The sequence below is a fragment of the Mesocricetus auratus genome, unplaced genomic scaffold (genome assembly GCF_017639785.1).
Source record: "Mesocricetus auratus isolate SY011 unplaced genomic scaffold, BCM_Maur_2.0 Super-Scaffold_100008, whole genome shotgun sequence".
Lineage (NCBI taxonomy): Eukaryota > Metazoa > Chordata > Mammalia > Rodentia > Cricetidae > Mesocricetus > Mesocricetus auratus.
In genome coordinates, this window is record NW_024429192.1 from 4,901,477 (window position 1) to 5,170,744 (window position 269,268).

The following is a 269,268-nucleotide window of genomic DNA, read 5'->3' on the forward strand; positions in this document are numbered from 1 at the left end:
TGCACATGCATGCACACACAGGTGCACACACACTTGCACATGCACGCACACACATGCGCACACGCACACACGCACGCATACTGATCAGCACTTGGGATTTCTCTAGCATCAACTACAATGGCTATTTTCAACCCCAACCTCTATGTTACCGGCGCCACGCCTGTATGATACTTGGCAAGTGTCGGTATTAAAATTCACATGTTGGATGTTTCCATATTGAGATGCCAACCACAGTTCTCTCTCTCAGTTCATTCAAAACCATTTTGCATAGCCCAAACCGTCGCTGATCCTCACGGCACCCCAGTGATAAAACCGGCATTATGCCTTGCCCTGTGGAGGGCCGTTCATTTGCCTGACACCAGGAAAAGGAGGGACAGGCGTAATAAAAGTCCAAAGTTCTTAAAACCACGTGCTCGCTGAATCCCGGTATCAGATGTGGAGCCGTCTGGCCCAGTGAATCCTGGCTTGTCTCAGTGGAATCTTTGTTTCCTTTCGTGTTCTTTTGCATGATAAAATTAGCTTCAATATTGGGCCGGGAAGTTGATCGCTAACTACCAGACTGTCTCCATTGTTGACCAAACCTTGACCAGTGTACACTTATTTCTATGATTCAAAACAGGGTTTGGTTGCCCAGTTTTTCCCAACCACCTGGTAGCAAGTGGCAGCAAGAACAGAGGGGCCAACACTCTGTAGGGGAAGCTATCCCAAACAAGTTCTCTGAACTGAGGTGGGCATGAAGTGACCAGGTGCTTCCGTGGATAGTTGTCAGTCCCCTGTGTGCAATCCCTGTGTGACAGCCCTGTGCCTGTGTGCCAACCCTGTGTACCAACCCCTGTGTACCAACCCTGTGTACCAACCCCTGTGTACCAACCCCTGTGTACCAACCCTGTGTGCCAGCCCCCTGTGTGCCTGTGGAAACGACCCTCTGTCCGTAGGTAAAGCTGTTGGAAATATGGACAGAGAAGCAAAGGTCAGAGAAAAGCATCGGAGTGGTAGTTAGAGCAGGGCATGGAAAGGAACCGACGCGGTGGGGGAGGGGGTGAAAGCGACCTATAGTGAGGCTGCCAAGGCCACCCTTAGTGTTGCCTGCTTTTGGGACCTGTGGTAAGTGTCTGGTAGAGCTCACAGCACTTCACACACATTCAGAACTGCCAACTCTGTGAAAACTGAGGTTCTTCCTGCCTCTGCAGGAAGGAGCCCAGTGTTGAGCCTCAGGTGGTCGCCAGCTAGGAAGCTCCTCAGAGCCTCCCCATATAAAATGCCACACTCGAGCCATCAGAGTGGTGTAAAGGCCAGACAGCCTTTGAGAGTGCCACCTTGGAGGACACAAACCAGGGCTTGTTGGTGGCTGCTGTCTGGAAACACTCAAGTCTTAAGCATTTACGCCAGGGCAACAAGATAGAAAGCTAAGGGGGGATGATGTCATAGCATCGGACAGACGCCTTCCTCCTCCTTCTTCTTTCCAGGTTCTGGAGTGGACGAATGAGGTTCCTCCCACTCAGTATTCTCCACCAGCTGCAGTATGTGCAGGAGTTGGGGGCCTGGACTGTGGCAGAGTCAGACTCGGGGCTGAGGATGGAGCCAAAACTGATTTCTAGAAAGTTCCCAGAGAGTGCCAGGGCTTGGGGTCTCCATGGATTGCAGCAAAGGCTCAAACCCTACACTACAGGCCATGCCACTAGACGGCTTCTGCGCCTTTGGACAGGCTCTTTGAAGGGTTGGTTCAGCTTCCCTCCCTTCTCTACTTCCCTCTTCCTCCCTCCCTCCCTTCCTGCTTCCTGTTTCCCTCAGTGCACTGTAACGTCAGCTAAGCTAACAAACAGGCTAAAATTTGCACTTTTAACTTTTACCCAAATGAGGGAAAATCCAGGGTTGTTACACACACACATCACACATACCACACACTCACCACACACACCGTACACATACTCCACACATACCACACATAGCACACACACACAACATTCACACACATCACACATACCACACACACTGTATACTCACACAGCACACATACCACACACAACAGACCCACCATACACACACTCCATACATACCACACACACCATACACTCACACACCACACATACCACACACACAACATATACACATATCACACATATACACAACACATCACATACACATCACCATACACACACACCACAAAATCACATACCATACCACACATCACACACACATATGTACGTACACACACGCCACATATCACACAATCACACATGACACAATCATACACCACACATACTCATATTCCAAACAATCACACACACACACACACACACACTCACACACACCCTGCACTAAAAGTGTCCAGAGAGGAAAGCTGACACGTCAAGCTCTCCAGTCAGTCAATTCAAGCCTTCGGGTCTGGCAGGAACAGGTTCTGTTCAGTCCGCAAAGCTTAGACATCAGTTATAAATACCTGAGCCCATTACTGCCATAACACAGGCCTCTGTCATGGAGAAAAGATCTAATAATAACAATCTATGACACGTCTGGGGAAACGGCTCAGCTGGAGTGTTTGTTCCACAAGCCTGAAGACCTGCATTTGATCCCTAGAGCCCACAGTGAGAAGTCCTGGTGTGGGGGTCTGCCTAGTCACCCTGGCTCTGGGGAGGCAGGAAAAGCCAACCAGTCTAGCCTAACTGGTGAGCCCTGGCCTCTAAAAGACCCTGTCTTACAAAGGAAAGCACAAAGTGGACAGACAGCACTTGAAAAAGACCATTGGCTTCCATACAATGTACATTCATGTGAACACACACACACACACACACACACACACACACACACACACACGCTTTATGGAGATTCTTCAGGGTTATCATCTGAGGATTTTTGATACTCTCTAATTTGGGGGCACCCATATTTTCTGTCCAGAGAAACTGTGTTATCTGGATGTGGAGTTCAGAGGCAGCGCAAAGTAGCCACACAATGAGAAGGCCGTCCCGAGAGAGTGTTTTAATTGGATGGAGTTGCACACAGAGCTCACGACGTTAATTGCAGGGTTATGCAATTCTGCATCTTTCAACCTTTCCTGGTATTTTCATAGGACCATTAACAAAGACACCTCATTTCCCCGCCCCATCCCTCAAGACAAGAGTGGCACCTCAGTAACTTTGCCAATAGGAGGATGGGGATTGCTGTGGCATTATTTGGCAGAGCCGCAGTCCCCCATAGCAGTTCCAAGGTGGTTCCCAGGCCAGCCGCCTGGGGTCTGAGTCACCCACAGGAACGAGGCTGGAGGGTGGGGTCCACCTGAGAATTTAGAGAATCCCCAACAGTTCTGCCTAAAATGGGATTAAGCATTTCTTTAGGCTGCTCACAGATGACAGACATGTCTCTTTGTCTTGCGCTCCTAAAGAAGGGTAAAGATCTGGTTTGCCGGCAGCCAGCGTGGTCTTTCCTTGCTCCCTGGCCTGGAAAGACCGAGAAAAACTTTAGCTGTTGCCTCAGAGAGCCTCAGTGTCACTCGGGCTTCAGTCACAGGACTCGCTGACCACTCAAGCTTCTGTACTCTGCCCCCTGGTGCCTCACTGCAGCCGGGACCCCTGTAAGGACAGCCTGGAGTGGGACAGTTGCAAGGCCACCCTGAAAGCCTTCTCCCCTCCTGACCTGCCCTTTGGAGACCCCCGAGGGCAAAGAGACACTCGGGGCATGAGAAGCATCGTTTCGGGTGCGTAGACACCTAAAGCTACAAGCATCTGGGGGTTTCTGGAGTGAAATAACTACAGGATTAATCTGCATGGACACTTGAGTTTCTCACTCTTTGTGGAGTGAAGTCATCTTAGAGAAGGCGGCGGCAGCGGCAGCTGCAGCGCCTGGATCCCCGGAGCTCTCCATAGAGCAGCGAGCACAGAAGACAGGAAGACCTGTCTGGAGCCTCTACTCAGCCTGGAATTTGTTTAGAAGCACCAACAGCACAGAGACATAATGAGGATTCTATTAACAAGGGATTTGAATAATGAGGATTATATTAACAAGGGATTTGAATTGAGAGGCAACGTGAAGCACGCGTTGTGTTTAGATATTAATAAGCTTCATAAAAGATGTACAGCCATTGTTTCTCAAGTATGAGCCAAGTGTGGGCATTTGCTGCTGAATTCTCAGCGTGACTGGGGGGAAGAAATCCCTAGGCTTCTAATTCCTGCATTGGTTAAAACAGGATTGAGTAAAAGCAGAGCCTGGTCCTATAGGAAGGCCTGTGCCATTGGAGGTAATAGCCTGGGATTTGGTGTGAGAAAAAAAAATCAGCTTGATGAAAACCCAGGGAGGGCTTCCTCTGGGCTCAGACCTAGGGAAGTAGCCTCCGTGCCTGGGGCTTGGGATGCAGGCTGGCATTTTGGACCTGTGAGTTCAGGGGACAGGTTCTCATCGGTCTGTGCCTCGAAATTCAGGGACATTGACCAGAGGATGAAGAACCAGGTCAGAAAAGGAAAGCCACACCTCATATGGGAACTGCAGGCAGAGTAAAGTTTCACTTGTCAGCAAGTAAAACCGAGAGACTGGGTAGAGTCAAGATGTCCTGTCTTTATCGCCTGCCTCCAAGCAAAGGCGCTGCTGAAGGCAGAAGGGGCTGCATAGTGCTCCCCTCAGGGAGGAGGCAGGTTCTGGGGTGTGAATTAACCCCTTCATTTGAGCCTACCAGCAGTCCTTAAGGGCAGGAACAGTAAGTGAACCGTGCACACCAGCCTCAGCTCTGCCCAGTAAGGAAACTCTCCTTTCTTTGCTCTCCTTCAAAGGAACTTCCTGGTGTGAGCGGGGTAGTGGGCGCCGGTGTACAGAACAAGCCACGATTTTCTGTTTACCTAAAGAGATCCCCGCTAAGTCTGTCCACCGAGGGGGAGCAAAGCCGCCTCACCTCGGTTTTTATTAAAGTGGGCTTTTCATCCCACAGTTAAAACATTTTATTTCTCCCCCCACCCCAGCTTTGAAATGCCAGTAAGTGGCTAGCCCCTTTCCGGGTCAGCCACTCACGGAAATGGTTCCTTTATCTGTATTTTCCCCCCTTTCGGTCTTAGATGCTTTTACCAAGTGCCCAGCTCTCCAAGCTGATGCCCAGCAATTTAAGCGATGGGAGCCGAGCCGCATCCGGTCTCGGCAGAGAGTTGGTGCCAACGTTAAATTACTATTGAATAAACAGCAAGGCAATCTTTATCTAAATAATCAGTTGTTCCCCAAACCACAAATAACAACAGGATCTGATCTCCACTAAATCAGTGAAGAGCCGAGACATCAAGAAGAGACTGAGGCAGGGGATTTTGTTTGTTTGTGTTTCTTTTACAGTCCCTCTCTTCTAAGCTCTACTCAACTCTTTTTTTTTTAATTTAACACAGCCTGGGGGAGGGCAGGTGGAGGGCAGGAAGGGCATAGCTCAGAAAGTTTAAAAAAAATTTGACATCACTTAAGTCACATGATTGGCAGGAGCCAATGGTGATGGGCTGTGGAAAGGGGAACAGTTAAATTTGTAATTTGGGTTGTGTGAAAACTTCTTTGGGCCTCATAAACAACCACAGAACCACAAGTCGGGTAGCCTGGCAGTGTCAGAAGTCTGAACCCAGCACAGTGGTCAGCAGGCAGGACGAATCACACTGAATGCTAACCACAGGCTCTCGCAGAGCGGTGAGCAGCTCAGCCACAGCCTAGGCGGTGCTTTTTTTTTTTTTAATCTTTAAGAATTTGAATATTTGTTTCTGCAAACGTACTTTTCCCCCCTGCAAAGGGCCCACGGAGTCCCAGGGGTGTTAAGGTTGGGGGAGAGAGAGAGACTAGGGAGCTCTGGTGGGAGAGGTCAAAGCGATGACCTTTCTTGGTTTCTGCTCTTAAGGTAAAAGGAGTCACTGAATCCCCCCGCCTTCAGAAGAGGTGCATTTTCCAGAGGAAAGGATGGCTTCAGACAGCATTTTTGAGTCATTTCCTTCATACCCACAGTGCTTCATGAGAGGTGAGTACGCTGATCCTTTTAGATCTGGTTTTGTTCAGCTTTGCACAGACTGAAAAGGCAGCCAGCAGACCCTCCAGCGCCTGCCTGGGGGTCCCTGCCTGCTTGGGGGTGGGGGAACAATTCGAACAGAGGCCTGTGGTTATGAGGCAACTGGATTACTTATTTGTTGGACGCCGTGCTGCTGCGGAGATGTTTTAATAAATGCTTGGTTGAGCTGTTGAAGTATTTGGTCGCCGAGTGAAAGTTGTGTCAAGTGCTTTGGACTGCTCCTGTTTACAGTCCTAGAGATTAAAGGCTGGCACGGAGGACACTCTTTGGTTTTAGATGACTGTCCCTTGCTCTGAATGACTCTATTGGAGTTATTTTGAAGTCAGCAAGCTGCCTGGCCCTGTCCTTGAGTTCAGCTTGTCCCGGGGCTTACCAGACTCGGTACTTAGGCTGACCAGGAGGGGTGCTGCCAGTAGTGTGGCCTGGAGGAGGCAGCTCCCAGGTACACCTTGGATCTGCCCGGAGATTTCAGGGCCAAGGTGGCGACTCGCAGAGAGCAGGTTCTGGGCAGACTTATTGGAAAAATCATCCGAAGGGACTGTGGTTTTCTTTTAGCCTAAATTGCAGAAAAGGCAGCCGGCATTGCTCAAGACAGAAAAGCCAGCAAATTGTGGCATACGCAGCCTCTCTCTTAAAGAACTATGAAGCCATTTCCTAAGTCCACCCATTCTCACAGCTAAAATTACTAGATTGCAGACTTTTGGGTAGGCACCACTCGGGTCTTCAAACCTACTTGAGTTTTTTTTGTTGTTGTTGTTTTTGTAGCCAACCTCTTGAAATTTACAAAACTGGAGTTGAGCCATGAGTGGCCATGTATGTTTTGTGGCTCTTTCATGAAATGGGGACAGAGCTTAAGCAAATGAAAACAGAGACATGAAAAGATCATGAAGGCACAGCCGTGCATCAAGACACGTTCTTTGACCTGTGCCTGCAGTGTACGGCTTGAGGGTCTGGCAGAGCTGATATGGAGTGGAATGGGATGGGGGAATAGTTTCTTGTTTCTGACTACAAATGCTTATGCACACCCAACCGGTATCTGTGAATCAGTATTTATTCATACAGACAAATGAACAACAAACGCTTTGAGGATGCTATAGTGCTCAGTGTAAAAACCTGGGGAAGTGGTGTGTGTGTGTGTGTGTGTGTGTGTGTGTGTGTGTGTGTGTGCTCGATTGCAGGTTTGGGGAGTAGCATTTGAATTGAAGGAGAAGGAGATGAATGCAAGCCATTAACCAATTCCAAGCTTTAAATTAAAGGGTTTTCCAAATGCTCCCTTGCTGGCAGCAGGGCGGGGGGAGGGACTGAGTGAGGTTGAATCATGGGGCTGTGTGTGAGTCACCAATCATACAGTGTCCTGTAGAGGGATAAGCAGAGACACCAGCCCTGGGGCCCCTGGTGAAAAGCCACCAACTGCTCACTGGCTGCATTTCCTCTGGGCTGCCGGCAAGCAAAGGAAGTAATATTTGTAGAAAAATTCCTGGCTTATTCCACTCTCAATACACGCTCCAAATGCTTATTGTTTCCTATTTGGTGAACTTGGGAAGACAGAAGCAGGAAACTTAGAACATTCTACTGGGGAGTAGGTGGCCTTGCTGCCTGCGGTGTTGGCCTGCCGGGATGTCTTTGTGGGCCCAACAGCAAAGAGAGTTGGGGAGTGGTAACCAGGGATGCAGCAGAGCCTCGGTCCTGCAGTCCACCCACCCCCAACCTGGGAGAAAGAGACTGCTTACTCCCAAGCGGGCTACCTGGACGGACCTTGCTCCTATCAAAATTCAGGAAGAGCTGGGGAGATGAACACATGCTTGCCGTGCAAGCATGGAGGCCCATGTTCGAATTCATGGAACCTTCATAAAAGCCAGGTGCAGTGACGTGTAGCCTTAGCATTCCTACAGCGGGGGGGGGGGGGCACACGGACAGGAGCTGCAGACAGAGAGAGGCTACAGGCCGACTAGCGTGGAGTGCAGCAGGCCGTCAGACAGCAGAGGCCCTGCCTCGGACTACATGGAACATGACCTCTACAAGCACACTGTGGCACGTATGTGCCCACGTTCCCCACATGAATGCTCACATGCGCACATAGCATGCACATACCACACACGTACTGATTTATAAAAAAGAAAATCAGCATGGTTCATCTGAAAAGGCCTCACTTCCCCCCTCTGAGCAAAACGGAACAGATGGAGGGAGAAGGAGCTGTCAGAATAACATGGGAATTGAGCACTGGAACCTCAGTGAACTCATGGCAACTTCCTGGCTAATATCATTTCGTCCAAATGACCTGTCAGGGCAAGGGTTTATGGCCTACAATGGCTGTCCACGATACAATCCGATGACAAAACATGGCTTTTTCTTGTTGTCATTGTCGCATTTGGAACTGGGGCCAGAACCCACCCTCCCCTCCAGCACCTAGGCCTGTCGGCCCGGCCCGTCTCCTGGCCCCTGACGCCGTAGCCTGGCCATTCTTAGGGTCCCCCATGACTGCTCCCTGGCCGTAATAATTTATGGCTCCCCAGCAGCCACTGTGGGCTCCTCACAGCATCTTGTTTTCCTCCCGGGATGGCACTTTATCAGTCTCTGCAATCCTCACAGGAGGAAACCCGCAACTCGTTTTCTGCCCGATACCAGCGTGGACACAGGGAGCAAGCAGCTATGGGGAACCGAGCCAGCCATTGTTCCCTTTCTCGTGAGAGTCGGGCCAGCGTCTCAGACACTGGCACGCAAAAAGAATGCGGTCTACCACAGAGAACTCCCCTCCTCTCCCATCACCCCACACCAGGTTCTCACTTAGTCTGCCTAACCAGAGAGATAAGAGTCGCCTGAGACTCCCAGGAGCTGTCACACGTGGTTGGCAACCCCAGCTTGGTCCCCTCCCAAGGTGCAGCGTGAGGCCCCAGAGAGAAGACTATAAAGGGGAAAGCGCAGCCACATTTCTTTCTCCTTTTTTTTTTTTTAATGCCTCAGGTAGCCTTGTTCTTAGAAGTGGCTTAGTGGTCTAGGCGAAGCTTGAGTGCTGAGATGCCTGAGTTCCTAGAACCACGGGTTAAAAAAAAAAATCTCAGCAGTGCGGCTCTGTGTGCAAGTCACTCCGGCAGACTTGCTCGGTCGGAATCAAAGAGCTGAGGCCAACTGTGCGCAGCACCATGTGTTTTCCCATAAATACAAGTTTACCCCTGTTCAAAGACTTGAAGACACCCCCTCCTCACACCACTGAAGGCTTAAGTGACAGAAAGCCATAGATGAAATTACCCCTGGCTTTGTCCACCATGCAGAACCTGCTAGTGAGTAATCAGGCCACTGCAACGAAATACCACAGACCTGGGGGCTTGAAAAGCAGTGGCGTGTTTCCTCGTGCTCCGGAGGCAGAAGCGTGGCGGCCCAAGTATCAGCGGCTTTGGTTTCTTGTGAGGTCTGCCTTGTGGCTTGTTTGTTGCCTCTCCTGGTTCTCTCTCTCCTCTCTGTCTGTCTGTCTGTCTGTCTGTGTGTGTGTGTGTGTGCGCGCGCGCGCGCATGCGCGTGCACACACACACACTCTTTAGCACAGGCTGATCTAGCACTCACTATGTAGCCCAGGATAACCTTGAATCAAAACAACCTTCCCGCCCCAGCCTCCAGAGTCTCAGAATTACAGGCGCAATCTACCAGCCCCAGCCGGGCCCCTAACCTCCTTTAATGAACCCATCAGTCACAGCAATGAGCACTCTGATACTTCCTTCTGTCTGATGGCTTCTAGACTGCTCTGTACACGCACAGTCTCATTCAGAGGAAGTGGGAGTTAAAACTTGAATGCATGGATTTGGGGGTACTTGGCGTCTTGGCAGACCTGCCTCCTGTGGTCCGTAAGAAGACCAGCAGCACTTGTACATGGCCATCCCTGGGCATTCAAGACCAGCACAAGGCCCATGGCCAGCCGCTCCCTGGGCCTTCAAGAACCGGACCCTGCCTTCCCTGCAGATGAAACTCCACTTCTGAGGCGACCTACACATTATGAAACTAATTTGTAAGAGGTGTTAAAAATGTCTGAACTCACCCTCATAACCTTTGCCATGGTTCTCTGTCTCTGTTCTGAGAAACAGTTGACAATACCATAATGGCAGCTTCAGAAAAGTCCATAGTGGTCCCCAAAGAAGCCACCACCCTGCCCTGATCTCCCCGACAGGAATGCCCTACCTATGCTTCAGGCTGATTCCCAAGGACACCTTGCCAGCCGCAGCCAAGTGACTGCGTGGGCTGGGAGGGGCTACAGCCGCTCACACATTGAATATGGGACAGGAAGTGGGGTGGGACTGGAGACTGAAGAGGCTGAGTTTGAAACCCCAGAACCTTCTTTAAAAGCCAGATGCTCACGTCTTAGTCTCTGTGCTCGGCTGTGCAACATGGGAGGTGAGACAGGAGGGCAGACACCACCATTGACTGTGACCTCCACACTAGTGCCGCGTACACGCTCATACACAGAAACACCATGCACACGCACAAAACCACACACACTCACAGGCACGCACAGAGATTGGAGCGAATAAATAAGCCAACAAGCAATGGCCAACTGGAGGGTCATGAAAAACCACAGCCAAACCCGGAATCAAACAGCAAAAACCTTTCAGACCAGCTAGAAGCAAGGCGATTCTGGAAATAGACCTGAAAGATGGGTCCAAGAGGGGCGTGGCCTTCTGCTGTGAGGAGCAAGGCTGGCTGGTGCTGGGACTGGGGTGGCGGAGGGGTGGGGGTGGGGGCTGTGATGCTCACACTGGCTTGCAGAGAGAAGCCGGGTGCCTGCTTGCAGAAGGAAGACAGTGAGGTTCAGGAGGGTCGCTCTGAGCAGCAGCAGGGTTGGGAGCTCTGAGGGCAGAGCTGCTCAGGAAAAATCACCAGGCCGTTTCTCTCCTTTCCTCTCTTCAGCATCAGGCTAAGCCCAAGGGCTTCCTGGGGCCACACTTTCCTTGGTTTCCCTTTCATTCTTATTTAGTTAAGGTGTTGTTGTGTTTGGAAAGTGGTTTGGTTAGTCAGACTCTATTTGTTTGAGACAGGGTCTCGCTAAGTCACTTAGGCCAGTCTAGAATTCACTGTGTAGACCAGGTTGGCCTGGAACTTACAGAGGTCTGTCTTCCTCTGCCTCTGAGAGCTAGGGTTAATGTTTGTGCTGGCTGATCTGGAAAAAAGCTAAGGGGAAAGAGTTGGAGAGAGTATGATGGAAAGAGGTTTTCTTTAACTCTCAAAGAAGTAATACAAGTATTAAACACAATAAGGCAGGTACCAGCATGCCTGGCTAAGCGTCAATATTTTCACCGATCATTAAAGTCCCTTGGGCCTGTGGGAGAGCTTAGCCTCTCTACAGCGTGCAAGCGGCATTAGCAGTGGCAAGCCAGCGAAGATTCGGTTACCCAAGACAGTAGCCAGCCAGGGAGCCGGTCAACCTCTGTCCACCCTTGGGAGGAAAGAGCTCACAATACTGTGGGGGACACCAGGAAGTCTCCCTGGAGGGAGCAGCAGAGTTTTCAGAAGCAGGGAAGACAGAGAGGGGAAGAGGGTGGTCCAGGCCAAGGACCCAGAGACGCACGGGGGCTGAATGCTAATCAGCCCTTCTGGTGGCCTTAGGCATCCACACTTCCTCTCCTTGTCATTGACCCCAAGGAGAGGCACAAAGCCCCCTGTGACGCTCCACCAAGGCAGTGTCTAGGATGGAGACTAAACCTCAGGTCAGGACACAGCGGGGAGAGCAGGGGCCCTTCTCTGAGAATCCTGGTGCAGTGTTCGGGTCTAGACGGCTCTTCCAAGGAAAGCCATTTTGCCTGTTGAGCCAGATGCCAGTTCTCTGAGGACCAGCAACTCCCTCTTCTTCCTGACACTTGTCATTGACAAGTCCTTCGTCAGAGCTCAGAGATAAAGGCGCTTTGGGTTTTTGTCTGGATGGGGCCGGGCAGGGAGGCCCACACAGGAAAGTCATGCATTTCTCAGGTAACTTCCCAATGACCTAGATGAGTCAATAATGTCGCCGTGTCTACTTTGAGTTCTGCAAAAAGGGGTTAGCGACGTAACGTTCGAGAAGGGGAGCTTGCTGCCCAATGGCCAGGTTCCTGTGTGAAATCGTCCACCCCCTCCCCTAGAATCTGTAGAACGCATTACAGCTCAGCAGCACCAGGATGCTTTTGGTGGTGTTGTTGCTTTGATGCTTACTTTGGTGTGAGAAGTTTTGCACCATTTCATACACAGAAAATGTTTTCCAGACACCTCTGCGTTTTCTGTCCCTCTGTTTTCTAGAGGAATCTACCTGAGCTGGTCTAATACACAAACGTATCACCCCACATCTTCCCCACAGCTCTGCCCCCTTTGCCCCCTTTGCCCCCTTTGCCCCCTTTGCCCCTTTGCCCCCACCGTTTCCTCCCTGTGAGCCAGCCACCACCACCCTTCTTCTGCCTATTAGAAGCCTCCAGCGAAGATGATACGTCTTTCTTGACACTTTCAGCCCTGCAAAAGTATAGCCACGGCAGCCTTTGAGAGGCAGGGAGGGAGAACCTCCAGGCCGTGATGTAACCCGGTCTGGAGACCGCTTGCCCTCCGTGCACCAAGCCATGGAGACCGCTTGTCCGCCGTGCACCACCATTGGTAACCCTGTTAGCACTAGAAACTGGGGAGGGGGTGCGTACCCGTACTCCCAAGATTTGGGTGCAATAAGCAGGAATTCAAGCCATCCTTGGCTACATAGAGTCTGAGGCTGTCTTGTGATAGGGAGACCCTGTCTCGGGAAATAAAAAGAAGACAGGGGGAAGTACGTGTTTTCTTTGAGGTCTTTGGAGACAATGGCTGAAATCGGGAACTGTGACGACAATGGAACCAAGGACATCGCCAATAAAACAGGGTTCTAAGACATCTACCCCCCCTTAGTGTCACAGGCAAGCTCAAACGTCCCTGTGGCACACTCTCGAACCCCCCCCCCTTGCTTTCTGATTCCCTTCTCCTCTCTGCCTTCATCTTTCTCCATCTTTCTCTCTGCTGCTCTGATAACACTGAATGGTGCCGGAGGGGGCCTCAGTGAGCATGCCGGCTGCACACGGGAGAAAATCCGACCGCAGTGACTCCTGCACATTGGGGCTAGTCTATGTGGAGACTAGCAATCCATAACTGCTGTAGAGACTCCTCTGGTTTGGGCCCCACCATGCTGGGCCAGGGACAAGACAGCTGAACACCAGCCCTGTCTAGGCAGGAAGGAGATGGCGGGGCCTCTGCAGCACAGTGGGGTTGTCTTCTTATTCAGAAAGGGAAGCTCCTTTTTATATATTTTTTGTGCTTTTGAACACATATATTTCTATTTATTTTTTGAGAATTTCATACGTATATACCATGAAATATAATTAGTCCACTCCCCATTTCTCCTTCCAGTCCCACCCACTTCTTCTCTGAACACACCCAGCTTCACGTCCTCCTCTTTATTGATTGAGCCATTGATTGGCTGATTGGTTTCATGCGTGTCTTCACAAGTGCGTGTGTGTGCAGGAGCCCATGAAGGTGGGGTTACAGGTGGTGGGGACCCACTGTATGAGTGCTGGGCACAGAACCCAGAGGCCCTGGCAGAGCACAAAGGATTCTTAACCACCAAGCCATCACTGCGGCCCCTCTTTCCATTTTTAACAACCCTCGGAGTCCAACGAATGCCACCCATATACACTCGGGAATGGGGCCATCCACAGGAGTCTGAGCAGCTAACAATGGCCACACCCCGCAAAAAGAATGTTCCCTCTTCATTATCCATCAACAGCAAATAGTTCTTCAACTGGGTCTAAATGTCCTTAGCTCCCCGACAGGCCGTGCTGGAATTTTAGCTAGCTAGCTCTTACGTGGATCTTGTGCAGGCAGCGGTGTAATGTAACCATACACACCTGCAGTGAGTCCGTGACTTCAGCGGCCACAGCACGTACAAATGACAACAAGAATGTCACATCACTGCTCTATGTTCTTTGGCTCTTTTGTTTGTTTGTTTGTTGGTTTTGGTTTTGGTTTTTTGGTTTCTTGAAGACACAGTTCCTCTGGGTAACAGCTCTCACTGTCCTGGAACTTGCTTTATAGAGCAGGCTGGCCTTGAACTCACAGAGATCTGCTTGCCTCTGCCTTCTGGGTGCTGGGATTAAAGGTGTGCACCACTACCTGGCCTGCTCTTTGGCTCTTATGTTCTTTCTGCTTCTTATTTGTCACTTACTGCTGGCTGTTTTTTTTTTAAGTTGAGTCTCTGCTTCACCTGCTCCCCAGTGCAAGAAGAAGCCTCTGCCCCAGGGTTAGGAGCCACCTCGGTCTGTGAAAAATATTTAGAAGGCAGTTTGACAACATGAGCATTTAGCAAAGGAAGGGAAGCTTCCATCATTGGGGCCAGCAGCATGCTGCGAGCCTCTGGCTGGAGAGCACCAGGGAGGATAGGTGAGCTCCTAGTCAGGCCTGATCATGCTCTGCAAATGTGATTGGCTTTCTGTATCCCTGGGGTTCCCCACCTACAAATGCATACAACAACAGAAGGTAAAGATATTGAGGAAAAAACGGCATCTGAGCTGAAAGTCAGACTTGATTTGTCTTATCTGCTTTCCCTAAGCAGTATGGCCCGCCTCATTTGCGTATCTTTTACATAGTATTAGATATGAAAGTCATCCAAGGGCAATTTCACGTATCTAGGAGGATGTACTTATGTTCTATGCAAATATCATGCCATTGTAAGAGGGACTTTGTCCTCCATGGGGCTGGAGACACCTGGCACCCTCCCTTGTTAGGATACTGAGGGGTGGCTGTGCCCACCGAAGCACCCCGCTCCTCCCCGCTCCTCCCCGCTCCTCCCCGCTCCTCCCTGGTCCTCCCCGCTCCTCCTTGGAAGTGGCAGATGGGTGCTGGGCTTGCCGTTTAGACTTGATTCACTAAGACAGAGCAGCATGGGATAGGATTGGGTAGGGTGGGAGCTGAGTCAATGGGAAACAAGGCCATAGCAATCTACAATGTCAAAATTCCAAATCATACTTAGCCTTCAATGTGTCAGTGACCCAATGCGAAATAGACTCATTTCAGAGCCAGCACCCCTGGTCAGGGGCTAACTTGTGTCTTGGAGAAATTTATTTTGCTTTTTATAGAATTATCTCCCATGATGTTTTTCCTTCTTCCTCCTTCCCTTACTTTCCCCCTTTAACTTTCTTCGTTTTCCCCTGGGTTTCCGTGATGGAACCCAGGACCTCACACATGCTCCACAGCGGATTCATATCCTAGCCTTCTACCCCTTTATCAAGTGAAACAGCTTTGAATGGCTTAAATTTACTTAATGATGTTCTCTTCTTCCATAGAAATAAAAAATAACAGATAATAACCAGAAAGTGGCCCTCTTTCTAGGATGGGTGGTTCTCATTTACACCTTATATTACTGCAAAGAGAAGGCTGCTTTTGCCTGGTAATTACTGGTCCTGGTGGCTTCCGGAGCCTGGAGCCTGGATCCAAGTCTCTCTTCCCCACCCTCTCTCTCTCTCTCCCATATCTCCTCCCCCCTCTCTGTCTCCCTGTCTCTGTCTCTCTGTCTCTGTCTGTCTGTGTCTCTGTCTCTCTGTCTCTGTCTCTCTGTCTCTGTCTGTCTGTGTCTCTGTCTCTCTGTCTCTGTCTCTGTCTCTGTCTCTGTCTCTGTCTCTCTCTCTCTCTCTCTCTCTCCTGGGAGTGAATGCCTCACTTAAAGAAGAAAAAAAAAGGAGATAGAGAGTTCGTATTCTGGTTTCCTTTGAGAGAGAATAATACACACTCTCATTTCACGCCGCTGCAGGACAGACGTTCATTTTGAGGACTGTTGCCTCTGTACACAGCCCCCCCCCCGTCCCGTTTCCACCACCCCTCTACCCCAATAGAAACGGTCATTTCCTCCTTGCATCGCTGACTGTTCTGCCCCTCCTAAGACTGACATGGATTTGTGCAAATGTGAGGCCGCGTTTCGTCGGCTCTAAACCAAGGCTGTGTTGTGTGTCAGCCTGGAAACTGCACAGGCAGGCATGCGTGAGCAGCTCTGCCGTTACTGTACCAGGCCGCAGGCAGGCGTGAGCAGCTCTGCTGTCGTTACTGTACCAGGCCGCAGGCATGCATGCGTGAGCAGATCTGCTGTTACTGTACCAGGCCGCAGGCATGCATGTGTGAGCAACTCTGCTGTCGTTACTGTACCAGGCTGCAGGCATGCGTGAGCAGATCTGCTGTTACTGTACCAGGCCGCAGGCATGCATGCGTGAGCAGCTCTGCTGTTACTGGACCAGACCTCAGGCATGCATGCGTGAGCAGCTCTGCTGTTACTGTATCAGGCCGCAGGCATGCATGCGTGAGCAGCTCTGCCATTGCTGTACCAGGCCCAGGCATGCGTGAGCAGCTCTGCCATTGCTGTACCAGGCCCAGGCATGCGTGAGCAGATCTGCTGTTACTGTACCAGGTGTCTGTCTTCCCCCTTTCTGTCAGCCATCAGGACTTTCACATGAGGTCTATTGGGTTCATGCTCTGGGACTCTTGGGAAAGGACTCTTCTGGATGGAAAATAAAATGACAGGACATGCGTGGTAAGCCAGACTCGCCGGGAAGCTGCCCCGGGGAAGCAGCGTTTCTCCCCTTCCTTACAAGTGTTTCGTGGTCCTGGCAGTGCAGACAGGATTCTGAAAATACGACAAGGAGGGGCTCATGAGAGCCCACAGAAAAGTCTAGAAAAATGCCGCAGTAACTAAACGTGTTAGATAAGGCTGTGAGGTGAAGAGTGAAGGAAGTCAGGGCCCCACTTAGTGACACAGGGCCCTTCTTTCAGCCACTTGGAAGGCTGAGGCAGGAGGGTGGCAAGTTCAAGGACAGCCCATGTAGCTTAGTGAGATTTTTGTCTCATCATTCAGAGCGGAGCACAGACATGCATCTTCATGTGTGTTCAAGGGCAGTGTGCACCCACGTGTGTGTGAAGGTAGAGGCCGGAGGACAAACTCGGCTGTACCTCCTCAGACAAACTGCCTGGAGCTTGCTGGGTAGGCGAGGCTGGCTGTCCAATGAGCCCGCCTCCAGAGACAAGGGTGGGTTATGGCTCCTGGAACTTTAAATGTGAGCTCTGGGGCTTGAACTCACATCTCGTGCTTTTATTTTTGAGCTGTCCCTCCATATGCCAGCTAGAGTTTGAGGAAATGGAGAGATTGGCCTATCTGAGATCTCCTCTGAGTCAGACACTAAAACTACGACTCAGAGCTTTGCGGACACGACACCAGGGTGACTGATGCCATTCAAGAGTCTAAGGAGCCAGCAGACACCAGCAATCGTGTGCCTTTGCAGGCCAAGCAGCCATCTGCGTGACATACGGTGTGGAAAGCCCCTGAAACACTGGTATCGTCCTTAGGCTAGGATAGGGAGGTGGGTCCTGTGGAGTCTCCCTCTCCCATACACCCAGCACCCACCTAGTCCTTGGACAGTGTTGCAGCTAGCCAGGTTGCTTTGTGATTGTCCATGGTGAGATTTAAAGACGCTGAGTTCTGAACATGGTTACAGCCGCAGAGAATAGGGCCACCAGGCTGATAGCCTCCATCTGAGTGGGGGAGGGCGTTGAAAATCAGGAGAACAGGGATAGAAAATTGGAAACAAGACTACAGTTTCTTCCAGGAGTAGGTGTATCGGCAGCATGTCTGACTCTAAATGAAGCTCGGGGTTCCTGATTCACGAGACCAGAACTGTCTTCTCTGGGGAGAAATGAAGCTCTTCCCTTATACACACACACACACACACACACACACACACACACACACACACACACACACATAGACACACACAGAGAGAGAGAGAGAGAGAGAGAGAGAGAGAGAGAGAGAGAGAGGGCAGGAATCAAAATGTGCCTGCCTCAGGGAACTAATGGGACCTCTCAGGACACACAGTGACTTGGACAAAGCTTTCTCCGTAGGCAGCAGGAGTACCAGCCTCCTTGGGTTCTTGTTAACAACCATTGCGAGCTGTTACACAAGCCCACAATCTTTGCATAGTTCTTTGTTTATAAATGATATGTGCATGACACTGTTGAGACAACTGTGGAATGTGCCTTATAGCACACACACACACCCCAAAACTGAAAAGCTTCAAACACGAGCCCATCCCATGGGCTTCCCATTTTGAATCAGAGAATTCTCACGAGACCCCACCTCTCCTCCTGGACCTCCATTTCTCCCCCCCCACAGAATACTATTCCAGTCATTCTAGAAGGAATCCAAGAGGATTCAAGTTTTCTGGATCACTAGACCCTCTTCAGTGGGTCATCAAAGAGAGGTTTCAGTGGAGACAGACTTGGGCAAACACGTGCCTGGGGGAAGGCTTGGCATCCAGCCAGTGGTTCCCACCATCACCACAATTTGCCACCAGAGTCAACTAGGGCCACGTTTTAACCTCCTGGAGTCCGACTTGTAAAGTAAGGAGATGGTCCAACCTTTGTACACTTGTCAAAGGCTGGAGATAAAATATATGGGGTTGGAAACACAGAAGGCATGGAGTGGCAGCAATTGTGGGAACTGCCACGGATGGGAAGCTGGGGAGCCGCCTCTGTTAGCTTCAGAAGGTGGCTTTGTGGTGTTTCCTGGAACCAGGCACCTGTGAAGGAGAAAACAGCTTGCTCTCAGCCTGTGGCTAACTTCGTGCCCCTTACAGAGCGTTGAACTCACAACCATCTCAACTGAGCAGAGGGGCCGCAAACATTTCTTGAGCACCAGCGGGAGGCAAGAACACCTCCCCACCCTGGGAAAAAATGCACCTGTAGCACTGAACCCTTTCATGACCCATGAATTGTGTTCTGATGGTATCCTTTCTCTGCTGAGGGAAGCACAGTCTGCAGAAGCAAGAGAAATCACCCGGGGGTCGGGCTTCAGGGACATGCCGGCCAAGTCCAAACAGACGTGTTCACACTACAGAGTTCAGTGTCTGCCTACAGAGGGTCCGTGGTGGGTTAAGGATACCTGCGTGGGGCTGGGGGTGTGGCTTGGTTGATAAATTGCTTGCCTAGTGTGCATGAAGCCCTGGATTTGAGTGCCAGCACTGTATAAATTGGGCGTGGTGGTCTACGCCCATAGTCCTGGTGCTTAGGAGGTGGAGGCAGGGAGATCAAAAGCTCAAGGCTAGCCTGGGCTACATGAGAGCCCTGTCAGTGGTCTTACGTTCTCACCGCCCGTGTCTCACTGTAGTCATTCGCAGGCCCCTCCCCCATCCCAGCCGCCCTTTGAGGAAGACCTCCCACAGGGGTCCGTCCGGCCCCAAACCAGCAGCACTCAAGCCTGAGTGCCCATCGTGGCCATCTTATCATGCTGGGGCTGGGCGACTCTTCAGTCTTCCACAGCAGCTTGTGACTTTTCACTCATCAGTCTCGAGATCCCTCCAGCGTAGAAGGACATCTTTGTGACCAAGAAGACGTCTACCGTGGGTGCTTCTGTGTTTATTTCCTGTGTCTTTTGTGTTCTATAATCTTCTGGGTACATCGCATGAAAATCTTAAAAAGGAGTTTGTCAAAGCTGTCCATGTCTGACCCTGAACTCCCATGACCTTGACACAGAGCACAGATTTAGCGCTGTCTCTGAGATTCTTTCCCCCAAACTCAGGCCCAGAGACCCTGATAGTGAACAGTCCACAGGTTGAGCCACCACGTGGCCCATCCTTCAGAAGGCCAGGAGCCCCTGGGAGTCACCACCCTCACCTCCTTGCCCTGACCGTGACCTCTGCCTTTGACCAGGGTTTGCACCAAACACTTGTGTATCATTGTTTCTGTGGTTGAAATTCTGTAGCCAGAAGCAGTTGACTCAGCGGTGACAGCAAGAAGTGGTGGCCCTGTGGACAGGACCTCCCTATCATTACCTGTCAATCACACAGCAGCTGAGACATGCTTCCTGGAGGGCCTCTAGAAACATTGATCATCTTTAAAGTCCATGTTGCCCATCCTCCTAGATCACTGCGGAGCCTTGTTCGATTAAAGTCATTGGGTACGTGGTTTTTGTCGGCTTTCTTCCTTTAACCTGTGTTTGTATCGAAGGCACTGGTCGCCCGGTTTTCCTGCCAGGGATTACCACGCTCACCCCGATCCCCTTACTTTCTGTGCTGGCCACAAGGGAGGATGCAGTAGTGTTAAGTCTCCATGCCAGTTCCCGTCGGCTCTGGAGAGACTCCCCGTGTAGGTGCCAGGCACTGCCAGCTTCTAATTGTTGCTGTGCAAACATCTTGATGGGAAGAAATTAAAAGGCGCTCAAGTTAATTATTCTCCCATAATAAAAAAAAAAGACAGTAGTAAAATACTAAAGCTCACTGGAGAAGGCTAAGGCACGGTTTTGCCTGTGCGGAGCACAGAGGGACAGGGAAGTCAGGACTCCAGGACTTCGAGACGGTGCCTCACAGCCCCGCTGGCTTCTTCGCGCTCTGTCTAGATGTCTGTAGACACGTCTAGCTCCCCTCCCTCCTCAGCCCTCCTTCTTTCTTCATGGCGGCATCTGCTGCTACCTCCAATGACGACTTGGCACCTGCCTGGGGAGTGTTCCAACATGTCTGAACTGAGAAGCAGAGCAGAGGTAACACGCCAGCCACTTCTGTATAGTGACTGGCTTGACCCTGAACAGACAAGGAGGTCACAGCGAGTCCGGGCACCCACAGGCTAGCCCTTTAACGGCAGGAAGATGCTGACCGCTGGCATAGACCTCCACCTGCCTCTTGGCTCTGCTCTTAACTCCTGCAGTCAGCGAAAAGGAAATACACACAGTCGAGGGGGGGGGTTTGGAATGGAGGCGCAGGTGGCAGGATGCTACTCAGCTTCTGTCTAGAAGACAGTGGCAGACTCAAAGGTCAGGGCCACAGTTTTCTGGGGAGCACAGCCATTCCAGGCTTTTTTCTGTTCCTGGATTAATTTGCCTGTATGCTAAATTAGGTCTGCACGAAAAGTCAATGTCTGTGTCCCCGATGGGATGGTTCATCTCCATAGTCAACCTGAGGAAACAGAACCACCATAGAAGTGCACCTCTTGGGTGGGTCTATGACGATGTTTCCAGAAATGTTTAGTTAAAGGGAGAGAGCCCACTCCAGATGTAGGCAGCACCTACAGATCTAACGATCTGGGGTCCCAGACTTATTGAAAGGGAGAAAGCAACCTGAGAACCAGTGCCCGTCTCTCTCTGCTTCCGGGCGGGGACCCAATGAGAACAGAGGCTTCAGACACCTGCTGCCGTGCCTTCCTGGCCGTGGGCCGTGATGTACTGTACCCACAAACTGTGAGCTAAATAAGCCCTTCCTTCCTTACGTTGTTTCTGTCCAGCGTTTGTCACCAGAAAATCGACTAAAGCAGTATCTTACAGAGTCCATCGTCACAGGATCAGCCGTAAGAACTAGTCTGTTTACCTCCAGGGTTGGAGGGCCTGTCTGCTATTATATCTGCTCCAAAGGACTTGTTTTTAAGGGGCTAAATATCTGTGGGTAAGCGTCTTTTTATACTGAGCCAGAATGATATTTAATATTGTCATTTTTAACAGCCAAAGGAATATTTTACATTAAATTTACTGGTGTGTGTGTGTGTGTGTGTGTGTGTGTGTGTGTGTGTGTGTGTGTGTGTGTAGATATACTAAAGCTTGACTATGGCAGTCTAAGGATAGCCCATAGGGTTTTGGTCTGACTTTCCACCGTGTCAGCCCTGGGGATTGAACTCAGGTCATCAGAGTTGGCAGCAGACCCCTTTGCCCACTGAATCACCTTGCTGTCCCTAGACCTTTTACTACAGCAAGCACAGCCTTTGGTTTTCCTCTTTACAAAAGGGACTTAGGGGAGAGCAGAAGAGATTTGATAACACTTTATGGAAGCATTTCGTCATTTTGAATCTCACCTAACTTGGAGACATCAGGAGAAGCTCAGCGGTTGTGTGACGGTCCCTTCAGAGGCCAGCACACTGTGCCCACAGCCTTTCTCCATGTCTTGGGCAAGAACATGGTGTTGCGGGTGTGTGCACACCTTCATTCTTCCAGCTGGGTCTGAAGTTGATGACCTCTGACCTTTCCCAGAGTCCCCTCTGTACCCAAATTACCTCCCCCCCACCAGGCATGGCCATTCAGAGGCAGCTGCCTTTGTCAACAACTACATCTAAGAGTCTGTCTAATTCAGAGTGCAAGGCCTAGTATCACAGCTAATCAGCAGTTTGAGACAGGGAGATGACAAGTGGGTTGGGTTAGGTTGGGCTACAGAGTGAGTTCAAGGCCAGTCTGGGCAACTAAGCAAAGCCTTACCCCAAATAAAATGTTTTTATTTTTAAAAAATCCAAAGAAGTGAACTACAAGATAATTCAGCAGGTGAAGGAGCCTGTCACCAAGCCTGACTATTCGAGCTTGATCCTAGAGGTTCCACGGGGTACAAAGGGAGACCCAATTCCCCAAAGGTGTCTTTTGACTGCACACAGGCACACGTATACACAGACACACGCACACATAAACATGCACAGGCACATGCATGAAGACACACACACTGACACACGCATAGACACACACACAGGCACATACCATGCACACATAGGCACACACACACAGGCACACTCACACATAATATTGTTTAAAGACCTGGGGATGTAACTTACTGGTAGAGTGTTTGCCCCAAGAAGGTGAAGTCCAAGGTTCAAGACTCAGTACCATACACAGCACCGTGTGTGTGTGTGTGTGTGTGTGCGCGTGTGTGTGTGTGTGTGTGCATGTGTGCGTACGTGTGTGTGTGTGTGTGTAATATTAATATATTATTAGCAGATAAAATGCAAAATTGGATGTCTATGGCATATGGCTCCTTTATACTCAACTTTTAAGAACTTGAATATATATAACTGAGAACATGCAGTGTTTGTCTTTCCTTGCCCGACTTGTCTCATGTAGCATTACCTCCTCTAGGCCTTTACATGTGACATGATTTCTTTATTTTTCATGACGTCATCATATCCCATTGCTTCCTTTACCCATTGGTTAATTGATGCATCGTAGGTAGGACGCTTCTCTTAACGATTTTGAATGTTGAGTTCATGAATAGAGAAGGGCAAAGAGATCATGGTGATGTTGTTTTCTTCGGAGTGTGAGTGTGTGTGTGTGTGTGTGTGTGTGTGTGTGTGTGCATGTGCGCCCTGGTTATACTGGCTACTTTTCTTATTCCTGCATTGAAGTATCTCATAAGAACAAAGGGAAGAAGGGTCTACTTAGCTCGTAGTTTGAGGGTGAAGTCCATCAAAGTGGGGAAGGCTGGCACCCCGAGCTCGAGGCAGCGGGCCCCACTGCACCCGTTCGGGAACAAGGAAAGATGAAAGCTGATGCTCACATTCACATCCTGTTATGTTCTGTCAAGAGCCCTAGCCCTCTGGTTGATACTGCCGCATTAAAGTTGGGACTTCTTACCTCGTTTAACCCAATGTGGCAACGTGGAAACTCCATGACAGACATGCCATTACTCCCGGGGGACTCTAGAGCTTGTCCAGCTGACAATATTAACCATCAGATGGGGCTATTATAGTAGTCAGACTTTCGATCTTTAAGGAACTTCCAAACTCTATTCCATAGTGGCCATACTAATCTGTCTTCCTACCAGCAGCACACAGTGGGTCCATTTTCCCCACATCCTCACGAGTCTCTGGACTGTTTAATATTGTCTGTCCTAAGGGTCTGAGGTGACCTTTCATGGACGCTTTATTCTTCATTTCCCTGGTATTTAGAGTTGTTGATCAAATTTAAATACTTGGTCATTCCTATGTCTCCTGGGAAATATTTTTCCAAGCCTTTACTCGTGTTTTAATCTGGTTATTTCTTGCCTTGCTGTTGCATTGTTGGGTTCCTTGGGTGCACTAGGTATGTAGCCCTCAACAGACGTGAATTCGGTGTGCCCTCTGCTTCAGCAGGGTACTCTCTGGTTTCCTGACAAGAGTTCTCAGTCTGCTATAGTCCCATCTGTCTATTTTTTCTTTGGTCACCCCATGCCTTTAGAGTCTTACATGAAACATCGTTGTCTAGACCAAAGTCAAGAAGCCTCTGTCTCAGGCTGTTGTGCCTGGAGTTCATCTGACACTGACCCATCTCTTTACAGTTTTTTAACTGTTTTTTTTTTAAGATTTTACCTTTCTAGCGGGTCCGGTCACTTCTAGTCACATTTAGACAGCTTTCCAGAGTTAGTTTATTATCATTTTTTTCTTCTATCCAGTAGAACGCTACACACCAGTGGTTTTTACCAAAGGGGAAGAAGCCATGCGGGGACAAAGGAGTGACTCATCAACGTGTAGCATTGTCTGTAGTGGCCACAACTCAGGTTGGGGAGAAGAGAAGGGCAATGTTAGCAGCTCTGTGAGTAGGTAGAGTCCAAAGATGCCGCTACACACAGCAGCTCATGGGACAGCCCCAAACAAGGGGTGTTCAGGCCCAAATGAAGACAAAGCAGAGAAATCTTACCTCACACTATCACCAGCACCACAACAGAAGTTCTTATCCTTTACACTCTTCCTATTTTATTTCCTAGAAAGTGTCCCCCCGCCCCTCTCTCTCTCTCTCTCTCTCTCTCTCTCTCTCTCTCTCTCTCTCTCACACACACACACACACACACACACAAAACCCTCCATTCACACTCACATACTTAACAGCACCAAAACTGGAGAAGCAACTGGGCACATCTTCAGAGCAGAGTCCAATTCCCCATGAAAGGACAAAGAACTTCAAAGGTCTTAGAAATGACGAGGGCTGAGCTGCCCAGGCCCTTCGTAGCCTACTTATCTGTGGAAGGCAGAGCTCAGCACTGTTTCAGGGGTCCTACCCCCCTGTATTACACAGAGAAGAGAGCTGCCACCCTAAGCCAAGGTCTACAGGCTCCCATAGGACTTCAGGACCAGAGAAGCAAGAAGATAGAGAGAAGACAAGGGAGTTCAGCGTAAAGAGGGATGGAAGGCTGGAGGGAGAAGGTAAGGGCAGGGCGGGGTCCTACCTGCAGAGGGGCTGCTGTGGAGAACGACCAGATGACAAACTGGAATGGTCTTGCATTCCGAAAGGAAGTCTAGTCTTGCATTCCGAAAGGAAGGGATTCCTACAGAAGCCAAAGGGTTCCCTTCAGAGAGAAACCAACGACTCAAGGGAGACGCGGGTGGTATAGAGAAGAAACCCAAGGGAAGGAAGGGCCAAGGACAACTGGAAGTTCTTCACCAGGAAATAAACTGCATGGAGAGGCTGGACACCCTAGGTTAGCCCCGCCTGGCTTCCTCAAAGGTCTCCAAATATCTTTCATGCACCCATCCAGAGCCTCATGAGTCAATACAGTCATAGTTACTTAGAAGTGAACACGCTGCGCCTCAGCGTTCATATGGCAAACCTAGATCACTGGAGGTTAAGCATGAAACCCAGGATCACACAACCAGTAATGTCAGCCATGTTGGGACAAGGTAAGGTTTGTCTGCTGCCTTTCCTGAAGAACTTTAACCCAGTTAAGTAATAGACACTCGCGCCTTTAATTTGCCTGGCTTTGTGTAATAGATTAAAGGTCCTCTAACTTGAGCTTGGAGCTGAGGGTTTGAGCTCACCACCAACAAGGCAGCAAGACCGGGAGGCCACCTAGAGGCAGTCACCTGGGACATCTGCCATCGGAGGGTGAGGGTGTAGAGGAGGCACTCATTGTTTGGTCTATGGAGGTGGCCAGTTGAAGCTAAAATACGATGTGAAGTACTTGTAGTAAGAAGCCATCCCTCTGCACTCGGCACAGAAGACAGCTGACAGAGGGTCCAACTCCCCGTCCCCCATTTTCACCACATCTTTCATAGCCATTATTAAGCATAATCACAGCCACACTCCCATTAAACTCTCCCCCACCCACTACCCTGCTTTTCTTCCAGCTTCTTCCGATTCCCAAAGCCACGTAAGTGTGGCTGCTATCTCCCTTAGTGTCAGGGACATCCCTAGATTTGCTGGGTGGCCCATGTGTGTGACTCTGTACTACAAAACAACCTACAATGTCAGTGCTAGTGGCTGCCACTGCCTCCCAGAACTTGCCACCTAGTTAGGGAGGCAAAGCCCATGCCCAAGACACTGTGGGCAAAAATTGAACTCACCAATCCAAGAGTGGCATCAGACCAGGCCAGGGACAACCTGTCCTGTACTCAAAAGGTCCCAGTAAGATTGTGGACTTGAACTTTGTAGGCCTGGGAGTCCTCAGCTTGGCAGTATACAAGAATCCTTTACAGCACATTCCCAGATTTCCAAAGCTCAACTGAGAAACCCCAAGTCAGAGGGGAGCCAAAACATCTTAACAGCCTTGTACCTCCAAGGACTTTGAGTGACAGTCTGTAACAGGAAGCTTTGACTGGTTTTGATGAAGTCAAGATGGAATCTAGATGCAACTTCAGGCCCCGAGGAAAATGTAGCAGAACCTAATTTCTATGTGGAGCATTTGGTGGGTTTTGTGCCTTCTACCCGGTGAGATTTTTACACATGGTGGATTTCCTACCCTGCTTTCTCGGTTCTCAGAGAATACTGCTAATCACGCAAAACTCAAACACATACATTTTAAATTCATGCCAAAATCCTAGACTTAGTTTGAGAACAAGTAAGTCTTGGGCTCTGACATTTGAGCTCTAAATTCTGTGTCATTTAATACGATGACCGTTTCTGGAAAACAAACGTGTCGGTGAAGGTCAAGATGAGAATGCGTTCAGGGACAGCCAGGGCTCCGGCTCGGCTGGGTATCTTTTAGAGTAGTTTTGTCATATCTGCTGTCTCTTGGCTGAAACCCTACTCCAGATTCTCCTAAGGTGTTCCCAGCTGGGATTTTAAAAAAGATTTTACTTCCATTATTTCTGGAGTGTGTGTGTTTCTGTGAATGCATGGGTGCCTGCATGTGACTGCAGATACCCTCAGAGGCCAGAGGCATTTGATTGCTCTGGAGCTGGTGTTACAGACAGGACCGTCTTTGCCACCTGGGGTGGATACTAGGGGAAGGACTTTTTGTCCTCCTGAAGAGCAAGAAGCAGTCTTCACAGCTGAGTCTTCCCTCGAGCTGGGATTCTTCAATTCCCTTCCGGTTTCAAACTCCCATTCCTTCTAGGCCATGAAGGAATTCCTTTCTCCATTAACAAATTAGCTCCCATTAAACCAGAGAGTAAAATCACCACCCCCAATCACACCCATTGCAGCTTTCCACAACCATTATCATTTTAATGCAGGCTGTCTCAAGACTCCCCATCCCAGGCCCGACTGGTCTCCTGACCAAGGTTAGCTTTTGGTTTCTGCATACCCACTGAAATTCAAAGGCAAGAAGCTTCTCTTCAAACCCAAGCTGTCTTTCCCATCGTAGTGAGAACATCTTAGCCCTTGGGACCCATGCCGAGGTGGAACCCAAGAAGTCCATTTGAGCTCGGGTGGGGGTGGGAGGTGTGAGTTTCACCCCCGCCCTTCCTGACACTCTCCTGGCGCCCAGCAGCTGCACCTGCTGGGTTCTCACTTCTCTGGGAAGCATCTAGAAACAAGACCTCCCTCCCCTCCCGCCCCTCCCGGCTGGGCTCTAGGGTGGGGCCCTCACTACCTCTTTTCTTCTCAAAGAGCCTGGGATGCTGACAGCCTCAGATGGAGGCATCCTGTTTGTCGAAAAATAAACCGGCAGTTGAAGCTGGGTTGCAAGAGCGAGAAAACCGCAGGCCTGCGCGCCGCTGATAACGCGGGCAGCTTGCTTTTGCAGCAGTTCCGAACTACAGCGGCACCGCGCGCGCAGGCCCGCGCCACCGCCTCCCTTCCTGTCCCCGCCATGGCACCACGTTGGCTCTATCGGCCGCTTGCCGCACCCCTTCAGCCATTAGGACCCCCACTTTCCTTAAAAGACCCCTGCGTGGAGTGCAGAGCCAAGCAGAGGGTAGCAGGGGACACAGAGCCCTGGCTGACTTGCTACTGACTCCGGGTGCCAAGGCTTGCAGATGTTGCTCTTGAACTAAGCTTACTTAAATGACTCATTTAGGAGCCAGAATTGCTTGTCTTTCTACATCATGGGCTACTGTGGCCTGGTTTTAATAAAGAAAAGAGACAGAAAGCCGCAGACAGGCAGACAGGCAGACAGAGACAGACAGATGGAGCTCTGAAACACCAGACTTAAAGAGAAGGGGACGGACGCCAGAGTCCAGCATGGATGTTTCCCTTCTTGGAGTAATGTGCCCCGGCCTGGGTCCTTGCTAGGAATAACCCATCTGCCCCCCTTTTGGGGGGTGGTAGTGTTATTAAAAGCTTTCCCCCGTTTGCCTGTTATCAGACAAACTAGGCAGAAGAGAAGTCAGTGGGTAACCGCAACTACAACCACAAATTCACTGGAAACCAAACTGCTTGACCCTCCGAGGCAAAGGGCGTAATTGAGAATCAACCTGAAAACTGTTTTCTTCCCTCGGTAGGACTTGCTTCTCTAGGCATTGAAAACAGGTATAGCCAGGTGTGGTGGTCCAAACATAGAATCCCAGAACCCAGGGTGCTGAGGAAGGAGGCCAGCAATGACTCTGAGGCCATCCTGGGCTACAAAGTGGACGGATGGACAGATAGACAGACAGGCAGGCAGGCATGGGCACACGGGGACACACACACACACACACACACACACACATGCACACACTACTAAAGAGGACCTCTTATGTCAGTGTAAGTGGTTCCTAAGGGGCTGATGGTAAGCCCCCCACAAGGGGCCACCATGCCACTGCATGAGGGGGGTCCCCTTCATCATAGACCCCTGAAGGCCTTCTGGATAGCCGCATGCAACCCGGAGTTCGCTTTCATTATTTTCAAGAACACAGGGGAAAACCCACCCATACCCTTCATTAGTTCTTTGTGTGAGCCTGATGAAACAAATCCAGGTAAATATGAGGTTATATCCATGCTCTGATGGCTGAAGGGGGACCATGAGGGAGGGCAATCAGGTAGAAGGATCTGGAGGATGATAGAAGATAAAGAAGAACAAAATACAGAGATAGATAGATAGACAGACAGACAGACAGACAGACGAATGTGTATGTGCTCTTTATGGTTTATATATGTGAAGATGTCATAGCGAAACCTGGTATTTTGTATGCTAGCTAGAAGAGTAAAAACAAAGACAAACCCCATCTGGAGGTTGAAGAGATGGCTCAGTGGTTAAGAGCCTTTGCCACTCTTACAGCGGACATGTGTCCATTTCCCAGCGCTCACACAGCGGCTCACAGCTGCCTCTAATTCGCTTCAGGGGACCCAACAGCCTCTACAGGTATCTTCAAGCAGTGCGGTCACGTGGTCCAAGTGTACACGCTGGCTCTCACTCACACAATAAAATAAAAATAAAAAAATAAATCCTGGCTGGTAGAAGGAATCCAGCCTGTTGTAGAGGATTTCCAGAGAGCCCCGTGGTTTTCCCATCTCCTCCTCCAGGAACCTCTTTAACCTGGATAACAGTCCCCTTGAGCAAGTCCCTTGAGTAGATGCTCACCGGGCATGGCTCTGCTCTGCCCGCCTGTCTGTCCCTCGACACCATCCCTCCATCCTTCTCCCCTCGGCCTTGCTGGGGAGTGGCTTTTCTCATCCGCTTCCTCTGAGATGTCTGTGGCTTAACTTGATAATCACTAAAGAGTAAGGACTCGGTCCAAAGAGTGCCCACGCCTTAGTCGTGGGGAGAAAGCAAGTCCTAGCTCTGTTGACGAGTGAGAACCAAGCTGTCTCCCGAGGTGCCTGTGAGACTCCAGGAGCCCTGGAAGAAGCTTGGATGCTTCTGTCTACGTGGAGCACAGCTGTTGAGGACGTGTGTGCTGGGAGGGATTGCTAGGGAATGGCCCAGGCTGGCGCATTAGAGTCGCCAGTCCTCCTGAGTAACCCAGGTAGGCTTCCTTCCCATTGAAATGTTACGGTAAACAAATGGCAGTGTGGACGGTGAGAGGCTGAGTTTCCACGGGTCTAACTGTATCGCCCCAAGTAGTCCGCGGCGGACAAAACACCATTGCAAGAGTGTCGTTCTTATTTTAAATCATTTGCCGTCTGCCCCTTGAGGTGGCCTTTTGAGTCATTGAACGGGTTAAAGCAGAGATAATTCTTCCTGTTAGCTTCCACCTCGCTTTTTTTTTTAAAACCAGGATGAACGCAGCTAGGCCTCCATGGGCACTTGTCTTCAGTAGCTTTGAGCTGCTTCTAAAACGCAATCCCCTGACTCATCCCCCAGCCATGGCGGACATGGAAGAGAACATGAACCATGCTATAATTCCTAGTAGGTGTGGGGACTTCTGCATGGCGGGGGGTTGGGGGGCGGGGACGGGACCACGGGACATGGTGTTATCAGCCATCAGCCTGCCAGAGAGTACGTGTGTGTTCAAAAGGTTAGCCTCACTCTGAGTCATTCCTAGCCGAATGGGGAAATAGCCCAGCGTGGTGGAGCGGTAAGGAGGAGCAGCCATCATGCCATCATTCTCCACCAGGAGACACTTTCAAAGACTCCCCAGGCTTGCCTGAAACCAAGAGAATACCGGAATCTTGCTGACTGCCTCCTGCCTCTCATGGAGCCATAACTGTAGTAGTCTGGGCAGTGGTAGGAAGCCTGTCAGGGATTTCTTTTTCCTTTCTTCACAGGCAGGTTGGGTCCTATTAATGATGTTAGCAAGCGCGGCACACATTTGTTTTCCCTCGAGTAGAGATCTGTCGGGTTTTCTTTGAGGAAGCTCCTTCTGGCTCCCCTGTGAGTTATCTCGGTTGCCAGCATCCCCAGCCCCGTGCCAGCGCTAAGTAAAATAAGGCTTACTTCAACACAGGCACTGGAATGGCGCCGGCGTTTTCTGATCACTGAGACAGACACCAAGGCACTGATGAGAGGGTGGCATCCGCAGTGTGGATGCTCTGAACAAAGACGATCGATGGTTCCGGTGTGGGTGGTGTGCGGTAATGGTTTTTTTTTTTTAATCAGGCCGTTTAGAATCAATGTTTATTTCAGTTGTTTTTCCATGTAATGTTTTCAGATTGTAGTTAGTTAAATTTGGTTAACTGGAATCACGGGAAGAAAGACCACAGAAGAGCAGGGAATGCTATAATATGTTGCTGGCATGACAGGATCTTGACTAAAATCCACTGCTTGAGAAGATGCAGAAAGTGAATTAAAAATCCCATGAAGACTTTTGGAGAATGCCCAGAAATCTACTTTTCCTATAGATGCACTGGTTTTTTCTAGTAGGTAGACAAAGCGTTAGGACCTAAGCAAGACAGAGGTAAGAGGCGTCTTTCTCTCTCTTGTAGACATGGCATGGCATCTTCACTGTGACAAAGAACCAGGTTTCTTCTACATTGACGGCCTGTCTTCTGTCACACGCGGTTCTTAGCACCTCATTCAAGATGGCGGCTGCTGTCCCCAACACCACATCTCTACCCGCTCAGGCAAAAGGAGGGAATATTGAAAGGAACGTATGTTGTTTGCTGTAAGAAGAGAATCTGCTCACAATTCAATGACATAAAACAAAAAACTCAGAAATACTCAGTGGTAAAGAGTTCTGGGAAATGTGATGTTCTGCTATGACACCATCCCAAGCTAAATTTGTTTGCAAATTTATATCTATTTAATATATATATTACATATACTACATATTACATACACTACATATAATATGTACTACATATATTCTACATGTAATATATATTATATATATAAATTTGTATCTCTTTAATATATTTGGTACAAATGTAGTATATAGTAAAAAAAAGGCTATCTAATATATAAACCATGTGAGTATAATAAAATCTAAATATATAATAAACTCACATACATACAAACATTCTTATAAAATATTTTTAAATTAACGTGTTTTGTTGTTGTTTAGAGAAGTGATCTGGAGCTGGAGATATAGCTCATTTCATAGAGTGCTTACCTGGTGTGCATGGAGCCCCGGGTCCTAGCCCCAGCACCTCATAATAAACAGAGTGTACTAATGCACACCTGTAATCCAACACGCAGAAGGTGGAGGCAGGAGTATCAGAAATTCAGGGTCATCCTGGGCTACCTACATACCAAGTTCTAGGATAGCCTGGGCTACATGAAACCCTATCTCAGAAAGAAAGAAACATATAGCCTGCGCACCCTCAGATCTCTGGTGCCTACAGATGCCATCTTCAGTCTCACTGAATCCTCCACACCAGAGGTCCTCCCTGTGGGTCACGCTGGCTCCCCGGCCTCTCCATCTCTCGGCACCAATCTTGGTCCTGCCACTCGAAGAGGCACGTGCAGATGGGAAGCGGCCCCAAGGGCAGAAAGCAAAGCACAAGCTGCACCGGCTGGGGCTGTCACTGGCTTCTTGGGGCAGCGGCCTCTGTTAGGAGGGACACGGTCACATGGTCACTGTCAGTCACTCCCCGTGCCGGGAAGCTGGCTTCCTGAAAACCTGCCTCGTCCCCCAAAGCCAAGACATGGCTTCCATGGGTCCTTGCCTACCTGCTGTCATGAGAGCCAGTAGCTAACTTCCAGGAATTTGGCAAACTGATCTTTAAGCACACATCTTGCAACTCTGAAAATTTAGAAACAGTGAAATACTCAAATTGTATCTCTGCCTAATGAAGTGTGACTGTCCCCCAGATCTCCATGCTGTGGGATTGCTGCTGTCTCTCAACTCTCTGTGGGCTACATCCATCCAGCTGTGATAGTCCAGAGAGATGACCGGGGCCTGCAAAGAGCTTACCCCCAGGCTTTCCACCCTGCAGAGCTAACTGTGAAGCCTCACCCACATCTGTGGGTCTGGGTGGGAAGGTGTCATGGGCTCAGTCCTGCCCCTGTCCTTAAGGGCTCAGAGTCTCAGCACTTCTCATGTTGTAAGCTGTTATCTTTCCTTTTCTAAACTTGTCAAGAGCTCAGTGACACTCCTTCCCTGGCCGCCAGCCTGAGACTGAAGCCATGTGAGCCATACATCGGAACATCTTCTGCTCAGACATCTTTGAGAATGTGTGAGGATGCAAGGTTGCTGGGTCCAGCTCTTTGTGGAGCATCCTCATGTATCTCATGAGAGAGATACAGGAGTAAGGCATAGTGATGGAGAGTGAGGGGCCACAGGAATGCACAGGATGAAGAAGAGGGAACAGATCTCATCTCCATGGAGAGGGGCAGGAAAAGCCCAGAGTCTCCAACTACCAAACTGAATCTCAGACATAAAAATCATCACTGACATGTTTCTCTACTGGCTTTCCCGTCTAACCTTTGAGTATCTCAAGGTTGGTGAGACAACCATTTGGTAGAAGTATAAAAACACCTCTTTCGACCCCTGTGTCAAAGAGCCAGGCATGTGGGGCCTGCTTATAATCCAAGCTGTAGGAAGGAGGTAGGGGATTCCTGGGGACTTGCTGGGTAAGCCAGCACAGACTGTTCAGGGAGATCAAGGTCCCTGGCTCAAAAGACAAAGAAAGAGGTGGATGTCTCCTGAAAGACAATCGCCAGCTGGCCTCTGGCTTCTGCACGTGTGCACGCACATGCGAACGAGCAGACACACACAGGAAAAGAGGGAGGGAAGGGAGAGGGAGGAGGGGGAGGGAGGGAAGGGAAGAAGCTAATCAAGAGACACTTTTGAGTGTGCACTTTGTCATGCTGCATCTGCCTCTCTGGGGCAGACAGACCTCTGTGGCACCAATTGATTGTCCAAAGTTGCACACAAAGATAAAGTTAGGCCTTGGAACCTCAAACTTGGGATCTTACTGTTTCTCCATACAAGAAGTCGCCATGCGGGGCCTTCTTCTGTCTCTGCTGGTCAGCCAGCACCTAGCATTACCTTCCCGAATTCTCCTCGTGGGTGGATTCTCTGTGTAATGCAGGTGTGAAAGGAGCATGGTAGCCGGCAGTCGCCATCCTACGCATGAGACACATAGTAATCCGCAGTCCTTGCTGACTTCATGACAAGATGTGCTAAGAGATTGACACATTAAGATAGACATGTGACATCCAAGTCAAACTTGGCATGTTTGGTGGTTTTGTTTTGTTTTTTTGTTTGTTTGTTTTGTTTTAGACAAGGTCTCATGTAGACCAGGCTGACTTCAAAAACACTTTGTAGCCCAGGATAACTTTTTTCTGTTTGTTTGGGTTTTTTGTTTGTTTGTTTTGTTTTTCCAAGACAGGGTTTCTCTGTGGTTTGGAGGCTGTCCTGGAACTCACTCTTGTAGACCAGGCTGGTCCCGAATTCACAGAGATCCACCTGCCTCTGCCTCCCGAGTGCTGGGATTAAAAGCGTGCACCACCAACGCCCGGCTTACTTTGTACTTTGTAAGTTCCAGGATGAGAGGTTCCTCTACAGCGTCTAATTTATATGGTACTTGGGCTCAAGCACTCTACCAATAGAGCTACATCCCTAGGCTTTCTGAGGTGTCTCAGAGGCCTGAAGCCTCTTTAGGAATGTGCGAGAGTCATTGCATAAAAATCTATAATTTATCATGGCCCAGAACTGTGTGAGTGAAAATTACAGACTTCCCAATATTCTTTAAAAGTGACTTCAAAAGATTTGCTTGGTGAAAAAAAAATCCTGTGACCTCAACCATTTGGAGATGGGGCAGGCAGATCAGGAGTTCAAAGCCTGCCTGGGTAAATTCAAGGCCAACCTTGGGAAATGAATGAGTGGTATACTGTCTCAAATTAAAAAAAAATTAAAGGAGGGTTGTGCGTGTGACTCAGGTGTAGAGTATTTACTGAGCACAGGCAAGGCCTCCAGTTAACATCCCTAGCCCAGAAAGAAAAAAAGAAACAGTGATTTAAAAAAATAAAATTTCCCCATGCTGTTTGCTATCCCACCCTTTCCAAACAAGGAAAAGGCACGCATTTGGTATTTTAGACTGGTGGGCCTGGAAAAGAGAGATTTCATGGAGTTAAAATGTCTGTCCTGGAGCGGAGTACAGAGACACATAGACAAATGACAGATACACATGCCAACCAACTTTTCAAACCTCGCTATTAAATTTGAAGCACACACGTTAAGTTGTGGGGGAATTAAGCTAAAGATCGTATTTACTCTGGTCCACCTACTTTTTCTATTAAACCGCCCCTAATTCAAAGTTTGCCCCTGACCAGCTACCTCCTTAATCCTACAGCACCTGCCGGAAGACACCCAATAACCCATGCTTAGGGACCGCGCACAAAGACGGAAAAGGGGTCCCCGATCATGTTACAAGCCAGCTGCCTCCCAGGGGCCGTTGAGCTTCAGAGTCCGCATCTCTCTGTGGCTTTCTGTAGATTTCATTTGAACGGAGAAATCACAACAGCATTGCCCCCACTGAAAAAGCCCAGGAGTGAAGTTGCCTGGGGGAGACGGGTGTCCAGAACGCCCTGTGCTTGAAAAACCAAAGCGGTAATTAAAAAGAAGGCTGCTGCTCCAGAGTCACAGTCACGCTTCCACCCACTCCCATCAAAAGGATGAAACCCACGCTGGAAGCCTTTCCTTGGCTTTGACTCTCCAAGCCTTTTGTCGCTGCTGGTCCTAGAGTTTTATCGCCTACAGGCCCTCTCTTCTTATGACCCAGCCAGGCTCCTCTCTGAGGTACCAGCTCCCCTACTGAATACATTAGCATGTCAATTGTCGGAAGGGGAAAGGCTGTGGACTTGGTTTCATCCCACCTGTCTCTTAACCTCAACTCCTAGAGCTGAGGTTCCAAGAGTCTCTCAGTAGGGCACTCAAGTGTGTCCTGGGGCTGACACCCGGAGATAGACTAGGATGTCTCCTTCATTGCTATGGCTTGTGGCTGTTTCTTCCACAGGACCCAGTGAGAGAATGCCCTGGTGGAGACAGGGTGACTGGTCATCTGTAGCGTTCACCTGTTAACTCATTCAGCCGTATTCTGTTAACCGTAACATGCCAATTCCTGCTCCAGAAGCTAAGGAGAAAGAAAGAATAGATCCCAAACCAGAACAGAAACATTCCCGTGAACCCTTACCTCACTAGGGCATGGACAGTCGGAGGTCATAGCCTTTGAGTCCCAGTCATTGGGACTTCAGCTTACTTAAAATGAACCAGTAGTAAGGTGCGTAATTAATGGTAGATTCCCGAGCCAAGCACGCTGGCACGTGCCTGTAATCCCAGAATTTGAGAGGTAAAGGCAGGAAGATGGGGAGTTCAAAGTCATCCTCAGCTATATAATGAATTCCAGGGTACCCTGGGCTACCTGTGATCCTGTCTTAACAAAAACAAAAACCAAGAGAGAGAGAGAGAGGGAGAGAGAGAGAGACAGAGAAAGGGGGGAGGGAGAGAGAGAGACAGAGAGAGAGAGACAGAGAGAGAGAGAGACAGAGACAGAGACAGAGACAGAGAGACAGAGAGAGACAGAGAGGGAGGGAGACAGAGAGAGAGGAGGGAGGGAGGGAGAACAAAACCAAACACTAAACAAAACCAAAACATTAAACTCCAGGCCCTGGTTGTCATTCCCTGTGGTACTGGGGTTCTTTTAGGGCATCCAGGGTTTATGCAGTTATAATTCTTTTCTGATAGAGTGGTTGTGGTGTGGGAAAAGATTCCTGAATCCGGGGTGTGTGTAAGGTGGCTTTTGTGTGCTTTAGACTCTGGGCCCCACCTAGATCAACCCACATTTGGTCCTCGCAGACTTCACCGCTTGCACTGAGCACTTCTGAGGACAGACCTTATCTGGGATATTTAGGTGGAGTGTGGTTTGCATAATTGCTGTGTGTATCATAAACCGATAGGATGTTCGCAATCGGACACGCCCATAAACTCACCTTCCGCGCTGCGGGAACCAAGCATGCACGGCACAGCAGCCACCCGTGTGGCCTGCACTCCACCCTGCACTCAGGGTGACTATCCTGAACCGGCCTGGCAAACAAGGACCTAGAAGTCATCCATTAAGCAATGAGCTCCCGTGCTCTCTACTCCATAGCCTTAGTCCTTCTAGATCGGAATCCTGTGCCTTGCTTCTAGATTGGGGACAGGGATGAGCAAGGATAGCTCAGACCAGTCCAGGATACACTGAATTATGGGAGGAGGTACCGATTGCGATCCTGCCGGCCTCCTAATGTCAAATTGCATTAATGTGACTGCTGTTCTTTGAGGGATCAAACCACAAGGTCCGGGGGCACCTCAAGATCATCATCTTGCCAGGGCTGGGGTGATGGCTCAGTATTTAGGTAAAGGACTTGCTGGCCAGCAGGAGGACCAGCATTCATGGAAAGGGCTAGGTGCAACAGGGCATGCTCCTTTAATCCTAGCACGGGAGGGCAGAGACAGGGATGCTGGGAGCCTGCTGCACAGCTTGTTGAGTCAAAGCAGCAAGCTCTGAGCTCCGTGTTCAGTAAGAGACTCTCAAAGGACAAGGTGGAAGAGGGTTGTGGAAGATACTCGCCTCCACATGTGCACATGCTATTACACACATATGCCACACATGCCTCACACATGCCTGGCAAACGCATGTGCACGCACATTCCGGCACACACAAAGAAGTAAAGCCCATCCTGGCGAACAGCATTCAGTTGCCTCGTGTAAAGATTTTGGTCCCTGCCTGGAGGATAAACTGCTAGACAGTATGGAAGACATAAAGCAGGATTTATTTCAGTCTTCAAAGTTACGTGTTTTCATGACTCCGGTTGGAGCCTCTAAAAACCAGATGATCTGGTAGAGACTCTTAACCTCACATCAACTTTTACCAATAATTATCAGACGGATTTCAAGAATAAGTGCGCACCATGGAAGGATTTGGACCCAGCGGAGTTGGCACGGGATTAAAAGACACTGTGGGGCTTCTCTCCTTAGGGATCAGGTTCCCCATTGACACATGGCTCTACATTAGGGCCGACAGGGAACCCCCTGATAATTGCCTGTAATTCAACACACACGACCAGTCATCCCGAAAGCCAGCGGCAGTCTCTCCGTTACCAGCGGGCCTCTGTGTTTCGTTGTGTTTTCTCTTTTTCTTTCCTATTTCCCCCATTGGATCAGTGGATCTTTTCAGGCACAGTTTTGTATGACAGGTCTAGTAGATATGTAATTCTATCTCCTCCAGAAGCACTCGTATTCTGTACCCCTCATGCTCATTCTGTAATCAGTGTGGTTAGAAGAGGCCGGGCCTCCTCAGGTCCCATCCATGGGAAGGAGGATAAGACGAGAGTGGAGGAGAGTGCTGACCCTGGCCTTGACATAAGTAGCCTCACCATGCGCATCCAGCTAATATTTAGATGTAGCAAAGGCACGCAACCTAATTTCCTCTTTCTCTTCTTAAATGTTACCGGGGTATGCTCCAGTCTGCAGTCAGCTGGAAATCTCTTAGTCCAAAGCTGAGAAAAAAGACCCAGCAGCCATCCTTCCAGGAACATACTAGGTTGACATTTGCCTTTAATCCAGCTCTCTGTCGTACGCGGAGTTCTGTGCGTGAGTTCCAGTTATCGGGAAGGAGGAAAGGCCAGAAGATGGAAAAATAACCATGTAGTAAAGGATGTTTTCCTCTAGGCGGGATGGAAAACGCTCACAGAGCCAAACTGAACGTGTTGCCATGGCGCCGTGATGAAGGTGTCAAAGTTGCAGAAAGATGAATGGGCCAGAGCTGGGGAAAGCGACAAGGGAACTTAGAAAGACATGGGTTTGAACCCTGCCCTTCAGTTGGGTAGCTTTCCGACACGCAGGAGGAGGACAAGATGGCTTCGACCAAGCCACCAAGCTCCACCAGTAAGAACCACGGAGACAAAGCAGCACAGTGCGTGCTCACTGAAAATAGGGAGGCCGTGTGTGAGTGACCAAGGCGGAGAAGATAGGGCGGGACGACGGTGGCCCATAAAACGAGGCAGAATCTGCAGGGCTTTGAACGGCAGGAGAAAGGACTTTGACCACACGGAGGCTCAAGCATGCTGTTCCAACGCTGGGACATGACAGCTCTGGGTTGTAGGAAAAACCTCATCAATGGGGAGGGGTGGGTGTGAGGAGAAATTAGAGAAAACCGCTCTTGAGGTTGTGGCTGCAAAGTGGTGAGGGCTCTCTCTTTGTGGGAAGAAGTCCCACAAAAAACAAACAAACAAAAAAAACCTAAACATTTTTTTTCTCACGTTGATTCCCAAGCCTGGTAGTTTTGACAGTCAAGGTTAACCATCCCTAGGGCAGAGGGCCATCAGAGTCCTGTTCTTATTTAACCCTTCTAGCTGGATGCTCTCATTTCTATGTGCACGCTATAACCGGTGGCTAATGTGATAGTTCATGGTGTTTCATTAGTTCATGGTGTTTCATTTTTGTACGTGTCCCAGAACGGGGGTGGGGGGTGAGTATTGATTAATACGGGCTGTCTTAGTTTCAGACCAGGCACCTGTTCACTAGCTGAGGGGTAGACAGACTGGTGGCTATCACAGTTCAGCTAGGCAATGCATGCACCAGGTGACCAGGTTGCTCCTTCAAGGGTCTACTTCTGAGAATGGCATAGGCTGTAACGACAGAACAAACAAGGACTCTTCGGTGATAACCAGGAAGGGAAGTGTCCTGCACTCTTTCCGACTCCCTCATCCAGGTCGTTAGTATCCACTGTCAGTCTGATGGGAATCTAGACTCATCTACCAGACAAGCCTCTGAGCTTGGCTGTGAGCGGGCTTCTAGGTTGGGCTGGCTGCAGCAGCAAGGCCACCTCATCAATGTGTGCAGCTGGCATCGCAGAGAGACTACACAGGAGAAGGTGAGCACCAAAATGTGTGGTTCTCCGCTTCCTGCCTGTAGACAGGACATAGCCAGTGGCCTCACACCCCCTCCGCCACACGCTCCCCACTCTGGTGCTCTGTACCCCAGAAATGTGAGAACCAGGAGATCATTCTCTAAGTTGGCTTGTAACGCATTTTGTCACAGACAAAAGGAAAAAGTAATTAATACCAGAAGCACCTAATTTAATTAACACCAGAAGCTGTCCACGGTCCCACTAACGTACTAGCCTAAGCCTCGGGATCCAAAGATTTGATGAAATTTCTGCTCTGGGCTTATATTTACCAGTCTACAAAAGGACATGCTAAATCTTAATATCACCTAGAATGAACCAATCACAGTACGAAGTACTGTGCCCAGAACTTTACATGCAACAACTAAAATACTGGTGTTATTATCTTCATAGACTCAGCATGTTCACCTGACCCCCTAAAGTCACCCTGTAGAGCCACATCCCAAACCCTCCATGCTCTCTACCCCTGGACCATGTGAGACGGTTTCTTCCACACTTGCTGGAGGAAGGGTGCTTGGGAAAGCTGGGGAGATGGAGAGAGTACTGTGCTTTTATTCTAACCAGATAGGATGCCCTTCTTGCTATCTTTTCTGAAAAGGACATTTAGATAAAATTGCCACTTGGGGCTTTGGGGGAAGCAAAGTAATTTTTCTATGCACACACTGGAGACATCCACTTTTTTTTTTCATCTTTGGTCTTCAGTATGTGCCCCATCTCCTTCCCCCATATCCCTTCTCTCAAAGACAGCTCACATGAAGGCCATAAAAGGCAGGCCCTGGATGATGAGCCGCAGTTTCACACCTAGGCGCCAAAGGACCTGGTGGTCATGGTAGTCGAGTCTTTATGTCTTCTCCTCTTAGAGGGTGACTAAAGAGGGGATGTGCCTGCCAGTGATGATGTGAGGCCTCACAGTGATTCTTCCCAGATGGGACGATGTCACCCAGCAAAAGCCAGCCTCAGCCATTCCAGCTGAGGAAAAGCAGGGCGGCCAGGGGGGCCGGCTGCCACTTTCCAACTGAAAAGTAGGTGTGAGCGTGTCCAGGTCATGTGGCAAATCTGCAAAGCATGGCAGGAAATAGCATAACAACCACATGTGTCCGCGGTCCCTGGCAGTGACGGTGACATTCAAAAGGTGTCTCAAAGGCATGCAAGGGACAAGAGCTTCCAGCTGCAGTGGCAAGCCCACTCTCTCCTCCTGCACACACAGGGTTTACAGCAGTCCAAGGCACTGAGCCCAACCAGCTCCGTGCTTATGGGAAATTCCGTTCTGGCTCTCGCCCCGGAGGCTGGGTTCTCACAAGAGAGCTGAAGAGGAGCTAAGAGAGATCCGAATGAATGTCCCTTACAGGGACGGTGCTTAAGTGTTGGGGGCAAGGATGGGACCTCGGAGACTCTTTTAAATGATATAATATTATATTTGAAAAACAGGTAATTCCTGAGCTTAAAAATAGACGAATAGGGAATACATACATTATGAAATATTTAACGTGGAATGTCTTAGGATAAGGTAATCACGGGTAAAGTCTTGGGAGTATGTGGGCATCTACTTCAAGTCTGGTGTGTAAAACATGATGCTCTTGGTTTCTTGGGACATACAATAGGTTATAGATAATTCTAATGATGTTTATAGGACTTTGGACAGGGTATGGGATGCAGAGGTAAATGTAACCTATATGTCTGTCTGCCCATCTTCCTGTCTATCCATCCGTTCACTCCACCCCTCATCTCTATGTTCATCCATCTGTCTACATGCTTACCATCTCCCCTGTTCCTCCACCACTTGAGAACAGGATGAACACGTCTGAAAGGAACAAGATCCAACCCCAGCAAAGAGCAGATTCTTTGTGAAACCTGTAGATTGGTCTGATCTAACTATGACCTTTCCATCCTCCACCCAGTAGGGCAGCAAAGCTAGGAGGTCTGTTTGGCAGGTGGGGAAAGATGGGGTGGCTGAGTTAGTCGTGAAACACCAAGGCACAGAAATTAAACCCAACACTTGAAATGTCCTAGCCCAGGGCCTTGGGAAGACTCAGGGAAAAGCCACTGGGTTACAGAGACTTGGCAGGAACTTAATGCCAAGGAACTTGGCCACCTTAGTGTGTCTTCCCGAGCCAAATGCCCAGGGAATGCACAGGACAGTCGCTTGCCTGAAATACCACAAGCAGGAGGCTGAACTGTGTGTGAGCTGTCTCTACTCGGAGCCTGAATAGTCCAGGTTTCCTCTCTGCAGAGGTGTGGTCCCATCGCCAAAGGAAATCGGCAGAATAGAGGCCACGGGATAAGGCAGAAGTAGGGGGGAGGAAATCGAGGCCTGGTTCACATTATCACTGACCCACGCAGGAGAGTGGAATGAATGGTCCACCAGCAACGAATGAAGTGATGGAGGAGAGCTTGCCAGCCCGAGCTCCTTGTGAGCTTCGTCTGCCTCTAGACTCACGATCCAGCCTTGTGTCGCCGTGCCGTTCTCCCAGGTGGGAGCTGACTTCATTCCGAGGCTTTTGCCACGTGCTGTAAAACTAGCCTGTGTTGCCCGTGCCATGCCAACGGCTACTCTTACAGAGAAGCCCATGCTTCGTTTTCTTATTTATATATCCTTCTTTGCTATGTTTGATTCTTTTTGATCGGCTGGTTTTGTTTGTTTTTGTTTCATGTTTTTTATTGTCTTGAGACAGTCTTGCCAGGTAGCATGCTCTATCTCCCAGCCCTTTGTGAGAGCTTTGAAGACACTTGGCCCTCAGCCTCGGGTGAGCGAAAGGCTCCTTGCTGATCTCAGGGACAGTTGAGCCTTCTCTCCCTCTCGTAAGAGCTGCCCTGAGAATGAAGAGGTGTCCTCATGAGGCGCGGACCCTCATGAGCTGTGGCTGGGGCCTTGCCATGTTCTCCTAGAGACTTCCCAGCCACTGGGGGTGGGGTGGGGTCGGTGATGTAATTCGGGACCATGTTCCCAAGATTGATTTAAAAGAGGCGGGTGAGTCATCCTGGACAGACAGCTATTCTCCTTGGTTACTCTTTGTCATCATCAAAGTGGAAATCGTCGGTTGAGCATGGAATTGAGCATTTGCCTGGACATAGCTTCGTCTACAAGTGCTGAGTGTCTCACCGCAGGGGTCTCCCCTTACGGCTTCTCCCCCTGGCTCGCTTGCAGATGTTCTTGCCAGTGGGCTTCTTGCCGCGGAGACTCGCTCTCACCCAGCTGAAGCCAAGTTCTGGCACCCCACACAGACATAAGAGCATCTCCGTCCACGGGGCCCCTTTCCATCGTGATTAAGATGGATTAAGATCCCGTGATGACTTTCGCAGATGGGGAAGTGGTTTCTTGTGTTCATCGTGATCCAGGTGTAGTGCCGTGGGAGAAAAGGGAGTCTGAGAACAGTCCGAGGCAGGCGAACTTGCCTCTCAGATAGGAGCGAGTGGAACTAAGCGCTGCTTTGGCGTATAGCGACGACTCTCACTGTCCCTGCACCGACGTGCTTCCCCCGCCTCCCCTCCTCCCGGGAACACTAAGATGCGCAAAAAACCCCTTCAGTCATCACCCCCTTTATTGCAAAAAGTGAAGGTGCAGATCTGTTCACCTCCTACAGGGTGTGCATTCAACAACAGATAGTTATCGCGAGTACTGACTATGCGCTTATTGTGTGTTCTGTCCCGGAAGTATAACAGTGAACAAAGATGACAATCCTTGGTGGTGAGAGTTACGTTAAGCGAGTAAAGGAAACCAAACAGTTAACAGCGCAGCGGGGACCAGTGATACAGCAACAGAGATGGGTAAGACGGAGGTGTGTGCGTCCGGGGTGCGCAGAGTGATGGAAGGCAGGTCACACCGAGGTGTGGCCTGACACGTGGCTGAGGAGGTGCACATCTTCACCTGAAGTAGGACAGGGAGCTATGAGGGCATCTGCTACAAGAGGCTACCGGGTGACCCAAAGGGTAGTTATCAGAAAAACAGGTCACCGCTTTAGAAAAGTTCTTCGTATTTTGGCTTCAATGTTTTTTGTTTTCTTCTTCTTCTCAGTGTTGGGAGAGTGCTTGGTAGAGTGCTTGCCTTGGAAGCACGGGGGCCTGAGTTCCATCCCTAGAACCCCACATCAAACAGGAAGAAACTGGGCATGGCGCTGTTACTGTCTAAGGCATTAACTAACGCTGTGTGTGACCTTTTAACAGAGCTCCTCATGTTGTGGTGACCCCAACCATGACGTTATTTTTGTTGCTACTTTATAACTGGACTGTTAAGAATCAGAATGTCAATATCTGTGTTTTTCATGGTCTTAAGGCAACCCCTGTGGAAGGATCCTTTGACCCCCAGAGGGGTCACTACCCACAGGCTGAGAACCTCTGGTCTAGGATGTATCTTGATCATGTTTTCTCTGCCGGTTGAAAAGGAGTGAAAAGCAGGAAATACTCTCAGGCCCCGCAGCGGCAGGTGACAAACTGCCTTAACAGTGAAGGAGCTCTCGCACAGCAAGGCACATGCAGACTCCCTGCAATTGAAATCCATTTCGTCCTGGGGGCTGGGAGGTTTTAAGTGGCTTTCGTGACCTGTGGTGGGTTCTCTTCCCAGAAACTAGGATTTGTTGGTTTAAAAAAAGAAAAGGGAACTGGTTGGCCCTTGGTCTTGGGTAAGTGTGTTTATGATGGTATAGAGCAGCCCCCCCCCCTGCCTAATTTTGGTTTTCATCAACTTAGAAAAAGAAATGGAGTAGAGAGGCCCATAGTCTCAAGTGAACATGTTCGAGATCAGCCTTGAGAACGTGTGACCAACCTGGACTAGCCAGCCAAAATGGGGGTCCTGCTGGCAGGAGAAAAAGCTTCCTAGGCCTTTCTCTCAGATCAGGGACTAAGGAAACAACCCAGGGTCTATCCACGGCCTCTCTCCCTATCTGTCTGCTTGCCGTAGATCAGTCTGGTTTCTAGTCCCTCGGTGGCACACATTTGGAAACCCAGCCTGGGGAGGATCCAGGTGGATCCCTAGGGCTTCCTGGCCAGCCAGGTTTGTCTCATGAGCGAGTTCCAAGCCAGTGAGAGACCCGGGTGGGGGTGTGTGGCATAATATGAGATTTTGTGTCCTCACCCCCCATCTCCACCTCCACACACACCTGTACTCACACACATGTGCACCTCCACACACACCAGAGAGAGACAGAGACAGAGACAGAGACTCCATTGGGATTTCGGGGGACCACACATTCACATTCAGTCTGTAGATCTCATGTATTGTCATCTTGGTAGCGCGGAGTGCTGTCACTCAGTGGCATGCTCCGTCTTTCCATTCGTTTGGGTCTTTAACTTCCTGGTTGTGTTTTACGGTCTTCAGTGCTGGTGTCTTTGGTCTTTCCCTCTGCAGTCAGTGCCCTGAGGCTTTTGCTGTCTGTGACCTAGCTCTTCTCTGGTAGCTCTTGCCCAGAGATCTCTTGCGTCCGTCTGAATGGCAGGCAGCTCAGGAGTCGTCTACCTAAGGGTGGCTGTCCACTCAGCCTCAAACAACAACTGGCCTGCAAGGTTCTGTTCCCCAGCAAGATGGAGCTGCCCTTGTTCAGAGCCACTGAAACCATCTGGAAATTTCCACTTAGCCTCAGCTCCGCAGTTCCTCCTTCTGTGGAATGGTTCCAGGGGCCAGTTAGTAAGAAAGTTCAGGGGACTGAAAAGAGTCGCATCTTTAAATGGAGGAAGGGTAGGTAGGTCAGTTCTTACAGTGGCAGGGAGGGACGGAGGGAGGGAGGAAGGGAGGGAGGGAGGAAAGGAGGGAGGGAGGGAGGGAGGAGGCCTTGCCCTCATTCTCAGTTTCATCAGGGGTGAGGGAAACCACGTGTGGTCACAAAACCCAGTACTGAAACAGTGTCTCCCGTCTTTCATCTGTCATCACATGCTGAACACCGCAGTGTGTGTGTGTGTGTGTGTATGTGTCTCTGTGTGTGCACACACACGCACATGCATGTTAAAAACCACTCTCAGAGAGTTCAGAACACATGTGTTCCTTTAACTCCTATGAAAGACCATCCTGAAAGGAGCTGGCAAGGAGGGCACATGGTGAATAAATAAAAGTTCTAGAGTCAGGAAGCAGGGGTCTCTTGGGTGCCCCCCCTCACTCCCCCTCAGACGTGGGCACTCCCCACCTCGCTGGATCTTGGTTTTGCTGCCCATAAAACAGACAGGAGCACTTGCAAGACAGTCACTAAATGGAAGGCATTATGTGATCTCTGCGGAGAAGAAGGCAGGCTGCTAACATATGCTAACAATGTGTTATTCTGGGCCAGGCCCGGAGCCACAGCCACCAGAGTTGCTTGGGAAACCTCTGCCAGGAACAGGCGGAACACTCTAGCCTCTGAGGACCGTCTCTGGATCCAACTGGCAGCAGATAAAGGCTCTGCCCAGATGTCTGTGCCCTGTTCAGCCTCAGGCCTGGCTTCTGGGGTCCCTACGCTGACAGGCACTCCAGCTCACCCACTTACCAGGGGGACACCTGCCTGGAATCCAGTCTACTCTCCTCCCCTTAGTGAACTAGAGCCCCAGGGGCTCCTTCAAGGCAAGGGGGCACTGCTCTGGGGCAGCCACTTTAGGGCAGTGTTTACTATGGATATTCTGGGGTGAGGCGGGGTCGGCCACTTCAGGGCAGCGGGACAGGGATAGTTAGGTGTCTCTTAGGGTGTATGTGCCAGGGTGGGCCAGGGACAGTCACTTCAGGGCGGTGTTTCTTAGGGTGTGTGTGCAGGGGTGACACAGTTTGAGGTTTGTTTAGGTCAGAGGGAGAACAGAGCTGACTAAGTGGGCATATCTCTCTGCTTCCATCCTCACTCTCCAAATCTGAGGCCTCTGGAGCCTCAAGTCTAAGAAAGACCTTTCGAGAGGAGGAAGATGAGGGGAGCAGGACAAAGGAGGATCCAGGACCTGCAGGAACTGCCACTGTTGTCTCCAGATGACCCATGGTGGTCTATGTAGGGTTCCTGAGAAAGCTACAGGGACTTTTTCATGGAAATAGGGTTGACCTCCACAGTCCCCACAGACTTTTCCTAAGCCCTGTCCTTCTCTCCATCCCTTTCCTCAAACTTCCTTGTGTCCTCAAATGCTTTTTCAAGAAGAAATCAGGGCAGCCAAGACATTAATAGTGAAAACTCAACCCTTTCCTAGTGGGGCCACCCAGGAAGAGATGATTACCCCCAAAGCAAGAATCCTGAGGGGTAGACACTTAGATCCAGTAGTCAGGGAAACATGTGCAGAGGGAGACAGAGAAGGAGATGCATCCCAAACGCAAAGAAGTCTCCCGAAAGTTTCCCCGTGCAGGGACGGAGAGGGCCTTGAAGGACGTTCTCCGATTATGAGCATCTGCGGGCAGGAGCCAGGTCTGTCAACTTCAGGATTACACGGGGCTCCACAGCAAGAAACCACGGCTTTGAGTGTCCGCGTGAAGAATTTGAGGTAGTTAGGAAGAACCGCCAGGCACAGAGCTAGGCGGCTCTGGACGACAGTGGAGCCCGTGGGCCAGCCTTCCTCTTTGGAGGTTAAGCAGGGAGTAAGAGTCTATCCCAGTGCACACAGATAAGATGGTCAGAAGGTTGTTACCAGAGCCCAGGCTACCTCACCTCTAATTTTAGCAATCTCCCCAGCCCAGTTATCTGTGGTCCCCACACCATTTATTCTGTTTCCTTTTAAGTTAGCTGTCTCTAAGACCAGATACGCTGGAGGAAGAGACCCACTCAAAGCCGCCACGCCGCCCTATCTCACGGGAGCAAGAGGAATACGTATTTTGGATTGTGAAGTATGGACTCCCAGTATGAATTTAAATTCAGGCTCTCAGGATGACCTTGGTGCCAGCATCCCCGTGGTAGTCGCTCGCCGGCTGTTTGGCTCTTCCTTACAAGGGTTTCTTCACGTTTTTAACATGTTGTGAATGAGTGTAGCGGAAGCCTATCCTGTCAGAGTAGAGAGTGGGGAGAACCATGAGGGTACTACGTTTCCCACTGTGAGGGCGACAGCTCAGTCATCCTTGTCTCCCAAGAAAACATCTTCACTTTGGCTAAGGGATTTTTTTAAAAGAAATCTTAAGTTCGAAAGCACTCTTTCATCTCAAAAGTCAACCTCGTGGGAAATGTAGCAATATTTCTGAATTTTGAAAAAAATATTATGATGGTATCTATATCCTGTTGCTTAAGACCTAAACCCTTGTGTGTGTGTGTGTGTTTGTGTGTGTGTGTGCGCGCGCGCGCGTGCGCGCGCGCGCACATGTCTTTATTCATGTATTCATAGCATGTGCTCATGTTTCTATGGGTGGACACGTGTGTGGGGTGCGTGGTGTGAACACCAGAGGTGACTCCTCAGCTGCTGTCCACCGTGTCCATTGAGACAGAGCTCTCGTTAGTCTGGGGCTCACCAATTAGTCTGGCAGGCAAAACTCAGGGAGCCTTCTGTCTCTACCACCTGGTCCCTACCCCAGGCCTAAGGCTATGAAGTATTTGTTTGTAACCCAAGCTGTTTTACGTGGATCCTCGGGTTTCTGCAGTGAGCATTTTACTGCCTGGGCTATCCCTAGGCCCTGTGTCTTATTTTTACACTCTTGGATTCACTGTGTATAAAAAAAGTGATTAGCTTGGGGAGGGGGAGCTGTGCCAGAAACACCGGGGTTCCTACATCCTTTTCAATAATACTTTCTGTACCAAGGATTTTGCGAGTCCGACTTTTCCACAGACCATGTCAGTGAATGAATGCTCTGTGATGAGCCAGAGAGAGAATAGAGCTTGGCATTCTTCTTTTTTTTCCAAGCTGTTATTTGAGAAGTGTCAACACTATTCCAGGAACTCAGGCCGAAGACTCTGCCCCCTCCCCCTCCCTCCCCCCTGACCCCCCCCCGCCCTTCCCACAGCCCTCGGGAGCTCATGGTTTGCTTCATAAACATGTCCATAGTGCTTGAAAAAGTCACCAAGGGCCAGGCATGTGACATGGCAGGTACTGCGGAAGGGATGTCTGCAGTTTTCCAGCTAGGACAGGATGGGGACACTGCCCAGGTCCCCAGAGAGCCTCCCTTTCTTCCCGTTGCCTCTTCCACGTCCCTGTCTGTTACCCCGCGACTGGGCTCCCTTCCTCTCCCCTGCGCACACCCGCGACTGGGCTCCCTTCCTCTCCCCTGTGCACACCCGTGACTGGGCTCCCTTCCTCTCCCCTGCACACACCCGCGACTGGGCTCCCTTCCTCTCCCCTGCGCACACAGTCCTGTCTGAGCCCATAGCTGGGCACGGGGACTGGATCAGAGCTCAGGCCCGCTTCAGTGTGGCCCGACATTGGAGGAGCTTAAAGATGGCACTGCCCGGGACAACTCCAGCCCAGTGACAAGGGGAAACCACATCAGCAGGGCCACTCCTCCTGACCTCGCACTGTGTGATTTCTACATACCCTGCGGGCGAGATACAGGACAGAATACAGCAGCATCAAACAGCCGCGTTTCTCTCGTGCAAACTCCCAGTGCCCTACCTTCTGAAAGAGAACCCAGCCTGAACGCGAGAAAGGGCATCCCAAGGGGATGGACTGACAGACACAAGAATGTGGGTCCCCGACATGTACACGAGACAGAGACAGGGACAAAGTGGAGGAAAAACCATTAGCTCCCAATGCCCTCAGCTATAAACACCGTGATAGTAGAGTACAAGAAAATTACAGCATTTAAATTTTAAATTATACCCAAGGAAGGAACTGGTACCAATCTTTCAGCAGGAGGACAGGGTCAGCCCCTCAAAGAGAGCTGTGATTACTATTGGTGTGTGGATGGGTGTGTGTGGGTGTGTCTGTCTGTCTGTCTATGTCTGAGTGGTGCTAAGATCACCCCCCTCAAAAAGAGCTGTGATTACTATTGGTGTGTGGGTGTGTGTGTATGTGCGTCTGTCTGTCTGTCTGTCTGTCTGTCTGTCTGTCTGTGTCTGAGTGGTGCTAAGAATTGAACTCAGGCCTTCACACACACGAGGCAAGCATTCTGCCTCAGAGCTGTACTCCCAGCTCTGTAATATAACTGCATGTGATGACGCTAATACGTTACTCAGTCTGTCATTTGAATTTACCAAAAACCAATACGAAGTTGGTTCCCAGGTCACTCGGCTCCACCCTTTGTGGTCACAACTGGAAGAGCTGAAGGTCTGCCGGGAAGGGTGGAGCATGGCGTGTGTGGGGCCACAGCCAGGCTCCGGAGTCAGACACAGTCAGTCCCTTTCCCCATGCAGCCCTGCACGATTCTCCCGGAGTCTGCTGTGGGCTTCAAGACCACCTGGTACCGGCCCAGCACCGACTCACGCCCTCCTGCACCCTGTGCATGCGCTAGTCTGGGGGACAAGTCACAATCCCAAGCAAGAAGCCAGCCGCTGCCCCAGAATTAGGCTGAAGGCTCGGGGTGAATGAGGGCAGAAGTGTCCAGTCAGTATTTAGGCTAGAAGTCATTCCCATCTTCTGGGGTGACCCGCAGCTATCCGCTAATCAGGCGGAGGTCTCTATTTACCTGGGAGTTTGCATTACAAAACCTTAGGATGTGGATAGAGCCTCCAGACACCATCATGGCTTTCCCAAAAGCCACTTGCCTGGGTCCCAAGGACAGGAGAGAAGGCATTGCTTAGGAATATGCAGGAGAACAGTATCCCAGGAGGGAACTAGGAAGAAATCAGAGCATGAAATTTATCGAGAGAGAGAGAGAGAGAGACAGAGACAGAGACACAGAAAGAGACAGAGAGACAGAGAGAGAGAGACAGAGACAGAGAGACAGACAGACAGACAGACAAAGGAGGGGTTTCATGCCTGCACACACCCATGCACACCTGAAGACCAGCTCCCAAGGTCATCTCCCCTGGGTTCCTGTCCTGGCTTAGGTAACTCTGAGAAGGCATCTTCAATAGAAAGTCAGTGAGGGGCCTATAACCCATCCTCAGGGCAGTTTCGTTTGCCTTTAGACTCCCTGGTCACTTCTTTTAAAGTCATGGTGTTTGCTCTCCGTCTTTCGTGTGACTTGTGCTTTTATAACATCCTACTTTCATCCCTTTGCATGGTTTTTATCCTCCCCGCGTTTATGAGTGACAACCACTAAGACACAAAGTGTGTTTGCCTGGGCCCCCCGGAGGCTTGTCAAGCCCTAGAATTGCCACATCTCCTCCCCAAAGAAGCACCTGGGAAACACACACAGGGTGGAGTGTCTGGACGCCCTAGGGAAGCAAGAGCGCCTCTCCCACCAACCCTTGCTTCCCTCAGGCCCCAGGGGCTCTTCCAGGCAGGAAAAAAGGCATGGCCCTTTCGGGGAACCCTGGACCTGGCTGCCAGCTCCCCTAGAGGCCAGGCACCAGGGGGTCTCTCTGTTCCTTCCTGCCGAGGTCAGGACTCTGCCTGCAGAGTCATCCTTTTTATTGCTGGACTTGTGGAGAGACCAAACTTGCAAAGGCCCCTCTGGCCACAAGTTGGCTGGCCCCGCAACTCCAGCTGGACATTCTGAAAACCGGCGGAGTGTGAACCAGCCAGGTCCTGCAAGACTGCCAAGAGGACATGTGTCTGAGCATGTGACCGCCACGTGGCCACAGGACATTGCCTCGCAGCGTGCTAGTTCTGCCCATTTGTCTTGTTGGATTTTCTTTGTATCTTTCTTTCTTTTTTTTGGAAAGCAAACTTGATTTAATGGCCCTGTTACTCTCTAAAAGTGTAACCTGGCTGTTGATTGACACTTGGCTTCTCCTCTCATGCACTATCTACATGGGATGTGGCCTGCAACCAATCTTTCTGCCTGGCCTAGCCCCAGTGCCTAGAACCACACCAGATTCCAGGTCACCTAAGGCATTCATTTTTTCAGGGAGAAATTGAGATACCAGTTGCCACCTCCAGCTGCCCGGATGTGACCTGGGTTTTTGAGTTTTGCTCCAGGTTGCTTATACCAGCAACAGTGAAACTATCAGTATGAACTACGAGGATGTCTCAAACAGGATGTAGGATGACACAGGCCATTAAAAGAGCGCCGAGTGTATCCACTGGACCTTCCCTCTCTTCTGAATCAAGTCTACTGATATGATCCCCGCTGAAGACCTCAGGGGACCCAGGCTAAGAAACCCACATGATCTGGCCTCTCTCCCAGTGTCCCGATGGTGTCCTGCCTATGGTCATGGCCAGCTACTAGATGACAATGCACCATGCCTTGGCACGCTGGGCTGGATTCTCAAGGGACTGCCGCATACACAGTGTCAGAGGCCAGGGACTGGACGATGGGCGGGAAAAAAGTGTCTGAAAACTAGCCACAGGATGTTGAATCTTCATGGCTTAGCTCTGCAGTGAAGGGGAAGTAGGAGAGGTCTTTGCAGAAACCACAAGCTGCAGCTCTCAGCCTTTGGGTGCAGGCTGTGCTGCAGCAAGACTCAGGGCTGAGAAGAGCTTGGTAGACAGGAGGGAAGGTGAGCTTCCCCCCCCTCCCAGGAACACTCTGAAGGCCGTCGATGTCACAGCACTGGGCAGAGCAGACCTGGACCAATAGGAGTTGGTGGAATTCAAGGGCCTCCGGACCCCAGCCTCAGCCAGGGCTCATCTGCACATGTCTGTGCTCAGATGTTCTGTGCTTAGAGAACTCAAATCGCCCCAAAACCAGTAGTCCTTGGGAGCACATCAGGAAAACTCTTGCCTGAGCAGAAGGGGCCCGGCAGAAATCAGAAACCAAACTCAGGTCTGTGACTCAGGGCCACCCCTGTACTCAGGAGGGAAACTATTTCTCTGCCTGAGTCTTGTGCTGTGGCTTGGGACTCTGCCCCATGGACGAAGCCCACCCACAATGCAGCATCCTCCAAGAAACTGCATGGTTGTTTGTTTGACTCTGCTTTCTCTTTGTGACGGATTTGACTCAATTCCTGTTTATGCTGAGAAATCATAAGCAGCTCTCAGTTCATTCTTTGTTACCCTCTTTGTTGGGATAAAAATCAGTCTCTCTCCCCTTCCCTCCTCTCTCCCTCCCTCCCTCTCTCTCTCAGTCTCTCTCCCCTTCCCTCCTCCCTCCCTCCCTCTCTCTCTCAGTCTCTCTCCCCTCCCTGCCTCCCTCCCTCCCTCTTTCCCTTCTCCCTTTTTGGTTTTATGTGAATTTTTCTTAATGATGTGAGACTTCAAAGGAAGCTTCCCAACCATTTACATCCCCAGCAGACTTGGGCCTGGGATTCCGTCTCCTGTCTTGGTGAAAGGGCCGTGTTGCAAACATGTGTCTCACCTCCCGTTGACTCCAGCCTCCGTCTCCCCGCAGTCCCTTAACAAAGCCCCTTCACTTTCTCTCTCTCTAAGTTACTGTGTCAGGAATCAGTGGCTGTCCCTGCGCCAGGCACTGAGTTCTGGTGACTTCATTCTTCCCTGTTGTCTGGAAAACCCTAATCTGCCGGCTCCCTGCCTGTGTCAGCGCCTTGCAACCCTGGCATGCCTGGCTTTCCTCAGCAATTGCCCAAAGGCTCCTGTTCTCCCCCAGTCCCCAGAGGCCTGGCCACAAGGTGGATGAAGCCAGAGCTAATTGAATCTTTGGGTGATGATTCACAGAAGTAAGCCTGATTGTCTGACCCGAAAACCACACAGTGGGGAGTTTAGACACCGGCAGTCAAAACAACCCTCTGGGTTCAGCCATTGATTGAAGTTCAAAGGAACACAGATGGGGAGTCAGGGCCAGGCCCGAGAAATACACTCACCTGGGCATGGAGCCTCACGGCTGAGGCTTCCCGAGCCTTTAAACCACAGGAGTGGCGTTGGGACTAGCTCTGGAGACTGTGTGGCCCTCTGGGCGGAGCTCCCTGACAAGGCAGGGGGGAAAAACTGGGTAGCCAGGGCCTCCAAGGACTGCTGTAACAGGTCACACAAATAGGGTGTCTGAAAATGACAGACAGGTGTCCTTTCACAGATCTTGGGTGTGACGTTCCGGGTCAAGGGTGTCATTGGCCGCCGCTCGATCTTTTCAATCACAAAGCAAGCCCCCCCCTCCTTCCAGGGTCGGGGGGGGGTCAAACAGCCCTTGACACTCCTTGTTTGGACCGTCACTGAATGCATGGGTCTAGGCCATGCTGCTGTCTTTGTGAGGCGCCTTCCCCGTGAACCACCGTGGGTCTCCTCGGTGACACGGGTTGTTGCGTTAGCACACACCCTGATTCACTGGGACCCCCCCCTAACTCACTGCGTCTGAGGAGACTTTGTTCCTAAAGGAGTCTTGAGCCAAGAGCCCTGGGAAGACTTGAATAATTGTGGGAGATGACAGGGACCCCCAACTCCCTCGCTGCACGACGCATAGGCTCCGGTGTTCCTGTCTTTCGGCACCGGCAGTTGCTAACCTCAATTTTGGAACCTCTTACGCAGGCTGCGTGATGGTTCCAGATTTGGTGCCACATCTTGACCATTCACCTTCCATGAGGAGGCTGTGCCAACCTTTGCCGTATGACCAGGGGGACAATGGGAGTTGAAGGAGAGAGCAGAGAGGTAGAACCGGATTTTAAGGGCGCAAGTGATGGATCCAAAGGTCAGGTTATAGAGTTCTGTGACAGATCCCGCCAGACACTTCCAGGACACCGCGTCTCGCCCACAGGATGCCGCGTTGTAGGAGAAGGAAATACCGGTTAGGGTAAAATGGCTGTAACCCTATAGCAACACAGGAGGAGTGGGCTGACCCAGTAACGTTTTGGCTCTCGTCATAGGCTAAGAGACTTCGGAACAGATGTGGTGCTGTCTCCAAGGCATCGCATTCTGGGACGTTCCTCTGCTACACACACTTGACCTCTTCCCCGTCTCCCTTCCCCGCCCCTATTGGCTGTGCTCTCTCTCTCTCCATCCTTGTGAGGTCACTTCCGGTCTCCACGCACGGGCACCTGTACTGTTCGGCCATGGTGGTCCTGAGCCCTGGTCTTGACCATTGTGGGGCAAATGTTTCCCTCGCTAGCCAGCCCGTAGCTTCCTGCTCCATGTCATGAGGCCCCGAAGCTGGGCTGTGGAAAAGCAGAGAGCCTTTCTCTGGAGTGTTCCTGCTAACCGGCCGCTGCCCATCTTTCTGCAGACTCTGCTCCCTTCCTGAGTGATCGGCTCAGGGTGCCGGTGCGGACACAGCCTCACCAGTCCGGCTCAGTTGTCTCTGTATGGCGGAATCACAGAACAGTTTTGTTGGGATGGTGCTCCCAGTTTAACCTGTGCTCTCTGGACACCGTAGTTCCATGCATGGCTCCACCAGCATGCTTTGCGTCTGGGGATGCTTCCAAACCCGGCCCTGGGCTATACCCGACCATCTCCAAGAAGAGCAACCATGGGGAAGACCCTTTCTTGAGAAGAGTGTCAAGGACAAGGGAGAGCATCTGCTCACTCCATCAGTGCGTCCGTCCCTCTGTAGCCTGAGTCTTCCCTCAATCAGAATCCCAGAGACCCCTGCTTCCCACTTCCTCTTCAAGGAGACAAGCTACACATGCTTTCTCCTTTCCTCCCCTCCCCTCCCCTCTTCTCTCCTTCCTCCCCTCCCCTCCCATCATCCCCTCTCCTCTCCTCTCCTGTCCTCTTCTCTCCTGTCCTCTTCTCTCCTCTCCTCTCCTCTGTCTCCTCTCCTGTCCTTTCCTCTCTCTCTCTCTCCTCTCCTCTGTCTCCTCTTCTCTCCTCCCCCTCCCCTCTCCTCTCCTGAGTTCTCTCCGCCAGATAGGTATTGCTCTGGTCTTGAAACACTTCTTTCTGGCTCTGCTGTTCCTTCAAGCCTCCATATTCATTCTCTCCCTTCTACGCCTTACTCTAAAATCCTCGTTTGTCTCCTACTCGTTTCTTTCCACAGACTCCACTTAGAACCAAGGCAGTGTAAGCCATGTGATTAACTGCAGTTCTAAGGATACATAAGGCCTGATCATTCACTCCAAATGACACAAGGCACATACGAACACCACAACACACACATACACACACACACACACACACACACACACACACACACACAGCACACAGGACTTCCTAATTGAACCCTGACTGACCCCAGGACCCCATAAGTGCTCTCCTCCCTCAACAGGAAGCCTTCTCTGCTTGAGTTAGCATGTGTCAGAAACGGTAGCAAAATAAGGAGCTTGGACTTAAAGGTCTGCTTTAGCAATGCGTGCCTAGGATGCAGCAGAAGAGACTCAAGACCAAGAGGGCATGGCTCATGAACTCACGGCAGCTGTACCGCCTGCTTAAGATTGGGCCCTGGTGATATCTCATCACGGAACAAAGAAGGGCAAAGGAAGCCTGCGTACGGGTTATAGACGGTTGATGGTGGCCGGGGAAAGGGAGTGTCACTTTCTTCCGTGGTGGAGCCACTGATCCATTGTCATGCTGCAGAAAATAACCTCCCGCCCACACTCATTAGACAAGCGTGCTTAAACTCAGTGGGTCACACTCAGCAAAGACGTGACAATAGGGGAATTCGTTGGGAAGAGAGAATGGATTTCAGCGGAAGAGGGGGTGAGAAGGTTTAAAATTCGTCGTGTCCGTGTGTTAGACTGCCAAGGAATAAGAAATTGATCAAGGCAATTTGTCCTAAAAGAAAAGAAAAGATGTAGTAATTTGGGATTACAGCACCAGAGAACCCATTCATTCATGCAGGAATTCATGGAGGCCAGAGGCAACCTCCAGTATCACCCCTTGAGAGCCATAGCTTGCTTGTTTGCTTGTTTGTTTGTTTGTTTGAGACTGGAAGTCTCAGAGGCACCTGGGACTTGCTGTTTGCCCCTCCTGTCTCCACCTGTCCAGAGTTAGAATCTTAAGTGTATAGCATCACACCCGGCTTTTCACATGGGTGCAGGGAATCGAACTTAGATCCTCAAACTTGTACAGCAAGGACTTTGCCCGTTAAACCCCCCCCCACTTCCCAGAGCCTAGTTCGTACGGTGCCCACTGTTTTAGGGGAGCTCGCATGGCACTGTTACAGGTTCTTGAGTCCATTCATTTCCAGGTGTGGTAACAAAATAAAATTAGCGTTTCTCAGTATCCAAAATAATAACACTCTTCCCACTGCCAGCATTAAGCCATAGCCCAGGTAGCCCTCGGCAGTGCTCGGGGCCCCAGAGAAAGCAGCTATTTTTCTCCTCTTAAGCTGGTGTGGAAGGCAAGGAGTTCAAACCAAGTCCTTCAAGATGTTATTTCAGCCACTTCTCCATATTTGGAACCCGGGCGGCTGTTGATCTGAAAGGGGGCCCCTTCCAAAATCTCCTCGTGCCCTCCTTTGATATTTCATCTCCGTCATCATTTTTAAGTCAACGCATCCACAGTTGACAGTTCTGCTGATGAAGTACCCTCATAATGATAGAGCCGGTGCTTAAATTTCCGCCTACGTCTTCTCTGAGTCGGTGACCTAATTGTAGCCGATCTTTCCAGCAGAAATATTTACTTCTTAACCTCAAGTTATTCCTGGGCTCAGCTGAAATGAAACAAATTGCTTTTTAAGCTGACGATTCCAGGTTCTGCGTCTCATTTTCCATTTCTGCCTGCCCGTTTTTCCATGTAAGCTTTATCTGCTACCCATAAACCATGAAAAACAAATCATTCCGTTCGAATCTCTGGAAAAGGCTACTGGTTGACACAAAATCGCACGGGCTAATCCTTCTCTCTTGTCCAGAGTTTCTGGAAAGGAAATCCTCTCTTGAGGGTGTGTGTGTGTGTGTGTGTGTGTGTGTGTGTGTTGGGGGGGGAGAGAGACTGAACTTTCCATCAGCAACAGAGGCGCTGTGTCTCTCAGGATAGCAGAGGTGGCTTTACAAGAAAACCTCGGCCAAACGGCATCTGCCCAACTGAGTTTCTACTTCATGTGTCTTTCTCCAGTGGCCGTGTCAGGTACCTTTGTTGTGGTGGCGAAACACCCAACAAAAGCGGGTTAAGGAAGGGTTTGTGTTGGCGCAGTCTGAAGGTGCAGTCCATCAAGGCGGAAAGTCATGGCGGCCAGAGCCCCAGACCGTTAGTTGCGTTGGGTCCACAGTCCAGAAGCAGAGAGAGACGAACACTGGTGTCCAGCTCACGTCTAGTGCTGCCCACAAGGCCGGACTTCTCTTCCCCCCAGCTAAACCTTTCTCAAAACACTCTCACAGGACGTATCTTGAGACGCGTTTCCATGCTTAAACACCACCGAGTAGACAATGCAGGTAAAAACACCACAGCACATTAATGGTGACCATGTCTGTGGGACTGGAACAAACAAAGAGGGACATTTGAAAGACCGTGGACCGAAAGGCATGCACAGATTTGAAACGGCTTTCTAAACCCGCGCACTGTTTCCGTGTGGTGGCTATAACATGAACCTACTGCATGGCCGTTCATATCGTCACGGGCAGAGTCCCCACTCCCTGTCTGTGTGCAGCTCAGGGCAATACCACGTTAGGCCGCCATGCTAGCTTGGCCTCCCCATCGGCTTGCCCGGACAGATGTGTTTCAGTGTCTTCCTTTGTATGGCTTTCCCTAGGTGGCTACATCTGTCCTCATCTACAGACAAAACAATGTTGAGAAGTGGCTTCGGCGCTCAGTCTTCAGTGCATAGAGAAAGAGTGAGACCCAGAGAGGTCCAGAGGTTCTCTTCCGTAGCGACGCTAAGGTCAAAGTGATGCTGGCAGGAGCCCAGACAGTCCTCACACACAGCCGAGTGCACACTAACGGCCCTGGGTGCACTTGTCATGGTGTCCCCTCCCAGTTCCGTAGCCGCCTCAGAGCCCCCAAATAACACACGAGACACTTTATTAACTATAGATCTGTTGGCCGGTGACTAGGATTTCTTATTGACTAGCTTTGTCTTAAGTGATAACCCATAGCTTCTAATATACGTATTTCTACATGGTCTTATCTTACCAAGAACACCAGACTCACGCGTCCTCTCCTCCTGGGATCACACGGCAACTTCTTTCTTACTACACTTCCCAGAATCCTCCTTGACTCCTAGTCCTGCCTGTCTTGCTTCCCTATTGGCCAACAGTGTTTTATGTATCAGCCAATAAGACAAACCTGTACAGAAGACCATTCCCCATCATGCGCCGACTCGCGGCATCTCACAATTATCTGAGTGTGCATTGTGACTCCTAGCCCAGAGGCAGAACTGTGTTCAGGGCAAGGTATCCTGGTCCATGAGGCCCCAGAGCTCTAACGGGCATGACTAGCACTCTCTGCCCTCCATCCTGCACTTTGCCCTGTATCTATTATGACGTTCGGGGAGGAGAAGGGGATACAAACAGCCATTCAACGTCACTAAAGCAAATAACCAGACTATGATCAAATGAACTTCAGAACGGACGTCCATGTCAAATAAGCTTACCAGACGATGGGGACTTACATGATACCTAGCATGTTATAATCAGCAGTACACCACATGTGTGTGATGGTGGTCTCTTGAGGCTATGTATCTCTGGGCAACACCAAATCTGCCTGAGTGTTGTGTTACTACACTCAGTGATAACCCGCTCAAGAATGAGGTCATGCGTATCCCAGGGTAGTCTCAGTTACTAAGGGACCCATTACTCCTGCGTCTTCAGGAAGGTAAAGAAATGATGGAGGAGCTGGTATAGAACACGCCATCAAGGAAGACAGCTGTGTAATGAGCAGTATGCCTGCCTCCACGCAGCCTGGGTGTCCATCTGGTGGTTTGATATCAACACCTATTTGCCCAGTCTGCTCAAAATACACCTAGCCACACACACACACCTGTGCCATCCTGCTGAAGACAATACAGCCTCTCCTTAAGAAAGGCTGTGTGGGACGTCATCACACGGAACACTTGGCCCTGGCCTCTGAGTGATCAGCCTACGCAAACACAACACGTATTGACCATTAGGACGATGACTTACAGGAAAGGCTTAAGAGGGTTTTCCAGTGTGTAAACAAACCCTGGAGTATGTCTAACAGCAGAAGTTCTGGAATCTTCTGCCATCTCTGGGGCTATGGGGAGACATCCCAGAATAGGTGCAACTGTCCTGACCCTCAGTAGCTCTAGTTATCTGTATAGGGCTGGAGATGTCAGAACACCCAGCTCAGTGCAGAAGGACACAACCCTGACCCTCCTCAATACAAAGAATGGCAGTCTGTCTCCTAGAAGACACAGGGGCCTGCCAGGTCCAGCACAGACGAAAGTCCTGTCCCGTCTGAGATTTATGGCAAGGGGGAGTCTGAGGTCACTTAAACACTTCTGTCTTTTCTTTTTACGTCCAGGTGGCTCAGCAGAGCATGTCTCTGTACAAGAAAAATTAGCTTTCAAGTAGAGGGAGATTTAAATAATAGCACAGCTCACAGCTTATCAGAGCTGGCAGGATCTCCAGTCTATTTCCTAAACCACTTGGATGGCTGTTCGTGAACACGGGGATTTTGTTGCCTGGATCTGGCTCTCCCAAAGGCTAGGGCAAGAGCTAGTGCTCTCCAACCAACCAGGAAACACAACTGGGAAGGACGTGAAGCTGTGGTGGACGAGTACCCAGAAAAAGGAACCCAACAAAATGCTCACGGGCTGGAGAGATGGCCCAGTGGTTGGGAGCAGCGGCTGCTCTTCCAGAGGACCCAGGTTCCATTCCTGGTGCCCACATGGTTGCTCCCAGTTGTCTGTTACTCCAGTTCCAAGGGCTCTGACACCTCACCTGGCCTCAGTGGGCACTGTACAAATATGACAGGCAGACACACAACACACAGAATAAGAGACAACCAGTCTTCCTTCAGAGCCCCAACGCTTGCCCAGGCATCTTGCCGCTCAGGATGAAGAAAGTCTCCTTAAGTCTGACAGTGCTCTCCTTCCTCCTAAGACAGTATGAGCAACAGCAGCTCACAGCTAGGTTTCCGTTGTCTACATCAGGGCGGTCACAGGGAAGAGATGTCTGTGTCATCTACGTTTACAAGGTAGCATTCCTAGTCGCCTGGCCCACATGGACCACCTACTTTTGAATTCTGGAGGGAACCAGCAGAGGAGTCCTCCTGCAGACAGTGGGTCCCTGCAGAAGAACGCCTTCACAGATTGCACATTGGTGTGGTGCGTTCCCTAGTCCCAGGAAGACACTGGATGTTTTCTGTGTTGCCTCCACAGCAGAACCATGGAGTAAATGGGGGATTGGCGCAGCCTCTTGCATAGCTTTGGGTCATGTGCAGAGGTGGATCAGAGACAGACACTGAATCCAGACTCTGCAGCCAGAGGGTTAGGGTCCAGTGGAGACAATGTGTTTTCCCTCCGTCTTCACACGTGCAGCGTCCGCCGCAACTGCATGCACTCCAACAGTGCAGCTACACACGCTCAAGCCCACAGCAAACACTTAACCGCCCCGCTCTCGAGTGTCTGTGTTGTCTATTTAGGGGTTGAATCTCAGCCCTTCTCCCTAGTGAAGTAGCTGGCGATAACTTGGGGGACAATGAACCATTGCACAGAGATTATCCTTTAGAGATGGGCTCTAGTATAGCCTTCTCTAGTGTACCCACAATATCAGCAGCCTCTCAGAGGATGAGTGTCCACCTACTGGAGATTATCTAAAAATAATGAAACTCCTACCAGTTGCCCTCACGTCAATCAAATCTCCATTCTTGGGGATAATGGATGGCTGATCTTTGGAGAGAGTGGGGATTCAGCACCACATGGATCCTGTCCATTTTCAATATTTTTCCTTCGTTTCAAAAGCTAAGATAAATGTTAATGGAAAACATGGGTATTTATGCACCAGGTACATTCAATAAATCCCCTATGATTTAGATCAAAACTGTCTTACCAAAACTACTCTCTGTGGCTCCTCGCTACAAACTCCAGACTTCCCGTCAACCCAACAGTGTGGCTCTCAAGATTGTCTTTCCTCTTCCCTGAACTCCAGGACTGTCCCTTCCTCTTCGGGGCCACAAATGGCACTGTCTCACAAGGATGTTTACAGTCTCTACCATCTCCATTCACCTGCCTTTCAAAAATGGAAATGATCTCTCCCCCTCCCATCTCCTCCTCTCCCCTCTTTTGCCCTCCCCACCTCTCCCCTCCCTTCCCCCCCTCCCTGCCTTCCTCCCCTCATTTCCTTTCCCCTTTTTCCTTCCAACCCCCTTTCCTCATACAGCTGCCCATTGGGGAGCACAGGGTACTCAGCAATTCCTACCCATATGTTATGTTATGTTATGTTATGTTATGATATGTTATGTTATGTTATATGGTTTTAGGTGCATCTTGTGATATGCTTGACAAGTTCAAAAGTTTCTGAGGGGCAGAAATTTGGCAAATAGAAGAAGAAATAAGAGCAAAACCTGGAGACATTTTCCTCTACCACTGACCAACTGGTAATCTATTTAGTGTACGTAGGATGTCAGCAATCTGAAAGTCTGGAGTGCTCGCCATCCAGTATTTCAGAGCCCTGCACGGTCTTGTGGGAAAACTCCAGACATTTACTGAGTCAAAACCCATGTATCTGGAAAACATTACATTGTGGTGTTTAGGTTTTGTCAACCTCCCACAACCAAAAATCACCCTGGAAGAGAGCCTCAATTAAGGAATTGTCTAGATCAGGTTCAGTATGTCTGTGGGGAACTGTCTTGGTTGCCAATCCATTGTGGATGGCACCATTCCCAAGGCAGGGGGTCCTGAACTATACCGAGAATGCGTATTATCTCACTTTTCTCTTGGCTGTGGATGTGCTGTGACTGTCTGCTTGGGGTCCTGCCTTTGACTCCTCAGACTGATGGATGAATGAGTCTTTTTCTCCTCAAAGTCACCTTCCGTCTGGGTATTTGTCATAACAGTAGAAATGGTATTAGAACAAAAATGAAATTGCTACTAGCCTGTGTATACAAGGAAAAATAAGTCAAATTCATGCTCAGATTTGAGTCTTAGGACAGTCCTAGATACTTCATTATGTATAAACAAATCCTCTAAATACAAAGAATTCTGAAATCCAAAACACTTCTGCTTCCAAGTATCTCAGATAATGGATGTCAGCCTATATTATACTTGCATACCTTCGCTCTTCGTGTGTGGACAAGCTCTCCAACTGCTGAGAACTTAGCTTCCTTGTCTGTGAAATATCACGATTCATTCCAAGAATGTGGTAAGCTTACATACATGGTATATAGCAGACACATAAAGCAAGGAAATCCATGCATGTGTAATGTCACTGTCCATTGCCTTAAAATGTTTTCCTCTAACGTTTCAATAACTGAGTTACAGAAACAGATTTATTAATGGATTTATTAACATATCAGCTTTGCTATTTCTGTATGGTGTTAATAGCTCTCTTCCTTGAACAATAATTTCCAAAGTCTTGCTGTTTGAGCGAGCCTTCTAAGAAGTATTGGGAGAAGCAGAAGCAGACAGAAACCCAGAGGACGGCCTGGCCCTAGACAGCTGAGCTTGTCTTCATCTGTACCCCATTTCATGCCAAGCTCACTTTGTTCATTCTGTGCCCCTCATTTGACCCCCAGATTTCAGGCCTGGGAAATAGAACCAAATGGAACATGAAAGGTGAAATGAGACCCAGCCACACACAGTGAGCCCTCTCTGTCTTCAAGTCAAAACTTGGCGGAACCACAAAGCTTCACCTGGTTTTGAGTAAAAACCACACCGAACCACCTTTTTTTTAAAATTCATGGTTTCAGTTTGAAAATGAGGTTTCATGCAAAGTCTGCCCCAGTTTCAGAAGTGTTCCTTGGCAGAGCCCGGGCACACCTTGAGCTAATGTGGACTGTGCTTCCTCGGCATCTGAGGTCAGCCAGCAATAGGGGGTGCCCCTGGGTCTGCCTCAAGGCCCAGGGCTTGAGCAACCTTGCTTATGCAATGCTTTCTCATGGATGAAAAACATCAAGAATGAAAAAAAAAACAAGAGGCGCATTAATCAGTTCAGGACTTTGCTCTTGGATTTTCCAACCAACAGCAACAACAAAAGAAAACAAAACAAAAAAGATAGGAAGATGGTGAACAAGGACAGGAGGAGAGCTTGGTCTAAAAAAGTTCCACACACACCAGGATGCAAAGGAGAAATGTGAGATTATCCCTGGAGTAAGTCCAGGCTGGGACCCCAGGTCTTCAGAATCACTGAGATAATGAAGGCAAATGAGCAGTGGGAGCCCACACAAGCGTGGTGGTCACCGAACCAGCTTTTGTGTGTGCAAAGGAGTGGGTGCTCGTGTGTGCGCACGTGTGTGTGTGTGTGTGTGTGTGTGTGAGCGCGTGTGCGCACGTGTGCACACACACACAGGAAAACCAGATTTTCGCTGTCACTCTTCCAGAGCTTCCGCATTTGATTTTTGAGGCAGGGTCTCTCACCGGGATGTGGAACTAAGTAGACTCGGCAAGATGCAGCAAGCCCTAAAACCTGCATGTCTCCACCTCCCCGGTGCTGGGATTATATGTGTGTTCCAGCATTCTTGACTTCTTGTGTATGTTCTGGGAATCGATTTCAAGTCTTCAGACTTCCATAGCAAGCATTTACTGACTGAGGCATCGCCCTGGTCCCTCACTGGAAATATTTCCATAGCCTTGTGTCAGGAGTATATTCCAAGATACTGTAACTCATACATGAAGTTGACAGAACTGGAAAGGGTCAAAATGGCCCTCTGATGCTAACACTGCTGATCGAACCCTTTGCCCTGAGTGGTGATGATGTTTGGAATAGGGTCAGTCTTACGAGTTTATCTTGGGAAGATGAACAAATTTTCCCCACAAGGGGAATCTGTGAGAGACCAAAGAAACCATTCCACCCTTGCCCGGCTTTGTGAGCCAATAATTTTAATTGGGGTCATTCACAGGAGTGTGAGCAACTTAGAGCAGCTGTGATACTGAAGAAAACCTCCCTCTCCCACAGCAGAAGAAAACCTCTCCCTCCCACAGCAACCACTGTTAACCGTGTCTGTCTACATCCTCAGGGAGGATGGAGCCTGGGAGCCCTTCCCCCGCCATGACAGAACCACTGGTTCTCCATCATGGACTGTCTTCAATGCTGATAAGCCACAGCCACTCAGGGCTCAGGAGGGCAATGCCCAGAGGACAGGCTTCCCCATCCACCAGTCTGAATTGTCAGTGACCCGTAGGGAGGCCATCACTGCGCTCTTGGTAAACTGAGCTAGTGCTTAGACTTTGTAAGGGTGGTTACAGAGGATTCCTGTCCAGAAACACGGGAGGGAATGGGCTGACCCTTCAACAAGACTCTGATGGCACGGAATAGTTCTAGAAAGAAACGAGTGACTTGCTGAAAATAGCTCAGCCTTGTGTGGCGCTGTAAAAATCCAGACACAAATATTCCACACATATGATTCTGCTGGATCGAGTTCCCAGAGAGATTCTATGAGGTGGCCAGTCCAGGTTGGGTAGCTTGTAAATTGCAGATACTTGGCCATCGGGACACCTCTCCCACCCACAGACGAAGCCTGCGCCAGCCTGTGCACTGTGACGTCTCCGGCGCCAGGGTGGGAACATCTCTCAGGAGACTGGCGACTTGTATGCAAGCCTCCCATACCTGCCCCCTCCCTCTGCACAAGACCCGTGCAAAGGGACCCAGGAAGAAAGCCTTCGGGGGCTTCTATCCCGTGAGCTAGTAAATCTGGCCACACGACGGGCCAGTCTGGGCTACTCTAATTTGGGGGACACTCATGAAAAACATAAGGGTTGACGATCTTCCAGAAATTTAAGTCAGGAAATCTGAGGAAAGAGTTCAGTCAGGAGACAAGAACTGACTAATCGCTAATGTAAAGTCGCGTTTACTGACAGGACCCAGAAGTTGCTAAAGTGACGTGGGTCAAAGGTAGCCTCAGGCTCCTCGACCCTCAGGTTCAATCTTTGTAGCTCCATGGGACAGCAAGTGGGAGGCTGGTGTTGGATGCCTGAAGTAGCACAGGCTGCTCTCCACCAATTGGAGAGTGAGCTCCCATCTTTCTGCAGAGATGATCAATATAAAATCCCAGACAGCTTCCCCTTTAAGTACAGAGTCACGTCTTGACTAGCCATTGATGCCTATAATAAATAAGCCCAATATATAAATGTCTGCTTTCCACAAGGTCGGTCAAGGGCAATGTGTGATTTCGTGATAGATTCCGTGGAAGCCTGACACAAAGTTCATACCACCAAGGAGCGAGCAGAGCTTCCGTTTCCAAATATGTTTAGGAACGTGTGTTTGCTTTGGGGTGTTTCATTTGTCCGTTATTTGTGGCAATGCATGTGACAACTGTCTTTATGTAGAGAATAAAGAGGGTCAAATGGGACCAATAAATAGAATCGACCTCACTTCCGAAGGCCTCTTGGCACAGAGCCTAGTAAGAACGTCTACTTATTTAATTATAATAGGATTGGAAGATGTTTGTTCTGGAATGTCGATGCAGAGTCCACACACACACACACACACACACACACACACACACACACACACACACACACACATTGGCCTCTCTGATTCGGCTCATTATACACATCTGAAAGCCCACACAGTGAACAGTGAGATTTCCACTTGTCCTAGTGAAAATGAACTAATCTAGGTAAGGGTCCCATTACGGTGAAGGAACCAAAGAACAAGCCAAGCAGTGGGACGTGAAAGTGTCACATGACACTCAATGGCAGACTGCTAATGGGTTCAGGTGTTCTAAGCTGCAGTGATGAGTTCCTGGCCTGTAAGCCATCAGTCGCTAGCATGCACGAGGTCATTAGTGACGTCCTAGAAGGGGCGCTTTCAAAGGAGACCATCGGCCCAGGGACTGCCTCATCTGGGCAGCCGCAGAAACCCTTCATAAAGTGCTGGTGAACCACACAACGTGTCGTTACGCTTGTTCTGTAAAGTACGTGGTACTTGAGGTTTGATTGTTGCAATCGCAGGCCTCAGAGGAGAGGTCTACCTCCCTCCCCGGCTCTTATCTTCCGGTCTCCAGCTCTCTCGCTGACTAAGCCCTGATTTCTGATAGGGTTTTGTATGCAGCTTCTCCCTCAACCCAGCAAAGACAAGACAACGCGGCAAAAGCTCTGTTGGAGCGCAGGGCTTGTGGTATACGTTAAGGCTGACGGAAGGATGGGTGAGGAGCAGATGGGCTGGATGGATGATGGGTGGGCACACGGTAGGTAGACAATAAACATTTCAAAGCGCCTTTAAAAATGGCCAAGATGATGATAACTGTGGTGGCTATTAGCAGGCAGGTGTGGCCTTGTTGGAGGAGGTGTGCCACTGGAGTGGGCTTTGGGCTTTCAAAAACCCACGGCAGGCCCGGGCCTCCCACTTCTTGCTCCCCGAGGACCAAGTCGTAAGCTCCTAGCTAGTGCTCCGGCACCATGGCTGCCTGTCTGCTGCCGTGCTTCCCGCCGTGACAGTCATGAACTCACTCTGAAACCGTAAGCAGGGCCCCAGTTAAACGTCTCCTTCCAGAAGGTGTGCTGATCACGGTGTCTCTTCCCCGGCAATAGAACAGTAGCTGTGACAATATGCTTTCTTAAAATATGTCTTAAGGTTGATTTTTAAGAATGTAAGTCTTCTTCCTATATTTATGTCTGCACATTATGTGTGAGCACAGTGCCCGCCCCTATCCTCCACAAGAGCAACAAGTGCTCTCTAAGCCATCGCTTAAGCCCCCATCTTAAGATGATTTTTTTTAAATCTTTATTGTGGTTACAAACATCTTAAGTTAACAAACTTCCAAATCGTAGCCCCTTCCTATGCTCATCTTGATCATTTACCACCTAGGAGTCAGTTAGGGGAAGTTAGTGAATGCCAAGTTCCTTGCTGCCTCTTTCCAGGCCTGGGTCTTGATTGACAGCTACCAGGTGTTCTACTAAAACGTCCTTTGAGAGCCACTGAGCGGTCCCACCAGCCCAAGACTTTTATTTTGATGTGTTAGTTAATCTCTGTGAACCTGTGTCCTCATGCATACAGCTGTGATAAATACTTAATATTTATGTCACTTCACGAGAGTGCAGTCATTGAACAGGCATGTAAGTAGAAGTATGATAACACAGATGATGTGCACATATGTGTATATGATGCATGGGCATGTGCGCACGCCTACACACACACACACACACACACACACACACACACACACACCTCACATCCGTGCCTGATCTGGAACAGAGACCCAGGATTATCTAAGCTTTTTTTTTCCTGATGTCTACTTTTCTGTCTACAGTTTGAAACAATCTGAACACAGGGAAATTACAATAGTGATGCAAAGACCGTCTCCACTCAGACCGGCCCACGGTTCACATCTTGTCACAAGCACTCGGGTTATTTTATGTGATGGCTCTGGGTGCACGATAGTCAGAAAAGTGGGCTCTCCCCTTACTGGCCGGACTACATGAGCTCACAGACACAAAGAACAGGGCCCCTGCATTGACAGGCGTGGAGATCACGGCAGACCACTGACTGGTGTGGGAATGCCAGGAGGGATGTGGGCCTCCTCCAGGCAAAGGGTGGGAGGAGCCGAACCAGGGCCTTAGAGGGCAGGAGTTTAGAGGTCCACCTGAAAGCACCCAGCCATTCAGTGTCAAGACAAAGCGTGGTTGGCCGCGTGTGTGTTCTCAAAAAGGGGCGCTCAGTTTCTGCAAACCACAGAGGGGTTGGGTGTGTTGGGAGAGATAAGTGCTTTGGACCGAAGTTAGCTTCTGCTGCTGTCCACGAAGGGATGCCGCCGTGCTTCTAGTACTTGCCATGGCCAACGGTAGGACTCCTTCATCGCACCCCACACACCGCCAGCCTTGCCAGCCTTGCAGGGCAGGATTCCCTGACCCCCCCCCAACTCTGGCCAGTGACTTTCTCAAGACATCCCTTTCATTCATTTGCCGGTAGAGTCTTCATGAAGACAAAATAAAAATCCGTTCCATCCCATCACTCACGTGCATCTCTCCAGAACCTGTACTCTTACAGAAATCCTCTCAAGAGATGACTGTAAAGCCAGGGAGGGAGAAATTCAGCTTCAGCACGTCGTAGCCCTTCCCATCCACGGAAGAATGAACATGGACGTTGCCAGAACAGATCCGACCCATACCTTGTCACACGCTCTGTATAGCATAAAAACAGCCCTCGACATGATCGATTTTGCAAAGTAAGCGTGACACAGACCGTGGTCCTTCCTTCAGCCCTCACTGGGCTTTTTGACGTATTTGGGGAGAGTTATAATTAGATTGTGCCTTTTTGCCTTTTCTTCTGCAACTGATATAGCACTAAAGGTTCTGGCCTCGCTCCATGAGTGCAGCCACTTACGAATTTTGCCCTTTTTCTTTTCTTCCTCTTCTTTAAAAAAAACCACACACACATCACACCATATGCAGGCCCAGCTGAGAGGCACGGTTCCGTATCCCTGGCGTGCAGGAGAGTCACTGAGAGAGATCGTATGGTCTCCTGGCGCAAGTACAAAGTGCCTCTTGCTGTTTGATCTTCTGTCTCAGACTGAAATGCAAAATCTGATAATTGGGTCAGGCAGGAGAAGAAACTGCATAGCAAGTCTTTCCCCTTGCCTTTTTCTTCCCGTCTTTCTCCTCTCCTCTCTCCGGGGCTTCATTTCATCCTCTCTCTGTCTCTGTCTCTCTCTCCACACACACACACACTCATACACACACACACACATACACATGCACACACACACACTCACATAAACATACTCACACACTCAAGCACACATGCACACACACTCACATACATGCACACACACATGCACGCATTCACACACACATAGTCACACACATGCACACACACTCACACACACATATACACATGCACACACTCACATACACATACTCACACACTCAAGCACACATGCACACACACTCACATACACGCACACACATAGTCACACACATGCACACACACTTACATACACACTCACACACATCACACACGCACTCACACACTCACACACACACTCTTATCTCTTGATGAAGTGTCTGAGAGTACAATAGAGGAAAGGCTGCAGACCCCTCAGCGGCCTCTCCTGCCCGCGCCCCATTACCGTGAGCCGGGTGTTTGCCGTTGGTCCTGTTAACAGGCCTTGCCAGGGGGTGGTCTCAAGCGAGCAAAGGCCAAGATGGAGGCACGTTTACTTGTTTAGAAATGGAATTACTGCCTTTTAGACTTGGGTTTGTTTAATGTAAAAGGGATCCACCTTCCTCTCTCTGGATCGGGCCATTAAGCCAAGGAGTCTCATACTTCAAAGGGCTCCAAAGATAAATGAAAACTGCACTTCCTCCTCTCACAGAAGAGCCTGGAATAGGAAAACCCTGACTTAGGCCTCTCTGCTCAACGGTTTCTAAATGGAGAGACAGAACTTTTCGTTCTTGATTTCATCACTCCAAGACCTGTTTCAGAACTGCCTGTGTGATTGCTGAACGGCCGTAATCTTGTGCAAACTCAAAATGTGGCTTCCAAAAAAATAGAGGCATCCAGCCCTCACCCTGCTGTATCTCAGGAGGGACAAAGCTCTCTGTCAGGGCTGCCACCCATTCAAATCACAAAGGGCAGTGTCACCCCCACGGGGCTTTCTACACAGCTGGGCCCCTTGCTTGCTGGGAGAGAGGCTCCACTGGCTCTGGTACTTGAGAAGGGAGTGACTGGGAACTAAATCACTCCCGTGAGCACTCCATTACCAGCATTGTCACCTAGCTCAGGGTAAAAGCATGCCCTTGAATCGAAATGATAATGAAGAAGCCGCCTGAGCCAATAAGGTCGAAGAGAAAGGCGGTTGCTTCTGCGCAGACAGACAAGATGGTGGGTCTCAGGACGGGCAGCAAACACAGCCAGTCAGTCTCCACACCAACGGCTTCCCAAGTCACTGAGCTCTAGAGATTCCTGTTCGTCTACATCAGAGAACCTTGTCGAGTACAGCCTTCGTTTCTGAAATCTCCCAGCATACCTTCCAGTTCATCCCATGATGCTTTGCCTGTCTGATGCACCCTGCGCCGAGATGTGTTGATGAAGGGATCCTGAGGCCAAAGCAGTTGAGTCTCCATGAGCCCTGCAGAGAGCGTGGAACCTACGGCCTATCTGGCCCTGGGAGGGTGAACTCTATGTTGTGCTCGAGCCGTAAGGGTGGGGCGGTCTGTGTCCTGAGAGCCTGAGGAAGCTTGGGGAGGTTGCAGGAAGCTGGACCCGGGCTATGAAGCCGGAACAAAACCGCAGCAGCCCCCAAATGTCTGTCGTTGTTTTGCGTGGATGCCCGGTTCTGGAGCCAGGAGGGGTGGGGGCAGGGAAACACCTGCTGCTTCGAGAGTGAACTGCCCCCAGCACCTGCATTCAAGGGGCCCCCCAAGAGTTTTCACCTGTCACAAAAAGATGTCCCTCTAAAATGGATGAGTATGTGATCACATCGATGGAAGCTACCTCAGGAACAAGCGGTCACTGTCCTCACAGACTCAGGTCTGTCTGTCTTCTGCTTACACTCCTTATAACCTAGACAGAGGAGTCTGCTAGGGCGTCTCAGAGCTCCCCAGGATTCGCATGCATGGTTCATGCAGCCATTAACATCACGCCACACCTTGTCGTGCTATCTCAGCTAACCCTGTCGCTTTGCACCATGGCAGGGCCACAAGACCCTTTTAAAACAGCAAGAGTGGTACCTCGGGTATGCCTAGGAAAAATTCTGTTTCTGGGACTTGGGACCAACAGCAGCCTCTACACTGATGCTGACGCTTCAGAAAGAGCCAACTGCCTGTCAGTGAGCATGGTCTGTAGGCATGGGGAGTGTGTCCAACCAGACACTCACAGGCAAGACAAAACACTGCCTGCTTGTTTTTAACGTTCAGGCATTTGTTTTAACTCTGCCCATAAGATGTCTTTCCAGTTACAGAACACATGGGGCACTTGCCTGAATATTGTCCTCACTGTGGTAATTCCTGGGGTGAAGCCTGGCATGGATGACCATACTGGGAGTGGTGCTCTTGGGTGTCTGCGCTAGGAGAGGTGGGGACGTCAGGTGGTTAGACCAATGTCCCCTTCTGCCTTCCATGATTATGTGGCTTCTGGCAAGCCATTTAATTCTGGGGGCCTAATTTCCACCATTGCTCACTGCGGGTAATAAAAGTGCCCATCTCATAAGACTGTAGGAATTAGGCAAGCCAGCATTAAATCTACTGACAGCGACGCAGGCCACTTTGTAAGATACCCATTATCATCTATTATTATCTACTGTCTTTAGGTATTATTTTTATCTCCCTGCCACTATAGCTAATGAGCTCTGGGCACATGTGGTATAGGTCAAGGCCCCACTCTTCCACAGTTTGCTGTGGTGAACCAGGCAACTGTGCCCCTGAGTCTTAGTTCCGTTGTGGATTAAACAGGGCTCTGTCATTTACACAGCGTGCAGATGAAATCAAAGAAGGAGAACACTTCGGCGGGACATCGTTCTTACAAGGACATTAGGATGACACTGTAGAGACAGCTTCATGGTGGCCCACATAGGATGTGGCTAGTCCCTCTAGCCATCCCTGTTCTGAGCAGGAATAGGGCTGGGTGCTATCAGGAAGGATGACTTCCTAGCTGTCCACCACGGTGTGCAAATCCCACCCCAACCCAGCCCAAGCCCTCCTTGACTTTTTCCGTGTAGTTGTGGAACCAGGTCAAGGGTAATGAGAATCAAGGAGGTAGATGGCTAATCTGGAAATTGGCCCTGATGCACAGAAGCCACCACAGGATTCCCCTGCCCTGCCAGTGTGTGTGTGTGTGTGTGTGTGTGTGTGTGTGTGTGTGTGTGTGTGTATGAGAGAGAGAGAGAGACATGAGCAAGAGAGAGCCCCGCATTCACTTTCAAGTGCATATGTACATACATGAGCACCTGTATACTCCTGTCTTCATCTGTATACATGTGAGCGCATGCATGAATTCAGGAACACTGCCTGTGTGAATGCGTACGTGTCCTGGGGTATGAGCATACATGTGCATGCATGTATGTGCCTGTGTGTACTGAGACCCCAGTAGGTGTGGGCCATACTGTGCGGTTACTGTTCTCTTGGAGGGGCCAGCAGAGACCCGAAACGCTTGCACTCAAAGCATGGAGGAGGGAGTGGACCCTCAGAGAAAGACCGGATTGACCTGGCCGCAAAGCTGGCTTCCTCGGGCTGGATAACAAATCAGAATGTTGTCTCCCTCCCACCGGCCATTTTTCTCCACTTCACGTCTTCTCTGAGAGAGGTCAGCCAGCGGCACACTCACACTCCACCCCTGAACCTTACATCCTCTCCTAGATCGTCAATCCCTGTCCTGAGGGACATGTGTGTCCATGGCGTGTCTGCCATACAAGCATTGCTTCCGTGCCTTCTACACCATAGGGCATGGGACCTTGTTACAGCGTCCGTCCCTGTAACTGTCTGAGAAAGACAGCCTCAAGTGTGTGAGTGTAGGAATCACTGATGGGGTCACTCAGGTGAGTTGGTGTGTTTATTCTGCGTACTTCAGTAGTTAGCGCAAAACTTCTGACTGCTCTCAGTTGGCCATGGTCATAAAGAGGTGTCTTGGAGCCTGGAAAAGCCACAACAAGCTTTCAGGAACTGGGCAGCCGGCCCCTGCCTATAGGCAAGGTGTTTGCTGGGCATTCCTTCTATGTTAGAGATCCAGCCACGAGGTCCTGTTCCCGAATGCAGAAAGATAGCCAGGGAACCCAGTATCCCAAAGGATCTGTAACCGGGGGTCTGCTCTTGGACTGCACATTAGAATGACCTCAGAGTTTTTAAACCACACCAAGAACAAAGTGCATGACGGTAGGACTGACTTTCATTTTGACTGGCAATGTGCCAGCGCCTACACCCACATTTCTATCCTCATTGCTGTGCTTTTAAGATTCTTAGGAGACCGACACTGGTGTGCTATCAAAGGAATATCATGGTGGCTATCCAGTCACTTTTTTACAAAACGGTGCAGTGAGAATTTAGGTTTGTGCCTGAGCAACTACAGAATTGCATAGCCCATAACCAGAGCACACAGCCAAGATCTTCTGGCATAACCTTTTAGACCCAAGTGTAGCTTCAAAATGCTAAAGTGAAGTGGCAGAGAGGGAGACATCCATACAATCGCATCAATTGTCAAGAGACCCCAACATACAGAAGAAAGCAGTAGGAAAACTGCCTCACGATTCCAAATTTCTACAGGGCATTTCCTTACCAAGCGCCCGATGGTTCAGCCTTTCAGATCTCATCAGCAGGGGAAAGTTAACTTAACAGCAGAATTAATTGTAGAGAAAGGGGAAAGTTAACAGCAGAATTAATTGCAGAGAAAAACCGTTTGTATTGACCAAACAGACGGGTCCCATTTGAGTTCTCAGCAAGCCCTTAAGTTGCGAAGGGAGCTTTGTTCCTTCCTGCCTCTGGCTAAACATGGTCTCTGCATTTAAAAAAATATGTTTAGTGGAAGCAAATAGGCAAAGTGAGGTGAACTTCTGAGACCGCATAAAATCTATAAATCCAGAGACACAAATAGAACTTCCATTAGAACGGAAAAGAGCTTTGAAATTCAGAAGACCCAGATGGAGAGCAACATGGTGGCTCAGAGACATAATTTACCAAGGCCAGAGAGACACGGTCTCCTCCACTTCTCACAGAAGTCTCCCCTCCTGAGTCATGGTCAGGTGCAGCACTCTTAGGAGCTGTCCCTGATTGTCTTGAAGTCGCTTGCCTCTGTCCTGTTAATGAGGTAGCTAAGTGAGAGTCTGAGGATCCTCACACGTTCCCGGGGACTGAAGCTCCATAACTGAGTCTCACTGGGCTTGGAAAGTCTCCACAGGAGATGCGCGCCAGACCGCCGCATGCGTCATGACTTATCATACTCTCGAGTGTTGAACGGAGGCATTTGGGGAAAATCGGAATATCCTTGGCTAAAAAGCTCACTGGGGTCTAGGGAGATAGTTCCAGAAACAAAATGCCTGCTGTGCAAGCATGAAGACCTAAGTTCAGACCCCCAGAACCCACATTTAAGAAATCCAGGCTCATGAGAATGTGCCAGTAACTCTGATGCTGGGGTCCAAAGAAAGGAGAATTCCTAGGGCCTGATTGCCAGCAAGTTTTAGGTTCAATGGCAGTTCCTACCCCAAAACATAAGGTGGTTGGTGACTGAGGAATTCACTCAATGTGGACCTCTGGCCTCACACCAAGCTCACACATATGAACACATGCACACATGCAAACGCATACAGAAAGTGTTAGGCTTTGTTAAAATCAGGTCACAAGTAACCCATGCTACTTATGGCTTCTTATGTTGCATGGTATTTCGTCTTCACGCTAAGGCCAAGAGGGAGTCAGTTGATGAAACAGTTCCCGAATAGGAGGACTGTTTTATAGGTCAACCCTGAGACCTGATGAGATAGCCCTGTTCATTTAGTGTTCCCCGGTGTTTACAAACACGTCAAATGCTAAATCATCTAGTCTGATCATAAACATCCCCATGAGGAGCTCTAGGGGTACAAATCCAACACGCCTGACCAAGAAATCCACGCTCAGAACACCCAGTCATCTTAGACCAAATGTGGGAGGGCTCCCATCGCTACATGAGACCAGGAAGACCCCAAGAGGTCATTGCTCTTAACCTTAGATTAACCCTGTTCACCACAGCCACATCCCAGGCACTTAAGTAACACGAATTGATTTACCAAGGAAATTCCCATATCCAAGTGGTTTATGGCAATGGCTTCCTCCCAGGTCTTCCTGATTATGTATGTCGGAGACCCAGGTTTCTTCTGTCCTGATGCTCTGCCGTATTCAAAAGGTCCCTGTGACAGTCTGCACCCAGCTGGGGACCAGGCTGGAAGGGTGCCCCCACTTCTGCTCGTGTAATGGTCAGGTTCAGTCACAACTCAGCCTCTAACTACTCATTTCCAGTCAGAGAGGCAGGAAGTGGACCTACTTCACAGGTGGTTTCATCTCTGCTGCACGCAGAGAGCCCTGCTCCCTGCGGTATCCAGAGTTAGTCCTGAGCCCTTCCTGGTGATGCTCACTCCTGCCGCCGCCACTGGACACCCCAGCTGTGTTGCTGAGTCCTACCCTTCTGGGCCTCTGTGTGGGCTTCAGGACCGTTTCCAGGTCTGTCCTGCTCTCTGCCCTATGTTTGTCTCCTTGTGTATTCTGGCATCCATGGGCCCAGGTTCCCACCAGACCCCTCCTCCACTCTTAACCGGGTCCATGCTCACCTGGCCCTCCCTCGCCCCTCCGTTCTCTGGTGCCCAGGTTCCAGGTGGCCCCCTCTGTGTGTGACATTAGCTGCCGCTTACGTGGTCACCGCTGCTCTGGCTCAGAATTGATGGGCTCCTATAGCAAGGAACAGACTTTCCCAGAAGGCCTGACCCTGTCACCTCGGATCTGTCCTGGAATACCGTCCAAGCTCTCTCGGTACTCCTGCTTCTGCTTTTAGCTCCAGGCTGAACTTTCTCCCTCAGACTGTACGTAAGTGACCTTTCCTCTTGTTGTGAAAAAGAAAGAAAAAAAATGCTTGACCAGAAGCAATTTAAGGAGGAAATGGTTTATTTGGGTTTACTGTTTGAGGGTGCAGGGACGCCGTGTCAGCAGCAGCGTGGGGTCGCTGGTGGCAGTCTATCCGCACTCAGGAAGCAGAGGGAGAGGGATGTCCAGCTGGCTTTCATCTTGTCATTCAGGTCAAAGCCCCAGCCCGGGCAGTGGCTCCGTGGACGTTAAGTGTGGCTCGCCCCGCCTTAGTGAGCCCCCAAGTACCAACTCTCCTTGGTGATTCTAGACCCGATCGAGCTGACCATCGGGATCAACTCTCGGGTTCCTGAAGCGTTATCTGCACCACAGCTCGTCTTCGCCCTGGCATTCCCGCCCCTTCCTAGCTTCTTTGAAACGCCCGCCTTCCTCAGCACATGGGAGATGTCGTCTTCTCTCTTTTGGTATGAGCTTTAATGCATCTGTGGCTGGCTCTCGGGGCTGGCTTCAGCTCTCTTTGACCCTGCCTCTAGCCTGTGAAGGAGCCCGTAGTTTATTCTGTGTTTACCCGTGTGCGTCGTGTGTTATATGCGGGAGACTGTTTTAAGTGCTTGACAGCCGCTTGCTTGTGTGGCATTCACAACCCACCCTAAGTGCCCCTTGGAGGAAGAGGAAGCTTTGTCACAGGGATGTCAAGTGCTTGGCACAGGCCACACCCCTATCGGCATCTCCCATACAGGGCTCTCTCCTTCGTCCTAGACAGAGCCATTCAGACCTAGTTCAGAGAGACATTGTGTCTTCAGAGCCTTCTTTGGTTAATATATATATTAATTATATATGTATGAGTGGGGTGGGGGGAGCTTCAAATCTTACCATCATCCTTTGGAAAAGTGGGAGACTTAACCCTTGCAGTGCCTACTGGTGCCATGAATAGCGTGTTTTCACACTGACATGGACACCTTGCCCAGCATCTTTAGAGTGAGGCCGTAACATCAGCCACATACTCTCCTTGAGTCAATGACCTCAGGAAGCCCAGAAAAGGTTAGAGATTGCCAGGATAAGAAAACTAGAGTCTAAGACTCCAGTGCAATCCAGCAGCTGAGGGAAGCAGAGGCAGACACCCACGGTTGGGCAATGAGCTGAACTCCTGGGATCCAGTTGCAGAGAGGGAGGAGTGATGGGCATAGGGGTCAAGACCGTGGTGGTGAAACCCACAGAAACAGCTGACCTGAGCAAGTGGGTGCTCATGGTCCCCAGATTGATGTCTGGGAAACCAATTTAGGACTGATACAGACCCCTGAACGTGGGTGTCAGCTGGGGAGCCTGGGCAGTCTATGGGGCCTCTGGTAGTGGATCAGTATTCATCCCTAGTGTACAAATGGACTTTGTGAGTCCATTCCACATAGAGGGATGCTCTCTCAGCCTAGACACGTGGGGAATGGCCTAGGCCCTGCTCCAAATGATATGACAGACATTGAAGATCCCCCACTGAAGGCCTCAGCCTCCCTGGGGAGCAGAAAGGGGATGGGCTAGGAGGCTGATGGGGAGCAGGGGATGAGAGGAGGGAGAGGGAACTGGGATTGACATGTAAAACAAGCTTGTTCCTAATTTAAATTTAAAAACGGGAAAAAAATAAAGAAAGCTAGTGTCTGTGAACACCATCAAATGGCCAGGAGGTAAGCCTCCTTCTAGGACCTGAGCAAGGAGATACCATCTTCGACCAGAATGGGAGTCGAGAACTTATGAGTGGTTCAAAGATCTCCAGTTAGCACCCTGCTACCTGTTACTCTGACGCGGGGGGAGGCGATGGAGGATACCAGACAGACCAAACAGGGCTTTCCTTGCTTTGCACCATGGGACGCATGCTCTGGCCTGTGTTGTCTCAGAATCCCTCAGGTACTCGCTACCCAGAGTCCTGTTGGTGTTTAAAAGAGTACAGGTCCCCAGAGAAGCCTCCTTCCCAGTTTCCTTCTTCAGCTCAAGGATGCCTTTACCTTCCAAAAAGTCCCGTGAACTCCTGGGCTCTGCCCAGTGATGACACTGTGTCCTCACGTTTCACAAGCCACCTTGGCTCCCGGCCTCCTGTCACAAGGGTTTATGTTTCCTGCCTGTTTGTCCTTCGTTTTCCAAGGGGTTGTGTGAGGCTTCGTGCTGATAATTATTGTACTTAGTGGCCCCATAATGCTTTTCATCTTCCAAGCCGTCAGCGAGTCTTACCAAACAGTCGTAACACCTGCCTGCCGAGGTCAGCAACTTCTCTTCCCAGCTGCGCACCATGAGGGACTGAGGAGAGACAAGGCAGGCCACAGGTCAGGACAGGCATCAGCAGGACCGCACGCTCAGAGGCTGGAAGGCGGCTCCTGTCTCCTGTCACCTTCCCCTGGCGTCGGATTAACTCCTTTCATGAAGTGCCAGCCTTCAAACCAGAACAATATGACTGTGCTGGTGGTACAGTCGGGGTTCTGGGTCCCAGGGTCCAGCCACATGGAAGTCGTTTATTTTTAAGTTTATTCTTCACAGCAAGCCTGGTGGGCAAATTCAAGGCTGAGTGGGGGAAAGAGCAAGATGGCCTCACAAATGGAAGTCATTTTGTAAACTTTGGGGCCTGGGATGTGCCGGGCAGGTTATAACACACCCTGCCCAGCACTGTGTCTGTGAGACCAGGGGGAGGGGAAGTGGAGGAGGGAAGGGACGAAATCCCAGCAACCGAAGCCACTGTGCTCTGGGTCCACAGCATGAGGGACAAGAGGTCACCTGTCCTCCCACCCAAGAGGACAAAACTCGCCACGTTGTGACTAATACCTCCTCTGCTCTGAGGCTGCGTCTTTCGGGATATACAGATGCACAACACTTGAGACAAGACCAACTCTCACGCATGCACAGGCCGTTTTGTTTTGTTTTGTTTTGTTTCTGTTCACTCATATCCCCAGCCTTTCGGGACATGGTTTCTCCGGACTGATCCTTCAAATGAGAACCCTCTTAGATATCTTTTTAGATCCTGCTCATTGTCATCCTCCTAACTATGACTGCCCATCTGCGTGGCGTGAAATGAAGTACCTGACCCTCTCCCTGCTAGAGGGAAGAGAAGCACCCAGCTGCCTGCCTGGCCTTTGAAGAGTTTGCTCGTCCCAACTACCGTGGCTTATTTTAGGGCTTCACACTGCTAAAACCCACACCCCTCCCTTTAGCCTCCCTCCCCAAAGAATATAAATATGAATTTTGCTGACTTTTGTCCTGGAAGCATGAACCACGTATTACAAGCATGCTGTTTTGTTCTGACAGTTAGTCGCCCTTATTTATTTATTTTAGACTTTTGCTTACATCTGCAAGAGGTGGGGGGGGGGGGGGAAGCATGTTAGCTGAACTAAAAGAAAATTGAGCCAAACTCCTCCTGACAGTTAACCTGGTTGGAGTGCAGCTGACCGCTTGTCTTTTCCAGAGAAGCAGCCGAATGTCCCCTGTAGCTCCTTAATGCGATTACTTTGATTAGATCGAGGCACTCCGTTTCCTAACCGCTACAGGAAGAAGCAATCTGGCTGTCGATAATTTCCGGCAGAGCGGCAGGCCCCGCGTTCGCCTCCAGCCACATCTTCATTTGTTCACCGTGTGACAACCCCCCCCCCCCCCCCGAAGTCTAGCAGTCTTGAGGGATTTTGCTACTGGGAACCTTCTCCTTTATCTGTCGTCTTCAGGTTCTGTTGTCACTAAATACTCAAGGCATCACAGCAACGCACTTCAGCCTCCCACGGGAGCTGAAGCAGGCTGCCACTGAGGGTGGCTCCTCTCTAGCCTCCGCTGAGGACTAAGGCAAGTGCAGACCTCCCTCTCTGTCACCTTCCAGGCTTTGCCTAGCAGGCTTCCCTCCTCCCCTGCCTGATCACTTCCTCTTATGGGGATTAACTTCCGCTCTTCCTAGAATGTTCCCCACCCAGATTATATTTCCAACAGATCAAATCATATTCTGATCCCCGCTAGCGAGCCGTGTGTTTGCCTTCCCTAGAGACCCACTCATGGGTTTTGTTCAGCTTTCCTGACTCGGCAGTTGGAAGATACACTCAGACCCTCCAGAAGGAAATAACAGCTGGAATGAGATTTAAATTTCATTTACTTCACAAGGTGGAGTCAGGTAACACAAGGCTAGTCCCCTAGCGTGTCACCAGGGCCTCTAGATGCCGTCTACCTTCCTTTTGTGTCGTCTGAACACTTCTGCTCGCGAGGGTCTTCTGTGGTACAAGGTGGCGGCCTCATGTCTGTGCAGCCAGGAAGACGGGGAAAGGACTCCCCTGGAAGTGCCACCCAGAACATATTCTCGTGACTGCCTAGGGACAAAGAAAGATAGGAAGTTGCATTTTTTCCACCTACGTACACTATTGCCCTCAACAAAACTGTCACTCCTTTTAAGAAAGAAGGGAAAACACTGAATTCATGTAAAACAGCCACTCCTCAAATTCAGTGGAATGAATGAAATCCAGTTGGACAGCATAATAACACCGTAGGGTGTCATTTTTAAAGACCTGCATGGACAGCCTCATCACCCAAGCCTTCCATTCAACCGCCTGAGTCTACCATCTTAACCACAAGTCACCCTTTCAACCCCATGCCTTCCACCAAGGCTTTGTGCCTTCCAGACTTTTTGGAGTGCCAGAGACAAGTGTCTCGTGACATGGTGTGCACAAGGCACAGGCCAGAGAGCTAAGAGCCTGCACTATTTGGCAGAGAGATTCACAGCAAAGAGCCAGTTGACCAGCGGCAGCCTCCATGACTTGGCTCTGATTTGTTTGGCTTCTGGAGACTCCAATCTAGAAGTGGAGATAAAAGACCAGACTCAAGCTGGGCGTTGGTGGCTCACGCCTTTAATCCCAGCACTCTGGAGGCAGAGGCAGGCAGATCTCTGTGATTTCAAGGCCAGCCTGGTCGACAGAGCAAGTTCCAGGACAGCCTCCAAAACAATACAGCAAAACCCTGTCTCTCAAAACAAAAAATAAACAAAAATCGGCCTATGGTTTGAGAAAGTAATTGATGAGGAAGGCTGGCAATGGCCCAGTGTCCAAGACCTGCCAGCTGCCAGGTCCCAGTTTTCAGAAAACAGTCACTTCTCAGACAGGAGGTCAGCCATGGCCCTTTGGGCACATGAAACTTCGTTTCATTTTATCTAAAATGAGGACATTGTTTTAATTACTGGGATTTAATGAGAGAATTAACCAGGAGAACTGCAGAATTCATGAAGCAATTGGAAACTAACAATGACTCCACCTTTCGGGTGGTGTGAACTTGCTCTCCGATGCACACCGGTCATGTCACTATGTATGAATTAGAAGTGTGCTGGGCACTCAGAGTGTCCCAGCACTCAGAGGTAAAAACAGGTAGATCTCTGTGAGTTTGAGGTTAAAGTGGGCTACACCATGAGTACCAGGACATCAGATAGATAGATAGATAGATAGATAGATAGATAGATAATAGATGATAGATAGATAATAGATTAACAGATGATAGATAGATAGATAGATAGATAGATAGATAGATAGATAGATAGATAGATAGATAGATAGAAATACCAACTGACCCTAAGTTGATGTCTCAGGGACCCTGCAAAGCAATGGGGCAACTCTGAAGGCATGCTGTCCTTCCTCTCGCTGCTTTTGGGAGACTGACAGAAAGGTTTCAAAACACCTGGGCCCCTTGTGGGAACCATCCCCATTGGCAGAAGGCTGTAGAATGCCCCTGCAGGCGTTGCTATATAAACCCATACCTTGCCACCTGGCTTCCAGGGGCTGTCAACAAATTGCTTCTTATGTCTGTCCTAATTAAGTTGCCTCACAATGAGCAGAGCATCACTGGCACTGTGACCTTTGTGAATGCAGTGACCACCGTAGATTCATAACCCGAATCTCCTTCTTGGGGATTCCCTAAGACTTTAGTGTCATCCCTAGACCATGCTGGATGCTGACTCTGAGGTAGACACTGGGGATGAGGGCGGGAGACCTTGAGGGACTCCTGCCTACCACAGATATCCTCTGAAACGCCACTAAATCATCCCATACTTATATGCGTAATTAATTGCCACTTAAGTCCTTCCTCATAAGGAACTGAAATATTTGTCTACATGCTATTCATGTTTAACTGTTTCTTAGATAGGCAGAACAAAATCACTTTCTAGTACTACAGAAAGTGTACAGTTTCATAATTCCTATCTATTATCATACAATTTGAAAGATGATACTAGTTATGAATACTAAACAAAAAACAACCTTTGGAATGTACAGCTATTAAGACCTGAAGCAATCATTTAACTCTGTATTATTCTGTCTGCTATGTAAGCTGAGAGGCCTAGGCACATAATAATACTGTTTGTTCAACTCTGGACTGTTTATAAGGACCTATCACAATCATTTAATGTTGTCTGCCAAAAGATCTTTACGGCTCCATAATACTATACAATCCTGTGATCCCCGCGATGTCCGTTCAACAGGGACCCAGCATCACCAAGCACAAGATGCCATGGCTGTTGTCATGCACATCAGAGGGAAACCCCACTAGATCTGGAGGAGCCATGGAGCCCTAAAATACTTGGTGTTAGCGGGAGACGCTCAGCTGGGGAGGTGCGTGAAGGGAGATGCTCACCTTGCACTCCGCCGGGACCCCAGACGGCTTTGCTGACTTTCCTCACTGGTGTGGCTATGCTGTAGCAGAAGCATCTCCACAATGGGGGGTGGTCCCCTTCCTGGTTTTGCTCTTTATTGCCAAGCAAGTGACCACCTAGAGTCATGGAGCCGTTTTCAAAATGTCACCCAAACCAGTCCCCAGCCACAGCGTTTAACCTAGCCATGTGGGACATTTTCCCGCTATTAAGTTGCTTCTCTCCTCTTAGGATGGGGAATTTATGCTTTTGTTTTTCTCTAAAGATCAGATTTGATTTATTGAAAGTTCGCTTCACAGTTCAGCACTCGGAGCTACTTAATGAGCAAGGCAGAGGCTAGGGTTTTAATCTTTCATTAGTGAACCGCCCCCCCCACCCAGAGGTTACTAGGGATATTTAAATGAACTTCCCCGTCCACATTGGTTGTTGAACAAGAGACTTCTGGATGTCCTTTAGCTCTCTCCTCCTTCAGGGACCTCACTGGCCCATCGCCTGCCCTCCCTGCCCTCCAGCTCTGTCCGTGTACGGTTTGGTTGTTTTGGAGAACAAGGCAGAAGCATTACAGATAGATTAGTGCCTCCCATCAGGGAAGTGTCTCCTCCGTCTCTTCCTCAGCATCCTTGAGACGGGCTGTTAGCCGTCTGCTGCCTATCAGTCCTTCCAAATGTCCATCACCGTCTGTCTGCCAGTCAGTCCCCCCACGATAAGAAAGCATTGTCCAGCTAGGCAGTCCCGGGCGTCCCTCGAGCCTCCCCCATGTCTTCCTAGCCAGAACACCGGCAGACTCTTCGCTTCAAGTCAGGACCTGTGTCATTAAAGTACTATATACGAATGTCTTCTGAGAGACTGTTCTCTTAGAGCCTGTGCTAACACCCATGGGAGCCTTCCCAAACTCCCTTTGTGGCCTTGAGAGGAGAACCCAGGGTGAACAAAATCACAGTCTCACTTGAGGTAGGCCTGAGAAAGAAGGCCTCGGGCCCAGGCCTAAGACATCCAGTTGTGTCTGCATTTCCTCTCTCTCTCTCTCTCTCTCTCTCTCTCTCTCTCTCTCGTCTCTGTAGCCACTGCTGAATGTCCATGTATATCTATGCAGGTGTGTAACGTGCCATGTATCTCCATTCTAAAAATACACCAGCCTTCACTTCAAAAGTGAAACCAAACAGAAAGAAAGGTTGGCTTCCTAGCCCTGGCCTAGGAGGGAGGCCAGGCGAAGGGCGGAACTCGCAGCAGAGTCGGGCGCAGTTCCCCGGGCACGTTTCCTCACAGCACCCCAGAGACTTGCCAGGGTCCTAACGGAGGACCTTGTCCTCAGGGACTTCCATTACAGACCTCAAAGGCAGCATCCGGGAACGGTGGAAACCGGAAGAGCATGCTGTGAGCAGCGAGACTGAGGGAGGGGAACGCAGACTTGGAGAGAGGAAGAGTCAGTTTATCACTGCGACAGGGCATGCAGAACCGGCAAAGTGTGGGTCCCACACGGCGCACATGGCGGAAGGCCCTAGAAGTATACATATGTGTGTGTATGCATGTGTGTCTATGTGTGTGTGTGTCTGTGTGTCTGTGTGTGTGTGTGTGTTTTATACAGTTTTTTAAAAGCAGAGACTTTCTTGTGATGATGGGGACTCCACTCTCAGGAGTGAAGTTTCTCCGTGACTGGAATCTACACAGACAGCACTTGAGATTATTCTGTCATGGATGCTGGTATGCAGATGGGATTTGTGTGTCTTTCAAAGACTCCCTATCTAGAAGCCCTATAAAAAGGCGTGGATTTGGGGTTGGAGAGATGACTCAGCAGTTAGTGCTCTTGCAGAGGACACAGGTTTGGGTCCCAGCTCCCACGTGTGGTGGCTCACCACCCTCTGTGACTCCAGTTTTAAGGGAGACTGACATCCTCTGTGGGCACCAGAAACGCATGCGAGCAAACACTCCTATACATAAAATAAGTTCCGAAACAAATTTCAGGGAGATATAAATTTGAGGAGCGTATTGGTGGACAGATGCGTGGTTTGTAGTGATGTCAGCATTTCTAAGAGAAGCGGTGGCCAAAGGAACCTGAGACCCCACCCTTCCATATTTAATTATTTGTTAAAGAGCTCGCACAGAGCACACTTGAGTGAGCAAAGGGGCCAGAGCCTGGTCATGTAAAATGCTAACTCAGAACGGAGGCCCTGGCAGGTCGTTTGGTGAGACGACACACGTAAAACAATGAAGGACGCCAGTGACATGGTGTCACAGATGGTCAGAGAGGAGAGAAATGAGTCAAAGGGGCGTCTTTAGAGGCTGTGCTGGCTTGGCAAAGGTGACAGGTCACTGAGAACAGACATGGGGGGGACCAGGCAGGAAGCGTATGCTTAAGTAGGAAGGTGGCAGGGGCTAGCCTTCACTCTGAAGCCAAGATGGCAGAGGGGCCCTGCCTGGACAGTCCTGTCGCTCATGAGAGCCTTTGCGGTGAGCTGCAGAGTCCGCAGACAACAGCGGCTGCGGTGCAGACTCTCCGTGACACCCCCAGCCCTGCCTGAGCAACACCAGCCATCCCCCTGATGTAGGCGCTCTTTAAGCTTGCAGGGCTGCGGTAAACAAAGCTCCCCTCTCGGAAGCCACTTCCTCCGTTGAGTTTTCAACCATGTGTCAACTGCGCCCGATAGGAGATGCCACTCATCTTTTCTTTATCTGTAGTGCACCAGTCAGGCGAAAGGGGAAGAAAAGGCAAAGACTTCGTGTAATTTTCCAAACAAACATGAAAAGCGGAAGTAGGTCTGATGACAGAACTGGGAATTAAGGGGGCCGGGGGGCCAGGGTGAAGGAAGATGCCCCACGCAGCTGGAGGGACACAGACGGAGGGGCCAGAGAGGGAAATGGGGCATGTGATCTGAACTGTCCCGCCACCGCCACCGCCATGGGGCCTGACGGACTGTGGTTGTGTGTCTTAGGGAAGGCAGAGGAGGAGCTAAAGCCTGAGGTGGGGTGTCAGAATACGGTGCAGTGTTGTGGAAGGAAGAATGTCACAGCGACACCATTTATTTTATTTTTCCAGAAGGATTAGCCTGGTGAGTTTGTCACAGTCGTGGGAGACCCAGTCCCAGAGGCAGTCACTCAGGGCCTAAAGGGAGGTGGCCCGGGGAATGGCAAGGACAGATGGGTCACAGCCAGTAAAGCAACTGACAGGGAGAAGAGGGTCCGTATCCAAGGCAGAAACCAAGGTGAGAACATCACCAAGGAGAGGAGTCTGGGCACTTCTTTGGGAATATCTTTTATTTATATCATCATCATCGTCATTTGACAACTTCACGCATGCAGTGATCCAGGGGCATTTTTTTACCACCAGTGTCCTCCCTCATACCCCTGCGAATGTCCTCCCCTGTCCTTCTGAACCCCTCCTTAGTCCCTCTGAGCGGCAGTTTTCAACCTGTGGGTCACGGCCCCTTTGGGGGTTGAATGACCTTTCCCCCTAAACCCGTCCTAAATGTCAGATGTTTGCCAGTTCACAACAGTTGACGAAGCTCAAGCTGCGAAATAGCAGCAAAAACAGTTTTATGGTTGAGGGCACCTCACCACGGCATGAGGAACTGGGCTAAAGGGGGCAGCGTTAGGAGGGCTGGGAGAGCCTCTCACTGCCTTTCGGGAGTCCCTGGATAAACAAGAAATGAGTGCTCAGCTCACGAAGGAAGACAGCAGGCTGGGGCCCAGGGACAAGCCAGGTCCTGGGCAGTGACAGTCACTTCATAGACACAGCAACAGGAGGCCAAGACACGCCCCAGCTCTACCACGGAGAGTTGCATCCAGGAAAGAGCCAAAGGAGCGAAGAGAAGGGTAACCGAAGTTGGTTCCCTTCTGAGGAAAGGGCAGAGAGGGAGAACACCCCTCAGGCGGGCTGGAACCTCAGGCTCTGCCACATGAAGGGCGAACCAGGACCAACAGTAGGCACCAAAGCCGTGGCAGGGGTGTCTGGATGGGAAGAGTTGACTCAGCAGCCGTCGGCAGCGGTGACATTTGAGAAAAGACATTTCAGGAGAGCCGTGGGAGGAGAGGCTCGGTCCTTGGGGCTGAGGAGTGAAAATTTTGTGGTGAAAGGTGGGGGTCACTGTGGTGAGGACATGTGGCCAAGAAATGCACATTTATTTTTAAATGCTCGCTGGTAACTGAAAAAAAATAGTCCCCTTTACTTGGCGATTCTGATGGGGTGTGAATGCCAGACACATCCACACAAATGCGGCTCTGCCAGGCACACCAGCCAGCACGGGCCTTCAGACCCGGAAGGAGACGGCGGCTTCTTATCCCAACGGAAGCTTTCGTTTTTCCGGTGCTGGGAATTGAACCAGGGATTCTGCATGTGCGAGGCAGACACTCTACAACAGAGCCATGTCCCCCCGGCCCTGTAGGTTCCATTTGGAATGTGAGAGCCAGGCCTGTCACAGTCTTTATGCTAGAAGGAGCATTCCTAGCAGGCTGATGATAGCGCAATAATACAGTATCTAGTCACAGACTACTTCCTGTGCTTAGGCACACAGATGTTAGCCAGTTGGGAACAGTGGGTGTCCTCTCTACCTGCTTCTCAGAGGACCCCATGCTCTGAATCCAGTTTGCTCTGGTTCTCACAGCATCCCGTAGCGTTACTGGTCAGTAGGGGTGGGAAGTTCAAAGAATGAGAAAGTCATTGATAGGTCCGGGGAGAGGACTCCGTGGGTACAGTGCCGCTGTTCCAGCATGGAGACCAGAGTTCAGATCCAGCACCCCCTTAAACGCAGGCATTTAGCGCAGTCCTGTCAGGGAAGACACAGGCATGCAGGTCTCCAGAGCTCACTGACCGCCCAGTCTAACTGGATCACTGAGCTCTAGGTTCAAGGAGAGACCCTGTCTCAAAAGAAAAAGGTGGAGGAAGACAGAGGGAGACATCTGCTATCAACCTCTGGCTCCATACACACCCAAATGCACCTGTACATTCGCTCCTGCACACACACACACACACACACACACACACACACACACACACACACACACACACACACACGCACGCACGCACGCACACAAGCACACACATAAAATAGGGAGGAAACATTCGCGGGAAGACAAAGGAGCTAGCTAGTGAATGCTTCGTTTAGGCTAGTTTCTCCCACAGCTGCCACCACCCCGTCACTGCCAAGTGACTACGAAGTGAAAAATGTGTAGTCCAATCACATTTATAACCAGATTTGGTAAAGTTCCCGGCTTTGTAAGACCCTCCTGTCAGTGTCCAGGTAAATGGACAGACAACTTTCAATTAGGCACAATAGAGCAAGCTCCAAGATCCCAAAGACACACTCTTGTAAACCCCTGATCTTCATGGGGTGAGAAATGTTGACATAAGTAGCGAGGACAGCTGTCTGGTCTCCCTGAGCCAACACCAAGGCCACAGCCTTTATGTGATGTCTCTCTCCTGTTTTAGATAAAATGACTGTGATGGGTTAGACCCCCCCTCCCATCCTCCTTTGGGGTAACAGCTGGAAAACTGAGAATCCATGTGATGTACTACACCAAGCAGATTGTAGAGGTGTTCCTTTTTTCTTCTGTTCCTTCCTTCCTCCTTTCTTCCTTTCTTTCAAAACCCTGGCTCCGGTTCCCACGTGTTGGAGCAGGCCTCAGGTCCACGGTGTGGTTCTTGTTGGCGGCTGGCTGGGGTACATCTGGGTAGACAACATCTGGTAAATACAGCAAAGAAATCAAGGGGGAAATACTCCTTAAAACAGATCCATTTCTGTTTTTAGTTCCTGGGCACTTCTTTGTATTTTTCCACACAGTGTGAAAGAAAAAAGAGAGAGAGGAAAAAACATGGTCATAAACTGAGAACAGTGGAGCAGGCAGGGTGAGATTTCGTTTATATTCGCTAAAACATTTGTGGTTGTTCCCTTCAGAAATGGATCTTGGTGACATGACTGATTGTTCCCTATGGGCCTTTCCCATTTATCCTTTCCATATATTCCCGCTACTTGGGGATATACGACGTGCTGATACAGGCGGGGGGAATGTACAAAAAGCCAGAGTGACTCTCAGGCTGCTCCGCTGCTAATGACTCCACGGAGCTTCTGGCTCTACACTCACCGGGGATGTCTGCTATAGGAGGCAGGGGACCAGACCAAGGCTTCAGCCCGCATACAGGCTCGCATCAGAGACGCAAGGCTGTGCCCTTGCTGAACAGTGTCCTGGCTCTAAAGCCGGCGGGACTTGCTGGGGAATGCACACAGACTTGTGCAACAGAGGGCATCTGCTGTCACCCCGATCCCGGAGAGTCCATTAGTCCTGGTAATTGTCCTCACTACTCTGTCTTAAAAATCCCTGTTTGCCTTCCCATGTGGATGCAAAGGAGCTCTCATCTTCAATTTGTGTCCGATCCTGGTATTTGATGCCATTTGTGCTCATCAGACTAATGGGGCTGTCAATTAAGCCCAATCCAGACTAGCTCTTAGCAATAATGGACACCTGGACCTGAACTTGGAACAGAGTGGAGGAAGGTGTGTGCTCCTTGAAGCAGCTGGCCAGTGATTGCCGAGTGACCATGAAACCTGCATTGCAGACCAATTAGGTGAATATATTTGTACAACTGTGTGTGCACAGTCTTACCAGCCTGAGTCATCAATGGGCAGGTGAACAGACAGATTGCTTGTGTTGGGGGGAGTATTCGCTCAAGACCAGAGACACAGGGTGATGCCTTGGAAAACTGGAACATAAATAATGTATGGATGAGCATCTGTGCTAACAACTGAGTGTATGCTGGGGTCTGTTCTCACAATCTGATCCTATAAATACAGAAGTTCACCCCGAGCAGGGCAGGGGCCTCAGGGAATGATCTCTAAGCATCCCATTACCGGAATATCTCCGGCATTTGAATCTCACCAGTTCTTTCCTGGATTAGATGGAGGTGGCGGTAGAGGCTCCTCTAGACTGTAGCAGCAGCAGCAGCTGCCTCCGCCATGGCCTCCTCCTCCTCCTCCTCTTCCTCCTCCTGCTCCCCCCCCTCCTCCTCCCCCTCCTCCTCCTCCTCCTGCTCCTCCTCCTCCTCCTGTTTCCCCCTCCTCATCCTCATCCTCCATGGCCGCCTCCTCCTCCCCCTCCTCCTCTTCATCTCCCCAATCCTCCTGGAGACCTCATGCCATATTTTACACGGTTCCGAGTGCCCTCCAAAAGGAAACCAACGGTCTAAGGAATTTTCTGCATTGCTGAGAAGAAAGCTTGCACGCTGTGACTCGCTGCATGTGTCTCTCATTAAATAATCCTGCAGACTTAAAAAAAAAAGTAGAAAGAAAGGGACTCATCGTCTATAGCTAAACATCAAACGATGAAACTATTTTTAGCCTTGCGTAGTATTAAGAAATTAGGTTCCACACATTCATCTTCAGTTATCTGACTTTAGTAAAAACGACCCCGGTAAAGAATGTGGGTAAACAGAACCAAACGTGTCTTGCACAGTGTATGGGCTGGCATTCAAGAGGGGTCTTTGGCAGGGGTTTTCACACAAGAGAAAGTAAGAAGTTTGGAAGACTGGCTGGCAGGTGACGCTGGGAATCAGGGAGACGCGCTTCCTTGGCACTCTGTGCAGATCTCTGTGTCCCAGTCAGAGGAGCAGTTAACCCTTATAGGAGAGTAGGCGGGCAGTCTTAGGGCTCAGTTTGATCTGCTCTGCTCTGTGTTGTGTTGTGTTGTGGGGTGCAGTAGGGGGCAGAGGAGCTGAAACTTTGGGAGGGAAGGAAAGGCTCACTTCAGACTGGTGTCTTCGATGTGGTCTTCAGCAGCAGAGACCTCCTTCCACGGGCGCCCACCAGGGTCAGCATCACCTTTCATTTCAACCGTGTCCGTTTCCATTTAGTCCCCTTACCTTAGGAAGGGAGAGGGTGAGGGCAGAAAAGGTCGATGGCAGAGCACTGCTGAATGAGAGCAGGGGCTGGTTTCACGATGGTTGCACGAAGACAGATGTGGTGGGTGGAGATAGGAGGTAGGGGTGGTAACCCAGGAACAAGGAGGAAATTACCCAAAGCCTCAAAGCCAGGAGAAATAGACGGTACCAAGAGTGTCCAGCCTACAGCAGGGGGGGCTACATGCAGCCGATGACTCTGAGTGTGGCTTACCACAAATCTGTAAACTTGTGTGTGTGTGTATGTGTGTGTGTGTGTGTGTGTGTGTGTGCGCGCGCGTGTGTGTTGGGGGATCTCATGTATCTTAGTTTGTTATGTAACTAAGGTTAACTTCTGATCCTCTTGCCACTAACAAGCACACGGATTATAGGGGTCACCACTCCTGGTTTATGGGATGCTGAGAATGAAACACAGAACCTCTTATATGTGTTAGCCCATCACTCTGCCCACGGAGTGACACCTCCAGCCTTGTTTGCTTACTTCTCAAGAGTGAGCTTTGTAGATGACAACATCTTATGACACCAAGATGTTGGACAAACCTGACTAGGCTCCGATTCCTGCTTGGTTCTCTTCCTTTCACGCCATATTGGTTTAGACCAACGTCTCACGGTCTAGTTCTCCCCTGAGCCTGAGTCAGCCCATCACTGAGTCTTTGCCTTGCTTGTTTGGGACCCCCTGGGGACAACGAAACTGAAGTGACTGTCAGACAATGGAGTAAGTGAACACAGCAATGGCGCTGATTCTGAATGAGGCCTTTGTGGAAGAAACTTTGCTCGTTGCCACACTGATCACATAACTGAGGCTAGAGAAGATGTGATGGGGGAGTCCTGTGCATATGTCAATAAAGCACTGTTGGCCAATAGGGAAGCAAGGTAGGTGGGACTGGGAGTCCAGGAGGATTCTGGGAAATGTAGTGAACGGAGCCGTCGCCACATGATTCCCAGGAAGAGGGGACACAAGTCTGCATTCTTGGAAAGATAAGTCCTTATGAAAATATATGTTGGTGATTATGAGTCAATAATTAAGTCAGAGCTAGCCAATGAGAAACAATAGCAAACGGCCAGCAGCTTATAATTAATATAGTGCCCTGTGTGTTATTTAGGGGATGAAACTGCAGCAGGGCCCAGGTGACTGACGGGGAAGACAACACATTACAAAGATGTCACTCTCTGGCCAGACAATCAGAAGTCAGGGATTTGATGGATTTGCCTCTTTGGGGCAGGAGTGCCCATAGTCCTCATGTGGTAGAAGGATCAGGTATTTCCAGTTCTCCCTGCTGGTGTTTTAATAGGATCAAGTCATTGCTCCCATGAAGGCAAACATGGACTGAATTTATTTAATTTTAAGTTGAAAAGGGCAAATCTCTCTTGGAAAAACCAGAAACATAAATTAAAGGGTTCTAAGCCCAGTGGAAGAGACACCTACTAATTATCACTCTTTAAAGCTCCCGAAAAATCACTCTGCCTCCTTATGAAAACCGAGGTAGACCAGATAGACCTTCAAACTCACTCTTTGTAGGAGCAGAGCTGTTTAAGGTACAGTAGGGTAGCTCAAACTGAGACACCTGAAAGTCCTGAAAGCTTCATGCCCTCCCAGAACAAAAGACCTTGTGTCCTCTTCCCTGACTCTGATTTAGAACTTAGAAATACATTCAAGCATTCGTTGCGAACTCTTCGTAATCTATATCTTAAGGTGATGATACACATGCATTTATTGTCCTTGCACATACAAGAATATGGATATTGTCCTATCAAAGGCAACTGACTCTTTTTTTAATCACCAGGATAATTATTCCTCTTTGTACCACTTACTCTTCTCTGTGTGTTTATGACTCGGCTGGTGAAATTCTAGATTTTGATGACGAATGTAAAACACATTTAACTGGAGCACTAAAAAGCTAATGAATGCTTGCCACTTGATAGACCACAGGCAATCCTCTACTGATGGTCCAAGAATTCTGGGCTGGTGTAGAAGCTGCCATCATTAATTTGCCCCATAAATCATTGCTGCTTCTACCTTGTATTGACAGCCAACATTCCACAAAGTTCTCAATAGCCACCTTTGGGCATCCTTCCACAAGTCAACCGCCCATTCCCTGGGCATGCAAAGCAGAAACATTTGGCATTAATCACATGCCAGAAGAAGCTTGCAGTATTTTTTTTGACACTGTAAAGAATCCAGAAAACTTAATGAGGTTGAATGCTTTGGTCACCTCATCGCCGTTGATTTCCCTTTAAACTCCAAATAAAAGCAAATATTAAAGAGAGAGTCATGACTTGGTTAAGTTACATAATTGCTGAGCTAATATGGAAGCATTTCTCTTGGAGGAAAACTTAAAAAAAAAAAAAGCACCTGGAAACTAAGTAATTCAAAGACCATAGAACTTTCCTGTGCCGTGTATCTCTGCTTCGAAATGTTGCTGTCTTGGTAGTTGCATTCAGATCTTCTGCAGAGCAAATGCTAAACCCCATCAGCCAACCCACTTATGGCCAAGAGAGGCCTTGGTGTCTTTGTTACAAAGCTGAACCCTTTGCTGCACATGGCTGAACTCTGGGCCTAGATGCAGTTGGTTTAGGTGCTTAGGATGGAGACAGGAGCCTTCCGTGTCTTTCCTGTTCAGACACAGCTGTCCTCTAGTTTGGCGGGGGTCCACCCTGCTTTATGCATTCTCTACTAGGAAAGGGCTGTCCGTGCCACATGTGTCACAGCAGGCATGACGGTCTCCACCCATAGGAGGAATTCAAAGCCCAATTCAGCTGTAGATAAAGCCATTGATGAACAATTCAGAAGCAAATTGATGTTCCATCTATGGCAGGAGAATAATATGTGATCATCACTTAATCATCTATACAGCTTCAAGAGCAAGGAGGTTTACCCATTGAACCCAGCTAAATGATACTTTATCTCATTTAATTATTTGTTCTATTATCGTTTCTTTTCGTGTATATTTATTTTTAATTAATTTTTAAATTTAAAATAAAACAATCTTATTTTACATACCAATCCCAGTTCCCTCTCCCTCCCGTCCTCTCATCCCCCTATCATTCCCCCATTCCCCCATCCATTCCTCAGAGAGGGTGAGGCCTCCCATGGGGGAATCAGCAAAGTCTATCACATCATTTGGGGAAGGACTGAGGCCCTCCCCTCTGTATCTAGGCTAAGAGAGTATCCCTCCATGGGGAATGGGTTCCAAAAAGACAGTTCATGCACTAGGGACAAATACTGATTCCGTTGTCAGCAGCCCCATAGACTGCCCAAGCCCCCCAACTGACACCCACGTTCAGGAGGCTTAGTTCTGTCTCCTGTTATTATTTCTATTCTATTAATCTATTCTATTTTTGTTTCTACTCTATTGTTATTTCCCCATTATTATAGTGATAATGACTTATGGAAACCCCACCATGTGGCCTATTAGGTTTCTTCCAGTAGGTCAATTGGCCATTGATCTAAAGCATCAAACGGTCATAGATTAGCCTCCTGATCTGCCTAGAAAGTACTTCTGTAGAACTTTCTTGAAGGTAGCATTTAGAGCATAGAAAGTGTTCTCACAGGAGCAGAGCCTAGAAAAGAGAACTCAGAGTGACTCTGGCCCGTGGAGAACAGAAGGCGTTTTTGGACCCATCTTTTTTTGTTTGTTTGTTTGCTTGTTTGTTTGTTTATTTGTTTGTTTGTTTTGTTTTGCGGGATATGTGACCAGCATCATGCTTCCCCGGGTGCTCGACTGTCTGTCTTGCTAAAGGTTATCATCAGGAGGCGTTTCCTTTTGGCACTCCGTGGGCAAAGACATGGTGAGATGCTATTATTAAATGCTAATACTGAGTGTGCACACCAAAAAGGAAAAAAAAACTTGTTGAGAGGAAAGAGTGTGGCTTTTGCTTTAGAGATTTTAATGAAGGGCTACATTTCCACCCTTATTTTTAAACAATGTCTGTTCAGCATTTTGACAGATGTGGCATTTGGCGGGTCAGAAGGATGCCCGTGTCTAGGAAAGTGTTCATTTCCAGGAATCAAAGCAAAGGAGACCGAATGTGAAGCAGAGAGAAAATTAAGAAGAGATGTAAACAACGCTGGTCTCTCTGGAGCCTGAGCGAGATGTCAGGCTGAGAGAACTCAAGCTTAAGAGAGAGAAAAAAACTGATCCCAACTTTTCCTTCTAATGAGAACTAATTTAGCCCTAAATTAGAAACAGGAGTAGTTGGGATAAATATTCAGTTCCAAGAGAGGATTTGCCGACTTTCTGTCTTGATAGAGATAAAAAGAGACCAGGGTTTATTGCCCTAGAAACACAATTGACATGAGACTATTTCAAAATAAAGTCAAATAATAGGTCTCTTTGTCTTAGTGTGATGAACTTTTCACTATGCAGATCGTCTCTAAGTCATGCTTTACTAGTTGATCCTGCTCATCAAAGCGTAGGCTTTGGAAGCTGTGACTGTCCCAAGCCGCACAGGGTTCTGCATGCCTGTCTGCATGCTGCCTGCAGGGTGAGGGGGTCTCCCCAGATATGAGATGTTTAGGACAGGCAAGTAAAAGAGGTTCTAACCCCTAATTTCTCTGTGACTTGGGGACCTGGCTAAAGTCCATGAGCCAAACAGAATTCAGTTCTGGGGAAAGGACGGAAGTAAATCCTCACCTAGAATTTTATGGAAAAATAAGAAAGGGACAAAAGTCGGGTGTCTTCCTGCATCCACAGTATAGAGCATATTTTTTCCTTTTTGTTTTTTTTAATAGACCCTTTTGTCACCTAATGTTCAAGCATGACTAAAAAGAAATTAATCTACGCAGAGCCCATTTTTCCAGATTTGTCAAACTGAAGAGAATTATGCCTTGGACATATAGACAGGTTGACCTCAAGTCTAAGTGACCACAGAAAGGTGCCCCTGTGAGGTGTGTCTGGGGTGGTGAAATATGGAAACTGAAGAAATGAGTGGATTAAGTTGTTGCCATGATTTCAGAGACACCCCCAGAGCCCATAGCCCACAGAAGAATTCCAATGCAACAATGGTTTATTGTACCTTTATTTTATTTTATTTTTTGGCCGGCAGCCACCATGTTACAATGGCACATTACCAGGTCCATCTGTGTTTTTAAAATATTACAGTAACAACAACAACAATAAAGCCTAATTGTTTGAGTCTTAGGGAAAGACTCCATGAAAGAGAGAATGGTATAGCTAGTCAGCCCACAGAACAAATGATAACCGAGCCTTTGATTCCGTGAGTCTTTATTAGGTGACAAAGATTAGATCCATGTGTGTGATGCAGCGTGCCTCAGGCTAGGCCTCTGTCTGAGACACAGCACGCCCAGGTCAGGACACAATAGGACCCTTTGTCTCTGTGCTAGGCAGGAAGTTTTTAAAATAAGAAGAAAAAAAAAAACAGAGAATCCATTTCAGTCTTTAAATCAAATGTAGCTCCCTTTTCCCCCAACAAAATACCGTAAGTAGTCTGATGGGGGGGGGTGTCTTCTAAGATGGCAGGTATGGATACAAAACTTCTGAAGGTATTGTGTGCTCTGCTGAAATCAGCTGGTCTCAGAACCCAGTACCTGACTCTCATCTGACGCATGTTAGCGAATTCCTGCAACCCTCGGGGCATCTGCTCTGTCAGTATTTCTGGCCACATTGAGATGTTGTTGTTGTTGTTATTGTTGCTGTTGTGAACCGTCCCGTGTTGGGAGGGTTGAGTCTCGGAGACACAGTACCACACCTGGTCAGCTCGCCCCTGTACATAGTGTTAGCAGCGCTTTAGCACAGATGCCTTCGGCAGGAATGCCGGTCCTGTTTCTATTTAAATGTGAGAACATCTGCTGCGCAGGAGACGGTTAGCTACCAAGCACTACTGTTAGATTTCTCGCCAGAGAGTCTCATTCCTTCATGTGGTTTCTGTTTGCTTCTTTAAACAGTTAATTATGTTTTATTCTTTCTTCTATAAAAGCTAAATTTAGCCAAGTTTTATACTAATTTAAAACATTTTCTGGAAATGACAGAAGGCCATTGTTTAAAAGGCAGCAGAGAGGCTGCATTCTAGATGGTTGTCTCGGAGGAGCGGGAGCAGGAAAAATGATCGTGGCAGCTTGTGGCTTCACGTCTCAAATTTTATTTGATGTGTGTGGACAAATAGCAATCGGGTCATAAATCAGCTTACACGGCTACTCACATATGTATCATGATCCAGAAGGCAGGGAAGGGCTATTTCCCAGATCTCAGTCCCACCATGCTATTCTCTTAGTGTGGTTGGAAGTGTCGCTGCAAGTTGTACCTGAAGGTTAGCAAAGGCTCTCCCATCGACCTGCTGCTATGGCTAGTGCACACAGCTGTACCTGAAGGTTAGCAAAGGCTCTCCCATCGACCTGCTGCTATGGTTAGCACACCTTGCTGAACCCTGCTATTTATGAGGTGCCCATCATTCCATACCAACGGGACACTGTGGCTCTCCTAAGCACACCCTGTTCCACAGTCCCCATCTAACAATGTATTTACCTAGGAGTGGGATGTTTGACAACATCTGGAGATATTTCTGGATATAGCACCAGAAGCAGGGGTTGCTACTAGCTTCTAGTAGGTACAAGTAAGTGAAGGATGCTGGTCTGCGGACAGTACACAGCCAAGCTTTCCATGCCCAAGACGTATCTAGCCCAAATGCCAGCAGTGCTGAGAGGAAAGGAAGAAGCCAGGCGATCAAACTCCATAAGGATCAAATACCAGATGCAGGGTATGTGCGTGCATGTGTGTGTGTGTGTGTGTGTGTGCTCGCGCACACGTGTGCATGCAGGTATACACATACACACGTGCCTCCTGAGTACACAGACCAGAGGACACCTTCAGGTCTCATTCCTCGGGCACCATCCACCTTGGTTCTTGAGACAGAGTCTTCATTGTCCTGGAGCTCACCCATAAGGCGAGGCTAGCTGGCCACCAAGCCCCAGAGGTCTGCCTGCCTCCTCCTCGCCAGTCCTGCGCTCACAGGCTTACAGCAAGGCAAGGGCTTTACAAACCGAGCTGTCTACCCCTTCATCCCCAGCAGCACATTTGAAACTCAGGGTTCCGTCCTACCCTGCCGCAGTCAGGCGTCACCACAGCTCCGCGGCTCCCAGCTGCAGCTTACGTCGCTTGGCTCTTTTCACGGTCTTCAAGACCATGAAGCTGGCATATGGGAAGCACGTTACTCTCATTATAGAGGCACACTTCGGTTTCCTCTCTAATCCCCTCTTCATTAACTTCATTCTTTTCTTTTTTTTTTAATGTCACTGGGCTAAGAATTTACTAAGTGTAAAAGAGGTCATATTTTGAACTAGCAGATTTAGAACGAAGCCGGAATGAAAAGTGGGAGGAATAGTGTAGAGGAGAATAGAAGAGTGAGTTTTCAGAGAGAGAGAGAGAGAGAGAATGGATACAGCAAAGTCCAACACAATGAAGAGGGGTGGGAATTGAGGGGCCTGCCTGCTGTTTCCTGAGAGGTGGCAGAGAGCCTCCTACCTGCGAGCCTCGGTGGGCCCACTCAACCATCCGTCCACGCTTTGACTCCATGAGTCCATCACTGCCTCGCCTGTGAGACCAGGGCCACAGATGACCCCACGCCTTCAACGTCCACTTTGCTGTCGTCTAAAACCTGTTTGATCATTTCTTAGAGCCCTCAGTTCCCCGGGCATCTCCAGAAACAAGTTTCCCGGCACTTGCCAAGATCCTGCAGGCTGGACCAGCATTTGGGTGGCAGACTCTTCCTGGCATGAAGATCAAAGCAAAGCGTGACTGAGACACCCCAGTCCCCGTGGTTAAGCATCCTCTGCCGGCCACTCGGACATTGAATCCGGCATCTGTGAAGTAAAGATACAGATGCTCTCAACAGAGGGATGAGCAGGGCACACTCTCCGCACTCCATGGAGCTTGTAATCTGGTAAAATGTTCAAAAGTGTATCTTGCCCTAGATGAATGAATACACAGCAGAGCTGATGGTCGAAGAGCCTGCGGGAATGCTGTATTTGAGTGTGGCTGTAGGGTAAGGAATTACAAGGAAGTAAAGAAGAAAACGATGTGTTAAGAGGGTCATGGCCGAGCTAGCCTTGACCTATGACAAGCCCACCTTTGAACACTTGACATGTCAAGACATAGTCTGAAAAGCTGTGTGAATCCTGTGTGTCTTAGTAAAGGGTGAGCTTCTGGATTCTCCCCTCCCCCATCTCCTGGTGGTCATGGGTTTATAAAATCTACTTAGCCGGGTAACATATACCTGCAGGCGGCTATTCAGCAACCCCAGGCAGGCACTGTGTAAGACCAGCATCCTGTGTTTCTGGATCCTCACTCCACATGAGATGTCCTTAACATGCACTGGCGACACTTCCTGACAGCTCAACTCTATGGTGGTGGCCACTGTCCCACTGCTGGGACCACCAGAAACAGAAACATGAGGGCTATACAGCACTGAGCCAAAACAATGGGTGGCGGCGCATGGGTTAGCCCATTACACCAGGAAGTTCACTTTGGGCATGTGCCCAGCCAAGCCAAAGACTAAAGCAAGGTGGGATTTCAATGAAGGCCGCACGCCACGGAAAAGACAAGCACAGGTCTTAAAGTGTTGTTCTACCTACAGCTCACTATACAGTGACATAGTAAGACAACAATATTTGTTCTTAATGACTACAACTTACTAGAAGCCATCAAACATGCAGAAAGAGACAGACAGACAGACTCACCATACACACGCGCGCGCACACACACACACACACACAACACTTGGTTAAGGGTTGACAGCAACCTATCATAATGTGTTAGATGTTGCGTTCCTCAGTGGTGGCCTAAAACGCTAGACACTGTGAGTCAGAGAAAATAAAATGTGAATGGCCTTATAACGCCACGTCCTCACTCTGGGTGCAGTCTGACCCGGTTACAGTGGTGTTCAGAAACGCTGGCTTCTACTGACAGAGCTGTGGGTGGCATATATTAAGCGCACAGCCCACAGCCCACGGAAAAGCACAGCTCTGTAGAAGAAAGACATCAGAGGCCGCCAAGGAACTGCTCCCCTCTCAGCAACCGCAACAAGATGTCCCCAACCACCAGTTTTCCAAACTAGATAGTCACATATTAGTCCTGTTTCCTTTACAACCAGTTTCTGCTTAAAGTCAAGGGCTTTGGTTGAACACATACTACAGTGTGTGTATATTTTCCTCTGTGTGTGTGTGTGTGTGTGTGTGTGTGTGTGTACTCATGGGTGAGATGCACACGTGTGTGTGCAGGAGCCAGAGGTGGACTTTGGTTATCTTCCTCAGCCACTCACCACTTTGTTCTTTGAGGCGGGGTCTCTCACTGAACCAGAGCTGGCTGATTCAGATGCATTGGCTGGCCGATGTGCTCTAGTGACCTCCTAGTCTCTGCCTCCCTCTATTAGGTTACAGTTATCCTCTTGCAAGGATGGCAAGTACTCTGCCCACTGAGCCATCTCCCCAGGCCTCTGGCTACATTTCCTTATGCAGGTTCTTTTGGCATGCCTCCGAGTGCACCCAGTGATGGCAAACAATAGATGTGCCTGTATCCATGGTGGAATCCTAAAAGAAGGACTTTTTAGGAGAGAAGAGGGATGGAGCCGTGCGTAGGAATGGCGGCGGCTACTTGGTCAGAGAAGCAGGGGTGGAAAGCAGGGATGGGAGGCGTGGGTAAGGAAATCCCAGCGGATGCTGTGGTTTGGATCTGGAAGGCACATGTGACTTGGTCTCCAGCACGATGCTGGTGGGAACCAGTGAAACCCTGAAGAGGGCGGCAGGGTGGGTCTGGTGGGAAGTTTTTAAGGTGTGCCCGCAGGGGAGACTCTGGTCCCCTGGTCTGTTCCTCTCTGTCCTTTTGCACCTAGCCACAGGATAACAGGCTTCCCCAGCCACGCAGGGGAACTCTCTCTCCACACATTCAGAATCAGTGGGGCAGCTGGCTGAGGGACTGAAACCTCCAAAGTTGGGAACCAAAATAGACCTTTGTCTCTTCCTAAGCTCATTGGCCAACACATTTGCTACGGCAACCAAAAACTGGCCTGCCATGATGCCAAAGGAGTGCAGAGAGCACAAGGAATGAGAAAGGGTCCTCTAGGCATAATCAATGGACATAAAAAAGCAGCAACAGAGGATGTGCATTTTTAATACACTTTAACACTTGGGAATTGGAGACAGAGTGGAGAAATGAGACAGGAATAAGCTGTGTAGGGAGGGGAGCCTAACACCGAATCCCAGCTCTGCTGCGTAAGTTAGGAGGCATTTCTGTGAATTTCAACTTCATCTTGGACTTGGTAGAATATATATGGCGTGAAAGATTTGTGAAAGTCGGCTGACATGCATATTCCATGTGCTACCACGGAACAGAGCTCTCGATAGAGGGGATCATTCTGCATGGGGAGAGACTGCTGGGAGGGTTCCTGAATCTCATGGGCGAGGTATGGAAATGGGTGGTCATGAAGCCCTTGCTGTGGGCAGGAGATCCGCAAGCCGACTATCATCATGTGTTGTGTTCGCAGAGGACTGGAGAGCTCCCTTGACAGTGTCCAGCATCCTGGAGGTCTGCACAAAAGCCTGCCCACTTTTCCTCCTCCTCCTCGCGTTCATAAACGTATTTGTTCATGTCGTATCACTCACTACTAAATATTTTAATAACGTCTGCGGTGTAATCGTTGCTTTATGGAGAGACAGATAAAAAGAGTAGGGTCATAAGCTAATGCCAGCCTACTGACATAACTCAAGCCCCCTCAGCCCCTCTCAGCCATGTCAGAGCCTTGTGGCCCTTACTGCCTCCTAGGCACTGCCTTAGGCCCTACACCTGCCCGGTCTCTGCCTTTGTTTGAGCTTGTCTCTCCTGCCAGCTCTCATAGACAGATGGCTGGTTTCCTACGGGTTAAGTCTGCTGGCATTGCTGGCATGTGCACATCTAGTCCAGGATGCTCCGCTGTTCAAATAATTCAGTAAAAGCATCCCAAGGTCTCTTCCAAAGTGAACTCAACCGTCTGGTGCTGTGCTACCTCCCACTCTCCCTTCTGCCTGTTTAGGTATTTAAAGATTTGGACCGTTATATATATGGCCACGTCTTCCCCACACGCCTACCCCAGACATTAGTAATTAACCTGTGCTCTTCTTTCCACTATGCTAATTCAAGGTCTCAGAGTCTTCTCGGGCAGTACCAATCACTCAAAGGCAAGGCTCCGTCGGAACCTTATTGGCCATCCCACCTCCAGACATATTGTCAGGAAAAAAAAATAGACAGCATCTAACTTGGATTTAGACTATCTGTCTACTGTTGCTATTAAGCTTAAGAGGTAGAAGAAAAGATTTGTTGATTAATTCGTCTTCAAATGTAAACACTCCTCAACAAACCTAGACACTGCCTTCCAGACGCTTAGAAAAATAATAATATTATTAAAGGAATTTTAAAGGTGTGAGTCACCTCTCAGCCCAGGTGTGTGAAGATGACAGCTACAGAGCACTCTAAACGTCCTGCTAGGTATCCCCAGGGTCCTGGGCACCAAGAACCACACAGGAAAACTCAAAGTTAGATTAAATAATCCCCTGCTAGACAAAACCCTTCCGGCTGACTCCAGCCCCAGTGTCAAGTCGATGGCAGAGATGGGTCTTCTCTCACCAATTCCATCCAGTGCTCTTCATGGGCACCGAGCCCGCTCGGTGAGCCGCTAGGGTAGGGGCGTGCCTTGCCTTGTAGATCCGGCCAGGAAGCTTCCGGTTGGGGGCAGAGCTGTCCTTCTCTAAATCAAGGAAAGGATGAATGTGCCTTTGGGATTGCTCAAGTGCTTTTAAATACAGTTCAGCTGTAATCATTTCTTCTTCTCCAAGCTCAACATGCCAAGCAATTGGATCGCATAACTGATAGCTGATCTGATAGCATTGACTATTATTTACCTTAAAGGATGTCTCATTTATCGGTAAACAGAAAAGAACTGAACCTTATGTTTGTTTGGTGCCTTTCACAATGATGGCACCTCTCAGAGCTCTGAGGAATACATGACAACACGGAGTGTGTGTGTGTGTGTGTGTGTGTGTGTGTGTGTGTGTGGTGAAGGCCTGGGAAAATGGCCCAAGAAGAGACTTTGGGTAAAGAATATTAAAATAGAATTTTTCCTGAGGTCTCAGTTCTCAGCTCATTTCTTGAAGAACTGTCGTTTTGTACCTCATTTTCCTGAAACGGATCATCCACAGGATACATTTTTTAGAAACGTGTTTTGTTTCTTAGTTGCGTGTACGTATGTGGGGTAGGGAGTGTGTGCTAGTGAATGCGGGTACCCGTGGAGGCTCGAAGCACTGGCTTTCCAGGAGCAGGAGTGTGAGCCGTCGGATGGAGATGCTGACAACCAAACTCAGATCCTCTGCAAGAGGGTTTTAGCTGCTGAGTAATCTCCCCTGTCCGGAGAACGCTTGCCAGTATTGCTTACTGACTGGTGTGTTAGCAAAGCCTGTGCCGCTCTGTCGCCTGGTAGTCACTGATGCGGGCTCCTTGAGTCCATTAAACGTCAAGACCCTGGGAGTGGTTCCTAGACAGGGAGCAGAGGGAAGGGAGAATCGCTCTCACTGAGACCCCTTTCTCTTCAGTCCAGGAACCACCCTCCATCTAGTCAGGGCATCTGGGTGACGCTGTTGCCGGGGAAAGCGCCCAGCCCAGTTTCTTGTTTTCCTGAAATGAATCATGCTCTCGTGTTTACAAAGAACCCCCTAAATGAATGCATTGTGACGGACAACCTGCTGAGAACCTGAAGAACAGCTCTGAACTTTCCCTTCCTTTGACGGGAAGCCTGTTCCTCACCGTTTGCTTTTGGATAGCAAATTTCTCCTGACTGATCGACAGCTGGCAAGAAGGACCATGTCTAGATGCTTCCGAGGGACTCAAGGGCTTGTGCCGGAAGGCAGAGCTCTAAAGAGGGCTGTTTCCATGAGATCCCAAGAGGTGGAGACAAACACAGGATCTGGGCTCCTGTTTGATCCCTAAACTTTTCAAAGTTCTGTTTGTCCCTTTAGTTGTCTTGGCCATGAGGTTGAAGCAGTCACCATGTGAAAGCCATTAGGGCCATCTACCCCTAGGGCTCTAGCGAGAACATTATTTTTTTACATGAGCATCAAATTCATTAATCCAGGATCAGGCTGTGACCAGGACATCTTAAATAAATTAATTTAACTTTATCCTTTCGGAGACGAGTGACAAGTTAAAAGAGCTAGAGCAAGGGCATCCTACTTAAATTTTTATTGGCAATGTGGTCACTTGGTGTTTATTGAAGCCATGTTAAGCATCTAGAGCTCTAGACCCAGGCAGCACAATAGGCATTTCTATAACGATGGGAACATTTCCTGACTCTGTAATGCATTACGACAGTCGCCGTCGACCTGCTGCTGTTGAGTGACATTATATGCTAGTTCAGTTCCTGTGGAGCTGGTGCTGTGTTTAGGCCGTATCTCTCTAAAGGACTGAGTGTTTCTGAAACAAGCCAACATAGTTGGCTTCTCTTGAAGGACTTGTTTTGATACCAAGGACTAATTTCTGTTCCCAGAAATATCTTAGACGTGATATTTTAAAGAACGCTTCAGGTCATTTGTCTGAGTCACTTTTCCTATTGTTGTGATTAAAAAAAAATACACTGACAAAAGCAACTCAAGGTAGAAAAGTACAGTTGGGGGTACAGTCCATCAGGACAGAAAGTCCTGGGGGTACAGTCCATCAGGACAGAAAGTCCTGGCTACAGAATCTTGGTTGAGGTGTCTGATCACACCGAGTTCACAGTTGGGAAGAGGGAGAAATGGATTCCCACACAGCTAGCTTTCTCCCCTTTGCTCAGTACAGGACTCAAGACTAAGGAAGGACTAAGGAATGTTGCCCCCTGTTGTGGGATTCCCATCTAGTCCCATCGCCACTTTAGCCCCCAAATCACACACACGATACTATATTAATTATGAAGCTGTTGTCCATTTGCTATGGTTCCTAATCGGCTAACTCTGACTTAATCATTGACCCATAACACCAATATATATATATATTTTATAAGGACTTATCTTTCCAAGAACGCCAGACTTGCGTTCTCTCCTCCAGGGATCACATCGCGATGACTCACCCTTGACTACATTTCCCAGAACCCTTTTCAACTCCTACTCCCACCTACCTTGCTTCCCTATTGGCCAACAGTGCTTTATTACACAGAAGGACTTCCCCATCAGCACCCCCTACGTTAGGATGGACCATCCCATTTTAGTTAACTTAAGGTAACCCTTCATAGATGTGCCCAAAGCTCATCTCCTGGGAAATTCTAGAGCTTGTCAAGTTGACAATCAGTATCAAGCATCATGTCATCCTCCTGAGAAACGGTTTGTTCTAGAAAAAATGTTGCCAGGACCAGCTGACTAGTGCATTTATTAGCATAGTGATTTGAATCCCAGAAGACCCTCCATGCAATCCACATTCTGTGTCCCTGAAGCCTGCTTTTTTCAGAAAACATGTTTGAAGGACCTAGTCAGTGACGGGCACTGCATTTAATATATTCTAAAGATACTTACTGTCATCTAAAACTGTTCCTTGTATGATATTATGCTTTTGAAAATGACTATCAATGTCAAGTAAATGATAGACTCAAGCTGAGAGAGCCTTATGAATTCAGGGTCCGAATATACATATACAAGTCATCCGTAGTCAAAACAAAAGCCTCGGGAGTAATGAGCTGTTTCCTGATTGCTCCCAAAGCACAGTCCTGGGGGGGTGCTTCTGAGTACCAGCCTCGGTGTCCCCTCGGGGTCCAGAAGAAGGGGTACAGCAAGCATGGGTCTTAGAAGGATCTGCGAGTGAAATGAACTCTCCATTATGTCCTTCTCGGCATCAGTTTCTTTATTGTTCTCTTCATGCTGCAAAGTTCCCTACTCGTATACACACACAAACAAAGGCAGTTCTCTCTGACAATCGCAAGGTTATAGGACTTGCATTTTTCAGGGACATAAGAAAAGACTAAGAATCAAACAAGCTGGGACATGCCATCCCTATCTTGGAGGTCCCAAATATGACCCATATGAAGGACTCCTCTCCTGACTAATTCTCAAGGGCCACAGAAGCACAGAACAGGAGAGAAGCCATCTTTAGCCTGGGACCCTTGCCCGCCCCTTACACAAGTACACACACACACACACACACACACACACACATATACCCCTCTGTCTAAAGGAAAACATCTAGACTGGAAAGCAAATTTCATCTAAAAAGGCACTAATTCTGTCTAATCTACAAGCAACAGGTTGCCCAACGATGTCAAAAAAATCTACACATAGCCTGGTGGCCTGTGAGTTCTCTGTCGCAAGGACCATGATGAGGAAGGAGGCAGCTCCCCCGCCCCCGCCCGCCAATCTGTCAGTTCATCAATAGGGCTTTACAGGTCTGGCTGCTCCCCTGGATCTACAGTGTGCAAACCGATTCTTCAATTGACTCACTTTCATTCCTGAGTGTCCCCCTTACGGTGCAGAAGCCAAATGTGATGTGCTTGGATTCGCACTCCCTGCCCCCCCCCCCCGCACTAAAGGGCTCACTTCAGCAATTGCCCTGTTGACAGCCACTTGGGCCAAAGGGGAAGACTTGGTACTGGGGGGGTGCAGCGAGAGAAAGAGAGAAACCTCTCCTGGCTTCCAGGCCTCCCCTTGCAGACAGCATGACGGCCTTCCCGCTTCTCTCTGAGTGATTTGGATAGTCTGTGCACAGGGCTGGTGTCTTGGGGGTGCACCCGTCTTACCTGTCTGGCCGACAGCCTCAGCGAAACGCTGTGTGAAGAAGGCCAAACATGCACATCTGGTTCTTCACTGGACAGAACAGAACCCTGTCTTCAGCCCCAGTGCTCGTGCATCCTGTGAGGTAGAAACTACCTCACATTCCTTAACCCAATCTATTCAAACGTTGGCTAAAGAAGCCTGCCTTTAGGAGAGACCCCAAGGAGCTTTAGAAAACTCCAGTTTGTGTTTGCCGTGCATCAAAAAGCTGACAGACTTAATCAGCACTAAATATGGGATGTCTAACCTTATTAGGCAACCAAGACATTTGCCTTTTAAGGAAAAAATAAATACCTCTCACTGTGGAAAAATACAGGTTCCTTTGCAACTAAACCAAAAAGTTAATCAAAAGTGCTCAAATTATCGCCCTCTGGAGTCAGCTTCCATTAACAACTCACATATGTTCATGCTTAGTTTTGTTTCTAACGGCTGTGCAGAGGATACCTTAAATGCTGGAGAGCTACAGTGTTCCCAAGGGCCGAAGAGATGGGGCAGGAGTCTGGCAAACACAACTAGTTCTACTCTGGTAACAGCATAGGCACAAGCCTCCTTCTTGTATACACACACACACACACACACACACACATGCTCACACACATACTCATACACACTCACACACACACAGACACACACGCTCTCACACATACCACACACAAATGCTCGCACAGATACACATGCACTCACACACACAGACACACACTCACACACACAAGCACATACTCATACACACATACACACACCCTCACACACCACACACCACACACACTCACACAGATATATGCTCACATACTCACACACACACACTCACACACAAACACACACTCATACACACACCACACACACACATATATGCTCACACAGACTCACACAGACACACACTCACACACACCACACACACAGATACACACAGACACCTACTCATACACACAAACACACTCACACACTCATACACACACTCAGACACACACTCTCACACATATTCACACACACACACTCCATGCAGCATTTCAACACTCAGTAAATATTTTGCAGGCACCTTCTGAGCTGTGCTTTAAAAATGCTAAAACACTCCATTTACTCCGTGCCTCTGAGGAACAGACAACTGGTAGTAGTCATCTCATATGTTGGATTTTTCTCAGGGTATTGTTAAGAAGTCACCAGATTAAGACACCAGAAACGTATTGTCTTGGTTCCAGAGGTTAGAAGTCTCCTAGTGAGGTGTGCTCTGAGCCACACCCCCCTGGAGACCCAGCCTTGTCTTTCCCATCTCTTGATTTGTAACTACATCATTCTTGTCTCTGCTCCTGACACCACAGGGCTGCCCCCTTGGGTGTCTCTGTCTGCCTGTGATTGTTCTGCTCCTTCTGTCTCTCTCTCTCTCCTTTCCTTGGGAAGACTATTTCCATTCATTCCAGACAGAGCAACAACAGCCCAAAGGAAAGACTCATCTTACATTGAGGGTCATGGACCAATGTGTTTGAGGGGGAGGGGTCACTGACACATGGGTCACATGGGAGCTCTATCACAACAAAGATTTTGGCAGCACGGGTGACAGCTTACAAAAGTCGTGCCACTCAGGTCCCCTGTGCAGCTTGTAGGTGTCAACGCCCCTGGAGAGGCCCTCCTCTCCTTGATAGTGACCGTTCGCTGCCTGGATAACCTCACGGAGGGGCCTCAAGAGCCTTGTGAGTTTGGCGGATTGGCTGAGCCTTTCCCCTCTGACCACAAGGGAAAGCTTCCACCCGAAGGAAACAGCTGCACAATACCTAATGACGCCGGCCATGTCAGGCTAGGGGTCCCTCTAGTCGTCGTCACTCAGTTATACTGGTGGAGACACTACTTCCAAAAGCAGTCACCTTTACCAGTCCTGATAATCAGGGGTCCGGTTTAGCTTGGCATGGGGTTGGGGAGCATGTTCAGCCTGTAACACTGAGGAAGCCAAACTCTTGTTCAGTCCCATTAGAAGATAATAAAAGTTCTGTGTGGATTAAGTCTTTGGACACAGAAACTGTCAGCGATATGGAAATTCCCATAGCTATTCTAGGAGAGTGAGATGGCTTTGGGAACACTGAAGAGTTTAAGAAATGCATCGTGCTTGGGTGGATCTTGGACCCCTCCATTAGTTTGTTGAAGCATTAGGCCTTTGAAGTATGAGGAGGCAGGCCCTTTGGGAAGTCATTGGGTGCTGAGGCGGTGGCGGGGGGGGGGAGGTGTTCTCCTGAGTAGGTAGCCTGGGCTAAGGCGAGGATGAAGAGGAGTTCCTGTCAGAGAGGGACAGTTGAGATTCCTTAGACCAGTAAATAGGGAACTTCGTCGTCGGATCCTCAACTCCCTGCCTTACCCCCATGTCCCAGAGGTGCTCCAAAGTGCTGCATCTCACAAGAGTCTCTCACATGCTCTTCTCTCTCACCTCGGCGGCCACCGTCACGGACACTGACTGTTAGCCTGAAGTGCTTAGACTGTTGTGTCTGTGTTCCCAACAAAGAGCACAGACAGGGCCTAGTTCTTGGCAAGCAGTCAGGAAGACTTGCTGAAATTCAGCTTATCTGAATCCTTATGGAGAGGAAACGAGGCGATAGACCCAGCCAAGGCCTGGCAGAGGGGCAGTAGCCAGAGACAGGCTCATGGCCGAGCTCTCGTCAACCGTGGTATGTTGAGGCCATGTAAGGCCCCTGTTAAGTAAGCTCCCTGATTTGTAAGGTGGTTTCTATAGTACAAAACCACCCAAGAACCAGCAACAAAACCATTAGACCTACAAAGAGGGATGTAGGGGCCATGACGGAGCTCCAAACACAGGCTCTACATCCAGGGAGTGGCACCTACGGAAAGTCCCAGGCAGAGAAAGACACCGGGATTTGACCAGGAGAGACGTTGGCCAAACAGGGGTATTGAAAATGAGACCTGGAGGCCCAGGTCAGATCCAGAGACTATGCTGAGTGAATTTCAGACACTGCCAACCGGGAGAGGATGAGGGACGAGGGCCCATGGAAAACACAGAAGTCAAGGGCACCACGAGGAACAATTCGCCGTGACTGCACTTTCGTTCACCAGGATGCATAGAGGGAGTTGCACAGGGAGGGATGCACGGGGTCTCGGGAGCTGGGGGGCACACAGGGGGCTCAGGAGCTGGGGGCCACATGGGGGGACAGCGCGGGAGCTGAGGGTCCGTATTGGGGGCTCAGCAGCTGGGAGACACACGGGGAGGGGGCTTGGGATCTGGGGGGACACACGGGGGGCTCGGCAGCTGGGAGACACACGGGGGGGGGCTTGGCAGCTGGGGGGATGCAGGGGGTCTCTGGGAGCTGGGAGGACGCCCAGGTGACGGGCTCTGAAGCTGGCCTTCACCTGGCTTTCACATTAGAGTATTTTGTTCTCCCAAGGGATATCTCAACCTCACAAAATTAACAACTAGGGTTTGGAAATTGGAGTTTGGGGGTTGAGGGTTGGGGTTTGGGGTTTGGGGTTGGGGCTGGGTTCTTTTTTTTTTTTTAGTGACAACTATAATTAGAGTTTTACTTGAGATGAAATTCTGACTCTGGAAATGGGCCTCCCGTCTTCATGACATCACTACGTGAAAATGTACCTAACTGTCATCAGGAGCAAGAAGCGCACAGTTTGTCGCTTTTGTAATATCTTCACAAGTTCAAGTGCGAACTGGAAAGAAATGAAAACCACAAAGCTAACGGACAGTGACAGCCCACCTCTTGAGGAACGCAACTTAAATATAGATACGGCATCTCTGCTGTTGCAAAGATCAAAGAGCATCACCAGCCCACAGGGCCTGATAATCTGGTCTTTTCCTTCCTGGTACAAGCTACTCAGCCACCTGTCCTAACAGCCAGGGCCACCCTGTCCTTTAAGGACAACCAAGGACCTCAACGCATCACATTAAGGAGAAAAACTAAGATGCAAAGGGGCGGCACATCAGGGGGACACTGGATGGCACATGGATAATGGCCCTCTGAATCTGGGGGCCATTGTGCACTTCATGTCACTACCCTGCCAATGACCAGCTGTTGTTGGCCATAAGCAACAAATAGTGTGTCTTCTCCGGAACTCATTTCCTCCCTCTGTAAAATAGAATTAAAAAAAAAAAGACAGATGGCTTCAGAGGAATGACAACAGAGGTTAACCTCTGACCCCCACATTCATACGCTCAAACACGCATGCATGTCTACTCTGTTCCGTACACACACACACACACACACACACACACACACACAAGCATGCGCACACACTGTCGTAAGCGCGCTTGTATGTAGGCACACACACATGAAAGGGGGGGTGATATTGAGGTGTACTCCTCGTCACAGATGGACGTGGCAGAAGCCAGCCTCAAAAAGACAACACTGTATGACTCCACTTCCTGAAGGGACGGAAGGTGAGGGGGAGACCTGGAGGAGGTGGGTTGCCGAGGGTGAGCAGGAGGGAGACATTTGGGGTTCAGACGTCGTATCGTTTCTGTTAGAACGAGAGCGTTCCAGGGGTAGAGAGAGGGTGGCAATGGTCACGGAATAGCGTGCTCACAGAGCCTACCTCGTGCGGCTGTGTAGTTGACAATGGTTACGATGTGAAAACACAACGCTGGGTATGGTTTCCCGTTATCAGAGTCACCTGGAACAGAAGGTAACACAGAGGTGTGTGTGTGAACACACACAGGAACACAGGGGTCTGGGAGCCCCTGTAGCTGAAAGGGCCATGAGAATTCCAAGTGTTAAGACTTTATCCAAAAGAGTCACCCCAAGGACACAGCCAGGTGTCCGTCCCCAGGAAGGTAATGCCTCCGCTGAAACATGAGGTACAAAGGGGGAAATCCTTACAAAGGGTTTTGTTTTCCTGGCTGCCCAATGTGCAGAAACTGGCAGACATCTTGGTGCGTCTGGTTGGATGCTGCGTCTCACGGGTGGTGCCAGAGCCTTGGGCTTTGCCTGCTGGCTTCCTCCCCTCTTCCAGGGACAGGACAGAACAACTCCTGTCCCTAGAGACTTGCCCTCGATTTACCATCAGGTGGAAGACACTCTGGGGTCTTGGGAAATGCTCTGGTTATGGGATGAGAAAGCATCAAAATGAATATTTATTAAAGGGGTGGGGGTGAGACCGTAAAAGTGACTTAGTTGATAAAATACAGCTTGGAGAGAAAATAGTTGAGAATCCCCAGTACTGGAGGAAAAACAGGATGGACCAAGATGTTGAGCATGAACAGCATTTTTTTCTCTGACAGTGAGTATTTTGGTAACATCTGGTCATCAAACATGGACTTGAATTCATTCTGAATTCTCCATCTGAGCTCTGAACGTGAGATTCTTGAAGGTTTTTGCTAGTTTTCTTTTTTTTTTCAGTATGTTAGAGAACCAAATTAGCCTCTTCCAAGGATCCCTTTTCAACAACTAGCCATTGAATGAGTGTATGTGAATGAATGAATGGAGTGAATGAATGAATGAATGAACGAATAAACCTAGGCTTTAATGTCTGCTTCTCCGTGTGCCTCACAGACTCTAATATACTACGCACATGCTTCCTTCTCAGTTGGACTCCTATCTGAGATGGCCCATCCGAAGTTACCTTTTCCTAATGCTTTCTAAAACTGGCTTCGCTTAGACATAGACCTGAATCTCTTATGCTCAATCAAGCATCAGTTACCAAAATACCTGCCACTTCCTAGATCTAATTCTGTTTCCGTCCCATAAGGGGACCACTCAGTCGAAGAAGGAAGTATTTTTATCTCCATGCTAACTTGGTCAGTCATCACTGTTCCCTGAAGAGGGAGGCTCCGTGGGGAATGAACCAGATGTTTGCTGGAGAACCGGCCTGTAAAAAGGGAGTGGAGCCCACCCAACATCCTGAAGCAAAAGATGGGCCAGTGATGCCTGGTGAACAGAGAAGAGGGGTCCCGGGAAAAGCCTGCAAATACTGTCATATAGCCATATGTCAGGAGGTCCAAAAAGCTGGATGGGCCCCTTACCCGTTCCCCAGTAGCCTGGCTCAACTGCAATGTAGTCATAATGAGCTTCTTGCCTAGGTTTTTCAGCTAATGAGACCTTTCCCTCCCGGAATTCCTTTCTCTCCACCATCAGCACTTTCCACAGGTTGGACTTGCGATCCCTTGCCAAGGACTGATTAGGTTTTGGTGTTAAGGAAAGCAGTTTAGGATACCAATTAGGAACACACTTTCAGGAACCAAACTCCCTGGGTTCTTATCCCAGCTCTGCTCAATGTGCAATGTGACACTGGGCACCTTCACGGACACCTGTGTGCCCCAGTTTCTCCAGCTACTAAATGTGCATAGTAATGAAACTTACCTCATGACGATGGTCAGAAAGTGGAAGGGATTTGTATTAATCTATAATTACTTGATAAATTATAATAGTGTCTGGTATATGCTAGGCGCCATAGTCTATCTCAATCTCACTTCCTCATTTTATGCATCCTATGTAGTGTGTTGAAAAGCTTACAAAAGAGCTACAGTACAGCCCACGCAATTAGGAAGTCAGCGCGTCTCAACAAAGGATAGAATCGAGGTCACTAATGAGATCCCAGTGCATAGGTTGAGATCATTGTTTCCATTGATCTCGTAAGCCCAGACCCTCCCGCCTTGGCACTGGGAGCCATTGCTTCACACACAGCCAGTGTGAACTTGGCAAGGCTGGAACCAGCTGGGTCCTTTAGATTCATAGGTCAGAAGGCAGCAGTTGCTAGGAAGGGGGAAGTATAATACCATCAGCATCCCCGTGCCGTGTGAGCATCAGGAGAAGGACTTGAATTAATACACACTGATGCCCCTGACAAGCCTGGCGATCACACAGACTCATGGCTTGGGTGGAGGCCAACAGCTTTAAAACCGTGCCTTATGCTTCTGCTGATGCCTCTGGGGTCAAGGTGAGCCGTCTTACAAACTGGCTGCGAGCTCCTGGGATGTCAATGGGCCGGTCTTGGATGGTCACCAAACTCTGCTTGCATTCCAGTGACTGTTTGAAGACTAGAGAATCCAGGCAAGCTGGCTAAGGCCCAGCCTCTCCCATTTTCCTCGACTCGCCTATCCACCTTTCTACCCATCTGCCTCCTCTGAAGTGTCCCTGCCAAAAGGGAGGCAAATCTGGGAGATGATGTCACTTCATCTGTCTCCCCCCAGCAGGAGCACCCCTGACTTCATTTAGAATCCCAGCTCTATCTAATGTCTCTTTTATGGTCTAATGATCAAGTAGCTAGCTGTGTGTCTGGAACCAAGACGTCAGAATGCCGCCATAAAATTCCAGTTCTTGTGACTGAGCTAAACGCTTTCTCGATTTGTAAGGTGGGCTTTCAGTCTCGGACCCCCGGTCTCCAAGGCAAAGCACCAGAATGCCTTCACCTCTGCACTGACCCCACCCGTGTCCAGCTTCAAGGCTCCAAGGGTTAGTTTCCACCTCGTCTTCTCCATCTACCCTCTCTTCTCATGGCTACCGCAGTCTGTCACCCGGCCGTCCCCAAGCCCTCCATCTCTGCGCTCTCTCATCCTCCTCGCTGCTGTCTTGGGCTCTTCCAGAAGCACAGCTGCTCATGTGCTCTGTCACTCAAAACCCCCTGGATGATGTCCACCCGTCCTTAGGAAAGAGGTCAACAAACCCTTTAGTTGTATAAGTTGAGTTACTACAGCGCTTCTAGAGTACCAGAAATGGAAACCACCCGGGTCTTCAGCACCCACACTGCTGCTGACGGTCTATAGCTTGGTTCTGCTGCTTTACTGGCTGGGGGCGAGGGAGTGAGTCTTACTGACTGATCCTGCCGTGTCTGTGTGAGATGAGGCTACCACCCACGGAGCCTTTCCCTAGTGGTCTCGATGAGCGTGGGAGGAGATAAGACGTGTAAAGGGCTCACTCGGGTTCTGACAGCTTCAAAGTGCTGCCCTCTCCTAGGGCCAGACCTCCTCCAGTCCCCACCCTGCATGGGCCTCCTCTTCCTGGGCCAGTGTGGGCTGCAGCTGACTCCCGAGTCTGCCACTCAGTGACACCGGGCACCCTTTCTCTTCCTGGACCTGCTGTGCCACGTGACCTGTCCTAGATTCCATTCCCTTTACAAAAATCCAAGCTCCACACTTCTTCCAGGCTCAGTCATCTCCTCCGCTAAGCTTCTCCAGCCTAGGACCCAATTCCCTCCTGTCCCAGGCTCCCGGGCAATCACTGAATCCCTTAGAGGGTAATCCACCATCCCCACCACCACCACCTCCCCAGACTATATAGCAGTTTGCTCCCCAAGATGCCCAGGATAGGACTTACTGTATGAGTGCTTGTTCTGTGTCAATTGAGCGAACAATTCCTATGCTGATTTCTTCAAATGCTTTATCAAGAGTGTTAACTACACAGCAGCAGGAATCAACTCCTTTCCCTGTCCCAGACATGCAAATGCCCTGCCACAGAGGTGCAACCCTTCATTTACCTGCAGAGTGGTGTCTGACAGGACATTAGACTCTCTGGTGTCCTCTCTCTTGTGGTGTCAGAAAATCAATCAGAGGCTTCAGCAAAACCTTAAGCTTTCTCCCATCTCTAGAGCCACGGTAAATAATTCATGTCTCCTCAGGACAGAAGCTTTTTTCTCTCCAAACACTAAGATGGGATGGGGGTTGCTGATATCCCACGCTTCATACCCCAAGGGTTTCTCACTCATTTTTCTTTTTCTAAAGACTTTTATGACGTTAACTTTTGTTCGCTGTCTCAGAAAAATAGCACCAGCCTAGGAAAACAGAATCCACGAGTGTTTGTACCCCGGGGAAATTCTGAAATGAGTCACTAGTGACAAGTGACATTATTAGTGGCTCACGTCCTTTCTATAGTCTGGGGACATTGTCCACGTGGCCAAGGAAGTACAAACAGGGCAGCAGATAGGCTCAAAATAGTCCCACCAGGAGCAGGAAGGAGAGTTTGTATGGCATGTGGCACTTCTCTGATTGTCCTTCAAATTGCTGGCCTCCCTTGAGGCTCATCATAACATCCATCCCTGAGGGCCAGGAGTCCTCGTGGCCCTCCTCGGTTTCACCGTAGGCAAGGAGTAAGAAAGGCCCGTTCACCCAAGGAAAGTCGAGGGCCAGTCCCGGAGGGGCCCTGCTCTGAGCCTGAGTTCACTTGCTGGACCCTTCCAACCCTCCCTGAAGTCCTTCCCCCCTCCCCACCCGCTCACTGCTCTTTCCACGGAGGGCCTTGCCTTACAAGTCTAGAACTTAAAATGTTCTCAAACACTGAAAAGCTAAACCAACACATTGTGAAAATGTCGTAACGTTTTCCAGCAGTTTTCTTTGTCTTTCGTCTGATACTTTCACAAGAAAAAAAAAATACGGTCGCTCCATGTCCCCTTCGCTGAGCGGCTGCAAAGAATAAATGTGCTGTAAATGCTACCCATTTAGTCAGCCATCGCAGTAGGGTGATGAAGTAGGGATCGCCGTTCTCATTCTGGAACTGAAGAGACAGACTAAACGGCCAGCTAGTGAGCAGGCAAGACCTCCACCCACTCTGGTGGCCCCCTCCAATGGGTTTGCTCACCATCCACGTCCACTGGCTTTACTCTTTGGAAGTGCTGACATTGGAGGGACACTCACTGAAGGACTGCCTTCTTGAGTAAAGGGTCAATTCAGATGTAGTCAAAGAGGATTGGGACGCATACAAGTCAGAGTGACAGTCTCATAGCTGCGTTCAGCTAGGCTGCCTGCTGGGACTTGAGGCTTACGTGTTCAGGGGCATTGACTGCTTCGTGCTAAGCTCACTACCCTGTCTCAGACATGGCTGAGCCGGCGCTGGGCCTACAAAAACATGCCACACTGAGATCCAGACTGACTGAACATCAGGCCTAGCACCAAAAGGAGGGCCAAGGAGGGAGCAGAGTTCCCAGCGCTGTCCCTGTCCTTCACATGCTTTCACCACAGGCCAAGCGAAGAGTGGCTTGGGTCACATGCCAGGACCCGAGTCGCATGTGTGGGCTCTCCACTGTCCATAGGGAGGAAGAAATGCTGCTCTAACAAAATGGATCTTCCAAGACTTCCCAGTGGGTATGCAAACAAGCATGGCGAGTTCCAAGTGGACATGCCCCCTCCCTCACCGAAGAGGTTTGCCTCATGCATCTCTGTAGAGGCCAAGACATCGTGACGACCTTGCAGCCCACACTCTGCACCCCATGACCCAGGGCAAGCCACTTGAAACATTGGCTGGCACTCAGGACGTCTACGTAACAGAGGGGAAATCCTCCCAGAAATGTTGTCACCCTCTTCCTGGTGCCCTTAACAACCCACGTTTGGATGGGGAGCCTCCTGTTGCCCTCAGCACAGCCTGGGTGATTTTTATTCCTCTAGACCACAGAGCATACTGAGTCACAGTAGGATGTCCCATGCCTCTCAGATGTTCCAAGCTGAACAGCCACATAGACTTAAATCTACACGTCACCGCATTGACAACCGTGGAAAGAACGTATGGTTTAGATTTTAGACAACGCTCCGTGTAAAAAGCCTTTCTTTTTATAGAGGCATATTTTTAGTCTCTCCCAAGCTAAACTCCGGGCTGAATTTAATCCATACAGCACTCTATTCCAATCAAGAACTGAAACACAACTCCGTGTCAGAGTAATACATTGTTAACTGATATGTCAGAAAATCAATTAATTACTTTTAAGGAGCAGTTAAGAGTAGCCCTACAATGCTGCCACTTGAATTATTAAAGAATATGATGTAAAGGGTCCCCACGCCCGCCCCCCTCCCTGGGGTGAAACCCAATGTTGGAGGGCTGTACCAAACACCCATGCTGTTATGCATGGGTCCCCATGGAAAAATAGTATAAATTTGAATGACAAAAGTAATAATAGCAATAATAACAGAGAAGCGACAAGGCTTGAGAATCGTATGTCTGGCAGAAGCAGGGGTCAGCCAGGTCTGCTCAGTGCTGTCCCCAGATAGGCTGCTCCCATCTTGAGGCTGCAGGCAGCACAGCTCACCAGCAGGCAATCGGCTCCCATGGGATGTTTCCTTTCATTCTCAGCTGAGCAGCCTACCTCAGAGCCCCACGGGTCTGCTCCTCTCCGGGGCAATGCTCTCCTCACAGAAAAGTTCTGGCACGACCCACTACTGCTGTATGAACAGGACGAGTCAATGACGATGCGATTCGAGGACAGGCCCACCCAGGGCCCAGCATTGGCCAGGCGGGTGACGGCAGAGGATGGTGGCCACGGGGTCTGCAGTGTCCAGAGCTTTCCCAAGTGCTAAAGCTTGCTCTGCAGGTGCCCTCATGAGAAAGTGAGATTTACCGTCAGTGTCCCCTGGTTTGTGTCAACGTGGACCGCTTAGCCGAGCTCCACACGCATCCTGCATGTCTGGAAAGAATTCTAACACTGACCTGAAGTTCCACGCTTGCCTTAGACAGGGCTTCCTCAAATATGGAGAAGCCGCCCCTACCCAGCCCCACCTCTGCTCCAAAGGCAAGCGGAGCGGCGGAGATGAGATGCCCTCCCTGCTCCATTCCTTTTTTGGCTTTGCCAGAAATGTTTACCAAAGAGGAAACTCGTGCATTTTCACAAGCAAGGCATGAGTGTGGGGAAGAGGTCACCGCCAGCCACTAGTGGCTACCACTGTGCCCGAAACACAGATGTGCTCTAGGGTGTTCCTTATGTTGCTGGCCCCTCCAACCTCCCAAGTCCCCGGGGGCCCAGGAGAGGCAGGACACGGGGAGCTGGTGTCACTCAGCGGCCAAGGGACTAGCGGCAGAGACTGATTTCTTGTTTTTCCCCTTTAATGACTATACCCCCAGAGACAGCCGTTCCTTCAGTCTGAGGTCTGATCAGGCAGCCAATCACACTTACACAAGACAAACGGGATGGGGGGAAGAGTCCAGTGTCTTGTTCCCAGGACTGAGAAGTGAGATTATTTCTGCTCACACTAGATGAGAATTGAGCAGTCACGACAAAAAAGGGAGGTTGAAGGAAGCGGCCTGGCATAAGGAAAGACTGTAAGAGGTCCCAAGGCAGGATGAGATTGGTGTATCTGAGGGCCGGGTAAGGACCATGATGGAGAAAGCTCAGCAGACAGTGGCGTCTGGGTGGAGTGGTGGCTGGACCAGCTTTCTAAAGAGCCTGGGACTCTCAAACTCTGGGAATCTGGGTCGAGGGGAGGCATGCCCAGCTTCCTTTGCTCTGATCATGTGACCGCAGTGAGGTTGGGGCAGAATCTGTCATCATGATGGTCAAGCAACCATCCCAGCCTGAGGCTGGGAAGACAGCAGGCCCTGGAGCTGGTGGGAAGAGCTGCGTCTCTTTCCTCCCAACCATGACCTCCATGAGCCAACGGCAGGCCACCTCTCTCTCCACACAGGTCCAGACATGTTAGAGGACTAGCCTTGGCAGACCTCCCTCTCTCTGTCTCAGGGGTGCAGCGTTCCTAAACCTGTCAGGGGCAAGGGGTCTGTCCAGGTTTCTCCAGTTACAGACACTGTAGCTATTCTCTTCAAAATCCCTGTTTTGTTTTGTTTACAAGAAACCACGGATGCATTCGGATGCTCGTTGTAAACAATGTTAGCCAGCCAGCATCCACAGGTACCGCTCCACCTTGACAGCTCATGAGCCTAGACTAAGATGTGAACGGATCCCCTCATCTGACAGGGCCTGCTGTCCCCAAAGAGCTCTGGTAAAAGCGTCTTGTGCCCTTGTGACAGATCTTATACTGAAAAGCCAAGCTGTCTCTAGATTAAACATCAGTATGAGTGTTAGGAGTCAATGATCAAGTGACAAAGGGACAACGCTGGGCCAGGTGCTGGCCAAAGCGTGAAGGCTGAGGGCGGCCGTGTCCAGACTCTGTACCATGTTTCAGCAGGCTCACAGGCTTTCCCAGATGGCTTCAGAGCCCTGTAAGGGAGGGCAGTGATCTGCAGTCTCTCCTCCCTCAGGGTGTGTGTGTGTGTGTGTGTGTTTGTATGCCTCTCTGCCTGTCTCTGTCTCTGTCTCTGTGTGTGTGTCTTGTCTGTCTGTCTATCTGTCTGTCTGTCTGTCTGTCTCTCCTCAGTGTATATCTGTCTCTCCACTGTGTGTCTGTCTGTGTGTGTCTGTCTCTCTTCTCTCTCTCTGTCTCTGTCTCTCTCTCTCTCTTTGTGTGTCTGTGTCTCTCTGTCTCTGTGTGTGTCTGTCTGTCTCTCTCTCTGTGTCTCTGTGTGTGTCTGTCTGTCTCTCTCTCTGTGTCTCTGTCTGTCTGTCTCTCTGTCTGTCTGTCTGTCTCTCTCTCTCTCTCTCACACACCCACACACCCCTAGGGCTGGTGGCAAAGAGGACCCAGAGCAATAGCGGCTTCAGCGTCTACACTTGGAGTCCACTATGAAGTTCTTGATTTCAGAAGGCCACTTCACTTGTCCCTGTTCCTGGTCCCCAGAAGACTAAATGAATTATCTGAGAGAAAAATACTTATTGTAAAGCTCTGAAATTATCTTCACTGTTACAAGCTTGATCTGGAAAATATCATAATAAAAAAATGATAAGGCCTGGGAGTCTTGGGAGTCCTCACAGTGTTGGGAAAGGTGGGGAGATCGATGGGCTCCAGGCCAGACATCAGGGGGCCACTACGTGACTAAGACTAGGGACTCCCTAGGACATCAGGCCAAGGGCAGGAGCGGGGAGAGCTGACCCATGGATGTGGCTGGCTGGGAAAAGGGAACCTCGGGGCATTTTCTGAAACTCTTGATTTGAGTAAGAATAAAATTGCAATGACTTGTTTGGGTGGCCAAGCTGGCCTACAGCTATCCCACCAAAGCTGCCGGGACTCACTTGCGGCCAGACAAGGTGATGATGAGTGAAGGAAAAGGAGTGGGGGGGGGAGGAAAGGAATAAGTAAGGGGGAGGGGGAGGGGAGAGGAGGAAGGACAGACAGGAGGGAGGAAGAGGAGAGACATGACAGTGGAGGCCCTCTGAACTCTGAAGGTCTCATCTCAGTCGCGGCATCAGACTGCCTTCTCAGGAGAGCGCCCTGCTGGAGCCAGAGCTTGGAGGAACTTGGACTCTGGGGTGGTGACTTCCTTCTGCTAGTCCCTCAAGGTCTGCAAAGTGGCATTTAGTCTTGTTCTCCCCACCCCGCCCTCCCACCCCCTCTGATATGCTCGATAGCATCACAGGGGCCTGTGCCCCGGCACAGGGAGGGGCCTCACTCTCCTAATTTATCCCCATATCCCCTCCTTCCTAGTTTGATGTTTGTTTTTACAGTTGCAGAGTAGAATTTGACAGGGGAGGGGGGGGGTCTGGACCCTGGCACAAGCGTCCGGAGAGTCCCCGATCTAAAGGAGGGCAAAGCGGACCTTGTTCAGGACTCGTTGTTCACACAGAGTCTGGGATGAGCTCAGCCACCTGCTTTGGGGCCTGGAGAACAATCCAAGACAAGGTGCCCAGAACACTGGAAAACAAAAAGCATAAGATGCATGTAGAGGTCGCTCTACTGCCCCCGAAGACAGGCAACAAAACTACCCATCGTCCTCTGTCTCCGTATGCCCATGTGCAGCTACAAACACGCGTGAATGCATGTGAACACATACTCACGCACACACACCAGACCACCAAAGATAGGCTTGGTTCCTCTTTCTTTAGAATTAAAGATAAAGCCTTTACATCTCTACAATCGACGGTCCCAGCTGATAAATACGCAAAAGCTCAAAGGCTGACTCTGACAGAGAGCATTTGGAGAGGAGCGATAAAATTGTGTCTGATAAAACACACAAAAGGCTTCATCAATATGAGATCTACGAGTTGGGAAAGCGGGGCTTGGGCAGTGAAACTGTGTTATCTGCAGGGCGAGCACTAGAAGATAGCCTGGGGAGCAGGAGGCATTATCAGCCTCCACAAGAAGAGCCGCACCTCCCCCAGCCCCGTCTGCAAAGTCCAGGAAACACCTTGCGGGGGGGTTGGTGCAAGGCTGCCGTCCAGGCCCTCGGTGGCAGTTAGGACAGTGTTGTAACACAGCATTGAGCAACACTGTCACCGTAGCGGCCCACCCTGTGCTAAGACACTTCTCCCGGGGAAAGGCAAAGATATTTTGGGTGACTTCTTTCCCTTATTTCAGCTTAGGTCGTTAGAGAAAAGAAAGAATGTCCTTCCCCCTTCCCCTCCAATGCTACTTTAAAAATGTCCAGGAAGACGGATGTTTTGTCCAGGAAGACGGTCTCTTATCCCTCGGTCCTCTGTGGCCCTCATTGAGTAAGCCTTCTTTTTCTGCTTTTAACTGCTAAAGTAATAAGAAACAAAATTCAGTCGAGACCCCCAAGAAGGTTAACGTCAATTCCTTTTTGCCACCTTAATATACGATTTCTCAAGAATTTCAAAAAATCCTTTGTGTGTGTTCTTCCGGAGATGAGGTCCTTGGTTCCTGGGACTTCTTGGGACTAGAGTTAAATCTATGGGATGGCTGTTAGGAAACCGCTTTGAAACAGAAGAGGCCCAATTGAGCTTTTTTCCCAGAGTAATGTCTAAAATTCTTCTAGATAGAATTTCACAAGGCCGCCCTGGTTTGAGGGAAGTTACAAAATGGCTGATGGGAGAGGTGCCAGGTTACAGAGGAGGAGTGAGACACCCTTCACAGAGGGAGGTCCCGGATCTGCACAGGAAGGGAGAGGGGGAAAGCTGACTCATTTGTTGGAGTCCCCTTGCTCTCTACGACAATGCACCAATTATCCCAAGTGTCTGTCTCGGGAAAAGGATGGGCAGTGTCCTCCACAGAAAGGTGGCCATTGGAACAGCTCTGTAACATTGCATACTCATCCCTCACGCTGGGGACCCAGCTTTAGCGTTCACGAGTGCTCCTGCAGCTACGGCCCAGCTTGGTCTTCCTCGTAACACTTCCAGGGCGGCGCGATTTTAGACTTGGCGGTGGAGGAAAGTGAGGCACCGAGAAGTTAGAGAGCATCCTCCGAGAGTCACACACAGTGTGACCACGAACACACACACAGTGTGACCATGCACACACACAGTGTGACCACGCACACACACAGTGTGACCACACACAGTGTGACCACACGTGTAGCCATGGGGCTCATGTGACAGAGGGGGTTCTCAGACACACTTCCCTCTGGGTCAGAGGGTTTCGGACATCTTTGAACAGTGACCAGCAGCCAAAAGTCATTTGCCATGACTCCTGGCATCAAAGACATCCCTGGGAAAGCAGAACCGGCCATGATTCCCTGCGAAGCATTCGGCCGTCGCACTGAAAGAGTTCACCCTGTGACAGCATACCTAGGGGTTGGTTTGGGAAAAAAAAAACTGAAGTCCCCCTCTTCTCTCTGCCCTGAAGCTTTGGAGGCCTGGCCTATCCTGGGTCCCTCACCCCATCAGGAGCCTCCAAAGGTCACACATTCAGAAGTCCCTGTCCTTAGAGTTGAGGCTTTCACTGAAGGGGCACATAACCCCCCTGACTGGTTTTGAGTCCACCATCAAAGCCTAATAAATAATGAATACTAATGACAGTACCGAGACACCTAGCTGCGCTGTCCTCCCCTAAAGGCAGTGGGGAGAATTAGGACTGCTCCCTAAAAATGGCATATGGCTCTCTAAATAAAGAGCTGTAATGCATTTTATATTTAAACCGTAAGGTCATGGGCTCAAACCCAAGAGGAGATGGGCTCTGCTCCTTAAGTACCATTCTGGAAAAGTCATTGAAATATTCATCCAGCTTGCTGGGTTCCGCGCGGTTAAACAGCCCGTTTCCTCAGCTGCACAGCCAGAGTGGGCCTGTTTGCACAGCACCTCCACCTGGAGGGAGGCTGTCCCCAGGAAGCAAAGTCATCCTTCCAGAAGGTCGTCTCTAAGAAATTTCTGGAATAAGATCATCCGTTCTGTCCACTGAGAACAAAAGTTAAAGGCCCAAGGTCAGTTCCAGAACCAAGGGAAACAGATGCATTTTGTGGCCCATTCTGGGGAGGCAGAAGCGTGCAGACCCCTGGAGCTCCCCGAGAGTTCTAGGTCAGTCAGACACCCTGTTGATAACAATGGGGTTATCCTCTGGCTTCCACACACATGCACACGTGTTCACGTGAACATGCATACGCATACACACGTGAAATGCGAGTCATTTATCCTTGTTTGGCCTAGTGGACGCGGTTCCTAACTTACCAACTTTAGCAGGCAGATTAAATGAGATGATCTGACAAATGCCCTTGTCACAGCTCTGGAGCTCAGAATAGCTAAGAAAACACTGACAGCCTCTGGTGTTTGATCACTGAAAATGTGTTTGGCTGCCAAAACCCATCAACACAGACAAGGCTTTGATTTCTGACCTTCTGTCTTCATAGACTTAGAACACATGGCGGATTCCCAAGGTTAAGGTCGAATGACCTGGCCAGTGAACCCCAACCAATCACATCCCAGCATCAGGAATCCAGTGCAGGCAGGACCCACTACCCTGATTGGCAGGCTCTCTGTTGTGGAAAAGGTTAAATTATTTTCCTGGGATGCTAAGGCAATGGGAATATGCGCTTATGTATTAGTCTTCAAAACACAGAAAATAGCCATGGTTACTTCCGAGTAAACATTCATAGGAGAGAGTTCAGGTTTTCTTGTGGGGAGGGGAATGCTGAATCCCCTTCTTACTTATTCGTGACAAAATGGACATTCCTGGACTGAAGAGAGGACTTTGCTCTTGGGCTGCCGCTGTGGCATTGTTTAAGGTGCCCGGACTCAGGACCTGAACGTTCCAAAATCTTAAAAAAAGAAATCAATAAGGACAGGATGTTTTTGCTATAGAAGTTTTATTTTTAGCTTCTGTGGGGTGGAGGGGGATTTTTTTTTCCCTTGATGAGCTTCAGTGACTTTCTAGATCTCCGCCACTGCTGTTGGTTTCCCCTTGGTCCACTATGGCAAACCCAGTGAAAACCAAGACAAGAACCCCTGGTTTTGTGGTGCTTTTTGCTGTTGCTCTGATGCAACCTCCTAGTTTGTATCCGAAGCTCTTAGTGTTGCTCGTAAATATTCTAGAAAATTCTCTGCTGTTGTTCGGTTTGGTGAGATGGGGGTCTCCCTTTGTAACCAGGGTTGGCCTCAAACTCTGCGTCACTCTGTTGCCACCATGCCTAGCTGACTACACCTCTACATAGAAAGACAATAGCAGGGGCAGCGTCCTGACTCGGGGTGGGGGGGGCGGGATTTTGCCCTCGCCTTTGGGTCTGCCTTCTCTACATTAGGGAGACACGGGCAATCAGACCAGTGGGCGTCGGGTCACACAAGCAGGTCAAGCATAAGCGAGTTTATCTCCTTCTTAGGAAGGAGTGGCTTTAGCTTCGATCTTAGTCCCTTTCTGCTCTGATTGGGCAAGCTGGAAGAAAAAGGCACAGCATTTCAGTCGCAGGGTGAAACCCGCCATCCTGTACGTGCCTGAGAAAAACAGAGGTGAACTCTCCCCCGGGGGGAGCCACGCTAGTGTAGGGAGGGGGTCTGCTTACGGCCCTTTCGCCTCATCTCACGTCGGTGTTCAGTTCTGTTACTCAGCTAAGAACCAGCCCTCGGTCACAGCTCAGGACTAAAAAGGGGTCCCCCCCCACGCGTGACAAGAGTCCTCTTCTTGGCTTCTGAGAGGACATGGGCGACTCCCACTAAAAGGGAGCTTTGACTAAACAAGACTGACCCTGTTTTATAAACTATACAATTTCCGCTCTAAGAAAAAAAAAAGACTTGGGAAGCAGAGGCATGCAGTCCAAAGTCATCCCCAGCCACCAAGTAAGTACCAGCCTAGCATGAGGTGCTTTGATACTTTAGCAACAAGCAGTAAGAACAGGGTGGCCCATTTAGAAGATTTTTCTCTGACATATGACATGCTCCCAAATCAAGAGCTTAGCAATCACAGAATTACTTAGGATTGAATGCTAAAAGCATTAAAAAGTAAATAAATAAAAACCTTAAAATTCACACTTCTACAACTATCTTGTTTCAAATTCCTCTTAAACTTATTCAAAAGTGTTGTGCTAGCCAGTGGTGCACGTGAGTAACTATCCCTCAAAGTGAGCATCTTCGTGTGCAATTAAATTGTTAAAGTAATTAGACAAATATCGGGGGTGAGGGTGGGGGAGGGGGAGGGGACCATGAGACAGCAGTGAAACATCTGGTCTCTGCTTGGCCAATGGTCACACTAGAAGTGAGTTTAAATTCAGTTTGGGGTCATTTGTGGTTATGTGTGGGCAAACATCTGTTGCTTGGCTGTAGCTATTTTTAAGAAACCTACGTACTCTGGGTTGGGGGGGAGTGCAAAATTCTTCCCGTGTTATCTTTCGGCTTCACCATCCTTAGTTGCTCTGAGCCCCTTTCTGTGGACTGCCTCGCAGCGCCGGTGACGTGCGTGCATCAGCTACCAGACGATGTCTGCCCTCACCGATGCTCGTCTGCCTCAGTCTCTGTTTGCCCTCAGCTTCCGTCTTCTCTGGAGAAGCTAAGCTCCACAGAATCCGTGCTGCGTGTTCACTCAGGGAAGGCGGCAAAGTTCGCCTTGTGTTCTATAGGATGCATTTAGAGGGCAGCACTGTTCTAGGCAAACCTAAAACATTTTTGTTGTTGTTGTTGTTTAATTCTGACTTAACCATTGCTTTACTGATACACAGACAATTGTGTTTTATGAGAACTGTCCTCAGAAATGCTCATTCCCTTCTGGGCCAGGTGCATGGGCCGCAAGAGTGGGATTATTTATTCCCTTAACATTAAGTATTTATTATCTGAAATATGAAAATATTATATGAAATAGTTACTTTAGGAAAATTTAAAATGAAAATGTATCTGCATATATATATTAGATATGAGAATTGTCACTCCCATTGCTGATGACTTCAACTATATTTTATTTTATAGCTATGAAATCAAACTATACAGAGTATGACAGGGATGGCTTTAGCAGCTATTTCCTATAAATCCCCATTTTTAGCTGGGAGAGATAACTCGGTGGCTGACAGCAGCGGCTGCTCCTGCAGAGGGCTCAGGTCCCCATCCCAGCACCCATGTCAGACAGCTCTCCACACCTGAGACTCCAGCTCCAGGGAACCCAGTAACCTCTGAAGGAACTGCACTCACACACACGCTCACACACAGACATGCCCACATACGTATAAAATAAGAATTAAACATTAAAATCCAACTGTAAAGCAGAAGCATTGGCGTGAGAGCCTCCACCTCCTGCCTGAAGGCTCGAGAATATTCTAAGGCAGACATGGTAGTCGTCTTCGAAGCAGCACTTAGCTGAGCAACGTAGGAGCCCTATGGTCAGCCACTCCACAGCCTCTTCCTCCCTCCTCAGGGCAGATAGGCAGCTCATTTCAACACTGTCTTGGCTGCCCAGTGCCCTTCCTAGTGACCTCTGCTGTTGGTGGGAAGCACCGCCTTAGTTACATGAAGCCGGGAAGCAGAAAACTTCACTTCAGTGAATAGGACACCAATCAGAGGCACTAATGCTGGTAACAAGATAGCGAGAGTTCACAGCTGCTTCTACTAGATACAGACTAGGCTGTAATACACAGTATTGATACTTTTACAATTTTGTTTATGCGTCTGGGGGCATGCACATGTCACCATGCACTTGTAGAGGTCAGAGAACAGCTTGGGGGAGTTGGTTCTCTCCCTCGACCCTGTGGGTCCAGAGGATCAAACTCAGACTGTCAGGCTTGCTAACAGTCACCTTTTCCCGCCATGTGAGAACCACTTCTCTGCCTCAATATTGTTATTATTATTGTTGTTGTTGTTACTTTGAATATAATGTGCAGTGAAGCCTCACTTGTCAGTTGACATAGGGAAAAAAGAAGTAGTGAAAAAGATCATTTTAATACACTGTTATAATATATTTAATGTGTTTGTCACTGATAAACTGTTATGGTAACACTCCATTATAACCAGGTCCCCTGTAGCCCCAATCCATTTGTAACCAATAGAACAGAGCAATGTATTTGTGTCATTTTCCAGAAGGCACAGAACCTCAGTGTGACTTGCCTGTCCCTTAATTGTGGTTGTGTGTGTGTGTATGAATATGTGGCATGTGTGAGCATGTGTGTATGTGCTCATGTGTATGGGAACATATCTGTGCAGCTGCATACACGTGTGTGTGTGTGTGTGTGTGTGTGTGTGTGTGTGTGTGTGTGTCTGTGTGAAGGGTGATGACATCAGCCGTCTTCCTTGGTCGTTATGCGTCTTTATTCACGGAGGCAGGGTACCCCAGTTGAGCCTTTTGGGGTCTTATTATTTCCAGGTGTGTGACTTTTGTTCACGCTGAATTTGTTTAGCTCTGTGATGCTGGGTCACTGAGCCTGTCTAGAACAACTGACAAAGAGCTGACGTCCAATAGTGCGGCAGGAGCAAGGATGGGCGGGGCTGGCAGGCAGAGTGTGAATGGAAGGAGAAAGGAGGGAGAATGAGCAGCAAGAGAACAGGGAGAGGAGGACGTCAGGAGTCAGCCGCCCGGCAACCCACGGAGTAAGAGTAAGATGACAGACGATAACAGAAGATACCTCGTCTCGTAGTGACAGCAAGTTAATTCAATGTTTCGGACAGACTAGGTTAAATAAACCACTACGAATGCTAATGTTGGGCTGGCAAGACGAGTCAGAGGTCAAAGGTACTTGCTGCCAAGCCTGAAAACCTGGTGACTTGAGTTTGAGCTCCAGGCCGTGTCCGTGTGGCTGGCGGAAGAGGAGAAACTGAAGCAGCTCCCCCACGTTGCTCCCTGACCTCCACACAAGCTGGGGTACACAGGCTCACACACACACACACACACATATACACACACACACACACACACACACACACGAACTAATCGCTTGCTTAGCTAACAGATGTTTTAGCATTTACCACCTGTTTGTTTACGCAAGGAAAACAATGCTGGCCATTGGAAAATTGCTGCGTCTCATGTGTGCATGGTATTTCTGCAGAATGAGAAGTCATTCCCACCCAGTTTATACACAGCTGTCAGGGGGCACAGTGGTGCGCGCATGCTGGGTTCCGCGACCCAGATGATCAGTCTATGACTGCAGCTGCGCCCCAGAGGCATCTTCTGAAAGTTCTGGCAGTGAGTGATAAAGATCCCCGCTTCATCTTCTGGAGCACGTATGCCATGAGGTCACGTGAGACCCTGTCTAAAAGAATGAGATGAGGAAGATGATGGAGGAGAGGAGGATGAGAAGATGGAGGGGGAAACAGCGGAAGGAAGAAGGGAGGACGGAGAGGGGGGAGAGAGCGTGTACACCTTGCCAGGATTTTCTTAAGAAACGTGCTTGATAGTATTACAAAATTGGGCTTGGTCTCTGGTTACAATACCGCCCCCCACCCCAAACTGCAAGGGTTCAAGACAGGCCTGTTACTGAATCCTACTTCCCTCGTTCCAAGGGCTGAGGGGTCCTTGTGGCTGAGTACACACTTGGTGTGGGCCAGATAGAGCATAGAGACTTTGTGGCTTTGGAAGCAGAGGGAGGATGCTGACGTGTGTAATCACGGCTACTGCAGTAAGTTCAGACTGTGCAACAAAATCCCATAGACCTGGAACCAAGACATAGAAGGTTCATTTCTGACCGTTCTGGAAGCTGGCGAATTGGAGTGGGGTTGGTGCCAGCAGGGTGAGGGTTTGGAGAGGGATCCTTCATGGCTTAGATATCTTCATGTGACATAGAAAGGGAAGAAGGGAAGAAAGGGGGGGGGAGAGAGAGAGAGAGAGAGAGAGAGAGAGAGAGAGAGAGAGAGAGAGAGAGAGAGAGGTGGGGAGACACTTATTTGGAGACAAACCCTGTTTAGCCTAGAACATGTAGACTAGGCTAGCCTCAAATTCCCAGAGATATGCCTACCTCTTCCCAAGGCAGAAATTAAAGGTGGGAACTACCACACCCAGCAAGAGAAAGTCGTGTAAGGACATAAGTCCCACCTTCGTGACCCGGACTTCACCTAGTCACCTTTGAAGGCCCCATTCCTTACCAACCCTCTGGGGATGAGGACTCTAACAGGAATTTTGAAGCAGACACAATATTCAGTCCATTGACACTAGCTTAAAGAGCCCGATCTGAGATGACTTGCTATAAATTCGTATTTTGTAATGTTATCTGTTAAAAAAATAAATAACAAAAAATACTTCAGTAGTCTGACTAAAATGTTATGCTGGACAGTTTTGGTTGGAGACCCAACAACTTCCAGGGGCCTTGTCAGCTCTGCGTGTGTGGGACTTAGACTTGTGACGTCACCGAGAGCTTGTTGGAAACGAAGTCTTGGTTCTCTCCCCAGACCTGCCGCCTTGGAATCTCTGGTTGATGAGAGCTCATGGGCTTCCCAACACATTCCGTTTGTGCAGCGGTGCCAAAACATTAGAATAGGAGTTAGACAGCCTCTCTGGCGAGGTGTCCAAACTTCCAGAGGTCATGCGTGCTTGCAAAAGTGTGTAGGGGAAGCTGGTAGTGACAGAGAAAAGAAGAAGAGTATTATAGAGTGGCTTTGTCGGGACTCAAAAAAAAAAAAAAAAAAGACTCCGGCTCCGAGGGTAGAGACAGCACGGAGAATCAAAACTACAAGCTTACCACTAGCAGAACTTTTTGGAAAATGTAGCTTGGTGTGTGACTTCCTACTACTGGTGCCCCGAAGTGAGCCCACTCACCCGCTCGCCCAGGCCTGGGCAGTGTCTCTCCAGCCTATACAGAGGACGGAAGATCACTCAGTGTGCTAGCTGTCCATTGCTGTCAAACCACAAGTTTAAAAGCCTCGGTTTAAAGCTCACAGTACTGTAAGCCAGCACGCTAGTCCCCCTGGGTTGTCCATCAAGAGCTTGGCCAAGCTAAGCCTGACCCTGAGGCTTTAGCGGGCAATGCCCCTCCACGATCATACAGGTGGAATGGAGTTCCACAGACCTAGAGATTGACAGGCCCTGCTTCCTTGCTGGCTGGCTGCCAGAGCGAGGCCCGGGACATCAGGACTGCTCTCTCATTCTTATACATGTTCTCCTAGAGTGACGGCTGGCTTGGCTGGCTTCACTCCAGCCCCAGGCAGAAAAAAAATCAGCTATTTTTAGCAGCCTCCATTGTACCAACCAGGATCATCTCTGCTGGCTGACCTGACTAGCGTCCCTAGCTACGTGTGCAAACCCCTCCCCTATTCTGTGTCCCACAGACAGCTCACACCAGCTTGCTCACACCAGCTTGCTCACTCACTGCCTGGTTATTGCAATAGAGAGTCTAGGGGATCTGTTTTAGGATTCTTCCTCATCTACCTTCCCGAGTTGCAGGCTCGGTGACTGAATCTCGCACGGTACAGAGCGAATGTGGGTGTGGAAGGGGGCCAAGGATTGCCTGCTGAGGAATGTTGTTCCACATAGAAACCTGAGGCCAGGGGAAGGCGGCCTCTTGGCAGCCCCGCCCTCCGTCATTCTAACAAGCCGAGGCACCGAGTGTGTAGTTCAAAGGTCAGCTGGGAGACATGGAGACCATGGTGAAGTGTGTGGGTGACCCAGGCGAGGGAGAGCTCGCCTGAGCAGGAGACCTGATGGACCCTTCCGTGACGAGGACATGGAGGGTGGCTGTTAGCCCCGTGGGCCCAGCTAAAGAGCTCGCACGGGGTTCAGGGCATGTAGAGGAACAAGATGCAGAAGCCTGTGAGGAGGACTCGTCTGGGAATGCTGTGGGCATCCCTTGTTAGGGGATGTTTGCAAGAAATCTGAAAAGGGGTCAGAGAATAAGCTCTGAGGTGGGAGCAGTTGGGATAGGGGCGGGGAGAGAAATTACAGCAAGCAAAACAAAACAACATAGAGGTGCAACAAAAGGAATGAAACCAAAGGTAGATCCACAGGTTCAAATCCAGAGGCTGGGAAAAAAAAACCTGCAGTGAAATACACAGCAGCAAGCAAAGGCTGGCTTGGATGTAGGTTTTCTCCTGTGCTCCCTCTCTCTCTCTCTCTCTCTCGCTCTCTCTCCCTCTCTCTCTCTCCCTCCCTCTCTCTCTCTCTCCCTCCCTCTCTCTCTCTCTCTCTCTCTCTGACTCTGTCTCTCTCTGACTCTGTCTCTCTCTCTCTCTCTCTCTCTCTCTGACTCTGTCTCTCTCTCCCTCCCTCTCTCTCTCTCTCTCTGACTCTGTCTCTCTCTGACTCTGTCTCTCTCTCTCTCTCTCTCTCTGACTCTGTCTCTCTCTCTCTCTCCCTCTCTCTCTCTCTCTCTCTCTCTGACTCTGTCTCTCTCTTTCTCTGTCTCTCTCTCGGTCTCTCTCTCTGTCTCTGTCTCTCTCTGTCTCTGTCTCTCTGTCTCTCTGTCTCTATTTCTCTCTGTCTCTGTCTTTCTCTGTCTCTCTCTTGTCTGTCTCTCTCTGTCTGTCTCTGTCTCTCTCTGTATGTCTCTCTGTCTCTCTCTCTGTGTCTCTGTCTCTGTCTCTCTCTCACACACACACACACACACACACACACACACACACACACACACACACCTTGGCATTGGTCACTCTCTCCTGCCATCCCACCAAGTTCCCTCTCTTCTCCGGAAGCCCCGCCTCCCTTCCCTAAATAACATTCTTCTCTCTGCTCTCTGCTCTGTGTCCCCTGCTCCTGCTAAAATGATTCTCTCCCGGCCCAGGCCTCAGTCACCAGGCTCTCCCCATAGATAGAGCTCCACATCGTCTGTTGGCGCTCACCCCCATGGCCGCTCTAGGACTTTTGGGATATGATGCTCTTGTGGGAACGCCTGTCTTCCTGTGGTGTCTAAGGTCCTCTCCCTTCATCATTCTCTTGCTAGTGCAGCCCCCTGGTCCAGCCCCGCCCTCTGCTTACTTCATCTGTCCGTCCTCCGTGCCCTCAGACTTTCTCTGTGCATCCCGAAGCTTCTGCAGATATTACACTACGGATGACATGGTACTGCCACTCCAGTGATCCAAACTCCAATATCCAGAGCCAAATCCTGGTGCCACACCTAACATCATCCTCCCTGCTGCTAATGGTTAGAAACCGGCAAATCTGCCCCGCCTCTCTCTTCCACGGCTTACATATTAATTCCTGTCTTCAGGAGTCCATGTCCTACAGCTGAGGTAGCTCCTGGCTCCGTGTTGATCTGCTCCCAATCAGTATTCTTCTAAATGACCCATTAGATTTCGCCCCCCCGATTCCATGGCTCCACTAGAGCCCATAGCCCTCATGTTGAAGTTCAGATATTTTGGGTTGTGTGGGCTACTACACCCCACCCTCCGGGAGCTGCCTCAAACCTACACTCTGTCTCTACTGGAGTTGGCATGGCAACCCAATCCACAAGTTCCTGGCTTTGCTCTCTGTGATGTCCTCCCTAGAGTGAGTGCCTTCTCCCAACTCATCCCCACCCACCCACCCCCTAGGTGCTTCCCCTAGGGTCTGGAAAGCCTAAGGCTCCACCCATCTCCTAAGAGTCAATCACATCACCTGAATTAGGAACCAAGTCTCCTCTGAGTCCCCTGGTGGTGCTGGCCCGTCTTCCCAGGCCCCTTCCCTCTTGTTCTCTGGAATCTGCACATGCGTTTATCAGTACCCACGATAGTTCTCCCCGTTGTGTTTTCTCCGTCACCAATGGCCCTAGGACCTTGGCTGACACACAGGGGCCATCACAGGAAGGCAGGAAGGAACAAAATCAAATGCTTCATTGGGAGTAGCCTCAGAGTGGCCATCTGGAAAGATCAGAGGGCAGCAAAGCCTGAAAATCTGCTCAGCCCAATAGTATTTGCCTGTCCAGACTCTCTGAATAACCAGGTATGACTCCAGGATAAGAAGTCTACATATTTGAGATTTGCACAGTGAGGAATTTCTGAGCTGTTTTCTAATGGAGCTATGACATGAGGAGAGAAGTGAAAGATGAGATAATAAAAAGTTAAATTTCCCCAGCTCTACCAATCGTCCCTATGAAGACACATAGCTGACCCATGCCTGGGGATGTGTGTGTGTGCACCTGTGTGTGCCTATATGCGTGTACATGTATGTTTGTGTGTGTGCACATGGCCTGGGGATGTGTGTGTGCACCTGTGTGTGCCTATATGTGTATAACTGTATGTTTGTGTGTGTGCACATGTGTAAATATGTGTGAGCTCATTCACATGTGTGCTTGACTATGACTGTGTGTGCCTCTGCATGTGTGTGTACACAAGGTAAATGCTTGTGTAGGCATGCTTGTGTGTGTGAGTCAGTGTGCATGTGTACTGAGTGCAAGTGTGTGTGTGCATGCAAGTGTGATTGTACATGTGTGTGTGAGTAAACATGTTCTTGTCCACAGACAAGTTTCTTCAGCTCCCCAGAAGTGAGGCTTCTCATCTGCAAAATGGGAGTGACCGTGGCAACCCAAGGATTAACCTGGGCAACTGTATAACCACTGCCTCTGCCCTCTCCCTGCTCCAGGGTGGGCACACAGCCTCTGCCCTCTCCCTGCTCCAGGGTGGGCACACAGCCTCTGCCCTCTCCCTGCTCCAGGGCGGTGCCTTTCCTAGCTCCTGGAGTTGGCGGTCCCTTCGCAGTTCTGCCTTTCCTGTGCACTGTCTTCCCTGTGTCCTCAAGGCTGATGTCACAGTGGCTAAGAAAGTTCTTAACCATGCCGCACAGACCCCTTAGAACACAGTCACCTTTGCCATGGTTTTTAAAAGAACTTCGGCTTTTCTCTAAGACTTTTGAAGTATTAAATGTATATACAAACAGCAGCTCTCAATTCTGCCTTTCCAGTTTCTTGGCCTGGCGTGGGAAGGTGTCTCCCAGCTCATGAGAATGTTCAGGAGTTTGGTTCCACTAGGTCTCTGGAATAAATCTGCCTGGGCTGGTCAGTCTTGCGGTGTGGATCTCTTAGGCCCAACCCTTGGCTGTTAGAACCGAGCTTGCTTTAACTTCAGGCTTCATTTGTTATTTCCTACCTATCATTAATAATTAGTGCGAATTATTCTGCCCCTACTTTCTTTTTTAAAAAAAAAAAACCTTTTACAGAGTATTTTATGTACTTGTAAACTAAGATCTTTTAAAATTATTTTAGGGAGACTCCTTGGAGGCCATATATATTTAAGTCACTCAATCTTTCATTAGAGGACAGTCCTATGCAAGCCTTTATTATTTTATTTGCTCTTTTTTTGCTTTGGAAAAATATATATGACTAGGGAGTTGTGAATCTTGTCCTCCTGCCTCTTTAAACAGCGTCTGCAACTCTGGAATAATTAGCTCTGTTCTTTGCAATGTTGTTCTCAAGCCATCTATCTTATAGGGCTGTTGAGTGGGGTTTCTGGATCCTAAGGGTCTGAAACCATATACCCCTCCTCCTGTCACTCAGTGCTGACCACTGACAGTGTGCAAGGCTGAGGGGTAATCTCCAATTCACATTAAGTGTAAATATGCAAGGGACAGAGAGTGTGTCCATAGGACCTTTCAGCAGGCTTTCCAGTCCCTTAGATGCAGGAAATGCAGAAAAGGCTTCATCCTGGGAAATCAGCACGGGAGTTTGATGCCCAGCAATATTTAAGGCTATGTGTTGTTTCAAGAAGGAGTGGTTTCAATGTTAAAAAAAAATACTGCTCTTCTAACAGAAAAGGGCCGGGAAGCCAGCAAGGGGACGGCATTCCTGAAATATCCTAAACTACAGGGAAGCAATTGGAACATGGAAGTTTGTTTCTTTTAGAAAATGTATTCCAAGCTGTTTATTTTGGACAAACACTTGCTTTAAGGAAATAAATTGCTTTCCATGGATTTTTAACTCTTATGCTTAGCCTCTACCATGCTACCGACTTTAAAACATTTTTGTATTAAGCTGGGATTTGGTTTTAATCTCACCTGGAGTTCTGAGTCATTCCCCAAAGCTTTAGTAAACAATTCACATGTGTCCATGCATGCAACTGAGAGAGGGAGGGTTTAAGACACAGATTCAGCAGTCTGAATCCTGTTGAGCAGAAAGCACACCAAACCTAATGCTAGACAGACCATAGTTCATTTATTTGGTGGTTCACTCTATTTGTGCCAAATATACTGGACTTATTTGGACCATGACATGAAGTAAAGCCCCCAATGCTAAAAAAAATATGGCAAGCAATGAAATAGGAAAAATAATCCAGCAGGGATTCTGTTTTCTAAACTTGGCATTTTATTGTAATTAGAATGAAAACTTGGTAACTCTCAGTTTATTCATGGGGTGATTTTAATTTCTTATTTTCTATTATTTCAGAGTGCATACATGGAGTGATTCCTTCTAGAAAGGTTCATGGCATGTTAGGTTCCAAATTATACTTCTTAATGAAATGTACATTCGTATATGTGTATATATATGATTTTCTATTGATGTGTTTCTATATATAATTTATGATATCATTTTGCCAAATAATTAAAGCTTTTTTGCTGATTCAAATATACTTAAAAGGAGCCATCCATATTGTAGCTGTCATACCACATAAAATACCTCAGTGAAATCTTAAATGATACCTTCAGCTCTATGGCGTTCACCATTTATACATTCTGCTGTTATTAAATGACTGTATGACTCTCTGAAAAAAAGTATGGCTTGGCTTCTATCAGCTATGACAGAGTTTATTGCATTTGTTAGAGCAGTGGTTATGCAAAATTTTTATGAGGATAAAATGTTTACTAAGCACCCTGAATTTTGTAGGGGGGGAAGAAAGAGAGATTTTCAGTTTGCTCCTTGTAAGGTCCACAAAGGATTTCCAAAGTTAGAGTTACCGGATCCCACACTCTCCACAGCACATCATAGAAGCATCCAGAGAGGACAGGACACAGCGCAAAAATTCGGGGGTTTGTTTGGTCCTCTTAGTAAACAAACCTGAAAAGTGAAACAATCGCACAGGTGGGTGGGGGAGGGTAATTAGTTCCAGACTGTGGACAGCAGGTCGCTCATTTACATGAGTGCCAGTCACCAGAATTGCCCCATGCCTGTCTAAGTAGCTCTGCAGAAAGAAAGAAAGAAAGAAAGAAAGAGAGAGAGAGAGAGAGAGAGAGACAGAGACAGAGACAGAGACAGAGACAGAGACAGAGACAGAGGAAGGAAGGAAGGAAGGAAGGAAGGAAGGAAGGAAGGAAGGAAGGAAGGAAGGGGGGAGAAACAATCCCTTTAGAACTATTATGCATTTTGAATTTGATTCGGACAATAGAGTAATACAATGGAGGGGTAATTTTGATTTAAGAGAATTGTTAAGTGCATTTTATTTTGGAGATGATTTCATGGAACAAACACCCAAAACCTTTGCTTTTCTGCGACTACTTTCAGTTAGCAAATCACCCAAAGACTGGGGGGGAGTCAGTAAACCGCTCTGTTCTCCATTGAAATGGTTGCTTCCTATTAAAACCAAATATTACTTTTTAAATTCACTGTAGAAACTTCCAATCCTGTTATGGACGCTTAATAAATTTCCCCCGTGCAACAAATTTGTTAGACTGTCACCCAGTAGCAGTTTAAACAAATCTTTCCCCTGCAGGTTTTTTTTTATCATGTAAATTTTAGTGTCATTGTAGGGGAAGCCTGGAAGTGAAAGTTGTAAACCTTTCCTTTTGAGGAAAAGTGTTCTTTGTCGCTGGGATGAGCGCCTAGGTTGGGAAGGAATTCCTCCTTTTCCTTTCCCGCCGCGGGGCTCCAGAACTTCATCCAAAGCCCTGAGGACTAAGTATTCAAGATGCCTCGAGGTTGAGTCCCAGCTGCGCACTGGCAGTTTCCCGGTCCTCAGTAAGGACAGGGCGCTGGTTTGTTTGTTTGTGGCTTTCACCTGCGCCCCGGGTGGCGCAGTGACAACCCACTCAGGTCCAAGGATGCCAGAGGCCGGGTTTGGAAGCTTTCGTTGCTGTGTCATTGTCGTCGGGGTTCGAACTTAGTTAACTCGGCTGTGCTGGCCTTGAAAACTAAACTAGGTGTGTGTGTGTGTGTGTGTGTGTGTGTGTGTGTGTGTGTGTGTGTGTGTGTGTGTGTGTGTGTGTGTGTTGCTCTAACTACCCCAGCCTTGACTTCTGCCTGGGAGACAACTCGAAACCCCATGCAGGTTTTGGGGTTTTAAGCTGGAGACCTGACTCTGAGGAGTTTCCTTTAACCCTTCGAAGGGCAGATTACTCAGAGTCAAAACTCCTTACCTAGAGTCAAGGTCCACTGTCGTCCCTGTCTCTGTGTGTCCCTGGGGATGCGCTTGTCTGTGGCCCCAGGAGCACTAGATCTGAAGTAGCTTAGAAGTAGCATTTGAGGGAAATCTAGCTTCCAAAGGTCACAAACTCTCCAGGAGAGCCGGCACCTCCGAGCCTGGACACCGCTAAGAAGCGGTGGCCCCGGCAGGAGAGCAGAGGCTGGGGATGGTCACTGCAACGTTAGCAGGCAAGGTGGAGTGTTAGGGAACGTTTAGGGATTTGACACCTGCAATGGGACTTCTTTGAAAATAATTTTAAAAGAAAAGCACAGAGAATTTTTTTTGTCTACCCAAAGCTCCGGACCCCCCCCCCCAAACATATGTGAAATACTGAGCTTTTCCGTGCTGGCACGATCCTAGTGCGGAAAGGAAAAGGCCACTTGGGAAAATGCAGAAATGCAGGAATGGGAGGCCTCTTGGGTTTTTGCCGGCGCTCGCACACCCGGAGAACTCGCGGTCCTGAACTAGCATAAGGAGGAACTCAGGCAAAGAAGTTTCAGAGGGAAGAGACGCGGGTTTCGGGGGATCGCGACAGTCTCCCCCCACCCCCACCCCCGGGAGGGTGGTGATTCCCACGCAGGTTGGCCAGGCTACCACCTCTGAGCAATGGAGACACTTAGGTGTGTTCTGATGCCCACTTGTTATCGTTTGTCCCCAAAGTCACAAGCCCACCCCCCTCCAAGGGCCTCCAGGTGGGACAGATCCCTGCGCCGCGCGCCTGCCAGGGCGTGCCCGGTGCCCAGTTCAGCTTCCAGGCCGCCGAACAAGGGCCGCTGCTGCCCCCTGGCGTCCTCCCTGCGCCCCGCCGTGTCCCCGAAAGGCCTGCCCAGCGCTCCACGCCGCCAGTCTACCCGCCTGGGGCAAGAGAAGCGGCCCTAAAGCCCAGATCTCCACGGCCTCTTCCTCCTCCACTGACACAGGCCGCGCGGATGCGTGAGGAGGGAGGACACAAGCAGGGACCAGCCAGGGACCCGAGCACAGAGTGGAAGCGAATGGGCTTCGGTCAGATGTGGAGAGTAACGGGCTCCGCGGGCGGTCTGGGTGGTGAGATGTCCCGGAGGAGGCAAGGCCCGGAGGGACCCGCAGAAGACACAGGCCAGCTGCTCCAGCTGGGGACAACAGTGGGCCGCGAGCCAGGCAGGATCGAGACCCTTGAAGCTCCGCGAAAATGCCCTCGGCGCCACGGGGACCGGACACGGTGCCGGGGGAAGAACCCCCACCGTGCGCAAGCCCAGCGGGTTCAGCGCCTGGAGGGACGCTCCGGCCTTCCCTGGGAGCTGGAGGGTGGACGAGGGCTCGGGCGATCGGGGTGGCCTGCCCCACCCTCCCCCACCCTCCCCCACCCCCGCCCAGGATGCTTTCAACTTTCTTTGCAAGTCTAAGGGTTCTTTGAGGCCTCGGTTAGAAAACGAACTCCTCCGTAGCCGCTGCGCACACTCAGAACGCGGGGCGCTGCGTAATCAAAGCCGCAGCCCAGCCTGGGAGGAAAGACACTAAACAGAGCAGCTCCACCAAGAAGAGGAGCAGCCACCGCTCGTATTTAAATGACTTGGTGCCGCTTCGCCTCAGCTGCCAGCCAGGCCGGGGCGGGCGCTCAGGGCCTCTGCCACCCTGTCCTCCCGGGACGCGGAGGCTTGGCCCACGGACTGCACGCAGTGCAGGGCTTGCCGGGGACCGTTCCGGGACGCCAGCCCTGGTCCCTGGAGCCTCGCTATGGCAGTTATGAGTCCAGGGCTCGCAGGGCGTCTCCCTCCCGCTGGCCTCGGGCTGCTCCGGGCACAGCTCGCGGTCCCCAAGTCCGAGCGGCCTTTCGATTCCTGTTTCAGGGTCTCCGGGGGACCTCGGCTGCCGGTGACGCCGCTGCGCCCCGCAAAGCCCACCCAGAGCGAGTGCAGCAAGCGTGTCACCCCGCGCGTGGCTGCCGGGTTCCGGACAAGCGTGGCAGCGTGTGCGTGTGCGTGCGTGGGTCGGCGTGGGTGCCGGGGCAAGGGGCGGCAAGGGCTGCCACCGCGTCCCGGCCAGGGCTGCTGTACAGTAGCGCGCGGGGGCGCGCGGGCCAATTCCAGGAGCGCGGCGGCGGGCCGCGCCCAGGCTGATACCGGAAAGGCCTGTGATTGGCCGCCCGCCGCCCCTATGCAAACGAGCTGAGGGAATGGAATTCCTCCGGCCGGGCTTACAGTAAAAGCACGTTCATTTCCAGGCACTCTCATTCATAGAGCCAGCAGCGGGCGCGGGCAGGACGGGCGCCCCGCGGCCGGACCCAGCCAGGGCACCACGCTGCCCGGCCTGCGGCTGCCGCTTCATCCCGAGCTCCCGGGGACGCACGAAAGTCACCCTTTGCGCCTGGCTCCTCCTCGATCTGCGTTGGACCTCCTCGTTTTCCTTTCCTTTTCTTCTTTTTTTTCCTTTTTTTTTTTATACTTTTCTTTTTCCTTTCTCACTTTTGAATGAACTGGCTTCTAAGCTTGGACGATTTCAACTTCTCTCCTGGCCGTGAACTTTTCTCCGACTGTTTCTTGTGGCAACTGCGGGAGAAAGTGTTCCGGGGTTCCAGGGGAGCCGTGAAGTTGCGTGTGCGTGGCTGGGTGCGTGGGAGTGAGCGCGGGCGCCGGTAACTCGAGCCTCCTGGTCTGCGGCGCTTCCTCCCAGGCCCGCTCCACCTGCTGCGGTTACACGGTGCTCGCTCGCCCGCCCGCCCGACCGCTCGTGGGTATTTGTGCGCCCCAGCAGAACAAACCAGCAGCCAGCCAGCCAGCGCCGGGCGACGTTAGAGGAAAACCATCTTGCCAGAGTCTGGGCTGACTCACTCAACCAATGTAGACAGTGGCTGGCTTCGGAGAGTGCGCGTCTGCCTGTGTGACCCAACTTCGGCTCAACTCCTACCAAACCACAGGATCAGCCACAGACTTAACCGACGTCCCCAAACCCGAGTCCTCAGATGTGGGAAGCTCTAGCCTGAGCATCATCGAGTTTGGCTTTTTTTTTTCCGGTTAGATAGAGGTCTTTGTAAAGCTAAATTTTCTGCACTGACCATTTGTCCAGAATTTATTGAGAGAATAATGACAAGTGATTCTACCCCAGCCTTTCAACTACTGAAACTGACTTTCAAGGCTACTTAAAAAAAAAAGAAAAACTTCAGCGAACATTAATGGATTTCTGTTGTGTTTAAATTCTCTACAGATTGTATTGTAAATATTTTATGAAGTAGATCGTATGTATATATTTACATATACGAGCAATACATTACTAGCACAGTCTTTTAAAGTTGCGGCTCTCTTGCTTTTGAGAACTGAAGCGAGTTTTTCATGATAGGAGGGGCGCCCTGTATGGAAGACACTCCTCAGTTTTGTATTTTGTTGGGACTGTAAACAAAACTGACCCGCGAGGAAGAAAAGCGAACTGACAGGCAATTAGCTGCTGGAACTTCCAAATCTAGTTTTTGCTGGTCATTTTTTGTTCTGCGCATAAATATTTTAGGACGTGTACGGGAATTTTGCCTCCGGGACCGTTTGTAATAGCCAAAGACTGAACTTGAACTCTGAAAGCCAGGCTCCTCGGGGCATTTGACTTTGGATTCTGGCTGCCCACTCTTAATGCACTAATCGGCCAGTTGTTAGCCCTGCTCGGGTGTGAGGCCTATCCGAGTAACTAGGACTCAGTCGGGGAGTGTTGGTGATTTAGTCTCCCTCCTCCCCACAACCCTCCGGTAGTAATAAAGGCTCCTGAACTTGTATGTTGGTGTCCCGGGAGCGGCTTGCAGAAGATCCGAGCCCGTGTTGCCTTCTGGTGGGAGCCGTTTTCAGGGCCCTTACTCAATCGGCTTGTTGTGATGCGTATCCCCGTAGATGCCAGCACGAGCCGCCGCTTCACGCCGCCTTCCACCGCGCTGAGCCCCGGCAAGATGAGCGAGGCGCTACCGCTGGGCGCCCCGGACGGCGGCGCCGCCCTGGCCAGCAAGCTGAGGAGCGGCGACCGCAGCATGGTGGAAGTACTAGCTGACCACCCGGGAGAGCTGGTGCGCACCGACAGCCCCAACTTCCTCTGTTCCGTGCTGCCCACTCACTGGCGCTGCAACAAGACTCTGCCCATCGCTTTCAAGGTACTCCAGCCCGGAGAGAGTGGTGGGAGGGTCGGGAGAAGGCCGGCCGGCCGGTGCCCAGAGTGAGCCTAGAGGGCAGAGGCCAAGCGGCTTCTAGAGAGAGGAGCCTGTGGCAGCCTCTGGTCCTTCTCCCTGGGTTTGGGATGTGGGGATGCTGCGTTGCCGTGGCGACCCTCGGGAGGGACCCACTTAGCCAGTCCCAGAGGCACCCAAAGAGGGTTTTGGGTTTTTTTTTGTTTGTTTGTTTTTTTGTAAAGTCAGGATAATCGCATAACATCTACCAAGGGCCTTTCTTACCTTTGCTACGAACTTGGAAAAGTTAAAACCTTGGAGCGGACAAATCCGTCTTCATTGGTAGGCTTCCTCCGGGTCCTCGGGATGAACACCCAGACTGTTTTGTGTCTCTCAAATGAAGGCATCAGGGAATAAAGAGAGAGAGAGATGCTTTAATACCTTCCCGTCACTAAAAATAAACCAACAAGGGAAAGCTCCAGGGGAACCCGCATCCCCCACCCCGCAGCGCGCTTCTTTTTTTTTTTTTTTTTTTTAACCGCGCTATAGGAATCCGAATGTCCAAAGTCCACTGCAGGCGAAGTTAAGTTTGCCAAAGTTCCAAGGAGTTTTTGTAACCTGCTCCTGCCAGAAGCCGCAAGTAGCAAATCCTGTTGCTTTTCTGAAACCTTCCAGAAAATTAAGCCCGGGGCAAGGAAGGTGCTGGGTTGTCTTCCTACACCTGGGAAGGTCCAATCCGGCAGCTTTTCTGTTAGAGGAGGGGGCAGTGTAGACGCGGCAACTGGAGATGGGCAGCTCCCTTCGGGTCGGGTTGCTTTTTACCCTGATCTTGCCCTGACTTTGAGTAGCTTCTAAACCTTGGCCTTCAGAAGCAATGTATAAACAACCCCGGGCGTTTTAAAAACAACTACCCTACTTCTCTGGCAGGGAGCTTGAGGAATTAAATTCCCTTCTTTGGTCTTCTTCGGTGGTGGGTTTTAAAAGGTACAGCTGAAAACGCGCCCTGTGGCTCTGCCAGGTCCTGTTCTTTTTAAAAGACTGATGGAGGAGTTAGATCCAAGCTGCAAAGCCAAGCTGCGTCTTGTTGTTTTTGTTTTTGTTCTGATTTAGATGAATAATTGTCTTCTTTAGGAGGGAGCTTAATTTGATTTAAGCTTTTCGTAGTTCCAGGCCTCAGCTGGACCTTGATCTAATTACAACGAACAACGTTCACTTTTTGAAAAGTGTTGTCCGGGTTCTTTTTCTTTTTATGCTAAAAAAAGGCCGTCCATATTTTAAAAAGCACGGAAGTAGGATTTCCTATCGACTGTGTCTCTATACAGAATTGCCCCCTTCACCAGTTTCTGGAAGCAACTTTTTAAGGGGTAGGTGTTGGGATTGATGGTCAGAGGGCAGGCAGGAACTTGGCTTCCCCCTCCCTTGCTGTTATTTGGAAAGCCATCCCAATTCCTTCAGGAAAACAGTTAGCTGGTGCTGGTGGTGTGTTCTCCTCACCCCGAGAGGGAACCCTAGGTCGCTGTCAGAGAGAAATCAGACTTTTTGTAGTCAACAAAAGGAACATTTAAGGTTGGTTCCCCTGTGGAGCAGAACTAAAGGGACATATGCTTTCCTTGGGGGAGAACTGGAGGTATTTTCTGGGCTGCTTTTTTTTTTTTTTTTTACCGTGTAGGAAGTCCAGTTTATCAAGACACTAAATGATTGATTTTTAAAAATTGTCTCCAGGAGCTGAAGCGAGGCAAAGTCTTGAACTACCACATGGAAATGTTTGTTTTCTTTTAAAAGAATGAAAGATCACACATACTGCTCGTACGAACCTTGGAAAATTCCTTTTAGCAAAAATAATCACAGCCATAGAGGTTCCCTTTTATAAATGATTTCGGAAAACCTACTTCTAAAAGAATCTCAGTTTGCTGTCCTGAGTGACAGCTGGTAGCTATGACAAAGGTCCCTTAAGGTGTATACAGCACGTGTGAAAGGTTCAAGTGAGTCTCTCGGGAATGCTTGGGGGGGGAAAGGACAGGGTAGCAGAGAAATCAGACCACTGGATTACTATCTGTCACCGCTTGGGTCCCACAGAGAGAGGCCACTTCCAGAGCTCAGCACCCTGCTGAACTGAGACAGTAAACAGAATTTTCAGGGGGACAGGAGCTTTAAATGTTGGGTTTAAGAGGAAGCTGCTCTGCAAAACAGACCAGCATCCTAGCTTCATTTTTCTCTGGATTCCTGGTCCTTGTCTGTACAGTTCCTACCAAGAATGTTACCCTATGCTTTAGATTTGAATTAAAGCTCAGGAATCTCTTTAGAAGATTAATCCTGCAGGAATTAGCTTATTCCCCATGATAAAAACCAGATTACATGTAGCGATGCTGGAGTCTCATCATTAGGGAAGAGCAGCTTTCAGAATCTTCTGGAATTTTGCTAAGTCCTCCGCTTTAATCTTCAGAATTATCAAGAGATTATTTAAATTGACAAACTCTCTTGAAAATAGATCTCAATTATCGTAATTGGTTCTCCGACATATCTATCCTCTTCTCTCTTTCCTCCTACAGACCGTTTATCTGTAGGAGAAACATAAGTTTCACAGATGAGAATTGTGAACTCTGCTACATGTTAGGCAGTGTTGGCAGAAGCAGACAACAAAGTTGTTTAGGTGACTTGTCCCAGATTTAGTAACAGTGTAACCGTACAGTTTGTTTAGGCCCTAGTACACAGAGCGTAAACGTGCCTTCAACAGGGAGTTCAAAGACCTTGGGTGCAGATGGAATATGTTTTTCATAAAAATAGAAACAAATAATGTTTCTGGCGTGAAGAACGTGGTCCCTAGCTATGCTTTGAATGCCATCTCAGGTGAATGCTGTCTTTCATTCCACAGCCTTCCTTGGAACTGTGGAAGATTAAGAAATTTGCAGTAAATGAATTTTAACTGTAGTTTCAGCCTGTAAAATTGTTGGAAAATGCCAGTTTCAGAACAGGCTAGCCAAGAGCAGTACTGGGAAGTCCTTACAGCACAGAAGAGAGCTGATATTTTGCCCAACTTCCTGATACTTGGAGAACAGAGAAGTTCAACAAAATATGAGCTATCTTTGGCCAGCAAGTCCCTTCTTGTCTGTTTGGTCTGTGTTAAATGTAAATGTTTGTCTTTCCTTACCTATTGTTTATAGCTTTTTATTGCAGACACTGCTTTTTATTTCTGTTTGAAGTCAGATTTTTTTCTCATTCTTTTTATATCACCTCTCAATAACAAAAGCGGTATCATATTGGAAGACATCTTAGTTTTAAATCAGAAAAAAAAATTAACCTAGCCTAAGTATGCTTGTCATTGGATGGATGAAATACACTGTTAAATGTCCCTGAATTTAATTTTTCTCCTTAGCTTCCCCACCAAAATTCTTGGGAGATAAACCAGAAAGCTTTAGAAATGATAACTGAGCTCCCCCCCACCCTACTCCCCTTCCTTTAAAAATGGGAGTGATGAAATGTCAAGTGCTAATTTTTAGCCCTTTGAAGTCCAGCGTGGGCAGCCTTTGCGTAGGTAGGCACCATGGCCCTTTCACAAAGTCCGCATCAGTCTGGAGGGGCCTCCTGGGCGCCCCCCAACTAAAGAGGTAGCACTGGAGCAATAGTGGTAAACCGAGGCACACAGAGACACTGTGGGAGGAGGACCATGACTCGGCATGTCTTTGGGGACTCACGGAGAAGGCTGTGTTTATTTTAACCTCTTAGGAGATACCAGCCCCAACAGCAAGGCATTCAGTTTGGAAGCCCAGCTGTAGATCCAAGGCCCTGGATGCTCAGCGTTGTGTTGAACTAGAAAAGCCTAGATCTCCACAGTGGGGCGGGGGGGGAAGTAAAGTGTTTTCATGGGGGGCATTTCAACACTGTGAGCTAATGGTACAGGGGGAAGTGGAAAAAACAAAGAAATGGGGGGGGGAATAAAGAGACTAAAAACAGCAGAATTTATGGGAGTAGAATTTTGTAGGAGTAGAAAGAAGGGTTAGTAATGATCAATTAACTCATCGGGGAGATTTATTGCAATGATGTCCTTTGAAACAAAAGAGTTGTCATATTACGGATCTTAATTAAAGGCCATCAAACACTTGTGGTGCGATATAAACTTCTAATTACAGACTGCTTACAGAATAAGGGTTCTAAAAATCTCCTTTGTAGAAAACATGCCCAACAATGGGAATGAAAGGGTTAAAAACAGAGGCAGGAGGCTCTGTCCTTGGCTCAGCAATCAAGTTGGTTAAAACAGATAAAAGTAAAGAGCTAGCAGGATGCTCACCCAGGACCCAGAGCAGTGCGTCCCGGTGATGTCCTGGGGTCCCTTCTGTCCACTTGTCAGGGCAGCTGGGTCATTTCCTGGCCTGCTCTTTAGAACCCAGGAGATGGAGCAGCCACAGTGAATAAAACGCAGCCAGATAGTCATCTGCAGGACAGCGGACGGCCGAGGGGGACATGACTAAGCACACCGCCAGGATGGCAATCACAGGGACTGGGTATTGATATCAGATTAGCGAACCTGTGGCATCCTCATCTGCATACATGCAGACAGAGAAATGTTCCTCCACAAATTACGCAGCAACTAGTATGCAAAAAAAATGAAAACCTAAATAACAGTGTATGGAGAGATGCTTGCTGCTAGCGACTTGTTATTGATCACCATAAATAACAACAACAATAAAAATTCACCGCAGACTGACAATGTTATATCAGAAATGATTGGGGAAAACAAAACTGATCTTGAGGCATTTGGGTTTGAATTCCATGACTACTTTGCGACTGGAACAAAGCAAAGGTTAAGCCGTAATGAAATCAAAACTCAAAAATCACTGCTGAAGTCGAAGGATGCCAGGCTTGACGGTGTATGCCCATGTGAGTTCAAGGCTATTCTAGGCTGTCTAGTGAGACCCTAGCTCTAAAACAAAATAAAAAGAACCAAATAGCAGCCAGCTGATGGGTAATACTTTGTGAAGCATTTTCAAGGCAAGAGAATTTTATTTTAAAATTACTGCTTTTTTAGTTTTCTGGATATGAAATATGTTTATCTACCAGTTGTCCTCAAAATATAATGAGCGCTTACCTTCTCAATGACAATAGAGGAATCCCTTAGAACACAGCTAATGTATGTTTGGGGCCCACAGATGTGAAGATGCAGCCTGGTTTCACCTTAGGTTTGAGGAGAATGATTAAATTGGAACCCCCTTTTGTAATTAATAATAAATAACTAGCACATTTCTGGTTTTTTCTCCTGGCATGCCAGAGTTCGCTGCTAGTGAGAATCCAATAGAGGCATAAGGAGATGTCGGAGACAAGCTACAAACGGGCAGTTTGAGTCCTTCCAGGGTCATTGGAAGCTGTGCCTGTGGTGGCACACATACCTGTACCCCAGCACCCCTGCAGGGTGGGGACAGCAAGATCAGGAGTTCAAAGTCATCTGTTAGACAGGAGCTTGAGGCTACCCTGGGCTATGTGAGACCTTGTCTGAAAAAAAAGTCAATAGCAAAAGTCGTATTTCAATTGAACAGAACTACGTTTAAGTTGCCAAGTCCAGGCCCTGTCAGGAGCAGCAGTGGAGGCCCAAACAAGCAAAAGATGGGCTTGGAGAGGCGGCTCAGGAGTTGAGAACAGATGATAGAATTGCAGGGTCAGTCCTGATTCCCAGCACCTAGGTCAGGTGGCTCACATCTGCCCACAATTCCAGTTCCAGGGTGTTCCCACGCCTCCGGCCCCTGGTGGCACTCATACACACATACACGCACGTGTACTTCATTCAAAATAGTACAATAAATCTTTTCTTAAAGGTGGATTAGGCTATGAACCTACGAGCATAAGATCTCCTGCCTTTCAAACGTGAGGTCTTAAGGGATGACTACACGGAGGAGAGGCCATCGCTCCTGTCCCCTTTTGTCTTGTTCCCACCATGTTGTGTGACTTTATGTGGCTTTGTTCCTTGAACCTCACCAGTGCCTTCCTCGTTAGAAAACTCTGTATCCGTCTATGCATGATGCAATTAACCAACTGCACGCCTTTCCGTTGGGATGCTCAAGTTATGACGATTCTCCTAAACACCAGCAAAGTATCGTTAAGCGTATGTTTAATTTTAGAACAGTTGCCGCGCGCGGGTACCCATGACGGCTCTGATGCCTGCATTTGTCCCCTGACTGATGTCTAGGTGGTAGCGCTGGGGGACGTTCCGGACGGCACTCTGGTCACGGTGATGGCAGGCAATGATGAAAACTATTCGGCGGAGCTGAGAAATGCTACGGCGGCCATGAAGAACCAGGTGGCAAGATTCAACGACCTCAGGTTTGTCGGTCGGAGTGGCAGAGGTGCGTATCTGTCATGCATGGACTTGAAACGCAAAGTATTTACCTGGGAACAAACACAGGTTTTCCAGCGGTAGCAGTTTCTTATTATTGATGCCGTACCAAGCTTTAATACAATATTTATTTGAAATTTAATGCTTCTGCAAGAATCTAATTTTATATTATCATCATGGTCGATGACTAAATTGACTTAAGTCTGACTTGGAACACACGATACATGAATGAATTACTTTTTTTGTTTGTTTTTTTGATTTTGTTGGTTTGGGTTTTGTTTTTGTTTTTCAAGACAGGGTTTCTCTGTGCAGCCTTGGCTATACTGAAACTCCCTCTATAGACCAGGCTGGACTGGAATTCACAGAGATCCGCCTGCCTCTGTCTCCTGAGTTCTGGGATTAAAGGTGTGCGCCACCACTGCTGGGCATGAATTGTGAGTTTTGGTGGAATGCATCACCATTTTTCCAAAAAGAGAAGAGTGAACTAAGATGATGTAATGAGTGTTCACGATCAGGCAGTCTGGGCGTCGTGAGCCTTTTGGCTTCTGGTACCTCTGCCCTCTACAACAAATGACAGGGTTCCAACTGGTCACATCAGTAATTTGGGGGGGTCCTTACAGTGTACGTACGATACAGTTTTAAGCAAGTTCACATTTCTAGGATAGAAAAGGAATCCTATTAGAACAACCGAGAACATCCTGACCCTCCCAATGGGCTCTCTCTGAAGCTTGCTACAGTTTGGTGGGAGAAATGGAACTCAACATCTGGATTCGAGGCCAGATGCTTTGCGGAAGCCATCGCCTTGGCTCTGGGGGACATGCAGTTTATTGTCTTCCACCCTCAACCAACTACCAGAGTACTGAAGTAGAAAGAGGAATCTTGTTTCATGGTGGACGTCCTGACTTCCCAGCTATCCCTCAAGCATTGTATTTTCTCCTTGTTTCTAGGACCTAAATCGTATTTTACAAACATCAAGACGTGGTGAGAATTTAAGAGCAGGGACGTGGTTTTAAAATATCACTTTTGGAATGTGGAGCTGAATAAGCTTGGCCATCAGAGGTATTTCTAGCTTAATCAGGAAGACAGAATACTTGTCTGAGTAACAGAGTTTCTGGCATTGGGAGAAGAACCAGGAAGGGGTTAGTGATGGCTGTAGCCTAGCATATGCAAGGCCCTCTGCTTGATCCCCAGAACCAAGCAAACAAAACAAGCAGACTGGCAAATGTAGAAAAGGCCAGGCAAAGGAGTCACCGCTCCAAGTGTGAAGGCATTCGGGAACCCTAAAAAGTCTGTGCTCTCAGTGGAAGAGGGCAGAGGGTGTGTATGTGCGCATCTGGGCTGCTGTGCTTGCTAGCCTAGATGCCCAGGGCATTTTTGTAATGAAATCACAGGTGGAGAAAACTAAAAAGACCTATGATGTGATTGAAAATATGTGTTCACACTACTATGCTAATAATAGGTGATTCACAGAAAAGGCTATCCTCTTGCTAAAAGCCTGAGTGCTGCTGCTGTGAGAGCCCTGTGTGTCGTTAAGTGGGTTCACTTGTTATGTTGAAAGTCTGTCTTTCAGCAAATGGAATTTGCATTATGGTTCAGAGGCCTGTGTTTAGAAAACATCGAGGAGGGTTCAGATGAATTGCTGGCAGAGTGGGTGGGGAACCAAGAAGAAATACAGACCCCCCCACAACCAGGCTCACCCACCTTGCCTGGCAGCAAGCGTCATGGCTTCTTAGGAATTGCCACTTTTAGGGATGGCTAGCTGGGCATCATTTGGTTGCCAGAGAAAGCATGGTCATACTCATAGACATCTAAGTGGGTCTTTTTGTCCTGTTTGGCTATGGGAGTTTTTGAAGACTATTTATTTAATGGCCCATTCCAGTGGCATTTTCCCATAGGGGTTGCGTGGTGGCTTTCTGACAGTCAGGCGTGTCCCAGTGAGTTGATGGTGGTGAAGAATGGGCTTTTGCAAGCGCTATGCTTGCTTTTGTGGTGCTGGGGGCTGGTCCCCCGTCCCTCTTTGGCCATTTCTGCTTTGAGTGGGTGACTAATAGGTGCTGGTGTTTACCCGAGGAACGGCAGGTTGTTTCCCCAAGGTGTGGACTGTTTGCACTCTGCTACCTGATTTGTGTCAGTGTGTACTTGGGTTTGCATAAACCCCCAGAAGGAAAACAGCGACACCCAAGGCCAGGCTGTCTTCTTATACCCTCTAGTGAAAACATTATTCAGATGGCAAAGAATAGGGATTGTAATTAGTTTGAACAGGCTCTCCTCTCCACATCTGATAGTAAGTAGTTAAAACCACTTGACCCAGTTACAGTGTACAGAACCCAGCCTGAGTTTTTACGATTTAAAATTTTAAGTCGATAATAAAAGACAAGTGAGATGAACATGGTTTTTGTCTCGTAATTCCGCTTTGTAGTCACAAAATATAACTTTATTTTGCTTTTTTGTGTCATCATCAAAACCTGCTAGATATTCCCCCCTCTCTTGCATATTCTCTCTCTCTCTCTCTCTCTCTCTCTCTCTCTCTCTCTCTCTCTCTCTCTCTCTCTCTCTCTCTCTCTCTCTCTCTCTCTCTCTCTCTCTCTCTCTCTCTCTCTCCCTCTCTCTCTCTCCCTCCCTCCCCCTCCCTCTCTTCTCTCTCTCTCTCTCTCTCTCTCTCTCTCTCTCTCTCTCTCTCTCTCTCTCTCTCTCTCTCTCTCTCTCCCTCTCTCTCTCTCTCCCTCTCTCTCTCTCTCTCTCTCTCTCCCCCTCTCTCTCTCTCCCTCCCCCTCCCTCTCTTCTCTCTCTTGCAATCTGCTTTCCATTAGAAAGTGAATAGATGCTCTCACTAGCTCTAACAGTCAGTCCTGCTCTCCCTGTCTGAGCTTTACCCTTTGAAAGTTTCATTATGTTTTATTAAGTGATCTGAAGACTCGGCTACTTCATTTTCTGGGTGTTTTTTTTTAATGTGCCTAAAAATACGCCCTTGGCATTCTCAGACTGACCCAGAAGGTTCTGGCTTCTCATTCATCCACATGTCTTAAGATCAGGTTGGAATCCTGTCAATGATGGATTCTCCAAGGGACCTGGGTGCTCTGTGGAGAGAAAGACAGAGAAGATATGTAAGGGGTGCCCCCCTTTCTTTTGCCGGATGCCAGATGCTGGGGGTTGTGACCCCCACAGAGACTGCCAGAGAGACCCAAGGAAGGATTTTTCTCTGTTTCAAGAAATGGATCTGTCTGGTGCTGGCTGATGGCCAGAGGCACAGCTCCTAACCTCAGGTTCAGCCGGTAACTGGGAGAACCTGCCCGTCTGGCCGGGCTGCCCGCTGGCCCCTGTGAACAGTGGTGAAGGCCTAGGCAGCCCGGCTTCAACCCTGCCCCTGGCTTCCCCCCTGCTCTCCAAGTAGTTTAGGCCATTTCCCTATCTCACCCAGGGAATGTTTCTCCCTTTGATTCCTGGTCTGCAAATTGGTTGACAGAGGCTTCACAAAGGAAGAAGGGAGAGCTGCTCCCAGTTGGGGGTGGGGTGGGGTTGAGCAGAGGGAGTCCTGGGAGACCCACTGAAGTCAAGAGATTAGGAAGTGGCTGCTCAGAACAATTGTTTTAATCCCTGAGACTATCAGTCACCTCCAAGTTCAGGGTCAACAAGAATGGCCTTTCATGAGGTTAATTAGCCGAGTGTTTTTCTCTGTAACTGCAACCGGTACCTTCTGATGACAGGAGAGCTCCCTACAGCGTGAGGTGACAGGCATTTAAGCCACTTTAGCAGTGATGCTCACAAACACCTCTTCCACACTAGAGTGAGTATTTTATTAGCTGCCCCCAGGAATTGATCCATCAGAGAACATAGCTTCAGTGATTTCACCTAGAGCTGAGGCCCGTAACTACCGAATGTATCAATAACTGTGTGCTAAGGAGGAGAAACCATGGCCAATTTCCATCTGTTCTGAGAATGTGATTTTTCATTTTTGGGAGATGTCGTAGATAATTCTGGAAATCCTCTAAAAGACTTTCCCCAAGAACAGAAAAGGACGCGCGTGTGAGCAGGTTTCCGCGTACAGCATCATGTTTCCAGTTTGCTCGCAGACCTTCTGGGACGTGTGGGTGTCAAAATGTGCAACTTTGGAATGTGGCTTTGACTGTGGAGTGCCAGATTAGCACCAAGTTTTATGCTCCACAGATAGTCAGGAAATATACAAGGAAACCACGGGGCTGGCATTTTCTTGTGGCCCTCTGTTTTGGTAACAGCAATATCCGTAGACTCAGGATCTGGGGTAGGGCTTAGGAAAGTAGATCAATTTAAAAGGCCAATCCCGGCCTTTGTTGAGCCACTAGGTACATAGTGAATGTAATCACTTATGCGGGATTGGAGGCCATTCTGTCACTGACGGTAAGGTGTCTTCCCCAGTGGCCATCGCCCTGGCTACTGTGACACTCACACCCCTAGAGTCAGATGTTCTGTGGTCTGTCAGGAGAGGGTTTCGAGTCTTGGTGGAATCTGCTGTTTACGTGACCTCCCGGAAGCTCAGAACTTGCCCATTTTGAAAATAGAGCTTTTCTGAAGTGAAATTCCTTGCTGCGGACGTCTTCCCAGACATATTTATCCTGTCACAATCCGCGCTCTTTCATATTTCTGTAATGCTGGTTTCTTAAGGCAATCTCGTTCCCTTTCCACATGATTCGGGGGACAGCGTGGGGATGTGGCCGCTCAGCTCAGTGGAAGGCTGTGGTGGAGACGCATTTGGGGAGGGATAAACTGTACTCATACTCCGAACAGGGAGGGGCGTCTTTATGTGGTGGCTCTTACCGGAGGAGAGCTGGTCTTAGTGACTCACGATGTTATCACAGGGTCCACACCACTCTTTATTTGATCACAAGTTCATTCACTAGAAGAAGGAAAAATCCAGCTGCCAGCCCCAGAGATGTTTCGTGGAGAACTCTCTAGGTAAGCGATAGACTCTGGCAGTTGGGTCTCCTAGAGAGAGTATGTAAGAAGGAAAGTATATGAGCTGTGTTAAAAACCAAACGTCCAAATTCTTCCTGGTTTTCCGTCTACAGTTTGTAACAGTGCATGTAGTAAGGTCTGATTTCTTCAGATTTAGCTGTGAACAAACAGAGTAAAACAGAACAAAACAAAAATAAAAGAAATCAACAAAACCAGGCCTCATAGGGAACAAGCCTCAGCCAGTCCCAGCAAAGGCTTCCTTTCCAAGGCAGATCACAAGCTTCCCCGGAACTGATGCAGAACCTGCCGGTCTGACCAGGACCAGGCTTCTCTACTCTTTTATATTTGACAATAAAAGAGTTAGCGACACTTTCCTTAAGCAAACTCGCCACCCCTCCCCCGTCGGCTTAAAGCCTGGGGTGGCCACAGCCTTAGCCAGGACCAGGAGCCGCTCAGGGCACACACACTGTCCCTGCTGGAGAGCAGTGCTGTCCTGCTCTAGTCCATCAGACTTCCCTTGCTGGGTTTGGAAGTACCAGGCATCAGGGATGGCGTCACATGGCTTCTCTTGGTTGAGGTTTTTGCATGAATAGGATTTTTCGGTTGTGGGGCAGAAGCTGCCTTTCTGTGGAACCGCCCTCCCTGCGCCCTTCCTGGGGCAGCCGGGCTTACCTTAGTGAGCCAGCCCCTTTTGGTCAGGACTGAAGACTGTCAATCGGAAAGCGCCTCAGAGAGAAGTAGTGGTTGAGTGACTTTTAGGGCTTCCTGTTAGGACCTTGTCATAGACATAAACAGTGATCCAGCTAGCCACTCAGAGAGGCTGCTTCTGATAAATCAGCTTCCCTTCTTCGTGTGTGTGTGTGTGTGTGTGTGTGTGTGTGTGTGTGTGAGTGTGTGTGTGCGTGCGCATGCATGCATGTGTGTGTGAGTGTGTGTGTGAGAGACAGAGAGAGAGAGACTGAGTATGTATGTATGTATGTGTGTATGTATGTGAGTGTGTATGTGTGAGTGTATGTGTGTGTGTGAGTGTGTATGTGTCTGTAAGTGTATGTGTGTGTGTGAGTGTGTATGTGTCTGTAAGTGTGTGTATGTGTGTGAGTGTGTATGTGTCTGTAAGTATGTGTAAGTGTGTGAATGTGTATGTTTCTGTAAGTGTGTGTGAATGTGTGTATGTGTGTGAGTGTATGTGAGTGTGTATGTGTCTGTAAGTGTGTATATGTATGTGAATGTGTATGTTTCTGTAAGTGTGTGTGGTTGTGTATATGTGTGTGAGTGTGTGCGTGTGTGTGTGCTGGTTGGTGAGGTACAAGGGAGGGTGCAGGAGGCTAGTTATGGGAGAATATATTTTGTCTTTCAGGATTTTTTTTAAAGGAAAATTACTTGTTGAAACAGAGAGATGGTGTAACGTCTGCTGGTGACTATAAAAACAAGTTGAGAACAGTAGGGGATGTTTAAGAATGACTGTGTGTAGTCACCCTTTGGTGTCTGTGGAAGGTTGGTCCAGAACCCCCTCTCTTCAGTTCAGACATCTGCAGTTGCTTAAGCCGTTTATACAGAACAGGAAGCTGCTGTAAATAACGCCTGCACACCGTCTAACACAATGTTCATCGTGCCTAGATTACTTACGGTAGCTAACAGAATGTCCCTTGCACATAAGCAGTTGCTGTGCTGTTGCTGAGGGAATGATAATGAAAACAAAAGTCCACATGTTCCGTGGGTTCCCCCCCCAAGTGTTTTTCCTCTGCGATTGCTTGAATCCACAAATGGGGACCCACGGCCGTGTGGCCTGCTCTACTGTAACTGTGGAGCAGTGTGCAGTTAGCAGGCTCCGTTGGGTCCTTACCCAGGGTACATAGGTGTCTCTACTTCCGTTGAGAGACTTCTTGGACCAAAATGCTCTTGAAGATTGAGTCCATGCTGCTAACACTTTCTCACATGAAGCCCCAAATCAAGCAACTAACAAGAAATAATGAGCCAGATGACTGTGAAAGTGTCCCAGTGTGCCAGCTGCCTGGCAGGGCGTGGGGACCCTCCAGCTGCTTACACTCTGCCTGCATTTATCAACAAGCATTAGTGAGTTCCGGGCAATGCCTGTCCTTCATGGCTGGTTCTACTGCGGATCTCACATTCAGGGGCTGTGTGGAGAATGGAGTTAATGGTCAGGTTTGCAGTACACAGCTTTGGGATCCCAGCTCACTGCCCAGCCTCTATTAGCCTATATTGGGCAGCCTATCCCATTTAGGAACTCCGTTTGCTATCCCTGAACTTCCTCTAGCCAGGCTGCCAGGCTGCCAGGCTGCATGGGTCCATCTAAGTGAAGAAATCCCAGAAGCCTCCTGTGGGAGGCTCACCCTGTAATCCCCGAGTCCCAGTGAGTTTCCTTTGCCTTCATCAGAGAAGGAGGAAATAGTCAATCAGAAGCCGCTTCAACCCTGCTTTTCTCAGAGACGATGTAAGTGAACATGAAGCTGATTTCCCGACTTTTAGAGACTTGAGACTGCCCTTGTGGGCCTAACTGCACTACTTCCTCAACACCTGACCCCAGGAGGCCCAGGACAGTGAATGGGAGGCTGGCCAGTGTCCTCTAGGGAAGTGTGTCTCTAATCAAGTCACCTTATGCAAAGGAAGGGAGCTCTACAGCATTCATCTGCATCCTTATCAGATGCTCAGGGACTAGGCAAGAGGGGAGGGGCCGTCTGGAGGTAAAAAGGCTCCCTTCATAGTGGAGCATGTAGTACTGGGTGCTTAGTACCGTGTGCACAGTACTGAGGTCATAGTATTTGCTCATAATATTGATGGCAGATCTTCACAGACCTTTTCCTTTCTTTCTATTTAAAATCTTTGTATGGTGTGCGTTCGGCATTGTATGAAGTGTGTTCAACATTGTATGGAGTGTGTTCAGCCTTGTGTGGATCATGTTCGGCATTTTGTGGAGCGTGTTTGGCATTGCATGGGCCATGTTTGGCATTGCATGGGCCATGTTTGGCATTGCATGGGCCATGTTTGGCATTGTATGGAGCGTGTCTGCCATTGCATGGACCGTGTTCGTTCGGCTCTCCTTCTTCTGTCCCCTTGCTTCTAATTAATGAGAGTTATCTGAACCAGGATCGTTCATAAGGCTGTTTGTCTTTTTTAGGTGACATCTCCAGAACCCACAGTAGAGGTCCCCACTTTTAGCCTTTGCACTGCTACCCTAGGTGCAAGTCCCCTTCGCCCCTTTCCTATGCAAGTGACTCATTTTGGTGAACCTCTTGCTTAGTGGCTCACAGCTGGGATGAGTTGTGACCCCCTAGGGGACATTTGATGAGGTCTGCAGATATTGTCACATGCTGGGCTGGGAGAGTAGTCCATAGCACCCAGAGGTTGAGGCAAGAGATCTGCTAAACACCCTACTATGTGCAGAATGCCGACCCCCCCAACAAAGACCAATTCTAAAACTTAAATTGTGCCAAGGTTGGGGGAACCCTGGCCTGGCTTACCACTCTCAAAAAGATGTTAAGTATCTCTCTTGCCCCTCCTCCCTCAAACTCTTTACCTTCCTTGAAAATGTATGCAATTTTAAATTCATGATATTCACAGTGAATAAAAAAAAAAAGTGGAGGCAGGAGGATCAGAGGTTCAAGACCATCTCTGGTTATATATTGAGTTCCAGACCAGCCTGGTCTATTAAGAGACCATGCCTTGGGGTGGGGATGGGGGAAGAAGGAAAGGAAGGAAGGAAGGAGGGAGGGAGGGAGGGAGGGAGGGAGGGAGGGAGGGAAGGGAGGAAGTGTCCAGAAGCTCTGAGGAGTTAACTTCCATGATTTTGATTTTCCCCCCAAACCAAAACTCAAGCTTTGCCCAGAGGTAACCCTGCCTCACATGTAGCCCCCCACTCTTTAAATCCCTGCAAGTGGAAGCCTCTTCCAGGGCTGTTCTCAATCTACTCAGTGGATTTTACCAGCTTCTTAACTGAGATCAGATCGTCTGTCCCCTTGACACGTAGAGCCACCCATCCCGTTTTGGGGGCCATCAGGGGAAGTATGGGAGTGGCTGGGCTATGCATTGTTGAACGTTGAACTGCATACCAGTGGACCCTCCTCCCCCCGGCCCCCACACCTTCTTAGTACTGACAGTCTGACATATCTGCAGACATTGTCAAACCTCCCCTGAGGGTGGGGAAGTTGAAAACAACTCACTTAGAGGTCTGTGTCTGTCTGAGCTCTATTCCCCTTTTGTCCACAGAGGCGCGGTGAGGACTGATCACTGAGATAAAATGCAGGTTTTGCTTTCCCTGCCTAAGAAAAACCTGGGCAAGATCTCAACCCTGGGTCAGGTCTCTTCAGGGACAGCGTCCCTGGAAGCGACTGTGGTAGTTGCAAGCAGAGTTCAGCAGCCGGCCTCAGCAAGGCCAACCAGAGGCCCGTCTCCTGCTGCTCCTGGTGGATTTCCGAGGAGCAGGAGCTTCCTGGCCTTCCCTTCCTCCCCAGCCTCCTGGAGCTCCGAGGGCCCGAAAGGGTTATGCCCAGCAGGCACTGAGATTTCAGATTAGCAATGGAAGAGATGAAATTAAATATGGACTGTAATTCGAAGCGCTGTTTTTCATGGGAAAAGAAGTTCTCCCAACTTAGCCTGTCCAACTCTTTTGTCGAAACATTAATAGCATGCAAATATTTATGATTCATACATGCCCCCTTTTAACTCCCAAGTGCCTTTCAACAATACACACTGCGTTTTGACAACGAGGCAGAATAATCCTTTTGTCCCATAGCTGAGCTGCGCAGGCTGGCACCCAGCAGCATCTCATTCTCCCTGAGTGGTAACTGCGGTCTCCACCCCGGTTTAGGGGGGTTTGTGCCTGTGTGACCCGTGCTGCTCCAGGCCACACCGCTGTTACCCGGAAGCTATTCTTACCTCGTCTTTTTAATAAATTGCAAGTGAATAATAGCCACACGTGGGTTTTCTCCCGAGACTACAGGGAACCCAGAGAGTTGATCTAATCTGCTGCTCATAGCCTCCTCTTGCTACACGATTGTCTTGCCTTCTGGCCAAATTCCTGGGCTCTGGATTACACTAGAGCCACTCACTGAGTCTGGCTTACGGTCCCTCTGATTCATCATACTTCCACAGAAAGCGTGTCAGTTCAGAATGAGTCTCTGGGTCTTTGGAAGGCAGCAGGAGGGAGTGTGAGAAGTGGCCAGGAACTCCCTGAGACATGCAGGCCTTGGTCTTTCCTCCCGCGCAGGCATGGCAATGCCTTTCATCTGGGCCTCACAGAGTTAGGATAACAGTGAGACGCTGCCCTTGCGAGACTCAGAAGATAACGAGTGATGGCTCTTCCTCCTGGAGTGGGGTCTGTGGGAAGAGGAAGGAGGAGGTGACACGAGCAGCCTGTTGCATCAGGAAGTTAGGAATGGTGTACCCTCTCTTACCACCCCCTCCTCCATGGAAGGAACTTTTATCCCTTTGTTCTGCTAAGGACTTGGTAAAATGAAGGTGTCTGGGACACACAGATCTTCATAAATACTCACCAATAAATGCATGCATAACAGTAATAAAATAACTAATCATTTTGGGGGACACTATGTGTTGGACAAATCCTATCCATTTCTCTGTTACATCTGTTTGCTTACCTTGTCCCCTGTAGTCATTTAAGGAGAGCATTTATTCCTTCCTTCCTTCCTTCCTTCCTTCCTTCCTTTCTTTTTTCTGGTTTTTTTTTTTTTGGCACAGGGTAGCACTGTTTAGCCCAGGTCAGGACTCCACAGTCATCCTCCTGCCTCAGCCTGTATTCACCGATTCATTGCATATGCATTGTGTGTCGTGTCAGTCACCAGGCTAGCACCGATGGTTCGTGAGTCAGCTGAAGAGCGGTTAGCGATCAGCATCAAGCGTTCGTGAGGGGTGACGGTGAAGCAAACCCTCACTGTCCTGAGTGGACATCTCTGTGACAAATGACAGGAGCAAACAGAAGTTGTGTGCAACCTAGTGAAGGGTGGATGGTTTCCCCCTGGGGAACTTGTCATGTCTGCTGATACCCGTGGCAGGCAGCAGAGTGTGTGTGTGTGTGCAAGCTCGTGTGTGTATGCATGTGCACACACGTGTGTGTGCACATGTGTAAGCATATATGCATGCGTGTTTGCATGTGTGTGCACTCGTGTGTGTGTATGCATGTGTATATGCATGTGTGTGCACATGTGCAAACGTGTGTGTGTGTGTGTGTGTGTGTGTGTGTGTGTTGGAGGGGCACCTTGCCTGTTGAAGAACTAAGAGATACTAGGGTGGCCTGCTCTGGTAGAGTAGGGTGGGGATGCTGTAACGGCCTTGACATCCACCCTGGGCACTAGTCTGGCATGGCATACTGCCAACAGGTTCATAGCAGAGAGTGGCATCACCAGACACGCACGATAGACAAGCTTGGGGTGCAGTGTGAAGAGGGAAGGCACTGGGAGGGCACTGGAGTGCTGAGAGAGCAACCTGGTGCATTTCTCCTCTCAGGCCCCTCGGGTCTGTGCGGGGAGAATCAGCAAACACCTCCCTTTAATACGTGCCACTGCCGGGGGACCTTAGCTCCCACCTCAGGCTGGCCTCAAGCATCCAGCCCACCCGCCCCTGGCTCCTTTCATTGCAGCCGAGGCTCAAGAAGCGGGTGAGCAGGAACTGGGAAACCCGATGCCACCTTCCCTTCTGAATGTCCACACCAAGACGCCAGCCTCCCTGCTGCTCCCACATGCCGTGCGGGGCTGTGTGTGTGAGGCTCTAGACCACACAAGCGTGCAGGGCGATGAGTCAGGCCACTTTGGGAAGCCACTTTGGGCTTCTTCCCTGCGTGGCCCCTGGCCGGACGACACAAGCTAGACAGGCCAGCAGAGCCTGGGGGATCTGAGTATGTCTCTCTGGATGCAAGGACAGAACGGCTTGTGGCCTCAGCCTAAAGGGAATCTTGTACATGTCTGGGCTAAAGACAGGCTAGTCATCTGAGATAATGTGGGGCTCGGGTCCCAAATGAATAAGACAGAAGGAAACATGCAACCGGAGGAAAGAAAACAGAGTCCCAAGGGGCAGTCTTGATGCTTTGAGGTTGGGTGGGGGTGTCAGGCGACATAAGGTATTAGATCCAATTTTCGAACCCCTCCCGTAAGATAGCAAAGTCGGTAGACGTCCCCATGTCTTATTAAAGACGGCAGGGAGCCAGCATTAGTGTATAACCACTCATACCCTGCTTTCTCTCACAGTACTTACCCCACACCAGATGCACTGTCTGCCCTGTGTGCTTACCCTGTGGCAGGCTGGGCCCTCAGAGACACAGAGGCGGCACCAACAGCGTTCACAGCGCAGGAAAGCCTGGTCCTTCCATTTCTGTCCCGTGGCCGTACTCCACCCTGCACCCAAAGCGTGGCCATGGTTTCCGAGCAGGGACAGATGCCACCCTGGAAGTCAGCAGAGCTCATTGATCCACTTTATCGAGTGTGTGTGTGTGTGTGTGTGTGTGTGTGTGTGTGTGCATGTATGTGCAGGTGTGTGTGGTATCCGAATTTCTCTGCCACGTATGTTTTGGAGCCAAGGTCTCTCACTGAACCCAGAGTGCATTGTTTCAGCTGGCAAGCTTTCCCCTCCCCCCCAAATCCACTTGAATCAACCCCCAGGAAGAGAGTTATAGCTGTCTGCTGCCTACTGGCTTTTTCTCTGAGTGCAGCAGATTCGAACTCAGGGCTTCATGCTGGTGCAACAAGTATTTCACCTTCCGAGCCCTATCCCCATCCCATAAGCCCATTTTTTCTTAGAACATTGGAACAGAAAACACAAACATGATTCGAGCACAGAGCCTGAACTCTACTGACTCACTTCCAGAGAACTTCAGGGTAATGGAACATGCGGCGTTCCCGTTCTCCAAGTAGATGGCCCCTTTCTCGAGTATCTGGTCATTCCGTGTAACCAGGCAGAGGTTATTTCTAAGGAAAACCCAGTTCTGTATTGCAAGCTTTCAGTTAGGCTCTGGAGGCTTGGACTTGTGCCAAGAGTGGGGAGCTCTGGCCTGCACTCAGCCTGTGCGGACACAGATGGGGCTGAACCCAGCCAGCTGGACACAGGGGCTCTTTGCACAAGATAAGACACACACACAGACATCTTCCAGTACAGCTCAGAGGAGCCGGGAGTCTCCATGCGAGCCACACAGCTCTGTGCCCTGCTCACAAACCCCTAAATAAATTAATTATGCAGCTCCATTGACAACAGATCACGGTGGAAATAGAAAGAGGAAGGGAGGCAGGCATGAGTGTTGGCTGCCAGGAGGGTCTGGTGGGAAAGCCAGAGGTATGAGAGAGCACTGGGAACGATACTGCTAATGTGGAAATCATATTTCCTTAAAAAATCCCCCACCTGTGTGTGTGTGTGCATATGCATATGTGTGTGCACGTGTGTGTGCGTGTGTGTGCGTGTGCATGTATGTGTGCGCAGTGTGCATGTGTGTGGGTGTGCCAGTGCATGTGTGCAACATGTGTGTGTGTGTGTGTGTGTGCAGGCATGTGTGTTCATGTACGTATGTGTGCAGGTTACAGGACAACCTGAGGGACTCAGCTCTCTCCTTTCCCCATGTGGGTTCCAGGGATTGAACTCAGGTGCCTGGCCTTGGCTGCAGGCCTACACTCACTGAACCGTCTCCTTGGCTTGGGTGAATCCATTGTGATGCCCAGTTATTTGTGGCCAGAATTAGACCTGGCATCATCCGCAGTCCAAGGGGAACTCTCCCTGCAGCCCTTGAGAATCTTGGGGGGTTTCCTGAATTTGTGAGGGGCAGGCCTCCCTGGTGGCCTTGATGTTTCAAAGGCAACATGTTTCCAGTAGAGAGGCTAGCTCCCTGGTGAGAGACACATGTGGACCGGGGTGTTGTGGTACTGCGTAAGGTATTTCTGCCACGTCCCCAGGCAGAGGAGCCTTTGCATGTGTAATCTTCCTTTTCGTGACAAAGGGCGAGTTTTACATCCCCAGAAAGCAGTCCCCAAAAGGAGAAGATGACTCATGCGTCCCAACCTACACCAAGGAGAATGAGAGTTACAGAACCACCGAGGGACAGTGGAGTAGAACTGTCCTCCCACGGACCAAGAAAGGGCAGTGTGCTCCCAGCAAGAGACAGGGGCTGGGGGAAGAGGGTCTGGCTGCAATGTGACAGCGTTTAGAACCTGGGCAGAAAGTGCTTTCCAGCCACCTATAGTCAGTCCTGCTCACTCTTCACTCCCTGGCCTCAGCCCTCCTGGGGAAGGCTGTGTGTTATAGCATCTTGATCCTGTGGCTTCGCCATTTGCTAGATGTGGAGAGAAGCACAGCGAGTCTCAGGCTGGACAGAGAGACAGAGCCTAGCAAAGGCTCCCTTAGACCTTAGAACTGTCGCAGTTCACCACGGAGCCCTGCCCTGAGACCCTGGAACTTCCAGGCCTCGGAAACCTAGTCGCATCACAGCTATGAGTGTCCGGGGAGGTTCACCCCGTGACCTTCTTTCCGACTAAATAAAGCAGTTCGTATTTTGTTCTGCCCTGTGGATGGACAGACTGGCGTCTCGGGAGACGCCACATGTCGCTGTCTTGGCTTGTTTATATAGCAGACCAGCCACTCAGGGCTGTGCCTTGCAGAAGGTTGCCAGCTGGTGACAAGGCCGTGAACTTGAAGTTCAAGCTGAAGTCAGTCCAAGCAGCAACCCTACCACCTGTTGGACGTGGCTCCTTTTCCACAAGTCCCACCCACGGTCAGGTGCCCATGGCTGCCTCGTCCCAACCCCTCCCTCACAGGACCTCTGGGGCTTCGAAATCTTTGTGGAAAGGTTGTCACTTCTTTGACATTTTTTTTATCAAGACTTTGCTGGGCGCCCAGCCCACGTGCTCCCTATTTCCTTTAGCCTACATGAGAAGACTCTGAGGTGGAAGGTGTTAATTACCTTCCGTTTTGCAGGAGAGAAAACTAGGGCCCTGAGAGATTAAGAAACTCGCCCACAATTGCACAGGCAACAAGTGTGGTTTGAACGCAGGTATGGCTGACACTTGGCCCTCTGCCTGTGGGTTTCCTGGAGCCTTATGAGCAAGCCTTGTCCCTTGTTGCTGGTAGGGTGAGTCCAGACGACAGCCCCCTTCTTCTCTCCGCCCTTTTTTCTTGTTGTCCCTCCTCTCCTTGCTCGGCCCTCAAGCTCCCCTCTTTATCACACGGCTGGCCTCCGTGTTCACAGCCATCCCCTGGAGCTGCTGCTGCTGCTGCATCCAGGACCAGGAGCAGAGTGAAGACTTCTCTGCTTCCCTCTCTCCCTAGCACCTCCCACTGGCTGGATGACTCACATTCGGGGCATCTGGGACTTAGAGCTTGCCCATCCCATGCCAAAAGCCTCGGCCTGCAAGCAGTAGCCAAGATCAGCCCCAAGGTTATCAACATCCTGGCCAGCGAGGGCTTCTGGGAAGGCAGCAGACAGGAATATGAAGTCTCCTTGGGCAGCCCAGTCCCTCCCCCTAGCCTTAGGTCCTAAGAGCCCAGGGAGGCTAGTGTTATTTTGCTGACCGGCACTCCTCTGGTCCCCTGTAAGCCCTTCCTCTTCTGGCTTCAGCTTGCTGAGAAAAACACTTGAAAGTCTTTCGCTCTCCACACCCACGCACTTAAAATACCAAGCCCATAGGTCATTTTAATAAGGGAATTTGGCGAATAACACTTGTGCGCTTGAGGCTGCGGCTCCCACGTCTGCAGGTGCTGGCCAAGCAGGGCCTTGTCTGAGCAGCCATGGGCCTGGGTGGGTGGAGAGCAGGGCTCCCTAAGATGTGCCTCTGGCTACCTGGAAGCCATTGTCAAGGATAGTGCCAAGCCCAGCTGGAAAAACCCAGAGGGATGGAGGCTGGGTTTTCACCCAGGAGAAAGATGTCACACTTGGGGCTGTGAGACAAAGGCACCATAGTCTGTAGATAATAAGCAGATGATGGCCTGGTACTCAGAGCTCTCACCAGGACTGGAGGGATGCTTCAGTTGGCAAAGTCCCTGCTTCACAAGCATGAGGACCCGAGTCCCATCCCCATCCCATTCCCAGAAGGGTGTGGAGATAGACACAGCTCTCGGGCTCACTGGTCAGCCAGCCTGGGTGAATCCACAGGTTCCAGGCCGGCGAGAGATCCTGTCTAAATAACAAGATGGGCAGTACTTGAGGAAGCCATTGTGAGGCCAGCCACTAGTTTATCTCCCCCCAGGTGAATCCCATTACCGATGTGACACCTTCCTACCTGGCAGCCTCACTAAGTGGAAACTCCTCATGTTTGGACATAACATGGTGAGCATAAAGTAATAAAAACCATGGTGGCCAACAGTGTCCTCTCCAGCCTCCCCTGCAGCTGAATTCCTCGCCTAAGTCAGCTAGTCTCTGATTGACCAGAGATTTCTCACAAGCTTTCACATTCCAAGAGTCCCAGTCCATTCCAGGAGACTGCCACCAAGCCAGGACCCCGGTTCGTAGGCAGCTTCTTAGAACAGTTTGCATGTTAGGGTCATGGGGACAATTTTCCCTTTAGGGGACAGTGGCGGGAGGTGGAAAAGAGCTCCTGAGTTTGGATTTGGCACAGGTGGGCACTTTTGACACCAGTGACAGAAACACAGAGAGTGGTGAGTGTAAAACTGATGATTCCTTTCTTTGTGTTTAAGTTAAGGTGATTATTTTTTTGTTATATTTGTGTGTGTGTGTTGTGTATGTGTGTCTGTGTGTGTGTGTGTCTGTCTCTGTGGGTGTTGTGGCATAACTATGAGGCCAGAGGATAGCTTATGGGAGTCAGCTCTCTCCTTCCATTATATGGATCCCAGGGATGAAACTGGGGTTGTCCAGCTTGGCAGCAAATACCTTCACCCACCGGGACATCTTGTCAGCCCAAACTGAGTGATTTTGGGAAGGTAACATCGCTTTTCAAAGTCTAAGCTTTGCACACAGCTAAGGGGTGCAAAACCCATTGTGCTCGGCTCATGAATCTGTCGTGACAACCAAATGAAATCACATAGGGCATATGTTGGGAACATTGTGAGTTCTACAGACACCTAAAGATGTCCATACTTTGAACACACGTTTCTTTGTTGCAACGATTTAGGAAACCGTTGGGTGGAGTGATGAAAGGGGGTTGGTGAGAGCGAGGCTGTCTCGGAGTTTAGAGACCCTTGCAGGGACAAGACAGGGGTGCTCTGTGTTTGCGCAGCGATGAAGAATTTACCCGCAAGTCAACATGCACCATGACTCTCAGAATATGCTCTTACTTAGAGTAAAGTCACAGGCGCAGTGAGGTGAGGGCCATGCGTTATGCCAAGTCCACACATGACGACCTTCTGAGGATGGGGAGATTCAAGGGTCACGCTACAGGAAGGTACCACACAGAGATGGAGTCAGATTGGGGCACTGAGAGCACAAGTTCCTACAGAAGGTTGATGCTGCTGACAGTCTACTGAAGTCAGAAGGAGGAAGGAGCCAGCTGCCTCCAGAGCCCCCTAAAGAAGCAGTTCCACAGGCACCTTGGTCGTGGCCTTGCGGCTCCAGAGCAATGAGAGACTGAATCTGAGTGCATGAAGCCCTGATACTGTATTGCATCAGCCCCAAGACTGCTTGAACTCAAAGATCCTTGAGGTCTTTGCAGTTCTGAAGCTGTAAGCAACAGAGAGCATGGGCCACCATGCGTCTGTTCATAGTGACACCATGCTGGATAGTCACAGGTTCAGATGATATCATCATGGCGCTATAACACGCACTTCAGGCAACAGTGCTGAACCTGTGGCTCAGGAGACACTGTCAGAGAACTTCAGATGCTACAGGCCTTCCACAGCTTTGAGTTGAGAAGGGAGATGTCCAATGCAGGCATCCCACTGCCTCTGCCTCAGGCTCAAAAGACAGTGTCAAAGAGCTGTGAGCCATACCACAAGTATCCCTTGAACTGGGACCAGGGGAGGCAAAGACAGGGAAGAGTCCAGATATTGTAACTCTCCAGCCGGAGACACCGGATTTCACTGTCCCCCACTTCCCGCAGCACACCCCCCCAAGGCCAGCTCAGAACTAAGCCATCACTCTCACGCTGGTGTCTCCAAGGTGCTTCTCCCTGGGCTCCTCTCACTTCGCTGGCTTCTGCCACCCCTAAGACTCTGCCCGTTCTCCTCCTTCCACACTTCTGTAGGATGCTAGGCCCTGGAGAACATGGTCCCTGCCCGCAAGCAGGTTAAGCTCAGACAGTCACAGATGCTGCCAAAGTAAGCAAACGTCTTGATTAATTAAGGTGAAGAGCGATCTGTGGGGCCTATCTGAAATAGTCACGAGCAAGCTCATCCCCAGGGAAGGTCACCTAAGACGCAGGACAGCAGCAACCGGCTGGGATTTGAAGGTGGGAAGACCCAAGCGAGAGGATCTGGGTAGCTGTAGAAGTGGCAGTGTCCTTGATTTAATTTTGGGAAGTGATATCTAATCAGAAAAATTGTTCATGGCTGTGTGGAAAGCATGGGACTGACCCAGACCCCCTGAATGTGGGTGTCAGTGAGGAGGCCCAGGTAATCTATGGGGCCTTGGGTAGTATTTATCCCTGGCATACAAATAGACTTTGAGTGCCCATGTCACAATATGGGAGGCTCTCTCAGCCGAAACTCTTGGGGGGAGGGCCGAGGCCCTGCCCTGGATGAAATGACAGTCACTGGAGATCCACCATGGAGGGCCTCACCCTCCCTGGGGATTGGAGTGGAGATTGAGTAGGGGACTGGGGGACCTGGTGGGGAGGGCAGGGGAAGGGGGGAGGGAGAGGGAGCCTGGATTGACAGGTGAAACAAGATTGTTTCTAACCTAAATTAAAAGAAGGAGGAGGAGGAGGAGGAGGAGAAGGAGGAGGAGGAGGAGGAGAAGAAGAAGGAGAAGAAGAAGAAGAAGAAGAAGAAGAAGAAGAAGAAGAAGAAGAAGAAGAAGAAGAAGAAGAAGAAGAAGAAGAAGGAGAAGGAGAAGAAGAAGAAGCAGTGTCTACACAAACGCCAGAATCCCAAGGCCCTAGCATGAGAGCTGAGCCCACGGGATGCAGGAGGGAAAGATTCTAGAGAGAAGATTCTGGAAGCTGACTCTAGGAGTCCACATTGATGATACAAGGGGTAGCCCATCGCGGGTTCTTGCTGAGAAAGGATGCCCCCCCTACCCCATGAGCTTTTCCGGAGACCCGCCTGAAAGCAGCAGACCATGTGACCAGTTGACTATGACAGACCATGTGACCGTTTATACAGTTGACTCTGACAGGGAATGATGGGCGGCTCTCTCAGGCCTCCAAGTCAGAGACCATTCTCAGCATGTCCACTCTCGGCTTCTGTTGGCCACCCCTCCAAGTCAGCTAGATGGAAACCCTGGACTGTCCCATGATGATTCCTGCAGATATCTGATGATGGCAAAGCCTAGAGCCAGGTAGCACTTTCCTGTGGAGACGAGGCTGACTGAGGAGGTAGGGGAGTTAGGTGCAAAGCCTCGTGTGCCGTAGAATCCCAACTGCTAGAGACCACTCCTGTCAGGCCCCTTGAGCCACTCATGATGCAAAAGGGACAGCATCACCAGCCTTATCTGCCACTGTTCTTTTTGTCACAGGCGTTAGCTGATAGATTACAGACAGACACGCCGGGATTATCTAGGAACAATTTTTATGATGAGGGAGTGAGCTTGCTGTGGTCATAGATTGTATTCCTAGGAACGTTTATTTCTCAATGGCCTTAGGTTGTATTCTTGGGGGGGGGGGGGTGTTTGAGTGGTCTTCACCCCTATCAAAACACATATATATCAACTGGAAACTATATGTGTCCTCTAAGGTGCGTGGACAGGTATGCTGAGTTTTAAAATGCCCAATACCTTTTGGAGCCTGTGGGCATGGTTTGTCTTCCTTTTATTTGGATTTCTTTGCATACTATGTGAGTAAGAGGAGAAATTGTATTAACTGAAGAACTAATATGTAGATAGAATACTTCCTATCACACTTAAATACTAGGATTCCATACAGAGCTCTGAGAAATGGCGGGGGGGGGCACGGAACATTCCAGCCTTTGAACACTGAGGACAGACACTGTTGTAATAATGCTTTCCCTCACTTATTCTTCTCTCAGCCCAAAATGGCATAAATTTATAAAAAAAAAATACCTGCACCCATTTTTCAGGCAAGAACACTGAGCCACAGAGGGTCTAGATCTTGTGATGTGTCATGGTGACACGGTGGGAATTCAAAACCAGAATCTACTTCCTGAAACCGTGAGGCCAAGAAGTAATGTATTTGATTTAACTCTGAGCTGACCTTTCATAAAGGCATGTGAAATATTCCAGAGAGAGCCAGGCACGCTTTCGTATGAACAGCAACGCGTTGGGATCCCAGTCTGCTGGCTGCGTAGCCTCGCTCTGCCCTACCCCAGTAATACTTGTGTAGCATCTCGTCAGCCATCTGGTCCTATAAACAGTTACCATCAGCCATCGACTTCTAGTATTTGCAGAGAATAATTTCTCATATAGCTAGTTTTCACGCTTAGAATTTCAGTCTTTGTTGAGTTGGTTTGTCTGTCTTGAGACGGAGCTTCATGCAGCCCAGGCTCATTTCAAACTCGCTGCACAGCTGAGGAAGACTTTGAACTTGTGATCCTCCTGCCTCCGTTACCTGAGTGCTGGGATTACAGGTGTGAGCATCGCCCCAGGTGTATGCGATGCTGGCATGGAACCCAGGGCTTCATGCTTGCTGGACAGCCGCTCTACCCACTGATCTACCCTCAGACCGGCTATAGAAAGTCAGTCTTAGCCAGGCGGTGGTGGCGCACGCCTTTAATCCCAGCACTCGGGAGGCAGAGGCAGGCAGATCTCTGTGAGTTCGAGGCCAGGCTGGACCGACAGTCTCCGAAACAATACAGAGAAACCCTGTCTCGTAAAACCAAAAGAAAAAAAAAAAAAAGAAAAAAGAAACTCAATCTTTTCTAATCCTCCAAAGTACAGAGTTAAAAGGGAAATGTGGGGGCTAGCTCCTCCTACAGCTCCTCCCCCTCCTCCTTCCCCCTCCTCCTCCTCCTCTTTCTCTTCTTCCTTTGGCCTGGATTTTATAACTATCCCAGTGTGGAGGGGGGGGACAAATGGTGGGAGTGGATGGCTATGAATCCCTGCTGGCAATTCCCAAAATCCCAACGTGGGAGTAAACTCTGATCTCTCCTGATCCTGTTGTTAATTAATGATTGAATTAAAGCCGCATAACTAGGCAATGTGTCACACCTAGCGAACCCACTGTGTATACTCCAGATTACCGTAAGGGGTAGATGCTCAGAGCACCCCTCAACCTGTCCTGTCCTGTTTTGTGTCTCTACAGGCAAGAGCTTCACTCTGACCATCACCGTCTTTACCAACCCCCCACAAGTGGCCACCTACCACAGGGCCATCAAGATCACAGTGGACGGACCGCGAGAACCCCGAAGTAAGTGGGCCCTCTCGGGGCTGGAAACTCTCTGGGCTGGCGTACTCGAAGGCCAGCTGGGTCTTACACATCTTCTGTCTGCGGCTCCAGTGTCTCTCCCAAAGGGATGTCAGACCCCCGCAGACAGGAGCAGTTCCCTTGTCAACCCCCTTGCTTCTCAAAGGTTGTGTCTGTGTCTGGGCTTTTTCAAAGCCTTGTCTTGGACATCAAAGGGAAATCAGACCAATTCAAATGAACTAAGAACAGTTTGGGGCTCTCTGAGGCCAAGGAATAGACCCTCAGATATACTGCGAAGTTCCATGTGACCAGAAGCAAACGGTGAAGAGAAGACTGGTCACGTACAGGATGCGACAAGAGAGGCCAGAGGGTCAGAATGGACCAAAAGGCGACTCACCATCCATCTAGCGTTAATTTGTTAAGGCCGGAGATGAAAACTGTGAGAGTATTCCTTCCTTTCTTCTTCCCTAGCGCAGATCCTAGTCTAGAATTGTTTAAAATAGAGACAGGGCCAGGAGAAGAGTGCTGGGGGAGCCAGTAAATATAGAAAGACGGTCTCAAAAAAGAGCTTCTGTGAGGAGAGTGTTTAAAAAGGGAGTGGGGTTGTTTAGTCTGAAGGAAAGATGTCTTCACGGTGACTTAATGACTATCTTTGAGTAAACACAGAAGTGACACTCTTCCAGGACCACACCCTGGCTCAGGAGCTGAGGCTGGACTAGAGGAGATGCAAGTCTGTAGGCAGATGAGTCCTGGATGGACACGGGCTTGCCTCCAAACCGTGCCAAGCGTCCCTGGGAAATGATGCCCTCAGAGTTCGGGATGTTGGGAAGTGGGGTCCCCCCTGTCCCCAGCAGCTATGGTAAAAGAGGCTAGGTGCTAAGAATGAGGCCATTAAGAACATGGTCCCTGGAACACAGTGAGTAGAATTCTTCAGCCTTCAGGAAGTTCCAGAAAACCCCAGAATCCCAGTTTCACCTTCTACAAGATGTATGTAATAATGATGGCATCTTCCCAAGACTTAACTAGATGACATCATGTGCCCGGTACAGGGCGTGAGCTTAGGAAATATTAGAGATCCCCAGCGGTACTTCCTTGCCTCTAACCCTCCAGGCGACCTTTTCAATATGGTAGTTCCCTTGAGCCTCTGAGGCAGGCTCCTGGGGTGTGAACCCTCAACAGGCAACGTTGTTAACATGGCCGTTCCTCTGGGCTCTGAGGTAGCAGCCCCTGAGCGTGTGACTCTATGTCACTATCCACTGGTCACTGTAGCTATGGCGTCCTTTGCTGCAGCCATGGAAATGACTTCCCATGTCTGGACTGCCTGTTTCCAGTTTCCCTGAAGCGGTAACACGCAGAGGCCATCCACATACTCAACCAGGCGTACCGCAGGACGTGGTTTCCATGCTGACTGCCCTGTCCTCTGTTGACTGTGTCTGGGGTCACTCCCTCCTCTCTGCCTTTCCTGTTCCCATTTTACCTCCTGCAAGGTTTCCAGCCATGATCAGACTCAGGGAATTCAGGGACTCGACATCACAGCCTGATGTTTTCTTTACTCGTGGAGACAGACCTGGGTGACACACTGTCATCTCACACCCGGGGATCCCCACAGCACTCCTAAGGGTCTCCAGGGTAGGAAAGGCTGCTGAAGAGGAGGACCTGCACTAAGCATGGCAGGCACCCCAAGGGCCGTGGCTCAGAGCGGAGGGAGCGATGAATGGCTTGGTGCGGGGCCAGGGACGAGGGCAAGGTTTAGAAGACTGAAGCTGAGGGTGACCGAGGTCCTGCGTTGGCTCCTTTGGGTGTCTCTGGCACTCTAACATTAAAGCCAAAGCAGCCACCGCCTCTAGGACAGTTCAGACAGTGGCCCTGCATGAGGAGACAGCTTAAAATAGGGGTCCACGGTGAGCCTCTACGCCCCTTACTTCCACACATAAGAAAGGCAGGTTTTCACCTCGTACATTTTTCTTTCTGGGAGAGAAATGGCCCCCATATTGGCAGAGCTGCCTGCCCCGAGGGTCAAGTGTTCAGATAAAGTGTTTGCCACCCCCAGCATTGTATAACTCAGGAGCACAGTCACCGGAAGAAGGGACCTAGAGAACCCCTCTGTACCCAGCCTTCTTCTCAGACGGAATCTGATGTCAAGGGAAGAGTGAAGGGGGGGGGAAGAGTAAGACTAGCTGTGTCATAAAGAGCCGTTGTAGCTCCAAGGGGACAGTCGTCCATTTCACAAGAAGCTTCTAGAACGAAAAACCAAATGCAAATTTAGGCCAACTCCAAAAGCAAAGGTGGGCCGTTAGTGTCTAATTTTACTGTTCTCTTCCTATCTATCTATCTATCTATCTATCTATCTATCTATCTATCTATCTATCTACCTATTTTGTCTTTTGAGTTGAGTCAGGCTCTTGCTATGTAGTCCTGCTTGGCCTGGAACTTGCTATGTAAGCCAGGCTGACTTTGAACCCTTGACTGTCCTCTGCCTCTGCGCCTTGAGTGCTGGGGTTAAAAGGCTTGTGCCACCACGTCTCTTACTCTGTCTTCTTAGCGTCTTCATAATTTCCGATGGCGTTCTGCCCACCATCACTTTTTGACACCATGGGACGAAAGGACCCTGCGTGCACATGGGGGTAGCCCAGCTGGTGCAGCTGCCCTGTAGGTCAAGGAGCTCTGTGCAACCCCTCCTACACGATGGATCTTGAACTCGGGATGAGTCTAGAACCCTGGCATTTGCCAAGCTGGGCACTGTTGCAGAGTTCTCCCGCTTGGGGAAATCAAAGGCTCAGAGAGGAAGAACCTCTTACTTGTCCTTCCAAGGAAAGAAAGCAACCTGTCCAGGTTTAAATGGGGCGATAACGCCCTAGGGAGAAGGAGGATTTCTCAGTGTCACCAGACCATGGATTGTCACCCACATGCACATCTGTCCGTTTGTCCGTCTCAGTGTCACCAGACCTTGGATTGTCACACACACACACACACACATCTTTCCATTTGTCCGTCAGTCCTATCCATGCCATGCTGTCTGTCTGCTCTTCACATCCTACAAGCCCTCTCCCCTGGCTTTGGAACCCTGCTCGTGAAATCGTGGGGGCTGGCTTTTATGATTTCTCACACGGGACACAGCTCGGAGGCTGTAAAGCAAGAGCACTCGGTAGCCTCGGTGCTGACAGGGTCAGGACGGAAACTGTAGTAGAATGTGTCCCCGGCAGAGAATCCCCAGCCTTTTTGTAGTTCCAATTGTCATTCTCCAGTAGCCATCTGAGTACACCAGAACTGTTTTCACACATTCTACAGGAATGCGGGAATGCGTCTGCCTCTCCAGCCCACACAGACTTTAGTGAGTTGAGCGCTGGGGGGTGGGGGGAGGCGGGGGATTGGGTTCCCTGGGAAGGAAGAGTGCCATTGGAGCATTTAGTCCCTTGTCCACAAGCTGAAAGATAGTGTAAGAACGGAAGCTAGCTGAAAGGATGGTGGCGGCGGTGGTGGGGTGTGTGTGTGTGTGTGTGTGTGTGTGTGTGTGTGTAGGTCAGAGGACAACATCAACCGTCACTGTCTCCCGCTCTCTACCTTGTTGTTTGAGACAGGGTCTGTCCTTGAACCTGTGGCTCATCCACTCAGCTCGGCTGGCCGGCCAGTAAGCATCAGGGATCTGCACGCCTCCAAACTGCAGGACTGTGGTTACCTCCTCACCTGCTATTCACGTGGGCAGGGGGAGGGGGGCATGAGTCCTCACATTGGGTGACTTGCTCTTCAGTGACTGAGCAGTCTCCCCAGCTCTCCCTGCCCCCCATAAAAGGAGTTTCCACAAAAAGAATTTTAAGAGTTGTTTCCTATAGCTTCGGCATTTCTAGAAACTTAATGGAAAACTCCAGCTTCCAACCCCTTCTGTCTATAATCGAGGAAACTAAGGGGATGTGTTTCAAGATGCATACTCTATGTATAGTCCACGATGTGGTTTACACACGTGTCTTGGTTTTGTGTGACAGAAGACATGTTGCTGAGGCCGTTAGGAGAGTGGAGGTCAGAGGTCTGATGTATTGGGTCCATCCCGGAGACCAGGCTGGGGCCGTCTTTTATTATCGGCTCTGGTACCTGGGGTGTGCGGAATAGGCTCCATTAGAATTCAGAAAGAAAGGTCGAGGAGCTTCTGCCCGCCTGTAAAGTTGCCGTGAGCAGTCACGGTTGGAGCTCTGGGATTCAGTGATGGGAGCAAAGTGGAGCCATACTTGAAACCGTCAGATCAGTCTCGCCAGTTAATCTTCTGGGTGAGACTTCCCTGAGAATAGGGTCAGCTGAAGGGTCACCTTGGCAACCAACTGCTTCCTAGAGAACTTAGTGGAAGTCATCATGTGACTCTAAGTGTGTGTACGTGCTTGTGTGTGTGTGTGAGAGAGAGAGACAGAGACAGACAGACAGAGATGTGGGATGTGCATCTTTATGAGGGTGTACCTACAGTGTGCTCCCACGTGGAGGTCAGAGGTTGATGTTGCTTGTCCTCATCCTCTCTTTTGTTTGTGTGAGTCAGGGTCTCTCACTGAACCCAGAGTCTACCGAGCTTAAAATTCTGGCTAGACTGGCTGATAGTGAGTCTCTAGAGTTCTTCTGTTGCACTCACCCGTGCTGGGGTCACACGTGTGCACTGCCAAGGCTAGCTCTTACACGTGGAGGCTAGGGGACCCAGATGCAGTCCCTGGTGCTTGGGCAACAGACACCATCCTGTACTCCCAATCTCATTAATATAATTTTCTTCTTTGACTTCAAAGGGAAGTAACAATAAAAAATTAACCTGCTGCACATGTATGCAAAAATATATGCTAAATAGAATCTTTGTATATGGCATGTGTTTTCCCGTGAAAGAGCAAAATGCATGAAAAGACATCTGTAAGCTTAGGGTGATAATGGACTTAAAAATCAAGTCTGTTAGAACAGCTTGTAGCTTCTCCTTTTGATTGAAAACAGTGTAGATCTTTTTTTTCAAAACATTCTTTTCTCTTGGTGAGAAGAGCCAGTAATTATAATGACTGACTTTGCACAATAACCAGTCAAAGTGCTGCAGGCATATTAATTTATAAAATCTTGGAAGAAACAGGTAAGGCAGTTGAGGCAAAAGCTAATTAAGAAGTGGATCCAAGGTCATCCAGATAGCCAGCCAGAATGGAAGTTGAGGAATCCCAGATGTTGGGTTCCATGGACACCGGATGTCTGTTTCTGAAACGGTGATAGTATCTGAGCGTCATTGTATTGTGATTCCTGTACCTTTGATAAGGAGGGCGTGTCAGTGTGGGTGTGGCTCACACGTGGTTTTCTTGGAGATTGGAGCCCTGTGGCTTTGTGTCTGTCTTTGCCATCTTGACTGGAGGGAGTCAGTCTTCCTCTAGGTAGGGATAGTGAGTTACCCACCTACTTCCCATGGAGTTCCCGACGCACAGATGCTGCCCACGGCCACGTGCGCCAGCAATTGAATGCGCGTGTCACCGAGGTCTGCTAGGGGACCTGGGTTAGGCTGGAAACCAAGGATAATACAAAACCTGTACCTCGCCCAGGGAAAAGACTAATACAGTGACCAAGGCAGCCTCCAGGACAGATGATTTAACAGGGATCCCACTGTAGCATAGGGTACCACATAACGCTTAGGCACATAGTAGTGGGCTCTTGGGACTGCCATTGCCAGTCACGGTGCTTACAGGGAATTGCCCCAATGTGCCTCCCAGGCCACCAACATGACCTTCTTAACCTTGGAGTGTTCAGACATGCATATCAGGTCAAGACGGGATCTAGACAAAGGAGAACGGAGATAGTCTTTCCTTCCTTCCAGCCCAGAGTGAGAACCAGAGGAAAGAATAGGCCTGTAGGGGGGCACTCTCTCTGCTTTTCCACTCTGAAGGCGTTTCAGGCAAACAGGGATGCCGGCCGGTGTTTTACTGTGGTTCCCCCCTCCCCGCTAACCTCTCTGACTGCTTGGAGATTTAGAGAGGCAGTTCTCTAAGGCATTTGTAATAATAACCCTGGGTGTTTCCAGAGAATTTTAGAGACACTTCCTGTTTATTATTTTAGTAATCTGGAAGTAGAGTCACAAGAGGTTTGTGAGCATCGAGGTTCCCCCGACTCCCGAATTCAGACTCTGGCCTGGAAGGGTCCCGGGGGTAGGGGGAGGGGGGAACGTGAATAGACCCAGAAGGGACATGCTTCTGTCTCTGCCAACAGCAGCAATCCATGCTGCTGCTACCCGGATGGGCAACAGTCTGCCTTGACAGTACCCAGTGACTCTTGGTCAATGTCCTGCTTCTGCGCACAAGTCCTGAGGGTTAGGTGGCACCTGCCACCCGGAGCAGGTTCTGTCCAGGTGGTCGTAAGAATCCAGAAGCGTGATCAAGACGCCTTCTCAGCCTGCATGGGGGTGGGGGGAGAGCAATGAGAGACGTGTAGCCAATGAAAGCCAAGCCATCCCTTTGGAGTGTCTCTTTCCGGTCACATCGCAGCAAAACCGTACTGCTCCTTAGAATGCCACCCCAGTGAGGCTGAGGCCTATGCTGATGTGCAGTCCTTGTTAGAAGTGATTGCATGAAGGGCTAAAAAAAAAAAAAAAGCTAATACTGTCTACAGCTAGGCTTCCGTTCCTTAATCTTAAAATGTGTGAAGAGATTTTGGGATCCTCAACTCCGGGACCCGAGCTTTCACCCTGGCGCCGCCGTCAGACCTGTGGGTGTGAACTTAGGCAATTATCTTAAGTACTTTAGTCCTCGGTTTCCTCTTGGGTCGAACTAGGCAATGAGACGAGATAATCTCTAAATTAGTTCCCACTCAAAAGGGGTAACAGAATATCGTCAGTAAAACAGATATATGGCTTCCTCACAGATGGGGCCCCTTACAGGCCAACAACCCCAAGCCACCACCCCTGAACATCAGTCATGGCTTCTACATTAGTGCTCTCTCTGTCTCTGTCTCTGTCTCTCTCTCTCTTACACACACACACACACACACACACACACACACACACACAATGTCCTGCAGCCCTTGTATCTCTGCCATTCAGCCTGAGACACTGAGTAGGGGCTGAGACTCCCATGTTTACGCTGGCTAACCTTGGCATGCTGTTACCTGGCCATCTGTCCAACAGGCACAATGGCAACATTAGTGTCAAGGGACCAAGAGGCTGAACGATAGACTCCCTCCATGGACCCCCGAGAACCTTTCCTGGCCACAATAAGCATTTGGAAGATGTCAGCTATCCTCTGTGTTTAGTCTTAAGACTCTTCTGAAAAACGAGAAAACTCTAGACAGAAACAACAACAACAACAAGGGATTTGTAAATCCTAAATTTAAAAATTCATGAAGTTGCCTTAATGTTGCATTTTGAGGTGTAATTAAACATTTATGCATTTTGATTTTTTTAATTTCAGCTTTTGTTTATTGTAGTTAGGCCCAGTAAGTACATTTCTTTTCTGGCATATTATGGCCCCTTAAAATACTCTGGGCACTGCTCCTAAGTCTCCCATGGTTTCATCAAACTTGTTCTCCAATGTCAGAATTTGTTAAAAAAAAAAAACTTGGCAAAAAATTATGTCCCAGTAGCACAGAGGCTGAGATCGCCTCATACCCAAGACCTACTACTTGGGCCCCTACTTATCGTGTGCACAAAACAGCTGATGAAGAATCTCAGATTGTTCTAGAAAATAACAGACCCTCCACACCGTCTGCCCTTGCTGTCCCCAGGGGGCTTGTTCCAGGAACCAGCACTCCAGATACAAATTCTGCCACAGGCATGCTCCTGCTATCAAATGGCAGACTTTCTGCAGATAACTTGTGTGCATCTTACTGTAGACTGCCAGTCACCTCCAGGTTACTGAAATGCTCCATCCAGGATGGCACAGACGTTATTAGACCGAGGTGTCAGGGCTGTACACGTCCACACGGGCACACCTTTCCTTCCTCAAGGATTTTCAGCCTCAAGTGGGTTGGGTCCAAGAGTGTGTGTCAGTCACAGATATGGAGGGCTGACTGTGCTGGGCTCATCGCACTAGGATGCCTGTAATCTCTAGCCACATCCAAGTTCTGCTTACTTGGGAAGCCACTAGCCACCCTGTCGACTGTCTGCAGGTCTGAAGTCTCTGGAGAAACCCCCACCCCTGAACGTGTGTGTGTGTGTGTGTGTGTGTGTGTGTGTGTGTGTGTGTGTGTGTGTGTGTGTGTGTGTGTGTGAAGACAGAGAGACAGAGAGAGCACTCCTGCCACCCGTGAGTGTTGTAGCCCATCCTCTGGGACCCTGCTTTGATGCATTTCCCGTGGGGGACAAGTGGCCCCAGCTTGTTGAAAGTCTGTGGCCGGTCAGCAGGCCCTGTTGTCAGAGCGCAGTACAACATGTCCGTGTCTCCCGTTTCCGAGGGCAATTGCCATGTTTTCATGGCCACACCGCTTTCCCTTCTCCACTTTGAATGGACTCTTGAGTTTTCCCAAGGGCTTAGGTTTTCCTGTAAGCTGTGTAGCCGGGAAAGGCAGTTAGAAAGAGGCTGATGATACATTGTATCTCAAAGTACTCTGCCACTGCTGCGCACACTCGAAAGGATTTTCCCCCAAAGTTTTGACTGCATCAGTCAATCCCGTCTCCTCATGTTGGATTCTGCCTCTAAGTTCGTTGGAGCTAATTTGAATCTGCCTCTTCTTTTCATGCGCTTTGCATCTGAAAACATTTTGTAAGGCAGCTTTGCTGTGGAGCTAAGACGGCTTTAAATGGTGTCGCTAGGAAAGAGGTAAATGAGGTATAATCTATCAGTGTGTGCCGTAACTGTCGCCGTCAGACCCGTGAAAGCACTGACCTCGCTGGCTTTACTCGGGTGCTAAACTCCTTCTTTCAATCAAGTTCAATGAGTAAGGCTTTCCCTGGGAACACTTGCTGTAAGTGTATCAGACTTTCGGAGCCTATGTCCACAAGTGAAAGCCGAGGTTAGAACACATCTAAGTGCCCAAAGGGAAGTCTTTTTTTCCTGTAGGCTCCCTCACCCCAGCCTCCCTTAAAGTAGCACAGTGGAATTAATCTACAACTCCCCAGACCCTTATGAAGCAAGTTAATGGCGATACATTAATTTCCCACTCCTAGAAATTCCATATGCCCAGGTTCCATTAAAACAAGTATTGACTAAAGCCCGCACTGTTAGCAAAAAAGTTGAGCGTGCTCGCCTGCGTTGAAATATCCAACACTGGGTATTTCATTTGCTGGGTCTTGTTCTTACTTTTGTTCACTGTGGCTGGTTAGTCATATTCTGGTCATTTGAGGCAAATGTGTATACATTTGAAATAAGTCACTTCTTAGGTACAGGGTGACTTTAAGGCCCTTTTTGGATTTTTTTTTCTCCAGGTGTCTCATTTTCACTTACCTGTAAGTGGTTTCATGGTATTCCTGGTCCACTTATTTTACAAAAGCTAGGGGAAACACACAGGGGTACATTTTTCTCTTTACCCAACACTGCTTATGGGGCAGAAAGAACAGCAGGAGACGACGTGGGGTTATGAGGTCTCAGCAGGGAGTGGCATCAGAGCCAGACCAGACTGGCTTCAGGTCCTACCTCTATTACTTCCTGACCGGGTGCCTCAGTTTCTCCCTGTAGAAGGGGCTTCCAGATGTCCACCTTTCAAAGAGATGTGGGGATTAAATGAGATAGACCGGGTGGGAATGGAGAGTCTGTGGAGAGCTGCCTGACTCCACTTTCCCCATGGTGACAAGGCCATTGTAAAACCCCATCATGGGAATTGCAACACCACAAAGAGGAGTCATACATGTGAGGCTGCTGCCCACAGCCCTGCACAGAAGTGCCCTGTAAACAGCTAAAGCACACGCCAGGGGCACAGGCAGGTGGCCCTCCTTCACACACCAGGGACACGGGCAGGTGGCCCTCCTTCACACGCCAGGGACACGGGCAGGTGGCCCTCCTTCACACGCCAGGGGCACGGGCAGGTGGCTCCCCTTCATCCCCCACTGTTTATTCAACAAGGGAATCACATCACATGGAATTCTGCTCCCGTGGGTGCCAAATATGTATCAATTCCAAGTTATTTAAAAATAGGGACAGGGAGATCCTGGCAAATTGGTGGCCTGGGACATAATTCTGCAAGAGCCATTTTTCCTTCAACCCTACCTGGTGGGCACTTTAAATCTGGAAGCACTAGAATGTCCACAAACCCAAGCCTTATTGGGGCACCACCTTGTGAAGCATACGCCGCCCCCTCTTCAGAGAACCGGAGGGCATCTCCAGATGAAGCTATCATGCGTAGCTCCATTTCTCGGCAGTATTAACCACACACATGGCTGTGACCTGCCAGTGCTCCTAGCATCTAGAACATTCTCTAGATCCTCTGTTAGTATCAAGTGAGCTCTCTCCACTGTACAGGGCTTTGTCTTAATCTGAGATGGCATGTATCAAAATGTGACTTAACAGTGTGTCAACTAAATAATAGAAATGCAGTAGATGTGGATGAGATAATAAGTAAAAAAACTACTGTTACTGTTTTACAGATATTGCGCAGGACACTTAAGGATTGTAAGGAAACTGATTGTTTTCTTAAAGATAGTTTTGGTTTGCTTAGATTTACTTGTTTTATATTCTGTGTATGAGTGTTTTGCATGCATATATGTACATGTACCACTTGCATGCCTAATGGCCTAGAGGCTGGAAGGGGTCATCAGATCCCCTGGAACTGGAATTAGGGTCACAAATGGTTCTGGGCTTCCCTGTGAGTCCTGTGTAAGAGCAGCAAGTGCTGGTAAGAACAGAACCATCTCTATCCTGAAAGATAGGTTCCTCCTCATCCTGACTTTTCAGATGGGTGAAAACATGGGGGCGGGGCTGGGGGGCAGAGGTTAGTCGTTTAATCAGCCAGCACTGTGAACCTGTGCTTTAGAAACTTTACCCTCTGCCGTGTGCCTGCGTCTGTAAGCTCGTTATGACACTGAGAAACAAACGAGGCGGCCTTAATCTACAGTTGAGAGTTTTATTTGAGTTTATTTTCTCTTCCAAAACCAAATAGTTTTCTATAGTTTTCTTCTACAGCTGTCATGAGGCAAAACGACTGAAGACAGCAGTACAGGCGGGGAGGGGGCAGTACAGGCTGAGTCCATATTCCTGTGTGTGCGCGCGTGTGTGTGTGTGTATGTGTGTGTGTGTGTGTGTGACAGCAGTACAGGCTGCTGTTTCTGAGTCCATATTCCTGTGTGCGTGTGTGGGGAGGGGCTGTGTGTGTGTGTGTGTGTGTGTGTGTGTGGCTGCGTGAGTGTGTGTCTGTGTGTGTGTGTCTGTGTGTGTGTGTGGCTACGTGAGTGTGTGTCTGTGTCTGTGTGTGTATGGCTCTGTGTGTGTGTGTGTGGCTGTGTGTGTGTGTCTCTGTGTGTCTGTGTTTGTCTGTGTGTGTATGACTATGTGTGTGTGGCTCTGTGTGTGTGTTTGTGTCTCTGTTTGTCTGTGTGTGTGTGTGGCTGTGTGTGTGTGTGTCTCTGTGTGTCTGTGTTTGTCCGTGTGTGTGTGTGTGTGTGTGTGTGTGTGGCTGTGTGTGTTTGTGTCTCTGTGTGTCTGTGTTTGTCCGTGTGTGTGTGTGTGTGTGTGTGTGTGTGACTATGTGTGTGTGGCTCTGTGTGTGTGTTTGTGTCTCTGTATGTCTGTGTTTGTCTGTGTGTGTGTATGACTATGTGTGTGTGGCTCTGTGTGTCTGTTTGTCCGTGTGTGTGTGTGTGTGTGTGTGTGTATGACTATGTGTGTGTGGCTCTGTGTGTCTGTGTTTGTCCGTGTGTGTGTGGGGGGGGGGCTGTGTCTCACTGTGTATGTGTGGCTGTGGTTGTGTGTGTGTGGCTTTGTGTGTGTTGCTGTGTGGCTGTGGCTGTGGCTTTTTTCGATGGCATTTGTCTGATATTCAGTTTCAGGGAGGTGAAATGGGACACCCTACACTCAGTGCCTGTTTCAGAAACTGCAGCTACTTGATGCTAGGCTCTGGAGGCCACTGTCTCTCCTGGTCCTTTGCTGACATAGTGGCTGAGGCATGATCAGAGAATCTTTTCTGTCCTAAGGGTGATTCAGCCATTCCCAAAATAAATAAGTAGCAGAGTACAGGAAGAAAGAACTGGAAACAGTTGGAATCTGAGTCTGGAGGGCGGGGCTGTTCTCTGCAAGGCTTCTGAGCCCTGAGCAAGGGGGCAGTGCCCAGTGGAAAGACCTCAGGCCCTGCGGTCTGCCTCAGCTTCCCCTGGAACCTCAATGTTCTCATCTGCAGAGTGGGGAGGGAGTGTAGTGAGGGCTAAGGTACTTAGGGCCCCCGAAAGCCTGATTCCGTGTCCCCGGGAGCAGCTGAACTGTAGCAGGGACAGTCCGAGATTGGTTTTGATGATAGCGTCCATACAGGGAGAAGGGGTGGTCACTGGGGATGGGAGTCCTAGGAAGGCTCTGTCCACCCACCCCAAGCTGCTGCACAGACGTGAAGAAAGGCCCCTTGCACAGTAGAGTAGCTAAGTGGGGGAAGCCATCAAAGCTGTGTTTCCCATGAACCTGGCAGCAATAGAAAAAAAGAAGAAAGAAAAAAAAATCCGTAAACCCACAAAGTGCTCAATTGTCCAAGCCTAATGGCCACAACTTCCCAAAGCTGCCCGGTCAGAGACCTTGGTGTTAATTCCTCAGCCAACTGAAAAAAAAATTGAATAAGATGGCGTGAGTCCTGTTGACTTAATTGCCAGAGCATTACTGAGCGCGGCTGCCTCCCTCCCGCCTCCTCCTCACCCTCACGTACTCTGGGCTGCTCCTCATTACCTGCCCTACCTATCTCCACAATCTAGCCGCAACCAGCTTTGGTTGACCGCACCACTTCCCTATTGAAAGTTAATACTGTTTGACTCATTCGGTGCTGCTTAACCGGCAGCCAAAGCAAACAAGGCGGAGAATAGCTGACTTGTATGGAGTCTGGAAAGCCCTGCGCGGCCCTGCTTTCAAAGTCCCATACAGTAGCCTCACTATACCTCAGCCGCAGCTGGAGAGAAAATGAAGGAAGCAGAAGTAGCTGTGTGGTGAGGGGGGCAGGGGGACAGGAAGGGTGTGGGGCGGGGCCCCATCAAGCTAGGGAAAAAGACAACAGTGCGGTCTGCCCGGTTCTGGGGCTCTCTTGCTGGGCTCCAAAAGTTTGCACGGTCACGTTGGAGTGCTCAGAAGAAAGGCAGTAAAGGAGAAAGGTCCAAAGACCTCTTTTTAAAATGGTTCTGTTATTGACGGCAGCAGAGAGAGTAGCTGGGACCCGCGAGACCAACTTCCAATAGGACAGTCCCTAGGTGACCAGAGACAAGGCCCAGCATTGTCAAATCTGGGAAAGCCTCAGAGGGGGATGCTAGGAAGGTAGGCATGCTTCTCCCTCATCCTTTCCTGAAATGTGGTCCCCATAGGGAGGATGGGGGTGCTTGGGTCTTGTGATGATTAGAGCAGATACAGAACCGACATTGCCCTTACTCTGCTGTACAGGTACATGGCCACTTATAGATGGATACTTGGGGTGACTGCTAGACAGGATTCTGCTCATTCACCCCTTCCTGACTGGTAGCTGCTCCCCTCCCCTCTCTGCCACACACTGCAGTGGCTGAAAATTGGAGGCATCTACAAATAACTTGAAAATAGACTTTTCTGGGAGTGTGACATAATGCCAGTGGTTTGTTGAAAAACAAGAGGAAACTATTGATTTGCTTACTAGAGAATTCTGCTTAGCATCTGGCCATGAGCTGACTCTGGCCCCAATTCCTTGAGGCTAGTCTAGAACCCCAGTTGGCCAATCTAGAACCCCAGGTGGTCAGTCTAGAACCCCTGGTGGTCAGCCTAGAACCCCCAGTTGGCATTTTTCTCTTCAGGTCTAGGGATTGAGCAGACCCATTGCCTTACACTAGCGAGCCAAACACTCACCTCTGAGCTACACCCCCACTTCCAGTTGATGATCTGAGAGAGTTAGAAGCCATATCTGGCCATGGATAGCCCTGGGGCTGCTGAGCAGACCTTGGACTAAGCAGGGGGGAGTTTCTTTATCCCTTTTCCTAAGCCCAGAGTTGCAGAGATCATTGTTGATACTGCTGGCTGAGCATCCCAGAGGAAGGACATCCACTCACTCACTCACTCACTCACTCACTCACTCACTCACTCACCCACCCAGCCAGGTTTACCGAGGCATCACTCAGGCTCGAAAGGGCCTAGGTTTATCTGGGCCCTGTGCAAACATGCTCAGCACCACCACTAATCACGCGTAGCATCTGCTAGGAGAGGAGAGGACGGGCAGCTCACTCGGAGAAGTGAGAGACGCAGAGCTCAGGCCACACACTAAGCTCGGAGATGGAGGCGGGGGGGGGGGGGGCTTCTGGGATGTTCGCTCCTTCCTCTCGGGCCTGTGCAGCCTGGGACTTGCCCTGCTGAAGGCCTGAAGTCCCGAGCCAGGTCAGACTCTCCAGGTAGATTTTAGAGTCCGTACTCCTCTCCCGATGCTGCCTTAGCCTTGCAGCTCAGACTTAACCCGTCCGTGGCCGCCTTCCCTGAACTCTGTCGGGTCAGAGCCACTCTGGTAGACAGATACGGCAGACAGTTACATCAGGTTACTTTTTAATTACACTTCAAGGAGGGGTTCGGAGGCAGTGCACTAAGGAGAGCTGACAGCAGGATTATAGGCTGGCACAGGAGACGAGCTTGCCATGTGCGGTCCCTGTACCCTCTCTCCCACTGGGCTGCCCCTGCCGGCCACCCCCACAGAGGGCCGCTTCTGGTCAAGATCACAACATAAGCAGACAGCTTCTTCTCTAGGCTACAATTACCTCTTTAGTCACCAGACAGCGCAGGAGGCGATGGAGGGTGACGACTTCAGAGGCAATCGCTCGGCTCTCGGGAAGGTGCAGGACACCAGGGGCCCATGGGAGCCCCTCATACCTGAGTCGGCTCCTTTGAGCCCCAAATGGAGAATGAGCGATGCTGCCGCCGCTTTGTGTCCCCTGAATCCCGGGGGCTCAGAGGGGGGGATCCTGGGGACTCAGGGAAGGAGAAGGGAAGGCCCCGACAGGAAGGCCCTGACAGCCTGCAGCCTGTGACTGTGTTAGTTGTTGCTGTTGGTTGGACCTCAGCTACTGCTCCATGTGTGGATCGCGGGATTCTTTGTGTGAAACTGTGTGTGTGTGCGTGTGCGTGTGTGTGTATGTGTGTGTACATACATGTGTGATCTGCGTATGTATAATATTGCACATAATGTATAAAATGCTCATATAGAACATGCGTATGCACACTGTGTTTGTTGTATGTGTGATAGGAGCACATGGAATATACATGCATGTACATATAACATACATGGGGTATATATATAAATTCATTACATGTGTTTGTGCGTGACAAATATTGTATGATGTGATGGAAGTGTGTACTGTGTACAGATAGACATGGTGAATATATGAGTTGATAGAAATATTAGGCATACATTGTGCAGATGTGTGTATAGATGCATACAACACACATGGTATAAGTGTGTGGTATGTGCATGTGTCATGTAAGTGTGTGTGTGTGTGTGGTGTAAGCGTGTGTGTGTGGTGTAAGTGTGTGTGTGGTGTAAGTGTGTATGTGTGTGTGTGTGTGTGTGTGTGTGGTACTCACTACAGAGTAAAGGCAGTACCCGCTTCTGATGCTGGCTCACGCAGTGTGCTGTGCTCAGCCCTGCACAAGGGACTTGTCCTTGTCTTCCGTGCGATGAAAGGGCAAGCGAATGGGTTTTGCTGAGTGATTTAACTTAATAGGACAGTTCTTCAGGAGGCTCCACTGTCTGGTCTGCTAATGTGCCCCAACAGGTAGCTTCCTAACAGTCACGCTCTACTTACTACACCCTTTAGTTCTTGATTCTTTTTGCCCCAAATGAACTCTACTTCCCTCTAGTTTGGGGAATAAAGGATGGGGGTGCTGACCATGAAAGCCTGGGCTTCTTGCTGTTGAGTGAGCCGGTTGTCAGTTGGCCTTAGCCAGATGTGTGCCGGGCACCTTAGGCCCTAAGATGGGAAGAAACGGCACCGCTTCTCCCTGGACTCAGGGCTCAGTGCGCACAGACACGCCACAGGGACACAATGTCGCTGTGGACGAAGCCAGAGGCTGAGGGTGGAGCTCAGCGGGTAGAGGTCATGCTTAGCACGCATGAAGCTCAGGGGTTAGCTTCCAGGAGTGTGTAAACATGCTGTGGTGGCATGCACTTGTCTCCCCAGTGCTCGGGAAGATGAAGCAGGAGGATCGGGAATTCAAGGTTATGCCCTGCTATGTAGTGAGTTCAAGACAAGCCTGGGTTACATGACAATTTGTCGTACACACACACACACACACAGAGAGAGAGAGAGAGAGAGAGAGAGAGAGAGAGAGAGAGAGAGAGAGAGAGAGAGAGAGAGAGAGAGATTGGCCATCTTAATGGTCAGACTGGGGACAGTCTCTAAAGACAAGCTGTCTGCCTGACTGAAGCTAAGACACTGAGTCATGACATCCCACGAAGTTGTGAAGAAACACCATGCTTAGAGTCGTCCAACAAGACCCGACTGAGTAGGTAATGGCGGCAGATGTAATTGCCATGGGTGCTTTTAGAGCCCCTGGGAGTAATCCACCTTAGTCCTTTAATTCCAGGCTTGCAGATAAGGAGCCCGAGCAGTGAAGAGACTTACTCTGGCCGCAGCAGGGTTTGCAGGAAGCACAGACTTACAGTGGGCGATGGGGCATGCCAGACAGGCAGTGATGTGTCCTGGTGCCGGGCTGCCTCTCAGGGGAGAAGGATTACCATGCTGTGTCGACACCCTGGTCCTCAGACGCACTCTGAGGTCTTACCTGCAGCACTTCCAGAATAGAATAATAACCTCCACATGGCCACCCCTGCTATTCCCACATTTCCTCATAGGGCAAGATAGGAGTCGTTTCTTCCTCAAGAGTTCTGAGAAGCAACGAACCCAGTGGTTCTCAACCTGTGGGTCACAAACCCCAGGCAACCCTCTAGCTCCAAAAAAATTTTACATTACTGTTATAATAGTAGCAAAAACACATCCATAAAGGAGCAATAAAAAACAATTGTGTGAGTGGGGCTCACCACGACGTGAGGAACCGTATTAAAGGGTCACAGCATTAGGAAGGTTGAGGACCCCACTGTTCTAACGAAAGCTGTCTACTCATAGTGGGAGACAGTTGTACAGGACCATCATGAGGGAAGCGCTTCTCTGTACATATCAAAGAACTTTTTAAAATAAACCAAAAGACCGCCAGTTCTCACACCAATCAAGGCCATCACAAAGTGCCCATGAGCTTAGACTACAGCCAGCATTGATATCCATGGGCTCTACTCACGCTAATCCATGCTGCATGTGCTAGTTCATGCTTCACATGCTAATTCATGCAACTGTGGATGAAAAAAATGTTCTTTAAAAAAGTGTCTTATTAAGCATGAAGACTTTTCTCCTTGTTATTCCCCCGAAAGATACGTTAAAAAGCTTGTTCCCACCATTTGTATATTTGTGTTAAGCATGAAGACTCTTCTCCTTGTTATTCCCCCCAAAAGATACAATGTTAAAAAGCTGGCCCAAAGCCAGCCCGCCCAAAACCGGCAAAAGCCCGCCCGCCCAAAGCCCGCCCACCGTTAGTATTTGTATAGGTATGGGAAATCCCTTAGAGATGATTGAAGGGATACGGAAGATGTGCACCGGCTATAGGTATAACTACGAGGCCATTGCATATCAGGAGCTTGAACAGCACAGGCCTGGGAAACTTCAGGAATCAGGCAGTCAACATCCCACAGACAGTGAGGGCAGATTCTCATTGGGTGCTTTATTCCCCAGCCCGCGGCAAATCAGAAGCCTGTAAGAGAGGGGAATGGTGGCGCTCACGGGAACTTCACAAACTGGTCAGCATCAGCGGAGCCTCTCCTCCCCTCTCTCACACATGTATCCAACACTAGCAACAGCAGCAGCAGCCAGATCTTTCTAGGAGCTGGAGTTCCAGGGAACCTTCTTCTACACCCACCTAGCAAGAGCCTTGGGATGGTTCTGATGCCCGCTCCCACAGCCGGCCGCAGACCGCCACACTACCCTGGCCCTCCTCCTCATTCTTTGGGCAAACTGGGGATGCTAGAGAGACAAAAGACAGTGTGGAAAGGCAAACCCTCTCGGGGCTCGTGATCTAGACTCAGCTGGATTGTGTGTCACTTGTGTTACAGGGGTGGGATCATCAAAATCGAAGATTCTAATTCTAGGGACTGTGGGTGTGAAACAGGGAGGGGGGTATATACCTGGGGGGGGTATGGACCCGTGCTCATTCTCCACCTGGCTGTGTGAGATAGGATAAAGCATGTAACCTCTCTGAACTTGGCTTGTCATGTGTCCTTTAAAAGATATGACAGACTTCTCTGGCCCCCTTCCTAGCTCTTCAGTGTAACAGCTGTGTCCTGTTCTCTTAGCACAATGACATGATAGAAAATTAAAGTAGGGTGGGTGGGGTGAAGCTACCTATGATCATATAACGCTGGACAATCTGTAAAATCACACACATGAAAATGCATTGGGATGTACATTGGCATACATTGGATAGTATCATCACATATTTTATACATAGTGTGTGAACAAGTGTAAATGCAATTTCATTAATTTAAATGTTTACTAAACTGGGAGTTTTTCTTCCTTTCACTTTTTACAATGCTAAACAGGGAATGTTGGGCAGTGTGTTCTCTCACTGAGATAGATTCCCTAGTGCTTTGTAATATTTGGATAATATGCAGTGTTAGACGGTATTTCTCAACATTGAGCTAGCTGAAAGATGGCTGATTTGCTGGACACGAGGCCTGTCTGGCTACTTGCAAGACAGTTCAAGGAAGGGTCACTGCTGCCCTCAGTGCCATTACTTTAAAATCCTAGCAACCCTGGAAGTTAGCACCGACTGTGACACAAGGAAGGTGAGCTGTTCACTACACATCGCTTCCTTGTCCCCGTCATAAAACTGCGGCTAGTCAAAGAAAGGAGAAGGCTTTTATACCCAGACCTTGTAGCTAGCATGGAGTTGACTGAAAGATAATTTCTGAAACGTAGATGTCATTTTAAAGGTGAATGTATAAAATTCACCAGGAGAACCACAATTTACAAACACACACACATATACACACACACACACAGAGGAAGAGAGAGACAGAGAGAGACAGAGAGAGACAGAGAGAGACAGAGAGAGAGAGAGAGAGAGAGAGAGAGAGAGAGAGAGAGAGAGAGAGAGAGAGAGAGAGAGATTGGCCATCTTAATGGTCAGACTGGGGACAGTCTCTAAAGACAAGCTGTCTGCCTGACTGAAGCTAAGACACTGAGTCATGACATCCCACGAAGTTGTGAAGAAACACCATGCTTAGAGTCGTCCAACAAGACCCGACTGAGTAGGTAATGGCGGCAGATGTAATTGCCATGGGTGCTTTTAGAGCCCCTGGGAGTAATCCACCTTAGTCCTTTAATTCCAGGCTTGCAGATAAGGAGCCCGAGCAGTGAAGAGACTTACTCTGGCCGCAGCAGGGTTTGCAGGAAGCACAGACTTACAGTGGGCGATGGGGCATGCCAGACAGGCAGTGATGTGTCCTGGTGCCGGGCTGCCTCTCAGGGGGAGAAGGATTACCATGCTGTGTCGACACCCTGGTCCTCAGACGCACTCTGAGGTCTTACCTGCAGCACTTCCAGAATAGAATAATAACCTCCACATGGCCACCCCTGCTATTCCCACATTTCCTCATAGGGCAAGATAGGAGTCGTTTCTTCCTCAAGAGTTCTGAGAAGCAACGAACCCAGTGGTTCTCAACCTGTGGGTCACAAACCCCAGGCAACCCTCTAGCTCCAAAAAAATTTTACATTACTGTTATAATAGTAGCAAAAACACATCCATAAAGGAGCAATAAAAAACAATTGTGTGAGTGGGGCTCACCACGACGTGAGGAACCGTATTAAAGGGTCACAGCATTAGGAAGGTTGAGGACCCCACTGTTCTAACGAAAGCTGTCTACTCATAGTGGGAGACAGTTGTACAGGACCATCATGAGGGAAGCGCTTCTCTGTACATATCAAAGAACTTTTTAAAATAAACCAAAAGACCGCCAGTTCTCACACCAATCAAGGCCATCACAAAGTGCCCATGAGCTTAGACTACAGCCAGCATTGATATCCATGGGCTCTACTCACGCTAATCCATGCTGCATGTGCTAGTTCATGCTTCACATGCTAATTCATGCAACTGTGGATGAAAAAAATGTTCTTTAAAAAAGTGTCTTATTAAGCATGAAGACTTTTCTCCTTGTTATTCCCCCGAAAGATACGTTAAAAAGCTTGTTCCCACCATTTGTATATTTGTGTTAAGCATGAAGACTCTTCTCCTTGTTATTCCCCCCAAAAGATACAATGTTAAAAAGCTGGCCCAAAGCCAGCCCGCCCAAAACCGGCAAAAGCCCGCCCGCCCAAAGCCCGCCCACCGTTAGTATTTGTATAGGTATGGGAAATCCCTTAGAGATGATTGAAGGGATACGGAAGATGTGCACCGGCTATAGGTATAACTACGAGGCCATTGCATATCAGGAGCTTGAACAGCACAGGCCTGGGAAACTTCAGGAATCAGGCAGTCAACATCCCACAGACAGTGAGGGCAGATTCTCATTGGGTGCTTTATTCCCCAGCCCGCGGCAAATCAGAAGCCTGTAAGAGAGGGGAATGGTGGCGCTCACGGGAACTTCACAAACTGGTCAGCATCAGCGGAGCCTCTCCTCCCCTCTCTCACACATGTATCCAACACTAGCAACAGCAGCAGCAGCCAGATCTTTCTAGGAGCTGGAGTTCCAGGGAACCTTCTTCTACACCCACCTAGCAAGAGCCTTGGGATGGTTCTGATGCCCGCTCCCACAGCCGGCCGCAGACCGCCACACTACCCTGGCCCTCCTCCTCATTCTTTGGGCAAACTGGGGATGCTAGAGAGACAAAAGACAGTGTGGAAAGGCAAACCCTCTCGGGGCTCGTGATCTAGACTCAGCTGGATTGTGTGTCACTTGTGTTACAGGGGTGGGATCATCAAAATCGAAGATTCTAATTCTAGGGACTGTGGGTGTGAAACAGGGAGGGGGTATATACCTGGGGGGGTATGGACCCGTGCTCATTCTCCACCTGGCTGTGTGAGATAGGATAAAGCATGTAACCTCTCTGAACTTGGCTTGTCATGTGTCCTTTAAAAGATATGACAGACTTCTCTGGCCCCCTTCCTAGCTCTTCAGTGTAACAGCTGTGTCCTGTTCTCTTAGCACAATGACATGATAGAAAATTAAAGTAGGGTGGGTGGGGTGAAGCTACCTATGATCATATAACGCTGGACAATCTGTAAAATCACACACATGAAAATGCATTGGGATGTACATTGGCATACATTGGATAGTATCATCACATATTTTATACATAGTGTGTGAACAAGTGTAAATGCAATTTCATTAATTTAAATGTTTACTAAACTGGGAGTTTTTCTTCCTTTCACTTTTTACAATGCTAAACAGGGAATGTTGGGCAGTGTGTTCTCTCACTGAGATAGATTCCCTAGTGCTTTGTAATATTTGGATAATATGCAGTGTTAGACGGTATTTCTCAACATTGAGCTAGCTGAAAGATGGCTGATTTGCTGGACACGAGGCCTGTCTGGCTACTTGCAAGACAGTTCAAGGAAGGGTCACTGCTGCCCTCAGTGCCATTACTTTAAAATCCTAGCAACCCTGGAAGTTAGCACCGACTGTGACACAAGGAAGGTGAGCTGTTCACTACACATCGCTTCCTTGTCCCCGTCATAAAACTGCGGCTAGTCAAAGAAAGGAGAAGGCTTTTATACCCAGACCTTGTAGCTAGCATGGAGTTGACTGAAAGATAATTTCTGAAACGTAGATGTCATTTTAAAGGTGAATGTATAAAATTCACCAGGAGAACCACAATTTACAAACACACACACATATACACACACACACACAGAGGAAGAGAGAGACAGAGAGAGACAGAGAGAGACAGAGAGAGACAGAGAGAGAGAGAGAGAGAGAGAGAGAGAGAGAGAGAGAGAGAGAGAGAGAGAGAGAGAGAGAGAATTTTCAGTGTTGTCATTTTACATAGACTTCCCTATCTGATGACCGGTGACAGGATCTTACGTATACGCCATGAAATCCACAAGAACGCTGGTACACTCCTATCAGAACCACGCTCTAATGGGTTGATGGGCTAATCAAAGGGTTCCAGGAAACGGTGGTAATTCCACCTTGTTGCCTTTGGTAGAGGATCGGGTGGCGTCTTCCAGTTGCAGCCACAGACCACAGTGGTGCCCTGGGAAAGGCAGCTGAGGCTCATGGAACTGTGCATGCTCATCCCACTCAGCCTTAACAGAAGGGAGGTGACAGCTGGCTTCATTGTGTGCCATAAAATGTGGTAGCATTGAGGCGTGCCCTGGTGTCGGGAGCTGCCTCAGGGAACTGCAGAGATCTGTTTAGGATGAAACAGGCGCCACCGAATGGCGTCCGTTTACTTCATTATGCGTTGCTTTTTCCATTTTTTTTTGTTGTTGTTTTCTATGACTCTGCATGTATAATGCCATTTTGAGGAGAATGTTCTACCCAGAAATGTAAAGATATTAGCAGAAGATTTGTGGGTGCCTTCCAGCTCTGTGTGCGTGTCCGTAAGTTGCAGCCATCCGTGGTCTGAGGTAGCCACTGCTTAAAACCCGCTCTGCAGACCTTCGCAATCGACTGCCCCATGAACTCAAAAGTCCAGGCTACCGGCACGCGTGGGCTTAGGCCTGCACAGTCCTACAGTGGTTTGGTCCAGTATTGAATTCCCCGTTACCCTCCAGGGCCCAGTAATCAGTAAGAGTGGAGAGGAGGTTTCATAGCAGTCATTTTACGTGCTTCTGCATTTAAAATTCAGGGGGCAAACTGACATTTTAATAGCATGCAGGTCCAAGAAAGTGGAGATACAAAGCATTCTCTCTCCCCTAGCCTGAAAGTTTCTACCGGAAGCTCCTATAGTCCACGGAAATACTGCTGCTTGGCACGCACGGCCTGACGGTTTCAGGAGAGAATAGGTGCTCCTGGCCCTCTGGATTCTAAATGCATCAGGACCACACCTCAGACTTGATAATGCCTTTCGATTCACGAGTGCCCTGGTGTCGTAACTCTCTAACACCCTGTGAACATGGGGGTCAAGTTTCCTCACAGGCAGCAGCTCTCTGACAGACTCCCAGAATGCACATGAGAAGAGTGTGGCATGAACTATTCCCCAACCCCAAGCATTAAGCCCAGCCCGAGACTCTCGGGGGCTTAGGCTCCAGAGCTACGCCGGAGCATTCCTGCCAGAGCAGACAGTCATCAGTTAATCTCTGTAAATGACTGCAATTTTGGCAGGTGTCAGCTTGGATGAAAACAGCTCACATATTAGGACTTTCTTTTTTTTTTAAACCATCCAGTAGTGAGGGGAGAGAAGTAAAAAATAAATAATGTCACATGCTTTGGCCCCAAAGTGGCTTGCCCCAAATGGCTTAACTCCTGTCTGGGTTCTCGGTGACCATGTCCCCAAGTTTTACGGGGCAGGTACTCCGATAGCCACACACACACACACACACACACACACACACACACACACACACGCACGCACGCACGCACACACACGCACGCACACACACGCACACTGTCCTTCACAGTGTTCTTCAAAAACCTGCCACTGGGTGCCTTCGCCTCAGGAATGTGAAGCTGAAACACGGACAAACCCTGCTGGCAGTCCTTGTTGGCCCACATTCCTTCTCAGGCCACACAGCTCTCCAGAGCCATGTCTCTGCCATCCTCTGCCCTTGACTGGCTGAGGCCGTGGTGGGCACTTAAAAGGGACCGCGTCACGCTTTCAATGACTTTAGAGCTGGATTGTTTTTCTGTGGGAAAGCTCGAGGGTTCGTAGTGTGGCGAGGAGCTGGGGGTCAGGGGGAGACGGGCATGACTCTGTCGCACGGTAAGGGGAGGGAAGGGCCAAAGAAGGCCGCACACCAAATTACACGTGCCGTGGCTGACTGGAGCAGAAGGTTCTAGAAAAACAAGTCTTTGTGCTTCTGCTGGTGAAAGCATGAAGGAGGAGGCTCGGGGACTTGGCCTCTCTTGTCCATAGACCTCGAGATACTCAGGCTCTGAGAGGCCTCTCACAAGGGTGCCGGCTGAGCCCGCGTGACTCGGGGTGTTCGTGCTTGAGTTGAGTGTCGTGAGCTGCAGCTCTGAAGGACAGGCCAGATTTGCCTTGGTGATACGTGGAAAGAGGGAACATTGCGTGTGAACTACACAAATATTATGCTGAAGCCCTTTTCTCCCTCCCCCCCCTGCATTTGGAGCCAAACAGGTCTTGTTAGTGATAAAAATCACCGCAATATAGTAGGCCCTTTTTCTGGCCTGGAACTTGAGACAGTGTCAGCGGTGCCAAGGGGGCCCGTGGCAGGAAGAGACAGCAAGCCACGGGGATTTGAGACCGTAACACAGCTTCTACAACTGGATTTTATAATTGTAGCAATTGGGAACTGGGGGCCGGGGGTGAGTGGGTGACCACTCATAGCCTTGCTCCTACCCTGTGCTGGGGGAATGGCATCTAGGGCCCCTCTGCCTAGCTTCAGGCTGGGATGGGGTACGGAAGCAGCATTTTCTATGGGCAGAAGCCAGGGTCTTCTGTCTTCTTTTGGGGCTGCCTGACCACTGGCGGGAGAGTTGTGGCTCGGTCAAGGGTTCTAGTCAAACAAACCTTAAGGGTGAGCTGGTCTCTTTAAAAGATGAATGGATCTCCCGAGTCCTCTGTGACTGCATTCCTATGTGGGAGGCTGGACTCTGCTACCCTCTCTAGTTTCATGACAATTTGGAAGGGATGATGAGGAGAACCTGGAGGCCCAGCTCTCCTGGCTGGACCATGTGAGCGCCCCTGCTGGCTATTTCCCAGTAAAATGGACATCTACTGACCATGCAGACATCTCTCAGCCTCACTTTGACTCCTCAGTCCCTGGGGAAGTGTAGCAGCCAACTGGCCGAGCCCCTCTGTCTGGGCTCCCAGGGGCCTGGCCTGCTAGGAATATTAGAACAGGCTTAGGCTGTGCCTTCCTGCCTATTCCCTCCTTGGGGTATGTACAGGGAGCAGCTTCAGAGAAGAAAGGGCGCTCCCGAGGAGCCTGTGTGAAGGAGGAAGGGGCCTGGGTGTGTAGGGCCTGACAGGGCTGCCCTGTGCCCGCCTTGGTGTTAGAGGAAGCATCACCCCTACGTGGTAGGTTTGCAGCTGCACCCGATTTCCTGTTCAAGGGGCATGCCGCTGAGTTCCAGGGCCCACTCTGGTCCCTCTCGGATTAGCTTCTGGTCAGGTTTGGGAAAAGTCCGGGCATTCGTGACCCCAGGGGAGGCCACCCTCCTTGGCTGCCATGGTTCAGCTCTTAGCCTGTGGCCAACAAGCAATGGCTCCTTTCTTTCCCAGGCCACCGTCACCCGCTCCACTCCCTAGTATCTGTCTTCCTGCGCACCCGAGCTGTGTGCAGAGAGCTGGGTGTATGTATACCGAGTCCCAGTCTAGGGGAACACCCGGTGACCAGTGCGATGAGGGAGCCTCAGGCTGCTACGGAAAGAATGGCCCCGGTCCCACAGGTCTCCAGCCCAAGGGGCAATTTCCGATAAGCTCACCTTGGGGGCGAAGGGAGAGGGAGGGGAAAGATAAGAAAAGCCCCCTCCACAATGCGTTTTCTGATCTCTTCCCTCCCTCCCTCCCTCCCTCCTTCCCTGCCTCCCTCTCCTCCTCCTCCTCCCTTCCCCTCCCGGTCCCTACAATAGGACATCGGCAGAAACTAGATGAGACCAAGCCGGGGAGTTTGTCCTTTTCCGAGCGGCTCAGTGAACTGGAGCAGCTGAGGCGCACGGCCATGAGGGTCAGCCCGCACCACCCAGCCCCCACGCCCAACCCTCGGGCCTCCTTGAACCACTCCACTGCCTTTAACCCTCAGCCACAGAGTCAGATGCAGGGTAAGTACCCCACGGGGCCCACCGCCCTATGTCCTTGTGAGAGTCCCAGGCACAGAGCCCACCCAGGCTGCCAGGGCTCCCCCGGGTGCTCTACGGGAGCTCCGGGAAGCCAGGGTACCCACCGGGAGCCCATTAGACAAGCAGAGACTCGGTGTTTCACCTGTTGAGGATCTCTAGAATCAGAAGCGTGGCTGCTGAGGCGTGGTTGTGCACACACATGCAAGTGAGTATCCGCGTGTAACCCTTGGTAACCGTGGAGTATCAGTTCCAGGTACCCACATCCAAGGTGCCCCGGCCCCTTATATGCTGTGTCCTAGTACATAAGCCTGTGCATACCCTCCTGGAGGCTCTAGTTAATTCCTCACTGCTGCTAGCATCTAGAACACTATACATGCTATGTTAATAATCACTAAACTATATTATTTAGGGATTCATAACAAAAATACATTTTCGGTCTGTGTACATTTTAAAAAACTGTATAGTCAGTCCACCGTTGGTTCGATCTTTTGCTGTAGAGCCTGCAGATACAACGAGCTACCTGTATATAAACAGATGAGGGTTTTTTTAAAGAGTTAGTTTCTACTATGTTGTTTTCTTACCTACCAATTAGTCCTGTAGCCATATACACAATTTTATGTGTGTACATACGTATATATGTATAAACGCACATATACACATCTAAGAAGGTAAAGGTAAGGAGTTTTCAAGTTCTTGTTGCCTTCAGATTATGTGTGGAGTTTGCATCTACAATATTTGATCTTTTTCAAAACATAAAGAAAGAGGAGGACGTGCGTGTTTGGGGCCGTACCGAGCAGAGTATTTTCACATCAGGACTGAGTTCCGTTCCCTCTGTGGGGCAGTCATCGACTGCAAAAGCGCTGGGAGGTACAATAACAAACTGCACAGACCCTCTGTGCCCAGTGAGATATACTCACAGCTTCCTCGCAGTAGGTCCGCTAATGTCCTAGGCTGCTGGCTCAGTGATACCATTGTGATAACTAGAAGACAGTTTCTCTCTGTGCCAGGTGGGACACAGTTGCGTATGACACACTTACAGTCACACTCCCTCTGCAGAGGTGCAGGCTTGTTCAACCCAAGCAATCAGCCCATCTGGAGAAAGGGGCCGAGGGCTGGCACCAGGATGACCTTTTACAGAAAGCGAAGATTAGCTCCCTCTGTGCTCAGCATGGGACATCGCAGGCAGTATCTATTTAGAGGTTTCTGCGTAAATTGCTCTCTTTGGAAAGAAACACACAAGCTCACACTGTTCAGAGTGTGAAATAGAAAACCTGTGTCGCCAAGCATGGTTGTACAGGCTGGCTCTCACAGAACTTGGGAGGTGTGGGCAGCAGGGTGAAGAGTCCAAGGCCAGCCTTGGCTACTTAGTGAGTCTGAGACCAGCTTGAGGCATGTGAGACCCTGTCAGCACCAGTGGGCACCTCTCTTCTGTTCGAATGGACAAAAAAAATTAGGTTATCTTTTCGGGTGTTTAGGAAAAGGCCCCTCAAAATCCCTGGTTTCTTGGTGTTAAGTAGTAATGACTAGTCACTGAAAATATTCACACTAACTAACTTCCCAACAAGCCCACAATGCCATTCTGTGGTGAATTGGGAGAAAGGACGCGTTAGTGAGATAGGTGTTCTTGGGGATGAGGAGAATAAAGTTGCCTGGGAGGTTCTTCTGACTCGAGTTGGCCATCATTTAGGCTCACGCCTGTCTTCTCTGGGAGTACAAAAGTGTGCAGACTCAGGGAGAAGGCTCTGCTCTCTCAAGTCTCTGGTGGCTGCACCCACTAAGTTTGAGCTGGGAGTGAGATTTGCCTTTTGCTTGCTGAAAGCCAAACCCAAGCTAGAAAGGGGTTTTTAAGCCAATGCAAAGCCCAGTCGTGTGGGAGCAAATTCAAATTGTCCCCTCTGTCTACTCTGTGAACCTCTTCTGATTTCACTTGGCGTCTTACGTGCCCATTCCCCAGAGAAAGTAGGGATTGGCCGATGACGGACGCCCCGCATCCTGAGCCTTTGGGACCGCCCACTCGAGCACTGGAGGCATCGCCAGGTGGTGGGAGTCGCTGGCTCTCTGCGGCATAACTTGACCTCAGAGTGTTCTAGGGGCTTGATTGACACTCTCAAAAGATGTGTGGCTGTACTCTGTACTGTGGATGCCTTTTCTCTCCGGTATATGAATCTGATATGCAGGGATTTGCTTGCCTGGAGGCAGATGCGCAGTTTCAGAACTGTGTTCAGGACATGGCCTTCACTTTCCTGGGTCCTCTCCACAACATAAGCCCCTCCCCCCAGCCTTCTGTTTCTCTCCCCTTTCCTTCCTCCTTCCCCTTCCTCTCCTCTCTCTCTTTTTTTTTTCCTATAAGAAAATGCTATTTTATACAAGTCTCGTTTTGAGTAGACCCTTGACTGCTCCCCCTGCCCCCTTGAAATTCAAATATTAACAGGGATAGTGTAGCAGCCAAGTCCCCTACTTTGCTCCCGGCATCAAAGGCAGTTAACGTCCAGGCTTAGCCCTACACTACCTATGTCTACTTAAGCATAGGTTCATGGTTCTCTGAAATGACAATCGCAGTTTTAAGAAAATGACCCCAGAAGTGATCAGGGCAGGATCTCCTCAGTGACTTCCAGGGATCTATGGAGAGGCAGGGTTTGCCAGGCTAGAGTCCCCACCCCACCCCCACCCTGCCAGCAGAGGATCATGGGTATGAGATATCACCTTTCCCTATCCTACCGAATAGACATCTCCAATGATCCGCAATGGGTTTCGGATGGAGAGGGGGGGCAGGTTGCCATGCCACCAAACCACTGTTTATTTGTTGTGGTTTTAATTTTAAAAGAGCTGAGGTTCATTTCAACGTCCTATTAGAGCAGGTCTAAAAGTGGAACAGAGAGCCATTTTGTCGTGCCTGCGTGTTTACACAAGTCAGGACACTGTCATTGATGTCCCCTGCCAGGTTTCAGGCCTTTCCTCCGTTCCTTTTACAGCAGGGGGATGGGACAGGCTACAGAGTTCTGGAGTGACGATGCCTGACCCCTCAGACCTCCCTCTCAGGAATGGCTCTGGGCAAGCCAGGCTGAGCCATCCAAAGCGTTGGATTCTGGTTTACCAAGGAACCATCATGAAGGTGGCATGGCTTCCACCTTTCTGGGGAGATGAGGATACCGTGTAAAAATACCAATGCAGAAACCCTAGGGACCACATTAAGTTAGCCGGCCAACATGCTAAGCCTCTTGCTATAAAACTTAACTTTCCTTGGATTCACTGCGAAGTATTTGGGCCTAGCTCAGACTTCCCTGCCTATGCTGTTCTTTCCCCTAGGCAGTCCCGTGATGTGGTTTATAGACAGAAACACAGAACTCTCCACTCAGAGGCTAAACATTTCCGGCCACTGCCAGCTTCGTAAGTGATGGACTCAAATTCAGACTGTACAGGTAGTGAGATGTCTCTGTCAATCCTAATGTTTATGTATTATCCTTCTGTGGTCTTTGATGAAGTTGAAGGCAGATAGTTGAAGTTATAGCTTTCCTTAGTTATGATAAAAGATAAGTTACACATAAGACTTTAGACTCACAAAGATAGGATAGATGATATCTTCTTTAAATCTTACTAAATGTTAATGGACTAAATATTGTAACTATAGTTCTTACTTGAAAATTGTTCTGTTACATATAATTTGACTACGTTAAAGTTAAAACCTTTCTTTTTGTTTAGACAGAAAAGAGGAGATAATGGGGAAGTCCTGTGTATATGTCAATAAAGCACTGTTGGCCAATAGGGAAGCAAGATAGGTGGGACTAGGAGTCGAGGAGGATTCTGGGAAAGAGACACACAGGCAGACACGATGTAGGCCGCCAGAGTAAGAGGTCCGGACCCTTTTCTCCGGTAAGAGAAATACTTAGATTAACTATTATGGGTTAAATACTTAAGTCAGAGCTAGCTAGTAAGAAACAAGCAAGCAGCCAACAGCTTCATAATTAATACAGCATCCTGTGTGTTATTTGGGGACTGCAGCTGTGGCAGGGCCCAGGCGGCTGGCGGGGAAGGCAACACGCTACATCAGACCTCTCTGAAGGTGTATACAGCAAGGAAGTGTGGAGTAAGGTGTTGATGAAGGAAGTGCCTGTGTCCCCTTTGGAGGACTGACATGCCCACCACAGGACTGACAAGCGCTCAGAGGCACAGGAGACCCGGACTGAATGTGTCCCGTTGTGATTAGGTGGTGGTGCTGGTGTTGATGATGATAACATCAGGCCCTGTGTTGGGTACCTCCCTAAGTCATCTTTGGGGGTATTTAATCTTTAAAACATGGGGAGAAAAGGAAGCCAGTTAGAATACTGAACATCTGAGCATGCCCTATAGGGGAATGTGTGGGTAGGGGCTGGCCTTGCCATACTCTCCATCTGGGCCTCTCATCTCTTGAACGTGAGGTGGCTAACACAAGCTGCCACCTTAGGGACAGGCACAGGTGCAGCACCGTGGTCCCTAACACAGTGCGGTGTGCATGACCTCGATGCGTTATGTATTGACCTTGCCCCCAAATACTTAATCAGAGAGTCACTTACCACTTAAGCTGACACCACTTTTGTAATCCAAAACCACAGTTTTCTAGGACCTGGTTTTCCAAACGGCTTCATGACTGTTGCTCAGAGGGGTCACCCTTATTCTAAAGCTCCTGTTAGTCCCCTGTGGACACTTTTTTCTGATTACAAGGGAAAATAATTTGCTGTGGGTCTTGGTCTCAACGATCAAATGTTCTTTCTCTGGGCTGCTGAGGTTTTGAAGTTCTCCCTGACGCTAATGCAGCTGGAGGCTGCGCACGGGTGCATTAAATGGTGTCCTTGGGACTTTACAAAGTGGTCGCCTGTGCACTTCATAGTGATGTCAAATAGCAGAGGCACAGGCTGGCGGCCACTGAGGAGGAACAAGGCCACAGGCTGGCCACAACCTGGCCCCTGACTGGCCACAGGCTGGCACAACCTGATGACTGCATACATTCTAGGACTGTCAGCAAGAAGTTTAGCCTCTTAAAGCCCCTGCCTCCTGTGTGCAGAGCCAGAGTGGTAGTGTTCTCGTGGGTCTCCAGGACACAGAGACACGAGGCGCGGATGTCCTCAGTGACTGGCCTCCGTGACAGCCTTTGTCAACAGTGCCAGCTCTGCTGGTTTTCTGTGGCCGACACAACACATGAACCACAAATTTCGTGACTTTAAACAATGAGGATTTATCCTCCCCAGATTGGAGGCACTAGTTCAGGCATTAAGGTGACATGAGTTGGCTCTCCCACTGAAGGACCAAAAGGAGGGTCTTGCTGCCTCCCCTGGTCCCTGCCAGCTCCAGGCATTCTGTGACAACATCGCTCCCCTGTTCTTCCCTTTACCCAGCCTTCTCTGTTTTGTCTTTCCCTCTGCTTCCTCCTTCTTTTTAATTATTTGTTTTCTATGTTATGTGCGTTGGTGTTTTTGCCTGCATGCACATCTGGGTCGGATCCCCTGGAACGGGAGTTACAGACAGTTGTGAGCTGCCATGTGGGTGCTGGGAATTGAACCCAGGTCCTCTGAAAGAGCAGCCAGTGCCCTTAACTACTGAGCCATCTCTCTGGCCCCTCTCCCTTTGATTCTTAAAAGGTCACGTGACATCTTGGATTTAGACCCAAGCCATTCACGAGGGCGTCAAAAGCCCTCTCCAAATGAGACTCTAGTCACAATCTAGGGGCAAGAATATGGCCCTGTCTTTTCTTTTGCCACCATTCAGTGCCCTGGATCAACACCAAAATAAGAATATTCCCATCCCCCCCTCCCCCCAGAGCAGACCTGCCTGCTGTCCAGGTCAATATGAGCTCAGGCCTGTGTGTCCCTGTCATGTCATCTGGACACTGGCATCTCAGCCCTACATTTACTGGAGCCCAGTGTCTGGATTCTTTCATTTCCCAGGCAGAAGAGTACAGTTTCTTTTTTTTCTAGACAAGACCAGCTCTTTCCCAGCGTTCTCTAGAGCAGCCATACAGATGGAACCAAAGGCTCGACTGTGGTGAAGGGAAGCCTTTCCCATACCTGGGGTGCAATGCCAGACGTGGACCCTCCTTTTCTAGCCTCCAAAACCCAGTGACCACGTAAACGTGTAGGCAGCAGTGAGCAGAGAAACAAACAAAAATAAAATGCCGGGAAGACCAAAGCCAGCCAGTTGGGATAGGCTCAAGAATTTGACCTCCCAGACAAAGCCAGACCGGAGCCAGGCATGTCCCTGTTGTTTTGAAGCAACAAGTGGCTTTAGGACAGGGTATTGTCAGCTGGACACCCATTCCAAAATGATGGTGGCTTACTTTGACTCTCTTGTCATGCCAAGCCACAGATCACTTACAGGTAGCTTTTCAAGTTTAGAGATTCAACACAGGATTTTTGACTGTAGCTGTGAAGTCTCGTAAAGTTTATTGGAAGTCTGGCCCAGGAGAACAGTGGAAACAGCCTGGTCACCAAGGGGTTCTCCCAGTGGTGGCTTTGGAACACAGGCCCACTGCAATTTGGAGTAGTAGGTTTCTTCGAACACGCATGACGCTGAAAGGCATCACAACTCTGTCTTGACTTCTTTCCATCTAGCGCCCAGGACTGCCATCCTAACTCTCAGGGACCGAGGGCTGAGGGTGTAGGGTGTCACTTACCTTCTAGCCAGTGGCTGCCTAGTGCCTGCTTCTATCCTGTTTCCACACTTCCCGGCCCCCACACGGACTTTTTATATTATTACTAAACAAATGCCCACAGAGCAGCAGAATGGCCGATTGTTATGGAGATTAAACGTAGGGATCACGGGAAACCTGCAAACGTCATCATTGCTGACAAACCCTCCCCCTCCCCCGCATCACTTGGTGGACTTTCCTCCCATAATCCCTTTCTGGCAGGATGTGTTGTGTGATTCACTTATGAGCCACAGTCAATAGGACAAACTAATAATGAGAAAAATAGACTAGGACTCACCCGAAAGGCAAACAGGGATCAGTCATGTGTCTGTTCTGCCTCTCTGGGCATGCCTGGGAACACAGCAAGGAAGGAGGGGGCTGGCCGCATGCTACTTCCTTGTTCTCTTGATTTCTGTTACCAGGCGAAGGAGGGTCTTCAGGCCGCCTTCCCACCCACCCATCCACACTCCTTTTGAGCAGTGCTTACCATTTTAAAAGCAGAAGCATTTTAGGAGCCAACAGAACCATGGGAACCATGGTTCGGGTGCTAGAAAGAGCCATTGAGTCACTGGAAGGAGAGTCTGGCCAGAGGGGGACCTGTTTCTCTGACCCAGGTTGAAGTGTTGCAACCCTGGGTATTATATTACTCAGTGTCACCCTCTGGACACAGGCAAGGCTTAGAACCTTCCAGATGCATCACTTGAACCATCGCTGTCCAATTCTGACCTCCATGGGTCATGACCTCATAGTTTTGGAAGGGCATGTATTCATTTTGAACACACGACTCCATGCATGTACCATGTCATCCAACAGCTACGGGGTGGCATGAGAGGACACCAGGTCTGTCCCCGCTTCCTTGATTCTCAGTTCCTTCACACAGTTTGACTTGGGTCGTTGAATCTGGGGTTCCAGGATGTAACACAGTTATGCTTATCAAGACTCGGGCACTCCGGTGACCAGCCATTCCTGGGAGGATGTGCTAGAACCTTCTGTTCGGGGGCTGAGGAGACACCACTGGTGGAATCAAAGCAGAACTTCCCCAGGGAGGGGCCGTCTACGAGCCAGTACGCTCCTAGGTGCAGCGGGTCGCTGTTAGGACAGTCTTCGGCTCCATAAATCCTAGGCTCCCACTTTGGTGGCGTGTTCTCCTTGTGTAGCCTCACACATTAGCCGTGAGTCATCCTGAGGCCAGATCCGAGGCTCCAACCTAAATCTCCGCCGTTTCCTCTTTGCACGGTTTGAAGGGCTTCTTCGGTGGCTTTAGGAGGACATCTTGAGATACGAAAAGGGAGCAGGGACTAATGAGACTTGGGGACCGCACTTCTCGGAGCTGCCGCTTGTGCACTGGGAGAGAATGCGGCTGCTTTCTGAAGTCTCCCGGGACGCTCACTCTCCCTCCATTAGCACAGCTCTCTGCACATATCAGATGGCAAATTACAGAATGATAAAGTTATTAAAATATCTGTAAAAGTCAATCCGGGCTCAAGGGCTTGATTTTGTCTTTCTGCCCACCCAATGGCTTATTTGAGATGTCTCGTCTCTCAAGGTCAGCTCATCTTCATCTTGTACTTCGCTGTAAACCGCCGACTCCACAAACCAACCAGAACTGCCCAGAGTTGAAGACGTGATTCTGCCGGTTTTCCCAGCAAGGCTAGGGTCTTAAGCATGAGCCCAGAGCTTTCCGGGCTTGACCCAGCTCCTCCCCGCCTCAGCGTGGGGTTGTGATCTGCAGCTTGGTTATGACCAGGGCGGCTGAGGCAAGGAAGGCAATGAGAAGCAACCACAGTCCGTGTCGGTGGAATGGATTGGGACTGGCGGTCTGCTTACCCCACCACCACTCTGGCACAGGTCTCAGAGGAACCTTATCTAGAGCAGCGGTTCTCAGCCTTCCTAATGCTGTGACCCCTAGTGCGGTTCCTCATGTCGTGCTGACCTCTCCCCCCTTCCAACCAGGAAATTATCTCCGGCTACTTCATAACCGTTACTTGGTTGTTGTTAGGGTTCATCATGTAAATATCTGGTATGCAGGCAGTTTAAGAGACCCCCGCGTGAAAGGGTTGTCCCACCCGCAAAGGGGTCGCACCCTACTGGTTGAGAACCACAGATCCTGAAGGCTCCGTTCTGTGTGCTCTGTGTTTTCACACTACCCGGCACTCCTCCCTCCCTCCCTCCCTCCCTCTCTCTCTCTCTGTCTCTCTCTCTCTCTCTCCCTCTCTCTCTCTGTCTCTCTCTCTCTGTCTCTCTTTCTGTCTCTCTGTCTCTCTCTCTCTCTCTCTCTCTCTCTCTCCCTGCCCCTCCTCTCTCTCTCTCTGCACGCCTTTCTGGTAGGATGCATGCGGGCAGGCATATGCACACATGTACATATGTACATAGGAAAGTCGGAGGACAGCCTCAGGTGTCTGGAGGTCAGAGGATGACCTCAGGGGTCATTCCTCAAATAACTTCCCGCATTTGCTTGAGACAGGGTCTCTTAAACTTTGCCATGTAGGTGAGGCTAGTAGACGAGCCAGCTCCAGGGATCCTCCTGTCCTTGTCACCATCATCATCGATATTATGGCCGTGTGCCACTGCACCCTGCTTTTTATGTGGGTCCTTGGGGTCAACCTGGGCCCCCACACTTGTGGGGCAAGCTCTTGGCTGACTGAACATCTTCCTGCACTGTTTCCCATGAATGTCCTAGGCCTCTTGGCCATGCAAGTGAGTCACTTGTTGGACCTAAACGTTTTGTAATCCTGAGCGCAGTATCATGAAGGGATTGCAGTCACCCCTAACACTTGCAGGAAAACTGACGGAGATGCCCAAGAGCCCCCTACCCTGCTGCATCTGATTGACAGATTCTTTTTTGGAGGGGCGGGGTGACGGGGTGATACTTTTTGCTATGCAATCAAGCTTTGAGAGGCTGGGAGCCACAATATGTTGCCAAATGAGAGAAGTCATTGTCCAGACATGGATCCGTCTAATTTAATATGATTTTCCATAAATTACAAAGCATGGCTTTGAAATTGAATTTGTGTAAAATTATGGATAGCCAGTTCAGGTGGAAGAGGAAGGAAACCTTGTTATTCCTGGTCCCGCTTCTTTTCCGGATTTCCTCATTTGATTCTTTCACGAGGTGGGGGAGGGGAGTACCGTGGAGCAGTGGTCCTCAACCTTCCTGATGCTGTGACCTTTAGCACAGCTCCTCGTGGTGTGGCGACCCCACCACCGCCGCCACCACAAAACTATTTCGTTGCTATCTCATGATTGTCTTTTTGCTACCATTATGAATCGTGATGTAAATATTCATGTTTTTTGATGGTCTTAGGTGACCCCAAAGGTGTTGCAATCCATAGTTTGAGAACCACTGCCATAGAGGGGTTATGTAGTGTAATTCTTATCGTCACCCTTTGTCCCTGCGTACTCACGGCTTCCTCTGAGGAGGATGCCAGAGCCTGGAGATAGCAAGGCAAAATGCCAAGTCCTTTGTCCACCCATGGCATTGGCCAAAGAAGAGTCCATCTTCACAGCTGGTTATCAGAGGGGTTCCCAAGATAAACAAGGGGTCTCCGAGGAAAAGCCTAGTGCATTAGGATGCCTAGTGCCGAGTCATAATGCTCTGGGATTCAAACCCCTCGCTGTGCCCTTCATAATTATAGGACCTTGCAGGAAGCACTTGTACTCCCTGTGCCTCTGTCTCCATCTGTAAAATGGGCATGATCATAGTGACTGACTCATAGGATGCCCTTGGAGACTAAGTCAGCGTACGCTGGCCACCCGGCATGTGGCAGGATTAGGTCTTTCCTCTCCTTCCTGCACGAGCACTCCACTGGGGTTGAGGTGCGTTCCCGGGATGCAGTGAACACAGCTCACTGTGCGCTTGGGATTCTTAGGAAATGCTCCTGCCACTCTCCTGGCTGTATTACTGCTACAGTCACTGGCTCTGGTGGATGGCCTGGGTGTCTCACAGCTGTCCTGCCCCGTGAGGTCCACAGCCACTCCATGGTCACAATGACCTCCTCGTCCTCGTAGGCCTCAGAAGCAGTGATGGGTTTGGAGAGAACAGAGAGGAATGTGGGTTGAGTCTTGGATAAACTCGGATGGGACGATCCATAGTTACTATCCCACAAGGCCATATGAGAATGTAGAGTGTCACGGTTGAGAGGACTCTTACTCCTCTTCACCAGGCCTCTCCCCTTCCCTACCCCCAACCCTGCCAACACCCCGAAGGCCCGGAGACTTTGCACTGTTGGCCCCTCTACGGTTGCAATCTCCCGGCACACACCCCACCTCTTATACTTAAGCCTGGGAAGAGCTCACCCCCTAAAGCTTGCTCAGTGTACTCAGCCTTTTCCCGAAATGTGTTTTTGGCACAGGGGAGGGTAGAATTGAGTTTCTTATGATCCTTTCTCTTCTTCCCCTAGTGTTGAATTTTATTCTTAAAGCAGGGATTTTATTTTTTCTTTCATGAATCAGGATCTAGTCTTTCTCACCCTTCTCAGCGCCAACAAATGCTCCCAGCCCCAGAGAACTGACAGGCCGGTTGCGTCCTGAACCCAGGTGGGCAGTGGGCAAGGGATGCCCCTCCCCCTTTCCTTTGCTCCAAAATCAGACAGATTCACTGGTGTACGAACGGCCCTGCCTCTTCTGTGTTTTTAATGAACCATCTGCAAAAGGGTCTCTTTGAAGCAGGTTTCAGCCCCTGCATGATCTGAAGTACATAACCTCCCTCTGCTGACCCCACCACTGAAAGCTCTGCCCTTTAAGCCTGCTGTAGGCTCTGCGCCCCCCCCCGTCCATCAGGCTGAGAGGAGGGCAGCAACAGGTGTGAGGGGTGACGGGGCCACAGCTGTGAGAACGCCAGCCGGCAGGCCCCAGGCCGGGAGGGGTAGGAGGTGCCGAGTGACAGTCCCCTCAGCCCAGTTCAGAGTGTCACTGCCAACCACATGTCATTTATTCCCAGAAGACGGAATAGCCATGAGAGGGAGGGAGTGACCTGGGACCTGGGTCCAGGGGTGTCCTGTGACAGCCAAGTCTTTGCCCATGAATTCAGAGCCAGGTCTTGAACGGCTGGATCAGAAGCTGCCCTGGAGTTTGTAAAGACCGGCCACTATCCTCCCCGAGATGCCAGAGAGCAGGGTCCCGCACAGGCGGGTGGCTTCCAGCTCCCTTCCTTAACTGAAGGAGACACAGAGGAGGACTCCAGCAGCCTGGGTCTCAAATGATATTTATTTAATGGTTAACCGGGCTTTAAAAGAGAATGGGGACCCGACTCCTTCCACTAATTAGCCCTGCAGGCCTGCCGTCTCCACCTTCGCCACCCACGGAGTGTGCTCTTGACAAGTCATGACCGAACTCCCGGGGGACTCGCACTCTGGGCTCGCCTCCTCCGCAATCGGAGAGAGAAACACAGGTCTCCGAGGAAGATAAGATTAGCTCAATGAAGGGCATGCTGGGAAATGACAGGATCCCCTCCGGACCCCAGCAGCCAGTCACCTGACTTGGACAGACTTGTGGCGACTTTGAACTTGTCAGAGATGATGAGTGTGTCGCAGGAGGCAAAAAGCGGGATGGCCGGCCTGATCCTTAAATAGACGAGGAATGGGTGCCTGGAGGAGTAAAGTGGCTTCGCCTCGGTGGCACACACGCTTATCCAAGTGTTTGTTTCTCCTTCCCATCACACCCGCCTGGATGGCTGGAACACATCCCTAGTGTTTGGAAGTGGCACAGAGAACCGTCCTGAGAAGTCCCTTCAAAACACCGTTCAGGCAAACGAGGGGCTGTTGGGACAAGATAGGGCAAACCCCGGTGTGCCTGCGCACACCGCTCCACCCAGTTTCTCATCTTTATATTATATTTAAAAAGAAAAAAATAAAAGGTCTCAAATAACCCAAACAGGCAGGGTCTGATCTGCAGACAGTCTGCAGGCACCTGCCCAAGAAGCTGCCGGTCGGCTGGTCCATCCACCTCTGATTTATGTTGTGCGTGTTAAGCCTTAAATTGTTGAGTCTCTGGCTGGCTACAGAGGCATTACTGGAGGGCTGGGGCACGCTTGCTGCTTACAGGGCTGGCTCTGCCGCTCGGGGTGTTGGCCACGGATCAAGTCCAATCTCACACCTGTCTAGGACAATGAGGGCCTTGTTAGGAGCATCCCCGGCCCAGGCTGCTTATTTTTCACATTCAGACCTAGGAGGAGGAGGAGGAGGGCTTGGGAGGAAAGGGGGGGGAGCAGACTGGAGAAGCCAAGGCAAGACTTGGGAAATACTGAGGTCAGCTGGTGCTTGGATTCTTTTCCTCCCCTGGACCCACCCCCCCTGCTCACTCCTAGCCCTCCCCCATTTTATAAATTTATCTTTATATTTAGAAACTAAATAATAATAATAATAACAGCAGCAACAGCCCTCTTAGAAAAACAAAAATCAAAAAAAAAAGTCCTGCTGCATAAGGAGATAGAGGCCTCTGAGGCAATCAGTCTGCAGCCATGGTAAGGCCAGCAGCCCAGTAGAGAGGCGGGGTGAAGAGGGAGTGTGACCTTTATCCCACCCCGACCCCCGTGCTGGAACCTGAGCCCGTGACCCTGCTTGTGGCGATGTCACTTCCTTTTTTCTCCTTTTACTCTTCTGACACCAGTGAGGAAACAGGGAACCTTGTCCCCCAACCGTGTCCCCTACCATGTCCCCCAACCGTGTCCCCAACCGTGTCCCCCAACCGTGTCCCCAACCGTGTCCCCCAACCGTGTCCCCAACCGTGTCCCATTCACTGGTAAAGCGCAGGGCGGCCGCATTCCGGTTCAGCTCGCCTGTCCCACGAGCATCAGTAGAACTGAAGTGGCCATAGACAGCACCACCTGTCAACACTGCAAAGCCAGCTTCCACAAGGCCCTGGCAGCACTAGGTACAGGCAGGGACTCTTCCAGGTCCAGGCTGACACCCCTCAAGCTGATGTCTTTGAAGGCGTGTTGGTCCAAGTCAGTCACTGAGACGGTCTCACAGAATTACATAGAGCACAGGCACAAAAAGAGAGCTGTGCATGTCCCAGGAGTTCTGTGATGTAAGGGCCACTCTGTGGAGACCATATGGGAATCTTTGGTAGCTCTCCCACAGGTAGCCACCATGCCTTGGGGACTGGGATAACCCACTAGTCTCCCAGTGACCTGCCCAGGCTTACCTGCCCGTGGCCTTCCTTCTGGGAGCTACAAAGAAATCATTTACAAATGCTGCCCATCTCCGAACTCCTTGGAGGCACCATGGGGGAACGCAAACGCTGTTTAGTTCATTGGAGCCTGAGGTCTTACTCGGGAGACCCCGAAGTTGGGCCCGTTTGTAGCATAAACCCCTGCAAATGCAGCCACCCCTGCGTCTCTACAGGGACGGACGTCAGTGAGGGGCAGCTTCTCAGAAGCAGCTGAACGACCATGGTGTGCAGGAATAATGAGGCCTCTGGCCCCAGCTTGCCTTCCACCCGTGTGACTCTGGGAGTCACCACGCTCCGGTGGCTTCCTGTTGGCACCCTTGCACCCAGGGAGTCCAGGGATCTCTGTAAACCTCTCTCTGTCCTGTGCCATTGACTGGGCCCACTTAGTCTGACCAGGTCACCTTCAGAAGGCCATGGCCCAAGGAGCCATTACTGCCTTCTCAAGCCAATTGAAGGCCAAGACTTGGCCTCCAGAGTCTGTTTCCACCGCCCGTTTTAAATCCCTTCTCAAGCAACACCCTGTGGTGTTCCAGGCCACAGGAGGCTCTCCACCGCTCCCCCAGCCCAGCCAAGCTCCGAAATGATTCCCACTCAGGACTCAAGCAGGGGCAGGGAGGAGACTTCAGGCACTAAGTGGATCTGAGCTGCTGATTCCTTGCCTGCCTTCCTCACTGGCCAGTGAGTACCTGTGGCCTGTCCTCGTCCCCCCCCCCCCCCGCCCCTGCCCCTCTCCCCCTCCCCCTGTCCTCCAGTTCTCCAGCATCTCACGTGCGTGCACATCCTCCAGGACATCTTCTCCCCAAGGACCGTACTGAACCCTTTCCGGAACTCCTAGATAAACCCGACAGTCTTTCTCAGTGTGACCCCCCCACCCCCCACCCCTGGTCTGTTCTCTGTTTATACGAGAGAGGTGTGGGACCAAGTACCCTTTCCCTTACTGTCCCGTGTGAGACATCTGCAGGGCAGTCAACAATGGCCTCCTGCTAGCACCTCCTCCCCCACACATCTGGCCTCTGAGCCAGCCACCCGCCCCCCCCCCAAGGATCAGCAGAGTTCTATGTGGCCTTGAACCCTCTCTCCCACTTCTCTGGGTCTCAGGGAATCCAGGTTGTGAGGCAACGGACCCAGCGGCAGTCCCTAGAAGAAGCATTTTTCTGATGTTAGGTGCACGGGCCATTTGTGGGTCTACACCCTATTTCAGAGCTCCAGGCAGGGAGTAATGCAAGGAGGAGAACCAACGGCAAGTCCCTTGGCCTCTCGAGGTTCTGGCCGGGAGCTTTCCATGGCTGTGTTCATAAAAGCAGAGACACTTGGCCGGGCGTTGGTGGCACATGCCTTTAATCCCAGCACTCGGGAGGCAGAGGCAGGCAGATCTCTGTGAGTTCGAGGCCAGCCTGGTCTACAAGAGCTAGTTCCAGGACAGCCTCCAAAGCCACAGAGAAACCCTGTCTCGAAAAACCAAAAAAAAAAAAAAAAAGCAGAGACACTCCTGGATACTCACCCCCCACACACACACACTTGGATACCCACCCCCCTATGCAGTTCCCGGCCCCAAAACACACACCCCTCTCACCCTGCCCTGTCTTCCTTCCTCTGCAGACGGCACAGTCTCACCCAAGGTGGCCTTGAACCTGCTCTGCATACTTTGAGACCTAGACCCTGAAATAAGATGCCTTACTTACCCGCTTCCTAGGGGTCCCAGACCTTACCACGCCCCTACCTCTTCTGTACCAGCCTGACTCCTGCTTCCTGCCCTTCAGGTGTGTCTGTCTGACGCTTCCTTCCCAGACCACATCCCTAGATCCTTCTTCAAATCCATCCTTTGAAGCATTTCATTTAGTTCTCTATCGCTCTTGACTTCACAACCTAAGAAAGTCCTTCTCCGGGACTAGGGCTGTAGCTCAGTTGGGAAAGCACTTGATTGTCATGGTCAAGCCCTAGGTTCAGTCCCCAGCAATTCACATGCTGGGCACGGTGGTACACGTCTGTAATCCCAGCACTCAGGAGGTGGAGGCAGGGGGATCAGACGTTTGTGGTTATTCTCAGCTACATAACAAGTTCAAGGCCAGTTTGAGCCACAAGAAATCTTTGAAAACTAATTGACCCATTTTCAGGTCAGGAGCCTTGGAGACCCCATGTCCACCTTCTGGTGATGTTATTGTATCTCTCCCACCAACCTGGGGAGTCAGGGCCCCTCCCTCTCATTTCCTCTGATCTCAGGACAGTGCTCTGCCAGCTGGACACAAACACATTCTCAACTCCCCGTCTCCCTACCCAGCATCTGTGGGAACCAGTGTCAGCCTGCTGCCCCACAGAGGAAGCCCTCTGGTCCTGTGGCCCACTGGGCCCTCTGGGACCCCTTCCCTGGGTGCTCTTTGAAACTCTTTTGTTCAAATCAAGGAGAAAGTGCTTTGGATAAGCTGTTGTGACTTTCTTTGAATGACAGGACGTTCTTGTTTTCTAGAGAGGCTGTTAGAAGAACCATGTCACAGAGCCTGTCAGCCAGGGGATGGCTTCTGGATTTTATTTTTCCTCCCCAAGATGGTACACAATACATTTGAGAAAGAAAAGGGGGGGAACCCTAATAAGCCAACGAGAGAGAGAGAGAGAGAGAGAGAGAGAGAGAGAGAGAGAGAGAGAGAGTCAGCAAACACAAAGGGAGATGTTATAATAGGCTTTTGTTGGTGCTTGCATCTTGTTGAAAAACAGAGAGACCCTGAGGTGCTGAGGTGAGGACAGAGGCTGATGTTATCGGCCCCCAGAAATCCTGCCTGGAGTCCAGTGGCAGGCAGGATCCAAACGACCACAGCAACTGGCCCCGCTCGCTGGTACAAACGGCGCTTTCAGTCTCTGGTAAACAGCCTGTGCCCTGGGGCTCAAATCCTTCAAAAGTTTGCCTAGGTAATTGCGTTTCATTGCTGTCTGGCCTGGGCTCATCCGTCTAATCTGGAGGTTCAGACAGCCAGGCTGAAGCTTGTGAGACTGGAGGGGAACGGGCCTGTGAATCCAATCCACGTGAAAGACAGACAAGTGCAGCTAACTCGTCATGTCAAGTGATATGAACAGAGCAAGCATGGCACTCTCCATAAAAGGGTTCCAAGTCAGCACGGCGCAGTGCGTGGCAGCTTAAGGCCATCAGAAGAAAAGGCGGAGTTGCTTAGGAATCCTGGCTCCTCCCTGCGACTACCTAGAATGGTCTCTTCCTGTCCTTGGTTTTGGATCGTTTGTGAATTATGATAGCAACAGATACCAACTTTTACTTGAGATCCAGGTTTGGTTCCAGGGTACGAAAGGAGATACAAACGTAAGACAGAATGCTAAGGGAACCCCGAGAATCCTGAGTACCCCCAGATCTGTGATCAGGAAGAGCTGTCCTACGCAGTGCCCGCCCCACCAACATACTCGGCAGTTATTTGGGCAGTTTTTGACGTTTAAGCCCTTCCATCTTCCTGTACGTGGTGCCTAGATGCAGGAGGGGTGTTTTCCCGTAGTCTCATGGAAGCAGCAGGTCTATAATTAACAAGGAGATCTGCTTTGACCCTACTACCAACCCTCTGTGGGGAACAGAGAGCGTCCCTTCATCTTGAACATCAGCGTTCTCTGAGTTGGAGCTGACACAGGCCATCTGGGGACTTCCTGCTGCCCCATCATTCCACGAGGCCTTGGAATGAGACCTCAGAACTGTTGACAGCAATCGGCATCATTATCTAGTTACATGTGACTCATGTCCAGGAAGCCGGGGAGAGGCAAGTGCTGGCCTGCCCCTTCCAAGGCGGCAAAGCCAGTGGTCAGCTCAGGAGCAGTCTTGTTGGTCATTTACACCTGCGGCTCCCCCAGGGCTAGACTCAGCCAGCACCGAGTCTGGGTATCAGTCCTAAGACTGTGAGAAAACAGTTGCCCTCCCCCCCCCAGCTTCAGTGTGGACACGGGATTCTCCCTGGGTGCAGCCTAGCCAGAGATGCCCCCACCCCACACTCGGCCACAGTGCTAACTTCAATCTCCTCCCACCAGAGTAGCCTCTGCTTTGTCGTTGAAGTATGGCCTTCTCTGGGCGAGGTTACCCTTGATATTTTAAGATCCCCTTGACTTTGGGAGCTGAACCACTCACTCTTTGTGCACTGTGAGATCCCAAGCAGCACCCCTGGCCTCTACCCACCAAATGTCTCCCTCTCCTGGCTCTCATCAAACCTGTTTGCTGGCACGGCTAAGCATCCTCCAGAGGAGGGTCCACTGCTGGTTTACACAGTTCTGGGCCAGCCCTAAGGGTTTAGTCCATACATACAAGATTCCAGTGTGTGAAACTAAAGTCTGTAGATCTCTGGCCCCTGCGGCCTCCACTGGTCATCCCCTTTGTGCAAGAAACTGTTCCGGAGCTGCCAGCTGTCTCAACCTGTACATCTCTTTTCTTCCGTCTGCGTCCAAGTCACTAAGAACCTATCGCATCTGTGCGAGAGGCTGCCTTGACCTTGTAAATCAAAGGCGCTCTCTGGAGGGAGGTGTCCCACCGCTGGGCTGGGCTCAGCCTGGCGTCATCTTTCTCAGGGTGACCTCGGCCATTCAAGTATGAAGGTTGCATTTGAAATGCCATTTACTTTGCCTAAGCCAACACATGAAACCGCGAGTCTTCAGATCATCAGAGATCTGCTTATTACCATGAGCTTCCCTCTGTGTGGTACATGTCTTTCTTTTTTCTTTTATTGAGATCTGTGTCAGTTTGAAAAGAATTCCGGCAGATTTCCGTTTGCCTCCCTGAATCAGAGCACAGGGCGGAATTCCTCTGCGAGTGCAGATTGCCCCCAGATGAGTCCGCCTTTATCAGTTTGTGTGCTTTGCTGGGAGCACGGGGGATTAGCGTATGAAAGCGGGCGCAGGGCTCTTATCTTCAAAGGTACCCTCTGCGTGGCGGCTCCACCTCACCATCCCTCGCTATTAATCTATTGCAGTCCCAATTAGTTCACATCAAGGTCAATTACTTGGGGTATGCAAAAGGGCCACAGGCATAAGTGAGCAAGGCCCCCTCGTGTGGTTGTCTGGTGCCTTGGGGGGCTGGTAGTGAAGGCTTTCAATAGCCCCAAACAACGCAAAGCTTGGATAGAAATATGAGCTCATGGGCGGGGTAGGGCCTCCGCCTCCTCTTCCCTACCCTATTCTTGATGGTGGGTATCTGAGTCATTTAGCAATCTCTGAGACAGCAGAGCTGTGTCTGGGTGTTGTGGAGGAAGAGCCTCGCGTTTATGATAAGGGATGAGCACCATCCAAAAGACGTGTCTGTAGAAAATGAGTGGAGTTGGAGGACCCATAGGGATAGGTCGTCATAGCTCAAAAACGAAGGCCAGCGCAGGGTCCTAGCCACACCGTCTTTCCGAGGCCACCAGCAGGAGGAGCGGTGAGGTGCGAGGCGTCTCCGGTACCAGACCCTCCCTCACGTAACGCAAAAGTCCTTCTTGGCTCTACCACCGTTTCTAGCACAATGGAGAGGCCACGGGAGACCACACGGAAGTGTGGTGTTCAGGGCCCATTGTGCTGCTCCTGTGAGCAGATGGGTGTGTTGGAACAACCCAGATAACAGCCGGGAATCATGCAAGGCTCACCTTTCTCGTCAGGCAGACCCTGGACTCACAAGATTCCTCTGATACAGGGAGAGAGGCCTGTGTGTAGACTGATTAGAAGATGGACAAAAGAGGGAGGGTTCACCCCACCCCTGATCTGCAACTCGTCCCCTGGCTCTGCTTCAGGGAATTGATTCTAAGAGCCCAAGTCCGGTGTGTAGGAAAGGAAAAATTGACAGTGGCCAGGGTTCAGGCAGGAAGAGAACAGTCTAGTAAGACCAAACCAGAACTCCCACCCTACCCCTTACACACACACACAGAGAGAGAGAGAGAGACAGTCTAGTAAGACCAGACCAGAACTTCCACCCTACCCCTTACACACACACACACACACACACACACACAGAGAGAGAGAGAGAGAGAGAGAGAGAGAGAGAGAGAGAGAGAGAGAGAGAGAGAGAGGGAGAGAGAGAGAATGAGGGAAACATGGAGGCAGATGCTGCTGACTGGGTTTCTCTTGTAAGCATTTGTCAAAGGGCTGGGCCCTTCATCTTGGGGGAAGTTTTCTATTTCCCTGTGTCGGAATGTTCTTCTGTGAGTTGGGAGTGTGGAATGGAAGAACACCCCTCTGACATGACTCACACCTCACAAGACAAAGAACAATGAATCTTTGACTCCCAGTTCAGCTTTCGGATCCTGTGTCCTGGCAGGGACTGTGCCACCCTTCCGAGAGCCTGTGCTGTACCGCATGGTGATGGACTTCCTCTGGAGCAGTGACGTGGAGTGGGGGCTTGGGGGTGGGGAGGGGGAGGGCTCACGGCTCGCACTGCCTTTCTGCGCTGGCACTGAGCCACCGGAACCACACACACACACACACACACACACACACACACACAGTTGTGGAAACCACAGTTTGCACCCTGGAACTCTGGCTGGCTGAGGCAAAGTCTCATTCCCGGCTGCCCTGTGGGGCCTGTCTGTGTGGAGCGCCAGCCACGTGCGGGTGAGGAATCTCTACCGGGCACCGGGCAAGCAGTCCTCACTCTGGACGCTGTGACCTGGCCTCTCTCGGTATAAGTAACTGACAATGGCCAGGTCAGGGTTCCATTTTGCCCTTCCAGTAACCTCGGGCAGGCTGGTGCAGTCACCCTCCTCGCAGGTGGGGATGTGGCCTCAGTGTCTGTGCTCAGTGAGAAACCAGCGGACTGGTGCCTCAGGCCCGAGAGTCCCGCCTTTGCTTTGCTGTCGCCCAGGCACTGTTGGATCTGGGGCAGCACAGAGGTGAGGTACCCAGGTCCTAGAGATGCTTGGGGCCTGCGCAGACCATCGCACCTCCTGTGTTTATGGGGCCTGTCCCAGAGAATGCGGTCTTGACTCTTCTGTCCCCACGAATACGAACCTCTCTCTGACTCAGGTATGCGAAGCTGCAGCCTCTACCTAAGATCCAACAAGAGTGTGTCGTAGGGTGACGCAGGGGTGACAGAGCCTGCTTTCTGGCCTTCAAGCTACCTTGGGAATTTCCAAACGGCTCTGACGCTTAACAAAATTGATGCAGCGCTAGAAGGAAGCGTAAGGTCGCAGCTAGGACATACAGAGACAACACTAAGGGTCTGGATGCCAGGGTGGAGGTTCCCTCTGCTCTCCCACCAGAGGTCCTGAGTCTGGAGTGGGCCAGGCTTCGTTCTAGGCTATGCTCGGGAGCTACAGATTCCCCTGGCTGAGAACAAGTGGGTAGCGGGTCCCTCTGCAGGGAGGTCCCAAGAAGATGGCTGCCCCTTTCTTGGCACCTGCAGTCACCCTAAGGCACCTCCCTGATGCTGTGACCCTTTAATACAGTTCCTCATGCTGTGGTGACACCCCCCCCCATAAATTATTTCATTGCTACTTCACAACTGTAATTTTGCTACTGTTACGAATCCTAATGTAAATCTCCGATATGCAGGATATCTGACATGTGGCCGCTGTGCGGGGTTGTGACCTGCAGGTTGAGAACCACTGCCCCTCATAAAGTCTCGGTCATGTTAATGCGATCTGCCCAAGGGACAGCTCTTTCGGCCTCTAGTTTCCAGTAGAAGCCTGGGCGGATGCTTCTCTGAGGTGGCCCGGGGGCCCGTTGGTAGCGGTGAGCAGACACTGGACAGAACAAGCAGGCAGCCTTCCCCGGCCCGGCTGAAGCAGTCTCTAATGTCTGACCCGAGTAAAATCTGTAGTGTGTGCTCACTCAGTGGGCATTGCCCAGAACATTCTAATCTGTGAGCAGCCCCAAGAGGTACGAGGTTCCCTTGCTTACAGCTTCCCGTATGGGGTGTCAGCGACTTCTATTCTGAGTGAGAACCCTCTCTCTCCTTACCGAGGGCTGCAAAGGGAATTCTGGCCCCTGACACAGAAGTTCTCCCTCGCCCCAGCCATGGAAGGAGTGAAGAGGAGGACCGTTTGGGGCTGAGGGTCTTTACCTCAGCCTTCCCGACTGCATTGGAAGAGGAAGGCATGAAGGAAGGGGGAATTCAGCAGGGAGCACATTAGAAGGATTGGTTCACGATGGCCTAGCATGGCAGGACTCTATCCAGCTCCTACAGGCCAAGGAAAACATAAGAGGTTAGAGGTGTAGGAAGAGGGGGTGCAGACGGTCCTTACGGGTGAGGCATTCGTGGGGGGCCGTGGTTGCCTCTCCAACAGCGTTCACCGAAATAAGTTATCTGCAGGAAAAGATGGGGCAGAAACCTGACAGGGCCTTTGGTGCCCTCAGAACCACAGTTCACCCACCGTCTGGACACTGAAGGCCGCTCTCGTCCAGAGGAGAGACGGTGCCAACCTAGAACGAGACGTGTTACGAAAACACCGTCTTTTCTAGAAGCCGGTGACTTATCCCTGAACCCTTGCACAGGGAAGACTCTGCCTAAATACAGAGCCCTCTCCAGACGGTGTCTCAGACTGATCTGGCCGAGGGGAGCGGCCTCGCCGTGAGGGTTACACTGTTTCCCCTGGGAACTGTCTGGCAGTCCTAATGAGGACTAGCACTTTGCGTTTATAGAGAAGCTTTCATCTGCGGATCTCAAAGCTGTACCACAAACATTAATTAACTCTCACACCTGTGAGGCAGGTGAGTCTGCTTACCCCCCCCCCACCACCATTTTAAAAGATGAGGAAACAGAGGTTTGAGAGGAAAAGGACTCTGAGGTGAGCCACCAGGGTTAGGAGTAGCATTTCAGATTCACAACATCAGAGCCTTCCCCAGTGGGTGGGTGGGCGGAGTGAGGAGTTCCATACGGGAATCGGGAGTGGCGGAGATGAAGCCACGCAGCTCTTTCCCTTTCCCAGGCAGCTTGTCACCTCCTGGGCCGATGGCTGTCAGGGACAAGGGGTCTCTCCAGACCCTGGAGGCCTTTGGAACCTCATAGCCAGGCGGGTCTCTCTGTCCTGGCTCTGTGGACAACTCCCCTTCAAGGTTGGCACAGTGGATGCAGTTCATCCGCACATGACTAACCAGAACGTCTGCAGCCAGTGGGAGACACATGCTTGGCAAACCCCAGGGCTCTTTCACAACCCCCTCCCCCTTTTCGTCCAGAATCCGGAGCTGGTGGGAACTGACTCATGTTATCATGGGGTGTCACTGATAATGCGTAGAGGATGCTAATCCAATGCTGGCCACCTGGGGGTGGGGGGCGCGGGGTGTGTGTGGGGTGATGCCTCTGGGGCGACTGCTTTTCTGTCATCTGGCGCTGTTGTGAATCTAATGTCCAGCACAGAAGCCAGAAGAGACACTGCTTCTCAAAAGCACTTCGGGGAAAACAGCCTCTCAGAGGGAGTCACCTGCCCCACACCAGGGCTGCAAAAGCTGGCATTGCGCAATTCAGGGTGTTGTGGGGGGGGTGGATTCCAAGCATCTGGGGGCACCACCTCTTCCATATACAAGGTAGCCTCGGTCTTCACAAGGGTCCCAGAGGAGAAGATGCAAGCCTCCCCCGGGGCTCGCCCTGACACATCACCCTGGAAACTGACTCACATGTCTGAGCCTTGACTCACATCCTGTTGTGTGAGCGCTCTGAGGTATCCAAGAGGGCATTACACCAGCTGCCCATGACCGAGGTGCGCTGGGAGGGCACCCTGGAAATGAGTGGCTCTGCCTTCCTCCTCGCACAGAGAGGGGGGAAGTCTTCTGGTTTATATGTTCCCAGAGCAGTTTTTGCTCTTCTAAAAGCCCATCGTCCTCGAGTGGACGGCCTACTGTTTGTTTTTAATGGATCAAAGGCGACGGAAAGATTGGTTGATGGAGAGATGCCTGCCAAACAGTCTGGGGGGGGGGTGGAAAATAGTTCTGACTATAGCGGAGACATGGAGTTCTGCCATCCTGACCCAGGTGTCGGGGAAGTGACCCCAGCTCCTTGGTTGCCACGGGAAACCTAGGCTGTGAGGTCAGGTCGGAGGGTGCCGTCCAAGGTCCATCTGAGTAAGGCCGGTGTCCCTGCCCGCCCTCCCCTCGGCCAGAGAGGGCACAGGGTGAGCGGATAAGCTTTGGATTTTCGCAGCAGTACAGGTCCTTCTCCCATTTCAGTGGCCCCTGTTTTAGATGCCGTTGCTCCTGCTTGCCCTGGGTCAGGGGTGTGTTCCTTCCCACTCTCGTTTCATAAAGCCTCCGTTGTTGGCTTTGGATCTCCCCTTCCATGTGTTTCCAGCACTAGGAATTTCTCCCTCAACCCTGCTCTCCACTCTAGTCCGTTAACGTTGTTTGTTTCCATCCCCTGCAAATACCTTTTAAGACCTCTCATTTGGTCCCTATGGCATTTACACGTAATCTCCAAAATTTTGAAGATTTCCCAAACAGCCTTTCTGTTCCTGGCTTTTGGTTTTGCTTTTTGCAGGGAAGGGGTTGTTGGGTTTGAGTTCAAGTCCTAAGTGGCCCAAGAAAACACTTTGTATGGTTACGGCTTTAAAGATCAAACTGTGTAGTCTGTTTCAGTGTGTGTGCTCCATGTGGGTTTCAGGAGAATGGAGCCATGTACAGGTAGGCGAGTTGATACTGTCCGGGTCCACCGAGTCTGGATTTCTGCTCGCATGGTGTGTGAGTGTCTGGAAGATGGATGGTGAAGTTTCCAGCCGTAATGATGGATTTGTCTGCCTTTCCTTGTGTTTCAATTAGTTTTTGCCCCAGGTCTCTTGATACCTTTGTTGACGGGGCACCTGTTAGAGAATACGTATTATTAGTTTGCCACATTATCACCATGTAACTCATCTCTTATCCTTGGAAATCTCCATCTTCAATTAGCTTTGTAGGAAGCTAATACAGCGAGTCGTCGGACTTTCTTTGAATTGACGTTAGCATAATTTCTCTCCGCCCCTCTGCACTTAACCGGACTCTGTATTTAAATGAGCCATTTGTATGCGTCAGGTAGTTGAGTTTTATTTGTAGCTTGTTCCAACAACTTCTGTGGTAGATTTAGACAATTCACGTTTAGACTGTTTATAGATGTAGCTGGGTTATTATCCGCGAGGGTTTAACTTTTGTGTCTGTTGCACGTGGTACTTGGCCCTCCCCACCCCCCCACACACTTTTCTGTCTCCTCTCACTGTAACTGAACACTTTATGTGATTTCATCTTAGCTCATCTATTTGCATATTAATTATACCTCTAGAGAGATAATACAGAGACTGAAAGCACTGGCTACTCTTTCAGTGGACCTGGGTTTGATTCCCAGCACCCACGGGTAGCTAATGGCTGTCTGTTAACTCCAGTCCCGGGGGAATCTGACACCCTCCTGTAGCGTCCTTATGCACTGCATATATGAGGGACACAGATATGTGTGTAGGTGAAACTCCCATGCACATAAAATAACAAATAAATAAATAGCTTTTAAAATTCGCTTTAGTAATTGCTCTGGACTTTAAAAAGCTAAGTCCGCAATCAAATGATGTTATTTTTTTCATTGTTATGCTACTTCTTTTTTAAAAAAATTACATTTATTTGTTTATTTATTTAACCCCCCCCCCTCTCTCGTGTGTGTGTGTGTGTGTGTGTGTGTGTGTGTGTGTGTGTGTGTGTGTGTGTGTGTGTGTACATGCTATAGTGTATGGATGGAGGTCAGAGAAAAACTGACAGGAATTACTGGTTCTCTCTTTCCACCATGTGGGCCTTGAGGATCAAACTCAGGTCTTTGGGCCTGTTTCTGTTACAGTGTTTCTCATTTCCAGAATTTCTCCTGAGCCTTTCTTACAGTTTCCCTTTAAAATTCCCTCTGGCAATTCTAAAATCTGTGTCTCCTCTGAGTCCATTTGGGAAGCTTTGTCTTTTTAAGCCGAGCATTTCTTCCTTATCTTGTGATCTGTTCAAAATGAGCCTGGTGTGTCCAGCACATGACCTAGCACAGACAGGCTGCGTCTTCTGTGTTCACCCAGGCAGGGGCTGCGTCTTCTGTGTTCACCCAGGCAGGGGCTGCGTCTTCTGTGTTCACCCAGGCAGGGGCTGGGTTGGGTTTAGTGGCTACAAAGCTATCGTTGCCAAAGGAGTGCAGCCCCACTTGTGTCCTTGCTGTTGTCTCCTCTGTGTCCTCAGCTTCCCATGAACTCTACCTTGTCCTTCTTGCAGCCTTCTAACAGTAGTCTAAGTGAGAAGGGATCCTAGGAGAACCCAGCGGAGTTCCTGAACCACGAACATGCCCCTTCTGGGCAGGGCCGTAACTCTCCAGACTCATATTCTCGTTTCAGCCTATAGTCAGCTTTCAGCAAAGTGTGACATCGCCATGATGCATTCCCTCAGCTTCTGTCTCCTTGGTGTGGTCTTCTATGCTTGCCTGCCTCCCAAGACCTTGGGGAGAGGCCTGCTTTACTCCCAGAATTCCCTGGGAGATGCAGGAAGGTCGTGGATTTTTCTGTTCAGCTTTTTCCTTGTTCTAAGGACAAGAATGGAAACTTTAACTCCTTATGTTTTTGGGGTGAAAGCAGAAGAAGCAGGTCACTCTGATATGAATTATTTCATAGGGTCAGGATAGACTCTAACGACGTTTTAATGTTGTTGCCTTAAAAACATTCTTTTCAGCCGGGCAGTGGTGGCACACGCCTTTAATCCCAGCACTCGGGAGGCAGAGGCAGGCATGTCTCTGTGAGTTCGAGACCAGCCTGGTCTACAGAGTGAGTTCCAGTTTCTAGTCTGGAATTTTTAAAAACAGAAGCATGAGTTGATTGAAGTATTGAATTCCTGCTTTCTCTGTATCACAGAATTCCAGTTCCCTTACTCACTTACCATTTAATATCCAGAACCTAGCTCTTTTCAAGACCCTTAACCCCAAGCAAAGCCGCATAACCTGGGTTCCCCCTCCCCATGCCCCACAAGTGTGTGTCGCCTTACCAGCGAGCATCAGCGAGCATCAGCAAGTCTCTTGGAGGGATTCATTTCCTTTAGCAGTACAATCCTGGAAATCCCTCAAACTAATTGAGCATTTATGATGGCCACACATTGTCGGGTTTTGTTGTTTTGTTTTGTTTTATTTTAGCTTGCTCACTCCTTGATATTACCCTTGGTAGACAGGAGATCATGAGATGTGCCTGGAGCTAGTTTACGGTAGAGACAAAGTTCAACCCCAGACCTGTTTCTGACGCCTTCCTTCTCTGCTGCTCTCCAATGCAGAACACAGGCAAATATCACCACCGTTCTTGTCTCTGCCTTGGAAACAGCCATTTGCAAGTCCAAATTAATTTAGCATTTAATTTAGCAGCCAGTCTCTATACAACCTTTAGATCCTCCAGTGACTGTCACTCTTAGAAGGTGGAGACTGCAAAGCCATTCACTAGTGAGCCCCTACCACGGAGCCCTAGTGAAGCAAAACGGTGGAAACGTGAATGAATGAGCCAGTGAGGAAGTTCACCAGCATAGGAGTGTGCAGATGTTTGAATGAATGAATGAGTGAAGGAATGAAGCCACCATTGACAAAGGACCCATGGAAGTTCCTTGGGATGGGAAAGTAAAGGTTGGTGGGTCGGTGGCTGATGGGTTTGTAATGCTGTCCCCACGGAACACCGCAATGGAAAGTAAGATGATGCCAAATCTACAACCTGTGTTTAAAAAAAAGAAAAAAAAAGCACAGAACTTTGGCTCAAATCATAAAGGTCATTCTACCAAAGCATATTTTTAAAAGGCTGTGAAATATTATGCAACGCTTGCATGACTTAATTACGAGCTCAGAAAAAGGCCCAGCATGACTTTTTCACTACAGTAAAACATGACAGAGCATGAATCATGGCATACCACTTTGTGCTTAGTGTGGTTTAGACACGGGGCTAGGGGTGCTAGGCTGTCTACACAGCAAGGCACAGTTCACGCCCCGGAGGCCTTTCCCGACAATTCTAGAACCTCTTTTGTTTGCTTTCTAAGTGACGACAACATTTGAGTAGTATATGCTCGTTGGGTGAGTGCGTGTAGGGAGAACAGAAGTATATCTTGTAGAACATATCTGAGGGTATGGCTTTGGCTGTCCCCCATGCATGCGTGAAGCAAGATGCTTACAGTAACACGAGATACAGTCTGTGGTCTCTGGTCTCCTCCAGCCCTGTTACACTGTTGGCTGTAAGATTGCACAAGGCTCCACCTACACTGTCTGCTGAGTTTAATGTGCACCAGCTCCCTTTTCTGGGCCATCTCTTCAAATCCCCCACCATCTGGAAGGAAATCAAGTGGTCTCTTTACTAGTAGGTCCTAAAGACCCCAAGTTAAAAACGTTTGTCCAGGAATGACCAGGTCTGTAACACTTACATCTTCAGGAGTTTTCTTTTGTTTGTTTTCAAGAAAAGGAAGAAATGGACCAGCAGGAGGGAAGGAGGGAATAGGGAGACTCTATTTCGAGAAACAAACAAAAATAAGACAAACTAGCAAAAGCACTGCCAACTTCAAGACTCAGTGCTGCTTGTTTGGAGGGGTAGTCTCACTGGTGGACCTGTGACCTGATCATGACAGCTCACACCCAGTGTTCCTCTGTTCGTGTGTGTGTGTGTGTGTGTTTGTGTGTGTGTGTGCCGCGCGCACGTGCAGGGGGGGGATTGGAGGGATGTTTTCTTTTATCCTTTTGTTATCATTTGTGATCATTTACTTAAGTAGAAAACTTTATAAGCCCATTAATATTTTCTGTCTATGTTCCCTTACACCCCAGATCCCCTTTACATCCTTCATGTTTCCTGAACATTGATGACCATCTGAGCTTATAAAATGTTTCTGTTTATGATAATTATAACTATCGGTAAAGCTGAATGTGTCATTTTGGAATACCAAGCCATTGAGTACTACTAGAGTCCAGCATAACCCGCAATATTAATATGAAAAAAATATATAGAAGGAGGAATTATCAAATAAAACCTCCCAAAGTCCAACACGGACTGCTCCTCTTTAAGGGGAGCTATCATACCACAGAGGCATCAAATACCTGGATTCTGCGGAGTTCACTAGACACAAATAAGCAAGCCATGTGCATACTGTATAGTTGTTACATGAATAGTGATGAGCAGCTGTCACTGTAAGACCTTTTAGACCTCCACCCCTCTCCATCTATCAACACCCCTGTCTCTCTGCAGATGCCAGGCAGATCCAGCCGTCCCCACCATGGTCCTACGATCAGTCTTACCAGTACCTGGGGTCCATCACCTCCTCTTCCGTGCACCCAGCAACACCCATTTCTCCTGGGCGTGCTAGTGGCATGACGAGCCTCTCCGCGGAGCTCTCCAGTCGACTCTCATGTAAGCCGCGTGAATACGTGTCCGCAGTGGGGCTGGAGGGGAAGGTGCGGAAGAATAGGGGAGACGACGGGAAGGAGCTGGCTGGATACAGAGCAGAGCAGGGTTCAAAGACACAGTCGCCTGCCTCCGAAAGAGTGCCATGACAAGCACGGGCTTTCATTGGCACGCTAAGAGGGTACGGATGAGGAGGCAGAGGTGTCTCAGTCTATCTCTTCGGTATTTAGGGTTTGCTCATGTATGTTGGGGAAGGTTGGTGGCTAAGGACTATTTTGAAAAGTCGAAGTGGTCTAAGGATTTTGTACCTTTGGCAAAACAAACAAACAAACAAAAAAACATACCAGCTGAATTCTAGACCGCGGCTGCTCTTTCCCAGTGGTGGTGACTTTTTTTTTTTTTGCAGGTCCCTGTGTATAGCGCAATGGGGTCCATACTAGAATAGGAAAAAAAGATATGCCCCAAGATAAACATTCCCAGCTAAGAGCTGTTCAGACCTAGGTTAGGAACAAGATGGAAAGCTCAGGTGTCATGGTTAGCATAATTGTTGTTAATACGAGCTCATTAAATATTAGTCATTTAACCTATGAGCCCTTGGGGCTTGGCACTCACCTACGCTCCTGGGCAGGGAAATCAGAGTTACAGGAAAAAAAATTCCTTTGTTGAAGGCAAAAGAAGAAACTTACTTGTTTGGGTCTTTGAAATTGGAGCTGAACCAAACAGTGAAATACTTGAGAGAGCTTCACCCTCAGGAGGCCCGCACGGTGCACTTGCATGTGTGCTGGGGGAGGGGCGGGTTTTGCTTTGGGACGCTTAAAGACAGATGGGCAGAGAGTCCGGACTGTCGCCTTAAATGTCGTGAAAGACGGTTACCGCCAGGAGTGCTTAAGACTCCAGCCGAGGGTCAGCTTCCCCATCACCAGGCGCCCCAACTCACCGGGCTGGTGCAGCCTGTCTTCCCCCAGCAGCAATGGCACCCACCTTTTTGGGCTGCATCATGTTTTGTTTGGGGGCAGGGCTGTCCTATGTGCCAGACAATATTAGGAGCACCCTTGACCTCTAGATGCCGGTAGCAAATGCCCTGGTCTTGTCCATCAGAAGTGTCTCTGGGGTTCTTTGGGTAAAGCACTTGCTTTGCAAACCTGGGGGCCGAGTGTGATTCCCCAGAACACAGGTGTAAAAGCTAAGTGTGGTTAATAAGAGAGCTTCAGGCCAAGGAGAGGCTCTGCCTGGACCACTGCTAAGGATCAAAAGGCAAGGCTGGCCTCTGGTCTACACACACACACACACACACACACACACACACACACACACACACAAGTATCTATACACACAGGTACTCATAAATGAACACACAAACACACACAAGAAGGTCACCAGACATTGTCACTTTTGTCAACTGGGGGCAGGGAGAATCTCAAGCTTCAACCAGCCCTTGGCACTTGCTCGAACTGTGCAAGCCAGCTTACGCAGGGTTCACCTGCCTCGAAGCCATCAGTGCCAGCATTTCCGTGGGAGCTGATGGTCTAAGGAATTAAGAGGGCAACATAGGAATTATGGCATGTGTTCAGCTGGCTGAGTGTAAAGACCTGTCCCTCAGGGACAGTCTGATTCCAGTAACATCTGTCAGCTTTCGCAGACTCGTCTCGGTGACACTGCTCTGTCCGCTGGCACTTACTGTTTTCCTTGGAAATGTCCCCAGTGTGGGTCTGTCCCTTGAAATTTATTATGTAAGTCTTTTAGCTTGGTCACCACCCAAAATGGACACCTAGGACCAGCTGCCCCAGCTCACCATCAATCACACCTGGGTGGGTTTAATATTTCTTGTTTACTCTTGGAGAACTGCATACATGATAGATTTGATCATATCCACTCCCCCACAGCAACTCCCTCCAAACTCCATGTCCTTTAAAAAATTGTAATTTTTTTTTAATGAATCAAGCCCAGTCGTCACTCCCCGTATACACATGGGTGTAGGATCATTCACTACAGCATGGACAAAACACCAGTGCCACCATCACCCAAAATAAAATGGGCAACATGTCCAAATCACAGCTATGTTCTTAATAATGATCTGACCTCAACACCACAGGCTGGAAAGAGGGCGCTTATGGCACAGGCATGTGAGAAAGGGAAAAACCGTGTGGGGACCCAGAAGTGACCTGTGCTGCCTGCCGGGGAGAACGGCAAACAAACTTTCCTGAGTGGCAGAGAACAGGCTTAGGAGACAGAGCTTCAACTTGGCAGAGGTCCCCCTAGAAATCAAACACTGAACGCAGGCCTTGCAGGCCTGGAAAGTGTTGGCATAGCCCTGGGGCAGGAGAAGGCTGGGACCCATGAAAAGCTTGGGGCACGCACAGCTCTGCGGACTTGACCCCTCCGTGGCTGATGGGCCTTTTCTCCGCCAACCAACAGCTTGGTGCGCTGGGTGCTTTGGCCACCGTTAGCCCCGCCTGGTCCTCCTTCCCGCACACTTGGTGTCCGTCTGTCTCTGTCCCTTGCAGACAGACTCCACACCTTGTCTGAAAGGAGTTGTCACGTTGAGGGTTTACCTTCCTTCGTCTTCTTCTCTTTCCTTTTCTCCCCCCCCCCCCCAACCTACTTTTTCTTTTTGTTAATTAATGTTTAGCTGCCGACCTGGGCGACAGACGGCTCGCACTAACCTGAGTCATGCAGAAGCTCCTTTTGTAAGGCAGCATTATCTGCTCAGGTTGTTTAATCCTGGGGGCAGTGGGAGGGAGGGGCCTGGAGTGGGGCTGCTCTCAGCCGCTAGGCTGGAGAGCCAAGACCAGCTCTGTCATGGCAGATACACGTCCAAGTAAAAACACCTGAACCTTCTAATCCTCAGACTTCCTACTTTTAAAAAAATCTCCCAGTGAATGGTGGGGAGGGGGAGGGCGGGGTCAGTTGCCTTTGCTACTGAAATGGGGGTAGGCCAGCCAAAAGGATAGAGGAGCTGTCTGTCTGTCCTGTGATGGTGCATAAATTCTTGTGACTGGTGATTTGTGTTGAGAGAGGCTAGACCAGATTTTAAAATGAAAACAAGTGGAGAGATGTCTCAGTGGTTGAGAGCCTTTGCTTCTCTTCCAGGGGACCTGGGTTCATTCCCCAGCCCCCCCCCTGCCCGCCCCCACCAACGCGCTCACAGCTGCCCCTAATTCCAACCACAGGGCGTGTGACTCCTTCCTTCAGCTTCCATAAACACGCTGCACTTACCTGTGCTCATGCATGTACACACACACACACACACACACACACTTGTAAATACTATGTATAAATGAAAGCAAGCATTTGAATAGAGCACTTGAACCTATCTAGAGGGCCTAAGTCCTTCTTATTACGAACTGTGTGAAAAGGAGGCGGAAATGGATGGAGGGAGGAGGAGGGGAGGAAGGAGAGGGAGGGAGGGGAAGGGAGACCATGACCTTCTGTAGACAGACACCACTAGTTATCCAGGATCTTCAGCGACCCTGCCCCCAGCAGCTGAGGCTGCAACATTACCCCCGTGCTCACACCCATGACGAATCACAGACTCACACGATTCCAGTAACTCGGGGCCATCACCGCATTACCGTGTGGTGATCGGAACAGACGGGCAGAGCATGTTGGGGCATGGCTGTGAAACGAGGTGACCTTTCATTCACTTTTTCCAGCGGATTCACCTTTTTTGTCTCAGGACAAATGAAGCAAGAGGGATAGCGGGCAGAGTCGTTTGTTTGTGTCCCGAGTGTTGCGTCAGACGACAACAAACTGATTGTGTTTGCCCAGTGCCCTCTGTCCTGCCATGGCTTCTCCCTACACTGTGTAAATCTAACTGGGGAAAAGAAGAATAGAGTGAAGCTTCCTGTTAACTCTCAAACATGTCACGGCTCTCTGTGCAAGCATAGAGCTTGCACATAGGTGACATAGAGCTTGCTCATAGGTAGCCCCAGCGAGGGGGCAGGGATGAACCCTGTGGAATGAGGCGTGGCCTGGCTGAAGAAGAAGCCGGAGGGCAGCCCAGCCAGGGCAGCCCCAGAACCCGGCCCCTTCACAACCTTTCCCCTGCCCACATGTCTGAGTTGCTTTGAACACATTAACAGGGGCGTTTGTTTGCAAGGCAGACTCCTGGTTTCCTCATTAGTAGAGGGATTTGCTGCAGACTCGGGCTGTTTCTATAAACTCTAATTACCTCTCTGATGGGGAGTCTCTTTCCCTCGCATTCACCCCAAATGTACACAAGAGTTCCTTTTGTGAGATTGTGTTAGAGCAATAAAAGATTATTGAGAGAGAGGGAGGGGGAAACGCGAACACAAACAGCACCTCTCGCGCTGGAATAATAGGCTTGGAGTAGAAGGAAGTTGATCACAGCTCATGCCTTCCAAAACCAGATTAATCCACCCGGGTGGTTTTCCTTTCAAAGGAAGCTTTTAGTTGCCCTCAAGTTTCTCTCTAGCAGGCTCAACTCAAAAGGGCCCAGACCACATGCCACCGGAGCTTAAGGTTATTCTGTAAATTGATTTGAGAATTTAACGTTTGGAGCATTCAGTTCTTGCCTCTGCTGTTTTGTTGGTGTCTTCTGGAGGGATGGGTGTGACGACCTCATTTTAAGGGGCACAAGCTGCCCCCAAGACCCTCCGATTCACAGCGGTGGCTCTCAGCAGGGGGTGAATGTGTGTCCCCCTACACCCATTCCCGGATTATTTGGCAATGTCTGGAGATATTTTTGGGTGTCACAGTGGGGGCGGGAGCACTACTGACCCCTAGTGGGTAAAGGCCCTAGGTGTTGCCAGACAACTCACAGGGAGTAAGTCAGAGAGAATCCAACCAGCCCACTAGAAATAACGTGGACAAAAATGCCAGGAGTAAGCCGGACGTTGGTGGCGCATGCCTTTAATCCCAGCACTCGGCAAGCAGAGGCAGGCGGATCTCTGTGAGTTCGAGGCCAGTCTGGTCTACAGAGCGAGTTCCAGGACAGCCTCCAAAACAATACAGAGAAACCCTGTCTCAGAAAACAAAAACAAACAAACAAAAAAAAAAATGGCAGGAGTGCCACCTTTGGTAAACTGATCTGCAAGGGAAGTCATGCTGGCCCTCATTTCCGCCCCGGTCTGCCTCAAAGGCAGTGTGCACATGAGGGCGGCACAGGGGGACCCACGGGCGAACCACAGGAGGACACCCAGTGGCAGTTTGTAGAACTGTCAATTCATCCCCAGCAGTATGCGCCTTGAAAGGAAACTTTGTCATTCCAGCGAAAAGTCAGCATATGGGAAAAGCTGATCGGCAAGTGCTTAGATCCATTTGTGTAAAAATAAAAATAGGTAAACAAAAATACTCTAGGGAAGCAGCAGCTGGAGAGACAGCTGGGTGGGTAAGAGCGCGCACTGGTCTTGCAGAGCACTGGGTTCGAGTTCCAGCTCTCCTGTAGTGTGGCTCCCAGTCATGGGTAACTCCAGCTCCAGGGGACTTGGCACCCTCTTCCAGCCTCTGTGGAAAGAAAACGGTGAAGCAGGCCTCAGATAAAGACATGAAATTGTGATACAGATGTGCGACGAGTCAGAAGGCAGACACATAGGCAAGTGACACTGTCACTACCACAGCATGCATCCATGATAGGAAATCAGCCAACTTCCAAAGGGTCGGCGCCTACAAAACTGACAGTTTCCTATTATCCAAGCTGAAAACCATGTGCAATGACGTTAATATTCTGTTAGTAACATACAAGTGCATCCAATTACCTCAGTTTCTGTAATGTTATGTCATTATATATTGTTATATTAATATTGCTATAGCAGTGTACTGGTTATATTACTAATGTATTAATCAATATTAATATTCTAATGTAGATAGAGGATCGGGCCAAAGAGAAATGGTTAAGCTTTGAGAGCTCTGTTGTCCTGGTCACTTAATAGCAGTGAGAGCTGCTTGTCACGCATGAAAATATTCACAGGGCCACCCCCTGTGGTACAGACTGAGGCTGTGTCTCAAAAACGCTAAATAGAAACAAAAATCTTGTGGTTTTATTTTCACAGTTTTGCCACTATTTGAAAAAGCCAAACCAGTTTTCAATTCCTAGGACATACTAATTCCCCCCAGTCAGCTTTGACTGCTGGGCTGCGCTTTGCCAACCTGGGAGTGCATATGTATGCATATTGCAAACATTGCATTGCACTGCTGTGCGTGTGACGTTTGGGTACTTACGCAATACATATGGTATGCCATGTCATGACACATGACACAGCCATCGCAGGACTCCCACAAAAGGTGTTCTCACGCTATCAGTGACAGCATTGCTGTCTGAAACCCACTTCTGTCAAATAGCCCCATTGCTTAGGAAGCAGCAGCATTCTGGGTAAATATCCATCTCAGTGGTCTCCCTCCATGCGCAGGGGCACTCCGGGCAGCCCTGTGTGTCCTGGGCGGGGCACTCTGGCAAGAGGGAGGCCTTTGTCTCTAAGACCACAGACTCACTGACATCTCTTCCACCCACCCGCAGCCGCCCCGGACCTGACAGCCTTCGGTGACCCGCGCCAGTTCCCCACGCTGCCCTCCATCTCCGACCCGCGCATGCACTACCCTGGCGCCTTCACCTACTCTCCGCCCGTCACGTCGGGCATCGGCATCGGCATGTCGGCCATGAGCTCGGCCTCTCGCTACCACACCTACCTGCCGCCGCCCTACCCAGGCTCCTCGCAGGCCCAGGCCGGGCCCTTCCAGACCAGCTCGCCCTCCTACCACCTGTACTACGGCGCGTCCGCCGGCTCCTACCAGTTCTCCATGGTGGGCGGCGAGCGATCGCCCCCGCGCATCCTGCCGCCCTGCACCAACGCGTCCACGGGCGCCGCGCTGCTCAACCCCAGCCTGCCCAGCCAGAGCGACGTGGTGGAGACCGAGGGCAGCCACAGCAACTCGCCCACCAACATGCCACCCGCGCGCCTGGAGGAGGCGGTGTGGCGGCCCTACTGAGCGCACACCCGCACGCTCGCCCGACGGCGCGTCGAGGGACTGAGCCCGCCTGGCTGCACCCGCCGTCCATGCACAGACACCCCCACCCCAGGAGGGCCCCCGGAGGAGGCCGACAGGAAGATCCCCGGAGGGGAACTGTGAATGCTCCTGATTTAGCAATGCTGTGAATAAAAGAAAGATTTTATACCCTTGACTTCACTTTTTAACCACGTTGTTTATTCCAAAGAGTGGAAATTTTTTTTGATTGGGGCGGGGAAGACATCCTGTTTGACATCTATTTCTTATTTCGGAGTTTCTTTTCCGCACCTTATCAATTGCAAAAAAAGAAAATGTGTGTTTTTGCATCTGGGTGGTCGTTATTTTTGGATATGTATAGGTTTGAGCTTGCTTCTTTCTTCCTTTGACCAACTGAAAGAAATGCGGTTCCTTTCTCTGTACGTTTTATTTAACTTTTGGACTTTAATGTAGCTGGGATTTTTTTTGTTTCTTTTATTGTTTGTTTTTTTTTTAAGAGACAGCTACAGCTTTGGGTCATTTTTTTAACTACTGTATTTCCACAAAGAAATCCCTAGATATTTATGTATCTCGATGTTTGAACATTTACATGTGTTGATACTTTTTTAATTATTTAAATGTACTTATATTAAGAAAAAATATCAAGTACTACATTTTTCTTTATAATAGCCAAAGTTAAATGTTATTGCATTGAAGATGGCTGGAAAAAAATGGATGGGTTTATGTGATCGCTTGGTTACCTAGAGATATTGTTTACATTAAACTCCCTTTTATGTTATTCAGACAAGTTGGTAGCTAACGCAGCAATGTTTTCAATCAGATTTTAGACACTGAGGGTCACTCCAAGGATCAAAATTTTCTGCCAGGCTCAACCTAGGGCCTCGTACCTGGCTCCTTCCCTTCAAAAGGAAAGGCAAAACTCTGCTCCCCCAAAGGATTCAGAGAAGTGCCAATGGTTACATCTAGGAAGTGGATTTTATTTCCGCCTGGAGGTAAGCTTGCCCCAAGGCCTTCTGATTCAGGCATGAGTATAACAGCTCGTCTGGGTAGGCCATTGGGCCCCAAAACAATGAATAAGATCCTTTAATGATAGTTCCTGTTCTTCGATGAAAACCAAAACTCGTGGCTGCACTCCAAAGATCCAAATAGAAGGGGTAATACCAGGGGCCTTTGAGGGCCAATGGCTGGGTTTTAAGAGAGTGTACCCCAAAATGCCTGAAGGAGCCAGTTTCCCTCTACCTACGTTAGTGGGAGGGATCAGTTGTGGGAGATGCCTTGTCAACCAGTGCAGGACGCGTCCCGGAAGCTGCTCACTCACCAGTACCTTTGAGTGACTCCCACCAGGCTGAGGCCCTAACCTTTGGGGTTAGTGCACTTTATCTGTGGGCCAGCAGCATAAGAAAGATCCGTGTCTCTGCGGTCCACGCTACGGTTCAAATGTATACCACAGTCACTGTAAATGTAACAGCACTGTTGTTATAGTGGAGGGACTTGGTCAAAATTCAGTTGTTCCACAACTTATAAATCCTAACTGCTGATTTTGACATATGTGTGTGCTCAAAATGATCTGGTTGTTTTTAATGTACCTCTTAAATTAGTTGAAATGATGTCAGGTCAATTCTGAAGAGCGTTTGAAAGCAGGACTTCAGAACAGTGTTGGATTTTTTTATTATTATTTTATAAATTTAAGCATTCAGATTAGATCTTTGGCTGCAGGCAGCAAAAACAGCTGGACTTATTTAAAAAATACAACTTGTTTTTGAGTTATCTATATCTATATCTATATATTGATTCTTTGTTTTACACGGAGCAGCAGCACTTTGGGGGGTGACTAACTAGCCTGTACTTTCAGGTTGTTCTTAAGGAGAAGAGCTACCGGAGATCTCGGAGAAACTCGGCTAGATTTTCAGAGGGGACATAACTTTCTCCACCATTCAGTTTCGCTCAGCTGTCCCACAGTCCATTGTACAGCTAAGCTGTCTTCGGCTGTTAGGAAAACAAAATGCTAATTTCTGAAAAAGGATCATTAGTTTATTTCTCCAAAAGCAGATGCTCCCGTTAGCATAGGTTACCATATCTGGACTGAGAAAACGCTAGGGAAAGATAAAGGAAGAAGATTTATATTTTTTTATATTAATTCTGATGCCTAGAGGTACTCTAGCCCTACAAGAAGCACGGGACAGTCTCACACTTCTAATCTTTGCCCTGGATACCAGGCACAAGGCTTGTCACTTTGTCACTTGGTTGAAGATGGCCTGGCTAGCCGCTCAGCGCTTCCCAAACCCTTATCAGCATGCACAGTATTTAGTCATTTCAGAAAAACGCATCAATCAAGCATTCCTTGTCTTGGAGACAGATTTCATATGGCACATATTTTTCTACCTGAGAAATTGTATTCATTTCAGGTGCATCAAGGTGACTTCACTCACTGTCTCCAGGTAAGACCCACAAGCCACTTCTGAGATCAGGTGGGGCTGTTTGGGAATACTGGTCCAGGAAGAGAAAACTGGAATAAACCATTTCTACTACTTACTCAAGCCCCTATTTATGATTCAAACACATATTTCAGTTTCTTCTGTTTTTCCCACCCTCTGTGTCCTCCAGTATCTCTTCTATCTCTTCTCCTCTCTCCTGCAAACTTCACCTTCTCCTTCCTGCATACTTTTTAAGGAGGCATCACACACACACACACACACACACACACACACACACACCCTATCCCATACCAAGTATCCAGACACAGATGGTCTAGTTCTTCTCAATTTTGCATAAAGAAGAGTGTGAGTCAGCTATTCTCTTGCTCATGTATTTCTAACAACAGAGCAGAGGTGTTGCCAGCCATGTTGGATCTGCTTGCTGTCCAAACCCAGCGGCAGAGACCTCTGTAAATCCCAATCCATGCTGCATGGCTGCACTGTTGCCCACACGTCCTGTGCAGCCAACAAACAGAAAAGCTCAGACTGGAAGGGACAGACGCTTTCCCTCAAACAGCCTGTAGTTGGTGATTGCAGATTTCTTTCTTGAAATACCTTTTTCCCTGGGACATTCAGTCCTAGGGGTTTGTTTTGGTTTTGATAGTTTTCTTTGGTTCTTTTAATTTTGTTTGTGTGGGGGGAGGGAGGCATGAAATGTTTAGGGTCTTTTATACAAGAAAATAAATGGTTTGACAACAATCTCGGACTATATTTTTTCCACATCTGAACAAAATACCTTTTGTTTACTCTACGGCATACCTTTGTTGGGGGTTTTGGTTGGTTGCTTGTTGGGTGCCTTCCCTCTGTCTGCCAGGTCAGTATTGGCAACACTGATCATTTGTCTTTTATTTTTTTCTTCAGAAGAAGTTGTATCAATAAACTCAATTGTATTTATGTATGTAAATAGATTTCAAGCTTCATTATAAAATATTGTTAATGCCTGTAGTAACTTTTCTCACTTTTTGTGTGCGTTTCTAAGGACTTTTTCTTATGTTCGCTAAATATTGTAGAAGAAAATGCTTCTCTCCACTTGTTCATTTTAGACTTTCAAAAAAAACAACAAGCTACTTCTTATTCACTTTTTATAAACAGCTAATAAACAGCATGGTTCCAATTTTTTTTAAGTTCACTTTATGTTTTAGGAGGAATGAATGTGCAAAAAAAAAAGAGAGAGAAATCTCCAAATGAACTGTTGGATGTTTCTGTTACCCTGGATATGCAAAGATCAATGGGAAAAATAAATAAATAAACTTCCTAACTGAAATGACAGCAAAGTATGTGTGTGGGAAAAACTCAGACAGCCGCAGCTCTTCAGACGCCAGCTATTGCCCACTGGAGTGGCAACTGTTGGACGTGGTCACGAGGCATCCTAAAGCCAGTGCATGTTGCTCCTTCTCCCTGGCGCTAACATACAGAACATCTCCTGGCGGGCTCTGTCAGGGGCAAATGCTAAGACACACAGTAAGAGAGAATAAAATGTCCCAGAACCGTTCTCTGTAGGCCAGAAAAGCATGCAACCCATCGCCACTGCCCTCAAGCGGTGAGTCAGTGTCCCTCCCCTGGGGATCGATCATGCACAGCCAGGCAAGGCCCAAAGCCACTGAAGACTTCCTTTCTTTGTTCTGCAGTTCCTTCTGTAACTCCAGTACCAGAACCCATATGGCTGGCACATAAACACTCCCGCAGCCTGCGTCCTATCAAATCGATCCCGTCTATTTCTGAGACGAATGTGGGGCAGAGCCCACTAAATCACGCTGTGGAAACGTTTCCCACAAACCACTTCAAGTTCAAGGCTGAGCCCTTCCCGAGTGCTTCTAACATTCCCTGCCCGCTAAGACATAACGAATGCTGGGGAGTAGGGCGGGCACCCAGGGTGGGTTCCTTAGGCATAAGGGAGCTTGAGGGCGTGTTATAATTCCTCTTTAAAACCCAGGAAGAGCTCAGAGAGACCTGGCACTCGTGAGGCAAACATGAGGACCTGACTCCAACTCCTAGAACTCACATAAAAAACCGGGTGTGGTTTAGGTTTACACTCCCAGCTCTGGAGATGTGGAAACAGGCAGGTCCCTGGGGCTTGCTGGCCAGTCCGCCTAGCACACTTGGCAAGTTCCAGGCTTCCAACAAGGCTAAAAAGCAATAGTCAAGGTTATCCTTTAGTCCACACACACACACACACACACACACACACACACACACACACACACACACACACACATGAACATGCACAACAATGGAAAAAGGAAAAAAATCAATCTGCAAAATGACATGGAAAGTGTGTGTCTAACCTGTAGGCTCCATTTATGTAAACTGAGAAATTTCTAAGACTAGTCCTCTCCTCACCCTCCTCCCACGAAAACTGTTATCTCTGTCTTGATTCTACATGGCCCAGATGACCATCCCGCCACAAACCACCCTGGAAAGCCTACTGCGTGCCAGCCACCAGCGGGACACGCGGCCGGCCTTGGACAGTCTGGGGAAAGACTGCAGACAGCATCAGGAATGGAAGTGAATGGGGTGGTAAGAAGGAGTAACCTGGGCCTGGGCTGCCTGTGGGCACTGGCAGGGCATGGTAAGGAGCCCAGGTTACCGGAATAGCGGCTTCTGATGAGAGGGATGGGACCCGCCCAGAGACTACTGTTTTCACATTGTGTGTGTGGGGGGGGGGGCTTCAAATGAAACTGGTGGCAGAGACATCTCCACCTCCCCGTTGGCCTCTGTCGCCTGGCTGGGCAAGAGTCTGCCACGGTCCTCCTCTAGGAAGTTACCCCTTTACTTCATCCCCTTCCCGTAGTGCCCCTTTCGAAAGGACACGCCTATGCGCAGCCGCCTTCCAACGGAACTCCTTTGAGCGTTTCTACTTCGGAGCACTGGGTGCAGAGCCCCTGCTCTGTCACACTGTACCTGCTATGCCCTCTTTGTCACTGTCCAAGCCTTCTTCACCGCCACGATGTAGAGAGAGTCCTCTCCCGGTAGCCAAATACAGCTCCAGATCCCAAGAAATCCCACCTGTGTGTTAGCATTTTTTGTTTTTTGGTTTTTTGAGACAGGGTTTCTCTGTATTGTTTTGGAGCCTGTCCTGGAACTCCCTCTGTAGACCAGGCTGGCCTCGAACTCACAGAGATCCGCCTGCCTCTGCCTCCCGAGTGCTGGGATTAAAGGCGTGCGCCATCAACGCCTGGCTAGCTAGCATCTTTTAAAATTCTGGTTAGGCAGAGGTGGCTTCCCAGAACTGGACACATCTCTGTTCAAAATGAGCCCATCCTGTTCTCATGGCCACCCTTAGATGGATTTAAGATCCCAGATCTTAAGGCGACTCAGGAGTGGGTAAATACGACCCTCCTTCAGATGCTTCACACACACACACACACACACACACACACACACACACACACACACCATATACCGTCAGATTCCTCAAAAGGCAGCATCCATCCTTCTCCACTGATGCATTGGAAACAAGGCCCCGTGCGCCTCACTGTCTGTACCGAGAGGCAGTCGCTAGGAGGACTGTTAGCTGTGTGCCAAACTGTAGCATTGGTAATTAAACCCTGCAAGCCTTACATCCCCCTTGGGGTGTCGGTTTCACTGGTGCCTCTGTAAGGGTTAATTAGTGTTTTGAAAGTGTTCTCAGGGTGAGAAGTCTCGCATGCACACACAGTGTCATTATTTGTTATTACAAATAACCCAACACCGCCACGCTTTCCCCTCACCTCGGCTTCAGTTAAACTGCACTGTCTCTCACAAAATGACCGACTTTCATCAGACTTACTCTTGTGCTGGTTCGTTCCTTCAGCCAATGTCTGCTGAGTGGCAGGCATCAAGGACCACCTCCATGTACCAGGCAAAGGGACAGGGCCAGTTGCAAGGACCACACTACTAGGAGAGACACACATTTACCTGGCTTGTCTTCTGTTGCCGTCTCGAAATTATTAATAACTTTTTAATAAGGGGTGCTGCGTTTCTGTTCTGCATGAGACCCACAAGTTAGCCTGCCAGCAGTTTCACAGGTAAACAAGCCATCAAAGTGTAGCAGGTGGGGCAATACTAGGCATGAAAAAGCTATTTAAGTACTCAGACGGCTCAACCTGAGGACGTTGGGAAAGAGTCTAACAAGTGCCATTTGCTTCCAACTGACAGATAGGGGTCATGATGCTGGCCAGAGAGTGCGGGGTCTGCACGCAACCTCAGCACCAACGGAAGAAACTGTTTCCTAGGAACCAGGGGGCCTGGGGAGATGCAAGGCTGACCTTGAGTAGGAAGCTCTCTGAAGGTGCGTCTGTGGGGACATGTCTGAAAACGTGAGGAGGGGAAATATCGGAGCCCGTCAAGGTCAGAGTAATTGCATCAGTACCCAGCACACGGAAGACAGAGGCAGGCAGATCTCTGTAAGACAGCCTGGTCTACAGAGAGAGTTCCAGACCAGCCAGGACTATACAGTGAGACCCTGTAAAAACAGAAGGAGGGAGAAGGAATCTAGGAGGAGTTGAGGGAGGGGAGACCATAACCAGAATGTATTGTGTGAAAAAATTATAGAAGAAATAAAAGGAGAATTGTATCTGAAAGGTAATGAAGAGATAGTTCTCAGAACTGTTTCCAACACCATGTGTGAACATTTACATGTACACACGACACACACATGTGTGCACCCCTGTACACACAGGCCCATGGGTCAGCCACTCAGAGCCCCAGACTGGGACAACCAAGGTCATCTGAGCCATTGAATGTGCTAGGTTAAAATGACAACTTCGGGATTTAAATTCCTGTTAAAGCCCAGGCTTTGCTCTAGTCCATACCAGGGCCTCACATTGCATTCTGGCTTCAGGCTGCTCTCTCAGCCATTGTCCAAGGTAGCATTATTAACAACAGACACACAAAGACATCCAAGCTTGGGCTTGTTTGGGGAGAAAGTAGACGAATCGCTATGATGGGTAGTGTTGACGTTCTAACTCCCAGCACTGCGTGTGAGACCTAGTTGGAAAATGAGGTTGCTACAGACATGCTAAAGATAAACTTCTGACACGTGACAGTGGCTGTCTAATCCAATCCTATTGGGGAAGAAGAGAGAGGGAGAGAGAGAGAAGGAAGGAAGGAGGGAAGGAAGGAAGGAAGGAAGATAGACAGGAGAGAGAGAGAGAAGAAAGAGAAAGAAGAAAGGAATGAAGACAGGAAGAGAGAAGAGAGAGAGAGAGAGAGAGAGAGAGAGAGAGAGAGAGAGAGAGAGAGAGAGAGAGAGAGAGAGAGAGAGAGAGAGAAGGGCCCAACAGGCATTCAGGCAAGAGAGGCAGCCCAGGAAGATGACTGCAGTGATGGAGTTTTCCTTCTGTTTGCTATCAAAGGCCACAGCAAAACACCTGAGACTCCGGCTGCATAGTCCTGTGAGCTTCATCCTCTGCCCCTCCCTGTGTGAAAAGAGCACAGTGTGTGCCACAGTGAGCATGTAAGCTTTCTGTTTGTTACCCACTGTATTTCCCAAACAAGACTCCCGTGGGGAGGAAGGGGCGTGATCCCAACCCTCCCAATTCCAGGGTTCAGGGCAGATTATCCACCCTCTGAATCAGAGGTGCTTAGCCTGTCTGGCTTGCCTTTGTCACCCAGGACCTCTCTTCCTCGATCAGGGTACCCTGAGAACGCAAAGAAAAGACCAGGTTTACTAAGCTAAGGCGATTCACAGGATAAATCTGTTGAAAAGAAACAGGAGTCATAAGACGCCTTGGAAAGACAGGAGGGAGCTGTTCCAACAACACCCTGCCTGAATTTCTTGTTTCCTGAAGATATATATTTGACCACACCCTGTGGATCCCTTCTGAGCTACCCTTTAAGCATTGCTGTCTGTGGCGATCAGAGAGCAAAACAGACTGAACCCTATCAAACCGCAGGCTCCCTGGGGTCCTTTGGGTGAATTACAAAACGTCTTTGTGGTGCCTCCTTTTACAAGGCCGCGAAAGTGGAAAGTGGGGTAACTTTGTTTGTTGTGAGGTTTCGGGAAGCACATGATATTCTTTGTATGTGGCCTGCTGCATGAAAATGCTCTCACACTGGGAGCTCTGAATCACTCAGGAACTGTCGATCAAATGCTCTGTGTCTGTGAAGGGGTATTCCAACATGAGTAGGTCCCAGAAAATGCCCGAGAGTAACTATAACCCTCCCAAAGTCCCAGTCCCAGAGACAGGAAATGCATCTCTGAATTTAAGAACTAGCAAGCGACCCTGGGGAGACTCTGGCCTGTCGGCAAACTAGGATGACGTCAGGCGCTGAGTGCAGCCCCTCGCCACGAATGGAACAGTCACTGGCTGCGAATGGGAGAGACAGAGGAAACTGTCCACATTAGTGGGAAGGAGAGCCCCCATCCCAGGCCCGGCAGGACAAACTTTTATTCTCTTGCCACCACACTAGCCACAGGACACACGGCCGGAGCATCCTTGTCCTGCTAATGAAACCGATGGACACTGCATCCCATGCCAGGAGACAGATGCGTCTCAAGGTGGCTTCAAACCACATGAATGGATTTATGGAGATGAGAAGCCTAACTCAAGGTGTCCATCAGGTTGGCCCTTTCTGCAGACTCTAGGGAATAATGTGTTCTGAGCCTTGACCCTTCTCAGATCTCCATCCTTGCGTTCCTTGATGCTGTGGTCCAAAGCTGCCGCTAGGGGAGGTGGGAAGGAGACAGGTTGTGAACTCACTTTGAAAGTAGAGAAGGTCGGCTAACGGATTAAATGGGGATGTCTTTAGCATGAGCAACCAGAGCGATGAAGTGGCCGTCCCTTAAGATGGAAGTCCGGGAGGGGGCGAGTTTATCTCGCAATCCCAGGCTGGTGGTCCAGGAAAAGAGGGAGACTGTTATTTATCAGTTTATCCAGATCCAATGCTCCAGACACCATCTAGGTAGAGAGCACAACGGCTGACGAGTTGCTAAGACTCTTCAGTAGAAGCGCTAATGGAGGACCATGCCTTGGGTGCGTCTCCTGACAGGGCCTCCAGTGACCAACAGCTGAGCCACCACAAAGCCGGCTCTGAGAGTTCAGCCCTACATGTTTCTCCTTGTATTTCTCTTACTTTCCGTGTTGACAGGGGAGAAATTGACTCTTCCTTTGGCCCTGCTTCCTGGGTATGCTGACCCTCAGCAGTGGCCTGAGGGTTAGTACCATCTCTTCCTTGTACTAGCTGACATTCAAGAATGGAGGGAGGCTTTCACTGAGACTCGGTGCCTCGACAGTCAGACAGAACGACCTGCGTGTTAAACCTTGCAAAAGCGTCAGGGTTTGTGTAGCTGAAACATCTGCACCTTTCTTCCAGTTGTCTGATATCTGCTTACCTCGGTAAACAGCCTCCCCTTAGCTGCTTGGAAAGAAGACCGAATGTCCTGGCCTCCCTCCGGCTTATTGCTCCCCATGACGAGTTTCTGGCCAGTGTTATCTAAGCATCAGGGTGTGTTTGCTGCCAGGAATTCTCTTAAATGTGTGCCTCTGTACGTGCTCTATTCTTTATCTTTTATCCCTTTTTTCCTGATCCTCCTCCCTAAAAAAGAAGTGGTGAGGGTCAGGTCAAGAACACCACATCCCAAGAAATGAAGGCGGTGGTGCGGCATTAGAAGGAGCCCAGCACAGTGTCTATGCAGAGCTCTTTGTTCATCTAACTAGACACCTCTCGTATTTACGAGGCTCCCCATCACTGAGAGAGCCCTAGTCCATACTGACCCACACGTGAGTCTCGATCGTAAGCTATGTCCGTGAGGTTTTGACCAGGGGAAGAAGTGATCTCTCTAGGATTTTGATTCCTTCCAGCTTCCTATAAGCTTTGAGAGATATAATCCTACTACCAGGGACCACAGAAGGCAGGATGGTTGGGGGAGGCAATAGGCTATCTCCAGAACCTCCCATGTGGTGCCTCCAATCCTTGACCACCTCTGCCTTCTTCCCGATGTTCATAATGACTGGAACTGCTCAGGGGAACTGTTCCCAACTTTTTTTTTCACTTTCCAATGTCTCATTCTTATTTATCATTTGTCATCTCTGGGAGTCCTGACTTAAAATTAGCAAAAACAGTCGTTAAGTTTGCAGGTTCACGTACCTATCTGCCACGAATAATAAACACTTGAACAAAATTGAAAAGAAACAATTAAAAAAATGAGCAGGGTGAGGAGTGCAGGACTAGAGCTCCGGCACCATGCTTGCAAACATAAATTTGTGTAATCACCTTGGGACACAATGTATCATCACTTCTGAAAAAACAAATGAGCCCGTTTTTCGTCCAGAATCCAAATATTTCCACCACTAGGGGGGAAAACAAACCCTCATAGGGTCTATTCACAAGTACCAGGCTGTATACCCTAAGTGCTTCTAGTAGCTAGAAACCTTCGCCTGCAATCGAAGAGAGGACAAATGCGTGTCTCATTCTCAGGGTGAAGTAGTGCGTATGGGCAAAAACAGATGACCACTGTGGGCGACAAGCAGGAGACTTAGATTATGATTCCATCTATGTGGAACTCAAAACCAAACTGGATGACGTATCTGTGGGTGTGCACACATAGGTGTTGGCATAAAACAGAGGTCGTGACTAAGGCTACTCCGTGCTGCAGTGTGAACAGAGTTTCAGAGTGCCCTCCAAAAGGTCATGTGTTTGAAGCCCCTTTCCCGGGTATGGGTGGGGAGAGAAGGGCCATATTCTTTAGAGGGGGAATGGGTAAGTAGGTCACTGGGGTGCTGCCTTTAGGCATGCTGTCCTTCTTAGAGGACCTTCGTGAGGTCTCCTGAGGAAAATGATCCAAGAGCAGGCGTGGCCCTTCGCTGGGCTCATTCTGGCTTCCGGCTCACTTGTCTGCAGCGGCCTGCCACGCCCAAGGCCCCTCCCCCAGCAGAGGCCAACCAATGAGAGCACACCGCCTTAGACTTTCAGCCTTCTTTTTTCCATAAAGTACCTAGTCCCGGGGGCTTTGTGATAATGACAAGGAACTGACTAATATGCGTGGTCATATTATGTGGGACAAGGATTCATTGAGGATTCTGGAATATGTCTTTATTAGCTTAGGTGATAAATATCACACATTTGTTTCGCGATTCATAGAACGTGGCTTCAGTGGGGTGTCAGTGGGATAAAAGCTGTTCTGTCTTGATCCATTGAGTTTGCCTGGTCCGCAATTCCTTTGGAGTCTCAGGAGCCAACCAGCCACGCCATCAATGCGCACCTGCAGCCTCCGTGGCAATCAGGCAGGAGGTAGCGTGGCTGCTGGCGTCACTGACGAGATTTCTGCTTTTGTACCTGCGGCTCTCACGCTCAGGATGCCATGTATTTCTTCTTACAGACTGGATCATTTTGAAAGATAAGACAACAACGCCAGGCCAGCATGAAACTGTTTACAGATACGAGTCACCCGGATAGCTGAGTTCTTTAGCCACGCCCTCCACAACCACCACCCTGCAGAGCCTTCGCCGTGCAGTGAGTGCCCTGCTCTGGTCGCTCCGTGAGAAAGGGGCCATGGGCCAAAAGTTCATAAATTCACCGTCCAGATGTGGATCATGATCTTAAAGAGAAAAAAAAATGTAGGGGGATGCATGTATTCATTCGGGCAGCGCTGAAGCGAAGCGGGAGTCAGGGGCCCTCCATCAAGGCAAGCAAGGACACCAGCCGCAGATGGAACGCAGACACAGAAGCCTTCTTCCTTTTGGTCTCAGTTGTCTGCTTCTCTCTTCACAAGCATCCTGCATCTGTGCATTGATCGGCTCAAGTGTCACACATACACACAGCACACGCCTTCCAAGCTCCCAGTTCATTGGCTGACTGGGAGAAAGCCTGCTTCTTCGTGTGTGTACAAAGGCCAAGTAATTGCCCTTCTTTTTGTCTAAACCACCAACTCCTGACACCCTGAGACACTGCTTGGATTTCCTCCCAATGCTTGAATACAGAAGTGTAGGCTGAAGTGCACTGCCCTGTGTATGAGCCCTTTAAAGATCAAAGAGCCATTTCAGCGAGTGGGTTTGTCGCTAGGTTAAAACACACTGTATTTACCACTTAACGGGTGGTTCTCTCCGCGGGGTCTATTCGTCTCTAGGTCTCTGTCTCCTCCCTGAACCCTGCAGTTGGGTAAATGAGTGCCTGAAATGGAGAGTATTCAGCTCCGTTTCCAGTGTATTAAAAGACCGGGGGCCATCTCTTTAATGCAGCTGAATTTTAAAAGAACAGGTCTGAGTCAGAATGCGTGGGATTTGTAAGGTGCCTTAGTTTTCAATCAAAATCGTTCGGTCACACTGACAACAGAAACATCCAAAGTCAGGACATAAGCCAGATCCCACATGGTTTTCGTGTGGGAGCTGCCTGGACTAGAGTCGTCTGTAATGGCTCCAGAGACTCGTGTAGCCTGGGGTCCAACCTGCCGTCCTTCTCTGTGTGGTGGTCCCAGCCCACACGTGGTTCCTCGGTGCTTTGTTTGGTTTTGCTTTTGGATAATAGCTTTTAATTCACCATTTGGCCAGGTGTGGTGATGCTACACACCTATAATCCCAGCACTGGATAGGCACACACATACACATGCATGCGCGGCGTAGGCACACACATACACACACGTGCGCGCGCGCACACACACACATACATACGTGAACAAACACACTTTTTAAATGTTTTAGAAATCGTCCCAGTAGGTGTATGAATCTCTACCGCAGGAGCCCATCAACTCCGGAGGGAGAAAATGTATAAAATATACTTTTCACAGATGAAATGTGTAACTGGCTAATTTCAGAATGGCTGCCTGGTGTTTGTCCTATAATCTTAGAATAAGACCTTTGAAAACCTAAATCATACTTAGGGTTCCAGTAAGTGCGTTTATGCCAAGAGTTCCTGTATTTGATGTTTTTATTCTCCACACTGTGTTTTGTTTGTTTCATGGCAACCTAGACAAAAGTTCATACTTAAATCCAATGGTGAATTTTGAAATATATTTTTTATTATTTATTCGTTCATTTATTGCTTGTCTGTGGCAGGCTGTCACTAAGTAGTTCAGGTGGACTTTGAACTCACGATCCTCCAGCTTCTGCCTCCCCGGTGCTGTGGATTTGCCAGGTGTGGTCATTGTACACTTTTGTACACATGAACTCACACGAGGCTGGATCTGCTCACATAAGACCTGCACAATCCAGAAGAAATCTCAGCGTAGGTGGGAAAGGGCTTCGAGTAGTCCCATCCACATCTGAGGCACTGTTAGTAGCTGATGACTGTTCGGAGGCTCACAGCCATGCTCAGGTGAAGGGTCTCCACCCACACACACGCAGGCAGCACCAACTAGATTCAAATGGTTTACAACTGAAAACATTTAAACTGAAATTAAGAACTTAATAAGTAGATCTAATCGAAAATAAGAAGCACCTGAAAGATATTAGTTGGCTCTGGAGGAATGTCTTGACGGTTAAGAGCGCTTGCTGCTCCCAGCACCGATGTTGGGCAACTCACAACTGCCTGTAATGCTAGCTCTGAGGGATCTGATACCCTCTTGGCCTCTGCAGACACCCACACAACTGGCATACACTCACACAAAGACAGTGGCACACACATAAAAACAAAATAAAGGATTGAAAAGGTAAATTCATGAACAGGAAGACAAGTCAGAAAAAAAAGATAGACCAAATATAGTTTTAATTGCTACGTATAGAAACTATGAAGTGAAGAGAGTAGTGTATTATATAAATGGAATTGAAATTCCAGGAGAAGAAAAGAGGAAATCGAAGGCAATGTTCTAAGAGCTAACTGCTAAGGAATGATGGAAGGCAGTTCAGATACAGCCCTATTAATCGCTAAAGGCATCAAGATACAGCCCTATTAATCGCTTAAAGCATCAAGCCGGGGTAGATACGAAGGAAGCCACACTGTGAATATTATAGTCAAACCAAAATGAAATGAACAACAGGAAAAAACTCTTAAAACCAGCCAGAGAGAGAAAAGCAGCACACCACCTCCAAGGAATAACCGTACCATGGACCAGCGATTTCTAAACAGGGGAAGCAGCAGCAGAGCGGTGTCTTCAGAGTGAGGACAGAAGGTAACTGAGATCCACACTCCACTCAGTGGAATGTGTTTTTTCAGTGAAGACCTAAGAAAGGTGGCTTCAGGCAAGTCACAGAATTTGTCACCAAAAGGTCTTTGAGGAAACACCGCTATGGGAGTAGCCTTCGATGAGGAGAAAAATGGCGCCGTGTAGGAAGACACGTTATGAGAAGCAATGGAAAATGATGAGCATGACAAGAGCTGTGACGTCAAGAGTTATGTGTCTTGTGAAGCTTAATAAACAGAGAGAAACGGAAACGTGATAAACGTGCTTTAAAAATGGGAGAAAGTTAATGGCAGTAAAGTGTCTGTGACTTTTACACTGCCCGGCATCAAGAAAATTCCTAATTGACTTTGGATTCGAACACCTAAGATGCGTGGTACTGTCTAGAATAACTACAAAGGATTTATAAAAAACTATTCTTAATTTGTTTTAAGTGTGTGTGTGTGTGTGTGTGTGTGTGTGTGTGTCTGTGGCCCACAGAGTCCAGAGTCACCTGACATGGGTGCTGGGAACTAAACACAGAACCCACTCATAACTAAGAGCATAAACTAAGAGCAGAACCCACTCATAACTACCGCGCCATCTCTCTAGGCCCAAGAATGTATAATTTTTTTAACACAGCAACAGAACAATAAGCTGTGTTTTAAATAAGGCAATGAGCATGATTTAGACTTTTTAAAATTTATCTATAATAAACTACTCCAAAACACAGTGGCTTAAAACAAGACATTCTGCGTGCCACAGTTTCTGGGATGGAGAACAGAGACGTGTCCTTCTGCTGAAGTAGCTTAGCATCTCTTGCCGCACTGTTGGGTATCATGGCCACGGCTCAGTGAACCCTAAACTGAGTGAGGGTGAAGAGCTGACTCCCAAGGCAAGTCGCTCAGAAGGCTGCAAGCAGAAGGCTCAGTTCCTCAGTGTGTGTATGCTGCCCCTCAGAGTTGCCCGGGTGGCCACAGACTGTGTCACAACTAGTGACTTAACCAAATCTCCAAGTCAGTACAGAGTGAGCACTCCTGCGTGTCAGGGATGGTGTGCCACCATGCCTGTATTTGTAGCCAAGATTTCTAGTCTATCAGGGATGGAGTACCATCATGCCCGTATCCATAGCCAGGACCTGTCGAGCAACAGAAATCACAAACTGTGTGTGTATATAAAGGGAGTTATTACACTGGCTTTACCTGACCAGGGGCTGAGTATCGGGCTAAACCACTAGTGTGGTATACGGGTTTTTCCATACGCATGTGGACTTCAGTGTAAAAACAAAACTAAACGGATCAGAATAGTTTGGCTATTTCAAAGATGACGATGACACTTAGATACCCCAGACTCGGTCATTCAACTCAGACCAAATCAAAGTTCCCTGGTGATGTAGAAGTGAAGAGCACGCCCATGCTTTACTGTTTTTTGGGGTGCACACCTGTGTAACAACGTGCCCCTCCCTGCACACCGGAGGAAAAGGATACCCTGCAAACGTCAGTGAGTCATTCTAGGAGATAAAGCTGTTAGCAGAAAGCTGAGTCAGCCCATAGCTGAACAAGCCAGGATGGTTGAACCATTTAATAGGTCTCATTCACCCCACCTTGGTGAACTTTCAGACGTGTCTATACTGCCCCTACTCCTTCCCTTCGCTTGTTTGTTTTGTTTTTCGAGACAGGGTTTCTCTGTGGCTTTAGAGGCTGTCCTGGAACTCACTCTTGTAGGCCAGGCTGGTCTCAAACTCACAGAGATCCGCCTGCCTCTGCCTCCGGAGTGCTGGGATTAAAGGCGTGCGCCACCGCCACCCAGCCTTCCCTTCACTTCTTAAAATCAGATGGCTGACAGATGGTAAGGGGAACATAGAAGATGTTTCAGTTAAATCAAATCTGGGGACTGAGGGAGTCCATGCCTTGCATAAATTTATCTGTGTGAATTTTGGGAATAGTTCATTGCACTAAAACATCACTTGTCACTTTATCTAGGAATGGGACAGATGAGACCCATCTCATAGGGTTATTGCAGAAGTATATATCCCGGGGAATGCCTAGCCTGGTGCCCGAAATAACTGGCACTCCATCACATGGCATCCATCCTTCCCGGCCATGGCAGTCTCCGCCCTGCTTATGCCCCACCAACCGGTAAATAGTTGTGGAGTATGCACGGAAGGGTACCTGGGCTGCTCTAATGCATCTGAGGCAGCTGAAGATGAACCAGCTTCTCCATGGCCATTAACCAGACAGACACAAGCTGCATAACTTCCCATCCCCGCCATGGCTTCAAATCCCTGCCATGGCTTCCCATCCCCATCCCACCATGGGGCCATCACAGTAAGAAGCAGCAGACATCCTGAGAGCTTGCACTGTCCCTAACGCTTTACGAAGCACTCTCTGTAGACTACCCATCCCATTTTACCTTGAAAACAGCCATGTGGTAGGTGTGGTTATCCTGCGTAGGGGTGAGCCCACAACTTTCCTTTTATCCTCACCTGTGCCCGTCCCTGTCCACGCCCCTTTGGGCGTGGACAATATTGTGGGCTCACCCCTACAGTCATGTTCATGTAACCTGTGAGAAGTTAAGCAACACGAGCAGCCCGTGCTCACCCTGCTAACAAAGAGCAGAGCGGGGTTCCGGGTGAGGTGTCGTCTCCTCAGGCCCACGCTCTTCAGTGTGCACTGTTCTGCCTCCCTGAGGAGCAAGCGCCCATGTCTTGAATGAGTCAACACATGAGTGAATACACAGGTGCATAAGAGCAAACAAACAGTGGCTGAGGATCACGTCGTCACAGGCAGTGAGATTCCCAATTTGCACAGTTCAGTAGGCTGAAACTTCCAAAACCCTGGGCCGTGGGGCCCACGCAGAGTCACACACAGAGAATGGCAGTCGCTGAAGATTTCTGAAGATGTAGTAATCAAAACTCAATTCAAAAGCAAAGGACACTGCTGTGTCTCGGTGCTCGCCAGCCTGCCGCGTTGTGTGACTGCTCCTCAGCCTTGGTTCTGGAAACGCTTGGCTCTGTGCGAGCCTTCACTGCACGCACAACATCAATAACAAACAAACAGAAAAGCCTAAGACATCGTGGCTCTGATTAAAGACAGTTGTGCCTTATAAGCTGCAATGCTTTTATTGTATGTATAAAGTTTTCTACCCCTGAAGAAAACCACAAAGGTTTAATTATGGGAAACAAAGATATTTTTTCCTTCCGCTGGATTGTTCCTGAGCATGTAATTATCAAATGAATACATTTGGGTTGGACTGAATTAGGCAAGTATGCACACCTACCTTAGTATGCAAATTTGATTTCACTATTAATAAATGGTAAATTATATGTATAGCAAAGAGTTATTTTGAAGTAAATTTCTTTATGATTTATTATCAGCATTTATTTATTCATATGCCCACTTTATGTACCGGTATACCTGGAGTCATACGTTTTCCAGGTTGGAGCTATAGGGGGGGCTTGCCTGGCATTTTGGAAGCCCTGGGTTCAATTTCCAGCATTTTGTGTAACATTAGGCACAACGTTACAGGCCTGGAATCCCAGCACTCAGATGTCAAAGCAAGGGAATGACAGGTTCAAGTTCATACTGGGCAGGAGGAGGGAGGTGCGGGGCGGAGTCCTGTCCATGTGGACTGAGGATTCTGTAGGAGGGGCACACCTGGGAGACTTTGCTCAACAATCCCTCCCATCCCCCCCCCCCCCATGTCTCAGTCCACACCAGGCAGCTTGCATTTTCCTGGTCTCCTCTGCGGATCTGTCGGTTGGGCATGCCAGGCTCCTAATCGCACGAGTAGCGCTTAGTCGACAGCACTGTCCGAATACATCTTGTAGGCACTGTCTCCCTCTCCTCACCGGCAGATTCAGCTGACTGCTCTCCAGGGTGAGCTGCAGGCCACTTGAGAGAGCTGGTGTCCTGGGAACTCACCCAGCAAGCCTGGTTCCAGGTGCCCTTCCAGTCATCTCTGCACAGAGCAGGAAGATGTCCCCTGGCGCCGTGTGAGCCTGTGGTGGCTGTCAATGCTGAACTGTGTCAGCTGTTGCTGGGGATGTTCTGGAGGCTGACTACCTTCTGCCTTCTCCAAGACTGCTCTCTGGGCATCCTAAACCAGGGCCTCCTCCCTGTCCTGCAGGAAGCACTAAGAACTCACGTCTGGACCCCAACCTGACGTTTGCCTTCTATCTCTTTATTCTCCCTGCATTGCACCAAAAAAAAAAAAAAATCAGCTCCATCCGGGCCGAGACTGTGCCTTATATCCGTTTGAACAGCAAGATAAAATTGTAGATATGCATCACGTCTGCAGATTTCTATTGAACACCAATAACAGGGTCATGTGGGAAGAGAAAACTTCAATTAAGAAGATGCCTCTATCAGACTGGCCTGTGGGCAAGCCTGTGGAGACTTTTCCCTGGTTTATGTTTGATGCGGGAGTGCCCAGCCCTCTGTAGGCGGTGGCTCCTCTCAGAGCAGGCTGCGTATGAAAGGTTGCTGACCAGTGTGTGGGAAGCAAGCCAGTTAGAACAACCCTCCACACCTCCGCTTTGCTGCCTTGAGTCCCGGCCTTGGCTTCCCTGATAAAGAAAGCCCTTTCTCCAGAAGCAGCTGCTGGTCACAGTGTTTTATCACAACAGTAGACGGCAAACTAAGACCTCCACCAAGGGACACTCTGAGACAAAGGACACTCAGACTCCTTCTGGGACAGAGACGCTCTCTGCTCGGGCTAATTCCCCCACGGCCCCTCCCCTTGTTCCTTAAGTGACTCGCATACCGTCATGGGGAGGGACACACAGGATACAGAACGTGGAAATCAGAGCCCTGTCCACAGCCCCTGGGTCCCAAGAGAGACCTCTGGATCTCAAACGAAGGCCCACAGAGGCTGTCAAGGGTAGGATGCGGTCTGTCCCCATAAGGTTCATGTGGTGGGAGTTTCGGCTCAAGCGTGGTGGTGTCGACGTCATAGAGTCTTTCAAAGGCAGAGCCTGGGGGATGATCATTAGGTCAAGAGGCTTCCGCCTGCACAGGAAACGAATGTAGTTCTTACACGGCTGTGTTTGGTCTTCTAGAGTCGCTCATTGTGCAGCGAGGCTGTCCCGTATGCTTGCCCCCTTCTGCACGTGACCATGTCCCCCTCTGCTTCCTCTTCTCCATGCTACAGCACAGTCAGGAGGATCCTTACCCGACATCGATTCCCTTCCCTGCCGGGAAAGTGACGTTGCAGCCACCAGCATCACCAACCTAGTGAAACCTCTTTTCCTCGCATTTTGATATAATGTCCTAGCAACACAAAACGGACTTAGGTGCAGGGGAAACTGCGACCAGCCTACCCAAGTCGCAGTCACCCTCCATCCCCCCACGCCCCCATATGCCCAGGCCAGTCCGCATGGCATGCGAGTTCGCATGCGCGGCAGGCACTTCCTCCCCGAAGTGCCAAGTGGCCAAACCTGCCCCAATGCCCAGAGATGCTGACAGAGAGACACGTGACCCAGAGACACCAATGAGGAAAGGACATGCAGCAGGAGTCAGCCACCCAAGCCAATAGGACCTTGGGAGAGGGTATAAAAGCCGGTCTAACTTGCTTGTAAACGAGTCTGCAGCACAGCTCTGCTGCTCACTGACACCCGTGCCTGAGTCCTTGGTGCTGCAGCTTCTCCCCCGAGGGGTGTCTGAGTAGGGTCACCCGCCACGCTCAGGGAGGACCGAATGGTTTCTTTTTATTGATGTTTTATTGGAGTTTTGTCTGTTTGCTTGTTTTCTTGATGTATATTTGGGTTTTAGGTATATTTTGTTTTGTCCTTTTAAGACGAGATCGTCCTATGTGTCCCAGGCTAGCTTCGGGCTAGTGGACCTCTCTCCTCTACTGCCCCTGTGCTGGAATAGGGATGTTTACCACCACCTGTGACCAGAGGTCGAGGTTTTTTTAATTTGTGAGATGAGAGCTATACTTCTGAAGGTAAAAGTCCCAATGAATTTGTCCCAGATCAGGGCCACACAGAAGGAAGGAACAGCCTCAGCATCCTTCTCACCCTCATCCTGGGACCCGGGTGACCTCTGCCCAAACTGACGGGTGAAGACTCAAGTGCAGGAACTTCTGTGCGTCTGGGGGTCTTATCCCAGAGGCAGACTTGTTGAGTTGGTCCACGCTGTACATCTGCAGGCCCTCTGTGAAGTGTCGGATGCCAGGTAGCTGTGTTGCCACGATGTGTTTATGCTGGTGGCTGCAGTTACAGACAGACTCAGGCCTCTCCTCTCCGCTCCTCTCGCTAACGCAGCCAGCTGTTAGGCGACCGCCTCACACTGACGCCTGCAACTGCACCAGCTGAGCCCAGAAAGCCCCCCTGATCTGCTCCTCTGAAATGTGCCACCATGGGAAGTTGATTAGAAACCCAAAGGATGGGGGCTGGGGAGATGTCTCAAAGGTTAAAAGCACTGGCTGCTCTCCCAGAGATACTGAGTTCAATTCCCAGCAACCACATGGCGGCTCACAACCATCTGTAATGAGATCTGGTGCCCTCTTCTGGCCTGCAGGCGTACATGGAGGCAGAACACTAAGCACAACATAAAGAAATCTAAAAACAAAAGAGCAGGAGAAGACGAAGAGTGTAGTGATACCGGAAAAGGGACAACCAGAGGCAGTGCCAGAAAAGCTCGAAGAGCATCAGAACTTGCCCTTACTAAGGACAACAGAGGAAGGACAAGTAAGGACATAAAGGAAGCAGGGGTCTCGGGCTTTCTGACACAAAGACTCTCTCCCTGTCACAACTCTGGCCAGGCTCCTCAGAGACCCTTTCCCCACTAGATCTCAGCTTCAGCCAGTAAAGCTGAAACATACATACATCAACATAGTTCCTAGCTGAAACATACATTAACATAGTTAGTTCCTAGTGGCTCATGGCCACACCCCTAAGGTGACCCTGCCCCTCAGAATGACTGCCTGGGGAAACTCAAGGTTGACAAGGCTTGAAGACAGAGCCCAGACTCCGGCACCTACGGGAGGGAAGAGCTGATGTAATCCGTGTCCAGCTGCGGGCACAGCTGGTCTAATCACACGTACACTGACCCTTTGGAGCGTCTGGCTCCACAGATCCCACTGAGCCCCGCTTGGCCCTCTCTCCACCCATCCCCCCCCCGCTCTCTTTACGTTCAGCCACCTCTGTGCGACTCCAAGTAGGTGCTGTTCACTCTGGGCTCTGCACTCTTGCAATGGTCATTATTCATGAAACTCTGTCCCGGCCACTTTAAAGTCTGGCTTTGTTCACAACTATCCTGATCACTATTCTAAACCACTAAATAAAAGAGGGCCGAGGTTGGGACGATGCCGTGATACCAAGAGTATGGTTAATTACGAGCTTGCAGACTCGAGGTTGAAAAGGTGACAGAAAAGAGAGACGGGAGGAAAAGAGAGACAGGGAAGAGAGAGGCATTTCAGTTTCCCGATGGTGGGTTCCACGGCTGTGGGAACCCGCTGCTCTGCTGGGCTCTGCTGGGCTCTGCTGGGCTCTGCGGAAGCGTTGCCCACTATAACACATGAGTTAGGGGTGTACCCCGACACTTGGAGCCCCGTCTCCACCCTCCAGCATCCCTGCCTTACTCGGCCCCTGGTACCCAGAGTTTGCTCAGTCCGTAGGAAAGGGTGTCCGGCCTATAGATCTCCTTAGATTCCCCCATGGTCCAGGGTGAGCACGGCCTCTGGATGCCAGCCGTACCCAACTGACCAGCAGCCGTTAGAGCAGGACCTGCAGCATCACCTGAAACATCCGTGTCTCCCTTGGCTTCCCAGTAATCCTGAGGCGCAGAATCAGTGTGTCTGCTTTGCCTATGACAACATGGCACTAAGCGTGTTCATCCATCCAAGGTGCTAGCTAGGGGCAAAGCTAGGGTTTGACTCAGGGTCCCTCCTTTTCCAGTCTGAAAGAAAACCTTTCTCTGCTCAGGAGGAACAGTCAGGTACTTGGCCAACAGGCTGGCCATTCCAAATATTGTCCCAAACTTCAGGGTCAGGCCACTAAGTTCTCAGGTCCCAGCCTGTTCCATCTCTATCCCCAATCCAGCTCTGTCCCCTCCCCCTGCCCGGCTGGATCAGATTAAGCAAAAGCGAGGCACTCCTAAGATTGCTCCAGTTGGCTCCAGCAATTAATTAAGAGCGTCTGAGAGCCTCCAACCGAGCCTGCAAGCTCCAGCAAGACAGGGTCCACGTGGCTCAGCCCAAAATATTTGTTGTGTTTTTCCCGAGCTGGGGAACCAGTTCTTACCTGTTCCCCAAACCTTATGAGATTTTGAAGCTATTCACTCCCCATGCCAGCTGTGAGCCAGCCTGCTGATCATGAGGGAAGTAGGGGGGGCAGGAGGGGGAGCTGCTTACTCCTGGTGCCAGCCATGAGCCACGCAGATGGTAGTCAGGAAGGTGGGGGGTGGGCTGGACGCCTAATGGCTGTGTAACTGTACAATGAATGTAGCATCATGTACTAGGGTCAGCAGGCTGCTGCCACACAGCAGGTCACTGGGCCCAGAGTGGCCTACGAGGAGGCCAGTTCAGCCATGATGGCAGCTTTGTGGTCCCCTCACAGTTTTAGGTCTTAGGGATCAGGTGTTCTCAAGTCCCATCAGCCCTGAGTCATGGTTTATGGTCTGCCAACCCTTAACCTTACAGTTCAGTTGCCCGAATGCGCAGGCAAGTGTAGGTCAGTAAATTTGCTCTGTAGAAGCAGGGAGCAGGGCTGGCGAGGTAGCTCAGTTGAGGACACACTCGGTGTGCAAGCATGGGCATCTGAGTGGAGATCTCTGGCACCCAAATAAAGGACAGGTGTAGTAGCGGCACAGTCAGGATGGGGACAGAGACAGGAGGATCGCACAGGCCTTGGATGCGGCTTAGCTGCCATTGCTGAGTCAGTGAAGTCCAGGCTCAGCGAGAGGCGTCTCAAAAATACGGTTGACGTGATGTTTTGTTTGTGCTCTAACAAATAAAGCTTGCCTGAAGACCAGAGTGCAGAGCTAACCACTAGTTAGCCGAGGTCAGGCAGTGGTGACTCACACCTTTAATCCCAGCACTTCGGCAGAGGCTCTGTGAGTTCAAGGCCAGCCCTGGGCTACACAGGATTGATCCACTCTAAAAGAGAAACAGAGTCAGGTGGTGGTGGCTCACACCTTTAATCTGAGTATTTGGAAGTTGCAGGCCCTTTAATCCCAGCACTATGGAGGTGGAGACAGGGGTGATATCAGTCGGGAGGAGACAGGCACTCATTGGGTGGCATTCAGTCTCAGGATTCATAGAGACAGGATCGCCCGTTCAGTCTGAAGAGTTGGTAGAAGTAAGAACTAGTGGCTGGCTGCTGTGCTTCTCTGATCATCAGGCAAGCCTTATTTGTTAGAGCACAAACAAAATACCACCACATAAGGTTGTCTTTGGAGAGATGGCTCAGTAGTTAAGAACACTGGCTGCTCTCGCAGAAGACCCAGGATCAATTCCTAGGACCCAAATGGTGCCTCAAAATAGTCCGTGACTCCAGTTCCAGGGGACACCCTCTTCTGTTCCCTGCGGACATTGCACATCTGTGGGGCGCAGACATACATGCAGGCTAAACACCCATACACATTAAAGAGAGAGAAAGAGAGGGGGGCAGGGGGACACTCTCTTACCCCTACATTTGCTCACGGACAAACACAGATAAACACACATACTCACGTATTCCACACACGTGTGCACGTGCACACACCCAGAGAGTCGGTACCCAAAAATCAAGGATACTGTACAATGCTTTCTAAAACAGAAGTGAAAACCGCATCTCCACACATTTTTATCGGTGAAATTTGAAACAGGACAATAATTGAAGCCAGGTACTTTTCTCACTGCAGCTAACTAATTAGGAAGACGGGGTCTTTGTGGGGATAACACTGTGTCATCGGCGTTTAGTTAGTGTTCTATGTACTCTAAGCCGTTCGAGTCCGTCTGTCCCTCTTCTGGCACGGGTTCTTGTTGAAACACCAGCAGCAGGCCAGGCAGGCAGACCCTTGCCCCAGGCCTAGGATACAAAAGCAAGATGTTTCTAGAATATTGAGGGAGCCCCTTCTCAGACCTTGCAGCCTTCATTTTGTCTCCTTAGCCTGCCTTCCTCCACGGGGCACCACACTGCCCTGGGAAGAGGGAAGACTTTTCGTCACAGCGGAAGAGGGAAGGCTTGCCCGTCACAGGGGAAGAGGGAAGGCTTGCCCGTCACAGGGGAAGAGGGAAGGCTTGCCCGTCACAGCGGAAGAGGGAAGACTTGCCCGTCACAGCTCCCCTCCTTTGCAGCTCAAGGCTGGGATCTGAAGGACATGGGGCACAGCATCCCAAAGACTGCACAGGGCAAGGAGGAGCCTGAGGCCCTGGGGGCAGGGCAGTGTTGCAGGCAGGGAGGACTCTTGGCCACCTCTGCAGCAGCAGTGGCTCTCACTGCGGAGTCGCAGGGCACAGCAGCCAAGGAAAGCAGCCTGGCGGCTGACTGCCCGCAAGACGGTGTAATACGCAGCTGCGAAAGCACAGGAAGTTACATGGGTGGCTTATCACCGTCCCCCGAGCTGGGGTCAGGGCAGCGGGGCTCAGCTCTCCTCTAGCCAGTGTGTGACCTTCACTAGGACGCCAGAGCCCTGGGCTTGTGTTTCTTCACAGAGGAAAAGCAAAGACAAGATAGCCCCTGAGGTGGTGACCGTAAGAGCCACGCGTGAAGCCTTAGCGTTGACAGATTCCTAAGTGTTGCCTAGAACTCACCGAATCACACACATACATACACCACACACACACATATACACCACATACACACGCTACATGTAACATCACACGCATATATACACAATATACATATATCACACACATACACACACCACACCACATACACACACAAAGCACACACCTCCCACACACAGAAACACACATACCCACAGGCCATACGCACACGCTCATGCAGTCATATAAATAATATATATAATATATAAGCCTTTATTTATATGTATGTACATTCACAAATGCAATGTATGTCCGTGTATAATATTTCTATTTATCACATGTATTATATTTTCATGCACATGCATATGAATGTGCATCTGCTGGTTTTTAGGTGTGCACATCTTTATATAGACACCGACATGCTTGCACGCACATTTACAATGTAAATGTGTACATATTATACTCACGTCACGTGTGTGTGTGTGTGTGTGTGTGTGTGTGTATGCACACATCTCGCATACACATAGCATCCCTGAGTGTGTCCCCTGCGGTTCTGATGACTGCGATCATGAGACCCTGCCAGCTCTCTGTGTCCCTGGGATAAAGGTGGTACCCACAAGTGCCACTGTGTCCGGTGATGAACATTCTCATAAGCAATTGCTGGGCTCCGACGCTGAGGCCCACGAAGCCAACCCATGGTATCTTCTTTTTAGGAAGCTCACAATGAGCAGTTCTGTGTCAGCTCTGAGAAAGATGCTGTGCGCATTGTCCACAGCCCCCTCTTGGTAGCGGGGTGCTCACAACAAGCTGGAGGTGCTTAGTCTGCGTTTTCATAGGAGATTGACAGAGTCTGGGGCTTTTCCAAACCTGTGCAGATTAAGGGTTATGACCCCAGGCTTTCAAATTTTGGAAAAGTGGATTTTCCATCCCGGAATTATTTCCAACAATTGCTCAAGAAAAACTAACTGAATTAACAGGTTTTATTTTTCTTTTTAATATTCAACATTCATAACCATGAGAGAAATTAAATTGAAAACTGTTTAGAAGCTAAGGAGACAGCTTGGTAGATAAAGAGCTTGCAGTGAAATCATGAGGACTAGATTTAAAAGCCCCAGAACCCACATAGGATCCAGATGCAATGGGGTACATCTATAATCCTAGTTCCTGCTACAAGATGGGAGGCGGAGACAGGAGTGAAGGCGGGGTTTAAATGAGTCCAGCAGACCCAAGACAAATGATAAACAGGTGTTTATAAGGGAAGCGCTTACCCAGATAAGAGTAAACAACCACCGTGGTCTTCCTGCTCCAGAAGATGTAGTCTTTCGAGAGCAAGAGCCAGCCCCTCCTCCACCTTCTAATGGTCTGCACCTGAAACCACGCCCAAAGGGTGTGGCCACCACTTCAAGTTCACTGGCAGGATGAGATGCCTCTACACAGGAGAGCCCCCCGAGCTCACGGGCCAGCTGGCCTGGAGCACACAGTGGTGACTGAGACCCCGTCACAAAGGGTCACACAGAGTGTGTCCCTCGGCCCACACGCTCAGGCCGTGATGCGTGTGAGCCTTCCTCACACCTCCCCCAGTACACAAGTAAACGGCTCTGCCACTCCACCTCACCCCAGTCAGAACGCTGTCATCAAGAGCAAGGACGAGAAACACTGAAAGGACCAGGGGAAAGGGTCCCTTACTCACTCACGTGTTGGGAGGCAAACTTGTGCAGCCGCTATGGGATTCCGCAAGGAGGATATATATACACACACATATATATATATATATAATTTATTTAAATTAGAAACCATCTTATTTTACATATCAATCCCAGTTCCCTCTCCCTCCCATCCTCCCATGCCCCCCACTGACCCCCCATCCCACCTCTCACTCACTCCCCAGGGAGAGTGAGGCCTTCCATTGGGGATCATTAAAGTCTATCTCATCATTATTTGGGGTAGGTCCTAGCCTCGCCCCCACCACCCCGAGTATCCATGAGGAATGGGCTCCCAAAGTCTATTCATGCACTAGGGATAAATACTGGTTCCACTGCCAGAGACCTCCTAACTGACACCCACATTCAAGGGGCCTGGTTCCATTCTATGCTGGTTCCCCAGCTGTCAGTCTGGGCACCGTGAGCTCCCCATTGTTCAAGTCAGCTACTTCTGCCAGTTTCCCCAGCATGGTCTTGACCCCTTTGCTCATCACTCCTCCCTCTCTGCAACTGGATACCAGGAGTCCAGCTCAGTGTTTAGCTGTGGGTGTCTGCTTCTGCTTCCATCAGCTACTGGGTGAAGGCTCTAGGATGGCATGTAAGGTAGTCATCAATCTCATTATAGGGGAAAGGCATTTAAGGTACCCTCTCCCCCATTGATTAGGTTCTTAGCTGGGGTCATCCCAAGGAGGCTCTTTGAAAGCCTGCAAACAGAACCACCCTAGAACCCAGCTCAACCACAGCTGGCTGTGTACCCAACCAGACAGGAAGTCAACACACCACAGAGATACCCGAACAGCTGTGTTGATTGCTACACTGTTCGCAGGAGCCAGGACACGGAACCAGCCCATGTGTCCACCAACAGATGAACAGACAGGGGAAAATGTGGCACGTGTGCTCAGCGGAATGTCTGCAGTGGCAAAGAGAAATGAAATCACAGCATTTGCAGGAAGACGGATAGGGCTGGAAATGATTATGCTGAAAGGCGGAAAGACAAATGGCCAGGTTTTCTCTCAGTTGCAGAAACTAGAGGTGAAGTTACATGTGTGGGGACGTGTGGGGATATGTGGGTGGGGGCGGGTCATGAGCTCGGAAGAAAAGCTTGACAGGGAGATCTTAAGGAGGAAACACAGAGGGTAATGGGGTACATGTGATAAGGAAAGTAGAAGGGGCCAATCTAGGGTAAAAAGGGGAGCAAGATGGAAGGGGTCAGAGGGGACAGTCGTGGGGAGAAGGGTTGACACATGTATGAAACCTTGTGTGCTAACCAAGAACTCTAATTTAAAAAAAGAATTGGTGAAACAAATAAAAATGTCCCAGTGACACAAGCTACAGTCATCAGAGAGGTTCGAGTCTCGTGGAGAAGATTGGGCTGTAGGAAAAGCTAGATCATTTTCCTTCTTTCTTTTCTCCCCTGCAAGACACAGTTTCTCTGTGTAGCCCTGGCTGTCCTGGATCTCGCTCTGTAGTCCAGGCTGGCCTCGAACTCAGAGATCTGCCTGCACCTGCCTCCCCAGTGCTGGGATTAAAGGTGTGTGCCACCAGTGCCCAGCTGGGCATTTTCTTAACTAATGATTGATGGGGGAGGGCCCAGCCCTTTGCGGGTGGTGCCATTCCTGGGCTGGTGGTTCCTGGTTCCTAAGAGGGTGGGCTGAGCAAGGTATAAGAAGCAAGTCAGCGAGCAGCTCCCCTCCGCGGCCTCCGCATCAGCTCCTGCCTCCAGGATCCTGCCCACCCGAGTTCCTGTCCTGACTTCCTTTGATGGCAAACAGTCATGTGGAAGTATGAGCCACATAAACCCTTTCCTCCCCAGGTTTCTTTTGGTTGCGATGTCTGAATCCTAGTTTTGTGTTCACTTGACACAGGGTAGAGTTACCTGGGAGGAGGGACCCTCAATGGAGAAAATAACCTCCGTAAGATCCAGGTGTAGGGCATTTTCTTGATCAGTGATTGATGGGGAGGGCCCGCCCACTGTGGGCGTACACACACACACACACACACACACACACACACACACACACACACACACACACACACACGCCGGGGCTCCCCAAACCACCAGCTTCTGAGTGTCTTCTTAGCTGAGGTCTGCCCACAGCATTTGCCCCAGCTGTGTGTACTCGATGAGGCGCCCGGGGTCAGACACACCTGCCAAGCAATCACGTGGTCAGGCTAATCACCCAAGTTCTCCTCCTTATTCCCCTCCTGCTCTTAGGAGCTGAGAAATGGCTTCTGTTGACGCTGGTGGAAATCACTCCTGTGTGCTTTGCTTTTCCTTCTTTCTACTCCTGGATCTTACCGAGTTCACCGCCACCGAGTCCCTTCTGCTCTCACCAATCCTTTTCTTTCCATTCTGTCCGTTTTTCTCTTCCTCGCTCCTCTTTTATCATTGGTCTCCTCTCCCTGTGTCCTGAGCAAGCAGCCCACAAGGCTTCCCGAACCATAGACAGGGACCCATTTGGGACGGGCCAAGATACTGACAGGAGTTGAGGATGCCGGGCTGAAGAGGAGGTGACAGGCTGGGATGTCACTGGAGGGCCTTGAGAGCTCACCTGACACAGTAACCAGAAAGGCAGTCGAGTTTGGGGGTGGGAGTTAATAAGCCATGCTCACACGGAAAGCTGGAGAGATGTCCCAGGATGGGAAATGACCAGCATCATAACAGGCAGGCAGGGTCCCAGGAATTGTCTGTGTGCCAATAGTGTGTAGAATTCGTTCACAGCGTAGTGTGTCCTCCCACACAAGTGGTGACCTGAGCCGAGGGCGGGGTGTGTGTGTGGCTCATAAAAGGCAGGCTTGCCATGAGCGTTCTGAGCACAGAGCACACGGAACCTTTTCAACACAACACTGCTTACTACAGCAGTAGCAACGACGTACAGCTCCAACACCCTAAGGAAACAATCTCAGCTCCCCACTGTTGGTGGCTCGGGGATCAGGCTGCAGGGTATGGGATACGAAAGGCCACCGGTAACTTCCTTGCTCGCTAAGGAGCCATCCGAGACAGCCCTGTTCCAGGCCAAACGGTCTCCTCATGGTTTGAAGAGAGAGAGACAGTCCCAGTCGGTAACTTACTGATGAAGCGGGCACTCTCAGGTGCAGAACCCGCCCCTACTAATCTCAACACCCCATGGGTGACACTGAGGAAGGTAGGTGGGCCCTTGTCGTAGATTGGGAAGGACTCACAGGGTGGATCGGCCCGAGAGTACAGGGCGCGGTGGGGAGTGCCACAAACAGGACCTGTGTAGAAAGGCTGACTCCACTGTGGTCACCTCTGTGTGCCCCAGTCCCTTCTGTCCCATCCTGCTGTCCCTGGTCCTGTATCACAGGAGTTCATCCAGAGCTGCCCTGTGGCCGCCATTTTGTAAACCCCTGGTAGGTTGCACCCGTGTTCTGTCTCGAGGGGGGGGGGGCTACCTAAGTCAAATCCTTAGGTTGACTCTCAAGGTTCTCACAAGCCTGCTGCTCACCCTCATCCCCACCTCCGGTCTCCAAGCTCATCCTCCTGCCCCTGCCCTCCACAGTCTCCCCAGCGTGCTCCAACATTTGTGTTATCACCAAGAGAGAAGCAACCATACTCCTTCCGAAGGGAGGGGAGATGAGTGTGTACAAGCATGACAAGCTACCTATAAGTTAAAGGAAATCATGACACTTAGTTGGATTAAAATACTGCCATATTGGGGAAACAAGGCATACTTTGTGACTAGGGAAACACAAAAATGAGTCTTAGTAGGGTTCTTGGAAACCTCCTTAAAAGCATTTTCTGAATAGACACGTACATGAATATGTGTCCCCATAACAAACAAAAAGGTCTTCATTTTTCCCAACTTCCACTATTCTGGGAAAATGACCTTATTTGGACAAAGTTGTCACTGTATACGTGATCAAGTTCAGGATCTTGGAATGAGATCACCCTGCATTATGGTGAATCCTAAGCCCAGTGACTAATGTCCTAAGAAGAGGAGGAGGAGGTCTGACCCACCCGAGGGTGACGTGATGATGGGAGCAGAGACGGGGTGATACATCCCTGGGCCAAGGGACACCAGCAGGTTCCAGCTGCCGCCAAATGCTGGGAAAGGAGCATGGTGGGGACTCAGCCTTCAGAGGAGAGCAGCCCCCGACAGCCAGTTCCAGACCCCCGGCCCCCAGAACCACGGGAAGACGGCTTTCTGCTGCTTTCAACCACTCAATGTGTGGCAGTTTGTTATAGCGGCTCTAGTAAACTCACCCAGTGAGAACTGTAGTTCATTTCAAAGGAAGTATGAGTACTGACAGGAAAAACAGGGTCAAGCCACCAGGCCTGCCTGGGGATACCCACTTCTCCTGACAGAAAGAAAAACAAGGAGGGGAGAAGGAGAATGGAGGAAAGAGGAAAGCGGGGAGGGGAAGGGAATGGAGACTTTCAAAGCATTAGGAAACTAGTGACTTTTGACCGTGACCACAGCTGTGTGACTCCAATGGCCTGGGCTGCCTACTCCCCGTTCTCTTAGTTAAACGGCAGCCTGGGGGAGTGGCTGGGACTGAGTCTGAACCCAGCCTGCCTGGGTTAGAACCCTAAGGCCTCGGGTCATCTGGTCTACCTGTGATTCAGTGCATTCATCCACAGACTGAAATGCCAATGACTCCGGCCTTGGGTGGCCTTCGGGGCTACATGGTCTCCTTGTAAGCAGGACGGGGGACATGTTTGGGATGAATAGAGCAATAGTGATAGCCGAAGTCTTATGATCCTCTGCAAGGCTCCAGGAGCGTCATGAAAGAATGCAGGAAGAAGGTAGACGCTGGAAGAGTTGGAAATGTATACTTGGGTCAGGGTGGTATGGACATTTTTACACATTAAAATTCCCTGAGTGGTAAACTTAGAAAGCATTCACTTTATATGACTTAAATCCAATAAAAAGTAAATTTATGACCATAGATCCAGCACTTAAGAGGGTAATGTAGGGGGCCTTCCTGTAGGACATGGAAAACCCTGTGTCCCCAAAAACAGAGTGAACAATTTTTTTTAATTTAAAAACTATCAAACTATCAGTGAAATGCCATGTTATCCCACAATAACAGGAAAACAATCTGGAAATATATTTGAATGTTACTCTTATTTGGGGCAGGTGGGAGACATTTAGAATGATATTTCAGAAGAGAAATCCTAAAAACTCAAACAATGCCTGTGCCTTACACCCACTCTCCCATGTACAGAAACGTATCCTGTGAAATGCTCCAACAGATGCACGAAACAGTTTTTACGAAGATCCCGAACTCCGTGTTGCGTAGAAGAGTAAAGAAATTCGGAGCACACAGGACTGATTAAAAGTCTGTGGGGCAGAATATATTAGACACCCAGGAAAGATCAGGGAAGCTCGAGAGACGGCTCAGCGGCTAGGAGCGTTTGCGGCTCTTGCAGAAGACCCACATGGCTGCTCACAACTGTCTGCAAATCCAGTTCCGGGGGGTCCAGTACCCCTTTTCTAGCCTCTTCCGGCATCAGGCATGTACATGGTGCGTAGACATACATACAAGCAACACACACACACACACACACACAATAAAATAATCGTAAACTTCCAAAGTTAAAAAAAAATAGCGGACTAAGAAACAGCAGACAATAATAAAGCAGAATGCTCTTATGATCATGTCTTCATCAAAGGAGGGTATAGACACGTAGATGGACAGAGGGGCTAGGCAGCAGACAGACAGACGGACAGATTCTGAAGGGTGCCAACTAACACTAACCGTTCTCTCTCTGAGTAGCAGATCATGGTGGCATCTTTGTTCTCTATTGCAAAGTAACCAAGCCTGGGTGCTGTTTAAAGTAGGGGAATATGTTTAGACATTTAGACCACAGTTTTGAAGGCTGGAAGCTTAAGATTGAGTGGCCTCATCTGTTTGGACTGTGGTAAAGGCCTGTGGCAGCAATGTATGTGGAAGAAACCACCATGGGACAGATGGGTTACTTAGGGACAGGAGGGCACCAAAGAGGTAACATTACCCCATGCCACTTCTGAGCCTCCTTCTCCTCCCTCCTCCCCCTCCCCCTCTTCCCCCCTCCCCCTCCTCCTCTTCCTCCCCCTCCCCCTCCTCCTCCCCCTCCTCCTCCCCCTCTCCTCCTCCTCTTCCTCCCCCTCTTCCTCCTCCTCTTCCTCCCCCTCTTCCTCTTCCTCCTCCCCTCCCCCTCCCCCTCCCCCTCCTCCTCCTCCTCTTCTTCCCCCTCCCCCTCCCCCTCCCCCTCCTCCTCCTCCTCTTCCTCCCCCTTCCCCTCCTCCTCCTCCTCCTCCCCCTCCTCCTCCTCCTCTTCTTCCTCCTCCTCCTCTTCTTCCTCTTCCCCCTCCTCCTCCTCCTCTTCTTCCTCCTCCTCCTCTTCTTCCTCTTCCCCCTCCTCCTCCTCCTCCTCCTCCTCCTCCCCCATACCCATCTCTGTGTGAGTGTAGGTAGGAAACATACTGAAGGCAAACCCCCTGCACTTGGTGTTTGGGGAACTTTCAGGTAAATATTTAAATCAAGGTCTTGCCCTTGAGACCGCGATAACCCAGTCCAGGAAGCTGGGCTCATGGGGGGGGCTCCCTACATATGCTAAAGGAAAGGGACCCATCTGTGTGTCTGAGGCTGGGCACTGGAGATAGAAGCCATACGTATGCTGAGTTGGTGATGCGATTGCAGGCATGAAGACCCGAGTTTGAGGCATGCACTGGGCAGACAGAGAGGCAGGTACCTAGCCCACAGGGAATGTTCCAGGCCAATGAAAAGCCCAACCTCAAAAAAAAGGGGGGGTGCGTGGTGTTTGAAGAACGATAGCCGAGGTTGTGCACCTGAACATACACACACACACACACACACACACACACACACACACACACACACACACCCTGACTGCAAAAGAGAAAAATGTCCCGGTGATTGGGGCCCAGGGTGAGTCTAGCTTTTCTCTGCTCCCTGAGAACCTTTTACAGGGAGTCTAGACTGAGTTTCTACAATGGCCCCTTCGGCTCTACGTTCTTAGATGCTCAGGAAGGGGACTTAATTATGTCTCCAAGGATTACCCCACCAAGAGCACAGCGTATCGAAAGCCTGGCTTTACCTTGATATTTTCTTTGTTTTAACGTCTGCTCAGACCATAGGCTGGAGCACCACCTGGAATTTCTGGCCTTCGGGGTTTTGCCTGTCTAACCACCCCCACCCCAATAATGAAGGAGCCGCTGACACTGGCCTCTTAGACAGGTACCTGGTCCGTCCTGGTCCACACCCCCACCCCACTCCATCCTGTTTCCTGCTCTTGCCTCCTCGTACCCATTCTTCCCACACCCTCAGGCTTCCAGGAGGACTTGAAGGTTATACCTGAGCGAGAGTTCCCTGTAACCTAAAGCATTCACCCAGCGCTTGATGTGTCCTCTTTATTACCTGTGTCTTGATTCTGTTTGCCATGGCCACTCCTCACCTCCCCATGTCCTTGACTCTCCAAGGGGAAAACAAAAACAAAAACGTGCTGTAGTTGCCACCCAGGAAGAGTCCGTCTAGTCCAGCACAGTCCTCAAAGCAAAACAACCGCCATCTTCCCTAGAGGTGTGTCTGCTTGTAAGAGACCAGCACTGTCAGGGATTGGCCCCAGTGTTCCCTCGGAGAAGGGGGCGGGGTGGGGAGGGACATGGGATCCTCATCTGAGAGCCCAGACACTCCATCCAGCCATCCTAGCTGACCTCAGCCCTGTTGTATGTGATCTCTCAAGGGTTACCAGAGCATACAAGCTGGAGAAGAGCAACTGAGGGCTCTCCGTCATGCATGCAGACGGCCGGGACAGACTAGCAAGCTCACCCATGCTCTACAAGCAATCCCAATAAGTTCACTGATTGCCCGGGTTAAATTTGGGAAACTGTACTTGTGTTCGTTATTGGAGCCTTACAAGGAGGGAGTGGACATGGCTTACATTTCCCAAGTAAAAGAACTGTCCCTATGGGTGACCTCATGCTTGGAGGTCCTACCTGGTCAGTGACCGATTCCTGAGCTGTAGAGATGACTGAGTCCCCGTGCACCTTGGGGACCTGTGGAAGAGTCAGAGCACCTGAAGGCCACAGGTAGGGATGTTGGAATTAGCTGCTGGCCCTGGGGAGGGGATGTGGCTTGAGATCAAAGAAGTTTTGCTAATGGATTCCTCCTAGGAGACATCCCTCAGTACACCGTACACTGCTGCTGCTGCTGCTGTGGGGTGGAATGGAGGTAGGGGTGTCTGCTCGCAGGCAAAGGTCACCAGAGTGAACGCCATACCTTGAAAAGACGCTCCTGGGCTGGAAGCCACCGAATTCTCCACTTACTTACCGGGCACTTTTCATCTTCAAAGCCCTGTGCCTCAATTAAGTAATTAATAGGTCTGGTCATGTCCACAGCGCTCCAAAAACAAGGCTGGTGGGGCTTTGCTTTTCCTCCAGGAGACACGCTTTCTCGTGGAGCCCAGGGAAGCCCAGAGCAGACAGCCAGGGTCCAACGCCTCAGACCTCCTCCACGTTAGACCAGTTTAAACTGGGCAAGGAGGCGGAGGAAACACACACAGGTTGTGGTCTGCTGCCCCCTGGAGAGTGTCCTGATAACAGCAAGCAAATGGATCCACATAAACAATGCCTCCAGTAATAGGAAGAAAACAGCCCTTTTTGTCTACGAAGAAGTCTCTGGCCGGTAAGAGCCTCCTTAAAACGGAGAAAATACTAGCCCAGAACACAATGACTCTCCTCTCTTCTCAGCCTCAGCCTGGACAGATGGTGTTGATATTGCGTTAACAAGTTCCATGGGCTAAAGCCTTCAGAGTAAAATGAGAGGACTCCTGAATTAATGGGTGAAAACTCCCCTTCATACATCAGAGGAGGGGAGGAAGGTAATTGCCCTCAATATTTATTTTTGATTTGGAAAAATCCAAAGCAAGAGTCTTTGAAGAAGTCAAGATCTGATTATAATTCTAGGCTCTGTGCCAGTGGGATAAATTGCCGGGCAGATTTTCCCAGCGTTATCGACTCCCTTTGCATTTGATGCCAATGGCCCAGCATGGCACAAAGGGCTCACTCAGGACAGGGTGTCATTCCTGCATCACTGGTGATAGCCCGGTCACCCCCAGCATTGGCATCTCTGGCCTGTGAGTGATCTGGGTTCAACTTTGAGGTCTTGCCTGGTCTCTGCGTCCTCATGATTTAGTGTCCCAGGCTGGCACGACTAGGGACTTCTTGACTTAGGCAAATAAACAAATAAGTAAACAAATATTTAGAGGGCACACACCCTCAAGATGTGCGCTTCAAGCTGAATGTACTCTCTTCATTTGACTTGTGGATGGACAGAACTTTCTACTAGGTCAGCCTGGAGTCACGGTGAATGAACAGGAGCTGGGAGCTCATCTGCAGTAGATCCCTGGACTGAGAGTCAGTCCACAGGATGCCAAGAGAGGTATAGAGACAGCCAAGGAGCAGGCACATAGCTCGGTTAGCTAAGCCAGAGCTGGAGGAAGGATGAAATGGTAATGACCTAGGCTGTGGTCTGAGCCGAACACGGGGCTGGCGTCCTGCCTCTGCTCCCCAGGAGCTCAGGTTAGTGAGCCTTGGGGCTGGAGGGTGTCCTCAGGGCTAGGAAAGTACAAGATGATGGAGAAGGGGTCGGGACCCAGCAGATGGGATCACCACTGCCAGCTGCCCTGTGAATCGGTGGGCATTGGCTCAGTCATACTGCCAAGCAAAGACAGGTGGCAATGGATGACATTGCCCCGAGAGCAGCTTTTTCCCAATTGACACCCAGAGTGACCCAAACACTCTTCCAGAAAGTCCAGTTTTAAGAAGGTGTGACATGCTGCCTTGGAGGAGGCTTGTCCAAAACCATGGGGGTGCGTATGCAATAACCGTGTCTGCAGTTACTCAGAGCTCACTGGCCGGGACCCAGAGAGCAGCTGAGCCCAGCTGCAGTCCATCCAAATTCAGTTTTCCACTGGAAACGGAAACAAGCCTGGTCAAGGTAAAACCAGGACCTGGCAGCAGCAGCAACGGACATAACAAAGAGGTTGTCACGAGTGGGCACAGCTAGGCCCCCACCACCTCGGGAGACTGGCGCCGTGCCACAGCTAGTTGCTGCTCAAACGCTTTTCGGGTGGCGGTTAATCTATTGCGCAACTACAGGATTAATGGATACCGCCATTGTAGTCTTCGTCTACAAGTGGGGAAACTGAGGCACGGCACAGTCAGGCGACCTACCTAAGCTCCCGGCGTAGCAGCCGCGTAGTACATCTGAACCCATTGGTCTGTCTCTCCATTTGTACATGCAAGGGCTCTAGGTGTGACGGCAGCCGGAACAGCCACACGTGTCGTCTGGAGACTGTGATGGGGAGGATCCTTGCGAACGCGTGACGGTGGTCACCCTGGGAAGCGGGCGAAGGTGTGATGGTGGCCACCCTGGGAAGCAGGGGTGTGTCGAGGAGGAGGCGAGGAGCTGGGATCTCTGTACCAGAGGCCACAGCAGATCCTCTCTCGGCAGCGTTCCTATTTTCTGTGTTCGCTAGGTAGAAATTTCTGTATATGCCAAGTGACGAGAGCATAGAAAGCTTGAAACACATACTGTGTGTGTGAGTGTGTGTGTGTTTTAAATTGTATTTTTTTCTAAGCCCAGGGCGAGTGTCCATGTGTGTGTGTATTAAATTGTATTTATTTTATTTTTTTGTCTAAGCCCAGGACGGGTGTCCATGTGTGTGTGTTTTAAATTGTATTTATTTTATTTTTTTTTTCTAAGCCCAGGACGGTTGTCCATTGAGCCCATAGCATAGCCCTCCCACTGCGCTCAGCCCTGCTTCGAGCAACCCCTAAGAGGAAGAGTGTGGGAGTGTGGTCAGGAGAGCTCAGAGAGGGGAGCGCTGTGGAAGAGGGCGCCCCTTGGGAAGCAACACCCATCTGGAACTGGATTTTTGGAGCCCTCTCCCTGTGGTGGGATACTTTGTTCAGCCTTGACACGGGGAGGAGGGGCCTGGTGGTCCTGCCTCAACTTGGTGTGGCAACCTTTGTTGACTCCCCGAGGAAGGCCTTACCCCCTCTGAGGAGTGGATGAGGGCGTGGGAAGGGTGGCGGGAGAAGGGGAGGGAGGGTGAACTGGGGTTGGTATACAAAATGAAAACTACAATTTTCTAAATAAAAAGTAAAACAATGCAATTCTAAGGTAAAAAAAAAGATAAAGAAAAAAGTGTTATCACAAATGAAAGAAAGAAACTGGACTTGAAACACCAAGGATGTGCAGAGCTCTTCCCAGAGACAAGATGAGCAATACCCATGGTCCTCAGATTGGCTCCTGCTTAAATGAACCCTGAGCAGAGGAAGGGCTTGTCTGATATGG

At 49.7% G+C, this 269,268-nt stretch overlaps 1 protein-coding gene across 2 annotated transcripts; it reads left to right on the top strand.

Moving 5' to 3' along the window:
* Positions 1-5,509: 5,509 nt before the first annotated feature.
* Runx1 (RUNX family transcription factor 1) lies at positions 5,510-234,799 on the top strand. Of its 2 annotated transcripts, XM_040750450.1 has the most exons (8): positions 5,510-5,637; positions 5,843-5,959; positions 141,036-141,289; positions 147,477-147,633; positions 168,863-168,967; positions 194,810-194,998; positions 223,946-224,107; positions 230,577-234,799. In XM_040750450.1, exons 2-8 carry the CDS (start codon positions 5,902-5,904, stop codon positions 231,044-231,046), a joined length of 1,395 nt encoding a protein of 464 aa, XP_040606384.1. In that variant the 5' UTR covers positions 5,510-5,637; positions 5,843-5,901; the 3' UTR covers positions 231,047-234,799. The 2 variants fall into 2 exon arrangements, with proteins under 2 accessions (XP_040606384.1, XP_040606386.1); XM_040750452.1 differs by lacking the exon at positions 194,810-194,998.
* The last annotated feature ends 34,469 nt before the right edge of the window (positions 234,800-269,268 follow it).

What these genes read in the sequence shown, in the direction of transcription:
- Runx1 (XM_040750450.1), top strand. Translation starts at nt 5,902, where the DNA reads ATGGCTTCAGACAGCATTTTTGAGTCATTTCCTTCATACCCACAGTGC. An exon ending in GCCACAGAGTCAGATGCAGG is followed by an intron (nt 194,999 to 223,945) that starts GTAAGTACCCCA and finishes GTCTCTCTGCAG; the next exon opens with ATGCCAGGCAGATCCAGCCG. An exon ending in GCTCTCCAGTCGACTCTCAT is followed by an intron (nt 224,108 to 230,576) that starts GTAAGCCGCGTG and finishes ACCCACCCGCAG; the next exon opens with CCGCCCCGGACCTGACAGCC.